Genomic DNA, 278,632 nt, shown 5'->3' with positions numbered 1-278,632 from the left:
TACATTAACTGCTAGAACTAGTATTGGCTCTGTGCTATACCCTATACCGCGTTAGTAGGGAAGTCTGTTCACTTCAAAGACCCAAGGATCTGATCAAAGAAGTGATGGGGAAGAAACTAAGAAGATAAAGACTACCTCAAAGAGGAGAAAAAAGAAAGAAAAGGATAGTCAGAAGAGGTTAAGTGACTTTCAACGCTTGAATACCTACTGGATGCAGGCCCAGGACAAATTTAGAAACCATGGGTCATCCAGACTGGATCCTATTTGAGGAAAAAGGATAGCCAGAAAAAGTCTTCATGGAAGTTACATTGGAAGAAATGGTGACCAACGAAGAAGAAGAAACTCAACCTCTCTCATGGCTATTCCGATCTCAAGAAAAGAGAGATACTTCTGAAACATTGCCATGTATGTCGGTCTATGTTGAGTGTATGTGTTGTTTTTCCTATTAACATCACCCTTCCTGTTTGACCCCATAAATACGTTTGACCCCTTAAAATGTTTTTGACTCTATAAATACGTTTGATCCCATAAACACTTTTGACCTCGTAAACGATTTTTGACCCTATAAACACTTTTGACTCCATAAACACATTCTGACCCTATAAACACTTTTGACATTATAATCATATTCCCACGATAAACCCATGATAAACCTATGGGTCTCTTTAACATAGGATTTCACATATAACCCCCAAGCACCACACCAATGTAAGGTTATTGCTAAAGCTAATTTCCCGTGTAACCCCAATACCCACCACTTTGTTCATAGATGGTGTGTTGAGCCTGACCGTCATTTCCCATATATAACTACTTCGGTAAATGCATTATTGGTCTCGTTTTGAGAGTATCGCATGCGATAGGTGAATAAAGTCAATTGCCACTCACGTGTAAATAAGCGAAAGATTGTACCAATCATGGCTTTGAGAAACCTGGATTTGTTTACTTCTGTTCTTTGGGAATTGTTTACCTGACAAGCATTTGTGTCGCCCATGAGAATTGACTGACACCACGTTGATAGAGTGGCACTGTCAGAAAAACCAGTGAAGTGTAACCTTTCATATTCAGCTGTACTCAGCACAAAGAAAGTGCCTCATTACAAAAATGGTGTCCCAAGCAATATTATTATGCACGATTATTCGTTTAATGGAAAAAAAGTACATGCATAGACGAAATGTGCATTCAGGAAAATTTTCTTTTTTTAACAACAGTTGTACTCGAAAGAAGGGTTGATTTGAATAAGCATTTGCATTCATTTTCATATACAAGTACTTTATATTTTTTTCTTCTCATTTTCATTATTACTAGTGTTTTAATAACTTATGCTATTTTTCTTCTCTGTCCGTCTTACTTTTCTCACAAATTTCGATTTAAGGCAGCAATTGGAAAGTACAGCTACCGGATACATTGTCGATACGTGTATTGAAAGAATATAAAATGTTTCATACTTCTTTTTAAATGTGTTAAAACAAAGACTTGCAAAAGCTAATATTTTATTACCAGATTATATCATGCTGCTGATTTATTAAATGCTAATAGTTTTGTTAATTTCGGGCAATAAAACAGTACAAAAATGGGTGGGAGCTGTTCTTGTCATACTTGGCACATTTTTGTCGAGTCTTTGAATTGGTGGTTCGGTCCAACAAACAAAATCAACGAAAATTAATCCCCCGGGAAATTTTATGATAATACGGTATTAGTTTACCCAGTCCCCTTTCCATACATTTCTACCTGACCTATGTTGCAATCGAATGTTCTAGAACACTAATCATTTACATGGAGAACTCCACCAACCCTTGAACTCAAATTCTGGTAAAGATCTTGTTTACCACTTAAAGCATGACAAAAGTACGGTGTGCAAAAAAGCTCTGTCTACAAGCCCCAATCACGAATATAAGTCATGCACACAACATAAATATACATACCAGGATTATAGACACACATGTGGAAAAGCAGTAAATGTTCTAATCAAACAGCACAGAAATAATGTTGTAGCACTAAGTTAAAGTTGGACTTAACCCGGGGCAGCTTGCGAAAGTAAAAAACGCAATGTGAAACGATTGTGGGGTCACATTGATACTTTTTTTCGGAAGTACTGGTTCCTGTACCAGGGCATGTTCCTAAACCAGTACTTCTTCATCCTTCAAATCTTTTCATTCATCACCTCCTTCGAAACCATTTTATAAACTAAGCAGAGTTGATGTTTTGCCTGTAATGTAACAATGGTTTTAGTGATTACACATTTCTCAACAACGGTTTTGGCATTTCCCAAAAATGAATGTAATTTCTTATAATTTATTTATTTATTATGTTTAATTTGGGAATAGTTTACGAAATTATATATCTTCAATTAGTTTTGACATAAAAACTTTGACATTATTTCATTTTGTAATTTCGTTCTAATTTCGTTCGACTCAGGGTTTTTCTTTATATCTCTATACTTTTTATCTGTTCACCATTTTGCTCTAGATCTGTCTTGTTTTAAAGTTTACATTTTTGAATCCACGACATTAACATTAATATCCTCTCAATAGTTGAAACTGCATCATGTGACGTTGAAGTTATTACTTTATTACACCCGAGAGGACAGTTTGCCTATCGACACTCCTTTATTGCATTATATGACAATATTTGTAAACAATTCTTCCAATTTAGTTCTGTCATTTCTTTCCTGATATTCGATTTTATTTATAATACCTATTTGTAATAATTAGAATTGAATTTCGTACTTCACAGGTACCCTCTTTGCCAAAAAATTAGAACTGAAGGTAAGCAAGTTATTGTTCTTTAATATTGTCTCAGAGCGAAAGGTTTCTTTAACAACCCTATCTCAATAGGATTCGTCAGAAATCTTAAATCACATAAGGATGAAATAAGCAATTATACATATAGTAAAGAATCAGAGATATAAATTTAGATATTAAATTGCAGGCATATGTCTCTATTATTGTCCAGTTAATATTAATTCCTTTCTTTTGCAAGGCAAGATGTCTCAAAACAACGGAAACAATGACGAAACGGAGGTGTATCTTTGTTTTGTGCTCCACGGTCACAATAGTCTTTCTCCTAAAGGTCTTCAAGACTGTCAATAAATGGACATCCAGTGATTACAAAAGTACAGTGCTTCCGAATATTGCAACGACACTTATTAACCAAATCAAGAACAGAATCATTTAAAAAGATTTATTTTCAATCCTGGAATGATGTTCTTACACCTTATTCAATACAAGTTCTGATAGATGGAGGTGATATTTGCAAAGTTTCCCCTCCTCCGTTTCTACTAATCTTCGTACTCTCACTCCCAAAGAATACAGAAGAAAGAGGGGCTACAAGAAAAACCTGAGGTAGTGTTGCGATCCATAGTCATGACAATTTCAACATTTCTGCTAAAATAGTGTTCATGCTGAGTAAAATGGGAAATAGAACCAACCTGAACACAAGTTTGGAGGAGGAGAATACATAGTTTAAAGACATTGTGCAAAATGATTTTATCGAGCCAAGGTACAATCTAACAACAAAAATGATGCATGGTCTGATATGGATTAAAACTTACTGCCGAAGTGTAAAATATATTCTCAAAGCTGATGATGATACGTTTATCAATGTAGCTAGACTTTCCTGGTACATGTGGACGACTTCAAATATCAACCAACGAACACTACATGGTTTTTTAATCAATACGCCACCAGTGTTGAGAAATGGTAAATATGCAATTAAGAAGGAAGAGCTTCCAAGCTCTTATTACCCACCTTATGTCAGCGGAACGGCATACATCTTGCCTTATGACGTAATATCTGACATGATTGACTTGGCACAGAAACTGCCTTATTGTCCAGTAGATGACGCATTTATGACAGGTGTGTTGCGGAGTATTTTAGATATCAAGTTACAGCATTCGTCGTATTTCACACACATGGGAGAAACAAAATTCAGTCCATGTGAATTTCATTTAAAGGTTGCAGTTAAAAATATTGATACCAAATGTATGGACATACTATGGAGTCTGACAAAGCAAACTGGCAGAATCGATTGTAACCAATCCACTTTTATAACAAAAACATTTGCTAAATGTTTTAGAGGATGCAATCTATATTGCTGTAAAAAGTAGTGGCCTGGGTTCACATTCATTATTAATCTCATAAATTTCATTCAATTCTGAACCTGACACACTTCTGATAAAAAAGAAAAATATAGTTCTTAACTTTCTTACTAAATACATGAAAACTGTTTATTTGTTCTCTCGTTGCCTTATGTCAGATTCATTGCATAATATCCTTGAATAAGTCAAATAAATGTGCGTATGTCAGACATCGAACTGTGACGGTTTTATTCGCACAATTTACTAACATTTTTTTGCATATTTGTTTCATGCTATTCTATCAGGAAAATGTTTGGAACAGCTTGTTCATTCATTACTGTTGAAATTATGAAATGGCGAAGAATTATCATGCACAAAGTTGGAGCTGGATCAACCGACCTACTGTAAAAATTCGTTTTATTACGTGAAGTACACGAATGAGGTAACAAGGATAGCTGTGATAATCAAAATATAAGCATTACAGTCATTTGTTCTGATACATCGATGGAAACTCGCAGAAAGGACGCATAAGCATCCCAGGTACAGATTCGCATATGCAGTTATTATGTCCGAAGGCCATTTTGACACAAAGGTAATCACAGTGGAAAAGCAAGCTTTTTCCCAATGTTATGATTTATAAAGCACATTGATGCGATTCAAAATAGATTTCATCAAAGCGTTTTTAAAAGGTTTTACTTCCCTTGAAACCATCGTGTCTACTGTTATCCGTGGCTAGCTTTGCGTACAAACCGACTAGTGGCATTACAGTGTCTACATACTGTGAAGAAAACAATGGGAGGTGTGCATACCTCACATCAGTTTCAAGAACAGCACAAGATTGAAACATCTGATTCACAAATATAATCATAACATTAATTATTAAAAAACAATAGCTAACAAAAAGTCGCTAGATAACCTAAAAAAAAGATATTGTACACGCGCGAATTTACTAAACAACCCCCCCCCCAGTGAGCTTCTGCTACACTAATTCTTGCTGGTGTATATGGTGCGCACAACTACGAAGTAGTCCAAGACATGCCATCTCAAAATACAAAGGTAAAGATGTGTCTACACTATTCGCACATTTCTCTTCACACGAAATGCGTGGAACTTGACATAATAGTTCATTATGTCGAAGATGAAGGTGTGCGTAATAAAAGGGTACGCACGATAGATGAAACTTTACATCATAGTCCACTATGCTGTGGAGTCGGGTGTACGTTATAAAAGGGTCCACCCGATAGAAGAAACTTATTTAATGGAGAACAGGCAATGATATATTTTAAAAAAATGTATACATTCTGGAGCCATCGTTACATATTCCTAGCACTAATGGTTTGCATTTCTTTAGTATCAAGTTCTGATTGACTACAGTAGTGAAGGGGGTAGGATTAGCCTCAATGGGAATTAGCATTAAAAACACCCTTGGGTCAGATTAGCCTCAATGGAAATTTAACATGGAGAAAAATCGTGGGTAGGATTAGCCTCAAGGGAAATTAACATGGAGAAAATTGTGGGTCAGATTGGCCTCAAGGGAAATTTAGCATGAAGAAAAATTGTGGGTCAGATTAGCCTCAAGGGAAATTTAACATGGGAATAAATTGTGGGTTAATATACGTACAAGGGGAATTGAACATGGGATTTTTTTTTTTTAAAAAAGGGGTAGGCAATTGAAAGGCTATCTCTTTTCGAGATATATGGCTGGCCCTGAAAAGGGCCTTTGGGTTTATGTTAATGTATTCATTAACATAAATGGCACCGCATTGGTCTTCTTCTTGTCCTTAGGCTACGTCTCACTGTTGGTCCGTAAATCAGCACTCTTTTCAGGCATCCTTGTCTTTCAACGTAGATCCTACGTATCCACAGGCTGGTGTTTGTTCTGTGGACAACGGTCCACTTGGATCGGACATACATGAGCAAGTCTGTCCGAAACATCATGGAAGACACAAGGGTGGATGACTCAACTGTGGTCCACATCTTGAAGCGACGAGAACAGGTGAATCAATGCAGTGAACGGCGCTTATTTATAGGCAGAGGTAGGATTGAAACGGATTGAGTTCATTCACCAATCCGAACACGCGTTACGAAATTCAGTTAGCCCGCATCCAATCCGAAGAGAGCAGTCTGTGACGTCACGTAGTCAATATAGATTCGCTAGCGCTTGTGTGCAGTCAATCTATGCGACAGTGATTCAACATGACGGAAACTCAGAAAACGGTCCAATGGGGTGCACCAGTAGGGGAGACCGCCCAAGGGAACCCGGACTTACTTTCAGAAGAGGTGAATTGGGATTTTGTGGATTTTCTCTCCTCGCAAGAATTTGTTCCGGAACCTTCGTTACCTTCTTCATTACCGTAAGTGGAGAATTTTAGACAGAGACAGAAAGAAGAATTGGAGAAATTTATACAACGACAAAAGGAAGCGGAACAGGCTTTTCTCCTACAGCAACAGCAAGAAGAAGAGGTAAGAAAAAAACAACAGCAGCAACAGCAAGAAGAAGTAGCAGCAAAGAAAACAAGAGGGTGAAAATCAAACGGTCACGGTACTGTTGGACATTTTAGCGGAGTTAAGAAGTCTGAAACAAATGTATCAGAAGAGAATACGACCTTCCCGAGCTAAACACGTCAACCCTGTGACTAAGCCTACCGTACCACCCTTAGTGATTTCAACCCAATCATTATCATCATCATCAACATTACGCAGTCCAGAAGTAGGCCTTGGCCGTGGCAAAGGCTTAAGGCAGTTAAAGTTGATTGCTTAAACTCACCCCTTCACCATGAAGAAAAAGGCTCTTTTCAGGGCCACCCACATTTCTCGAAAAGAAATACAATTTCAATTTGCCAATAACTCAAAAAAAAACCCCCACCCATTTTACCCTTATATTACGTGTCTGTTTATGAGTGCATGAGTGTACGTTCTTATTTTAAAATCAAAACTCAAAGACACTTACCTTATATCATTAATTTATTCTTTTATCCATTTTTTTTACAATCCAATTCACAATTCACAACACAACACTTTAATAAAAAGTTCATTGACTTCTTCTTCTTTCTCCTTGTTTAGTCTCTCTGTTTTTTGAATTTTTTCACCGTCACACTCTTTTCCTCTTCTTCTTCCTCCTCGCTTACTTCCCTTTTACTTTTTTTCTCCTGTTTCTTTTTCTTCACCTGTCTTCTTTCTTCCTCAGAAGAATCCCTCTCTTCCTCTGAAGAATCCCTCTCTTCTTCTGAAGAATTCCTCTTTTCTTCTGATTCCTCTTGTTTCTTTTTTGGGCAATCTGGAGACCAATGTCCTTTTTCTTTACAATAATAACAGGTATCTTGACTTTTGTCTTTTTTTGTCCCTGTTTTTGTTCTTTTTTGACGGTCTGGACACTCTGAAGACCAATGCCCTTTCTTCTGACAGATATAGCAAGTATCTTGACTTTTATCTCGAAAAGGAGGAGAGTAGTCCGTAGGCTGGTCTGAAGAGAATTTTCTAATGACCCCTCGCAAAGCTCTGACGAAACGTTCGATTTGGTTAGTCTCTTCCATCGTTGTGCTCGGCTTGAGAGTGAAATGAATAGTGAAAGAACAAGACACACACCCTTTTATATACGCTGGTCTGCCATGACTATAAATTAGTCTATGGTGTTTGAACTTGAGTCATTTGACGTTTTTCACTCAAGATGAAACGATCCTATTCATTTGAGAAGAAAGAAGAAGAAAGTAAGAGGCAGAAACGTAATCTATCGCCTCGTACCAGGGCTGAAATCTTGACACAAATTCATGCCAGTGATTTTGAAGAGGACATGAGTGAACCAGAATTTGAAACCTCTCAACCAAGTTCACCACCCTTAGTCAACCCTGATAAGTACTATTCCATTCGAGAGACGGAAAAGCGCTCCTCTAGGAAATTGAGAACCACGGCTTACAAATACACGGTGAAGTTTAAAGATTTCAAGGCTGAAGTGCCGTTAGAGAAAGCAGAAGTGTTTATCACTGGGGTGTGGGATTCTTTGCTCACTGCACTCAAGCTACAATGTCAACCCAAAGAAGACGATCGCTTGAGACTTTCCATACAACACGACGGTTTGAAATCCCCTGTTTGGATCGAGTTTAGCACCCCTGCAGAATTGACCGCTTCCAAAGTCATGGACAAGATTCAACACGTACAACAATCTAATGACCAGTTTGACATCACCGATGGAAAAGCCACACTGGACATGACCCACGTCTCTCCTCCTCAAGGGACCGGACAACGCAATAAGGTGTTATTGGTGAACGAACTTCGCAGTACCAAAAAGAGCCTCGTCCAAATTCACAACCCTCAAGACCAGATGTGTTTAGCCCGTGCCATCGTGGTGGGACGAACCTATGCCAACAAGAACGACACGACAGAATGGAAAAGAGCCTGGAAAACTATTCGACAATCGGACCGAGCCAAGCAACGAAACGAAGCAGAACTCCTGTTGCAACAAGCTGACCTGTCCAAAGACACACCCTGTGGCATTCCTGAGATGCAAAAATTGCAAAATGTCCTAGCTCCATGATACACCTTGAAAGTGCACCCTCAAGAAGTGCGCGGACCTCTGTTGTTTCGAGGGCAAGATTTTAAGGACGGAAAATACATTCACCTTTATCATCACGATGAACATTTCGATACCATTACCAGTATCACTGGATTCCTGGGATATGTTTATTATTGTGAGAAATGTGACCATGGTTATAACAATCGAGAGCAACACAAGCATTGTGGATTGAAATGCTCAGGATGTTTGGCCTCTTCACCCTGTCTGAGCGAAGAACCAGTGCCTTGTTCAACTTGTCTGCGCACGTTTGTCAGCCCTACCTGTTACCAACAACATCTGAAAACGCAAGGTTCACAGAAGAAATGCGCTTGTCAACTGCTGAGATTGTGCCCTACGTGTGAACAAGTCATACGTACCAATAATACCAAGGCACACGTATGTTCAGGAAAGAAAAAATGTCACATTTGTCACCACATCGTGGACTTGGAACACCAATGTTACGTGCAAAAATACCAACCCCCACCGAGAAAGAGGACGGCCACAAGAAGAAAGGCAATTTCATCTTTTTCGATTTCGAATGCATGCAAGAGACTGGCATTCACATTCCTAATTTCTGCGTGGCTCATCGAGCGTGCGAGAAGTGCATTCAAGAACCTATCTTCAGTCATTGTCCTCACTGCAGCAAGATTCCCGGAGGGCGTGAAAAAATCTTTCGAGGACCGAACACGTTAGCCGATTTTGCCCAATGGGTCTTAGACCCCATCGACAAGACGTGGAGTCAAGAGGACATCGAACGTTACGGAGATTGTCATCGTCATGCCACGGTGATGGCTCACAATTTCTCCGGATACGATGGACAGTTTCTTTTGAGGCACTATACGGAACAAGGCACCGAGCGTCCTAAAGTGACTTTGAACGGAGCCAAAATCATTTTCATGCAAGTGGGACAAGTACAGTTTAAAGATTCGATGAGTTACTTGGCCATGCCTTTGAGTCGAATGCCTAAAACGTTTGGAATGACAGAAATGGCTAAAGGGTACTTTCCACACTTTTTCAATACGGAAGCCAATCAACACGCCGTTCTACCCCATTTACCTGAGGCTCACTATTACGACCCCGACAACATGCGTACCGAACAACGAGAAGCTTTCTACGCTTGGTACCAGGCTCATGCTTCGGACCCTTTCGACTTTCATGGAAGAAATGTTAAAGTATTGTCGTTCCGGCGTTGCTGTGGAAAATTTAGAGAACTGTTCATGGAACACGGAGGGGTCGATCCTTTGAAAGAAGCTTGCACCATTGTCAAAGCATGTTCCTTAGTGTATCGACAACGATTCATGCCTGAAAAGACCGTGGCTGTCATCAGTCCTCAAACGACCCACTATGTCAAGCGTCAATACTCGGTCAAAGCCCTACGTTGGTTACATTACTTGTGCGACAAGGAAGACAAGTGGATTCAACATGCCCGCAACGGAGGGGGCGAAAAGACCATCGGAACGTATTCGGTCGATGGCTGGGACTTAGAAAACCCCAAGATCGTGTACGAGTTTAACGGTTGCTTATTTCACGGATGCCCCGTCTGTTACCCTGACCGTGGCACTAAAAATCAGTTTTTGCAACGAACCATGGAAGACTTGTACCAGGACACTTGTCAGCGGCGCCTAAAGTTAGAACAGCAAGGATACCAAGTGGTGGAAATGTGGGAACACGAGTACGATCACCGTATGAAAACCGATCCCGAGTTTAAACGCCTCGTGGAAAGTTACCAGTTCATGGACCCGCTGAACCCGAGGGATAGTTTGTACGGAGGAAGGACCAATGCCACCTGTTTGCTGTACCAAGCCGACGAAGAGAAAGGAGAAGAAATCAAATACTTGGACGTGTGTTCGCTGTATCCCTACGTGTGCAAATATTGTCGCTTTCCTGTAGGGCACCCGCAATTGCTGACGGAACACATCGACCTGGTCAACATTCGACAATACGAAGGCTTGATCAAGTGTGAAGTTTTGCCTCCCACGAACCTATACCATCCCGTCTTACCTCACCATTGTCAAGGCAAACTGATCTTTCCCTTGTGCCGTGCAACCAAGACCAACCTTGTCAGCACAGACGTAAAGAACGGGCCTTGACGGGAACCTGGGTCAGCGTAGAATTGTTCAAAGCTCTGGACATGGGATACCAACTGTTAGAAGTGTACGAAATTTGCCACTTTCCCAAGACACAACAGTACCGCAAGGGTGATCCCAGTCAGAAAGGCATTTTCGCTGACTACGTGGATGCCTTTTTGAAACTGAAGCAAGAAGCCAGCGGCTATCCTTCCTGGTGTCACACTCCCGAAGACCAAATACAATTCAAAGAGAAATACTACGAACAAGAAGGCATCTCTTTAGACCACATCGAGAAAAACGAAGGCAGGCGATCGTTTGCCAAAGTGATGTTAAATTGCTTGTGGGGTAAAATGGCACAACGACCGTGTTTACCCAAGACGGAATATTTGACAGAACCTTCCCGCTACTTCCAGATGATTCACGACAAAACCAAATACATGAAACACGTGGACGTCGTTCGAGAGAATTTGATCTTGGTCAATTACGAAGAAGATCTGGACTTTTTACAAGACGACCCTTTTGGAAATGTCATCATTGCGGCTTACGTAACAGCTCATGCTCGCTTAAAATTGTACGAAGCTTTAGAACTGTTAGAAGAACGCGTCCTGTACTTTGACACGGACAGTTGCATTTACATCCATCACCCGATTCAACATCACCCTAACATCGAAGGAGACCGTTTAGGAGCCTGGACAGACGAGCATCCCAACGACAAGATTCTAAGTTTCGTCAGTGGCGGTCCCAAAAATTACGGCTACGAATACCGGGACAAACAAGGAGAAGTGCACACGACGTGCAAAGTGAAAGGACTGACTCTGAATTATCGTACCAGTCGAGTGGTCAACTTTGGGGTATTGAAAGAAGCCTTGCAATCGGGAGAGGATGGAAACTTTAAAGTGACCACTCACCAACCGAACAAGATTGTACGTTTACCCACTCACCACATCGTCAGTCGGTCCTTGGAAAAAGTCTATCAAATCGTGTACCAGAAGCGAGTTCGACTTCCCAATCATTTCACCTTACCGTATGGACACGTTGGTATAAAACATTGGTTGTAAGAGGATAGTCACCCACCAGAAAGATGACTTCGCCACAGCAAGAATCGAGTGAGAAACCCGATGAGAACTCCAAGTTCAAACCCTACCATTTTCCAGTCTTCTTACCTGACTATTGTGATTGTGCCCGTCGATTGGACACGTTTCAAAAATGGCCTACGGATAGGGAAGGATTACCTTCTTCGCATGTTTTAGCTAGAACAGGATTTGTCTACTTGGGACCTGAGTCAGGATTGGGATACGAGGTACAGTGTTTCGCTTGCGGACTGAAGTTACGAATGGATATATGTATCTATAAAGATTCAGCTATTCTGGAACATACTCGATGGTCTCCGCATTGCCCTTACCTTTCTATGGCCTTTCCACCCATCACAGTACGGTACAATGTTGACGGTACCTTAGAGACGGTACCTTCCAGAACAGGACATAAAAAACGTAAAAAAGGAAAGATGTACAAGCTGGAGACTGCATTGCGACTAGTATAAAAAGGGGCTATGGTCAAGATCGATAGTTCATTGTGACTACCAAGACCGAGCAAACAAGATGAATACTTTCAGAGAAACACAGAACAAGTTGTTTAGAAAGGCACAATTCAAGTGTGAGGCTTCGGAAGTGGAATGCGATTGTGAGCCTTGCGATGGGTACGATGCTGTACGTTGTGACCTGAGCGATGCCGTAAAGCATCATGGGAACTTTAGTGTCCCTACCCCTATCATGGAAAGGGATGCTGTGCGTGTCAAACCTGAGGGATGCGAAAGCGATGCCGCTCGTCCTCTTGGACATTTTACTGGGTTTCGTTTTAAAGGGGAATGTTCACCTTCACGTCTACCCCCCTACGGATGTCATTCAGCCCTGAGCAAACTCCTACCTATGTCACTTAACCCTCATCGAAACGAACCTGTGAAAGACGAATATTCGTTCCCTGTGCGTTTGTCGGAATACTGCGACTTTGAAAATCGTCTTCAATCGTTCAAAGGAAAATGGCCTAAGTATCTGGGAGGACCGACCCCCGAAGAATTAGCCAGAGCCGGATTTTTCTACTTGGGCGAAGGAGATAAAGTCAAGTGCTTCAGTTGCGGTGTGTCACTTCACCACTGGGAACCGCAAGATTCGGCCTACGTAGAACATGCTCGATGGTCACCGAATTGTCATTACTTACCCTTAGTGGGACCGAGACATTGAAGTAACTTACCATGTCGTTGACGAAGAAGAAACCAGATTGGCTAGGAGTCAAATGTTGGACATCACCGAGACCAGTATTTAAACTTCATTTCAAAAACGATATTGAATCATTACCTAAAGAACTGCAAGAGAAGATTTACAAGGAAGTTTGGCAGGGGTTTGCCAGAGTGAAATCTCAATGGGTCACTGTAGAACTTTTGTGTCGAGAAATTCATAAGAGGAAAGTGAAAAAAGTCAACCAGTGTGTTAGATTTCTTTGGGTCAAGGGTGCATTCATCCTATTATATCGCTTTAGACAGTTTACATCAAAAGAGTTCAGTGACATTCTTGGACGTTACCCTGAATGGCAGTGGTCAGAAATTACTCATCATGTGGATTACTTTTGTGAATTGTACAGACTGACCTATTCATGAGTACTTTACAAGAGAACATTCGTGCTTTGCCTGTGGAATTGAGAGAAAGGATTTACCGAGAGCTGGTGAAAATACAAGTGAAACGTAAAGAACAATTGCATCCGTTACGTCACCAGATCTTTAACCACTGGTACCTGAATGGTATAAGAGAACTGATTCGTCAGAAATTGTTTCAATGGTCAGACCTTGTTCAATACTTCCAGGCCCCCGATGATTCACGTGTTGATCATTCTGGTTACTTCGAGATTCACCTAGAGCAACCCCTTGAGGAAGACGAGGTAAAGGATTACCATCATATTTTACGTGGAATCTACTTAGCGGAAGAGGAAACTTCTAATCGAACTCTGACGTTTCGGTTACAGTATGCAAGATTTACATTCCCAACTGGAGAACGAAGATCACTGGCTAGAAAGTACGTGTATTCTTTTCGAAACAAAGAGACTATAAAAACAGGCTGCTATGCCACGACTTATGTCGTATGTAATCCAACAGATTCCGTGGAAGGAACTCAGTGACCATATTCAAACTGTGGATCATTACCATCGATTATTACAAGAACTGTATCCATTCAATTTGGGACGACAAGTGGTGTGTGTCTTAGTGACTTGTTTTCTGGGATTTCGTTTACCAGCCGATTCTTTGTGGATTCTTTACGATCAGTACTTACCACCTCAATGGCCTTAAATGGTCACGAAAAACTCTTTTGCTCAAAGCCTTGCGGTTTCATCTGGATACTTCTCGACCTCAACAGGAAAAAAAGATTCGTCAACTTTTAGCTACCCAAGACGTGTATGACGATGTGTGTGTAGCTTGTGACTTACATTCCCATTGGACAGATGTCCGTGCCTGGAAAGAATGGGGTTTTTAGGCTTGGACCCAAGAAGTGGCCCAGTATGCACGAGAGTTGTTCAAGGAAAAAAGTTACTTTTCAACCTGTGTTAGTGACGGTGCCAGAAGAACCCGTCACCCAGGACAGGACTGTCGTGGACAGGCCTGAAAGACCCTTTCGGGAGGACACTTGTGTGACCTTACCCCCTACTATAGAACTGGTTAGAACATTACCCAAAACATGTTGTACAGACACTTGTGTTTATTCCACGTTCATAGTTATCATGTGCCTTTTATCCTTGTACTTAAGCCTTTGGCTTTTATGTATTTTTGTCTTTCGTATTCATGTTTGAAAAAAACCATTCAATAAACGTGTTCTGAAAAAGTATATAAACTCTTGTCTTGTTTGTTTTTCGTGTCACAAGTGACATTTCTCACACCATGGCTACTTCTGCTGTCTCTGCTCCCTCTTCCTCTACTGTCAAAGTCATCGACGAACACTTAGATCGTGCCAGTTGGGAGGCTTTGTATCTTCGCCATCCCTTTAACATGCTCATTGCTGGACCTAGCGGTTCAGGCAAAACCGAATTCGTCAAACGTTTGATCGAACATAAACATCATTTGATCGATCGGCCCCCTCAACGAATCGTGTGGTGTTACAAAGAGTGGCAATCGGCGTACAGCCTCTTGCGAGAAAGTCAAGGCGATTCCATCGTGTTTGTGGAAGGCATTCCTAAAGAAGACGACGGCATCGTCTCTGACTCCCGTCAAACCCATTTGGTCATTTTCGACGACATGTTAGGAGAAGACGAAGAAGAAATTAAATTGTGGTTCACGCGCAAAGGGCATCACCGTAATGCCAGTGTCATTTACATCACCCAAAATTTGTTTCAACAAAGTAAAGCCCATCGCACCATCAGTCTCAATGCACATTACGTGGTCTTGTTTAAAAGCCCTCGAGATAAATCGCAAGTGCAAGTCTTAGCCAAACAGTTAGGAACGCCTTGGCTGACTCAGGCGTACGACAATGCCACTCAAACGCCACACGCCTATTTACTCATCGATTTGAAACCTACCACTCCCGAGGATTTGCGATTTCGTACCCACTTGTTTCACCACTGGTGCCAAGACGGAGGGCCTGTCCTGTACACGTCTCCGTCCTCGACTTCATTTCACTCTCCATAAAAAAATCTATAAAAACCTCAGACCCTTTTTCGTCTGTCTCACACAGTGTGAACATGACGTCCCTTCAGTCGCATCTTCCCGTCAAATTGATTCGTGCCTTGTATGGCATCAGTCGAGAAAAAGATCCACAAACACGAGCTCGTGTCTTAGAAGCTAGTCTCAAAGAAGTCTTACGATGGTTTACGGTGACGGCATGTCAATTACTCCAAGGAATCATTCAGATTCCTCATCAAACCAAACGCTTTTTCGATCGAAACAAAGTCGCTTTGGTCCAAGTGGCCGATCCTCGCATCGACACTCAAACCAAAAAACAAATCATTTTGAAACCTGGAGGGAGCGGTACTCTAGGAGGGGTCATCATTCGCTCACTCTTAAGATGGGATCCTAATGCCCCCAAAATTATCCCCAAGACAAAAGTTCAACGAAGCCCCAAGAAGAAAAAGACCGGGTCCCCAAGAAGAATAACTTCTCCAGTGGCAGGACCCTCCTCTTACCAGACACCACCCCGGAAAAAGAAAAGAAGCCCCCAGAAAAAGAAACAGAGAAAAAGTCCTCAGAAAAAGAAAAGTCCACAGAAGAAAACTAGTCGCAAGAGAGGCACTTCGGCCAGGACGCAACCTTACACTCGCAAACCACGACCTGCCACAGCGGTGACTGCGTCTCCGGCAGCCTCACGTTTATCCACGTTGATGTCACCAGGAACTGAAGAGTACTTGGAGACGTTGATCACACCAAGAACTTCTCCGTTGATGACCCCCAAAAGAACTTCCCCAGTGGCAGGACCTTCCAATTTAGCGGCAGTGGCTGCTGCTCACAAAGTACCTTCTCCCAAAATCAAAGTCCATGAAAGATCGGGCATGTTACAAAGTTTACTGGATTTGTCCAAGCAAGAATTGGCTCGATTTAGTCCGTTACGTACCCCTGCACGACGTGTCATGCCTATCCTCAAACTGATACGCCGTAAAGACAATCAGTGGCGACGCGTTCCAGTATAAAAAGGCCTGTGACCGAGTAGGGTATCAGTGTTTTTAGGTGCTCCTAAAGACTCAAAGATGTCACCCTCCAAAAAACCCCAAGGAAAGAAAAGGAAAGGACTGCCACCACGTTTAGCCAAACATGGGGACCTGTTATCTGTTCTGTCCAAAGCTTCTCCACCCCTACGAAAAAAACTCATTCAAACGGCCTCCAAAGAGGTCATCGATACCGTGTGCGAATGTTGTTTGAACGTTTTGAAAGGCACGATTCCTTTGTCCAAACACCAGAAACAATGCTTAAGCAAAAATCGTCACGTTCTTCGCCAAATGGTTCAAAAGAAAATTCCCATTCGTCAAAAAAAGAAGATGTTGGTCCAACGTGGAGGCATTTTGCCTCTCTTGTTAGGCCCCATACTGAAAGGAGTCTTGGGAACCAGGACTAGTGGGAGCAAGATAAAAAGGCTTCGAAAGTCCCAAGATCTCAGAATCGACCCCTGACAACCCCATGGAAGGACGAAAACTAGCTTTAGTGCCTTACAAACGATGGATGGAATACCATCGGTGGCAAGAACAACGCACCCCGCATTTACCTCCCAATCCCAATTTGAGCGAGATGTCCCAGTTACAACACGAATTGCAATCCTTGATGGATCGCCAAGATTTGTCCGAAACAGAAAAATCGCAAAAGTACGGTCAACTCTTGCAACGACTGCAACTCTTTCACCAGAAAGCTTTAGACGAAACAGCTTTACCCACTCTGAAAGATTTTAAGACCTTAATGAAAAGTCCAGCTCCATCATCACTACCACCACCACCACCACTACTACCATCCCCAGGGGTCACCAGAGATGCTACCCCACGAAGACCTGAGGAAGAAGAGATGCGAGAAGTGTTTCAAACACCGTCAGCAGCTCCAATTTCTAGTAAGATTGCAGCATCCTTGTTGACCCCGTCCCCCACACCCCAACGAGAAGAAATGAAAGCTTGGGTTAAAAAGATGATGTCCACGCCTCCTTCGACAGAAGTGAAAAAGAAAGAAGGGAAACCAGAAGTGAAAAAAGAAAAGAAGACCAAAGCCATTCCATTGCCACCTCCACCTCCACCACCACTACCTTCGACTTCTACTCCAGTAGCCCATCGGACACGTAAATCCGTTTCCAAACCACCCTTTCGACCCACCCAAAGTAGCATCACCGAAGAGTGGGTGACTTATTAACACACCAAAAAAATGGAAAAAGTCTTAGCCAGCATTTACTACGATCCCTCGCATCCTGCAGGTTACGCAGGATTTCAAAAATTGTATCGTGCTGCCAAAACTCGACTGAAAAGTCTCCGTTTACCTCAAGTGCAACGATGGTTACAAGAACAAGCTACCTACACTTTACACAAACCCATTCGACGCAAGTTTGCCAGAAGTCGCACCCGAGTGGAAGGCATCGATCATTAATGGCAAGCCGATTTAGCCGATGTCTCTCATTTGGCCAGCTACAATCGTGGCTACAAATATTTGTTTTGTGTCATCGACGTCTTTTCCAAATTTGCCTGGGTCGTGCCTTGACTTCCAAATCGAGCAGCGAGTTAGTGCGAGCCCTGCAACGGGTGTTGAAACAAAGCGGTCGTCACCCTCTTCGATGGCAAACGGACAAAGGCACCGAATTTCTAAACCAAGCTTTCCAAAAAGAATTAAAGAAACGTGACATTCATTTTTTTACCACCGAAAATCCCGAAACCAAAGCCAGCATCGTGGAACGTTTTCAACGCACTTTGAAAGAACGCATGTGGAAATATTTTACGCATCACCACACTCTGAAGTACATCGACATCTTACCGCACCTGGTGCAAGCGTACAACCAATCTTACCATCGAAGCATCGGACGTGCCCCGCAAGACGTGACTCCCGACAACGAAGTGCTGGTGTTTGAGCGTCTGTTCGGTACGTCCCCGACGAGGGCTGTCCCCAAGAAAAGTGGAGAGTTGACCGTAGGAGATTGGGTGCGCATTGGCAAAACCAAACGCACTTTCGACAAAGGTTACTTACCTAACTGGACGACCGAATTGTTTCGCGTCACTGGACGAGTGCATGGCCGTCATCCTGCCGTCTATAAATTGGAAGACATGAACGGAGAAGTACTCAAAGGAACGTTTTATTTGCCCGAGTTACAACGTGTCACCAAAAAAGAAGACGACGTGTAAGACATCGAAAGCATTCTCGAACGCAGAACCCGTAAAGTGGGCAAACGACGTGTCAAAGAAGTCAAAGTACGTTGGAAAGGATATCCACCCAGTTTCGATTCTTGGATCGACGCTTCGCAAGTCATCGACTATAAAAAGAAGTGACCATCATGCCCTTTCACACAGCAGACGCAGCTACGTCGACCACTCCTCCTTCCCCTAGTTCTTCTGTGCAAGATTTACAAAAACAACCCTTGTGGGTGTGGTGTGGAGAACGTGTGCCTAAAACGCAAATCGTCTTTTTCTGCCAAATCTTCGTGGTGTATTGTGTCATCGGGGCAGCCATTGCCAATTTGAGTTTGCAACAAGGAGACAAACAATTGTGGACCATTTTATTGAGCAGTTGCATCGGTTACCTGCTTCCCAATCCCTCCCTGAAATTCTCCTCGAACGGGAACCTTGTGTCCAGTGCCAGTGTCAGTCACCACTCCAACAACAACCACAACCAGAACCCCATTTCGGGTGGAGACACGCCTCTGACGTCCAGTAATAACCCCTCGGATAGCCACAGAACTCTGGAATTATGAGTCACCAAAACCAATTTTACTTAACCTTACCCAGTGACAGTTCCATGGAGGTGTTTCCCCACAACACGTTGTGCTGTTACACGGCCAAATTACCTCAGGCCATCCCCTTAGATCACGAAGCCCATTGGGAAGTGGCTTTAGTAGAAATGATTCACCCCACACAAATCAAAAACATCACTGAAACGCAAAACACTTTTGAGGTCGAAATCCTTAACCAACAATTACAAGACACCATGAATGAAATCAGCGGGTTTTCAGGTATCACAAGAACATCCACCAGCAATCCAACCTTCAAAATCTACACCTTGAAAATTCCGGCAGGGTTTTATGTTAGTGGCCAACATTTGGTGGATACCATTGCTTCCAGGTTCGAGTTAGCCTTTGGCAAAGCCCTGAACAAAGTAAATAAACATGTCACCCTGGAGTACCATAAAGTGGTTCGTCGCTTACTGATGAAATTTCCGGATACCCAAACGTTGTCCATCAGTTTCAATCGTGACTTGTTTGATATTTTAGGTGGAGACACAAAAATGGCTCCAAATTTTAATCCGAAGATCAACAGCAATACGGAATTTTACAAGTATTTTCGTTTCCCGGTAGAACTGAACCAAGGACTGAATTTGATGTTTGTGTACTCCGATGTGGTGGAGTACAACGTGGTGGGACACACCTTCGTACCGTTACTGCGTGTCATTCCTTTCAAAGTGGATAGTACCACGACCAGTGACCAAGAAGGTGGAAACACTTATCACGTTCACCGCGAATTTGTCCATCCTCACTATTTGCCTGTCAGCAAGTCGTATTTGGACACGGTCAACATTGCTATAAAAGGAGATTTGGGACAAAATATTCCATTCACCAAAGGAAAAGTCACGGTGAAACTCCATTTTCGAAAACGGTTTTCTCACGACTCGTAAGTAAGTCATGTATCCAGTGTACCGAGGGGTAGCACGACAGCGAGGACACGGTTTAGGAGACATGTTAAAATCGGCCTTTCGTTCGGTGGCCCCAGTGTTGAAACCGATGGTGACACGAGGATTGCACGCCTTGAAAGATGCGGCACTGACGCAAGGCAAAGAATTTCTCCAAAATGTCATCATCGACAAACAAAACCCTAAAGAAGCCTTCATGAGGGCAGGCAAAAATGTCTTGTTGCAAACGGGCAAAGACATTTTGGGCCGACGAGACACACCTATAAATGCCCTGCACGCTACCGAGTCAGGCATTCAGCAAGGACAAGGCAGAAAGAGACGACGAAGAAGAAAACACCCTTTCACCAGACTTCAAGCGAGAAAGGCCAAGAAAAGAAGAACCGTTCGAGACTTAGACGTTTTCGATTATTGAAACACAGAAAAAAAAATGATGCACCGAGAGTCTTGCGCCTGTTCCAAGACGGAACTGGATCTGTTTGCCATGCCCCCTACCATGATGACCATGCAAGAATCCCAATGGGTGGAATTTCATCCCGTTTCCTCATTGACCGATTCCGCTCCCATCGAGTTTGAAATCAAAGGACAGCCCGAAGATTACATCGATCTGAATAGCAGTTACTTGTACCTGAAAGTCCAAGTTGTAGATAAGACTTTAGGTGCTATAGACACTGAGCCGGTAGCTCCGATCAACAATTTCATGCATTCCTTGTTCAGTGGAGTGGACTTGTACTTGAATAACAAACTGGTCAGTAGCAGCATGGATACTTACCCTTATCGAGCGTACCTGGAAAATCTCTTGACATACGGAGTAGACGCCAAGAACACTCATCTCAATGCCTGTGTGGTATGGGAAGCTGACGATGCGAACCAGTTTGAATTATTGGAAATTATTACAAATGACAAAAACAAAGAATACAATGAGGGATTTACAGAACGAAGAAACAGAATCAAAGATGGACAGAGTTTAGAACTGATGGATCGTTTGCATTTGGACATGTGGTTGCAAGAAAAGTATTTGCTGAACGGGGTGGATGTCCGCCTGAGACTGAATCGGAGCAGTACCGCTTTCCATTTGATGGCTGATGCTGACGAGTACAAAACCAAAATCCTAGAAGCCAGACTCTACGTATGCCGTGTGGAAGTGTTACCTAAAGTGGGAAACGACATCAGTCAGACGTTGAGCAGAACAACTGCCAAGTATCCGATCCGACGCGTGGAAGTGAAAACTTTCACCATTCCCAAGGGACAGCGATCCATGATCCAAGATCATCTGTTCCAAGGACAGCTACCCAAACGTTTAATCATTGGTATCGTCGAGAATGAAGCCTTCAACGGAACTATCAATAAAAATCCGTTCAACTTTAAACACTTTGGCGTGTCCAAAATCGAAGTCAGTCGCGATGGCAAGACCTTGTGTACCCGACCTTTTGAACCTGACTTTAAAAACAAGAATTACTTGAGATCGTACTTGTCCCTGTACCAAGCCACGGGACAGTTAGGGACCAACACCAGTCACGGCATTACGTACAACAATTATGCAGGAGGCTACGCTTTGTGGGCTTTCGATTTCACTCCAGACCAAGGCAGCGACGAGGGACATTTCCACCCTATAAAATCAGGCCAGATTCGTGTGGAAATTCAGTTTGCAATCAAAGCCACCGGTGCTGAAGATAATCCAACGTTGAACGTCATCCTGTATGCAGAATTCGATAATACGATAGAAATCAACAGTTTGAGAGAAGTCACTCTAGACTATTAGAAGTCATGGAAGATTGTTATCCCTCTTTACCTAGTGGAGAAACTTTGAACATGGAATGTGAGGAAACCGTGGAAAAAGAAGAAGTGATCATGATGAAGTCGAGATGGCCAGAACAAGAAGCCCATTTAGTCTCCTGTTTTGCCAAACACTTGGTCGACAAAATGACGGAATTGATCAAGAAAAATTGCTACGGATGTCAAAACGATCATCCCAGTCAAATTCAACACGATAAATGCCTAATGTTGAGTCAAGAAGAAAAATTGGACGAGTATCTGGACGAAGCTTGGAGTCTCATCTCGGACAAAGACGTGTTGCACCAGTGGTATAAAGACTTGCGTGAACATTCTTGTCCACCATTAACCACTCAAGAGATCCATCGTATCGAAGCTCTCCTGAATCAGAGTGAGGAAACAGAACGAATAACCGTTTATTCGTCAGACATTTTCAAGCAAAAAGTCAGGATCGAATTGACGACGTATTATTACCTGTGAAGAAGAAAACAACACAAATCAATGGATACCTGGGAACTTTATTACCTTTTGAACCACAGTTCGTATACGTCTTCTTGGAATCCTGTCGTCTGTGCTAAAGATGAACTCCCTCATCGCAAACCTAAAGACCATCAAGCTTACGTAATCAACACGGACGACAGTCATCTCCCAGGAACCCACTGGGTAGCCGTTTACTTTCCTCAAGAAGGCTGTGTGGAATATTTCGATTCGTACGGATTGCCCCCTTTGGAAGACGATATCATCGACTTTATGAGAAGAAATGCTCGAACCACCCAATTCAATAATGTGAAATTACAAGGCACAGATTCCTTGGTGTGTGGACAATACTGTGTGTATTTTCTGCATCATCGCAGCCTGGGCTATTCCTTAGAACATTTAGTGACTCATTTGGATCCTCGTTCTTCTTCTAGAAACGATGCGAAAGTAGATCGATGGTTTTGTGACCATTATGCTTATCTTTTGTCCCAAGCTAGGAAACGTGGTGTCCATCAATGGCCTAATGATTTCCAACAGTGGAAATCATAATTTCATTCACAACGTTGTCAGCCCTGTTTAAAGTAGATTGTCCATTGAGAAAAAAGATGTTTGTGATTTGAAAAGATTGTTTGATGTTATAGTGTTGGATTATTGTTAAAAAATGTTAGAGTTGTTGTTTAGTGTTAAGTGATTTTTGAATAAAATATGTTGTATTTGGAAAAAAATGCCTTTGTCTTTTGTTTAGCTATAAGAATGTTGGATTGATGCTCTTTCATTTCTTACTATCCCTCCCTTAACACTCATTGAACGTTGCGACTCGAAAACCGTGTGGGGGATGTTTTCCTTCACGTCCGCGCTTTTACTATAAGAACCGGGGTTGTTTCCAGTCTAACCATCCATTGTCGACTCATCCTCCTACGAAGATGTGCTCCAAACTAGCTAAGCTCAACGAAGCCTATGTGAATTTGCATAGGGTCAGACACAGTCTGATACCGAAGCCAGAAGAAATAGAGAACGTGAGAATGCTAAAAATCACTGAAGACCTGATAGAAGAGCTCTTCAGAGAAGAAATGAACAGGGAAAAAGAAGAATGGACAGAGAAGTACAGACTTCAGAGACAGCAGCAACAGCAGCAACAACAACAACAACAACAGCAGCAGCAGCAACCTGAAGTTGACAGAGGCTTTGTCGATTGCCGTATCGACACCAAAGAGTTCTTCTTCTCTTTCCGAAGAAGCAGACCTATTGCCAGAAAGTCTATCCTCAGAGGACATCGCATTCTTAGAAACTAAAAAAGAATGCCATAGCGAAAAACAAAAACAGCCCTTTTCAGGGCTACCCAATACTCTAGAAAAGAAATAACTATTAATTTGCCAATGTGTGTAGGTAGAGTAGTGTGAAAATAAACACTAACTCTTTATTGATAGTGAGAGTGTATGTGTTTGTGTGTTAGTGTTAGTAACAGTTCACGTAAGTTTAGGTCAATAGTAGATTAAAATAATGTATTTTTTGGTGTTTGAGGTGTATATTTGGGGGTTAGATTGAATTGATTTGCGTATGTGGATAGTCTATTGAAGTGATTTATAAAAAAAAAATTTAAAATAGTGATGGGTAGCATAAAAAAGTGAGTGAGTGTTTCTTTTAGGTCCGCGCGTTGTTGTTGTTTCTTCGGTTATGATCTAGGTAAGATCAATTTTATGTTTTAAGGGGATGTTTTCCATCACGTCCGCGCTTTCAGTATAAATTGAAACTCGCTCGGCAGTCTAGCTACCCTTGTTGATTGATTAACACAAGAATGAATAGTAGCAGAATAAGCAAACTTCTTGAACTCCAGATACATCTGGAATATGTCAGGCGCCTGGTAAATGAACTGGCTGCGGAGGCTATAATAGAAGAAGAAAGAATCAAGAAGGAAGAGGAGGAGAGAAGACAGAGGGAAGAGGAGGAAAAGAAAAAAGAAGAGATGATGTCGTTCAATATTCCAGAGACAGAGGATTGGGGTGCTGAAGCGAATCATCCTCCCTCTTCGCTCCCCAGAAGAAAGGTGAAAGGAGACTGGGGAAGAAGATGCGTGTGCGGCGCCAGGCCAGGAAGGTGCAATCATTAGATAGTTGCATCTGGAGTTCAAAAAAACAGCCCTTTTAAGGGCTACCCAATACTCTAGAAAAGAAATAACTATTAATTTGCCAATGTGTAGGTAGAGTAGTGTGAATATAAACACTAACTCTTTTATAAGATCGTGTGAGGGTATGTGTTGGTGTGTTTGTGTTTGTAAGAACTCAGGTATGTTTGTGTGAATAGTAGATTATGGGTTTCTTAGCGTATGTGAAGAGTATAGTTAGAGTTGTATTATATGAAATGAGAAAGTAGGGGGATGTTTTCCTTCACGTCCGCGCGTTGTTGTTGTTTCTTCGGTTATGATCTAGGTAAGATCAATTTTATGTTTTAAGGGGATCAGAGGTTTAATTAACCCACCGTATGTCAAAGTGGGTAAGTTAAAAGAAGCGATAGATCATGTGACGAGTGCAAGGTGCTTTCTAGAAAAAATTGTAGAATGGACAGATTGGTGTTTCGCGAAGTGGGGGTGAGAAAAACTTAATAAAGTTGAAGAACTAATGAGGAATGTGCTGACCAAAGAGGTCAAGAAGATCAAAGAAAAGTGGTCCAATGAAAGAAAAGACGAAGAAAATAGAAGAAAAAAGAATGAATTCGAAAAACTGAACACAAACTGGATCAAAATCCAAGAGAAGTTCCGGGCCATGGGCCACCCGGACTGGCTGACGGAAACAGAAAAGAAAAAGAAGAAAGGAATGATGGATAAAATAAGAGGATGGTGGAAAAAGTTAAGAAGTTAAAAGAAGAAGAATAAAAAACCCAAAGGCCCTTTTCAGGGCCAGCCATATATCTCGAAAAGAGATAGCCTTTCAATTGCCTACCCCTTTTTAAAAAAATAAAATAAATCCCATGTTCAATTCCCCTTGTACGTATATTAACCCACAATTTATTCCCATGTTAAATTTCCCTTGAGGCTAATCTGACCCACAATTTTTCTTCATGTTAAATTTCCCTTGAGGCTAATCTGACCCACAATTTTCTCCATGTTAATTTCCCTTGAGGCTAATCCTACCCACGATTTTTCTCCATGTTAAATTTCCATTGAGGCTAATCTGACCCAAGGGTGTTTTTAATGCTAATTCCCATTGAGGCTAATCCTACCCCCTTCACTACTGACTACTTACATGAAAAATATAGTATTTATTCTAAGAAAATAATTTAAATAATTTATTAGATTTAGCTGAAGCTTGGAACAATTCCTCTCGACCAAAACGATTGTTTTGCTAGAACAACTCTCATTTTCGTTACAAGTAGACTTTTTCAGCAAACTATAGTAGTTAAAGAAAATACATTTTTACGTATTCCTATTTTCATGGAAAAGAAAAACACAAAGTGCCGTAGTGCGATAACATAGTTGCTCAAACATCAATTTTGAAGACTGACTTTTTGAAATATGTGGGATTGGAGAGAATGAATATGATCACTCAGTTTAAAGAATTTCAGATTCAGTCCCTGCTGAGAACTCAACCCAGACTGAAGTTTTTAAGGCATTCTTTCGACTTGTCTGCACCCAAAAACTCTCTTGACAAAGGACACAGAGCCTGAAAAGGATGGTAGAGTCGTATGTACAGTATTACGATTCTGTTGTCTTAAAACAAGTAATTGAAAAGGGTGAGACGCAATAGGCTTTGTAAAATTCAACAAATAATTTATTTCCCTAGAATAAAAAGTGAAAATGTAAAAAAGGAAATACGGCATTCTTAATTAAATCCCAAATAATCACAGAATGTTAGACACAAGTGCTAATGATTAAAGATCTGAATAAACTTTAGTGAATAACCAAAATAAATCCAGCGCTGGAAATGTGATGTGTCTGTGTTAGCCCTTATAGTGTTGATGTGCCAACAGTCTTTTGTTGGACTACGATAATGCCATCAAAGACATACTCTTATTTGAAATTTCCCTATAAATTCAAATTTTTATCTTCATGAGTGTTATGTTAGATGATCACTTTGTATTTCCACAATAAATAACATTCTAGTCCAAATGAACTACTGGACACAAAAATAATGCAATTGGATCTGCTCAGATCTTAAAGCACAAATCAATAACTTCTAGAAAAACAAGATTATAACTTTCTATACGTGAACTCAGATGACAGCTAGCAGTTTCTACAAAAATGCAGATGTTGGAAGACTCAATCTGCAACGAGTTACTAGAGGATACTTTATGTTCTTCCTCGTTTGAATCTTGCAAATTGTTACGACTCTATGTTCTTAAACTAAGTAACAGAAAGAGCGAGAAACATTCAACAAATAATTTGTTTCGCTAAAATACATAGTGAAAACTTAAAAAGAACTTGCAGTATTGTCAACTAAATCCCAACGAGTCCTAAACGTTCTATCCCATGTCCAAATGTACCGAATTCCAAATGAACTCCAGTGGTGGTCTGAATGAACTCCAGTTTTGAATATACTGATGTGCCAATAGCCTGAATTGTGGTAATATGTTAACAGTCGTAATGTATCCCAATTATATAATTCAAAATGTCCTTGAACAAATTCACAACAATCCTATTGTAGCTATTTAGTCCAAGAGCACTTTATGATTCCAGTGAATAATTTAATTAAATAAATCCTCACAAATTAGACCACTCCGGTTGCCTGTGCATTAAGAGGTGAATGTTAGGACTGGTCGGCCTGGTGTCAGGATGAGGTGACATGATGATACGTGTCTGCGGCATAATGCCCGAGAGCTAGACATCATTATAAACTGCCACACTGAAGATATCGTAGCATTATGACTAAAAACATTTTAAGGCAACGTTAAAATCCAAATCACACACACACAAACACAGACACACACACACACAAACTCCTCTCAAATTATAACTGAACACAGCAATAAGACCGATTCTACTTCTGATCTTAACGTAGGAATGAGCAAGCAACCTTATACACCCCTCCACTTGACCCAGGTCGCAATAGCCATTTCTGAAAATACTCTGTCATATTAAAGAATTTTTTATTATTTCTGGAACTTTCCAAGGTCCGAATCAAGTCTGTATCTGTATATTAAACTGAAGTAAGCATGTTTGAAATTGATAATATCTTAATACATAACCTACAATGAAAGACAAATATTATCTACGTATGAGATTGTTTACAAAAGAAATGCCACTAGTCAGGTAGGCCATTACAATCTATAATCATGAGCAAAAATTAAACACACAATGCAAATTAAATATACGTTAAAAAATGAAAGCTGAGAAGACGCTGACTGGAAATTGACACAGTTTGGGTATATACATCAAGATACAGAGCTGAAACTTGGAACACAAATTAGGAAACTTAATAGGCCAAAAGAAAGAAGAACAAGAGACGGTGGACGAGACAAATCATCATCATAAAGCTTGACGCAATATACCCGGATATATATATATATATATATATATATATATATATATATATATATATATATATATATATATATATATATATATATATATATATATATATATATATATATATATATATATATATATATATATATATATATATATATATATATATATATATATATATATATATATATATTCGTAATCATTCTCGCACATACATGATTCACGCTTACCTGTATTGCCTGTTTTGGAAAATTACAAAATAAAATCAATTTTGGTACATTTGTCTCTTCACACAAATTCTCACAAACGTATTCACAGATATGGCATTTTTCTGCACATATAGCCTCAGAACGTTTTTCAAAAATATGGCATATGAAGTCTTAAAGACGTATTCATAAAACTTTTTCTTCACATAAAGTCATACGTATTACAAAATGGGCTCTTTTTTCAAATAAAGTTTCAAAAACGTATTTACCAAAATGGCATTTTCTTAACACAAAGTCTCACAAACGCATTCACAAAAATTGCATTTTCAGCACATCAAGTCACTAAAACGTAATCACAAAATAGCATTTTCTTTACATGGGAGTAGTAATAGGGGGCTGTCTAGGGACAATGGGACTTACCATGAAAACAGGGTCCCGGCACTCTCGGGACGATGGGAATTTAATATTGCGGGGCTCAGCTGACCTCAACTGAACAAAAGGCGGGGGAAAAAACATAGAACGCTTGGCGGGAACAGGACCGGCGGGATAGAGACATTGAAAACACATACAACATACAAACACAAATAACTATACAACTAACTAAAAATAATTTAGTCAAAGTACTAAATCTTTTCGAGGCATATGAGTGGCCCTGAAAAGGGTCTTTGGGTTCTTCTATTTTTTCCAGTTTATCCACCATTTCCTCATATTCTCAATCATTCCTTTCTTCTTCTTTTCCATCTCTGGCATCCAGTCAAGATGGCCCATCGGTCTGAATTTCTCCTGCACCTTCATCCAATTTTGATTTAGTCTGTCAAAGTTCTCTCTTTTCTTTCTGTTTTCTTTGTCCTTTCTTTCTTTAGACCACCTGTTTTGTATCTTCTTCACTTTTTCTTCCATCACTTTTTTAATTAGTTCTTCTCCTTTATTTAGTTGATTCCTCCCCCACTTCACAATTGACCACTCTGTCCAATGCAATATGTCTTCTAAAAACACCTTACTGTTATCACATTATCAAGGGCCTCCTTCAGTGTTCCAACTCTCAAGTATGTTGGATTAATGAAGCCTCGTAACTTTTCTACTTCCTCTTCTGTCATGCCTTGTACCAGATCCCTGGCTACTTTCAGGCTGGTCACTTGACTTGTCACAAAGTCTTTGGTAAATGGATACCTCCAATCATGTTGTAGCCTTTCCACCACATAGGCGGCATCCACCATCCAGTACCAACTGTCCTTCAACTTGCTAAACAACTCTATTGTCATCCTCTTTTATTCTGTGTAGAATGGCGCAAACGACACACGTTTTGACTTCATATTTGTCAAGTAAGGATGTGAAGAAAAACATCCCTTACACTCATTTCACTAATTATCTGCTATCCAAACACGAGAAGGAGAAAAAACAAACTCAAATTATACTATCAAAAACCCCAATATCTACTATTCACACAGGTAACGAGAAAAAACAAAACCAAAAGATACTCCACACACGGGAAGTGAAAAAAAACCCCACAAATATACTATCCACACACGGGTAGGAGCAAAAGCAAATCACACATAAACTATCCACACACAGGAAGGAGAAAAAACTAACCACAAATATAGTATCAACACAGAGGTGGGGAGCAAAAACTAGTCAAACATATACTATCCACACAAGGGAAGGAGAAAAAACACTTAATATACTAATCACGCAACCAAAATATATTATCCACACACGGGAAGGAAAAGAAACATACTATACTATCTACACAAACGGTCGCGAGCTCATACGAACACACACACACACACACACACACACACACACACACACACACACACACACAATCACATAAGCAAAGGAGTGAGTGTTTATAATCACACTAATCCTCATTCACACCAATTGGTAACTTGAATAGTCTCTTTTCTAGAGTATTGGGGTATCCCCCTGAAAGAGACTGTTTTCTTAAAACAAATTCAGATGCATATGTGCAACTTCCATGTCGGCCCCCCCCCCCCAAACACACACATCTCCTACTCCAGTCCTGCTGCTAGTTCACGCTGACTCTTGGGAGCGCAGAGGCTGCTTGATTGGCTTCAGCACCCCAATCTTCCGTTTGTGGGATTCTGAAGAGTTCCTCTTGCCTCCTTCTCCTATTCCACACTCGTGGATGATGCGGTCTATTTACGTCTTGCTGAGGCAATTCCTCTTCCTAGTTTTCGGTCTGGGGGATCACAGGTCTCTGTGCTGGTGGTAGTGGTTCTGGATTAGGTACTGGCTGTGTTGGTGGTATTAGTGGTGTTACCAGAGGTTTCACATCACACACAGGCCTGGAAAGTAGGTGAGGTAAGATCCTTTCTTCCTTCTCTATCATCTTTCTCTTCTCTTCCTTAAGTTTGGCTTCCTCCTCTATTGCTTCCATGGCCAGCTCATCCAGGAGCAGCCGAGCATGCTCCAGATGCATCTGAAGTTCTATCAATTTTGTAGTTCTGCTCATGTTAACGAGTGAACGATGGGTAGCCAGACTAACGAGCGTTCCGTTTATATTTATAAAGCACGGACGTGAAGGAAAACATCCACTGTCACCAAAACATACATTGCCCATATCATTACCTCAATAAACATGGACAAGCTACGGAAACGAAGTGCTTATAGACACACTTCAAACAGTCAAACAAACGAAGTGCTTATATACACACTTCTGTTGTTTTTTCTCTACTTACTAACATACTATTGACAATTGAATTAGAATCTCTTTTCTAGGGTATTGGGGTAGAAAATGGCTGTTATTTTGTGGACAGGGAGTTATGGCAATCTTTTATTATCTACGATTGCGTCCCGGTATGGGGTCAGGCTTTCCTACAGGACAGGGTCTGCTTCTTCGGAAAGAGAAGGAGAACTCTTTAGTGTCTACACGGCAGTCGAGAAAACCTCTGTCTGGTTCCTGCTGCTGCTGTCGTTGCTGCTGCTAGCTCTGTTTCTGAAGTCTGTACTTCTCCGACCATTCTTCTTTCACCTTCATGATTTCCTCTCTGAAGATTTCTTCTATCAGGTTTTTGGTCACTTTTAACATTCTGACATTCTCTATCGCGGTAGGCTTCGGTATCAGGCTTTGCCTGACACGATGTAAATTCACGTATGCTTCGTTCAGCTTGGCTAGTCTTGAGCACAGCTTTATATGAGAATGAGTCAACAATGGATGGACAGACTGGAGACTACCCCGCTTTATATGGTTCGAGGACGGACGCGATAGAAAACATCGCTACACTGTTTAGAATCAGAATGCTAGGATAGTTTGATGAGGGTGAAGGAAAGAGAGAAGTCAAAGAACATATGAAAAGATAAACATTTCAAACAAAGGACAGATGCATTTTTTCTAAACACAACATTTTTATTCAAATAATTAACAACCAATAATCAACATTTAACAATAGAAAAAAACTAACAAATATTTTATTCTAATGACAATCTATTTTGGACAAGGTTGGCAACGATGTGAAGTGAAACTAGACTTCCACTGACGAAAGTCATTGGGCCATTGATGTACACTACGTTTCCTAGCTAAAGACAAAAGATAACCATAATTTTCACAAAACCATCGATCCAAATAAGTCACTAAATGTTCTAAAGAATATCCAAGACTGCGTTGATGAAGAAAATACACACAATATTGTCCACACACCATGGAATCTGTGTCTTGTAATTTCACATTATTCAATTGTGTCGTCTGAGCATTTTTTCTCATAAAGTCAATGATATCGTCTTCCAAAGGTGGTAATCCACAAAAATCAAAATAATCCGCACATTCTTCTTTAGGGAAGTAGACGGCTACCCAGTGGGTTCCTGGGAGATGACTGTCGTCCGTGTTGATCACGTAATCTGTATGGTCTTGAGGTTTGCGATTTTGCATTTCATCTTTACCACACACGACAGGATTCCAAGAAGCAGTGTACATACTGTGGATCAAAAGATAATAAAGTTCCCAGGTATCCATTTTTCGTGTTGTTTTGTCTTGTTTTTCTTCACAAGTAATGATAAGTCATCAACTCAATCCGAACCTTTTGTTTGAAAATGTCTGACAAATAACCGTTTCTTCGCTTCGTCTCCACACTCTGAGTCATCAATGGAGGAGAGGAATAATCAAGCAAGTCTTCATACCACTGATGCAACACGGCTTCTTCCGAGATGAGACTCCAAGCTTCGTCCAGATACACGTCCAATTTTTCTTCTTGACTCAGCATTAGACATGTATTGTGTTGAATTTGACAGGGGTGATCGTTTGACATCCATAGCCATCTTTATTGATCAATTCCGTAATTTTTTCTGCCAGGTGTTTGGCAAAACAGGAGACTAAATGTTGTTCTTGTTCTGCCTATCTGGACTTCATGACTATGTCATTTTCGTCTTTGTTTTTGGGTTCTGCATCCATGCTATCCTCCCATTCATAGATTCTCCACTATTCAAAGAGGGATTACAGTCTTCCATAGTTTCTAATAGTCTAGAATGACTTTTTAAAACTGCTGATTTCTATGGTATTATTGAATTCGGCATACAGGATGGTGTTCACTGTCTCAGGTAGAGCTTTAGAAAATTGAAGTTTCACGCGAATCTGTCCTGATTTTATTGGGTGGAAATGTCCATCGTCGCTGCCTTGGTCTGAAGTGAAATCAAAAGCCTACAAAGCGTAGCCACCTGCATAATCCTCGTACGTAATGCCACGACTGATGTTTGTCTCTAACTGTCCGGTGGCTTCGTACAGGAATAAGTACGACCTCAAGAAATTCATTTTCACACTAAAGTTAGGTTCAAAGGGTCTGGTACACAAGGTCTTGCCTTCGCGACTGACTTCTATCTTGGACACTTAGTAGTGCTGAAACTCGAAAGGATTTTGATTGTGGGCTTGGTTGAAGGCTGCGTTGCCCAAAATACCAACAATTAATTGCTTGGGTAACTGTCCTTGGAACAGATGATCTTCGATCTTGGCGGATACTTGGCGGTTGTTCTGCTCAAAGTGTGACTGATGTCGCTTCCCAATTTAGGTAATACTTCCACGCGTAGAACGTAGAGTCTGGCTTCCTCGATGTAGGTTTTGTAATCGGCAGTATCAGTCATCAACTGGAAAGTGGCACTGCTGAGATTCAGTCTCAGGCAAACATCCAAACCGTTCAGCATATACGTCTCTTGTAACCACATGTATATATGCAAGTGGTCCATTAGTTCTAAACTTCGACTTCCAGCAAATATTTTTGACGTGCGTCAAACCCCTTATTGGTGCAATCTTTATCTTCCACCTCATTGAACTTGCCCGCTGTGTTAGGTTTCTATACCACGCAACCATCCAGATGGGTATTTGTGGCTTCTTTTCCATACGTCAAGAAATTATCCAGGTACGTTCTACAAGGCTAAGTATCCAATACTGCTGCTTACCAGTTTGTTATTTAAGTAAAAATCCACTTTGCTGAACAAAGAATGCATGAAATTGTTGACGGGAGCTCCTGCCTATTCGGCATCTAGATCGCTACCATCCGAATCGTTCACTTTGACTTTCAAATACAACTACTGTTCAGATCGATGTAATCTTCGGGCTGTCCTTTCATTTCAATATCGATGGGAGCTGACGCCGTCAAAGAGGAGATCGGATGAAATTCGACCCATTGGGATTCTATCATCGGCATCATAGTGGGTGGCATGGCATACAGATCCAGTTCCGACTTGGAACAGGCGCAAGACTCTCGGTTCATCATTTTTTTAATAATCAAAAACGTCAAAGTTTCGAGCAGTTCTTATTTTCTTAGTCTTTCTAGCTTTATGAGTTTGAAGTCCTCTGAAGGTGTGTTTTCATCGTCTCTTTCTGCATTGTCCTTGCTGTCACGTCAGGGAAGCGGGAATGCCTGACCCATCAGCGTCCATGACCTTTATTGGAGTTTCTCAACGACCCAAAATGTAACTGCCCGGTTGAAGCAAGTAATTTTTGCCTGCTCTCAAGAAAGATTCTTTGGGATTTTGTTGATCGATGATGACAGTTTGGAGAAATTCTTTGCCGTACGACAATGCGGCATCTTTCAAAGCGTGCAATCCTCCTGACACCATCAGTTTAACACGGGAGCCACCGAACGAAAGGCTGATTTCAACATATCTCCTAAACCATGTTCTCGCTGTCGAGCGACTCCTCGGTACACTGGATACATGACTTACAACTCGTTAGAGAATCGTTTTCGAAAGTGGAGTTCCACCGTTACTTTTCTTTGTAGAATGGAATATTTTGTCCCAGGTCTCCTTTTATAGTCATTTTGACAGTGTCGAAATACGACTTACTGACGGGTAAATAGTGAGGATGTACAAATTCGTGGTGAACGTGATAGGTGTTTCCACCTTCCAAGTCTTTGGCAGTGGTAGTATCCACTTTGAAAGGAATGACACGCAGAAATGGTACAGAGGTGTGTCGCACCACGTTGTAATTCACCACATCTAACTACACAAAGATCAAATTGAGTCCTTCGTTCAGTTCTACAGGGAATTCAAAAGCCCTGTAAAATATCATATTACCGTTTATCTTCGGGCTCAGATTATGTGCTACCATCTGTGGATGTCCACCCAAAATTTGAAACAAACTACCATTAAACCTGTTGGACAACTTATCGGTATCCTGAAATTTTATCAGTAGGCGACAAGCCGCTTTGTGGTAACTGCGGCTGTGGGAAAGGGCATGATGGTCACTTCTTTTATAGTCGATGACTTGTTAATCGTCGATCCAAGAATCAAAACTGGGAGGATATCCTTTCCAGCGCACTTTGACTTCTTTCACACGGCGTTTATCCACTTTAAGGGTTCGGATTCTTCGTTCGAGAATGCTTTCGACGTCGTACAGTTCGTCTTCTTTTTTGGTCGCGCGCTGTAACTCGGGCAAATAAAGCGTTCGTTTTAACACTTCCCCGTTCATGTCTTCCAATTTATAAACGTCAGGGTGTCGGCCACGCACTCGTCCAAGGACACGAAACAATTCTGTGGTCCAGTTGGGTAACTAACCTTTGTCTAAAATGCGTTTGGTTTTGCCAATGCGCACCCAATCTCCTGCTGCCAACACTCCACTTTCCTTGGGGACAGTCACCGTCGGGAACGTACCAAACATCCTCTGGAAAACAGTCACTTCGTTGTTGGGAGTCACTTCTCGGGGGGCACGTCCGATGCTTCGAAGTACTTGAGAGTGTGTTGATACGTAAAATATTTCCACATGGGTTCTTTCAAAGTGCGTTGAAAACGTTCCACGATGCTGGCTTTGGTTTCGGGATTCTCGGTGACGGAAAAATGAATGTCATGTTTTTTTAATTCTTTTTGACAAGATTGGTTCAAAAATTAGGTGCATTTGTGTTTGTCATCGAAGACGTTGCCGACCGCTTTGTTTCAAAGCCAGTTGGAGGGCACGTACTAACTCACTGCTCGATTTGGAAGTCAATGGCACGACCCAGGACAATTCAGAAAAGACGTCGAAGACACAAAACACATATTTGTAGCCACGATTGTAGGTGGCCAAATGAGAGATATCGGCTAAATCGATACAGAACGATACAATTTCTGAACTCCTCCGTAAACTGCAGGATAGGCTGGATCGTAGTAAATTCTTGATAACACCTTCTCCATTTTTAATAAGTCACCCACTCTTCACTGATGCTGCTTTGGATGGAGCGAGATGGTGGTTTAGAAACGGTTTTACGTCTCCGATGTGCCACGGGAGTAGAAGTTGAAGGTAGTGGTGGTGGTGGATGTGGCAATGAAATTGCTTTGGTCTTCTTTTCTGTTTTCACTTCTGGTTTCCTTTCTTTCTTTTTCACTTATGTCGAAGGAGGAGTGGACATCATCATTTTAACCCAAGCTTTCAGTTCTTCTCGTTGGAGTGTGGGGGATGGGGTCAAAAATGACGCTGCAATATTACAAGGAATGGGAGCTACTGACGGTGTTTGAAAGACTTCTCGTACCTCTTCTTCCTCAGGCATTTTTGGGGCTAAGTCTGTCTTGACCACTGGGGGGGATGATGGTGATGGACGTTTAATCAAGGTCTTAAAATATTTCAGAGTGGGCAAAGCTGTTTCGTCTAAAGCTTTCTGGTGAAAGAGTTGTATTCGTTGCAAGAGTTGACCGTACTTTTGCGATTTTTCTGTTTCGAACAAATCGTTACGATCTATAAACGACTGTAATTCGTTTTGTGACTGGGACATATCGGTCAAATTCGGATTGGGAGGCAAATGTTGGGTCCGTTTTTCTTGCCAACGATGGTGTATTCCATCCATCGTGTATAAGACACTACAGCCAGTTTTCGCCCTCCCATTCGATTTCAAGGGTCAGGCCTGAGATTTGTGGACTCCATAGGTCTCTTTTATCTTCTTGATCCTTTTTATCTTTCTACCACGAGTCATCCCAGCATTGTTCACAATACACCTTTCAGCAAGGGTCCTAACAACAGAGGCATAATTCCTCCGCGTTGTACCAACATTTTCTTCTTTTGACGAATGGGTATTTTCTTTTAAACCATTTAGCGAAGAACGTGACGATGTTTGGGTAAGCATTGTTTCTAGTGTATAGACAAAGGTATCGTGTCTTTCAAGACGTTCAAACAACATTCGCACACGGTATCCATGACATCTTTGGAGGTTAATTGAATGAGGTTTTCTCGCATGGGTGGAGAAGCTTTGGACAGGACAGACATGTCCCCATGTTTGACTAAACGAGGATGTAGTCCTTCCCTTTTCTTTTCTTTGGATTTAGAAGAGGGATGGCTTCTGGTGGGTGACATCTTTGGGTGTTCAGGAGCACAAAAACACGGATTCCCAATCTTTTTCTCGGGCCTCTTTATACTGGAAAGCGTCACCACTGATTGTTTTTAAGTCGTATCAACTTGATGAGAGGCGTCATGCGTCGTGGAAGGGTTCTCAACGGACTAAATCGGGACAGTTCTTGCTTGGACAAATCCAGTAAGCTCTGTAACATGAGCAATCTCTCTTGGACTTTGATTTTGGGAGCAGGTAACTTGTGATCAGCTGCCACTGTAGCTAAAGAGGAAGAGGCTGACACCGCTGTAGAGGTTTGTGGAGACGCGAGTTTCCATTGTTTCGACAAATGAGGAAGAACAGATGGGTTTGGCTGGCATCACCAGCAACGTAGACGTGTAATAACCTGAGGCTACTAGAGACGCAGTCACCATCGCTGCAGGTTGTGGTTTGCGAAAGTAAGGTTGCGTCATGGCCGAAGTGTCTCTCTTGCGGGTAGAAGCTGTTTTCTGGGGACCTTTTTTATTTCTTTATCTGTGGGATTTTCTTTTTCCGGAATTGTAACTTGGTCATGAAACCATTGCTTTTTTTTTGGGGGGGGGATTGTTTGGCTCTTTTGGGAGTGGCTTTTTTCTTGGGGAAAATTTTGGGGACATTAGGATCCCATTTTAAGAGGGAGCGATTGATGACACCTCCTAGAGAACCGCTACCTCCAGGTTTCAAAATCACTTGCTTTTTGGTTTGATGCGGATATCCGCCAGTTGTGTCAAGATTACTTTGTTTCTCTCAAAAAAGCGTTTGGTTTGATGAGGAATGTGAATGAGGCCTTGCAGTAACTGATGTGCTGTCAGCGTAAACTATAGTAAGAATTCTTTGAGACTGGCTTCTAAGACACGAGCACATATTTGTGGATTTATTCGCAACTGATGCCGCACATGGCACGAATCAATTAGGCGGGAAGATGAGACTGAAGAGACATCATGTTGTCGTTGTGTGAGACAGACCCAATGTGTCTGTGGCTTTTATAGAATTTGCTTGTTAAGTCGACGACGAGGACGTGTACACGACAGGCCCTCCGTATTGACACCAGTGGTGAAACAGATGGGTACGAAATCGCAATTAATCGGGGATGGGGCGGTAAATCCAGGAGTAAATAGGCGTCTGGTGTTTGAATGGCATCATCCTAAGGATGAGTCAGCCAAGGCATTCATCACTGTTTGGCTAAGATTTTCACTTGTGATTTATCTCAAGGGTTTTTAAACCAGACCACGTAATGAGCATTGAGACTGTTGGTGCGATGGGCTTTACTTTGTTGAAAGCAATTTTGAGTGATGTAAATGACACTGGCACTACGACAATGCCAATTGCGCGTAAACCACATTTTAATTGCGCATTCGTCTTCTCCAAACGTCTCATCAAAAATGATCAGATGGGTTTGATTGGTGTCAGGCACAATTCCGTCGTCTTCGCTAGGAATGTCTTCCACAAACACGATGAAAACTTTTTCTCAAGAGGGTACGCCGATTTACCACTCTTTGTAACACCACATGATTCCTTGAGGTAAACAATCGATCGAATGATGTTTATGTTCGATCAAGCGTTTGACAAATTCGGTTTTGGATGAACCGCTAGGTCTAGCAACTAACATGTTAAAGGGATTGCGAAGACACAAGGCCTCCCAACTGGCACGATCCAAGTGATCGTCGATGACTTTGAAAGTGGAGGAAGAAGGTGCAGAGACAACAGAGGTAGCCATAGTGTAACGAATGTCACTTTTGACACGAAGACGGACAAGACAAGAGTTTTTCTAATTTTTCAGGACATCTTTATTGCAAGTTAAAATGGAGCAACACGAAAGACAAAATACATAAAAGCCAAAAGGTTAAGTACAACTAAAACATGCACATCAGAAAGATTAAAGGGGAAAATTAACAAATCTTTGTGCAACATGATTTAGGTAGCCAAGGTGTCCTACGGACAGTGTGTAATGTTCTTACAGTATCTAAATCATTCTGTAATGTCACACAGGTGTCCTCACGAAATGTTTTTTCGAGAATGTCTGTGACAGTCCTGTCCTGACGGAAGTGGTTGTCCTCGGTGACGGGTTCATCTTCTAGCACTGTCACTAACACATGTTTAAAAGTTACTATTTTCCTAGACGTTTGAATTGAGGATCACAACTCTTGAGCATAACTTTTCTTTGGTCCAAGTATCAAACCCCCAATTTGTCCAGTCATGTACATCAGTCCAACGATGGTGTAAATCACAAGCTATACACACATCGTTTGAAAACGACTTTCAAAGTCGAAATATTCAGGCAAACGTCGGCTTGGTGCAAGGAACTTGTGGAATTCGTCCGTCTTCTGTACAAACTGTCTCGCGGATTCAGTGGGTCAATCAACTTGTAACATTCCACTATGCGTTTAAACTCGGAATCGGTTTTCAAACGGTGATCGTACTCGTGTTCACACATTTCCACCACTTGGTATCCTTGCTGTTCTAACTTCAAGAGCCGCAGATGAGTGGCCTTAAACAAGTCTTCCATGGTCCGTTACAAAATCTGATGTTTAGTGTCACGTTCAGGGTAGCAGAGGGGTTATCCGTGAAATAAGCAACCGTTAAACTCGTACACGATCTTGGAGTTTTCTAAGTCCCAACCTTCCACCGAACGGCTTCCGATGCTCTTTTCGCCTTCTACGTTGCGGACGTGCTGGATTCATTTGTCTACCTTGTCGCACAAGTAATGTAGCCAACGTAGGGCTTTGAACGAGTATAGACGTTTGACAAAGTTGGTCGTTTGATTGCTGACGACAGCCAGTGTGTTTTCGGGCATGAATCGTTGGCGGTACACTAATGAACACGCATTAGCAATGGTGCAGGCTTCTATCAAAGGAACGATCTCTCCGTGTTCCATGAACAGTTCTCGAAATGTTCCACAGCAACGCCGTAAAATGTCTACTTCGGAACGACAATACTTAAACATTTCTTCCTGAAAGCCGAAGGGGTCCGAGGCGTAAGCCTGGTACCAAGCGTAGAAAGCTTCTCGTTGTTCGGTACGCATGTTGTCGGAGTCGTAGTCGTGAGCCTCAGGCAAATGGGGTAGAACGGATTGTCGATTGACTTCAATATTGAAAAAGTGCGGTAAATAGCCTTTGGCCATTTCTGTCATTCCAAACGTTTTAGGTATTCGACTCAAGGGCATGGTCAAGTAACTTATTGAATCTTTAAAGTGCATTTGTCCCACTTGCATGTAAATGATTTTGGCTCCGTTCAAAGTGACTTTAGGATGTTCGGTGCCTTGTTCCGTATAGTATCTCAAAAGAAACTGTCCATCGTATCCCAAGAAATTGTGAGCTATCACCGTCGCATGGCGATGACAAACTCCTTAACATTCGATGTCTTCTTGGCTCCAAATATCGTCGATGGGGTCTAAAATCCATTGGGCGAAATCGGCTAGCTTGTTTGGCCCCCGAAAGATTTTTGTCAAGTCCTCGTGGCATCTTTCTGCAGTGAGGGCAATGACTAAAGATAGGCTCTTGGATGCACTTCTCGCACGCTCGATGAGCAACGCAAAAATTAGGAATTTGAATGACAGTCTCTTGCATGCATTCAAAATCGAAAAAGATGAAATGGCCTTTCTTCTGGTCATCTTCCTCCTCTTATATGGAATGGTATGTTTGAATGTAGCATTCGTGTTCCAAGTCCAGGATTTGGCGCCAATAGTGACATCGTTTCTTTCCTCGACAAAACGTGTTACTTGGCACTATTGGTACGTATGCCTTGTCCACAAGTAGGACACACTCTCTGCAGTTGACAAGCACTTTTCTGCAGTGAACCTTGCGTCTTTAGATGTTGTTGGTAACAGGTAGGGCTGACAAAAGTGCGATTGAAAGCTGGGCAATGCACTCGTTCATGTCCTTCCTCCAGACGGGCTTGAGAGGCCAAACATTCTGAGCATTTCGATCCACAATGTTTGTGTTGCTCTCGATTATTATAGCCATAGTCACATTTCCCACAGTAATAATTGTATACCAGGAATGGGGCGATACTAGTAATGGCATCGAAATATTCATCTTGATGATAGACGTTAATGTATTTTCCGTCTTTGAAATATTTGCCTCGAAACAACAAAGTTTCGCGCACTTATTGTTCTTTCAAGGTATAGCGTGGAGCTATGACATCTTGCAATTTTTGTATTTCAGTAATGCCACAGGGTGTGTCTTTGGATAGCCCTGCTTGCTGTAACAGGAGTTCTGCTTCACTTCGTTGTTTGACTCCGTTCGATTTTCGAATGTTCTCCCAGACTCTTTTCCATTCTACCGTGTCGTTCTTGTTGGCATACGTTCGTCCCACCACGATGGCCCTGGCTAAACACATTTTGTCTTGAGGATTGTTAATTTGGACGACACTCGGTTTGGTGCTACGAAGTTTATCGATCAATAACACCTTTTGTGTCAGGTCCCTTGGGAAAGAGACACGTGGGTTATAAACAGTGTCAATGTTCCATCGGTGATGTGACACTTGTCGTTGGATTGTTGCACGTGTCGAATCTTATCGATGACTTTGGAAGGTGTTAATTCTGCTGGGTTGATAAACTCCAATCCAAACGTGGGACTTCAAACTTTCGTGATGAATGGAAAGTCTCATGCGATCGTCTTCTTTGGCTTCAAATTGTCGTTTCAGTGTGGTTAACAAAGAATCCCACACCTTGGTGATGAAGCCCCCTGCTTTCTCCAACGGTACGTCGAACTTGAAATCTTTGAACTTCACCCTGTACGTGTAAGTCGTGGTTCTAAATTTTCCGTCTTTCGAAAGTGGTATTACTTTTCAGGGTTTACTAATGGTGGTGAACTTTGGTTGCGTGTAGACTCTCTGGGTCTGGAGTCTGATTCACTCATGTCATCTTCAAAATCACTGGCATGAATGTGTACCAAGACTACAGTTACTGTACGAGGCGATAAATCACGTTTCTGCCTCTTACTTTCTTCTCCTTTCTACATTTTAAACACCATGGGTCACTTTATATCCATGTCAAACCAGCGTATATATAAAGGGTGTATGTCTTCCCTTCCAATATTCATTTCACTCTCAATCCGAGCAGAACCATGGAAGAGCCAACACAGATTAAACTTCTGATCAGAGCTTTGTGAGGTGTCATAAGAAACTTTTCTTCACACAAACTGACGGATACTCCCCCTCCTTTCGAGAAAAAAGTCAAGATACGTACTATATCTGTAAGAAGAAAGGACATTAGTCTTCAGAGTGTCCAGACCGTCAAAAAAGCAAAACAGGTGTCAGAAGAGACAAAAGTCACGATACCTGTTATCGTTGTCAAGGAAAAGGACATTGATCTTCAGAATACCCTAAGAAACGACAGAAGCAAGAGGAAGATAGGGGTTCAGAACAGGAAGAAGAAGAGGTACCATCCCCAAAGGAAGAACTCAGACACATGCAGAAATAAAAAAGAGAAGTAAAGAACACGAGGAGAAAGTGAGGAAGAAGCGGAGGAAAAAACTGTGAAAGTGAAGAAATTAAAAAAAACCAGAGAGATAGAGTGAACAAAGACACATAAGAAGTCTTTGAACTTTTTAAAGTGTTGTGTTGTGTTATGAATTGGATTGTAAAATTTGTACCAGAATAGACCAGACAGTAATCATCTTTAACTGCCTTAAGTCTTTGCCAAGGCCAAGGCCTACTTCTAGACTCGTTCCTTTCAATGATTTGGTAGAAATCACTAGGGGTGGTATCGCAGGTGTAGAAACAGGGCTGGGTTGTTTGGCTCGGGAAGGTCGTTTTCTCTTAGGTCGTAATAAAGAAGTCTGATATATTTGTTGAAGACTTTTTAACTAAATTGTCTAAGAGTACTGTTACTGTTTGACTTTCAGTATTCTCCTTCCCTCATAGACATTGTCTCTTCTTCTCGATGTTGATCTTGTAGGAGAAAAGCTTGTTCTGCTTCTTTCTGCTGTTGTAAAAATTTCTCCAATTCTTCTTTCTGTCTCTGTTTATAATCCTCGACGTGTGGTAAAGGAGAAGGTGGCGATCGTACTGGTACCGGAACAAATTCTTGCGAAGGAGAAAGAAAATCGACTAAATCCCAATTAAAACTGACCTCTTCTGGAAGTAGGATTGTGTTGACTTTTGTAGCCGCTGATGTTCCATCGCTTCCCGTCTCCTCGGCCGGTGCTTCCCAATCAACGTCTTCTTAGTTTCAGTCATGTTTGAAAACTGTGTCGCACGGATTGACTGCGCACAGACGCTAGCGCATCTATATAGGGAATGTGACGTCAGAGTCTGATCTCTTCGGATTGGAAGACCGACTCCATGTTGTGACTGTATTTTGTAACGCGTGTTTGGATTGGTGAATAAACTCAATCCGTTTCGATTCACACTTCCACTATAAATAACCGCAGTTCACTGCATTGCCTTCACCTGTTCTCGTCACAAGATTTGGAAAAACGTAGAAGCGTCTAATCTCGTATGGTCAATGCTGTTCCGTACTGACTTACCTATGTATGTCAGATCATGGACAATTATCAGGATCACGGATACGAGCGTTTGGAAAAGATTGTATGTGGAGAGACAAGGCTGTTTGAAGAGGATCCTTATCTAAGGAGCAGCAGTCAAAATAAGTTTGAGGAAGAGAAGAAGATCTATGTGATGCCCCCTACGCTAACGAAATGGTGTTAACATAAACCCAAAGGCCCTTTTCAGTGACACTAATATGCCTCGAAAAGATTTGCTTTCTTCCCTAAACATCTGTTTAGTCGATTGTATAGTTGTTTGTATGATTGTCTGTTGTATGTGTTATCTCTCTCTTTCCCGCCCAAACGTTCTAGGTTTTTTCCCGCTGTTTGGTCAGATGAGATCAACTCCTTGCTACATTTTTGCTAATCGTCAGTACCGTGACGTCACCTCCCCTGTTCCATTCCTATTGTCCCTTGACAGTCCCAATACTTTTTGTCCCTCTATAGACCAATCCACGTTAAAATTCCCTATTTTAAATTACCGCTATTCCTAGACAGCCCCACAATGTTAAATTCCCATTGTCCCCAGACTGCGGAGACCCTATTTTTAACGGTAAGTCCCATTGTCTCTAGACAGCCCCTTATTACTACTCATGGGGTCTCGCAAACGTATTTACAAAAATAATGTCATTTTCCCACGTTTGGAATTTACATCACTTATTTCATACAAAGTGCTGTTACACGAATTGGTCACTGGAAAGAGCGGGATTGGAAAAAGAAAAACACCTGCTTTAAAGCCCAGTTTCTCACACCTATATGAACATTACCTGACTGAGGACACTTGTGCTTGAAATCTAAACTTGTGAGGTCTGGGTTGCGTACATAGATCAATCTTAAACTCCACCATTCAAATTTCTAGTAGCTGGTGTTTTTGTTTTTTTTTTATATAGTCTCCTGTGTGCCATTTCCAAATATGCATCATAATTATTACTTAATATATAATACATAACTGCCTGTATCGTAAGTATTTATATTTTTGGATTTTATAATAATCAGATACAATGACTTGATACACATTCAGTATTCTGTGATCCACACTAATTATCAGTGAACTCATACACCTCCAGTATCACCATTTCCATTGCCACATATATAATCAAATGCTATATCTAAGTCCGCTAACAAAGTCAGTAATTCCACCATCCAATTTTAAAGGCTATTTTCGACACGTGAAAGACGTCTTCGTGAATTGAGAAATTAACAGAACAAAGAGCAACTTATGGATGCCGGGTATGAGAGGCATGTAAAATTAATTATATTAACTTACTGCACCGTCTGAGTCACTGCTCAGTGGATTCTGATTTCAAAACCTCTTTGACAGTTTCTAGTTAGCAATTGCTCTATGAGTAGGATACATTTAAACCGAATTCGTCGAACTGATGTCTGGAAATAGAGAAGTGAAAATATAGTAGGTACAGCAGACCCAGTAAGAAGACTGTGTATAGACAATACAGTCGACCTCTACAACAGAGTACCATGGAATATGTGTGTCACCCAAAAGAAGTGTTTAAGAGTTCGTCGAGAGGAATTAGAGAAACAGGACTGTCATCATGGACATCGGCCACAATAATTTCCGTTACGTGTACCTCTCCTGAGAGAATTTTTGTCATCCCTTGTTTCAAAATTGCTACTGAGGTATGTGTTCAATGAGTAAGAAAAGTTTATGGAAGGTTTGTGCGGCCGATCTGGGGAAATAGGGGCGAAATATATGGGCTAAATAAAAAACAAACCGTAAGGGGATAGTAGCAGGGAGGGTAAACAGACCACTTTTTTGAAGGGTAAGATTAAATGGCGTAAATAACGTTAATATCAAATATTCTAACCACCAGTGGAGGCCGCCCTAATTGTGTTAGAAGATTTTATTATTTTGCTTTTTTATATAATAATGCCACCAGCCAAGGAATCTTACTTAGTAAGGTTAGCTCGGGAGAGATTAGAAGCAATAAAGAAATGTATTCCTGTTCGTGATTCTGTCAGGCCAAAATTACAAGAACGTCAAGAATCACAAGTTGAATTTGCAAGGTTCAAAACAATTATTTAAACCTATTACAAAAGTCAATGAAAAGGTTGTAGAAGCCACTGAAGGTCTTCTCCCGACGTTAAAACTAACTGCTGAAAAAACTGAAAAGATAGCGAGATCTAAAGAAACGAAAAAGATTTTACGAGATCTTCCAGCTGAAATAACCGGAGTACAACCTCCTGGTGAAGAAGAAATAGTTTAAGGTATTGTCGAAATTCATACTGATGTAGGTAAAACAAAAGAAGATTCTGAATCAAAACCCCAAACGCTCTTTCTTTTTTACCACCTTCAAGTTCACCAGTTTCATATTTATAGGTTATAGCATTTGTATGGTAAAATATGAACGAGTTTTGGGATGGAATACTGCATGACCTTGAGAGTGCAGTATATCCTTGCGACAAAACGAGTTCATATTTTCCCATACAAATGCAGTAACCTTTAATTACATGCTCATTTTTTAAATTCTACCTAAGGTTTAATTATATAAACACAATACACTACAAGAAACAACGTAAATGAATGTATGCCGCATTCCAAACTAAATACACAAGCGCATATTCATCATTACACAAATCAACATTATTACTACGTACATAACTCCGCCCAGATAAATTTGAACTTAGTCGCGCGCTCGACATAAATTTCGAAATAAAATGGCGTGTCCAGTTAAAATTTAAATTTCGAGTCATATTGTGAATGAATGTACATTGCAACAACTTTTCCATTTGATCTAATGAATAGATTTTGGTATTTTCTCGATTCTAGGAAATTTCGTGATTATTGGCTGGATTCGTATGTGACGATTCCACATGAAATACACGAGATTTAAAATGCTAGGGAGAAGCGTGTTGACATCTGCAAATGTGTTTCTGTTTCTGTCATTGAATGTTGAAATCATAATGTTGGAAAAATATGAAGTCTTTCAATTGCAATTATCAAAAGACGCTATGGAATTTAATGCTTATTTCATTTTTAGTGCAGTAAGGAGGATGCAATTGCACTTATCATCGAATTGCAGCACAATTTCGAAATGTGTAATCCAGATTGAAAACCTATGACATGGCTCATGTAATTCGGATTTGCAGAGTTAAGAAAATAGATTTTGAGGAAACTGTAAGTATATTTTCTTTTGCAATTATTATCACCAGCCAAATAAGAGGGTATATGACTTGTCACTTGTATGTTATTTGTAAGGACCTTATCTTGCGTCTGTTATATAATGTAGCTAGCCTAAATCCGTAGCATTGTATCAACACGGAATGTGCCAAAGTAGCTGGTATGTGGCAGTCCACGAAACATCTGTTTTAGTTCATTCAGAAACAAATTTAAACAACCACAACGTAAAGAGCCTCTTACGCGAGTGTACATGATTTGTGAACAAATCAAAAGTGCTGGCGTCTGCGTGCATTGTTTCTTTACAATAGAAATTAGTTCCTTTATGCACGTGAATGCTATATGTGTATTGCCGCGCTAGTTTAGTATCGGGTAATACTGAACAATTCTGACAACGTAAAGTTAACGGGGGGAAAATGAGCATATAATAAAAATATCTTAGTCTCATTACCTAATACTGGTTTTTTTTAAAATTCATGTCGCTGTATTGGTATGTGTTGTTTTGTAATTGCATTAATAGGTTGCATGGCAGTTGTTGGAGTAATTTCATTATTTGACGCAGCTATCACACTTGGTAATCTTGCAACTCATTCGCGAGATCTTCTATCTTTCTGAATTAGTTCTTTCGCATATTTATATCCAAATAACCGCTCAGCAAGTGTTCGATTAAATCGTTCAACAATTGCCTGATCACGATGAATTGCAGTATGTCCTCGTCTGATTTTGACATTATGTTTTTTCATCAACGACGATACTTCACCAAGAAATTCCTTGCCAGGATCAACCTGTAGAAATTGTGGTCATCCTCAATGACAATTCGTTCAAACGCATCTGCAACTTCAGTTGCTGTTTAATGTGATAGCGGTTCTGCTTCTTTATGCCTACTTGCAACGTCAATGACAGTTAATGCGTATTTGTACGTTGATTGATGTCTACCAATTTTGAGAGTATCGTGTGGTAAAAACAAAATATCTGCTTGATGAACTTCATTTGGGGTGCTGACATCAAAATGTGCGTACTGAATTTGTTTCGGTGGTGGTGGGTAATTTTGCCATATTGCCTGTCGTGGTAACCATGCTGTAACAGAACGTGTAATATTTGTTGCATCAGCGAGTTTACTAATCACTGCTCTATCTTTTCAATATCCTCTTGGGCTATAATGAATCGATTCCATTATAATAATCAGTTGATTAATTACCAGCTCCGAATAATAATTTACCTTTCATCGCAGATTTTTTCAACCAATTAGATAACTATTCTTAAAAGATTTATTTTTTATGGAATTTAATGCATGAATCAACATCACACCTGCAACATGTATTTGCTGTAAATCTATACTTTTATAAGCTACATCATGAATATGACATGCTTTATCAATAGCGTTTATGTGATATTCACCAAGTCTTGGTTGATCTTGTTCATCAAGTCGGATATCAAGTCGGGTACCAGGACCGCAATAATTATATCCAGGAAGGTGTTTTTCTCCAGGGTATTTAGCGAATGGATTTCCTGGTTATTTTCCTAATGAAGCGATATCACCACCACCAGTAAAATTAATTGTAGAAATAAATATATATTTTTTGTACCACTCTTTACACATTTACCTGTAAGTGCAGGCTTTTCTTAATTTTATTTATTATTGTTGCTAGTTCACGCATGGATGTAAATGCTCTACATCGAACACAAGATAGATTCACGTTATTTATTATATTTCTACAACATCGATGTCACTGATTTCTCAGTGACACGAAAGCAAGAGCCAGTCAAACATCATCCAAATTCTATCAGAATGATAATAGGTCCATCGGGAAGTGGTAATACGCAATTATTACTTAATTCGATAATGATTGGGCTCAAATGGGGTAAGTTGTATTTAGTAGCTCCGTCAGTTGATGATCAGTGATAATACGATGTACTTAAAGATTTTAATGAAAGGGCAAAATTGTTGGATGAAGATGGCGATGACATTATTAATTTTATAACTGATATTGATGAAGCCCAATCTGTCAACGACCTTAATGAATTTAATAATAATTTAGTTGTATATGATGATGTGATGCTGGACAAACAATAAAATCCAGCTCGGATATTTTCTCGAGGCAGACATAAAAATACTGATGTGGTTTATGTTACTCAGCGATATACACAAATACCTAAAGTGATCCGAGATAACTGCAATATTTTAGTTATATTTAGCGGAGTTGATACACATACTCTGTGAAATATTCATCAGACTTGGTGCAGCGGAGATATGGACATGATTAGATTTTTTTTATAATTCAAAAACACAAATTACTCCACACGGATTTATAACAATAAATTTACATGATCCTCGATCACGATATCGTATAAGTCTTGATAAAATATTTGGATTAGAGATTGATTTAATTACTCACACATTTACATCAGCAGGGAGGGTGCGACCACCGAGTTAGTCCAATTTTGTGATACATTTGAATATCTGATATTTTCAGTTCGGTAAAAAAAAAGCAAAATAGAGTTGTTAAGGTAGCCGCTCAGGGTTATTTTCTCGGTTCTTGTATATCTTCCATGCAACAATCAACCAGATGACACATTATCATTACACTCTCATGGACCAGTACGGGCAGAAGTTAGACCTGCACTGGTAGACCTTGACAATACATTTATATACTAAAGATCAACCTGATGTTTATTAAAATGAGTTATACGTGGACATGTGATACATGTGTGTGTTGTCAACTCGAGAAAACCCGTTTACGTGACATATTATGGTTATGGCCTCTGTGATGCTGACTGGGGATTGTTTACCAGCTCACCAAAGATGGTCGAGGCCTTATTTTCACGCAAGTTGCAATGGGAGTCATTGATAGCATCAAAATTGTTGCTGCGGATGGGTTGAAAACTCTGTGATTGCGGGCAGTTAAATTGTTTCAAGATCAAATACATCGACAGTGACTTGAGCGTAGTCAAAGGAGATTATGATTCCACAAGAAGTTACACTTCCATCGCCAGCCCAAGTCACTAAAATCATGAATGAGGCTGCTTAACAACATCCAGCTGATTCGATGAGAGCAAATGCAGTAATGGGAAGTGGATTCAGAAACCGGAGTTTTCTAAAAAGGTCTCCGTCTCTGCTGTATAGTATGCTTAGGTATTACCTTCCATGTCTGTTCTGTATGGTATGCTTAGGTATTACCTTCCCTGTGCTGTATGGTGTGCTTGGGGGGTGTGTGTGTGTGTGCAATTTGGATTTTTAACGTAGCTTTAACAATTTTTCAGTCATATCAATACGATGTCTGCAATGTGACAGTTTATAGTGATGTCTAGCACTGGGGCATTTTGCCACAGACATGTAGCATGATGTCCCACCCAGTCACATTATCCCGACACCAGGCCCACCAGTCCTAACACTAACCTCTTAATGCTTAGCGCCAAGCGAGGCAGCTATTAGTACCATTTTTCTAACTCTTTGGTTTGACTCAACCAGGGATCGAACCAACAACCTCCCGCATCCAAGGCAAACACACTAACCACTAGGCCATCAGAGCAGTTGTGTGCTTAGGTATTACTTTCCCTGTCTGTGTAGTATAGTGTGCTTAGGTGTTTGTTCCCCGTCTGTGCTGTATGGTGTGCTTAGGTGTTACCTTCCCTGTCTATGCTGTATGGTGTGCTTAGGCGTTACCTTCCCTGTCTGTGCTGCATGGTGTGCTTAGGTGTTACCTTCCCTGTCTGTGCTGTATGGTGTGCTTAGGTATTACCTTTCCTGTCTGTGCTGTATGGTGTGGATATATTCAGTCAAAGCATATTACTGGAAGCCGCAATTATTTACTATCTTCTTGTTCTCCTTAATAAAAGCAACAGTACCCCTCCCTGTTTCTTTTGCATTTGATGATCTTGTATTCACACATGAAGACCAAGAATTTAGATTCAAGTCTGATATGTTACAAAATAAACATTTCAAACTTTGAAAACAAGAGATTTGCCCTTGAGTGGTCTATCTGGGCCTTGGCCTAACTACTACTGTTCTTCAGCAAAGCACTTTATTCAGTCTTACTCAAGTTTTCTCTTCCACTTGTTACATCTCAGGATTGCATTTTTTCCTTTGTCAATATGCTGATTTCAGTTTGCAGTTCTTTACAAATGCATCATGCTCACACAGGAAAATTCCCAGAAATATTTATTTTTTTCTACCTTTCCTGAAGTATGCATTAGACTTTTCCCACCAACATCCGTGTTTTTTTCTCCATATGATTATTCTGCCTCTAGTCTTTTTTTCTCTCCACGATCTGAAATCCTTTTAAATCATATACTTATCCTTGTAATAATAAAATTTCACAACTGGTTGTGGGCTACTCCTACCAATGATGCACTCAATCAATCAGAATCTTTACCTCATCAAGTTGTAAATTATCAAGCAGGTATATCTGGAATTTATCTTCCATTTCCATCCACAATACTTTTTCAATTTAGTTTAAACCATGAAACCCAAGTCTCTTGAAGTGAATGGCCTTTCTTTCTCTGCATACACAGTTTTAACTAGAGAATCTATCTGACCGATCAACATAGTGTTCTCTTTCAGGACCTTTACAGCCAGTCCAAAATGATAAAATCTGCCATTCGTACATTTAAGTTCAGTTCTTATATCAAACAATATAGAAAGAATTGTAACTTCAGTGACTGTTCTGGTTAGAGTTCACTGGCTTGAGGATTGTGACTGAGCCTGAGATTGCATCTGGCCATGAGGCCAGATTAAATGGTCTAATCTACCACAACTGATGAAAGTGCTTGAGTTCTATATAGATAATAAAATGAGTGGAAGTAAATATTTATCTTTTCATTCAAAGGGACAGCAAATAAACTGACTGAACAGCCACTAAATCCAATAGTTACATGAAAACATTAAGCATTCCTAAAATTCAAGAAATTAAGACAGATCAACAGTTTAACCACAAAGTTTGAGAAACAGATACTAGATAGATGAATACTATAAACAAATTAGTAGCAATTCATCTAGTTGATTATTGCTGAAACAAGTCTACTGGTAGAACAGGACAAAGTAAGAAATAATAAGTTCTAATTTTTCTACCTAAATCATGCTTTAAAAAACTCCATTAGACTGCCTTCATTAGTTGCCTCTAATGACTTGAAGGTGGGAGCACTGAGCCTATTGTATTAGCAATGGTAAAATGTATGAAAAGGCTGAAGGTAAAAAGGTCACCAACAGGATACAGCATATTCTGTCTGTAAACCAATGCTAACTAATGGTGTCATACATTTCATGCTATATCCACACTAAGGTACATAACACAAGTAGCACTGCCTGAGAAACTGACCCTAGATTAAATTTACTGATGCAAGAAATTTAAGTCACAGAGATCAACTTTGATATTATGCAGTACTCAACATAATTGATCCACAGTTAAAACCGTGTGAACGTACAAAGTTCATTGACATACTGATCAAAAACCAAGTCAATATAGCATAAAATTTAGGTCCTATTTACCTACTATCGGTATGACAGTTTAAATGTCCCCAAAGTCCTGCATCATTCTTTTTGTCAAAAAGAAGATATAAAGTCAGTTATTAAATCCAGAAATGATCATTAAATGCTCCATTCTCTTAGGCAAACACAACACCTTACTGATTGTTTCCTGAGAATGCAAAATTCAACAAAAAATGAATTCTAAGTTTTCTTAAATATGCCAAACACAGAAACAGTGTCTTGAAAGTGCCTTGTGCATACTGCCCTACCTTTAAGCATTTCTCGTCTTCAAAGAATATAATTTGACAATAAGAAACAACTACGAAGATTAAAAGTTTATTACAGCCATACCGAAAATGAATCCACAAAATCACCAGGACATGTTGAGCAAACTAGCACCTAAAATGGTTACTAGTGATGTCATTAGATGACTGAACTTGCAAAGGACAATACCTAATAATTTCTAAAAAGTTTACCTAATGAAGACCAAGAACTAATACATTACATTATGTTTATCCAAGCATGAAGATGCCTTCACTTCATTACTTAGCTGTCATAGAATGAAGACATAACTTCATGACCTAATGCAGTATAAAGAGTGTAGTAATTAAGCAAGAAAACCATATTAAAAATGATTGCCTGTTAAATATTGTTTGAAAATTGACATTTTTACATGACTAATAGTCTAAAGTGATATCATTCCATTTAAAAATGTATACATTGGTGTAATTGTTTCTTGTGCTACCTGAATCCCTCTGTAAGGATCATTATAAAGAAAAGAATGAGAAAGTACTGTCAATAAAACAAGAGGCTGAATGATTATTCTCAACTCTGTACAAGTTGAAAATCATAAATTCCTCATATCAAATGCACATACAAACGTGCAAGTTGGTGAGTACATTTTTTCTGTATTATTGAGATCATAACAAACCTATAGTGGGATGTAAACTACTAATAATTTCCCAAGCACTCATACATGTTTTACTTTTTTCCACTAGGCTGTTATAAAAAATTGTAACAAATAACCTGATAACATTGTATAAGCAGTTGGCATCCACATCATAGCCACTCTCTCCCACGGGTCACAGTGGTACAATAGACATAGCTAGGAAGTGATGTCATACCAATAATTCTGATCTGCACTCTAAGCACTGATTTTATGGGAGTGGAAATCTTTAATTTACCGCAATGATATATATATATATATGTCAGAATGAAATGAATTCTCTTTGTTATGATGGTACATTGAAAATAAATGAATACTGATTTCACTCGGAAATAAAGGGCAAGTGTTGCTTTATTTGAAATTTACTATGGCAAAACAAACATCATTCATATCTGTACAATTAAAAATTTCAAAATTGCTCCAGACGAATGTTTTGGTAAAGAAAACTCATGTTATTTTCTTCTGCATCAACGACGAATGATATTAACGCAAAAACAGTTAACACTGAACACTGCTTGCATCTTACAACACAAATAGCTTGTGTCAACATTCATAATGCAGTCTTGTGTTTTGTCTTGGCTTGGCCATATGAATCTCAGTCAAAATACCTGGGTCCAGCATAAAATGGTACCATAAAATCAGCACTAGCACACACAAAAACATATCCACATAAAGGACAATATTTATGAATTTCCTTCACGTCCCTATCATATTAATAATTTATATCAAGGACATCTGTGCATGAAGGATAACATTCAAAAGTCTGAAGAGTGTCCTATACAGACATGTTTATCTCCCTGTATCATTTCAAAGCAGTGGGCGTCCTAATTGATCTTGAAACTGTACTTGTTGGAGAGATCTATTGCATGATCCATGGCATGAATGTTAACCAGCATCTTGCTAATCTGCTTGATTTGGTCCCTGAAAGAAGTATAAGAGGGCAATGTTAGTATATACTGTAAGCTTGATTTGGTACCAGAAAGAAGTATGTCAGGGCAATGTTAGTAAATACTGTAAGCTTGATTTGGTACCAGAAAGAAGTATGTCAGGGCAATGTTAGTATATACTGTAAGCTTGATTTGGTACCAGAAAGAAGTATGTCAGGGCAATGTTAGTAAATACTGTAAGCTTGATTTGGTACCAGAAAGAAGTATGTCAGGGCAATGTTAGTAATACTGTAAGCTTGATTTGGTACCAGAAAGAAGTATGTCAGGGCATTGTTAGTAATACTGTAAGCTTGATTTGGTACCAGAAAGAAGTATGTCAGGGCAATGTTAGTAAATACTGTAAGCTTGATTTGGTACCAGAAAGAAGTATGTCAGGGCAATGTTAGTAATACTGTAAGCTTGATTTGGTACCAGAAAGAAGTATGTCAGGGCAATGTTAGTAAATACTGTAAGCTTGATTTGGTACCAGAAAGAAGTATGTCAGGGCAATGTTAGTAATACTGTAAGCTTGATTTGGTACCAGAAAGAAGTATGTCAGGGCAATGTTAGTAAATACTGTAAGCTTGATTTGGTACCAGAAAGAAGTATGTCAGGGCAATGTTAGTAATACTGTAAGCTTGATTTGGTACCAGAAAGAAGTATGTCAGGGCAATGTTAGTAAATACTGTAAGCTTGATTTGGTACCAGAAAGAAGTATGTCAGGGCAATGTTAGTAATACTGTAAGCTTGATTTGGTACCAGAAAGAAGTATGTCAGGGCAATGTTAGTAAATACTGTAAGCTTGATTTGGTACCAGAAAGAAGTATGTCAGGGCAATGTTAGTAATACTGTAAGCTTGATTTGGTACCAGAAAGAAGTATGTCAGGGCAATGTTAGTAATACTGTAAGCTTGATTTGGTACCAGAAAGAAGTATGTCAGGGCAATGTTAGTAAATACTGTAAGCTTGATTTGGTACCAGAAAGAAGTATGTCAGGGCAATGTTAGTATATACTGTAAGCTTGATTTGGTACCAGAAAGAAGTATGTCAGGGCATTGTTAGTATATACTGTAAGCTTGATTTGGTACCAGAAAGAAGTATGTCAGGGCAATGTTAGTAATACTGTAAGCTTGATTTGGTACCAGAAAGTATGTCAGGGCAATGTTAGTATATATTGTAAGCTTGATTTGGTACCAGAAAGAAGTATGTCAGGGCAATGTTAGTAAATACTGTAAGCTTGATTTGGTACCAGAAAGAAGTATGTCAGGGCAATGTTAGTATATACTGTAAGCTTGATTTGGTACCAGAAAGAAGTATGTCAGGGCAATGTTAGTAAATACTGTAAGCTTGATTTGGTACCAGAAAGAAGTATGAAAGGGCAATGTTAGTATATACTGTAAGCTTGATTTGGTACCATAAAGAAGCATGTCAGGGCAATGTTAGTAAATACTGTAAGCTTGATTTGGTACCAGAATTATGTGGGCAATGTTAGTATAAAGTACATGCTTGCTTTGGTCCCTGAAAAAGTATTTAAGGGCAATGTTAATACATACTGTATGCTTCACAGAGTAATGCAATAGTATTCCATCATTTCAAGTCTCATTATTAGATTGTTATAGGTAAAATCACATTCTCTGGATCTTGTGTAACTTTTTTGTAGAAACTTTACGGATACGTACATGTCTGAAAGATTTAATGGGAAGAAACTGAAGGAATCAGAAGAAATACACTTACAATTTCACAGAATAACATAATAACATGTACACTACTAACATGAACAAGAACATACCCTGAATTAATTTATTTGCAGGAATACCAGTTTTTGTTGCAACTTAATTACAAGTTATGAAGGGCTCATATTGCCTCATCAGCATGATTATTTTTCAATGGGTCTTTGAAGCTACCATAAATTCACAATAATTGGTATCCCATTAATATAAGTGAACTCACATTATTTCTTTGCTAAAGAGAAACGAATGAACAAGAGTACTGTGAATGACACATGATATGTCCATCCCATGTTTCATAGTCTTCAAAGTAGACACTAGTAGGGTATAGTTGACTCTGGAAATTACTAATTTCAAAACAATCAATGACAAGTGACATAAAGAGTTTAATTCAGGCAAGTGACATTGAACTAATGTTACTGTGCTGAAATTAGTTTTCTTCTTTTAGTCAGTGACCTTTATCTCTAACCTTGTGACCCCAAAATCAATATGGTTCTCTCTTATCCAAAGTGGAGCCCCGAGTGGCCGAGTGGTCTAATGCGCTCTCCGTTACGGATCACTGCCATCTCACCTCTGTCTGCGTGGGTTCGAGTCTCGTATTCAGCCAATGTGGGTATGTGAGAAAGTTTGTCAGTAGCTTCTTGTGGGTCAGTGGTTCTTTCTGGGGTTTTCACGGGTTCTTCCTCCACCACTAACACTGGCCGCCATGTATAGCCTATCGTGTGCTGAAAAATGGCGTCAAACCCTACAACAACAACAACCTATCCAAAGTACCAAAGTTTGATCCAGGTTTATGATGTTTAGTTTATGTTTTATGCAGATGCCATTTTTGTTCTTAAGTTGCAGTGACCTTGACTTTGCAACCCAAAATCTACAAAGTTCTTCCTTACCCAGACTGTAAGATATCCACAAAGTTTGGGCCTGTCATACTGACAGTGAATTTGATTCCCTGACCCTAAAATAGATAGGGTTCTTCTTTACCACAAGTGCCGGCCAATCACAAAGTTTGCTAACTGTAGATGGTGGAAAACTTAAGTCACTGTGTGGCCATGACCTCTGGCTTTTTAAGCCAGTTTTTTTTTTCTTTTGTCAAGGATAAATTGCTTGTCAAGTTTTGCAATGGAGGTGCTTTACACATGAAGTTGACCAACAGAAAATGTAAAGTTGACAGATGGTCTATAAAAGACAGGGTCATAGCATAATAAACAGATTAATGAGGTGATTAACATTCCAAAAAATAAATACATCCACCAAATATCATGACTGTATACAACAGTGTCCAAGGAGCTGGATGAAATGCAAAAACACAACTGCTATACCATGAAAAAAGTAAGTCACTCTTTTCATCTTTTGCACATGGCGAGTAGTACATTACAAGATGAATACACCCAATGAATTTAATTACTTACTGTACATATAACAGTGTCAGAAAACTGAGATAAACATATAAATGTAGGTTACAATGGTTAGTATCCTCCAGGATAAATATACACATCACTTTTAACAACAATACATTCAAGGTTGTGACAGCCTCATGCAAAACCCAATACAAATGTGGAAGTATGAAAAGGTCTGTGACCTACTTTTGCAAATGGTGAGTAGAACAATGCAAGATATGTTCACTCATCAAGCTTCATGACAAAATACAATTCTGTCAGACAAACAGAACCAAATGTAAAAATTAAGTGTTAATGCCTAGAACAACAATGCCAATGTAGTTGGAAAGGTGATTCCTGTCTCACCTATGCATTGTAGATGTACAAAATATGTACTGACATTTTCTTACTATGATGAAATGAATTATTCTTGACATTTCAGTCCATGTTCAAAGATACTATAACAATAAGCAGTTGACTGAAAACTAGTCTAGTGTCATATTGGGTTGTAGAGACAATATAGATATGAAAGCATAAACAGTAAGGGTTATAAATATGAATCTTTTGTTGTCTGTCTGGGCTCTGATCTGTATCAGTTCATCAACTAGACCCTACTCATCCATCCACTTTAAAAGATTTACCAAGTTCTGACTGTAACCAGAAATTAGAGAGCTTAAGTGCTACTTACATCTGTATTTGCATTCCACAATTAGAGTCTAACTGACCTGGCAGATCTTTCCAATTATACACTTTTAGCAATAAACTAGAGCAAACTTTAAGACCTGCCCTCACACATATCCATGCCTTTTATTAAATATTACTTCAAATACATTACACAATTTTCACAAATTTCCACTAAACAATTTGGATGTGTTATGGACCAACACACTCATTACAGATGGATGTGTTAGTGTGGGATTTGAAAGAATCTCATTATGTTCTGTCAAATTGTATTGCTCAACAATAGGAACTCTCTACAAAAGATGAAGATACTGTCTAATACAAATCAACACAACATGTAAATTGAAGCAGAAATGCCTAATACTCAGATCTGTAGTAATTATGTAATTAAATCCAACTTCACTACTTGTCATTCCCTCACACACACAGACAAGATTCAATAACTAAAATATATTACCTGTACTCTTTTCTTTCCGAGTCCCGTGGTGTGTTGCTGGCTTTATCAAGAATGGAGGCAGCATACATCAGGAAGCGACACAGATTCTCCAGTTGAGGAAGTGTCTTATCTCCCTCCAGGTCACTAAACCACTGTTTGGGGAACGTGGAAACAATCTGCAGGAAAGACACAAATATGACAATTATTATATTTTTTTTTAAAAGCTGCAAGTGATAAAATGTGACTCATCCTGTACACACAATGAATTTTCCACTCTTCAATGGGTGCTAATTACTGTGGATTTCATGGTTTATTACAAAAGAGAAATTTCAAGACAGTGAACAATGATACTTAGATGGAACAGTATCACTCTTTCTCTTTTTCACCAATTCAAACATTGTAAATAAGGTCATTTGTTTAAAAATCACACCCTTTGAAAAAAACAGTAACTACCTGAAGCAATGAATAACTTTGAGCTAGGAGGAAATTGTTAGTTTGCTTCTGGTGGAAAATATATTGAATTATACAATATGTGCAGATTTCACAGAAATGTGACTTCTTGAGAAACCTCTTCTGTTATTCCAACACTTCATCCTGACAGTAGAAAAACATCAGTGTTGAAACATAATATATGCAATTCCTTTGATATTTAAAGTGTACTACACAGCACAAGATACTATGGCCAACATAAGGAGAAAATGTATGCAGTCATTGTTCAGAAATTAAATGTTAAGGCCAAATCAAATTTTAGCACCTGACCTGATCTTCAAGCTACCCTGAAATCTGCTATATTCAAGTCGTGTTATTCTTTAGAAAGATGAAATCCATCTTTTTGAAACAATGATCCTGTACCTTAGACTACTGACTCCAAAACTGAAAGTCTTAGAACTCTTTCTAAGGTACAATGGTTATCATAAATGTACCAAGTTTCATCAAAATCAAGTATAGAGTACTAAATTTTTAATGAAATTTGTCATCTAGAACTTGTCAAAAGAATGGAAAAATCTGGTTTTATTTGGAGAAACAGTGACCTTGACCATAAAGCAACTACCCCCCTTCAATATATCAACACAACATAGTTTGTATTGGGGCTAATGGGAACAAATGGACTTGAGTTTGCCAAAAAAATTACCTAAAATTTTTTTATTAGGGGCTGATTCAGAATCAGAAGGGTTATTCTAAGGCATAAGGAAACACACAGAGCAAGCTACACTGAAAACTGCTAGAATTTATCATTTGGAACCAAAATGGATGCCAGCTTAGCCACTCAAACAGACTATGGTAAACTTTAAAACCCCACAATTTTCATTGGTAGGGAATAAAAACCTTAATGGGTCACTGTGCTAAAACATTATATCAGACTTAGAATCTTAAATAATGAAATGGAAAAATGTTTCAAGGCACGTCACCACAAATAATGTGGTTTGTTGTTACAACATAATTGACACTAATTTCTTGTTACCTACTAAAATATAAATGACAGTTTGATATGATTTGTTGTTACATACAACAATATAAATTAGTTTGCCAGACACTCACAATTAACACTATTCATTGACAGAAAGTAGTCTCTCACCAGGATAAAAAATGGTCTTATTCACTGAATGAAACCCTGACCATCCAGGTAAAAGTGTCAGTAGTTTTGACATGAAATCAACGTTCTTTGATCACAGAAATACCTCAGGTGTTCTGGATGGACAACCCCTCTCCCCCAATCTAGCATATGAGACTGGTACCATTTTCATCAGATTAGTCATTTTTGACATGATTTATGTACAAATACTTCTACTTAATAGACACTGTTCATGTCTTCCTATCAAAACCTGATCAGCTCTAACCAATTTTACTGACAGATATCTGAATCTGAGGTTCCATAAAGTTGTTGGGCTCAATTTTCATGGTTTTGTAAAAAAAAAAAAAAAAGGGCATTTTTGTGGGTACTTAAATTTGTGGTTTTGCCAGTCAAAGTTTGCAAATTAGTAGGTATTTAATTTCATGGAATAACCTCTACAAATACCAAAAAAAAAGAATACTACAAAATCACACCATGCTGATGCAAACAACGGTCACTTTAATGTTTAAAGCAATACTACCACCTGTATAAGCACAAATTAAAGACCTGGCAAGTTCAATACTTACACCTTGTTTTCACCAAGTGAATAACATCAGTAGAAGCCAACACAGCCAAGAACACTAAAACAATACTTCCATCTCTATGAGCACAAATAAAACACCTATCAAGATTAATCACTTTTGCCATGTTTTCATTTGAGTGTTCAACATCAAATGAAGCCGATGCAGCCAACAATGCTTGGCCAATCGGTTATTAAAGAAGAATTCAAGTCACAATTCCACGAGTGGTATGCTAAACTGGTCATGGACGATATTACGGAAAAAGAGGTTACTGATGATGATCAGTGCACAGTATTTGCAAACCTTGCAACATCATTAATCAGGCCAATTCATGCTGAATCGATAATTGCAGCTCACGTGACAATGAGTGAAAGATCGAACTTAATTATCATTGGTTTTGAGAAAGCTGGACTTGTTTAATTCAGCTACTTTTGGGGATTATTTACCCGAGAAGCATTTGTGAGTACTTTGAGACTTGATTGACACGATATTGATACAGTGGCTTTGTCCACAAAAATCTGTGAAGTGTGAGCTTTAATACTCTGCTGTAATTAGTGTAGATACATAGTGTTTCGTTATTAATAGTGTTTCAAGAAATAGATATAGTATTTTACAGGATTGTTGTTCTTTTCGATTAAAAATGCATGGATCAAATGAAATGTGCTTTCTGAAGGATTTAAATGCTTCAACAACAGTTGTACTTGAACGAAGAATCAATCTGAATAAGTATTAAATTTAATTTTCATATACTGTTATTTTGTATTTTCTTCTTTCATTTTCAGTATTACTATTGTTTGAAAACCTTATGTTTTTTCTCTGTTTTCTCTATCCTTATGTACCTCACATATTGAATTAAGGCACTGAGTGTAAAATTACAGCTATTGGATACCTTATCGAACATGTGCATTGAAACAATATAAAATGATTAATAATTATTTTGGGGTCTAAATATGAAGCAAAATGTTAAACTGAAAAATTTTAAGATATCACTTTCTAATAAAGAATCAACAATATGTACACAACAAAAATCATGTCATCAACTTCTAACATTAAAAATGACTCCTTGGTAAAATTACATGAACAACTCTTTCCATTCGAACAGCCAATACATGATGCCTGGATAGCCAAACAAGCTACTCTGCTTACCTGGCAACTCTGTGGTACTAAGTTCCAACAAATGCAAATATGGATGGCTATTCAATAAAAATGCTAGCTGTTTAAGGTTCTCAGTTTTCCACTATTTTCAAGACAACTCATGTCCACAATTCAACAATCAAAATCATTAGTTAAAATAATGAAATTATCTGATACTCACAGCCTGGCATTTCTGGAGGGTCTCTGTGTTAAATGGTGTGGAGTGTAAACCCAGGATGATGTATCGGTTTAGAATACCATCTAAACCCAGCCCTTGCAGAACTTTGGTGGCCAGAATACCATGCCAGGACAAAATGTTACCAAGCAACTGTGGGAAAAAAAACATAAACATCAAAACTTGGAAATGCTTTGAACTGCCCATCAGAAAATTTCTATGTGGTTTGATTCTTGGAAATGCTTTGAACTGCCCATCAGAAAATTTCTATGTGGTTTATTCTTTTTATTTTCATGACATAATCATAAACTCACAAAATCTGATAAAGTATTACCTATAATTAATAGTCTGAGATACAGTATTGCCTGTAATCAAGGATTTTGAGAAATAAAGTATTACCTGTAATCAACAGTTTGAGGATGGAATTTGTTTGTGAATTATCATTTTTTAGAAAATACTTACCCAGTCACATTAACATTATGAAATTACTATCTGCTACCTATGAATAAAACCCTCTCTGAAAACCAAAAAACATATTTCCTTCTATACATTACAGAACTCAAAGAAAGTTACTCTTACAGTTCAAGCCCCCTAGTTCCTGCAGGTAGCAACCCGTATCCCAGATGTAACCAGCAAAAGATTAAGTGAAACCTATAACCCAATGCTCACATCTTTTGGGAGAGATTGATAGTAATGTACTTCTGTAAGTATTTTCTGAGAAACATAACCTACTAAAAAATATACTTTTTCAAATACTTTACCCCATCTCATGTATGAGCAACTGGCAATTGCCTTACATTCAGAAGTTTCCTGGGCAAATCCAGCTCAAGTTTCTAAGGTCATCCCTGGGGCTGAGGTTGTGCTGTTATAAAAAGGTGTAGTAACTGTCAGGGTAGCTACCAATGGCCTGACAGGATTCATTCTCTGTCCTTGTGAGGCATGTCATGCAAACAGAAGCTGGATAAAGTAGATGGTGCATGACAGTCAAATAACTCCCCCACATCTCAAATTGAGACATTATTTTTGAAGGCCAGACATGCAGAAATCTGTCATATTTTGTAAGATGAATCTTCATGAGTTGTACCTGATCCAGTTAGAGTTCTAGGTATTCAAAAAATCCATTTTCAGCAAAGATGCCACTGCTTTTGGGGTTATGTCTTGCTATCCGGCCATAACAATTAGGAAATACATTTGATGACCAGCACAGATATTCTCCATGTATCTCAAACAGTATATGAGGGTGTGTAATGGGTCCTGTTGCTTTGCCTCTTTTGATGACTTGATCAAGGAGAGTGGATATGCTGCTTGCCTATCAATGGCAGCCAGCTTTTGGAAATGAAACCAGGTTACATCATTAGTTCAAATGACCAATCCAGCTCAAGTTTCTAAGGTCATCCCTGGGGCTGAGGTTGTGATGTTATAAAAAGGTGTAGTAAATGGAAATTGCATGTAGTTTGAATCCATGACAATACATGAAGCTCATTCACCCTGCCTGCTGAAGCAAGGGCTATCAAGACACAAGTCTTGTGTGATAACTGTTTATGTGACATGGAAAGAAGGCTTCAACTTAGACAAGCTGATAGATATTAAGACCCAGGTAAGGTTCCATTTTGGGAACAAGGTGAGCAAGCATTGCCTGGATATGTCAAAACTGGACAAATCAGAAAGGTCCTCATTGCGACCAATCTCATCTCTTCCACAATGTCTACATGTGTCTGAAGTCATGGAATAGTATTCCTTGATTGTGAGAGGGGCTAGTTTCTTTTCTTCAATAGGTATATGAAAATACATGCCAGACAGGTCGCAACCAATCCTGTATTCTTTGCATCACATGCAGATGGATGGACCTTGCCATCTCCATCCTGACCCTGGAGGTCCCTGGGGCCAAGTAGTCTAAGGCACTCGCTTGTCCTGATCACTTTCATCTTCCATCTCACATGTGTGTGTCTTAGGCTTTGCCAATGTGGGTATGTGAGAAAGCTTGCAAGTAGTGAGATCACTTGAGATTGCAATCATAAAGAGGGAATGATGAATGTGGAGACAGCTGGATGAACAAGATCCAGAGACCCTCTAAACTGATTTGAACACCCGAATCATCTGCCTGAAATATACTGATCAAGAGTCTAGCACAGTGCCCTCAGGAGGGTCACCTGTGGGTGGGAGGGAAGCAAAGTCACTAACAGTTGGCAGAAGGCTTGTGGGAGAAGCCTAGTTTTCTTTTATCCATCCCAGCCAGCCTGCAGAAGTTGGATGCATTGCATATGGCTGCCTAAAGGTCATCTATACACTAAACAGCTGCTCTTGCTGAAAATTACCCCAATGAACTTAGGTCACTGATTATATTTGATATAGACATTAGCAAGGACACTGCGAGCATGGGATTTTACATAAAAAATTGCCCCAGTAGTCAGTAGATTTCTAAGGATTCCTGGAATGACTGCTATATTTATTGGGTTCACCTGACAAAGCCCAGACCATTTGTTTTGGAATATACAAATCAAAAGCTCAGTAAATCTTGTTTGCCAGGATCTTTATCTCATTCCATTCAGTTTGGCATTGCTTTAAAGCACACACACATATACACAAACACACACACGCACATACACACACACACACACACACACTGGCTATCTAAAGGTTTCACATAATTATATTCTAGCTTTGTGCTCCAGACCTGTCAACCCTAGCAAGACTGTCTAAGTAAGGCAGTTGACTTTTCTTCCCATACATTTGACCAGTTTTCAGTAAGGTGTAGCAATGCATCATAAAATGATATTGTCAAGCTGGAAAACATATTTACTAAACAAGGTTTTAACCGCAAGAATCTGAATATTCCTTTTTATTCTTCTGTACTGATTATTAAAACTTTTTAAGAGGCTTATTTTCTTTTTCGTCTTCAACATACATCGCTTGCAGGAAGTCATTTAAAAAAAAATTCTACAATCAAGTTTGATCATGGAGATGCATTGCATAAAAAAGTGCAGTTTAAAGCATCAGAGGTATTGCTGTAAAGTTAGCCTGGCTCCCTTACTAACTCCACTAATTCTAACATAACACCTGGATCCAAATCAAGCACAGATAAGCCAATTATAAGGATTTTATGGCAACAATAACTTTTCTGTAGTTTTTGCTTTTATTTTGAAAGTCCGTATTTTAACGGTCATTTTTGTGAGACTTATGGCAGAATCCTAAGGGTTGGCAGGTCTGATGTTCAGCTAGGTCATACAAGGCAATCATAGGACCAAAACATTACTAATAATGTCACCACTGCTGCCTGTACCCGAAAAGTAATACCTATGAAAAGTCATTCAAAGGACTGACAATAATATGTTTGGCTGCAGAAACAGAATCCTTACCTTGATACAAATCCATGATTGCCTATGAAAAAATACACTGGGTCCCGAGTTTCTGTTTTCCAAAACCCTGAAGGTTAAAAAAACATTCTCTTGTCACATGATACTGCATCAATAGGGTGCTATGGAATAAACATCCAGTCAGTGTTTAAACAATATAATCTGGTGGAAAACATCAGCACAAGAGTTTGAAAAAAGATTTTTTTGCCTAGTCTATTTATTACCTTTGACTCCCCAAAAACACTTCTTTTACTTGTAATTGCTCAAACCTAGCAACATAAATTTGTTACAATTCTGAGAGGTTTGCAAGGAACAGCATGAAACACTGTTTGTGTTGTCAGATATTAGTAAGGAAAGTTATACAATAAAATCTCCTTTCTAAATATTTCAGTGCTTATTCATTTATTTATGCATTAACACCTGAATTATTTGACCCACCACCACCACCAATGTGCTGTCATACTTTTCTAACGATTATGAAACTTACAGCATTTATAATGACCTACTTGTACACTGTCAAAGCACTTACAATAAAAGTCAGAAAAAGGATGTTCCCTTTTGCTTACAAAGCAGCTTAAAATGGCATCATCATTACATTAATACATTGTAGATAAGACATCACTTGTAACCTACAAAAATTTAGAGCACTATGAACTCTGGAAGAGATTGCAACTTGAACAACATATCTCTTGTTAAATAGAAAAAAAAAAGATAAAATGAATCAAAATTTTTAAAGCTGTCTTTTGAGTAAAAATGATAAAGTCAACAGTACATGTTAGTGTTATACAACCAGATGACTATCACCTGCATACAACCTTCTGTTGCAGAAACCATCACAATCTCAAAAATTGAGTCACACTGAAAAATTCATTCATCAACACCTTTCTTTCTATGGGCTGTTCCAGTAAAATATACCTGGAACCCAGGGAAAGCACTTTTGATGTGGGATACTCATTCAAAGATGCAATTTACAATTTTCTTATCATCTAAATATTAACTCTTTGAAATTGAAGTACCCTCACAGTTTTTTTTAAACTGCCTTCCCTGGGTAACATGATATTTATATGGAACAGCCCTGTATTTGACAAGGAGTCTATTTTCAATTGGTACAAATCTGATGCTTTATTAACTATTCATTCAGCTATTAGTTTATAGACAATTGGTGACATAGCACTATTACCTATAATTTGGGGACAGATATTCATACGTGAGAAGTACAAGAAAATGCACACCAACCCATACATTTTCAGGTGATAATTAATGGTGATTGCTTAAAAACTTAGCTAAGTTAAAATATAAACATTTTACATGTGATTATCCTTATTGTTCCCATCTATTAGTAAATAAATACAAGCATTACAGACAGATCATTAACGTAAAATGTGTACCTACTCTTTGGGATGCAAAAATATATAAATACAAGCTTTACAGACACATTAATGTAAAATGGGCACTTACTGTTTGGGATACAAGGGCATGAAAATATCATCATCTAGAGTTTTCTTCATTCGAGACACCAGAGTCCTCAGTAAAACCTAATTCAGCAGCAGAATTTGAGAGATATTGGATACATATATTTCCATGCATTGACTCATCTATTACTGTATAATCACTAATGTTCATGAGGTACCAATTTTTCATGGATTTCTGGGTTTAAATAACCAATAAATGTAAAAACCTAACAAAAATTAGTCACATACACTAAAGAAACATATACCTAATGTGTTTCATTCTAGAGATAAACAATGTGTTTCATTCCAGAGATAAACAAAGCTACTGATAAACAAATGTCAAATCTGTAATCTGATGATAAAATGTTAGCTTTTGCAATTGTTTGTTTGATTTTAAACAATTAAAAAAATTATAAAGCAACTGATATTGTTTTTCAATGCATATGTACATATACGGCATCCAGTAACTTAATTATCACTGACTTCCTTAAATCAATGTTCTGGCATAATCAGGGGCAGTGAAAAACAAGAAAAAGTGTTGAGTATTCAAATGATAGCATTAATGAAATGAATGATACTAGTACATGAAAATTAGATTTAATACTAATTCAAATGTTTTTCAATGAGGTGAAACTGATGTCCAAAAATTTAAATTTTCAACAAAGTACATCTCATTTTACCCATGCATGCTAAATCCCAATCAACAACATGATTATAAATTACTAGAATTATTGTTTTAAGCACAATTAGTAATGAAACACAAGGTAAACAAATTACAGCTTATACTTCACTGATTTTAAATACTGTGGTAATCAGCTCTGCTGGTACATATGTGTCAGGTAAAATAAATCCACAAAATTGTTGAAATAAACAAGTCCAACATTCAAAACCATAGATAATATGGTCTAGTCTTTTGCATATTTTGGCAAGAACTCCAATTACTCATTCAACAAGAATCAGTTTGACTGACAAGATGACAAGGTTCACTAACAGAATGCAGCGATCTTCTCCAATTTCATATTCCAGTATAGTCCTTATTTATTGCAATGTCTAGTACTTGAAGTAGGTTCAAACATGAAGAAGGCACAAACAATGGAGTGATTCCATTGTTTTTCAATTAATTAGCACTTTGGTCTTAGATGGGCTCTGAACTTATGAAATATCAACTGCCTGCTAACTGCACCGAGTCATCATATGTGGAATGATGACATTATCCAAACCAACGGGGAACTAAGTTGAACTTTACCACTTTTTAAGCCCCCGTGTTAAGGCCATGGTCATCAGAAAGCAACTGATGGTGCAGCTTATTAAATAGTGTTTTAAAGAAGAGATCATACACGTTCTATTAGCTTAGTGTTATTGGCTGGATCAACTCCCTCCAACACTGGGTATTTATTGACTGGATCAAATCCCCCTGACATTGGGTATGAGTGATTGATCTTGACAGGTGTTTGATTGCAATAATACAGGTAGTATTGGTTAACAATTTAAGTGATCACCATTTATTGTTGACATATTTTTGTTCTTGTGTATTCTTTGTTGGGGGTATTTATAAAGGCTAATCTACAAAATTAAATACCTACAAATATGCAAACTTTGACCGGCAAGACCATGACTTTAAGTACCCGTGAAAATGTATTTATTTTTTATAAAAACCATGAAAAATTGAGATCCATGAACACAAATGATACCATGGTATTGTTCTGTTATGAACTTTATAGAAGCATTCATGAATAAATAATTTAATGCATCATTTTACAGCAATTTACAGCTAACGAATTATGAACTAGATAGAAGCATTCACGAATAAATAATTTAGCGCATCATATAACAGCAATTTAAAGCTAAAGACTGCATTATTCCAACCTTTAACAATCAATCTTATACCATTTAACTCAATGTTGGTCTCATTACTGACAGAACTGATATTAAATATATAATTCAGAAACATTTACCAATTAACAGAACATGGACCTGTTAACTGATTTACTTTTTATTCTTGGCAATCTTGTATTTCCTGATGAAAAGAATTGTTTTTTGTCCTCAATCAGATAAAGCTGATACAATATGGAAAATTTAAACTGGTGAAATTTAAAGGGGCAGTAATATCACTTTTGCATCGCTAAATGAAGACTGCTTTTAAATTAATAATCTGGGAGGTGTGAGGTTGGTAGGAAGATTATATGGCTGTTTCTTTGGAATGGTATACTCATATAATAATCACATAAATATGCCGATAATGGACAAAGAAACAGAAAATAAAGTCATGATGATGATGATGATATCAATGATGATTACAATATCACTGTAAAAAAACTGTTCTATTTTGTTGATATATCAACAGTAAAACTTTATAAATGGATGACATCAATGTTATCATCAACATGGATAAAATTAATGCGCCTTTGAGTAATCTAGATGAAGCCTGACAAACAACCTGTGTATTTTTGCTTTCTTGATTGACAGAGGGACAGTCTCGCTGTAGTTTCTGTACAAAGTTGACAAGTCTGGAAGTCTGTGCTGTAGACAGGGGGTCCCAAACCAGTTCAGCCAATTCTGCAATGATAATTGTAAACACATTAAACATATATTCCAATAATTAGGAAGGTCCAAGAAGAAAGGTCATTTCCAGTTTAATTTTGAAACTGTCCCCTTAAACATAACAAATGATCCATACAAACTGCTGCATACTATATAGAAATGAGTAGGCAATTCCACCATGTTATGTATATTTAATTTATATTATGTACTTGACTTTTGTCCGTGATTGTGGGTAGTTTTGGCTTACATGACTACTGTCATGTTTTGCTTTCCAGATTTTTGTCATGATTAATGATGGTAAACAAAATGTTTATTAAAATGTAAGCTCAAAGACTAAACTTGTGTACCAATTTGATGGAATTTCTCATTTGAAATTACCCACATCCTGGGCTTCCTACTGTGTCTTAGGCCAAATGAAATTGGTATATATACAGTTGGTAAACAAAGTTTTCATTCTTGTTTTAAGTTCAGTCTATGGAATCATTTACTGTTGTGTTCAGATATGATCTGAGAGGAAACATTTATTTAAATTATTCATTGGAATTACAAAGTGATCATCGACTTTTTGGAATAACACCATTCTTTGGGATTTTTGTGAATTCATTCAAAGACATTCTGGATTTTATTATTGTGTTACATCAAGACTGATGGTAGGTACATCACCATATTCAAGACTATTGGTATATCAGCACATTCAAAACTACTGGTACATCACGACATTTAAGACTTAGTACAGCAGGACAGTCAAGATTATAGGAATTCATTCAGAGCATTCTAAACTTTTGGAACTGTGAAAGAACATTTGGGATTATTTTGCATTTTATTCACAATATTGTGTCGTTTGAATTTTTGTTTTGTATTCTAACAAAATAAAATGTTTGCTGAATTTTACTAAACTAGTTGGTTTTGCTTCTTTATATTATTTAGTTTAAGACAACGGTCATAACAACTCAATTGATCAAAAGTTATAACTGTTTAATACTACATCTAAAACATCAATCCTGCAAACATGAGATGACTACCCATGCATACCTGAGAATCAACAAGTGTTTTAAAATTGTTCTCATATGGATAATGACTGGTATGAATCAATACGGAAAAGTATCATTGAGTCAACAAAATACATTTATAACATATACAGACTTAAGTCAATACTTAAAATCTCACAACTTCACACAATTAAAAACAACAAAATGTTAACATACTATGGCATTAAAAACTTTTGATTGTATTTGAAAATCTTAATGGCAAAATGTCTGATTCTTCTCACATTTTGTAAATGTAAAATTACCCAGGACTCAACTCACTTGCAAGTTTTGGAATGAGAATTTTCTCCACTATAGATGGCAGTAATTTGACATCATCATCTTCCTTGTCTATAGGTTCACCCTCTTTGAAGCCATAAAATAGCATGCACTCGAACCATCTTTTTTCTTCAAAGTCTGCACAATTTTCCTGCAGAATGAAATAATATTCTAAATGAGTAAACCTTTTGTCCACTAGCATTCAAAAATCAACAACATCAATATCAATAGTTACAGTATGTTCTGAAAAGGAAAACCAACTAATCCCACATACAAAGATCACAAAACTCTAATGATATAGAAAACTGCTGACATATTTCACGTCATGATCAAATTTTCATATACATGTAATGCAAAAATCAACAACAAAAAAAAGAGCAAAAGAGTGAATATTAAAATTGTGTGTGTGTCTATTACAGCTGGGTATCACAAAAAAATCTGTACCACAGTATTTCTGAATATACTGCACTGCATACCACAATTATATTAGTGACCATCAATTTAATGTTCAGGTTCAGAAAACAACTACTCTCGTAAAAAGTTTAGGATGATTCACAGTCAAAGGATTACTTGTAATGAACATGTTATATTATGCCAGTATAAAACTTTTTAAAACAATTAATTCTTAATTTTTCCAAAAGTTGGATTTGGTCTGAATTTCTTTAACAACATCCCATTTGGCCACGACATTGGCATACATAACACGTCAAACATGATTAATGGATCATAAATATAATTATATTTTTAATATTTAAAATTAACTTGTAACAAATACAACTACTTTGTATATATTTTTTAATTATTTTGTCATGAAAAATGAAAACATTATTTTAATATCATTAAATTCATAACAAGTTTACTCTGGAATTTCCATTTGTTCCTTTCTTTACTTCAGAAACTACCAAAATACTAATATAGTGAAAAAATAGCATGGTACATATCACTGGAAAAGACGTAACAGTAAACTGCTATGCTGTGCATCTCAAATTAATGCCTATACACACACACTCCCCATACCCAGAGATCCTGAAATTTTAGAGGCTCTTACCAGAGATATTTTCATCAAAATTATAAGGCAAGCATATATTTGTGAAATTTAATATTAAAGCACCCAAAGCAGATATAAAGAGTGACGACAAAAGAGAAAAGCATCAACATACCTAATTATTAGAAAGTACTAGAAAATGTGTCATTTTTGGTTCTGGATTTGCTGTTGCTTTTGTGTTAGTATTATTCTTCCATGATTAAATTATCTTCTGCCAAACTAATTATCTATAAAACTAATTTTTTTCTTTGAGAAAACTATACTAATTCACCCAACAACAGTATTTATTTCATTCTAATGTTTTCAAAAATTAATTTATAACTGATGACAAGCTGACTTGCTACCTTGAAAATACACATTACCTAAATAACCTTTATCTGCAGTCGTCGTATGATAAATTTTTTCAAACAGGTCTCCAATTAAGTTTCTGAGGATGGTAATAAAATTTGCTGCAGCAGTTAATTCAGTTCAAGGCATCACATCACCTCTTTGGTCATGTGTTTTGTGGTTATAGAATTTTAAACTGGGAAAAAATACTGACTAAACATACTTTGCTGAAAAGATGAAAAACTGGACAAATAACAGCCTTCAAGGATTTGAAGCATACTTACATGCAGTGAGTGAATGAGCAACCAACAAAATGCACCACCGATGCTATGTTTGATATTGGGGCACAAGATCAGAAAAACAAAGACCATAGCTGCGAAAAATTCACAAAAATACAAACAAATTTTGCAAAATAATGACTGCAAAATGTAGTAAATACATTTACACTCAATACCACAGAGATTTTTTCCATCGAAGGTCAATAATCCCCAACTAAAATTCTATGAAAGATTTGAGATACGATGTATTGGAAAAGGTTTCTTCCCTTTAATTTGAGATGTAGCTGAGCTTCTTTCTTAAAATTATGATAACTGGGAATGTATTTCAACCGGTGTAAGTTGATACACTTGACAAGAATGTCCCACTTTCAATGGAGATTGGTAAGGTATGTACACACAATAGTAGAGGTTCACCCTTCGGTAATTATGTCCTTCATGTGATTGGTACAATATCACCCTGTCACTGCAATTTTATCTACACGAGGGATGACACTTTCCAGTGATAGGTTGGATGTTCATTCCATGTATTTTGCAAGGCTCACAGAACATGCTAATTTATATAATTCAGTATTAGTGTTTTTCCATTTACAATAGGTAAATGTAGGGCAGCTTTGGCTGCTTTATCTGCCCTTCCACTTTTAATACCAACATATTATTCTTGACACCTATGCAATATTCATACTGTTGTGGTGTCTATACACAATTTTTCTTGTAGAAATCTCTACAAATTTGTAGCTTGTGTATCAATTAACATTCGAGATTATCCTTAATCTTTACACATCCTAGCATATCAATCTAATTATCTGTCGGTCTGTCCATCTATATCTACTGACCTCCAGTGGGTTCCAGTCTAGAAGCTGCAGTCTGACAAAAGGGTTGACTATTTTTGGTAGACATAAGCCAATATATGCTTCTTTGTATGATTCTCCATACTCAAATTTCCACTGGCTAAATCTCTCCCTGACAGCATCCAGCTCTTTGAAATCTTCCATCACATCTTCAAACAAATCCTCTTTTACTCGAGAAATGTCATCTGCAGAGAATAAAGATATGATCTAAGATAGACCATTCTAGAAATATATAAACAACCAATTGTCCATGGAATAAAAAAAAACCGAGAATCAAGAAGCACCAAGAATATCCACAAAAGAACTAGAAATTTGTACACTGAACAAGATGCCTGGCTGCAATGCCTGAAATGAACTAAACACGAAATGTAACAAATGTATGATGGATGGACGAATGTACAGACAAGGGAAACACTACATGTCTCTACCAATATCATGATACGATATAAAAAAAAATGAAAGACATCAATTTTGAATACTGATCCCAAAATGGGCAATTTTACAAGTGAAACATAAAGGGGATGCAGAACAAATGAAGACTTTTTGTGGATATAATTTAATGGCACATTAGCACAATCCTAGCTATATTGTGCAGATTAAGCCAAGATATTCCCACAAGAAGTAAACAAAACAAAACATTAAGCCAATAAAAAGGGGTTATATCCCCAAAACAGAAAATCCAATTTTCTAGACAAACAATTATATAAACCACACCCTCATAACAAATTCCAAGACATTCACACCTTGAATGTCATTTTAGAATAAATTCCAGGGCAAACAGGTTACCTCTATTAGTCACCTCTTATGACATGTTGGAGAGCACACTGGACCTATTCTATATCCTCCAGTCCATGGGGTAAATGAAGAATGAATGGAATACTATCTATAATAAAATCTTGTGTCACTTTAGCCCTTTCTATTGTAACATACACTGCAATGGCATAAGCAAAAGCAGACCCCAATTAGTCTCTCTCTCATTCTTTTTTCAGCCCTAATGTTTTAGGTATTTATTGACAGAATTCAGAAACAATTGGGCCATTTTCAAATGGTGGAAAAAGTAGTGCATTAGGTCCGCTGATCTGGGAGTTATGAAAAGGTCATTGCATCACCACCTCTTTCCAGATTGAACTTTGTTATTTCGGATTGATTTTCTTCATCATCTGAGGACAAGCCATCATGATGACCCACAATGTTTTTGTTTTCCCGAGCCCGCCGCCTCCTGGCCCTGAAAAACACATACAAAACCAAAATTATGTATCGATCATATGCATCACTCACTTCCCTGTTCTCAATATGTGTAAAATGAGAATAACACAATAGTTGCAACAGATGACTTTATTTCACTCATCAATGAACATTAATTACATAAAATAATACACCCCAAAGGTTTTGTGTGTGTGTGTTTTGAATTATTAATGTAGCTTTAGCAATTTTTTAATCACATCACTAAGATGTCTGTAGTGTGGCAGTTTATAGTGATGCCTAGCACTGAAGCATCATGTTGCAGACATGTAGCATGATGTGCCACCCAATCAGATTATTCTGACACCAGGCTGACCAGTCCCAACACAAACCTCTTAATGCTGACCACTTAGCGAGGGAACTGTTAGTACCATTTTTATAAGTCTTTGGTATAACTCAAACTGGGTTCAACCTGCAACCTCCAAAAGTTTTGTCTTTTCATGTTTAATAAGCCTGTTTCCGAGGGGCTTTGTCCCCACTGGGGTGTGGATGAACCAGGGCAAGTTGTTTAGAGGCAGACAACCCTGACTGGCCTGGGTATTTATTGAAACTGAACCCCTTAGATTACATGTTAGACACTACCAACTGAGCTACCATGACTCCAATGAAACGAGACCAATAAGTCATACATTTCAGTAATTAATAAAGTGGCTTTCCCTCTCAAGTTGGTAGTTGTCCTTAAACACTCCATTTTCTTTGAATTTATGATTTTTTTTTATATAGATTGATTAGTGTACAACAGTAAAAGTATAGTACAACAAAGAAAATATTTGCAAGTGTGTGTGTGTGACAGTTTATAGTGATGTCTAGCACTGGGGCATCATGCCGCATACATTTAGCATGTTGTCCCACCCAGTCACATTATCCTGACACCAGGCCGACCAGTCTTAAAACTAACCTCTTAATGCTGAACACCAAGCGAGGTATCTGTTAGTAACATTTTTGTAAGTCTTTGGTATGACTCGGCCAGTGTTCAAACCCATGATTTTCCTGCATCTGAGGTGGACGCTCTAACCACTAGGCAAATATTTTTGTTGTAGAAAAACTCAAATGTTAACAGGAGGACCACAAACAGCACATGATACACCCAACTCATAACCTTTTCCCTAATAATGACCTCCATATCTGAATTACAGACTTGGTTGTTGTATGATAATATAATGACCTTTGTAAGATTCATAAAAATGTTAAAAAGTGCTAGCCTGTATAAGAAATCACCACATTGACTAGCATTATCCTTTGCTAAAATCTCAATTTAAGGAAATGATATACGCGTATGAACACACAAAGCACTGTTAAATCAAGATATATAAAATGCCAAAGTTTAATTAAAATATATTCACTGGTGCAAAAGTTATACCTATACTAGGATATAGGTCACGGATGTATATTTTACTTTTTTTGTGGCCCTGATCTTGAGGCAGGGAGAATGGCTATGGCATGTGACACACTTTCCAGTCATATGTAACTGGTAATAGTTCATTTAAATAATTTCAGTGGTTTAAAAACTATACTTTGGATAAGAATACAAGTCAGATTTATATGTTCCCATTCTATAACCATCACATGGATGTTGTTGGTATGCGACACAGTCTATACATATTATATATAATTGGCTATAATTTATTTAAATACTTTCTGTGGTTCAAAGTTATTCTCCAGACAAGTTGCATAATTACATTTTCCTCAAGCAAGACCTTGACCTTTAAGCTACATTGGTACAGTATACAATAAACCATATAGTCATAATATATTCTTGGGCAAAGTTTCATGAAAATCTGTCCAAGCAAAAGTGGAAATGAATGGAAGCTAGGGCAACACCATAACACATTATACCTGACTTAAGACAGGCCTATACAAATTCCGTGTTGATTGGTTGGTCTAGTATGAGCTAGTATGAAGTCAATAAGAAATCAGTTTGTTAATTCACATTTGTTGTTCATAGCACTAGCAGTTGAGAAATGCAAAGAAAGCAAATTTCTAAGTAAAGTATGTTCTCAAAGAATACATACCATATCACTTTAATGATATGGATATAACCTTGCTATTTCAGAAACTAACCCTACTACAGAAAACATGTATTTTCTGTCCACCTTAGATAAAGGGCAATAACTCTTGTCCAATTACCTCCCCATGCCACTACAAGGTGTCACTAGTTTTAAGTTTAGTGAGATATCAACAAGGATGTTTGCAAGGGGGTTGGGTGGTTGGGAGGGTTTTCAAATACTGTTATTGGATAAGTATTCTCAGAAGAATCGTAATTTACATAAAAAATTGCTCTCTCCTTCAAGTAAGTTCCCTGCTCACATTAAAATTAGCAGATAAGTAACAGGAGGAGGGAATGCTGAGTATCTGTTTTATATCTTGGATATTGTTCTTGGGAATAATGACTGGATTCCCTATGTGAAAGATAACCCACTCTCCTAATTTGATAATCAACACAGCCTTGTCACAAGATCTGTGATCCTATATCCAGTAAACATGATGATTAATGAAATCTTCTTAACGACAAGGTTTGACTGGCAAATCCAGAGAAGCTAACAGATTGTGCTGACTTCTAACTGGACCTAGTGTTCATATGGGCCACTGCCACTGAACTCACCCAACTCAAGTTTCTGTGAAGCTAAAGATAAAAACATGAGAAGGTAGACTCAGCATGCCAGTTAACAGTAATTATTATGTCTCGGAGTAAAACACTATTTAAACATGAAGCTCACAGAGATTGATCTAATTTCATAAGCTGAAATCTTTATGAGGAGACTCTCCAGGTTTCCTGCAGACTTAACATAAACAAATTCCAGGACTTTATCACAAAACTCAAGGACCAAGTTTTTTGAATTTGTGCTCTATGCTATGAAATTAACACACATCAATTTTTCAAACTTTTGCAAGATTTTGAGAAATCCCAAGACATTTCAAGGCCTCTGAAATTAATTTTTTTAATTCCAAAATTTGTCCAGGATTACAGGAATTGTGAGAACCCTGCTCTCATCTTTTGACACCTCAGAATGTGCTTAGCAACTTCATCCACAAAGACTGGGCTTAAGGGGCGATATCCTAAATTGTGGATTTCTTGAGGAGAAAGAGTTGGTTGCATGCACCATCTTGCCTCTGTGTGCTTCAAGCAAAGCTTGAGGTTGAGGGTGCAAACAGTCTTGCATAGCTGCTTCCTTCAATGTAGCTATGGAAGAGGGGAAGCAAATGATAACTCTCTGATTGCCAAGTGCTGGTAGCCTATTTTTGGCTACAGAGCCTGGCTGCTTAAAGAAGACCACCAAACCATCCGATCTGAACTGAACATAGTTCAAGTCAATGGAAAGGTCATGTAAGTCACTCACCCTGCATGGTACAACTAAGGCTATCAGGAAACATGCTTTATAAGACAGTAGCTTCAGATAAGTGCATGGTAAAGGTTCAAATTTATCTGAATTGAGCCATGTTAAAAGCCAAAACAGATTCCATTTTGGAAGCAAAGTGAGGGATTCTGGTCAGTTCAGACGAAAACTGTCTATAAGGTCTGTTAGATCTTTATTATGACTGACATTATGTCGGTCATGATGTGTGAACATGTCAGATATCACAGAGCAGTAGGCTTTGATAGTTACTGGGACCAACCATTTCTCCTCATACAGCCAGAGAAAAAAGTCAGCTCAGTGGGATGATGTTTATTGACTCGCACAGTTCCATGAAAACAGGCCACTGCCCAAGCCATGCGAACACTGCCCAAGCTTTGAGTCTGGAACCTGACAGATAAAGTGGGCAACTTGTGATTCCACCTGCTTGCAAAAAAGATCAATCACGGGATGCCCCCCAAAAGTGCACAGATACAATGAAAGAGTGATTGATGAAAGACTATTCTGTGTAAATGATCTGACCCATTCTGGATAGAGTGTTGGCCAAGACAATGAGAATGTGCCTAAATTGTACATTGATATGGAGTTAGTCACATCAGCATAGAAACTGGCAATTCAGAATGCACAGGTCATGTGATTTGGAGGCCCCATTTGACAAGGTAGGTCACCACTAGAGTTATCCAACATAATTAGTACTTTTCTCTGGGAGTATATCCTTCAAGAGTGGAAAGACACTGATGACAGCCTTCAATTCAATAAGGTTGATGTTGAGAGGCCAATCCCTTGGCTTCCACATGTTGATGACAGTGGTGATGTCCGGCAACAAGTGGGCATCTGAACTGAATGTACTGTCATTCCCGCAAGCGGCTTCTCCAGAGGAATCCCTGTTCATAAGCTAACTGGTTTGGGCCACCAATACAGGAGTGATCGTACCTTGTGCATGATGAATTTTTTTTCCTGGAAAGGGCACCACTGTGTAAAACAAAGTCATATGTAAGGGGAACATAAAGGACGGCCGAGTGGGATCAAGTCCACTGCAGCAATGAATAATCAAAGGAGTTGCAAGAATGCTCTCTAGGCAGTCCAAGTCCTGTTGGAAGTTGACTTAACAAGTTTGACAATACAGACCAGAGGAATGTGGAGTAGTACCAGATTGAGATTGGTGATAAACTTGATATCCAGATGGACAAAATGCTACGATGGATGAAGATCAGATTTTTCCCTGTTCACAAGAAAACCTAGATGATCCAAAAGTGATAGAAGATCATTTCTGCCCTTGAGGAGAACAGATCTTACCATATGTTGGCAGTACAAAGTTTAAAAACTAAAAACACCTGGTGGTGGCTAGGGAAGGTAATGTGCAGGAGTTATTGTCTTTCATCTATACTAGAGATAGACAGAAACAAACTAATTTTCATCTTTTTATTGGAGCAGTATTCAGGATGCAGCAGGTTTATAGCTCAAATGTTAATGTGATTGGGGAATGCATCTGATGAAAAAATCTGAACACATCCATTTGACAAGAAAAATATGCCAAGAAATCTTCGTTGCTGAAAAAGGTTTGATATTGTTTAACTGTCCTTCCTCCTACCTTCTGGCTTCTCTTTCGGCTACTCTGCGTTGCCTGGCTTGGTCTTCGTTGCTTTCCATTACAACCTGGGCTTTATCTGTAGAAGAAGAACATATTTACTCTTCATCCACAAATCCGCCTATATTAAATTCAACTATATCATACAACATAGGAGCAATTTACTAAAATGACAACTTTTAAGAATTGTAATCAGTGATGTTATATTATAAAAATGCAATATTGTAAAACTCAAAGTGCCAAAGGATGAATATTTTACTTTTGAGTTGTCAGTAGGTTTTGGGATTATGGTTTTGGGAGTCAATTACAGAATCTAGTGTGAACTAAATGATAAGAAAACACTTTTTGTTAACAATGACTATTTGGGCTGCTAAAAGCTTATCAATGGTGACAGTTTACTATGACAGACTCAGAACTAACCATCCCATCCCACATGAAGCAGATTATTTTTTAGTGAAAATATCAATGAATAGTGAGATTTGGTCTTAAAATTTAAACAAGCAGATGCAAATGTTAAAAGGGTTAATCATCTAATCATGCATATTAGTTCAGATGCACATCAGCCCCCTTATTATTACAATTCTAATATACATTCACCGATGATAAAATCTATCGGAGTTTGCATGCTAACTGAAATTTGGAAAAATTTCAAGAGATTTATGGTTGGGAACTTTCAGTCACAAATCTGGCATGCTAAACGCTAAGCGATTATGGCTCATGCCCTTTAAGATTGTGTTAGATTACACTGAGTACATTTAGATGTATTGGAGTTTCTTAAGGCACAGCTGTATTAAATACTCTTAAGATTGTGTTAAATTACATGGAGTACATTTAGATGAATTGGAGTTTCTTAAGGCAGAGCTGTATTAAATACTCTTAAGATTGTGTTAAATTACATGGAGTACATTTAGATGTATTAGAGTTTCTTAAGGCAGAGCTGTATTAAATACTTCACACAAAGATGCATTATTTCTCAAAGCAGGAAGTTTCTGACTTTCTACCTGGGAAGCCTTTCCTTATGGCAATGTGCTAAAGATGAAGAAAATTCCAAGAGAATATAGAAAGAGGGCTATGAAACTGATATTCATAAAGCTATCTGCCTCATAAAACAGCTACAGCATATGCTTAAAAATTAGATTCACATCTACTTGATTCTTACTCATTTACTGAATCTAACTGTTCTCCTATGAGGGCTATTTTAAAAAATATACCAACACCAACTCTTTAATTTAACTGGTGTGAAAAGCACTCTGTAAAAATGGCTTTTCAAACTTACATCCTACCCTCACCTGAGAATTTTCCCAGGAACAACCCTAATATGAACTTGAAATGCACTGTGCCATTTCTCCCTCCCAAATACCCCCAAGTCAATGAGAAGTGGATATTTATGTATGTATGTATGTGATTAGGATTTTTAACATAGCTTTAACAATTTTTCAGTCATATTGCTACGAGTCTGCAGTGTGGCAGTTTATAGTGATGTCTAGCACTGGGGCATCATGCCACAGACATATAGCATGATGTCCCACCCAGTCACATTATCCTGACACCAGGCCGACCAGTCCTAACACTAACCTCTTAATGCTGAGCGCCAAGCGAGGAAGCTGTTAGTACCATTTTTCTAAGTCTCTGGTATGACTCGGCCGAGGTTCGAACCCACGACCTCCCGCTTCTGAGGGGATATTTATGTGACAAAATCTCATGTTTAGCAACTATTACTGAGGACATCTGAGTAATATTTGAAGAAAGCATGACAGTGTAAACTTCCAAAACTGTTAATACTTTTAATAATAAAAAGGTCATATTAAAAAAATGATGCAATTACTGGAAACTTGGACTGTCTAATTGCTTAGAAATAGTTACAATAACTAGTAAATAATGTCTACATCAAAGATGTACAGGACCTGACTTGAAAAACTAGTTTCTTCACCACAATAATTAATGCTGTTATGATACTGCTCAAACTTGCAATTAGTAATTAAATTAAGAGATGAGCCCAAGTTCTGCTTTCTTCAAATTAAATCAGAAATACACATCTAAAGAAAGTTGATAAGTGACTAATATAGCAAAATATATGCATAAAAGTCAATGACGTTCAGTGCACTAGTTGTACACTTCACAACATGACGATAAATACCGACTTGTCATATAATCCTGACACTGATCTCGGACGTCTTGTTGACGGCGACTTATCAACTTAGTCGCTCTGCCTTGAAGAATATTGTGCATCCTGGTCTCCAGCTGGTTAATGACTGGTACCTTAAAGACAAAGAAGAAGAACTACCTCAGTAAATGCTACTTCAGGTAAAAAGAGTAAAACTTGAATTGCAATCATATGACCATATTTTCTGAATGGTTTCCGACTTTTTGCTCTCTGAAACATTAAAAATTATTTCATTCAGTGTCTGAAAATAAACAGAAGATTTTTTTTAAAAACAACCCACATCAGCACCTACAATAACATGATGCTACCCATAACGTAAAAAAAGAGAGTCCTGTGACTCTCTTCACTGAAAAGAATTTTCAGGAATTCAGAACAAGACAATTCATCCTTTCAACCACTGAAACCATCTGTGGTAAATATACTGGATGCCATATTAGCACCATTCTCATTCTGGACCTGACAGTCATTATTCAAATTCGTTTGTTGTAAACCCCAAGTCAATATGACCATCCATTTTCAGGGAAATAGTAACAAGATTTTCAGAATGGCTATTACAGCCTCCATAGTGAAAGTTGTAAGAATTGGCACCATTTTCATTTAAGACAAAAACACTATCGTGATAAGTCGTTTGGTGAAAACCCCAATTTTAATATGGCCATCCGTTTGGCAGGATGATAAATAACAATATTTTCAGGATGATTGCCATGGTGGCCACACTGAGGGTCAGTCTGTATCATTTCCATTCAGGACCAACTAGATACCTTAAGATTTCTGGTGACAAGATAACAATAACAAGATATTCCAGACAGCTGTGACTGAGGCCATATTGTATACGAGATTGGAACCATTTCCATGGTCGGTTAGTTGTTATGGGTTTAATGCCATTTTTCAGCCTATGATAGGATATACATGGTGCCCAGTATATTTGTTGGAGGAAGAATGATGAAAAAGCTGGGAAGATCCACCAACCCACAGGAAGCTACTGGCAAACTATCTCACAAACCCATGTTAGCTGAGCCTGAGACTTGAAATCACACAGACAAAGGTGAGATGTTAAGTCATCTGTAAAGACAAATGCCTTTGACAACTCAGCTAACCAAGGTCCCTTTCCATTTAAGACCAACTTGTACATCACAATAAGTCTGTAAGTGAGAGCATAATCTTGATATATCCAACCATCTAGAAGTAGCAACAAAAGGAATTTCAAGATGGTCATTGCGTTGGTCCTATTGGGGGTCAGATCCACACCATTTCCATATAGAACCAGCCAGACAGTTTAAGAAGTCTTTCACTGAAAATCCCGTGTTGATATGACAATTCGTTCAGTAGAAGTAGTGATAAGATTTTCAAGATAGCCATTGTTGTGGACACCATTTTCATTTAGAACCAGCTAGTTATCATTAGAAATTTCAGTAAAACCCCATGTTGATACAAACATAATTAGTACAGTAATAACAAGATTTTCTAAATAATCACTGTTGGGGCCATACTGCATGCAAGAGTAGCAGCACCATTTTCATTTAGAACCAAACTGACATTACAAGGTCTACTGGTGAAGACCATGTCAATATGATTTTTTTGTTTACGAGGAGTAGCAAAAATTAGATTTTCCAGATGGCTGCTGTGGTGGCCATAATGGACATCAGATCAGCACCATTTTAATTTACGAGTAATGATAATATGTTCAAAAGAAATCAGATTTGGCACAATTTTCATTTTAGATCAACCAGACATATACATTCTGGACAAAACTCCATGTCAATATGACTTTTTGTTCAAAAGTTGCAATAACATGATTTTAAAAATGGCTGCCATATTGGAAATCAGATCAGTTCATTGTCATGAAATCCCATGTTCATATGACCGTCAATTTAGGGGGTGTAGCAATAACAAGATTTTCAATATGGCCACTGTGGCAGCCATAACGGATGTCCATCAGGCACCATTTTTTCACTTGGGACCAACTAGTCCATGGGATGAATATATATGTAAAGTTTCATTGCAATTTTCCAGGTAGTTTAGGAAGAGTAATGGCATCAAACTTGTGCTAACCAATGGATGGATGACAGACAATAGAACATCTCATAAAGTCTTTGTGTGTGCAATCTTCCACTTCATTTTAAGTCCACTGCTATATTATTAGCAATCATTAAAACATGGAAACATTAAAATATCATACCTGTAAAAGAAATGAAAACAGACTAAATTTACAAGTTTCAGACTGTATTATGATTTTGATGGTATTTAAGGCAGAAAAATGAGTATTTTCAGTACTGAGTACAAATAGCTTGTATGACTGACAGTCAGTCATTTAATGAGTCTCCTTTGAGGTATGTGTTGTATGCAAACATAGGATAGCTAAATACCTCAAGCAAGCGGCAATGTCTGATCAGTATTATGGGCTACTGTGATTAATATGATACAATTAAAAAAAAAATAACCAAATATTTGTCATTCTATTTAGTCATCTTTTTTTGTTTCAGTTTACTTGTTTATAAAATAAAGAACTCGTTAATAAGCAACAGGACATTAACCACCCATAATCCACAATACATAATACTGTCAAGAAGGAAAAAAAATGCTCATTTGTTGCATATTAATTTACTAATCTATGGCATTTCTGATGTATTGTTTAATGGAATCATAGTTGCTATTTACAACACAGATAATACCAAGTTTGTTGTCTTTAATCAAGAAGACATTTGAGATCAAATAATTATGAAGCTAAAGATGGTAACTGCTTTAAAAATTTGAAACATTTGAAAGTTTTCATGCGAGTGAGTCAGTGGAACTATAATTTGTACCTCCTGTGTTTAGAGTAATACAAAGTATCAAGTAAATAATGAGAAGAATTCTTCACTTTTTACTTGAAAAAACATTAGATATTCTAGACCTAAAAGTATTTATTAGATTTGGGGGAAATAATAAACATAATAAAGTCTAGTAAGATCATCTCAAAACCATTATTATATATATTTGATCCCTATGCTGGAAGCCTGCACATATAGCAGTCACAACAAAAATGACAATCGGGTGACACTTTCAAATGAAGGGATAAATAAGGATTTAAAAAATTTTAAGTTCAAGATCGCATCAAATATTTCTTGCTGAACAATTCAAACCAAATTTGGATGTTTATCTTACCAGCAAACAGACTATAACTTCTACTTAAAAATGAGACACCAGTCTTTCTAAAGATTTTATCCAAAAAGATTTAAGTTCAGTGAAGAAATATAATTTAAAGTATTATCTGAATATAGCAATGCATTAAGACAATAATCTGGCAAATAATTTATGGTGTCCAAAAACATGATCCGAAAACACTCAGAAAATATGAAACATACTTCGAAATGCACAAGTCACAAAGCAAACATGACTCTTGAGGAAATTAATAGAATATGAACTATAGTAGTGAAATAAACCCCAATGTACTATGCCATAAAGCAATGAAATGAAATAAAAATTTAAATTTCACAATTTTTTTATCATGTAGCCAATAAAAGACCCTAAAATCTCCTTGTTTTGACGGTATAACTGATTTCATCAGTGATACTTCTCACTCCAAACAGGCATCCAAGGCCATGGTAAATTCCATTCCACTATTATCAGAATACACTCCTTAATTCACTGGCAGCAAGGTTCTGATTATTCATTCCTGCTAGGGCATGCAGTCTGCTGACTTTTTGAGTTGGCCAGATTTATAAAGTTTTCCACTAATTGTACCGAGTTTCTTATTTGCCACAGTTACATCACCCACTGGAGTCTGAGGTTTGCTGTTTTTTTATGTGGGCTGAATTTAACAAGATTCTTGCAAGTAGTGATAGGTTTCTTTTTGTCATTTTGTTAAAATGGCAATTTACATTTTGTGCTTCATTCTAAGTGAATATACTTACACTGATGATGTGGCAGGATAAATAGACCACTATTTGCTACTATGGTAAGAAAACCAAGTTGGGAGATTATGAGTATTCTGAGGAAACAACTTCTTTGAATCACATGGAATGCTGCAAATTAAACTCGAATGAGATCTCATTAACATAAATCTGCTTACCAATTGTGGTTAAAATTGAATAATCCTTGGTAAAGTAATGTTGCAGAAATGTATGTAAGGAGGAAGCTGAGTTTGCAGTGATGAATGACTAATAATGGTGCTGTTATACACTAGAAATTAAAGGCAATGAAGATCTTATTAATATAATTGTTCTTGCTAAATTTAAATCCAAAATAATATTTAAAGTTATGCTGCAAAAACCAAAGGAATGGAAATCAGGGACCATAACTCTGGTAAATGTAACTGGAACACCGTAAATTGAGCTTATTCAAGGTCTTGTCAATGAAAGTTGCATAACAAATTTAGTTGAAATCCAAGTCTTTCAAGGTCCCTTCTATATAAAACTGTATACCAAATATGGTTCAAACTGACTGATTCTATAAAGTTATCTTGCAGAAACTAAAACTGCTGATGGACAGACAGATAAACAAAAATGGAATGTTGGACAGATTATTCATCATCATGACAATAGGGCTCTGCAGATATTGTCAAGAATTGCCCTAACTTTTGATGTTAAAAAATAAATATACGGTAGTTTTGTGAAACCTGTATCAAATATTAAACTACCTTACTGAAGATCACAATATCAGAGCAAGAATGACATGCAAATAATGCATGGCCCCATTATCTTTACAAAAGTATCCTCTACAATCATTTTTGAAACAATTTATGTGGCCCAAATTAATGATTACAACATATTTTCTTGAATCTTTGCTTAATTGGAAGCCTGGACGAAAATATGTTTACACAACATTAATCTATATTTAGTAAATTTTGGTAATGTTGTCATAAGCCTAATTTTGCTTTGCAATACTTGGTCCAAAGCACATGCCTAAAATCCAAACATAGCAAGGTAATGGGGCAGGTGCTAACATTCTCTGTACAACCATTAGTTTGTGATGACAGTTTGTCAGTGTCATAGCAAACACAGCTGATGTACAGAGGAAGAATGCCTAGACGGGCAGTAGCACGTACCTTTTCATTGAGACATTCAACCAAGTCTCTCACATACCCCCTCATTTCTTGGAAGAACCGAAATCGGTCCTCCAAGCTTTTACAGCTGTTGTTGCAGTTATCAATGCTCTTCTCAGTGTCTGCAATATTTGTAACCAGTGACTCTCGTTCTTGCTCATGGCTACGATGAACCTCATCCATACTGGACAATCTGAAATAAATACACACAGTATATGCAAGACAATCACAAATGAATCCTCAGCCCTGGGTGGCAGCTATCAAATAAATATCAACAAAACTTCCAAGGACTACAAACCAATTCAATCATCAGCGAAGTGTGAATCATTAAACAAGAATTCCTGCCTGCTTGACCACTGTACAATCCAAATAATATTTCTGATTCACTACAGCAAGATTAGTAAGTCACTGTGACTACATTTGCATGTGGTGAGTAGTAACCTCCAAGATGAATACACTATTAAGTTTCATGACTACATATATGTAAACAAACTGAGCTAAATGCAAAGGCTTCAAGGTAATCACTGGAGCATGAGAAGTTGGTCACTGTAACCCACTTTTGCAGATGGGGAAGAACTATCCTCAAAGTTGAACACACCCATCATGTTTCATGAATGAAATGCAAGTCAGAGATAAGCAATGCAAAAGCTTAAAGTTGATACCACAAATCAACACCCAACCGAAAAAGTAATCCCTACATCATGCCTATGCTGCAAAAGTTAGAATTAGTGAAAGTCCAAGACAAAATCTCAATTATTTATCAACAAGGAAAATAAGTTTTAATTTGTCAATACAGCAAATATGGAAATCAAAGGATCTGCACAGTTGTCAGAGACTGACATTCACCAATTTTTACACAGTTGTCAGAGACTTATGTTCAGCCAACATTAAACCCAACAATCATGTTTTTTTCTTCACCGAAAGGTAAATGGAAATTGCTTTAAGTAAACTATCATTATGCAGAAGGAATTTATTTAGAAGATGGACTTTTTTCTTTCAAAAGTAGATATGCTCTCATTGCTTCCTAACTGCTCCAAGTTTCTAAAAAAAGATGAAGAAAAAAAACTAAATTCAAAAACTTGTGTCTGATCAACATGTATCCACATGATTCTCAAAAATTCAAAAATTTATAAAAACTTCAACAATTGCTACATCAACATGATGATGAATGCAAGTATGCAAATAAACATAAATTAAATCTGACCACCTCGTGATTTTTGCTTAATCATGCGAACAATGTTTTCTGTCCAGAAAGTCTATTCCTATCAAGTACATATAAATATAATGCCAGCAAAATATTTGTCTAACTGAAGTATTTTTTTCTAAATCAGGCTAACAAGGTCTTTGTCTAAAAAAAGACAGTTACAAAACATGTTAAAAAACTGAAACATTATACAAAGGACTAAATCTAACCAAGGTCATATGAAGTGCATGCAATTTCATTCATTTCAAGTTACTAGTTTTTGTCATTTCATTTTAAAAATCAATTCAGGATGGATGTACAGACAGATAGCTACAAACTAAAATATCCCCTTCTGTCATTTATGTGGGGGAATATTTCAATTCTTCATTACTTTAAAATTTAATTTGCACAAAAGTGGATGATTGATATTGATCTGAAAGAAGACTGCTGCAATTTTTAAGCCTGGCATGACAATTAACTTACAATACATACAATCAAATGACCATTATATTCACATACTGGTTTGATATCTTCCTAAACAAGTCCTTCATTGCACATTATACAGCGATGTTAAGACTCGTAGATAAAAGCCTAGTAGGGTCTAGCACAAAAGTAGCTTCTAAAATTTTAAGAACCACCGACTGGTACAACTGATCTCAATTTTCTAGCATCTAATCTCGCAGAAAAAAAAAGATTTCAGCAATAATTACTTTTATGACACTGACTTCAATCATTATAGGCATCTATTTTACTAACGATACTTGTGCATAACCCAAACCAGAGTTCTAATGACAAATTTAAGTTCTTTACACAAAATACCTAATAAACACAGACTTTTTATTTATTCTATCCCACCATCAGGTTATCCTGGATCAGCTACAATGGTGTCTATGTGCTCAGCACGTGACTTGCCTTGGCATGATATAACAACCATCATATGTTGCAGTGCCTAAAACACAAAACTGAACCAACTTTTTTTTCTTCAAATTTCCTTAATATACCTCAAAGATTACATTTAATTTTCATTACCTCTGTAAGAGAAGATTACATCCTATAGTATTATAGCTACACTGCTGAGCACCATTTTGTTTATTAAATTGCTGCTCATCATGTATTTTTATATAGTTACCAAAAAAAAATTACCATAACTTCTGAGAAAATAAACAAAGTGCAACATCAAACACAAATCATTTGAGTGCAAAATAAGGTCATGGTAACCTAGTTCTTTTTAACATTATGGCACTTCTCAAAATTCATCTTCATATTAATTTACATAAATACTAAACAGTTGTATCTGAGAACTAAGTTTAACACAACCCTTAACTAAACTGGTTATGCAAGCTGGATGGTTGACATAATGTATGCACAAGGCAGTGTTGCTTTGAAATATGCCATAAAAATGCAATTTTAACCAGAGCTACAAATTTTACTTCGGCAATAATCTATGCAAACCTGTTCACAATTATCTCAAGCAGAGCTGAACAACTTTTTAGCAATGTAAAAAAACAAACAGGTTAGCAGTATAATTCAGCATAAATTTATAGCTTTCTTACTTCCTGATCAAGCCCACATGTTAAAAAGGAATTACAATTATGCAAAAGATTCCTTTCTATTGGCACTTACCTATCCTTTAGTCGTTTTATGATAGCCTCCATTGTGATATCCTTTATGTCTGAGTTAGTTGTGTTGAGAGGTATAAATGGTTGAAACTTAGGCTGGCACACAGATCCACTCATCGCTTCTGTATACCCATTACTATACATACCAATCTGTTCTGGTGCTGTCATTCCATATGCAATTCCACCCACATCAGTACTAACTAAACCCTGTGTGAGGAAGGGTTAATTTAAAAAATGTAAATAAAGTAGTGTAATAATTAATCCAATGCAAAACATTATGGACATGTTAAATTCTCCTAATCAAAACCACTGATTCAACTGGGGAAGAGGTCTCTATTGGAAGACGGTCTGATTTTAGAAATTACATTTACTCTGTCTCTTATGCAGAGAAATTGGGAATGACTAAACAAGTTCTTAACTGGGAAGTGATCTTAATCCAAGATTTTATAGTACATGCATGTGTGTGTGCATGCATGCGAGTGCATATGAATGTATATGACTTAACAGCATGCCAGCACAATAGGTTTTATGGTGCCAAATAAAATTCAAGTTTTCAAAATTTACATGTTGATAAAGCAATAATTTGAAACCTGAGTATAGTACAAGCTAAATTTTCTGCTCACTTGTCAAGTTACATAATATAACTAAAACCTGACAAGCTAGGAAAATAAATCTGAGGGTAAATACTGGAGAGAAATAAGTACATCATTTTAAAACGGTGGCATATATCTGTCAAACTGATCCTGGCAACAACTTTGGTATGGTTCATAAATTTCATCTGTAGAATTTTCTATGCACAGAAAGAAAACACAAAATTAAAATTTTCCATCCAATTTAAGTTCTTCATTGTTATACCACTAAATCTACCTAAGAAATAAAATAGGCATGCGTTGCACGTATAAATTTTAAAAAACATTCCACTAAGAATATTTTATTACCAATTTAATTGACTAGCACATCTCAATATCCACAGATAAAACCAAGAACACAAGATTAACTTAACCTGAAAAAGGAATCTTTCTGGAGTTTCAGTGTCTTACTACAAGACACAGCAAGTCATCTAACCATATGCATCAAATTTACTCATAGCTAATTGATAATGATTGATTTTTCATCTATTCTAATGATTAATCCACAATGCATTATACTGCTCATTGCAAAGTTTCATCAGTGTAGGGTCAAACAAAGTGTTATAGGTTTTACATGTAATTGGGTTAAAGATAAAAAGGATGTAACAAACAATGCCTGTAAAAAAGTCACATGGACTAAATTTTGACTTCACCAAGGTACTTTTGTTGAGATTCATAAATAAAATAATTTTTTTGAGTGTATGTCAAAATCAGATCCAAGGTACTGAGGGTGAATTGAAGTGAAAATACATCAATCACTTCTGCATGAAAACCAGTTTTAGAGTAAAATGTGTTTTGTAAAAAATACATATCAAAACACGTTAGGAATACAGCAAATATCTCACAAATCCACCCTCTTCCCTTAAGCTAATCAAATCATCCACTGCATCTTAAGGTTATCTTAGCAAAACAAATGCTTAAAAAGTCATCTTTTTGATGAGATGAATGTAAAACAAGAGAAGACTGGTACCATGTCATTTGTCGACTACTGGAGTCAATGTGCATGCACTTTCAAGGATGTAACGATAAGGAGAGTTTGGGAGGGTGTGCCTGTATTACGATTGGTAAGTATTATATAAAAACATTATTTTATCCCAATAATTGGTTTTGTCTCAAATATGTTACCCAATTATATTATGTTCAGAGAACAGGTAAGAAGAGGAAATTACATTAAAATACCCTAAAGATGGCCCTGTCGCTATTCTCTTAACATATAAGCTGCAGTTTTATGTCATGTATGAGACATGGACATGGGTTAGCACATTGCCAGTACATAGAAAAGGTTTAGAGAAAAACTGCACTCTTGCATATCCAGCAGATGAAGTAACTAATAGCAATCCAAAGCTGCTAAAGACCTGTGAAGGTTATCAGTCGTGATACTAATATACATCATAACAAGTTAGCCAAACTCTTTGGAAATGAATGATCTCTGAAGTATGTTCTGAATGATGTCTCTGATCTCTATACAATGTCTTTACTGATGACATTTCTATGTTTAATCATGGCAGGTTGCCTTGATATAGGAATTCTGACCACTCTTGTACAGAAAAATATTTCTTTCAGAAAGCCTGTTTGATATGGATCAAGTGTACAGGTTAGTGTCTAGGGATCAATTTTTGGGGTATTTTCTGGTTTGAAAAATGGGGTCCATGCCCGACCTCGTGTTATAAGCGGGATCGTGAGTTATCAATGGAGTGGTGTACTTGGATTGCCTTGCTTTCTGCAAGACTCTGGTATTCTGATGGGTAAGAATAAAGACACCTTTAGCGACACCAATCAAATTTGGGGTAAGGGTGCTGACCAATGTTCCCACCATGTGAATGGTAGATTTGCACACTATGCATGCTGCAAGCATTAAGGTGACTTGAGCAAAATCTTGCGATGTGCGGGGATGTCTGAGCAGCTGCGTGCATGCAGCCTATAGGGAACATTGGTGCTGACTGCCCATGCTTTTGGGCTTGTGACTGGCAAAATGAATGTCACATGCTTGGTGTTCTATCTCAGCTCATGTAGGCCAATGAAGCTCAATCCCAGCTGACACAGAGTAGGCTCAAGACCATGGGGTGAAAGGACCATGCAGTATGAAACAGCTGATTCTGTTGGCTGTCCATTAGAAATATGAACCTGTCTGGGGTGTGGTGGTCCTTAATGGGGATTAAAATGTCAAAACACTTGAAAACAATTAAAATCAGGAAAGAAACAAGGTCTAGGCACTTGGTTCTTCCTAGCCAGCTGAGGAAATTTATGACAGTTGAAAAACGGGGAAAAATTATAACTACATTTCCAAATAACATACCCTGCCATGATTGTAAGGTATTTCAATAAGGAATTCATCTCCTACAAGTCAATTTGTGTAGAGCCCTCCTGATGGCGTCAAAGCTTACTCATTTCAAGTGGAAAATAGAAAATTATCTTGAACGCATTTTGCTGATGTAAGAAAACTCCAAACAATCTCATTGTCATCTAAATCACCATCTTGGGAATCAAAAGACTTTTTAGCACTTCTGTTGACAAAATAAGCTGAAAGACATGGTAGCTTTCTTTTTCAGCTTTGGATGGCTGGATATGCAAGGTAGTTTATATACTCCTAAGATTATGATTGGGTAACATTTTTGAAGAAGAAATTAGATCACAGTGATCTAGTTTTAGTATGAATTGGGTACACTTACTAGGATGCATCTATGTACCAATTTCATTTATAGGTGAATAGGGTTCAAGATATTGAAAACATTACAAACTGCTGAAATACAGATCAGACTGACCCAGTTTAGTACAGGTAAATTAATCTTCCGGAGATACATTTACATACCAATTTTCAAGTATAGGTGAAATAGGGTCAAAGATACTGCAAATACATTAAATGAAGTAAAAAATCTACATTTAAACCACCATACATAAAAACATAAACAAAAATTGGAAAAACATATATCCCCTCCCTTTTTCTTGTCATGGGGATACAAATATTGTAGACCCTAACTGATTATTTCATCTGCTGATTGCTGGTATTTACCTGCTGAATACTGACTCCTTTCCTAATCTGCTGTTCTTCCCATTCACGTTCATGTTCACTTCCTTCTTCATCACTCCCTAAGGTAAAAAGTAAATAAATGTTAAAATCAAGTCACCCCAGTGTGAGGTAAGATTCATTTTATATAGTCATAATACGTGCAACTAGCGATTTAAGTTATTTTCACAACTATGTTCACAAACTTTGCATCATTTAATGATGACAACAGTTAAGTATAAAAAAAAGCAAATGCAATTTTTTGTTATTAATTCTGTGAAAGAAACTCAATCCTGAACTCTACAAAAATATAAGTGACTTCAAAACTGATTTCAGAGTTAAAATAGGTTTAGTAAAAAATTGTCTGCATCATTCAGTACAAATCCAGCCAACCAGACTGCTCTTGACTCAGATAATGGGGTCCAGAGTGGCAGAGTGGTCTAAAGCGCTTACCATTACAAATCATTGCCATCTCACCTCTGTCTACGTAGGTTCAACTTTCAGAATCTGCTAATGTGGGTACATGAGAAAGCTTGCCAGTAGCTTCTTGTGGGTCAGTGGTTCTTTCCAGGGTTCTTCCTCCACCATTTATACTGGCTGCCATGTATAGCCTATCTTGTGCTAAAAAATGGCATTAAACCCTACAACAACAGCTCAGACGTATCATAGCTTGAAGAAATAGAACTTTTAACTTGAGATGAAAGTAACACAGTGTTGGCATTCTGTTAAATAGGAATTTAACATTAATAATTTGTCCTTTTTCTTTTACTTTGATGTCTATGAATAATGTTTTTAACAGAATGACCCTTGATAAGCTGTTTAGATCTTATTGTTTACTTGTACTCCAAGGCAATAAAATTATTAAACTGAATTGTACCTTTATTGCAGAATCGATCTGTATGAAACTGATGTATTTTATAAGATTGGGAGGTTTACTTATTTTCTGAAAATTAACTGTGAATGTCACAGAATACAACCCACCAGCAGGTCAAGGACAATATTATTGCTTTGGACAGAACAATTACCCGAACCTACCACAAACTTAATAACTGCATGATTGCCCCCTGCACCAGGTGAAACATCTGTAGCTGTAACAATGGTATAAAAGACCGAGGACAGTAAAACCTTAATGTCCGGCTACTTCAATTCTATGGATGGAATACTGTCATATGGAGTAGTATATGTCAGTTTTAGTGGAGGATAGGTGACTCAAACAATGTCCACCACTAAATTCACAAGTGATTCCATCTTTAGGGTGTAACTCAAAACATCTGACTGCTCTGTGCGAGATTTGCTCCTTTCCTCTGTTCTGCATGCTATTCCACAGAATAGCTGACCAATTAGCCATTGACCATGTTGCATATACACTACAGGTCCCAGATAATGTGCATTTTGTGCAGGTTAGGCATATGTCATGTGTTAAATCTTTTACACTTCAAACATTCTGTCATTGTTAAGAAGAAAAGACTCTAGCAAATTAATAAAATAATAATTCCATGCTAATTATATGCAAAACCAGCACCCATTAATAACTGACTGCGCAACGCAAAGAACAGACTGAGTGCAAAAACAGGAACAAGATGCATCCACAACAATGTTGGAGGATGTGGTCAGCATAAAGTAAGCCCACAAATGTGACAAATTCACATAAAATTGGTCATGTATACCACCTGTAGTAGAATCCTTCATAAACAATACAAATCCAAATTCGAAAATGGTTGGTTGAAATCCATGGAGAAAACAGGTTTATTTTGGGAGGTCAATAGTTCAATGTTGCCTGCACTGTAGCAAAAGCTTAAAACTGTACCACCTGACAGAAGCAAGGGGAGGTAATTGTTATGACTTACTGCCCTGATTGATGTAATATTAACATCAAAGTAGATTTTCATCTTTTTGGGAAGACTGGATTTAGGAGGTAGCAAGGCCAAGAAGGTTCCTATTGATGCTTCAGTGAGCACTCGAGCCAGGGAGAAACCATTGTTTTAGTTAGAAACAACTGGATGCTGACTGCAGAAAGCAGATCACCATTACACCCTTTTTTGGGGAAATTTGCAGGGGATAAATTAGAATGGTCATTGTGAACAAGTGACCATTAGACAGGTTGGACAGTACTTGACAATTATTTAATTCTACAATTGATGAACCAAGGGATTTTAAATTTCAGAACCACAAATGAGTTTTGATAATTGCCCAATGAAGGCAAAAATATAATAAAACTACTACTGAAGCATGTATTAAAATAAGTTCAGAACTGTAACACAAGGAAATACTTACTTTAACACCAGGTAAAGGGGAATAGTAAAGAGCACTACTTCAATTTAACATGGTGCAATGAAGTCCATTAAACTAATAAGAGATCTAAAATCCCAACTGAAATTTACAAGGACTGAGGGTATAATGATAATTACCACGGAAATAATTTACTAAAATAAAAATTGATTTAAACATAAAAAAAGGCAATTTTCACAGAGAAAATTTCACACATCTTAGTGATAAGGCATCCATGGGAAAGAGGAAGTATATCCCATATCAGCATATGATGTAGTCAGACTGGTTCTGTGTTCTCTCTATTCTAGAACTTTAGGTTATTAAAATGAATGGAAGGTTGGAACTATGAATTTCGAAAGGGGAACTCTATTCAAAGATTAAATTTAATATCACGCCAAGGTAAATGGAGCACAGTGTCTTCTCTAGTGACCTGCCATGGTAAATGAACTAACCTGCTCCTAGTAGAATTTGAAACCACACCCTTCTAAAAGTGAGCTTGGCATGCTAACAACTAACCCACCAAAGAGCTTTTAAAGTTGTAAAGTTTTCAAATCACTAGGATTTATAATATGCAGGCATGATTTTGGTCTTCCATAAAAAAAGCTGAATGAATTGTAAGGGGGGGTTTCGGGGTTGTCCCCCAACATGGTCTCATTAGGCGGTGACCCTTATCTGGAGGTCCAGGGCCAAAGGCCCCTGACCAAAAACGCACTTTACATTCACAAAAACCTGCTCCTGATGCAACTTATTATAAAATAAACCAAAATAATCATTTGGAAAACTAATAAACTTACCAAACCAAAAATGTTCAACTTGAGTTCAATAATTTCACAATATTTATAGTCACATGAATTTGTTCTCCAATCATATTGATATTGAAGTTATTTCATGTGCATGTCAGTGTTCACATCATAATTAAGTCTTAATAATTTCTTAATTTTTGCAGCAAATATAGTAAACTTCTCTCTTTTCATAACAAATCTGTAAAATAAACACCCAAGTACATCAACTATGTACAAATAATCCCAGACATTCACTTGTCTTTTTCTCCAATACACACACACTGTTGATATGCCAGTCAAGCTCTTGTTGCGGATTTGGCAAAGATTTCTTTAGCCGTCCTTTTTGTCACCACTGACTTTTTTTGCTCAATGTGCAATCGTTTCTTTTCCTTCTCAATGACAGCCTTTTTTCTTTCAAGCTGATGCCTTGCAACATGCATTGTGCATATTCAGACAGAGTGCTACATCTGTTCTCTCATGCAAGAAATCTTTCTTCTTATAGTAATTAACTGCACTTTTTCCAGATGCCTTTGGAGCTTTCCATATGCAGCTTCTTTTGTATGTGCTGTTCCAAACTTTTCCAACCTCGATTACTGTAATTCAGATTTTAATTGCAGAGGTCACAAAATGCCAGTCCTTTTCTTATAAACTGACCAACTAAATTTTTGTCAACTTTTCACTCCAGCCATTCCTATATCCATACATTTTTAAAACCTTTATCTGAACTTCATGTGTCATGGTCTCTCTCAACAACTCGGGATGCCATGTTTTTCAAGCATGCTTCTTCATTCCATCGCCATCATTTTCCATTACACAAACATTCAATGGATGAATTCAAACCTTTGACCAATCAGAATACTCTTTACAAAAGTCGTGTGCTAACTAATATATGGAATGAATAATTTTCAGGGATTGTTGTGGAATGGGAGTGGACAGACGGTTTTTAAAAAACCAGATCAGAGATAATATAAAAAAACTATATCAAGAAAAATCAGATTCAAGTCAGTAGAAAAGCGGAATGCCACTTTAAAATGGAGAAAAATCAAGTCTGAATATGAGGGAACATTTTTTACCATGCTCTGCTGCCAGAAAATCATCCTTCATCTTCTGTCTCTCTATTGCATGAATGTTGATAGTAAAATCTATCCTCCCTTCTTCATCATCACTTTTATCATTATCATCATCTCTGTTGAAAACAATAAAGAAAAATGTCATTTTCAAAATTGGAAAATCCTAAGATTGGCTAATAAAGAAAGGTTTTCATGAATTGCTTTAAGAACAATAATGCACGTTCTTCTGTCATCTTCTGTGCTCAATAAAAATTTGGAGAAATGACAAATTTCTTCAGTAACTGAAGAAGTAGCACTCATCAAAAGTACAAAATAATATGCAAACACAATTTTCTTCTCGAAGTTCAATGAACAAAAATATTTGCAAACAAACTGTAGCATGAATGAAAATAGCTGGGGTTTTTAAAAATCTTTTCAAGAGTCTTTTCCAGCAAATACAAAGATAATTACTACAGATGTCCCTCACTCTCACTAGCTTATCTTACAAGAACCCCATAAAAAGTCTGAAATGTGTGAAAATCAAGTGCTACAGCTCCCCTAAATGATGCAGAACACTAACAACTGACTTCATCCAAGGCCTTATTAGATTCAAATTACAATAACAAATGAAAGTTCAACAATGGTCAAGTAGATGGATCCGACAATCATGAAGAAAGCTAACAATCAAACTCTCATACTTATCAAACTGCATAGCGAATCTGATTGAAATACAATTACAAAAGAATGACGTTACTTTGTAGAAACAAAACAGTGGGTGGCCCTGACAATCAAGGATTTTAATTCCAATAACAATAGTGAAAAATGTCAACAACCAAGTTCTGAAATCCAGTAATAATTAAGGGAGTTGTGAACAAAGTAACTGTGTGGAAACAAAAGTGGGTGGGTCAGAAATCAAGAGCAATAACTGCTAAATGACGACCAGTTTAATATCTAGGTTCACAATGAATCTTTTAATAACCAAGGGAGTCATTAAGTGGAACAAATATAAGTGGGTCAAAGAATGAGGGGATGTAACTGTACCAAAATGATTACACAGAAAGCAGAATATCAAAATCAGCCATCAATGTCCAGCTGCATACCAAAATCTGGCTAAAACTCAACAATAATTAAGGGAATTACTGTGTGAAATCAAGTTTGTGATGCATGAACAGGCCAAATTTTATTCCCCTAAATTATATTTTATTTCTCAACTCAAAATATCCTTGATGGACTACTGACCCACAGATTAAAAATTAAAATATGCTGACCAGAGCATAATAGACAAAGAATACTAAATCTCTGTCTTTCTTACCTTACAAGACGTGAAGCACTCTTCTCAAATTTGACTGTATCATCAATAGGAATATAATCCCCCAGTTCTCTGGCCATCTGACGTTGCTTCCTAATTGCATGAATCATGTTGGCATCTGGGATCTCTCCTCCTATAAGATAAAATATAAAATTACTGATCTACCATGGGTTAAATATATATGTGCTTCAGTCTTCCCAAAAACAAATTATTGGTTGGGGGTGAAAAATTAGCAATAATTAAATAATACTTAGCTGCTACCATTGCACTGCTATACTCTTCCAAGACTCTAATCCCCAGTCCAAGCTAATAATTCCTAATTAGTATTGGAGGGCCAGAATTGAAAAGAACGTTATCCTGATTTAACTCCTTAGTCACAACCAAAATACAGAATGCCATCCATTTTTTACTTGGACAGAGACTACAGGACATCAGAGTGGGGTCAACCCAATCCATGTTCGCATACATATTATCAAAAGGTGACTGGAGTTAAGTCCATTTGGCAATGATGATCTGAAAAATGAGCCCTCCTAGATTTATTCAACCAAGAAAGTTGAGGAGAATGAGGGATTCATCTTCTTCCCCTTGTAGTAACTTTTTGTGAAGTCCTATACCTGACCAGACAAAAAAAACAAAAAACAACTGCCCATGTGTGCACACTAAGTAGGTGAAGCGAGTGTTTCATGGGGCCCTCCCATACCCAATCCTTGCAACATTAGAAGCTCTGAAAGATAAAAATTGATACAACACAAAAAATCTAGAAAAAACCCCAAAAGAAAACTTAAACTCGCAGCAGAACAATGAAGGGGAATACAATTTAAAAAGCAGCACTTGTTGAAAAAGGTCCAACAAAAATAACCCCATCAATTTATAAAAACATTCAACTAAAGCAAGGACCGAGATGAGCACTGAAGTAATACAAAAAAGGTGTGTGAAATGCCAAAAGAATGTTAAAAGTAAAAAATAAAGGTAAAGTTTGATGTTGGTTATCCATGGGAAAAAAAAGAATATTATGTAAGCTGGATGTGACGACGGAGTCAGACTGGGCTCATCTTTTTGATTATGGCCCTCCATTACTAACTAGCAGAGGGAATAGTATCAACAATTGTATTACTCCTATTCAAACAAACATAATTCTGCACATTTCCAAATTAGCTCTCATATTTGGCAAAAAAAAAGAACTCCAGACCAAAATAAATTGTTCTTTTTGGTCATCAGAAATGGAATGCTATGAAAACTACAGCTTTTAGCAAAGGCTGCATCAAAAAGGGTCCAGCCTTTACAATTTGCTTCACAGTGCCTAAAAAAACTTGTGTTGGGAGAGGATATGTAGGAGAATATAGGTGTTCAGGGGCCACAACTCATTTAATGATGAGATAGAATGTGTAAAACCCAACTCTTAAGGTTTCATCAATTGGTACAAGACATGTAAAGGTCAAAATATGAATCATATTGACAAGGGCCACAACTCTGTAAAACAAGTGGAGTAAAAACACAGTTTTCAAAATACACTCACATCAGATTGCATTTGGATATGCTGAATGGTTCTTAATTATCTGATTACATGCAACATCCCCTGTAAAGATATGAAGTTGATTAACAAGGGCCATAACTCCATCCACAGTGGTGTAGAGGAGACAAAACCCATAAAATGCACATCCAGGTCTAATGTATTTACCAAATTTGACCAGAATATCTCGAATGCTACTTGGGCTATGAAAAATGCAAGCATCACTCCAAATTACCAAGTCAAGACAAGAAAATACTCAACAACCATAACTCTATCCAAAATGGAGTAGGTACGACTAAATCCATAAAAGGCACATGTAATTGCATTAGATATATTCGTATCAATTGCATCAGATTACGCTGAATGCTTATTGAGCTGTGCCAGCTACAAGTAAATTCCTATGTAAAGAGATGTCCTATGTAAAGAGATGAAGTTAACTATAAAGATACAAACAAGATGTCCAAGTGGGTATACTAATACTCCCAACTTACATAACCTGACAGCTTACCATTTCACTAAAAATGATCACATAATAAAATAAAAGCACATCCTACATTAGATGTTTCCCAAATTTTATATCACACTGATTTAACCTATATCCAGACAAAAATACTTTGTGAAGACATAATCTGAAGTTCTGTAGTCTACTGGACATACTTTGGTAAAAGCTTCCTCAGCTATGCTGGTTACAAGGACATGCTGTTGAAGAATTGCAAAACTGACTGAAAAAGGAACACAACTCAAAACTAGACAGAAGCTGTGGTGGCTGAGTGGTTAGCATGCCGGACTCATGACTGAAAGTATGCAGGTCTGCATTCAGTCTGGATCAGCTACTATAGTGTGTCCTTGGGCAAGACACTCTATTCAAATTGCCCTGGCACTAAAATAACCTACACATGTTGCTGTGTCTTAGGTCACCAAACCATACGAAAATGGAAACTAAAAAGAAAAAACCTTTAAAAGCACATACATGTCTTAGGCAAGTCACCTACCAAATGGCAGAGAGTTATGTGTAAGGGTTGCAGAGGTTTGGTGGTTACAAAGTGTCAAATTGATAGCCAGGTGGATGGAATGATGGACATGGAAAAGATGATTATACAGGTCTCACCTAGTTCAATTTGGGGCTCTAATTAATGTCCCACTCTTGAAAGAAGATGGTAATGAATAGAATGTTACAAATTTCACAATGAATATTACTCCTAATATAGGGATCATACGTGATTTGCTCCTCTAAACCTTTGCCAAATACTCTGGAAAGACTATAAATCCTTGGGTATTGCTAAAACATTAAGACCAAATAAAAAAAACATGTTTCCAGTCTAAACTGACCACCCTGTTTTGTATTACTAACACATGCACCTTTTTCTCTATGGTAAAAATAATAATAATAAAAAATTCCCACAAACCAACATTAAAACACATAATTAAATAAGGACCTGTCCAAGCTAATTTAAAGTCAGTGCAATAGGAAACAATGTTTTTTCAATGGCCTAAGCAGAGTTTGTGGGCATTGCTAAATCATCAAGGATGTGAGAATTGCTAAAGCATTAAGGAAAACTGGAAACCCAGGCTATAAAGTCTTTACTAAAAGCACAACTCAGAAAACTAAATATGATAATTAATTCTAAATGTCTCTCAAAGTGAATGATTTATTTACAAATTAGATCTACAATGATAGTTTCAATGAAACAAAAGTACAGTAATTTGTACAACTTACTCTGCAAAAACGTTCATTTTTAGTTTAGTTTTGTTGAAGTTTTACCAACTAATCCAAAACAAATAGATGTTATCTTGTCTCAAATGCAACCGATTCAAAATGTTTGGTTCAATGCATAAGGCTAGAGTTATTCAGCGCTAACTGTTGTTCTTCTTGGATTCCTCTGACCCTGATGTGACCTTTTCACCCTAAAATTATTTACTATCTTAATTGTCTCAAATGCAAACCATCCACAAAATTTTGTCCATGTATGTGGTGCATCGCTTAATCAGTTTTGATGGTACTGCATTTCCTTCTTTCAAAGCTGTGATCTTGACCTATGACAGAACTTACCCGTCTAATAATATTTTATCATTTATATTTTACTAAATAGCAACAATTTAATTAATGTGTGATATCACAATTCTAAAAGCACGTAAAATGGCCATTACAAATATGCTACTAACATTATTTCATTATACCCTACTACAATGGTAACTACTTGTACTTGCTGTGTTTAAGTGGTGCAGTTAGACTACTTTTCATAACTTTTACTGGCTGAATTTGACTATGACCTTGAAATACCCACTGATGGAAAAATCAGGAATGATTGTGAAGAAGTCCCATCTCTAAAAAAACTAAAGAGAGTATAAATGTAAAATTAACGGCAGAACATTCACAGACTAGAGATCACTGACAACCAACACCATTTCTGACAAAAAATCTCAAATGTAAATAAATTTTATTTTGTTCCTGGCAATTTTTGTCAACTTTGTTTAGGGATATTTCTTTTCTTTAGGAAATCAGATTCAGTTTCATAGAATTATATATTAAGTATTGAATTATTGATAACATGAGAACCAAAATTTGAAAGTAAACCTCTTTTTTCACTAATTTGCTTTACTTCAGAATGTTGTATGAAATTTACAGCATTTTCTTCATTAAGAACTCTGCCAAATTGCAGCTTAACTGAAGGAATACAAAGAAAAAAAAAATCTTTAAAGTAACCATCTCTAAATATAATTCACTCAGATATTTTCAGCAATGATAAAATGCACTTAGAAGGCTACCACTGCTCTAGGTGTTCCACCTACCTGTGCTGTAAGGGAACTACCTAGTTTCTTGGCGTGGAATAACGACTTAAATAAGCATATATACAGCAACTGACATGATGGATTCATGACAATAACCATCACCTGATACAATTAAAATAAAACTAATTCCATGATTTCAGATGGGAAATCCACATACTTATTATAAATCAGGGGATAGGGTTGTGGACAGATAGATGGTTGGATCTATGTATTTTGTACTATTTTATGGCATCTCAGTATAATGGTGACTATATGATGCAAACTAAAGGTAAAGAACAAAATGTGTACCAATGAACTGCACACAGACTTATGAAGATAAATCATTCCAAATAAATGTGAACATAAAGAACAATTAGATAAAATATAAAACATGAATATGTTAAAGTTCTACAAAATGTATTTAAAAGAAAAGAAAATGGTAATACCTGTAAAATCATTAAAACATATGGTCAATATTTTTTTATGGCAACTGTATTCCTGCAAAAAGTTTAAGATTTTCTTGGGTGTTACGTCATCATTCCCTATCTTTGTGCAGTTCATGTCAAAATACTTTTGCCTCTCAGGATGGAAAATGACATACTTAAGAAGAATAGTTACCAGTCAGTGGACGCTGACATGGTATGCATTATGATTTAGATTCACTCTTCTTGAGGTATGCATGAGTCAGGTATGTGTGTTCAATATGTGATCACCACAATACCACCTCATCTTTGTGCTTTGTTCTATACTAGGGTTGCCACTCTCCAACAGTGGATTCAATGTTCTGAAGATTGTTGATTTAAGTCCGCAGCTAAATGACACAATATTTGAAGTCAGTATATGGTCTTTTCTATTTGAAAATGAGTGAAAGCAGGACAGCTTTTTCTACTTTATCTACCCTTTTATTACCCTTTATATCAGGGGTCTCAAACACGAAGCCCACAGGCTGCATGTGGCCCACACAATGCTTGGCATCACAAGGTGTCATGAGAGATAACAAAAGTGGTGTGGCCCTTGGCCGATCAAGAATGCCATCATGCAGCCCTCAGGGTGGTTTGAATTTGAGCCCCTGGTTTATACCACTGTAACTAGGCAGCCAACGGTACAGAATACTTTTACAGATTGTTTAAAAAAACATCAAATTTAAGACTTTAATTATATGCATAGATGGACAGGCATCCAATATCTCCATGTTTAACATCAACCTGACATGAGAAAAATTAGCATTTAATACAAACTTTTCATCATCTTCTTCAAGATGTCATCTTCATCACTTTCTTCATCCAAAGCTGCAGCTTCATCTCCATTCAGTGTTCGGAACTCCTCACGCAATTGCTATGAAAAAGGTGACCGAAGCGTAAGGACTAGATTTGCAGAATAAATCTTTGAAACTGCCATGTTCAGAGAATATAAATACCCTTCCTGACTTTTGTAAAACTTAGCAAAATTACTGCAATTTGAAATAAAAGTCATACTGACATACCTTTTTTGCAGGAGTATCTTACTGTATGACAGATTTCATACTGTATAACTGTGCAGGCAAAAACGGCATGAGAAACTGACAATTGCAAAACAATACCACAGTTTGATGTGTTAGATGGGCAAACTGAAAGAAGGCCACAGGTAACACAAGACTGTGCATTTTACTTCACAACAGCTCTGCAATGGAACAACAACAAAAAAACATTACTGCAAGGCTTGAAGTTACAGCTCTGTAGTGTCAGGAAAACATACAAATAATAATATGTAATAGAATTAAAATGATAGGTTTATAAATTGCTGACAGAAGTTCTATAAATATGGAGGTGTGTTAGGGTTTAATAGTTATATAATTGGGGCAACTGTTGTAGAAACATAATTTACTAAATAAAATATACTTTCTCTTTCGAATGTATTTCCTGATCACACTGGATAGTAGAATAGGTAACAGGAGAAACTGCAAGAGCACCCAACCTCAACTAATAGTACCTTTTGAGGGGAAAAAATAGCTGAAGTCAATACATGAAGAATAAACCACCACCCCAACTTGATGGCAGCAAAACTGAGTGCTTAATCCATGCGCATGGGGCTGTTTGGGCTAACTTAAACTGGTCTGGTTGGCAATCTGGGATGCAATCTTGCCACACACCATATATAATTCTCATCTTTGTGACATTAGACATTGGAAATAAAAACTCAGGAATTTTAACTGTACATGCCAGCCAATGGCTTCTATAATATTTTGAATCAAAACACATCAAACATACCAATTCCAGAAATTGTTTGTATTTCTTGAGATGAAATTTTCATAAGGCATATCTGTTTGTGTGTATGATATATAATCCATATCAGCCATGATGTTAGACTTGAGAAGTTAGATCCTCTTTTTCCAGCATTCACAGGAAGAAGATGTCGTGCTACACAAGTCTCCTCTATGCATTTCAATGAAAGTGAGGGAGTGGATGACCACTTTTTGGCTGCCCACCGAAAGGTTTGGTTTGGTATGCTTCATGGCACAGCAACGCAAGTAGATTATTTAGTTTCAAGGCAGTCAGAGTAAAGTGCCTTTCCCAAGGACAAACCATAGTAGCTGACCCTGGCTGGTACAATGTTAGGATTCAAACCTCCATCCTTTTGGTTTTGATTCCAGCAGGCTAACAACTGAGCCACTGTGATTCCCACCCCCTAAGCCACTGTGATTCCCACCCAATGAAGGCAACCAATGCTTTGATAAGAAGCCACACTGCATCAATAAGACCAATGAACCATCTAATCTGAACTGAAGATAGTATTGGTCCAACAAAATGGCATGCAAACTGTTCACTACGCATGCCAAAGGTACAGCTATCAAATGTTTTTTTATTATTTAGGATTGAAATTCCAATGGGTTTTGGCTAAAGGCTTGAATTTATCCGAGTTAAGCCTAGTTAAAATCCACAAATGATTCCACTAAGGGAACAAGAATAAACATTATTTAATGGCATCTCATCAGTGGAATGTTTTGGGACAAGTTTATTGTTATAACATCTGAACTTTTGGGCAAGGTAAAAAAAACTGTTGTTTTTACATATCCCAAGATATGCAGTAATTATGATTCTATTACACCTCGCTCAATCATGTAGAAATACTACAAGCTATATGTTCTAGCAGTGGAAACAGGTGGCAAGAGGTAAGAGTTTCTTCCCTTTGTCAACATAGAGTACATCTGTTTGTGTATATATAATAATAATAATAATAATGAGGACTTTGTATAGCGCCTAATCTTTAGAAGCTCTAAGTGCTTTATAACATTAGACAACACCTATAAGATAAAAAACATACATAATGATTAAAAACACAAACACCATGAAATTAGAAAACACTGAAAAAACATGCTGCGAATATTTAAGGTAGGAAACATTAGGTCTTAAAAGTTTGTTCTTGCAGTCGAAATAAGTGAGTTTTGAGAGCACTCTTGAATGTGATCACTGTGTCTTTGTGTCAAAGTTCAGTGGGCAATTCATTCCATGTTGCTGGGCCCTAGTAGGCCAAAGAACGCTGTCCATATGACGTTGTTTTCATAGTGGGAATAATGAGCATACGATTGTCAGAAGAGGAGCCTAAGAATCTTGCTGGTGTGTACACATGGGTGAGGTCGGATAGGTATGTTGGACTAGAGTCAATCAATGAAATGTAGCACACAGAGAACAAATTTTGTGTTTGATTCTGGATCAAATGGATAGCCAGTGTAGGATACAGAGCAGCGGGGAAGTGTGCTCTGATCGTGGTACTCTAAGTATGATCCGAGCAGCTGTGTCTTGAACTTTTTGAAGATTTTGGAGTAGATATTGAGATGAACCAGACAGAATTGAGTTACAATAGTCCAGTCCTGAAAGTACTAATGAACACACAAGTGTTTTAGTGGCATCAACTGAAAGATATTTGTGAATGGAGCTGATGCGTCTCAACTCGAGATATGCATCCTTGCGTATGTTCATGACATGTTGGTGCAATGTGAGTGTACTGTCCAGATTAACACCTAGGTTTCATAATGATTGTGTGAATTTAATGTTGGTGTTGCTGATATTTACTGTTTGAGGTTGTTGTTGTTGTTGTTGGGTTTAACGCCATTTTTCAGCACACGATAGGCTATACATGGTGGCCAGTATTAATGATGGAGGAAGAACCCGGGAAAACCCCGGAAAGAACCACCGACCCTCGAGAAGCTACTGGCAAGCTTTCCCACATATCCAAATTGGCCGAATCCAAGACTCGAACCTACGCAGACAGAGGTGAGATGGCAGTGATCCCTAACAGAGTGTGCATTAGACCACTCGGGGCCCCTATTGTTTGAGGTAAAGGATGTGAATGAGAAAGTCTTTGTGTTGTAATCACAATGGCCTCAGTTTTATCATCATTCATCTGTAGCTTGTTACATGTCATCCATGATTTCACATCAGAAATGCCCCTCTCGACACCTTGGATAGTTGCATCAACTTCAGCTGGGTGGCTAGATTTCTATATTTGGGTGTCATCAGCGTACAATTGGTGAGACACTGGATGATGATCTATGACACTTGAGAGCGAATGAGTGTACAGAATGAAGAGAATAGGTCCAAGATCAGACCACTGTGGAACACCACAACATAGATCAACTGGGCTGGAGTGTATTCCATTTGCAGACACAATTTGTGTCCTGTTGACCAAGTACCAAGTAGGACTTGAACCACACTAAGGCTGTATCATGAATGCCAAATACATGCTGGAGGCAGTGAAGTAATATATCATGGTCTATTGTGTCAAATGCTGCAGACAAATCAAGGAGGGTGAGGACCATAATCTTTCCACTATCCAAAGCAGAGAGAATGTCATTAACTACTTTTAGAAGAGTAGTTTCAGTACTGTGGCAAGGGCGATATGCAGATTGTACATTGCTAAAAAGACTGTTTGAATTCAGATGAGATACAAGCTGGAATAGAACAACCTTTTCTAAGATTTTTGATATAAATAGGAGAATAGAAACTCGGCAGTAGTTCCTTAAATCGTTATGGTCTAGTGCTGGTTTCTTCAGCAGAGGCTTTACAATGGCAGTTTTGAAAAATGATGGGAATTCCCCTGATGAGAGAGAGGTATTAATAACATCAGTTAGTGAAGGCAATACTGGATCTAAGCACTCAGGCAGCAGTGATGCTGGAATTGGATCAAGTTCACATGACTTTGGCGCACTCTTCATCAGGACTGTACATACGAAATCCATAGAGACAGTTCAAATGCTGCTAATGGATGCCGCTCAAATTCTGTATCCCAACTTTATGGTGACGAGTCAAATGAAATTATGGTGTCAAGCTTTTCTCTAATTGTTTGTACTTTGTCACGGAAAAAATCTGCAAACATGTCCAGAAAGTCGACTGGAGAGAAGGTAGTTGGAAGTGGTGTAGATTTGTTCCTTGACATTAGCTTGTTATTAATCTCGAACAGCTCTTTGCAGCTGGAACTTTCCATGATCTTAGTAGTGTAGTGGGCTGATTTCGCTGCATGGACTATATTTGTGACATTCTTCTTAGCGGCTTCATAGATTTACTTATGAATAGTGATTCTGGTGGAAAGCCAAAGCCTTTCAGCTTTACGGCGGTCTTTTTTAGCAATGCTAAGCTGGTGCCTAACACTGCTATACCATGGAGAACACTTTTGAATTGATACTCTGCACTTGGTAGCTGGGGCATGTTTGTCAAGCAATGAATGCAGGCAGTTTTCAAGTTGTTCTGCTGTAGGAGGTAAGCAAGTTGTTAGGTTTTCTTGGATGTCATGCATTAGTTTGGTTCTAATGATCATACAGAGGTTTCTCTTAGTAGCAGATAAAGGTGGAGGGTTAGGGATTGATACGTCAAGATGGCATATAATGCAGAGGTGATCTGATGCAAGTTCATGGGATACCAGGGAGGACCGTAGAATGTTATCATCAGGTCTATGAAGAATCCAGTCTAAAATGTGACCATGTTTATGGGTGTGTTGGTTAACTGACTGAGGTTGAAAACATTAATGGAATCTAGGAGTTTTGATGTGCTTGGGTTTCTGGGACAGTCAAAGTGAAAGTTGAAATCTCCAAGAATAATCAGGTTGCACCTATCGAATTTCCATACTCCAGGAGATTCGGAAACTGCTCTAAAAAGAGAGATTGAGTCAGCTTTTTTTTTCTACTATGAGGATGGCGGTATAGGCAGAAAAAATGGACTGACCTTTGCTCCAGTGTGAGTGTGGTTTGGACTGGTTCAAATGATGTGTGGTCGAAACTGAATGCTGTGGTGTGTTTAAGACGTTTGATCATGGAGTTCTTTGTGATAACAGCAATTTCACCTCCGCAAGAGTTACAGGGGAATGGCTTGATGGAGTAACCAGTGGGTGTTAGATTCGCACACTTGGGGTTATCGCCTGATGTTTTTAGCCATGTTTCTGTCAGGAAAAAGACGTCAATATTCTGGTCGTTCATAAAATTAACTATTTCTGTGCGCTTTTCCGGTGGTCCTATTGATCAGGCATTGAATAATGCAATACGCAGAGGTATCTCTTGGATAGTTGACACAAAGCTTGACGAATTAATAGGGATTTGAATTAGGTTATCTAAATTAACAGTCGAATTTTTAAATTGTCGAGTTGGAAAGGGCATAAGGAATATAACTGTAATTCTTCTTCCTGTTCTACGCTGGCCAGCTTTGAAACAATGTTTCTTTTTTCGCTTCTGTTTACATTTAGGTAATGATGAATATAGTCCCAGTTCATTTAGTCTAGAGCACAATGTAGTGTGGAGCAATTAATGAGTGTCCATCATAGCATAAACAGCTTGACTGGCGAGTATCACATGATGGCGGTTTGTTCAAATGAAGTTGTAGCAGTGGAGCAAGACAGCTGAGAAAAAGTCTAAGTGTTCTCATTTCCAAAGCAAGGAGATGAAGAAACACATACAAACTGAACAGCCGATACATAATGAACACAATAACGTAGACGAAGACAGGCAACAAGCACAAATATCATGAAAACGGCTATAAAAAAAACGGAACAGCTGCATCAAGCTGGTTAAGCGATAGCGGCCATCTTGAATATTCTATATATATCTGTCTGTCTGTATATATGAAAAGCAGCAGAGCTTATTTTCCAACCGCTCCGGTAGCCTAGTGGTTAGAGTGTCCGCCTCGGATGTGGGAGGTCGTGGGTTCGATCCCTGGCCAAGTCATACCAAAGACTTACAAAAATGGTATTAACAGCTGCCTCGCTAGGCGCTCAGCATTAAGAGGTTAGTGTTAGAACTGATCGGCCTGGTGTCAGGATAATGTGACTGGGTGGGACATCATGCTACATGTCTGCGGCATGATGCCCAAGTGCTAGACACACTATAAACTGCCACACTGCATATACTCTAATCACTAGGCCACCGGAGTGGTTCAATACTTTAATGAAGTGGTTATGTAATTCTTTAACATGATTGTATTCTTTTCTGTTATGCATTGTTCATTAAAGAAAATCTTGAATACCTTTTAATTCATCAACATTCTTTCAGCATATTTTTTACATACTTGATTAAAATAATTATTAATTTCAGTGTACACAAAATTAGACATAAAATAAATAATTATCATTTCGTGGTACTGACCATGTATAAAAAATAATGGGATCATACTTGAACAAGTGCTAGGGAACACATGCTATTTGAAAATCTAACGGTAAAACCATACATAGTAAATGTATATTTTCTGTCTCATTTTGCTCTCAATACAAAAAACAAAAAAAGTACTCAAAGATTTTTGTTGTTTTAGTGAATAAGAGCAAGAGAGGATTATGTATCTGTGCAAGCTCATCTGCATTTAGAGCATATGTAGCTGTTATGTTTTGTGATGCTGGCAAAATGATAAAGATGGTTTGAACATGTATTAGTTATAGGTATAATTTATTGGTAAATTGTATGCAACAATATGAGACCCAACTGTCAAGAAATTAAGTGCAACTTGTATTTTTACAGCAACAACAATCTCATTATCAAATTGTAATAAAAAATAAAGAACTTGAAATCACGTTTTAGTTAATACATGAGCGCACGCGCATATGTGTGTGAGAGAGAGATTAAACAAAATTTTGTCAGTGTACAAGACCATATTTATTCAGGGTAGTTTTTATTTGTAGCTTTTGCAAAGAGAAAACAAGACTGTTAACTGACGATTGTGATAATCCTCATGTATTACAACCCTACTACATTCCATTATCAATAAACACCACTTATCAACAATTCATTCTTGTTCTGATTATGATGTACATTGTCACAACAACCACATGCTTAGCGCTTTGGTTATTCCAGTTGAAACCAGACTGAGTGCAAGAATCGATAGAAGAGGTTATATCAGCAAGGCCTCCAGTAGGGAAATGAGGTTCTCTTCAGAAAAATGAAAATCTGTTAATGTGCTATTGTAGCCGTTGCCCATACAGCAGATGTTATAAGGACAAGCGATCATATGCATTACTTGTTATTCGAACTCGCCAATAAATATAATAGTGGGGTACATTGTAGAGTAGATTTGCAACAAAATGTTAATTATATCCAAGTCAAAACAGAACAAGCACTTATACGATAGTATATGTATATATACGAATAGATGTAACAGAGTCCGTGACTTTCATATTTACGATAGAAAATGACGTTTTATTTTATTTTATGTTTGTATGACTATAATGAATCAATAAGACTAGCTGACCAATGGTCTTCAATTTAGCATGTACTGAGATGTAATTTTTGTTGGATAACAGAATATCAAAGGTCTTCCAAACTCATTTTAAAATGCATGTGGTGTTTTGTTACAATGACGGACTTAACAAGAACTAATTAATGATAATATTTAAAGGTCTGGTCTGTGAAGTCCTTTGTTCATTTGTGAATAAACACCAGTAGATATTGTAACGACAATAAGAGAGCTTATGCACATGGGCGAATGCAGGATTATTTGCAGGGAGGATCAGTCAGTCACAGCCAAGAGAGTTAGTATAGTAAGCAGTCTGAAACTAAAGCTAATATTTACTAAGCATTTTGAACAGAATCTTGTCACATATTTTGAGCTTCATTTGCATGATTAATCTTGTCAGAATTTATATATATATATATATATATATATATATATATATATATATATATATATATATATATATATATGTGCAGTATGATTGGGGGGGGGGGAAACCACGTTACCCCCTTGACCTATGCTGCAGGTGCCCATGCTTATGCATCAATCATTGTATTTTCTCACCAACAATTAATTTATTAATTTTTGTAAAAACAAAATGGCAATACACTATTTTCGATCTATTTTGCAAATGTAAATCTTGTTAGTAGAAAGTTTGTCAGATAATGTAAAGGATTTTTTTTTTAAAAAATACAAAGTGATTTGTATGAAAAATTATGATACATTTAAATAGTTATTATTTTGATAACTGGATTGTGTACAAAAAATACACGAAATACAGTATATTTGGTGCATTATTACCCTAATTTTCCTTTCTGCCTCTTCATCGGAGTCTTCTTTCTTTACAGGTGGAGTGACAGATTTCTTCAGGCCATCGGTAGCATCAGAGGAATCCTTTACCTTGTGTGTCTCCTCTACCTGCTTTTCCTTCTTCAACTGCTTGGCTATCTTCTTACTGTAGCTGGATTTCTTGATTTTAAAAATCTCCACATCTGAAATTTAAACAGCAAGTTAAAGTAATGAACAATGAGGCCACTCAAAGAAAATTGTTACATAAATTCTTCAAAATTAAAACTGAACTCTAGAAACTACCAATCAGTTTTGAAAACAATGAAGAAATTGTTCAGAGTGTTATTATCATTTTCTCTTCAAATGTTACCTAATCATAAGGCATTTAAAGAATACATCAGCAGTGAAGGGCCCATTATCTGATTCTCTAAAGTAAGTGAAGCAATTACGAAATATATTTTTTTTTAGCAACATCTGCTCTTGCAAATTCAGTGAAAGTTGAGTAGATGATTTATTGTGAAGCCTGTTACATTGCTTCGATAGGTCCCACCAAATCAAACTATACTCTTTGGGAAGAGAGTCATATTTGATTCCCATGTCAAAGACTGGTTATCATTAGTTCTGGAACAGTTAAGTTTGAATGTAACACTTGTAATGTTGTCCTAACCTCATGAACCAATGTGCACATGACACTCATTGGTCTTGGGTTGGTTTTCTTTATATGCAGACTGAGTAATTCAACAAGATAAATAAAACTAATTACTTCAGATGCCAACAACCTATATGACTGGGTGATGATGCAACTGATGCCAATGGACAATCAATGCATAAATACGTGAGAGTAACAGCAACCTTGTGTACTTCTTAAGGTTGACATGGACTACCTGGATGAACTTACCCAAGCACACACTGATGACTCATTGGCCCCTAAGTACTGTTGATATCCCATGAGTGGTTGTCATTGTACTAGTGTTAACTCATGGATGAACCATAGAGAGGGATACAAGGACAAGTTTGCTGGAAGCACCAAACTGGTACCAAACCTGTGCCAGAAACTCAACTATGTTGTCCAGATATGGCCCCTAACAGAAGATGCTAACAAGAAAAGTTACTAATGGGATTGTTTCTACAACAATGAAGTGGAATTCACTGACGCATCCAAAGCAATAAAATTCTCTATCAACAACAGTGAGGGGATTTGATCAAGAAGAGAAAACGCTAATGTTCATCAAAGATGCACCTGTGTAACAATTCTTGGGCAAAACTTATCACTAACTGTACCAATCACCTGCATAATCAATGTTGTCATAGGTTAACATAGTGATAAACTCCTAGATCATAAGATCACTTCAAAAATAAATATTACTATTGAAAATATTTTGCAGTGATGGTATGGCATTTATATCAATGAAGATCCTTGGTTAGATGTATATGTTGCACCCAGACAGCAATGTGTCTGGACAAGGTCTGCCTGTTCAGCAATTTATCTCTGGTCACATTATTGATAGAAAGACCATGTCTCTCAATATTACAAATAAAATAAAAAAATAACTGAAACAGAACAACAGCTGTAATATGAAATCACCCATGGGAACTGCCATACTAATAAAAGACAATAGTGTGTGTTGTCAAAGATCAATTTGTGGACTCCTGGCTGTGATGGGAATCATGATCGCAGTAACTACCATAAGCACTCCAACTTGATTTGCAATCAGAGCCATATTAATAACAGTCAGTATTGTGGGCAGTGCTGGCTAAATAATTTCATTGCTGCTATACAAACAGCTGCCCAAAGCTGTCTCAATACAATTACTAAACTGTATTTGGTAGCTAACAATACTAAACCATTACCACAACTGACTTTAGCGATGGTGCTGGCTTAAAATGAAAACTTCTGAGCATACAAACACGAAACATGGGCAATAACATAGAAGCAAGACTAAAACAGACAAATGATTTGCATCGAGTAAAAACTGAGTAAGCAGCAGGGCAACATTGGGACTGTCCAGCAAACTCACATGCACATTAGTGTTCATATGTGTATGCACATTTTTGCTGTGGGGGTAAAGTGATGGGAGGGTCTTTAACTCGTATCAATAACTGATGTCTCATACTCCTACTGTATAACTACTAGTGCAGTTGGTGACCGTTATGGTGAAAATATATGTTAATTCGCCGGATCAGATTCATACGATGGTCGTCCGAGAGTTATGCGTTGGTATGTTACTGTATTTTGAAAGAATATGTGTAGCTTTGCAGTCTTTTTGGCGTTCAAAAGCGATAAAAGATGCGTGACAAAAGTCGGATCGAGCGGAGGCTGGGGTTACGCTTGCACTCCTTGTGTTACTTTCAAGTTCCGATTTCGTGTTGTGAGAACTAAGAAATACCGGGTGCGAAACGTCTAGGTTACGAAACGACCTGCAACCTTTCATCATCAAATTCGTGCCTAACTCTTGGTCAGAAGATTAACATGCAAATGCGTAAGTCTGTAAAACTACGTTATTTAAGGTCATGAAATGATATCATTTCGAAGTAGCACACTAATAGTCTTCTGCGCACCCTCATCATGATCCTCTTCGAAACTCAAGACACTGCTTTTGTGTTTCTTCGTTTTCTTTCTCTCTAAGTTTTTCTTGGTACTGTCAAGAATGTCACAAGAATCTCTGCTATCTCCAGTGTCCACATCTTCCATTTGTGCCTCATCTTTTTCCTCTTCAGAGTCATTATCAATGATCTTTTTTTTCCGAAAATTTCGCACAGGCTTTCTGAACAAGGACATGTTTGCTTGACTTGATTGGTTATCAAATTTATATCATTGTTGAAGTATCAGCCCGAAATAATGTAACACCAGACAAATATGTAAATTAGAAAATCTAGAATGTTATATTTTTTCTGTTTTCCTATTTTTTTGCAATAATAAGCTCAGTAATTGTTACTTGGTGCTAAAGAAAGTTAATAATTTATTTATATTTTCTGATCAAACTATCGAATTTGCGAGATTTTAGGCGAGACCACAACAAAGCTTCCTTGCAGACGAGAATTAAAACCAAAATATTAATGAATATTGTCTCAAGAGAAGCCTGACAAGAACAAACATGGACATTTAGCTCCGTAACAGGTTTCATTGAAGTCTGAAATGCCAGAAGTTTCGATGGATTCTCCACAGGGATTTGTGGAGGAAATTGATTTCAACGAACTGATGTTCCAGGAGGTGGTTATGGGCTAAGGAATCTTGCACACGTTGATTCTGAAATATATCGTAATGCACAACAAAACGTATTGTCCATGGTGAAAATCGATTCATATGGTAGTTGAGTGAAGTTTAAAGCATGGGGTCCATTATATTCGTGCAGTCGTTTATTTTATTCTAGAGTAATCCACCATCTAATTCCTCGGGGCGGGGGTGGGGGTGGATTCCAACTGAATTATGGAGAACTCACCCTGGGAGAACTCGCCCCTTGAAGAACTCATCCCAAGTGTCAGGAGAAGTCGACCCATGGTGGTTGGAGTAGTCGCCCCACTTTGCCTGGAGAAGTCACCCCGAGGATAATGTATACTAATTCAGAGATGTCACCACATGGTTCTTAAGGCTTTATTTTTTGTTGTTTTTCTTCAGCTTAATAACTTATTAAATCTATAAAATTTGCAACTTTTCAGCTTTTTCATTTGATCAGCTCCGCTTCTGTACTTAACGAAAAAGAAGTGTTATCTGTCCCATTTGCTCTGCTCTTCAAATAATTAGATGCATTTTGTTTGGAAAAATAGAGCGGGTGTAAGCATGATGTGATGTCTGCAATTTTATATATGAAAGGGTTCCAACCTAATAACCAAAGTCATCCTGAGATGACTTTATGACATGGACCTCTATAACCTGAAATCGACTGAATTGGTGCTGACCATCAGTAAACCAAAGGATTATAGTATCACCTCTCAAACTGAACAATTTACTCTGATTTTTCATTGAAATTTGCTAACCACTGATGAATAATACTTGAACTCGATAAAAAACATCATTGACACCTACTCAGGAAATGTAGTAGTTACCAAGTTCATCATCATGGCTAATGCGCAGAATTCGGACAGTTTCTGAAAGATCAGTTGTACTACACCCATCATTTAGTTTATTTCTTCTTTTTTGTCAGTGTTCGTAATTTTATTATTTCTCAATAAAACAAACTATTTGAAGTTGAATGAGAAGTTTTAAAAATATTTCACAACCAAATTACCAGTGCAAAATAAACAAGATTACGTTATTTTATTATATATAAAAACACAATGATCATGTGTGCTTGTGGGATTTTTTTACCTTAAATGCATATTTGAACTGCTCGACATACTTGGGACATAATGAGAAGATCATCTTTAAAAACAAATTTAAATGTCACATTTATATCCAGAACTAGACTGAATAATAGTTCACATGGTCTGAATCAGCTAATGGAAGTTTGGAGACTCAGCCAGGTTGGGTTTATTATACAACAAATGGAAAACAGTCTTGTACGTAAGTATGGAAGAAAAATGCATATTCATCCGATTCAGTTACATACAAAATCAAAGGTGCATAATAAATTGATGTTGGAAACATTGAATGAAAAAGCGTAAACCTGTCTTTAAAGTTATTTCATTTGTAGTTAATTTCTTATATTTCAAAGATGGAGATACAAAAAAGTACCCAAAAATTGAAAATTGATCCAGTACGCATGTTAATATAATTTTACAATATAAATATATAATTCAGCAAAGAAATAAAGTAAGTTTTTCAAAACAGATACTTTTTGCTACCAGTATTGAAACAGTTTTGCCATATAACTCAGAGATGAATACTGATGGAAAAGAACAGCAATATTTCCCATATTCAGTACCAAGCATAGGATCATCTAAGAGAATGAAAAAAGTATTCGGATGCACAATCAACATATTTAATCAAGGAAAATGTATTCAATGATCAGTTTGACAATCTAAACCATCTGCTTGCTCAAAAATGACTGACTACTTAATATTCTGTTTTATAAAATTAATTACATTTATTTGAACATTGATGAACCACTGATACCAATAATATTCATTTTAATACAAGTATTCTTTTTGGTGGTTTTAGATGTCTGATGAAAAGTAGGATCTCAGCACTGTTTCTTTACCCCTCTTAATTTGTTATCTTCACTTTATTTCTTTTTTTTCCATTACATCTTTGAATTATACTGCAAATGTAAACAGGATGAAATATATTCTCAACTAAGTAATTGAACAATTCAAATTGTGATCAATAACTTATTTATTTCAAAGAAAAATATTAAAAAGGTTATCTGGCTGACAAGTTCTGGGGTGACTTCTCCAACCACTCTGGGGTGACTTCTGCAGATACATTTTGTACCAAGTTCTCCCAGGGTGAGTTTTCCACATACCATCTCAACTTGGGCATTATTTTCTTCATTGAATTTTGATTATTCACCTACGCTATTTCAGATCGTAAAGAATGCATTTGGAGATGTATGCATTTGACATGTGCATTTTAATTTTAAGTCGTGCGGGTGGTGCACACATGTGGTATGTAATATTTCGGGTCATTTATGATAAATTGATTGCACACACCTTAGATGGAAGTTAATCAGTTTATTTCACTGCTCATCCATGAGTATTTCTTATATTATGCTGCCCCAGGAAATACATCCAATTAAAGCTCGTTAATGCAGCTTGATTGTTTTAGATAAGGCTGACCAAAAGGTGTGATCCATTGTAAACTAGATTGAATGTTGTACAGTAAGACTTAACAGTTGAACTGCTTTGTATTAAAAAAATGTGAGTACTACCCTGCACTGGTAATGATCAGACCTTACATCCAATTTTCTTGACCTGGTTTAGTGCCTAGTCACCATTGCAGAAGTCACTAGCAATTGATAATTTTTTTGTCGGGATGTTTTGTGATAATCAGGAATTAAAAGACATTGATAGTGTTTTTTTATAAAATTTGTAGAAGAATAGTTAATATTTTCTTTCAGATCATTAAAATTCATCCATTTGACCTTCTGAGGTACTCATTAAATTTAATGGTTTACAAAAGTCTTGTCACTGTTGCAGTGTTGCACACAGGATCCTATGGACAGTGGACACTGTGTCCCTCTCCCCTCATATTTAGGGGTCAAGCAGCATTTTAGAGGGACAATTTAAAACATAGTGGTACAGCTAGCATTCTATGTGCAAAGGACAATGTGCCCCTCAGACTCCCAATAAAGGGGATACAGCAAGTTTTAAAGGAACAAGAAACTATTGTGTTCTTGAATTTTGTAATTAAAAGCTCAGTATACCAATGTACTTTTTGTTGCATATAGATCTTAAGTTTACTTGTAGAATTATCATCATATCTATTCAGTTATGGAAACAATCTTCAGCTGTCTCTGTTCTCCAATGCCAAAGATAAGGTAAAAAGTCATAATCCTCAACTCTAATTTTCATGTTGCATTTTAAAACAGATGTTTGTCAAACACTTCAGTCTGTCTTATCATAATCTATTTAATTTCGTGGTCTTTGTGCCATTTATCATTTTGCCAGTCACAGATATATCTGTGGTTTCATCACATGACACAAACAAGAAATTGCTTAAAATTTTTTGGTCAATTTCATTATCAACAGCTTGGCTTAGAACAGTCAAAAACTCCACATCTGTCTTATGTGATCTGTATTGAGCCTGTGATGATACATACAAAGCTTGCAAACCATAACCATTCAGTCCAATCTGACTGATAATTGACTTATATATCCTTATAGGTGTTTCCTCCTTTGCCATATAATATGCAATTGTCATGGCCTTGGTCCCAGCTTCCTCTTTATTGTTAAGCTTTGATGTGAATCGGTCAGGGCTTCATAATCGATAATCAGTTCCACTTAACCAACTGATAATCAATTATATTTGGTTACTAAGAGCATATTTTAATTTTTGTTTGTTATACAGTTATATCTTTGATAAAGAGTTCAAAATGTTAAAAAATGTACAGGAGTAATCTCTTTTAACCCTTTACCTCATAGAGCATTGTGACAAAGTGCAGCATGCTATAAATAGAACACCTGTTACCTAGCTGACCGCATTCGCATAGCCATGCCTGTGAATTGTTAAGCAATGTAGTAGTGTCACGTTTAACAGCAGTTTTAACCATTTTACGTTTTAGGTAGACATCTATTATATGTGGAAAAATTTAAGAGTAAAGTCCGATTGTTATAGCTGTGTAATTATTTTTCACAGAAGAATATTTTATGTGCTTTAAAATCGAGAGAGAACTCGTTCACCGTCATGTCAGTGAGGCCGCATGACCGACTGTAGCTGCTATTTCCCATACTCGAAATTTACACGTTTTTCGTCTGCATCTACATCACTAAGTCATCTGAATTTGATAATCAATAAAAACTAATTGCTGCTTACATAAATATCAGAGCCTTTACCAAAGTTATTGAATCTTTCGTGGTTGTGATTCTAATCGTAAAAACTTCGTAAGTACTGAATGAAATCCTGCCTGTGAATTGTTAAGCAATGTAGTGGTGTTACGTTTAACATCAATTTTAACCATTTTACATTTTTGGTACACATATATTATATGTGGACAAATTTAAGAGTAAAGTCCGATTGTTATAGCTGTGTAATTATTTTTCACAGAAGAATATTTTATGTGCTTTAAAATCGAGAGAGAACTAGTTCACAGTCATGTCAGTGAGGCTGCGTAACCAACCGTAGCTGCCATTTCCGATATTCGAAATTTACACGTTTTTCGTGTGCGTCTATATCACTAAGTCATCTGAATTTGATAATTTATAAAAACTAATTGCTGCTTACATCAATATCAGAGACTTTCCCTAATTTATTGAATCTTTCATGGTTGTTATTCTAAGTGTGAAAACTTCATACGTACTGAATGAAATCCACGGCTGCCATTTTGGAGACTGGAGATTAGGACCCAGTTACTTTAAATAGCAGATATCGACCAGTGCATGAATAGTGACCACGTGATCTGACATAATTGTCATTCACAGAAATGAATGTAGTATCTACGGGGGGGGGTGGGGTTTCCCCAAAGGTGGCACTAAGAAAACTAGCTCAAAATGGCCAACATTTACAGCAGGCGTCAAAAGGTGCTTCCATGCAAATCTTGTAGAGGCGTCAAAAGGCGCTTCCATGCGAACGGAGTAGAGGTGTCAAAAGACGTTTGTATGAGGTAAAGGGTTAATGACATGTATTCAACCTGATAATATTACATTTTTTCTATTGTGTTGTGTGTTATTTTTGTTCTACAACTTTGTTAAATGAAAGCAACTTTTTATGGCTGATCAATCATATGTAACTGAAATACTGTTGTAATCATCCAAAATCCTTTCATTCATATGTGATGTGTCTTTAAATTATAGAAGGACATGGTTTTCTTGTTCTTCATTGTTTACAAATACTACAAAGGATTTTACATTTAAACTGAAAGAAATCATCTAAATGTATTTAAATTTATTAACTCAAAAATGTAACAGTTTGATCATGTAATCTTGACTATATTCTCCTAATTATGAAATTTTGCACCTATGGAACATACTATGGTTTTCTATTTGTAGTTGTGAAAGGAATTAATACTTTAGATCAACTTCAATGGCTGGGAGTTTTACTAACCTTCGTGCTCTGCATACAACTAAATAGAAGTAGTCTTCCTTTACAGACAATCGATTATGGAGCTTCACAATCAATTATCTTATTGATTTGCTCAACCAACTGATGATCAATTATAATCAATAATCGGAACAACTCTATCGTTAAGTACACAATTGATAACAAAACTGCATATCTGACTGCATTTTCAGAGTACTTAAGTGCACCTGTGCTTTGTGACCAGTAAGATTTGAGGTTCTCCGTTTCTGCATCCCTGCTCTTTCAGGTTGTTACTTGATGTATTATGAGTACATGATGAATGGACACATTCTACATACATCTTAACCAAATAGATGCTGATGCTAAGTTGCTTTTATTCCTTATGTCATTGTAATAGATTTTTATTTGTTATTATCCAGATAATAAAAGAAATCATCAGTTAAATATCTAATTTGTCCATCCTGTTATGAGTTACAAGAGATATTTTGAAAGAAAATCTGACATTTATTCTCCAACTGTTATTTTTATTGAAGATAAGATGCTGGATCACTGATCCATAACTAATTTGATGTGAAAATTAAACATTTCAAACTTGGTATATTTGTCTGATATGATTGGCTGAAGAACACATTTTGTGATAGAATAACATTTTTGTTTGTTTGACTTCATCATTAAGCATACTCTCCACTTAGGTTTGCTACAGTTCATAGCTCACCATCAGGTAACTAGTTTTAGCAGTATACAATGCTAATCATATTTTGTAACTTCCACACTCATTCAGTTGTGCTGTATTCATTATACTTGTTTTTTTTTAATCCCCATGCTTTTATAATGGTGCATCAATGGTTTCTATACAGACTTAAACATTTTCTACTTACTGTAAGTTATGCATATTTAATTTATATTGTATGATTGACCTTTGGCCATGATTGAAGGTAGAGTTTTGACCTTCATGCCTTTTGTAACTTTTTAAAAGATGCTTACTTCAATTTGAGTTCACAGCCTAATCTTCTTTTCAAACTTAGAATGTTCTGGAAGTGAACTTATTTACAATTTGATGGGTGTGTGTGCGTGATTAGGATTTTTAACGTAACTTTTACAATATTTCAGTCATATCACTATGATATCTACAGTGTAGCAGTTTATAGTGATACTGCATACATGCCAACCATTATGCTTTTGGCGTAATCATTATGCTTTTTTTCACTAAATTACGCCTTATGTGTAAACGTATATGGATTATGCTTTTTCGGTATATCCACCTTCCCAAAAAATCAATTGTTTGTTTTCTCATTTTTATTAACATCCCATTAATCCCACAGACCGTATTTTAGAAAAGACGGCTTCTACGTAACTACAGTATAAGAGTACGCTTGTCCGTGCACTTTCCTAATGGCATTATGTTCTATTTATAGCAACTATCCTATTACCCAGAAACATGCTGGTTCTACTTTCAAACTTTTGACCTCGAATTCTATTTATAGCAGCTGTATGGCTTAGTGAAGAGAGAACAGACTGGTTTTCTAATTTTTAATCTTTACTCACAGATTCTTTTTCCTAATATATATTTAGTACAGAACCAGTCTATAGGTATTTGGTGCTAAAAAGTATGATTTATGTAAGTCGATGCGTTTATGAGAGCAAAAATATCTCCTTTCAAATAATTTCACAGATGGATTAGTAAAAGGCCAAAAATAAACGAAACAGAAAATAACAGAATCCTCCAAAGATGAGGACATGAGGGCAGCATAACGTCACGTCTATTACACGCCGTGTGGAAATAATTTTACTATTTGGCGCTAAAAGTCTTCAGATGTATTCTAGTCGATGTTTGTGTTAGAGCACATGTATTTTTTCAAAGAATTTCACAGGTGGATCAGAAAAAGACACAAAAAAACCCTGAATCCTTCAAAGATGAATACATGAATAGCATAATACAGTGTTCCATTCTCGGGCACAGAGGCTCGTATCGTTGCTTAAAATTGACCTGTCATACATGTACTATATAATACATGTATGACAGGTGACGTCAGTTTTAAGCAACGATACGAGTCCCTGTATTCTAGGGCAGCATCATGCTCATTGCGGTCTGTGCGGAAACAATTTTAATATTGGGCATGGTGGTAATTTTATGTGGAGAAAAACTTGAAAACAAAGAAACACATCAAATTAGCTCGTCTTACGAACTCCAGCACTAAGGTAACTTCATATCTACAGCAGAACTAAAGTGCGGACATGAATGTTATAAATGCAGAGGTGTTATTTACCGAGTTTTTAATAGAAAGATAATGAAGATCTTGCTATTGGTGCAGAAGCAAGAGAATTCACAGAACACAATTCTACTCTAGCTGTGAGGGTGTTTTATGATAATGTTAGAGATTATTATGCTACAGCCTGTGATTACGTGCTCCAGAAATTCCCCAATGGAGATGGTGTGCAAAACATTCATGGTCTCGGCTGGTACAATTTGTTTTAAAATGCAACATGAAAATCTGTTGCTTTCGAAAGCTAAAAGTGCTACATATGAAAACTTTATGCAGTAAAGGATGTTAAAAGACGAGAGGGGCAAATAAATCATTGTTTATTGAATTTTTAGCATGTTATATGTGGATTCCTCTTTTTCTGCTTGGATTCCTCTTTTTGTCCACTTGGATTTCACTTTTTCCTCGTCAGGGGTTGGCATGTATGGCACTGGGGCATTATGCAGCAGACATTTAGCATGATGTCCCACCCTGTCACATTATCCTGACACCAGGCTGACCAGTCCTATCACTAACCTCTAATTGCTTAGCGCCAAGTGAGGCAGCTATTAGTACTATTTTTGTAAGTCTTTGGTATAATTCAACTGGGGATCGAACCCATGACCTCCCGCTTCCAATTTGGATGCTATAACCACTAGGCCACCAGAAGGGTGAACAATTTGATGGAATTATCCATTTAAAATGACCCAGATCATGTGCATTTTATTGTGTCTTAGGTCAAAAGAATTTAGAGTTTATGGTACGAGGCAAACAATTATTCATTCCTGGGTTGTTTGTTTTTTTTAAAGTTTAGACTGTGGAATAATTTAGTGCTGTATTCAGGTATAATTTGAGAAGAATCATTTGTTTAAATTATTCATTAAAATTGCAAAGTGCTTAGTGACCTTTTGGACTTAAACACTACTTTGGGATTGTTGTGAATTCATTCAGAGACATTCTGGATTATGTTACAACTTGATGTTCATAAACTAAGTAACAGGAAATAGTGAGATTAAGAAGTTTTGTAAAATTCAACAAATAATTGATTTCCCAAGCATACAAAGTGAAAATTTAAGAAGTTACAGTATTGTGAATTAAATTCCAAGTAGTCCTGAAAGTTCTATCACAAGTCCGAAAGTATAGAGTATTCTAAATGAATTCCAGTGGTGTTTCAAATGAATTTCAGTTTTGAATGTTCTGGTGTACCAATAGCCTTGAATAGTGTTGATGTGCTAATAGTTTTGATGTATAACAATGAGATGAATTCATAATAATCTCAAAATAATGATTTAGTCCAAAAGTCAAAGAGCACTTTGAAATTCCAGTGAATAATTTAAATAAATCCTATGTAACAAAAACTAAACACAACTAAAAGACTTGTTTCATTGGGATGTTTAAGATAAGGAGTAATTCTGATATGAATAAACTTAATTAAAAAAACTTAAGTCACAATAAGAGTACCAGGATGAGGGTCATCTTAATGAAAATTTCATTAGTGTAGTGATGTAGTCACTGGCTAATCAACCTTATGGTATAGGACCAGTTATGCAATATGGATGAACATATTTATTTTTAGCCAGCCATTGCATCAGACATCTTGTGTATCACTGAATGAGGCTTCAAGAAGATGACTTTTGAAATTGTCTCTTTCCATATAATAAGGTGAAGCCACTTCGAATGAAATTAGATGTAAAGTAAGCATCTGACTATCATGTACACACCAAGTGTTACAAGGCTTTGAGTAACATTGCTTATACTTAATTTTGCATGTATAGTTATTGACACTTTGCAGTTTAAGAAACAGTTCTTAGACTGCAGATGAATACTTATAATTTCCATTTCTTGGAAAAGTAGGAGGTCCTCTGGACTAACAAGTGTATCTCAAGGGTATGACTGGGCAAACTGCAGATCCCAGACCTCGGACCACCGCTATTTTCAGGCCCTGCATATCCATGGTGGTTTAACTTGGAAGAATGGGGATTTGCATTGGCATATCATTGACCTAATTTTGTGGTGTTTTTTAATGGTAGGTTGTGTTTTTTGCAGGTTGTTGGGAAAGGTGCCTTTGGAGTTGTAAGCCGTGCAAGATGGCGTGACAAAGATGTAGCTGTGAAACTGATTGAGACTGAGTCAGAGAGGAAAGCTTTCATGACGGAACTGAAACAGTTGTCCCGAGTCAGTCATCCAAACATTGTCAAGCTGTATGGAGCATGCACCAGGCCTCCAACAGTACAGTGCTATGATCTCGTTATTTTGTACTCAGTGTATAACGTGAGCTTTAAGGACCTGTGTATAGAAGAAGAAAAGAAAACTGTAACTGTAGCTTACACCTTTGCAAACTCCAATTTAGTTCATTATAGTCTTAAATGTTGCACCATTACAGATTCTAAATAGGGTTAAAAATATCTTTAACATACTTATGTGTATCTTTGATATCTCAGTCATAATTACAGGGCTCATTGTACACTAAACATTTACAAATTAACAGTAAGGCATATATAACCATTTCCCTTAAATTCATTAAAATATTTAATGTTGAATCCATAATTTATGCAGTTCTTTTTATCTGATGGGTATGTATCAGTGTTGTATTTGGAAGGAACCATCATGCCTTGATCATTATACAGGAACAGAGTTAAATAAAAGCATCATGTTAACAGCTTGACCATGATGGAACACTGTATCCTTCATTTCCCTCAAAACAAATTCTTCCAGAAAGAATAGTTATAAATACTAGAGATGGGTACCCCAAAAAATTTGTACCGCAGTATACCGTGGTATTTTGAAACGTACTGCAATATATACCACAGTATTTAAGGTACAAGAATTTAATGTACTGGGGCAGGGGCCTATCACTTTTTTGTTTAATTTCTGTATGTCAGTTGCTGGAGAAATATCTTCCTCTGATTTATACCAACATAACACCTTATTATATCAATGATACTATTTGGAAAACAAAAAACGAAATATCTTGAGATAAAAGAAAAGAAAATATTTCAGCTCGAAGGCCATCACAGTCCCCCCGCCATGAAAATTATATGACCATAACCTTATAGTAGCTGAATTAGCTATGTGTATGTTACTTGCTGTATAAGTTGTAATGTAAGAACTAAAGTGGAATTGATTAAGCTTACACTATAGCAGAAACTGTGAAAGACATTATGCTGACATTAGGGAGCCTATTGAAAAAAAGAAGTGTTGATACTGAGGCCTACAATTTTCTTGCTACACTATTGATATAATAGGTAAGGAGATTTTGAGTGGCACGCCAATGCCTAGGCAAGATAATTATCAGAGATGGCCAGTAAGTAAACCTCAAACCCTCTTACTTACCAAACGAGATCATTTTTAGCGAACTTGAGAAATTACATAAAGTTTCATACATAAAATAATAGCAGTCATTACAGTAATAGGAGATTCGTATTCTTACAAAGGAATACATATACTTAATACATTAATAATCGCTGGTAAGTAGCTAAGACATGAAATGTGGATTTATTTTAATCCAAAAGTTGAATTGGGACCAAATGTTTCACAATATTCCATACATTACACATTTCCAGCATGTAATTGAAGGATCATAAATATAAGTATATAATATTCACCATTAATTTGTGATAGATAAAACATTTTTATGAGAGAAAAGAATGGATTTTTTAATATTATTTTGTCAAGAGTAACACTGTTAGTGTCACTAAACTCATGGCAAGATTCCTCTGGAATTTCCTTATATTCCTTACTGACAGAAACTACCTTTGTACTGGTTCAATGAAAAGTACCATTGGAAAGAAATACTTTTATAAACTGGTACACAGGTAATATCACTCAGTTATAATAAATACACACATACCCAGAAATAGACATGATTCCAAGGGGGTGATAGATTTTAAGAAAAAAGGAGTATTATTTATATTGTTTTTATTGCAATTTAGTTTAATAACACGATGGAAATAGAATTTGTAATGAAACTCTTTGTGATGCGCCCATATTTTTCCTCATTTTAGGTCTGTCTCGTTATGGAGTATGCTGAAGGAGGTTCACTTTATAATGGTATGTTTAAAGTGTTCAGTTGATAAGCTTTGGTGTTTCGTTTTTATCTCTACATTATACAATGCGGGGCATATAGCTGTTACAATTTCTGTCAGTTTGTCAATAATCTCTGTCCGTCCTTGAACATTTTTGTTTCCACTATTCAGGGTACTTAAATCCTACATGATACATATGTCAAGCATGTAACACAGAAGTGCCTTTTCATACTTAAAATTTCCACATTCAGTATATTTATGTTATCCAGGTTCCTTGATGGACTCATGTTAGGTCATATGACTTCACTTGTGGCAGAGTAGTGTAAAGTTGGAAATTATAGGGATCGGAAATGAATGTAAAGTATTCAGAATTTATAATCTTGAAAATAGTAGCTTTAAGCCTTTTTTTGCATATTTTCATGTCACATACTTCACATACTTGAAAATGGGTTACAGTCGAAATTTGGAAACTGTTTTAATAGTAGACTTTCAGTTTTCATGTTTATAAGATGAAATACTGGATAAGTTGATTTATTTTATTAGTAGTGCACCTGGATATATCCAATGTGCCATGATTTGCTTTCTGTTTAGACTGCAGACAGTCATTTCTTGCCTTGTTTTTTTTCTAATATTCCTTAGATAGCATTGTAATTGCTGGCATTCATGATAATCAGTTTCAGTTAGTCACATAAGTGGCTACAATAGCATAAAACATATTTTAAAAGAGCCCACTTTAGTGGGAAGCAAGACCTAGCCACCAATTGGGATGAATCATTATGAAGCTTAGTCGAAAGACAAATCATCTAGTCATATGTATGCTTTTACCTTGGATCAGAGGTCAGTATCCCATTTTGCAGTAGTGTTTTTGATCATCGGTTCAATGTGCAGGCTCAGGTCTTCTTGTTCTAACTTCCACTTTAATGTTAGAAGGGAAAATTGATGCAAAAGACAATGTCTACTTTGATTATTGTCTTGAAACACCTAAGGGTGGAGAGGAGATAGAAACTTGTCCAAATACATGAGGAAACAAAATTAGGTATGATCACTTCTGCCTATAAGCAGAACAACTTGTGTCAGAGATTTTTAATTTCCCTGAACTTGAATATTTAACAAACTGTTTGCACATGAGTAGAATTCAGGCTCATGACTTGACACACATTTTCTTTTTCTTAGTTTGTTGCACAGATTTGAATGATACATGTCTACAAAGACATAACTAATCTCGTGCATTGGATTACTGTTTTCCACAGATTTATCCTGGTACTGTACTAGAGCTCCATGTATTGTAGTCTGAGTATCATCTCCAGTAGTAATACTCAGGATTAGGGTATAATGCTATCTGCATGTTATGTAAGATGTACATTATCTTTACTAGTGGATACAGGTCAGTGAGCTGACCATGTGCTTTGATATATAGTAAGTGTTATTGTGTATGTTTGGTGGTTTCTTCCTTTCATCCAATAACAGATTAATTTACTGTTACTGATGATAACTGGCAGTTGTTTCAGTACTCTGATTTGTGACAAAAATGGTCCTATTTATGTTTAAAAATTCAGATTGCAAGGGAATAATTCTAACTGATTCCACTTGGCAACCTTTATAATAAGGTAGCTGGAAAATAAAAGCATTCTAATTACAAGCATATAATGCTCTGCATGCAAAATGCATTTAATATCAGGCAATATTCCTGTTTTGTTTCTGAGGGTAACATATTTTATACAGTCTAAGAGGCAATATTTGGCAGTTTTTGATGCATAAACATTTATTGCTACATGATAAATGGTTTATGAAAACATTGTCATTTAATAAACTACAACCAAGTTAAGTTTTGTATACGTAATTTATACTATTTTTCTTGATATCAGTAGATTGGGACATTTCCTAGATTCATATTAAGGTGTGATTTAAAAGAGTATGGAAAAGGGTTGTTTCAAATTTCCACAGAGAAAAGATTCCATTATGCAACAGACATAGGAAATGATGAACTTTTTTAATAGATTTTTTATTAAATAGCATATTCTGAACTCTCACAGGATTAGGTACAACAAGTGCAAATTTAAGCTCACAAAATATGAGAGATTTCTTTCAGATTTGATCTTTTTACATACTGTCTCAATTCAAGACATAGTGGAGTCATTTGGCCAGCATGTCCAGTCTACTTTCCTTAGCTGACATGGTCTCAGGGCTGTTCCAGTAAAACATATATTCCCCCCTGCGGATGGCACTTCAAAAAACTTCTGTAGGAGGTTGTGTTTCGAACTATTTTGATTCTGACAGTGGAAGGTTGGTTAGGAAAATCACTTCTGTTGTGGGTTGTGCTAACAAAATGAGAAATCGCTGGTGGGATTGTCAGAAAGAAGAAAAAAAAAACAAATATATATTTAAAATCGCATCTACCCACCTCCTAGCGGTCTAACGTGAAAAAAGCATTGGGTCAGAAAATGATGCCAGTACACACGAGTGCACGTAATTTGTACAAATTCGCGTACGTTTAAAGCAGTGATACGCGTTTGGCAAATTACGTCAACACCGCGGATATAAAAAATGTGCTCTGTGCAGTATGCAATTTTTATTAAACTTTTAACTTTAACTTTAAAAGTACATTTCGTGATGTAATTCGTGCTGCTGCAGCTGTCTCACAGCACTTATGCGACATCCAGATATCTGGATACTTCGGTTCGACATGGATGGCTTTTAAACTAAATTTGATTCATTCATTGGCCCTGGAACAGGCATTTTGTGGAGTTTTAGCCTTCCTTTCATCATGGAAGTTTTACAAATGCGTGTTTCCAATAAGGGCCACACAGGAAACCAAAATGGTTGAATCACAACACGGTTTGTCTTTAGACGACGTTTTCAGTCGGCAAATACTGGCTGGTGATAGCTATGATGACAATGAATTTCATGTATATCGGTCTATTGGACATTGGAAAAATGTCACTGGAAATACCAGTGTGCGATTTTGAGCCCAAAATTGATGTTGAGTTCGAGTCCGATGTACGTGTTGGATGGAAAATATGCCGGTTATATTTATTAAATATACCCATGTGTAAACAAGCAGACTATGGAAATGTTTGACTTTAAACCCTAATACAGCATTATGGAAGAGAAAAATATGGCATAAGAGGCAGCAAAACACTGATTCAAGGAAGTGAATCTTTGGCAGGGTTCGTGTTAGTGAAAACTGACAGAGGTCTCGGAAACGCTTATAATCACGCGTATTTGGATGCCAATTTTTTTATTTAGGTGGGCGGTAAAATTCAAAGACTTGCCAGTCCTGCTTCAGTCACCTGCATAGTGGGAAAATGTGTTGATCAGTTAGCTGTGATGATATTTACAATGACAGAATTTAGTGGTTGAAAGCCCCTACCCGTCGTCACCATTAAAAGAGTCCATCAAAAGAACACGCTGCAGTAGTTAAGCGGCGAGATCAAAGGCTTTAACTGGCAGCTGGGTGGGAAAATCTACTGATATTTACAGTGCTTAAATACAGAGGCAGAAAGACCCAGAGATGTTCATGTGGTCAATTATAACAGTGCATCAAATAAACAACTTTAGCTTTCATTCTTGTGTTCATTTCCGAGTGTAACTGAATAAGCAGTGCACGTGACCTCGGAATCATGACATGTTGAGACATAGACTTGAATGAGTATTTTGGGGTTCAACGGCAAACTGGCGAAGATTGTAATGAGATTCAGGAGAGGGCTAAAGTTGCTAGAACTGATAGTTTGAAAGGGACATTAGCCAAGTGTAAGAAAGTGTGCGATGCCTAGCTTAGTGCTTTGAATAAGACCTTCCTTGGATCGAAAAAATTCAGACTCACTCTGATGGACAAGCAAGAGCTATGTCAGTGTTATAAAGAATGTAGAAATTAAACTCTATGGCAACCAATAGTTGTTATAAGTGGCATAGTTTTCTGAGAGGGGACTGCAACTTTTCCTGATGGGACTCATATTTTTACCAAAATGGGAGCCATGGACTCTTAGTTTTAAAATCCTAACGAGACCTCTGGTTCAAAACTTTTCTTTTTGGGACAGAGATATCCAAGAGAGAATACCCATGGGGCCATACATGTGAGATGTTGAAAATTGCACAGCCATAAAGAACAGTAACTTGTTCCAGCTAGTTATGCATATGGGTTTCAGACAGCAGGCAATGAAAGGAGTTCACAGCACAGAATAATATTTGTACACCGAGGAGGAGGATCATATTAAATTCAGAAACAATTAACAGATTAATGCTCATAGGGAACATCAGAGAATCCCCATACAACATAATTAAGTGTGTATAGATCTCAAGTTGGCAGAAGCACTGAGCAACAAAAGAATAAAAAGACAAACTTTTGTATCATGCAGATGTATGACCAAATGATGTACATGCTCTCTATGTGCAAAAATTAAATGACATTAAACATAAGAGACTGACTGATCGGTGTAAACTCAAAGCAAGATGGATAAAATTTGTCCTGTTTGTGTTCGGTTCTTCCTGTGTATATTTTGATCATGGTGGTATTTTCTGCAGACCTTTTGGCACTTAGTTCCAAGCCATCATTTGGTATTTGTATTGTAAAATGGATAACTAAAAAAGTCTATTATCTAGTACAATACATTTTTAAGCAGTATCATTAACTGATGATGAAATTGATGAAAAAATACTTTATGTCATTCTGATATATGGATTCTTTACTACACTACTAATCTGTTCATCCTGATTCTTTTTTTTTTTTGCCATCTCCTTTAGTCTTACTGGTACCAGTGCTTTTAATAAAATTGTAACTTCTATTTTCTTGCAATCTAAATATTTGTAATGATGTGTTACTGTCAAAAGGTTTGATGTGCTTAGTGTTGTAAAATCTAAAACTATTAATTAGCAAGGGACTAAAGTAAAAAGTGGACAGAAATTATTGCCATATTACAATGCTGTTAGAAACAATAGAATAGTTGTACAAGATGTATTTTGCACAAAGTTGTGGAACTAGCGCTCGTATTGTCACCATATATTCTACTTAAATAATTATATCATTATTTCTGTATATTCCTATCAGTATTTTCCCAGTGGTAGTAATTTTCTGATCTGATGTACATTTCTTGTGCAATTTTTACACATCAATAATTCTCACTGTATCATTAAAAAACAATGTAATCTGCACCAAATTGAGTCGTTTGAGAAGAAATTAATTTCTTAAACCCAAAAATCACTGAAACTACGAGTTATTGCATTAAAGTCTCACATTAAATAACATTTGAAGTAGCCACGATAGTAGTTTAGGATGCAACTGTACCAATTTCACCTTTGATATATCCAAATCTTGAATGTGATGGAGGAACAAAGCTCCAAAATAAACACATCAATTTTAGAACCTTTTCATTGACTATGAATCAAGTATCCGAGTCCAACTGAATTGCTAGAAATTTTTGAATTCTTTTGACAACATCATAATTAGCTGCCAAATATGGAGTAAGCCTATAGTCTTTATGCCATCCCAACCAAGACCCCACCACAACCAGGTGACCATGCCCAATGACATCACAGTAATAATCGCTATACAACTAGAGATGATGTATGTTCGAGTCCAAGGCTCGGCTAGCGTGGGTACGTGGGAAAGCCTGCCAGTAGCTTCTCGTGGGTCGGTGGTTCTTTCCTGGGTTTTCCAGGGTTCTTCCTCCACCAGTCATACTGGCCGCCATATATGGCCTATCTTGTGCTGAAAAATGGTGTTAAACCCTACAACAACAACAACAACAACTAGAGATGACATCTCTTTGAGAATTTGATTTCAGTAGAGCTGTAACAGAGTGGAACAGTAAGAAAGAGTGACAGATATTTAAGTGTTAGGGAGATATTTAACAATGGCTATTCCCACCACCACCACTTCCTCATTGGAGATCACACACACACAGAACTTAGAGTACATCCTGAAATCCTGGCAGCATCCCTGCAGAGGAGATAACTTGACTATTCAATTTTATTAGTCTCTGGTTATCCCATGGTATTTCTGTTACTTGAACATTATCTTACAGTGTGTCTATTCAGCATGGTCGAAAAAGGCTTACAACCATTGAGAGTTGTTCAAGGACTCATATTACTACAGATGTGAAAGAACAAGAGCCATACTATAAATCAGTGAAGATAAAATAGAGTATATATGTGTTTGACTGTCCCTGATTGGTTGATAATGAAAGTAAGATTTTAGTAAAAACAATCTTTTGAGAGCTTGTCCTACTTGTAACTGAAAAAAGTGAGGGACATTGTTTTATTAACATAATTACCATCCCTTTACAGACCCGAGTTTGGACGACTCATTACTGAAACCAGCAGCTGACTCTTTGGTGCAGTATTGAAAGCACACATTTCAAATTTGTATAGATCCAGAAAATGGTGCGGCTGTTATGTTTTTCTTTTCTTCACAAAAGCTGTCATCATAGATGTGTCTATACTGATATAAATTTGATCATGAGCACTCAAAATTTTAAGTTACTGAATTTTAATATCGTGGTGTTTGCACAAATTTACAGTAGGAACTGAATTAGTGCAGAGTCCTGAACTCTTGGGTTTTGTGCAGAAATATGGAATCCAAGCAGAATACATCCAGAAATGTAGAGGTTTTCAATCTTGGATTTAGTCTCCCCATTGTGTTTCACACTGATATGCATATTCACAGAACATTTGACAGTAGTAGGAAAAGTAAGTGAGAAATTTAGATACATATCATAAACAAGACAAACAGTATGTGGGGGAGAAGATCATAAGAACAAGCTGGAATGGAGAAGAATAATAAAACAATAATGAGTAGAAGTGTGCCTCTTTTTTTATGTGTGCAACATTATTTTCTTAGCTTCAGTAAGAAATTTCATCAAAAGGAAGACAATAATGGGTGTACAGTCAACTAAACCAATATGAATTTAGCAACTTAAAAGCTGTATCAAATTGATTTTAACCTTCTGGTCTGTTTCTGTCCATTCTGGTGATATGTCCACTGAATCAGTATGGTTGGAAAAAATATTTGGCAAATTTAAAAAATTAAAAATCTTTTGGCAGATTATGATTATACCCTACTTCTGCCTGAGAGATGTGAATAATTTTATTTCTTGGTTTGTTGATTGTGGTTGTTGCTCAGTTCAAATGCATCATTGAAAAACATTGATGCATTCTCATACTTTGTTACAAATATTTATTACAGATGCATATCATGAGATATTGGTGAATATAGCTTGAATAAGTTATAACAGTTCTAGTTGGAACAATGAACATTGTTAAGAGAAAATTTAAGTAAGCTAAAATGTAAACTTTTCGGCAGTGTGTGATGCAGGATTGCTCAAGACTTTTCCATCTCATATGCTCACCATGAAATGTCCATTTGAACCAACTGATGATGACTTTTAGGTAACTGTCAGAAAGGCATAATTGACGATATTCTAAAGTCTACAAAAATTAATTGAGTCAAAAGTTACAAACTCGTACAGCTGTGGCAAAAATGATTGACTAGTACCTTTGCTACTGTTGCCACAGTTGATTAGTTGGTTGATTCAGTGTGGTTTGATTTTGGGTTTTTTGGTGATTTTTTTTACAATATATTAGGTGGAGAAAGAACCCCGAAAGACTACCAACCTAAATTGGTTGATCTGTGACAGAAACTTACTCTGTGAGATGTTTAAGTCATGTAAAAGCAAGCACCTTAGTACACTTGGGCACATGGAGCCTCTGTTGATTTGACGTTTATCTCCAACAGCTGAAGTAATTTACACATGAGATCTCGGGGTTTCGGTAGATCATTATGGCTTTTACGCCATTTTCAGATGAAGAGAATCTGTATATGGCAGCCAGTTTTACTGCTGAAGAAAATCCAAATCCTTTTGAGACGCCAAACACCACTTATGTAGAACCACTGACCTTCCACAAGTAACAGGCAACATTCTCATTAGCACATTGGAGGCAAGTAATCACATGAGAAGCATCTTATACCACTCTGCCATGAAAGCCCCTCAGGCTGTAGGTATAAGTCTCATATGAAAGACTAGAAGTGGGAGATAGAACCTGTGACAACTGGATTGAAAGTGCAGAATGTTACTGCTAGGCCATCAGTGATGATTAAGATGCTGTTGACAATACAGTTAACTGCAATGACATTGATTTTATGTATGCTCTGGGGAAAATGATTTCTTGACTTTCATCCATTTTTTTAAATCTATGATACAAAAATGTTTGACTTGCTATATTTTTTTTATAACTTTATATTAGTCTTGCAACAAGGCGTAAAAATAAGACATCGGTAACTGAAAAAGATGTTCTTACAAGAAATGATATAGTGTAAAAGTAGACAAATGATGCAACATCACTTCCACAGGCATCATTGGGTTTTTTTCTGACAAATCCTATAAGTTTACCAAAACATTTATTGGAAAAAATAATAACAATGAATCATAGAATCTGACCACACATTTAAAGCAATGCAAGATCTATTATTCTAATCAAAAGCAGCATGCCTGAGAACAAAGAAAAATAGCAAGACATATTGATCACTTTAGGAAACACAGAGTTTAGTAAGGATACAAATTCGTGATTTCTGTATTAGAATAGAAATATCTATTATAAAATCTGTATTCATGGATGTTAAATTAGTAGGTATTAAGGGACTGATCAATGACATCTACAGATAATAAGCCACCATGAAAATCTGATTTCACAGTATCAGAGACATACTTGGCTGACAGACAAACAAACAAAAGGACAAAAGACTGATTATAATGAATGAATACTGATAAAAATATGCAGTAGATTATATGATGTATATGAATTCAGTAGATTACTTCCAGCCAGCTGTCATTTAAATCGCTTCTGTCCCCAACCCAATATTAAAATCGCTTCTACCACCTACTAACCCATAGCCAGAAATTATGTTTAAAAAATATACTTCTGTAGAGGGCAGTGTTTCTCGATTAAAAAACATCTGCCGGTGGATCATAATTTTTTTAAATTGCTTCTGTTGTGGGTTAGTTGAATTTGAAAGTGCCTTCCCCCCCGGGGGGTATATGTTTTACTGGAACAGCCCTCACAATGAAAAAAGCTGAAAAAGCTGAATCTTGCCAGGTCACAGGTAGCTGGACAGACATTTAACACAATCTATTCATGAAAGCACATCCTCAAGATCCAGGCATGGTCTTGCCACTTTCACTGTGAATCGATATTTGGCATTACCTCCTCTTATTTTGCCTTGCCACTTACACTGGGTTTGCCAGAAAACCTTTGAATTAATAATCAGGTGCAGAAACCCACAGGTTTGTATCTCACTTGTTTAAATATATTGTCTTTGGTTGTGCTGAACTAAGGTTGAGGGAATTTCATCCTTTCAATAGGTCAGACCTGTTCCTACAGGGTGACACATGTAGATGATGGATGTTCGTCTTAACTATTGTCCTGATGTTAATGTGATTGGATCATGTATTTCATGGAGAGAGCAACTTCTTAGTAGATTATGTTACACAAAAGAAAATTATCTGATCACATTACTAAAGTTACCTGACACCCTTCCCATCAATATGAGCATCATGTTAAAGGTTTCACTCAAGTTAACATCTAAGGTACCTCTAGTCACCTAGCAGGAATAAAAGGAAATTAACCTCATTATGTTATGTAGATGGAAAGACGTTTTGTTGTCCTTCATGGATGGCTGGATTTGGAGGTAGCAGAGAATAATCCTAATTTTAATTTGATCAGGTAAGTATCATCCGAGAAACATATGTTACAAAAAATGTTTACTTTTTGACAGAAATGTCAGAAAACTATCAGTTTTAATTTAGATTTGTGTTAAATACATTTGCAATAAATACAAAACATATATTCAAATATATTTTATTGACTGAAATTTTTGTTTTAAAATGGAATGTGACTCCTCTTTTTCCCTATGCATAGGCCATTATGACTTCATGAAATTAAGATTCTGTACTGAACGCTGTAGATAACTACAAGATTTCCCACTCATGCCAAGCATGTGAAACGTGCATAATGTCTCATTTACAGAAATAATTTATTCACATTTTATTTATTCCAGTGTTGCATGGTACAGGTCCACAGCCCAACTACACTGCTGCTCATGCCATGAGCTGGGCACTTCAGTGTGCCAAAGGTGTGGAATATCTGCATGGAATGAAGCCAAAAGCTCTCATCCACAGAGATCTGAAACCACCAAAGTAGGTTGTCAAATCAGTCTTGTGAATTGGTCTTATTTCTTGGATAAGTTTGCAGTTTTACAGACTGTTCTTGTTTCCTTAAAGACATTCTAATTGTAAAGGAACTGTTTGCATTTTACTTGAAACTTGATAATTTGCGTCTTCTTACTGCTTGTAAAGTATGGTAAGAAGAATTTAGTTAGAAGATTTTGGTGAATTACACCTGAAATTCCAAAAATTTGATTGAGAGTGACATAGATTGAAGATGTTTATTACAGGTAATCATCTGTGTGTGTGTGTGTGTGTGGAGGTTAACGAGGAGGCAGAGAGTGGGATATAAAGTGGATTACATAATTTATCTAGTCGCATTTCTAGAGAGATGTTACACAATTTGTATTTAGCTAAAACACTGCAGCAATAGCTTTAAATTTGAAATTATATCCAATCTTTTTTTATTGGGTATCCAATCAGTACACTTCAGAAATATTTCAGAATCTCTTTGCCCTGAGTATATCTGTGCATTCCTAATTCCAATTTTGGCTTGCTCTTGTTTCAATACACCTTAAGGTCAAACTTTTAATTGGAACATCCTATGGGGAAATCATGCTCAGACTGAAAGTTGGTCACTATGACCTATTAAACAGGGTTTATCTAATCTTTCTTCAAAATCATGTCCAGGCTCAATTCCAATTCTTATATGTGAAAATTGATGCCCTTAGAAATAAATGAATTCACAAAGGATGGAAGTTTGCATAAATCACTTGAATTTGTTTAATCATTTAAGCCTAACCATCATGATTTGATTACAGTTTACTACTCATCATGGGTGGCACCGTGCTTAAAATCTGTGACTTTGGTACAGCATGTGACATTCAGACTCACATGACAAACAACAAGGGTAGTGCGGCTTGGATGGCTCCAGAAGTTTTTGAAGGTAAGAAACAGTAACTCTTGCAATTGACTGTCAACAGATTCTGCATTGAAGAAGGAGCTGAAGACATGTTCATTTTTTTAGCTTCCTTAGACAGGCAGTTATTTTTGTGATTGAATCATAAGCTGGTGGATTGAAAAAGCTTTTTGTGCAAACAGATCATCTTACTGCAGAGTTGGATACAATAGGTTATTAGACAGAAGATTGGCGAGTCAAGATTAGAGTCATAATTGTATCTGCTTTATATATTCTAATTTTTAACAGTTTCTCAGTCATAGGAATGTGAAATTATTCTTCCATTGCCATGACCCATGTTATTTATCATTGGTTAAAATTCATGCCCCAGCTTTTAATTGCAACCATTTTTCACCAGTAATCAACAAAGTTGAAATGTGGTTACATTATGGGCAATTTATACATTGGAAATTCTTGTATACCATGAGTACTAAATGTACCACCTATACCTGTTTATATTGTTTGTTCTACTGATAACTCATAGCAAACTGCATAGATCCAGATCTGCTGGCACATTATGCAATAGCAGATGTGGCTCTGCAGTTGAATCTGACTTCTGCACATATATATGGTAATAAATATTTTTCTAACTGAACATAACCTAAATACATGTTTTATTGCTGACACTATTTCCTTTATTGATTTTTTGTTTGTTTTTGGCCAGCCTTTGACGAATCTGTAAAACTCTAGTCACAGTGGTCCAAACATTGTCCATAATCTGTTTATCATAAGCATGTTGTCAGCAAGGAAAATATATTTGTTATTTTAGTTTGTATCTGTAAGATCCCAAACAACACATGTCAAAATATTAATGTTCAGTCATGTGGAGACTACATTTGTCAAATACTAAGCTTTAATTAATCTCTCAATATTATTTAAACTGGTTATTTTCATGAAGTATATCAGGTTGTGGTTACATGGTGATCTGTTAGTAGCTATGAAAAATTATCATCCTTTGCGTTTCTGTCAATTGAAACACAGCCTCCATTTTTGTGCTTATTTATTGTAATGGTCATTTTACAAGAATAAAATTGTAGAAACAAGAAACATTAATGTCCTTTGCTTATAATTCAAGGGTTTTTAAATTCCATATTGATAAAAATTTGTTGACGATGCAACCAACCTTATGGTTTCCACATAAGACTTACCTTTTGTTTGCACAAAAGTCATTATGAGATGTAAGTTGTTGTTGTTGTTGTTGTTGTTGTAGGGTTTAACGCCATTTTTCAGCACGGTATAGGCTATACATGGTGGCCAGTGTTAATTGTGGAGGAAGAACCTGGGAAAACCCCGGAAAGAACCACCGACCCACGAGAAGCTACTGGCAAGCTTTCTCACGTACCCACATTGGCCAAACCCAAGACACGAACCCACACAGGCAGAGGTGAGATGGCAGTGAGCGCTTTAGACCACTCGGCCACTCGGGGCCCCTGAGATGTAAGTAGTATTAGCTCATTATAAATATTCCAAATCAGATTATTTCCATTTGATTTCAAATCTGTGTTTACATTCTGTTGCTTTTTCTCATTTTATCAGGCAGTAATTACAGTGAGAAGTGTGATGTGTTCAGTTGGGGGATCATCTTGTGGGAAGTATTCACAAGGAGAAAACCATTTGATGAAATAGGGGGGCCAGCCTTTAGGATCATGTGGGCAGTGCACAATGGTAAAGCATATAATACAAGATGGTAACATACAATAAACAATAGTTAATGTTATATTGAACATTTGAATTTTTTAGGATCCAGCTAGTACCTCTGTCATTATATCACTAATCTGTCCAATGACACCTATTATATTTGCTCTGAAATTTTTTGTAAGATACATATCAGTCAAAAGCTTAATGAATCTTATATGCATTCTTGCTGTTACGTTCTTTATCAGTATCAAATGAATTTGTTATTTGAAGTGTTCAGCAAGGGCTATTTCAGTATCAGATTTGGGGAGGAGGGGGCTCTAATTTTTCAAAGACCCAACCACTTTTAAAAAATTTAATATTTGAAACTATAACCAGTACCTCCTTAACATCCTGTCATTTCACACTTGTTTAATTCTGAAATAGCCCTCACTGCCACAACATAGATTTTGTTTAACTTGAGACTTTGTTTGAACTTTATTAATTATTGTTAATATTATTTCATCGAGATAAATGTCGTACAGTACAAATTGTTGTGAAAATAGGTACATCTGTCAGCAGACTCTAGAGATCATATGTCAAATAATTCAAATAGATTCATTCATTTTTATGGGATCAACTTTTTTAATGGTATTGCTTAAATTTTTGAACTTGTAAGGGGTTGTATTTTTTCCAAAGAATTATTACAGTCAATTGGGTCTTGACTTTATGGTTTGTTGGAACCAGGAAAAATATATATAAAAATTGGTATCCCACTAAATATTTTGAATTAACAGTAGATACATATTGTCTTATTCATTAATATTTTTTTCAGGTACTCGACCACCATTGATCAGAAATCTGCCTAAACCATTAGATATCTTAATGACGAGGTAATACCTATGTAAAATGCTCACTGGATCAAGATTTGCCTTTGCAGAATGCAACAGCAAAGCAGGGTTAATGCTGTATGCTTGTAATTATGAGAAAAATGAACAATATAGGTCCTGATATGCTTTTTCATAATGCAATGGCAGACCTAGTTCATTAGTTTTCAGTCGACCATGCATTATATACAAGTAAATATGGTAGATATTTGAAGCCTCTTTTAGGGGCAAATTTATTGCAAGAAACAGCTCTAATTTTCATCATAGTTTCAGCCCAAATAAGAATTCTGGGGTTCTTGAATATTGTATCACTTACCATATCGAGAGGGGGGAGGTAGGGGGAGAGAGTGTTTGTGTGTGTGTGCAGTGAGGGTAGACATTAAAGAAATGAAGATTGGGGAAAAAAGGAATAACTAAGAAAACATTAGAAAAATATACTTTGCAAGGGATTGAAACAGATTAATAGTTTGCATTTCAAATTGTGGCTTTTAATTTGTTGATCTTTTATCAAAGATGGTATTTGTCTTTATGAAAAAAATCTGTGTGCTCATTTATTGTGAATACTGGCAATACTCACCAGGGAAAGAATGCACAGATTTAATATTATGTTCCTTTAATAACAGGTCATTTCTGTCAGATACTTTACCATATCACATTACCTTGGGATGATTTTCTGTTGCCTCCGAATCCAGCCCTCACAGAAAAACGTCTTTCTGTCTCATACCAAAAAACACATGTAATGTGTGTGCCAGTGAACATTTGTATGCAACCTTAATCATTTAAGTTATAAATTTTATAGAATTTAACACGGCTGTCTGGAGGACATCTTAGGACATAGTAGCAAAACTAAAATCTGGCACATTTGGTATAAAGGTGGCCATCTAGCGGGTAGAAACATAATTTGCTAAAAACATTTGCTTTCTCAAAGAATATTGTTCAGTGTATCTTCTGTTCAGTCTAAGTATGTATATAAAAAAGTTAAGTTGAAGTATTTTTCAGTATCATATGGATAGGGCTGAGCGAATATGTTTGTCTACTTTTTTCTGAACAATGACATTGGAAAAATCACTTGTCCTGCAGAATTTATAACTTATTTGTAGGTTTGATATTTACCTTTTTAGAACAAAAGTTCTAAATTTAATGAAATTGTAAAGGTAAATCAATGGATTAGATCACTTAGGTATTTACAATCGGATAAAATATTTGATTGTATAGCATGTACATGTATATACCTAATCCATTTTTAAGCAGTATATAAACTGAACACCTATTAGGATTACTTGCATCAGAGACATTGTTCTTTTAATTGCAGTTCACTTTAAATCAAGCTTCACAGTTAATGCATCTGTTCACTGATATGCATAGTGTACACCTTTGTACTGTTAAGCTAGTTTCAGATCTACCAGAGTGTGCTTGATCTGCTGATTTGGAGTTTGATCTGCACATTTGGTATCATCATCAATGTATATAGCTGTTAATGTTTCTGTGTACTATCAAGTAAAGAAATATTATCACAGTCATGAGTTGGAGGTCTTCCGCTTCTCAGTGTGAAACCTTCAGACATAAAGCCATTGTCTATGCAGAGCAAAGTGAATGCTTTGATCGCCATTGCCAAGTAACCTGGAGTTAAACATGCTAGAAAGTTAGCACTTCATGTTTGAGACTGTAGCTAAATGCTCTTGACTCCTGTGCACATGTTGGCTTTTGTGCCTTTGAGTGATGGTGCCATTAGATCAGCCTGCTAGTAGCTTTTCTTGAAAGTACTCGCATTTGTATAGTAATTTAGGTGTAAAAACATTTTTTTTTCTCTGAGAGAGACAGATTATTTTGCAAAGCTGGCTGTGAATCAGTGAGAAATTTGCAGTTTTCAAGCTTTTTCATTTTGACAAAAACTTGCCTTGGATAAAGCCCTTATAAAATTTCACTAACCCATCCAAAACCTTTACTTGGCACATATGTCAGGCTATTGGATTTGCTTAACCCTGATAGAGTCTATGTACTGTATATACTCACTTAGAAGTCAACATATTTTACTGAAAATTTGATCCATGCAATGTCGAGGATGCATTATAAGAGTGACAAGAACAAAACAATGTATAAATAATGGGGTGTTTGCAGTACAGGCAAAATCATATTAATTCAAATACTTTTGTGTTTTCTTGCCACTATTCCCATCCATCAATGCATATATGGTATGCACTGTGTTTTTCTGTTCCATTGTGGTATTCATTACTTGCATAAACATTTATTTGGATTTTAATAATTTGAAAATATTGACTATAACTTGCTGCAGAGTGAAGTATTGTTTTCCAAGGTTTACTGGTAAGCATATTACTTCCATTTTCATGCAAGACTGTACCACCCATATTGTATTATATTTAGTGTTTATAAACACCGTAATTGATGCAGAAATTGCTTTGATCTGATTTATATTTGTCTTTGTATAAGCCAGATTTAATTCGAAGGTGGTATTCACAAAGTGTATGCCAGTGCACAAAGGCTGATAAGCCCTTAGCTTGTAAAGGCAGCACTTACTTTATTTTCCCTGTTGACATTCCTTTTAATCAAGTGTTGAAATTGATACTTGTTCATTGCCAGGTACAGTTGTCCTAACACCAAGTGTGCATCTGACGATAAGCCCTTAGCTTGTAAAGGCAGTGCCCATGTTGTTTTCCCAGTTAACAACCCTTTGTTTGAGCTGTGAATTTGCTACTTGTTCAGTCCCAAGTAGAGTCCTATACTGAGTTAAAAGTGGCTGCTTATTTAAACTCCCAGTAAATATACCACACAGTAGACATAAGTCCAGTTGCAGCATATATTTTAATAGATTTTACAGACTGTGGTCAAAGTATCACTTATAGATCCGAAACTCAAACCTCACATAAATAAGCTCCAGCAGATGACAGTAAAGGGAAGGAATCTGAGCTGTGGGCTTCACACACACCAGGGACATTAGACTGTGACATTTATAGAATACAGTGAAACACAAATGTATGGTCTTTCACTGTTTATTAGAAAGGTGTATGGTATTTTGACCTTTAGTAGAATTCATGGATTTATCATATAAATGGACTTAATATGTTCAGCATTATGAATTTTAGGTACGGGGATTTTAAGCCAAAGCAGGTGAATTTTGTTTTAACCACTTAAACCATGCCCTTGTCTCAAGCAAATTTCTTTGAGTTCTGGAACAACTGAACAATGGTTGACATCAGGACCTGGAGGAAATATTGCTTTATTTGAAATAAATTGAGAGGTGAATAAACACAAGTCAATTAAATATAATTTTGTTTACTTTTTTCATATTTGAATTAAGCAATTTCAAGATTGCATAAAAAAAAATAGTAAAAAATAGGGCCATTTCAGGCACATGGAATTGGAGCTGGGGCTAGTGGAATTTGAGTCACGGTTAGCGATTTGTTTGAAGTGACTTGTTCTTGGCTTGTCTCTGGAAAAAATCTTTGAGCACTGTTTAATATTGAAAAGAATACGAGCCTTTGGGCATATGGACTTGTAGTCTGGGCTTGTGAAATTTGAGTTGGGGTTTGTGAGTTGTTTAAAGTCTTCAGCCATAGGCCCGTGTCTAAATAGCTCTTTTCTTTGAACACTGTCTGTACTGTTATGCATTTATTCTTTCATTCTATTTTTGAATTTATAAACTAACAGAATAACATTACCTGTTTTTATTTACTAATTCCTGAATTTACACACACACAGTAATGTTCAAGTTACTTTACATGAATCTTTGACATTAATTATTCTGCCAAATAATTTATCTATAATTTCCCTTTGTGCATGTTGCCAGATCTGTACAGTCAGCTGAAGTTGATTGAATGGATTATGTGACATAACATAGCAGACTCAAAATATAAAAAGGATTATGCTATGAAATAAAAAGCATGTTCTAGCTGTTTCTAGCATGAAACATGGTATGTGCTTGTAATTATGAAGTGGTTGTTTGCTAGTTGCCTCAATTTAATCCTTAAGATCACCATAGAGCACCTATATGACAATTTTCACTTGCCGGTGCCAACTTTTACTTGCCAATGCAGCAATTTTCTTATAACTTGGAGCAGTGAATCCAGTTGCTTATTTGCAGATGTTGGGCAGGAAAACCAGCTGAGAGGCCTTCTATGGCAGAGGTGGTGAGGATCATGTCCTATCTATTTCAGGTAATTTACACAGATTTATAACATCCTTAAATTGGCGCTTTTTACTCCCTTGTTTAAATCTTGTACTTAAATACAGTTCAGTCATGCTTCCTTTTATCTCACAACCATGTTAATAGGGTGCTGTAATTTAATATATTGAAAGTCATAAACAGCCTATGTTTTATACAATATTTGGTTTGATCAGAATACTTAAATGGAAACTATAATTGCATCAGTGAGTATATTCTATTAGCTTCATGTCAATAAGTACTAAGAAATCACCATACATACTTAAAAATTACAATATGTCAAATGGAATTAAAAACTTTTCATTAGTATTCATCACAGCATTTTAAGCAGATCACACTGAATTACATTTGTTTATTCATTAATTCATTTGTGTTCATTGGCAATCAGCACATAAACTACTATTTAGACCATTGGAGTAATGAGGAATGCTCAGAGATACAATCATGGTAGTTGATCGCTTGCTGGTTTGTGCAGTATGTGATTATGAGCCTAATGTACTAATTATTGCCACCAAGGCTCCCTCACTTACCATTAAACAAACAATGAAGATGAGAAAATAGTTATTTAAAATCATTTTCATGCGCTCATCCTGATGTGATTCATTTTCAGTTTTTTTCTGGTGCTGATGAACCTCTTGTTTACCCATCTTTCTATGAAGACGAGTCCCCTGATTATAGTAAGTATGTACAAAGTGATCAGGCATATTCATATAAATTACAGGATACTGCCAATTTCTATACATAATGTTCTTGTGTACAAGCAGCGGAGTGGGGATATCTTGATCCTTTATTTGGTCTTTACCCACCGGCCATCTTACAGAGTAAACAGTTATGGGTTTGCTGACAATATTTTTATCGTTTACATAAACCCTTTGATATATTCTCATCATTCATTTATCGTCATAAAGCTTAGTACATGGTTCATTTATCAACAAGCTTACCTGCCCTGTTACCTTAGGATCAAGGCCATTGTCCAAGAAAATTTGTGTTCCTGTTGTGGTTAAAGTTTTTGCTTTTCTTAAATTTCATAATTATTGATGAATTTTTTATAATATACTTGTAATGAATCATTATGAATCTTAGACAATTCATTCTGTGATGTGCTAAGTTGCCTCTTTGATCTTAGGAATAAGGTCATATTCATAGAAACATTGTTTTTTTCTCATTTGTTAAAGTATTTTAATTTGCTTGGGGTTCCTAAATGTCTTAATGAATTTTCTTCATACTTAAGATGAATCATTATGTAGCTAAGACAGTTCATTCTTTGACATGTTTTCTCAATCTTTGACCATAGGGTCAAGTTGGCATGTTTTGCTGCAACAATCTCATCACAGGATTAATATGCAGGCTCTGATCTTAAGATATTTCAGAAATTTTCATAGACTTTTTTAAAATGTACACTTTGTTAGCAGGATTAAAACCACTTGCCATAGACAAATACAATTTGGTATGTATATTAGTTCAGACCCTGAAACTGGTAATTTTACCACTGAAATAAGAATGGAATGCACAATAAACACAGATTGCAGAGAATGCAAACAAAATGAATTGGAAACAATATGCCAAATGAATAATGACAAATCTACTTTAAAAAAGTGATATCCAAATCTGCCAACCATTAAGCTTTTGGCATAACCATTAGGCATTTTTTTCCCCACCTAAGTACATTAAATGTTTGTCTGTATATGGATTACACATTTTTTGAATGTTAAAAGATACTAGAAATATAGCAATAAAAAGTTTTTTATTATCTTCTCTTTAATCCCACACTACTAACAAATTTGAGACTATACTAAAAGATGTCTGCTGCTTAAGAATAGCGTTACAGTAGATTCATCATAGATCTACTTTCCTTATTTTGTGTTGATAGCAGCTATACTTGGCACAGTTCCAAGAAAACAGACGGTTTCCTTCAATTTAAAACCTTATCTCACAGATTTGTTTTAGTAATGAAGAGAATTATATAGTGGACCATTCTACACTTTGAAAAAATTGGCACCAGTTATTAAGCGAAGCAGACTTTATCAGTGTGACTTTGGAATGTTATGTGATTTCAAAATTTATTGAAGTAGAGGGATCATTTTAAACCTTTAAGCATGTTGGATGAGGAAAATCAAAAATACATTACAGATTTAAAAAGAATGAGAGATGAACCTCAGCACTCGGGTTGAGGACATGCATGTTGCAGAATTTATGAAGTTGACTTTTCAATTACTCAGCGAAAATTAAAAACATAGATAACTTAAGGTGAGTGTTGTGTGCATATAATATATGTTGTATGTTTGTATTCTGTTACTCATTCATATGGTTTTTGCACATTTGTTACAAGGTTATTAGCAAGGTTAAACGTACATTATTCATAGTTTTTTAAATTGTGGCATGTAATACATAGCCGACACATTTTATGCTTAGATCACACTTTTTTGCCATGTAGGTTATGCATAAACCTCTCTTGAGGTTGGCAGGTGTGGATATCACAAATATAGAACAAACAGAAAGAAACTTGAAGGTATTTTATAATTGTATTTGAAACTATTATTTTTAAGCTACTGCTAAATTCCCATGGTCAAAACTTTTTACATGATAATCCATGATAGATTCTTTAAAATGACGAAAGGTTTCTCACCCTTTTAAGCCTTGGCATTGTTCTTGTTGTGGTGGGCATACAAAAATGACTGTAGTTGTTGTGAAGACATCATCACTGGTGTTTGTATCTGTATGTTTATATTGAGCAAACAAATTTCCTGACAAATATTTTACAATGGTATCTTATGCTTACAATTATGGCAGTTGGGGTTATATTTTAATTTATTGACAATTCAATTCAGTCATTTGCATTATTTGCATTTGCACTTTTATTAAAGCTTATTTTTAATAAGACAAGATATGGAAGCAGTAGTTCTTTCCCTTTATTACTTGTAAATGGAAAACCCAGCTTCAGATGCCTTTCCAAGCAAACATTTGTTGTTGTAGGGTTTAACGCCATTTTTCAGCACACGATAGGCTATACGTGGCTTCCAGTATTAATGGTGGAGGAAGAACCTGGGAGAACCCTGGAAAGAACGACCGACCCACAAGAAGCTACTGGCAAGCTTTCTCACATACCCACATTGGTTGAATCCGAGACTTGAACCCATGCAGACAGAGATGAGATGGCAGTGATCCATAACGATCCAAACAAAAATGAAAAGAATGGATTAAAGTAATGCATTTAATAGGCTATGAACAAATCCAAGATGATAGATAAAATTCAGATGTGCATTAAATGCAAATGGAACTCAAATGAAATGCAAGCAGAATACAGATAAAATAGAAATGAAATGCAGATTTGGTTAAATTACCTGTTTCAGTGTCTGTGTACGATGTAAATGACCTGATTAAATCTTCATGCCTTTATTGCAAATTTTCAAACTTTCTCAAGTTTTTAACTTTTAGGACTTGCATCATTTTGGGATGAAGCATGGGCATGTCTATTTTGAAGATACTTATCTCAAGTTAAACCTGTCAATAGGTGCCACCCATGGGATAAGGCAAAACTGGCTGCTTTGTACACAAATGCCTTGCACTGAATATCATTATCTTTCTTCTTCTTCTTCTTCTTCTTATTATTATTATTATTATTTTATCAGTATTGTTTTGTGTGCTGTCTTCTGCAAAGTCATAAAATACACGTTCTCTCCCAAATTTTTGTTCCACTCAGAATTACTGTATTCAGCTCACTATAATTCATCCTATAAAGAAATGATCACTGACTTTAAATAATCACTGGTGTTTGTTTTGTGCATCACTACTGACTTAAAAACAGAGGACTGACTCCTTCATCTGTTAACTGGTTGTAAATTCTTGTTGGAAACAGCTGTTCATGCTTTAAAACTAATATCTGTATAAGCCACATGCTCATCTTACCAAGATCCAAAGACAGTCAGCTTATGTGAGAAGCATATGATGAATAGGAAATCCAACAGAGCCATACTTGAACCAAAACTTCACCAGACTTTACAGAAAAGTTTTAAATTTTGAATGACACCTGACTCTACTGACAATGGGTAGAGCTTGTATCTCTTCTCAGTGATGAACTTTTTCTTCAGAGATAGCTTTAATTGATAGGCAGATAGATGAAGATATCAAATTATATCGATCATATATGCACATTTCTGCTGTGATATCAAGACTACTTTTCCCAGCAAATGAATAGCTTCAGCCCTCTACTCTAATGATATAAACTGTCTCGCTTTCAAATATGATATATTGACACCTTTGAGTTACACTGTCAACTTCACTGGAGTTACAAGTACAAGAGCAATAAGAAATGTGTTTGCACATCGATTCACATGATTTTCCTTTAAATAATGCCTTTCTGATGAAACAAAAATTCAGTTTGCACAGAATGGATAGTCACTGTAGATACAATGACCGCTTAAAGCAAGGAGAACCCACTGTTTGGTTAGGAATTACCTGGCAGCTGACAGTGCAAGGCAAGTAGCCATTACATATAGGACATTTATAGAAGAATTTTGCTGAGGGTGGGGGTGGAAATAAGAATGGCTGTTGTGAACAGGTGCCTGCTGAGTAAGGTGGCTGTTATGACAGGTTTGACTGTACTTACAAGTGGATTTGTCACCATGAAATGAACTCCAATTTAGGTCATTGGGTATCTGGAACTCCATTCATTGAATTTAATTTGCGTAATCTTAGAAAGGACATAAGCTTTCTGAACAACAGAGACAATGTGGCTCAATTACATTAAGTCCATATGTGATTTACAACTAGTAATGTATATTTAATCTATTTCCTCACTGAATTTCAATCTGTTATCAGTTTAGGCAAATATTTTGCATCTCAATTTTGTGTTTAGTTTCAAAATAAGTAATTGGCTCTATATTAATCCTCTGTCTTATTGGTCGATAATATTTACAGCACATATTATTAAATCAACCTAGTTGCATTTTATCGTAGATAAATAATAATTTGTTCCCAGTAATTATCTTTATCTGTAATTTTTATACCCTGTCACGACTTATCACAGATTTCTTTTCTGCCTAGTAGTTTTAAAAGGCTTTATTGATTTAAATAAATTGGGTATAAGGCTCTACGCTAGGAAGACTTAATTCATTTTCTGACAAATTTTAATGAAATCATTGCCCTTGTTGGACTTCCAACTTTACTTTTCGCTTTTGTTTCAAATTAAAAAATTTTGATAGATTTCATGGATTTAAATGAAATTTGATTTGATGGCTTATATTAAGAAAACCAGGATCATGTGTCACTTTTACTACTTTCCTCCAAACTTGTACAGTATGGCCCCTGTTTGACTGAAAACTTTGGCCTTCCTTTGTTTCCTTTTAATTATTTTTAAAGGACTTAATGAATTGAACTCAGATTTGGTATGAGGCTAACATTTAGAAGGCCTAGTTCTATCTGATTCTCACCAATTTCCTGTTACCTATTTCCTCTTTATGGCATTTTGGCTGCTGTTTCCCTTAGAACTCATTCAGTTTCATTTCCGACAAATAACATTTGAAGAACTTCATGGATTTAAAACAGATGTGGTATAATCCTTTATGCTAAAAGGTCTTCAGTTGAGTTCAGTTTTTGCAATGTTCTTTAAGATGTTTTGGAATTTATGGACCCTGTTTGTCTTAGAACTTTGCCATTCAATTTTCAGTCACTAATTTTTGTAGAACTTGATGGATTTAAATACAGTTATGGCATGAGGCATTTATATTAAGAATACCTAGTCAGGTTTGAATTTTGTCCATTTTGAGGCAAAACTATTTAATGCCGGTCTTTGTTTGACATGTAACTTTGTGTTTCATTGCTCTGTATTAAAAGAGGCATCAGTTTCATATAGATATGCTTAATATCTTTGGCATTTAATTCATTTCTTAGTATCTGCTTCACTCTAAGTTGAGTGCAACACTTGACAGAATTCCTTATATACTATTGGTTTGTTCTCTTTGATTACATGTAACATTATTAATTGTGGGGACTGCTTCGGTGGTCTAGTGGTTAGAGCGTCCGCCTTGGATGTGGGAGGTCATGGGTTCGATCCCCGGTCGAGACTTACAAAAATGATACTAACAGCTGCCTCACTTGGCACTCGGCATTAAGAGGTTAGTGTTAGGACTGGTTGGCCTGGTGTCAGGATAATGTGACAGGGTGGGACATCATGCTACATGTCTACAACATGATACTTAAGTGCTAGGCATCAGTATAAACTGCCACACCGCAGACATCGTAGCGATATGACTGATTTTTTTAAAAAGCTACATTAAAAATCCAAATCACACACACACATTAATTGTGGGGATGTATCAAAGCTTAAGCATCTCAAGATAATCACCATTATGACCAATGTGGAGTGTGAGTTGTACTATATGTGTTAAATTTGTTCAGGTAGAGATAGGTGATGGTTCCTGCCAAATAGCTCTCTCGGGCAGGCAAGAGACCTTGCATCAGGTCATCAGATGATGCTGGTGCAGGCAGTCAGTCTCGCCACTGATGCTATTTTCGTATATGTTCTAAATGATGCCATTGTTTGTAGCTAAGAAGTTGCCTATTAAAGAACAAAACCTAGCATTATTTGCCGCCATGATTTCCCTGCATGATGTTGCCTGATTTTTCACCACCCTCTTTGGTCATCCCAACACTAGACAGATTTCAAGGCCACATGAACCAGTCCTGTACAGCCTTTGAAAGCATGTAATCACCAGTGCTGCCTGTTGGGATTAGTCCCTCAGTAGCAAGTTCCAGACAAAAGGATTAGACGTAATCGGGCCTCATACTCATCTGCTCCAGTTCTGGATATAGCAATCTGACTTCAGTCATAACTAGTTACTGGACCTGAGGTGCAGGCAATGTCCTACACCTGGTCATGAAAGCAAAAAGTATGGAAACATAGTTTTGCAGTACAATCTGGACACTGGCTTGTCTGAGTTTGAGTCTGATCAAGGTTTCATGTTACATTTGGTGAAGATAGTCATGGCACCAAACTAACTTTACAGGAGTACCTCAGAAGTGATAAACTCCATATATATTATCATGCAAAATATCTGCATGATCCAGCTGGCGTGTATAGATTTTCAAAAAATGTCATCCAGCAAGTGATACATGTTCAAGCCAAAAGGGAAATTAACATCTTAAAAAGTGTAAACAGTCCTTATAGAACAATAAAAAGAAATATTCAGATTCTTGGGAGGATAAAACTCGGAAAGGCAACAATTACATTTATTAGACATCATGTGTGATAGTGGGAGAGATGATTGCTGTTGCCACATGAAATTTTAACAGGAACTGTAGTGTGTGAAACTCTGCTGGTTGTAAGGTCTAAGTGTACCTCAGATTATTTTTAGTTGAACATTATGTGTATCATTGCTGCATTTGTTTTGAATCACATGTCTGAACATTTTAAATGCATGTTTTCCACCTTGACAATAGCAGTACATGATACTTTGTTACACATTGCTGATAACTGGTCTAACTTATGAGGAAAAAAATTGACTGCGTTACTAAGAAAGTTTTGTTAGGGTTTGCAGATCTGTTGTGAAGATAATATAAATGATGTCAGTTTATTATATTACCTGTCCTGGCTCAGTTGCAACTCAATAATTTCATAATGATTTCTTTTCACTGATACTCATTACCCATCTCAGATTTTTGAAAATGCTTAAAGCCAGTGTCAGGGAATTGCCATTTCCAAACATAGATGGGCTTCTAGCCTCATTTGTCATTCCTCTATTCCTGCTTTTCCCATTCAGTCATTGCTACCACCACATGAGGCTTCTTTGTCGCCCTACACATCTGACTTTAAAGACCTATTAAATAGCTTTCAAAATAAATCTGAATCATCATATCTGCTTATATATTAGAAGACTGGAGCCACCACAAAGGCTAAAGGGACGTAACTCCATCCACAGCTTGATTATTCTCTTAACATATCATGATCAGGTAACATTTTGAAATAAGAAACCACATTTACCTGATCATAATATGAGAAATCCCTCCCAAGCCAACTCTGCAGTTGCATGCCTATGAAAACATGTGCTTAAGTTCAACTGACTGATGACTGATGGGATTTGACATCAGTCCCTCGATCCAAAGGTCGACAAATCTCACCGACTTGTGTTTCAGGAGCAGACAATTTTTTAATACTTTTATTGCTAAACAAGACAAGGTTCATGTCTTTTTCTCTTATGAGGGCTCGATTTGCAAGGTAGTTATGTTCTTTTAGCATATTATGATCAGTTTGGTATTGTCAAAGAAGCATATTTTACTCCAAACATTGGTTTCTGCTCTCTGTTTATTTAGCTGTTTGAGATAATTCAGCAAATCTATGTACACTCAATGTTGTCACTAGGTGTTTTGTTTACCACATTAGTGGTCCAATCTTCGATACTGATGTCATTGGTTAAGATTTTAAGTTGCCGTTACACTTTCATCTTTGCTCAGTAACTTTAAAGTCACATTCAAATGCAAAGATGAATCTTTTTGTATCCTTATTTAATACCAAATGAGGGGCGCCAAGTGGCTGAGTGGTCTAAAGTGCTCACCTTTACAGGTCATTGCCATCTCACTTTTGCGTGGGTTTGAGTCTCGTGTTTAGTCAGTATGAGTATGTGAAAAGCTTGCCAGTAGCTTCTCGTGGGTCGATGGTTATTTCCAGGGTTTTCCCAGGTTCATCCTCCTCCATTTATACTGGCCGCCAATTATAGCCTATCTTGTGCTGAAAAATGGCATTAAACCCTACAACAACAACTACCACCAAATGAAAGTGTCAAGCACCATCAGATCAGGGGTGCTCTCTTCAAGGCCAGCATCACATGAAAACATTGCAAAAGTGTTTAGTCCTTAAAGTTAATTAAATACATTCCATTCTCTTCAGTAACTTTAGAGCTGCTTGAGATAAATCAATGATGAATTTGGTATACTTATATATTATCACAAAAAAGTGTGTAATGTATCATATTTGGGGGCCTGTCAAAGTGACTGGTCAAGATTTTAAGTTTTCTAAAACATATTCCTTTCTGTTCTTTAATTTTAGAGCATGTGAGACAATTGGATGATGATGTGTCATTTTGGGATCGTATCTTTCATATCTTTAATGTCAGGGTCACAATTCAGTAATATATGTTTTGTTTTGCTTTCTGCTTGATAATCCAAAAATTGTTGGAGATACAGGGATGAACCTTGTTTCTCAATTTAACTATTACATTTATTCTAATGCCCATTGAGAAAGAGCCATTTGTTACTTTTAATGTGACAGTCAAGAGTTGTTATTGTAAGTTTTGGTGATCTCACTAGAGTAGACATGAGACCAAACTTTACTTTTGCTTGTTTTATATAGTTACATGTTGTTGAAATATGGGATAGTTTTTATTCTGTAAGGTGGAGTAAACATTTGCCAGCATTAAATAGGTAACATTTACTTGCATATTAATCAGTATTATGAAGCTTCACTACTGATGAAATGTGCATTTTTGTGTTTATGTTTATGGTAATAGACATCTGTAAAATATAAAAGGCACTTTTATTTTTTATTAGGTACATATCCTCAGAACAAAAGAATGCATTGTGAGTGTACATTTTTTCTACATTACTTAACAAACATTGCTTCTCCATCTATCACTTTTCAGGTCAGATGGATGAATTCATTTTTGAGAAACAAAAAGTCATATTTTTCAATACAAATTTGCCTTGATCTATTTCATAAAATTTTCCGCAGCATATTAGTGGGATTTTTTTTTTTTTTACAGCATTCAGCTCTCCACAGATGCTAACAAATTATACTAACTATACAAATTCCTTGAACCCAGTAGGGATAACAGCTCATTCTATAGTAACAGGCACCAACAGTGAGACAGTACGGCAGCTTTCATTTCTACCTACCCATAGGGCCTCACAACCAATTGCTGTTGAGGTACGTTTTTCAGATGATTGATATCACAATATCTTTATTTCTTTCAAACCAGGATTAATACATTCCTTTGCATAATTGCAGGATTAACTCTTGCAATGTTTTATTTGATAAATTTCTGTCAGCTTTGGGGATTTGGGACTAGCAAATATTAAAGTGGCCTTTTCGTGCATAAACATTGTATCAGACTTAGGAGATATCAAACCATATGATAATGTATGTCGTGAAGTCATCATTTATTTCTAAATAAATGCTTTTGACAACTCATTAGTAATGAAAACAAAGAATGAATTGAGAGAAAAAAATGTCTTTAAAAATCTCAGAGCAAATATTTAGTAAGCTACCATATAATAGTTAAAAGTTATATATTTTCATCAATATATATATTTATCATTAATGATAACTATGCTTGGAATGGTTTAATCAATGTTTGTCTTTAACTGTATATACTTGCAATTATTATTTAGTTCTTAAATCGCTGACACATCACTTTGATATCAAATTGTAAACATCTTAAAATATGAATCTGTTAGGTTGATTGACAATGATATCATAATCACATGCCTAAAACAAATCAGATGCTGACGTCAATTCAGACACCATCTTGGTAAGTATCACTTGAACGTGTATACTATCAGAATTCAATGGCTTTAAATTGTCGTAGTATCCTATCAATTAGTAAGCTATAAACTTGACTACAGCTTGATTGAGTATGGATCAGCTCACAGTTCTTTCCTTTAGATTCTTCACTTTATATATGAACAAACTTTGTATATGAGCACTTCCCCCATTAGAAGGCATCCTTGATGAAGGAAATGAACAAATTACTTTGCCAGAGATGATCCATCAAATCCTTCATTTGATGTTGTTTTTAAGCCAGATACCAAAAAAGAAATCATAATTTCATTCCACCTAAATGATGCTGCCAAATAATGATACCTTTGTTTCCTATAATTTGTTTTCAAAATAAGCAGAAATTAATATTGTCTAAATGCTTGCATTTTTAACTTGGATATCTGCTGCATCTTGATATTACTTTTTATTGCTAATTATTTTAAGGAGGATAATAGAGATAGAGGCTTGCAGAAGAGTGCTCCCCCATCTTTGGCAGCAAGTAGGGAGAGTTTAATAGAGGGTCATCTTCGCAGTCCACGTTCAGGAACTCCAGTTGATCACTTTCCAAAACGCTATTCTGCAGACCTAACCAAACTGGAGGAATATGACTTCCAGTCAGGGGCAAGCTCACAGTTGCCACAAAAAGGCAAGTTATACTGTAACATTATACAACAACTCTTTCTTAAGCATCTATTAGTTGATGTTATGTTCTTTTGTAACTTGAGACTTTTCCTGAATAAAGCTTTAAAGAATTTGTAAGAATATAATAGAAAGTTGCAATTGAAAATGGTAACATAAAGAGCTTATTTACAAATATTAATCAAATTTATGAAATTGATTTAATGTTGGCTATGGTCTGTAATCATCTGTTTCAATACTATTATCCACCTTACTTACCAAGAATACAGCTACCAGCTTAACTGTTGTATTTTAATTCATAATGCATTCTACTATTTTTCTCTGAACTAATTTCTCCCTTTAAAAAATGTGTAAACAGTGTCTCACTTTATCATCTATCTAGCATGTAGTCAGTGTTTGTAAATGTTGTTTGACAGCTGCACCATACTAACCCTGTACTACTCCTGATGGTTGTGTTTGTTTGTTTGTAATGTCCAGTCTTAGGTCACCGTAGGTCAGGATCACATGGTACCCCCATAATAGTCTCATCCATGGGGACCCCTACACATCCCCATCTAGCCACTGGACCCACTGGGAGACCACTTGCAGGTGAGATTTTGTTTGTTTGGGTTTTTTATGTTGTTGGTGACAGTGTTTGTTCCTCTAGAAGTCACCTCATTCATTCTTTCCATGAGACACCTTTCCTGTTCTTACCACCATGTATTAGTCCTCCACCATCACTTCTCCACAGCATTCAGTTTACTCATTAGACCATTAAGTTAGCATATCAGCAATCACTTTGCTAGTCACGGTCTTTTTCACTCTCATCATTATATTCACAGACAAAGTAAACTTGATGGACTTAACCACATAGACTGTTCCAACCACAGTCATCTTTTCAGTTATGCAGCTACTGTTCATATCAATTTTTATTTTTTCCCCGCATACATATAATTTTACTGTATAACACTGCAGTGACAAGAATTTATCTACCATGCAAACCATGCCACCACCGCAAGAAACCTTACAACTTATTTTTCCATTATCTTAACCATCATTGCCATCATCAAAACTTTGTGTTTGCTTGCAGGTACAAGTACCTGTAGATATGCATTTGTTATAAGTATGCAATACAAAAGGAGTAATAGTGGCATTCACAGCTACTGATGTTATATCTTGCTGCATTGACAGTTAAAATAGATTGCTTAGGGTCTAGAGAAACTGGCCATGATTACAGTATTATCATTGCCAATAACATCCAGTATCAGTTTCCTTGTATTGACCATAATTCAAGCATCTTCATGTTTATGTTTCATTGCTTACAGTGGTCCATGTGGAAACCTCTTACATGATTTATGCTATTGGCAGACATTTTCTGTAATCTTAAATTGTTGGCTTCATAAATAAATAATTACCCTGCAGACTTTACAACAGACCATTGCTTCAGTTTACCTGAAGTTAAAATATTGAAATAATATGAAAAAAGAAACTGAAATAATCAAATTTCACTACATTCTCTCTCTTTAGTGGCTACAAGACTAAGGAATCAATCTGAACAGAAGGTGTAATTTAACCATGTATTGTCATAACAACCAGTTCACTGCATCACTGTTAACATGACTATGTACCTATTCCATTGCCAAAACTTTATGCACTTGACCCTAAAGATGAGATCTCTTACTTTCCATATACGTAAACCTATTTAATTTTAACACACAAGATATGTATTGTACAAATTCAGTTACGACACATATTTGTTTTGCCCTCACCACAACTTGTGGCATCACAACCACTGCTGAAATGTTTGCAATATTGCTGTGTTCTGTTACATGTTTAGGTTCTCATAAACAGTAACAAGAAAACTGTGAAGGCAACGAACTTTAATAAATTTAACAACTAATTTATTTCTCTAGAAAACAAGGTAAAAATGAGGAAAAGAAGTTACGGTTTTAAGAATCAAATCCAAAAATAATCCAAGAATAATCCAAGAATTAAAAATTAGAAGTCCTAGTAATAGAATGTTCTAATGAATTTGAGTTCAGGTCCCGATGAAAATCCAAAATGGAAGGCGATGACGTATACTGTAGCCAGTATAGTATTGATGTGTCTACAGTGCTTTGTTGAACAACAGAAAATAATATTCCAGTCTTGAATTCTGAATAAAATTTCAATAAATGTCTTTGTCCAAGAATTCTGTATGAGCACTTGAATATTCCCAGGGAAAAGAATTAATCTCTTTAAATCCAAATAATTTGAAGAACAATTAAAATTTAACTCCAACTGGTCACAACAAAATGAACACCTTCACATCAAAGTGGTTAAAAGCCTGAATGAGATTATTTCTCAGAACATCACTATTAAATCTGACTACTGCATAATTCCCGTACAACCAAAATTTTGAAATAGAGGCTATTTACATGTCTAAAGTCATGTACACCCAGCACATCCTCGATTTCACTCTAAATGTCACACTAAGATTGAATAAAGAAAAGAAAAAGTTGTTTACTGATTCTGAATCAAGGTCAGGAACTAGGTCAGCATTAAGGTACAAAGTTCTAATATTAGGTGTTTAGGAAAAAAACAGGTCAAACTAATTTCTGGAAAATGTAAAATTCCAGTAAATAAAATTACAATAGCATGTAGTGGAATTAAAAAAAAAAAAAGAAACAAATAATTAAATTAAATCAAATATGCATAACAGTTCTTATCATAACTCTAACCATTTTCGCCGCAACTACCTTATCAACATAATTACTACTGTTACCACCATCCCCATATCTCACAACCACTGTTACCACTGCCATCATTATTATAAGAAGTAGTTAAGAGCAAATTGTTCTGCCAACAAAATTTATTTCATTGTCCAGAATATATTTTATGTTTAGTATTAAATTGACTTGGAGTATGCTTTTCTTTAACTGTAGCTTTCAGAAAAACCATCAGTGCCATTTGTTTTCTATCAGCATCTACTGCAGTCAGTGTTTTGTTGGTATTTTTTTGAAAAATAATGTTTGTGATTTGTTTTTGTTTGTGAATGTCATTTGTTGCATATAGCTTGCTATGCCTGGGACAAGCTTTGCGCTAACTCTACCATCATTATCAAACTTTGTTATTTTTGAGAGAGGATTATCATTAAATGCAAGAAAGGAGAGGGGATATCTGAGATAGATAGAGCAGTTGCATAGACTAAATGCAGGAGTATATTTCAACCCAATCATTTTAATTTTTGCATTAAATTTAAAGAATAAATGTGTTGAACATGACTTGAAATTTGAATAAAAACTAGCTAGATACACATAGAAATGAAAATACAAACAATGCGGTCTATTTGAAAAACACAAGTATTGACATGAATCAACTAAAACCAAAGACTTTACCTTGACATATTTTTGTCTTACTGGTTTTGTGTACTTTGTGAGTTGCTTTCACAGATATTAATAATCTCTGCATCATACATTTAAGAGCTGGAGATGGCAAAAATGCTGGAAATTATTTCTTAAAAACAAGAAGTCACTGTCGGTCATCTCCTGCATATGCTGCTGATGTCAAGAGTTTTACTATTATACCTCTTTGGATTCAGCAAAAAGGAAATTTTTACCTTGAACCTATGATAGTGTGTTTCTGGTAGTAGATTCATTCATTTTTCATTCCAAAAGTTAACAAAATGTGATAAAGCATATGAAATCTTTTATATTTTAACATTTGCTACAATCTCTCCCCAGTACAAGAGTGCTAGATTATGCCAGCAGATAGGAACAATGCAAGAGATGCAACATGCATACATGCAAGTTACTGGCATAAATCTTACCTAAGAGTGGAAGCCATCAGCTTGTACCAATAAAACATTCATTGAAAAATCTGGTTGTGGTAAAACATTTCATATCAAACAAAGTCCTGTTGAATGTACATGGCATTTTTGAATATCTGGTTGCAATATCTCAAGTGGGTAATGTTTTAATACTGAATTTATGAAATGAGTTGAAAAATTTCATCTTTTGTGAGCCTTGGTGAGCAAAAGCAAAACATTTTCATAAATTTAATATTAAATCATTACCCATTTGAGATTCTGTTTATCACATAGTTTGCATTTGAATGGAAATAGTTTAGAGAGAAAGAAGAAATAATTTCATTCGTTCTTACTTGTATGCTGCATCTTTAACTTGTTGTGCATAAAAAAATAGTCCCAGATGCTAGTTGCATTAATATTGCACAGTTCTAGAACAAGTAACATTTAAAGAGATTTTTTTTCCTTCTCCAAATTATAATTGAAAGAGCAACTGTCCATCCAAATCAGTAGAACATTGGACACAGGCAACATCATTTTTCAACACTGGATCTCCATATGAAATTCATGTGTGATATCACAATCTTAGACGAACCATAAATTAGACATTGATTTCGATGAAAATATTTACCATGTTTCCACTGAAAGTATATCAGTTCCTGTACTAAGCATTCCAAATATGCGACATTCATGTGATGGGATGATTACTGGATGCCGAAAATCCAGATGTAATGTATTTGTGACCAGATATTTGCATTATTTGATTTGGAACAGCACTGTAGACATAGACATAGACATAGATTTTATTTTTAGTTAAAATTGCATCATGTAACAAGAAACATTAGCTTGGTGGAGCTATTTAACTCTGTAAAAAATGCATTGGTCATATAACTTTCTGTCATTTGTAAGACCAGCATTTGTCACATTCTTCTGTAAACAGGTGAGTTTATTTACTCCTATAAGTTAACATTTAAACCTCTCTTGTCATAATGTGGGATCCATTACTGGTTTGGATTGGATTAATGGTTTGGATTGGATTTGGATTAATTTTATTTGTTGTGAACCTGTAATCAGCCATATTCTGACAGTCAAAACCTTTTTCCCCAATCCCTGCTGAGCAAGTAAATGAAAAGAAAATGTTGATAAAACTTGTAAAAAATAAAAGTTCCACAAGATAGGATAAGTACAGTTGCATCCAGTAAAGAGAATACTGTGCAAGAATTTAAAGAACTTGTTTGGGACCAATCACATTGTCATAAAGTGATATGTTAACATGCTGACATATGAAAAATAGTACACTGCACATACTGTATGTAAAGTGTACCAACTATGTGATGAGTATAAAATGTATAACGGCAGGTATTTAATACAGTATAGTTGACAGTGTCTGTTGTAATCTTATAAGGATTTAAGGTCTCCTTTTGTGCCAAAAATTTGAGGAGTTTATTGTTTTTATTACTCTTGCATGTGTTTTTATTGCATGCATACTTTTATCATGTATTAATAAAAGGAGCATCAATAGCTTTCATTGAATTTTTAGCTTTTGATTGCATGTACTTATTAATATTTCAGCTTCATTGACATATCATACTTGAACTTAACAACTCACTGTAGCAATTAGTATTTGGTGAAAGAATGTGTACTCTGCTCTAAGTATGGTTCCATCTACTTTTAGGTACATGTTCAATAAAATTATAAATGAAAAAGATGGTAATTTGACCAGCTACTCATTGATGTTTAGTTGTTCATGGCCATAAGACACAAGTGTGCTTATGGTATGTCCTTTTTTTCCATCATGTGTCATTCAGCATTTGTCCAACATCCATCATGAGTCATCCAGAATCCATCATCAGCGATTGCTATTTTCAGCTTTTTCTTAACAAAAAGATGCCAGACCAGTTTAATTCACTTAGCATCCTGGCATAAAGGCCTTTTGAGCCTGTACAGATGATGATGATGATCCACTAGGAAAAATAACTTATTACTAAAACAGGGTTTGTGAAGTCTTGAAAAGTGTGTGAAATTTGGTGGTTGTATTGAAAAGTGCTTGAATTTTAGGGTGGCTCGAAAAAGTACTGGAAAAGTGCTTGAAAAAAATCAATAGTCCTTAAAATATGCTTGAATGTTGAATAAATTCATTCCATTGAAAAACAATTTTCAGAGTCGTACTTAAATATTAAGGAAGGTAATGAAAAGTAAGTTAAAATGTTAAAAATCCAATTATGCTAGGTCACATATGTATTCAGTAAAACTTCAGGTTGGTTCACTCATATTGTACTTGGTCTCATTTGTGATTGTAACCACCAGATGATGTAAATGAATTTTGCTGTCTTAACTGCTCCATTACAGCAAGTATTAAACAAAAGTCCATCAGGTTCTCTGTTGAGAAGTTTATTTTGAGGCAGGGTTGTCCAAAGTGATGTACACATTGTATATATGGGGAAGGCTAAGTGATAAAGAAAATGGTATGTGTTGTATCTGTTGAAAGATATTAGATCAGTGATAGCAGTGGTCACTCCAAGTTCAATTCACTGTTGGTGAGAACATTACCATCTACTTTTTACCAATCATAGTAATACAAAATACAGGACTCAGTGGTATGTTTGATGCATTGCTGCATCTAAAACAACATTTATTCTTTGGAGGAAAATTGAAGTAGTTCGGAGGTGGGATTATCAAACTCATAGAGTCCATTTTCAACAGGATATGCTTTTCAGTGAGAGTTCTTGCAACTCTGGGGATTATTCAGTGCAGAAATGGACTTGATCCTGTTCAGCCTTCTTTTTGTGCCCCTTTATGAATGATGTTACTGGCACAAGGGTGCCCATTTTCAAGTCCCTTGATCATAGTTATGATCATGCCTGAGATACAGTCATTCCTATGTCACTGATGCAGATAAGATTGGCTTACCATGTGTGAGCTAATCAATAAGAGAACACAACCTGGTTGAACCATGTGGCAGTCCAATTTAACAATGAGTATTGTTACATTGAGGGTTTTAAACTCGAGTAACAAGATTATCTTAAACTCAAGCATTTGAGTTTTCCAAAATATAAGTTTTTAAAAATGAAATATAAAATCAAACGAAGTGAAAGAACTAAATATAAATATCATTCTAATAATCCTAATTGTACTGTCAATTTCTCATTAATATGGAACTGTTCCAAGGTGTTCCGAACGAGGATTCCAAAGTGCTTATTTGTTACTGTGCTAATACCACTGAATTTAACATCATTATTAATCCAAATGTTTTTACTTCACTGTAATCTCGTGAACTAAGAATATCACTAAAGTCCTTGTAGGTTTCACATAATCTGATGTAATTAGTTAAATATTCAAGTCCTTCAGTATAATCACATAATCACAAAGTAGTGACTGTGTAAATCAGTGTTTACTCACTCAGGTGTATCTAATGAATATGTAATTATAAATCACCATTTTCTTCGCAATGACTCTGATGAATACTAGCCTAATTATACAAGAATAAAATAAAAGGTGCATATGGTCATTATATAGCATCCATTTACTTTCAAAAAAACAATTTCTGATTTATAATAATTTCTAGAACAAAATTTAATCATATTATTCCCTTTCACAATAACTTGGTTGTCAGCATACAAAGACAGGCCTATTCTGACAATCAAATCACATTGAACCAATCAAATGCTAGAATTCATGTTAACTCTCTGTAGGGCGATTGCTCTATAAATTACATGCTTTGTTTACGTGACCCCCATTCATACACAAGTAATTCTTGACCTACTTTGTTGTTGACTTCACCTTAGTGATTGTCCTTCTCATAATTGAAACTCTTACAACAAAGTATACATGTACTTTTACTATAGTACGAACCATTGAATTAAAGGATTTAAAATATAACTTCACAGACTCAAATAAATGAAATAAAAATTTTATTATAAATTCAAAGTATGCAATTTCAGTGGCAAAGTAGCCATCTGTCATATAAGCCTACTCCACACTAATTGTACTCGAGGGCAAGGTAAGGAATTCTACTGGCTCCTCCCTATTTTCCCAGTTAGGGGTAGGCATTCCTATGGTCACCTCACCTCTCCTGCAGTACAGTGCATCTCACTTCCTTTAATACAAGCAGGTGCTCAGTTAGCCCACTTTTCAAAGGCCTGGTCAGACAATATGGAAAATTGGCAGGTCCTTTCCATTATGAGGGAGGTTTTACAACTGTGATTTGCAGAACTCCCTGTCAGTGAAATGTAATCAAATTAAGGGAAGAGTAGAAGCAGTAGAGAGGGTTCAAAACATCCAGTGACCTGCATTTATAATCCTGGATATTTATGGTACCTAAAAGTGCATGAAACACAGATTAACCATAAATAACAAAACAAAAAAAACAACAAATTTCTGTGAGAGGAAACTTTCAAGATGGAAACAGCAGCAACAATTTAGAAAGCTATCAGACCTGGAGACAGGGCAGTTTCCAGTAATCTCAGAATGTTTATTTCCACATACCAACCTTTCCCCCCACATGAAGTAATTAAATTCTGAGCCATGCCATTTGGTCTAACCTCCACATACAGGCTCTCCATGACAGTGATTTGAGCAGTGGCTGCACATGTGAGGTATCTGGTGATTCCTCTATCCAGTAATTCATTCACTGGCTGCTGCACATTAGCAACAAACAGTCCCTATTATGTCATATGACCAACTTTAAGGCTATTATAACTCAGCTAAGACTTGTTCCCAACCTAGAGAAATCAGATCTCATTACTTCTCGAATGAATTTCCATACCTTTCTGGGTCAGATTTGTGCTCCCAAAGAAAGGATAGACAAAACCCTGGATTTGTTCAGGGCTTACAGGCCAAGACTTTGTTGGCAACTAGACTTTATCTCTTTTCTGGAAACTTTGAACTTCATGGTATATCTGGTACCCCAGGGGGAGAATCCATTTACATCTTTAGTTCCTCCTCTTGGCAGTCTAGAAACCACATAAGGATTCACTGTAGATCTAATTTCTCTAGGGTTGACCTTTAAGTAACTCTAAAGGTAATGTACAGATAAAGAAAACTGCTGATAGTAGCTGCTCTGCAGGTCCCAAACCACAGTTCTATTTGTACACTAGCACATCAGATTTGGCAAGGGGTGGGATTAAGAGTGGAGCTCACTTAAAACCAAAAGGAATCCTTCTTCAGGGCCATTGGTCCCAGTAAGAGTCCCTCTTCTAAACAAACTATTTGGAAATTGTAACTCCTTTTTCTGCATGGAAGTCGGAAACCTTCTTTTGTCATGGAAGCCTGGAACCTTCTATGCTGGGCAGAGTTAAAAGGGACTACACTTCAAATTTATCACATTCTAGGAAAGAAAAATATTCATGTGAACAGTTTCTTCAGATCAGTGAAGGTAGTCCTAACAGAACTCCACTGACAACACCTCTCCATCAAGCAGCAGCAGACTTTCTGTTCATTATGTGGGAGAAACCTGTAATGGACTTGTTTGCAACAAACCTCAACAGGATGCTTCTCCTTTATGTTTCCATGTTCCCAGACCAAAGAGCTTGGGCAGTGGATGCCTTGAACCTGAGGTGTGGTTGACTGATGGCTTATGCATTCCTACCCTTCAGGTTGATTCCGTGTGTACTTCACAAAGTCAGGACATCTACCGCTCAGATTATGCTGATAGTACCTCTATGGCATGAAAGGTTTTGGTTCATCAATCTCCTTAACCTTTGATCACTCAACCAGTGGTGTTACTGGTACCTCACTGTAAGAATTTGATTCGGTAACATAAAGATACTCTGCTCCACATCAGTACTCAGATTCTCTACCTTCATATTTGGCTTCTCTCAAGTGAACTACCTCCTAGGCAAAGTTTATAAGCAAGATTGCTGACTACATTGTCCAGGTCCAGAAATGTTCAGTGTCAGAGGTTTAACATGCAAAGTGGATGACTTCTTTCTACTATTCCTTTTGAAAGAGAGATCTTGCCTGGTCTCAATAAATCAAAGGTTTTAAGGTTTCCCACTCAGACTTAAATTATTCAGAGGTCAGTCACTGGCTCAGATCTTCATTGGCATATCTTAAGTGCTTTGAGCTGCAAAGACCAATGTCTTGCTTATTGGTGGCAAGATGGACTCTTTCATGTGTTTTATAGGCTTTGACTTAAACCTGATATGAACCATTTAGCATGGCTTCATGTGAAATATTACACTTACAACTATCTGAAGTAAATAGAAGTGATTTGTGAATAGAGGAGGAATGTTTATTGTTTAGTGGGAATTACAGTTCTGTTTTCTTGCTGTGTCAGCAAGATTTTCGTACCAGAAGAGAGCTTTCCTCAATGGAGATCTCCAGTCTAAGTTGCATCTGTGTTGGGAATGATCACGACAGACTTCTTTGCCCAGTTAGAATATTTAGGTTCTGCTTAGCAGTTATAAAGGAAGAAGAAAGGGTAAGGGTATTTCAGCATACACCATCTCCAGATGGATTTCACTCACCATCAATAGATTTTATTGTTCTCTTACTGAGAGAGCCCTCTCATTAATGAGGATAAATGCTCAAGAAGCAAGGGCTATTGCTACTTCCTTAGTATATTTCACTGAATCGTCTTTGGGGGATATTATAAGTGCTGCTTCTGGTGATCTCATATGAACACCTGTTTTACCTTCAGTCATTAGCAAATCAGAGTCAAGGTATATATTTCTGGGTCAAATAGTCACTGCATGAACAGTGACCCAGACAGCTGCTGTTTAGCACCAGTTGAGTGGTTGTGTACATGGTGAATAATCATTATTTTTGTTGCTCATTTTCAGTCCATCAGCCTTCCTTCTTGTTTGCAAATTCAAGTACACAATAGTGACTGGTAAACATATTAAAATCTACTTTTTGAAGGGGGGTTAAGCTATTTTAATTATTTAACACTTACCTGTTACTTTTGCCATAGGCATTCCTCCTATGTGGATGTCTTTCATTATTTGAGGTTCTGGAAGAGAATATTGCACTTGGGCTAAGGATGAAGGTTGACTTGGTCAATTTGCATATTTTATAATTTCATAGAATTGAAAGATGGTACATCTGGTATGGACAAGTTTTTTTGTGCATTTGCAGACAGGATAAGATACACAATTTTGACATTCAAGTATTACATAATTAAAATTACTTTTATCCCCCATCAACACACAAAACAATACATTGATTCTAATTGTTCCTTGTCCTTTGTTTTCAGACCCTTGTACCAATGATAGATGTTCTAACCCAGTCAAGACCTAGTTGGGTTAGATCCATGTTCCCTTCCAAGAGAGGATTAATAAGCCATGAGAGAGGAGTAGCATCTTCTCACAGCCTGCTGCCTAGTTATAATAACAGGCAGATTAAACCACCCTGGAAGGGGAAAGCTATGTTCTAGCTCCATAAGATTTGAGGAGGGGTCCTCCTTCAGATCAGAGTTGCCTGAATAGCCATTAGTCAGTGATGGGTGATTGTTCAACAAGCAGCAATTTGCAATTATTTATCAATAAACCTCGGTGGTATGGAGACAGATTGAGTTGAGACCGCCTCTCACCAAACTACTGATTTTTGGAGACTGAGAGTTGGCATCAGTGCACCAATCTTGACAAGGGAATTGGATCGGCATCCCCTTCTTCCCTCTAATCCCACATAACTTTACAGGATGTGAAAGCATCTCTTTCAGGGAAGTAAATTCCTATCCAATTATGTTGCCATGGATATCAGACCAGGGCTGATCTTGCAGGTTGTGGCCTGACATCATCTACTTATAAAGTTGGAACAAAAAAGATGGGGACCCTGTGTGGCCAAGTGGTCTGAAGTGCTCACCATTATGGATCACTGCCATCTCACCTCTGTCTGTGTGGGTTTGAGTCTCGGGCTCGCCCAATGTGGGTACATGAGAAAGCTTGCAAGTAGCTTCTCATGGGTCGGTGTTTCTTTCTGGGTTTTCCCGGTTCTTCCTCCACTATTCATACTGGCCGCCATGTATAGCCTATCTTGTGCTGAAAAATGGTGTTAAACTTTTTAACAACAACAACAAAAAGGATTTAAGAATCTGGTCTTTTTCCCCAAAATGCTTAAGGAAGGTCAAGAAACATTCATGTCCTTTTGCGACATCTGCTAATTAGAACATTTCCCTCACTCCACATGAGGAGTTTTGGGATGAGGTTTTCCTTATCCCTAAATCCTGCATATCAGAGAGAAATGGGGTAGCAAGGTCCTGCCTCCCAGGAGTGAGAGCGGGACAAAGATGTACTGTCAGTCTTAGTGAACTCTAGTTGGTTTGATTCAGAAGAGACTGAGATGGCACATCCTCCTCCCTTCAGGTTCCTTGCCTCATCACACCTGTTTGCTCAAGTGACAGGAAGAGGAGATCTAGTATTTGAATAAGGCAGCAAATGAAGTTTACCATTTTCTACCATAGGATTTTTATGCCAAGCCCTTAAGCTCAGATGACAAATTCATTCCAACTTTGAGAGACTCTTTTGGACTACCTCATGCCCAGGTATCCTTTTGCTCCCCTATTCAGCTATGGTCATGGAGCATTTGTAAAGGTTTTGTATGGGCCAAAGGTTTGCTAGGCAGCACAAGGCGTGGCCACTCCCCAGTTCTCTAAGTTGAGACCTCTGGTCTATGCATCTAGCTACAGGGTACACTCTGCTGTCTGGCCCCTTAAATCTCTCCTCTTGGATGATGAGGGTGTCAAACGTGCATTTCCATGGGCAACTGGGTCTGACTTCCAGGTATGATGGAGGCATTTAAACTTTAGGCTAGGTTGCTTGTATCCATAACCTCACATATTGATTTTTTTTCAGCAGCCTCCAGCCTTCCAAAGGAGGAATCCCTGTCTCTAGTATGCATAAGTGCTTGCTGGAGGTGGTTGCCTGGGCATGTTTTACCCATACCCAAGGTGTTGTCAGTGGAGTTGCTCCATCTCTGCAGGGATGTTGCTGTAAACACATCTAAAGTCACACTAGAGCACAGTAAGAACCTTCTTCAGGTTGCTTCTCTGGAGGCAGTGACCTTATTAAGAGGGCTCATCTCAATGGCATCTAAATATATGATGGATTCACAATACTGGTCACCCACAATGGCTTGTGGCCCATCAAATCCAGCCAGGATGCATGTTCATATCCCTGGGACCATGAGCATTTTTTTTTTTTAAAGATGCAAACCTAATCAAGGAATCAAAGCAAGTTTAATCCTCTACCTCACCTGTCATTTGCTAGACAGGATTGCTGGAAAGGCACATGGAGGAAGTTTGTGAACCCTTTTCCCTTTCCTAAGGAAGGGCATGTTACAACCTCCGGGTCGCCCTCTCTCCTGTGATTCCTTTTCCAATAATTACCATAGGTAGATCTGTTTTCAGATGTCTGGTTGAACATAACAGACAATGGGTAGGTACTCTATAACTGGAGGATACCAGCTTCAGTTCCAGGATTATATCCTGACAAGGACCCCCATGCTATTCCAACTGTCAAATCTGGCGTTGTTAAAGGAAGAGGTGCACTCTCTTCTACTGAAGTGCACAGCAAAGAAGGTGTTAATTGATCAATATCCAGCCTCTTACTCCTTGATTATCTAAAGGCAACAGTTGGAAGATGTGTAATATCTTCTACAGAAGAGCACGTTAAAGAGGTTGTCAAATGACATGTCTCCAGCTTTCTGTTCCTGGACTTCCAAGAAAGATCGCAGTTTTGGCTTATTATTGACCTTTTTGGCTTAACAAGTTTCTCCAGAAGGAGCATTTCAAGATGTTGACCACAACTACAGTCAGAAATACCATAAGGTCTGACAGTTGGGAAATTTTCATCAACCTCCAGCATTGAGTTCCTTTACATCTCTCCTCATCACAGGAATTGCCTCCAGTTTTGTCTGAACCAGGTTTTCCAATTTATCACTGCCATTCAGCCAAGCATCCACACTGATAGCCTTTGTCAGAGTAATGGGACTAGTTGCTGCTCACCCATGGTCACTGGGGACTCCTGTCCTCCAGTATTTTGATGTCTGGTTGATCCATAATGTCTTCTTAGAATCCCTCTGACAAGTCTTACGACTCTATGGTCTTAATCTAGGTAACAGAAAAGAGTGAAAATCAACAAGTTTTGTAAAATTCAGCAAAGAATGTTTTTTCATGAATACAAAGTAAAACCTTAAAAAAGAACTTATATTATTGTGAATTAAATCCCAAATAGTCCAAAAAGTTCTTTTGCTTGTCCAAATGTATGAAGTTCTAATTGAATTTCAGTGGTATTCAAAACAAATTCCAATATTGAATATGCTGATGTGCCTGTAGTCTTGAATATGCTAATGTGTCAGTGGCCTGGAATAGGGTGATGTGTTAAAAGTCTTTGATGTATCACTATTATAATCCAAAATGCCTCTGACGAAATTCACTATAATTCCAAATTAATACTCTAATCCAAGTAGTCTTATTAAGCACTTTCGTAATCCTAGTGAATAATAACTTGAATAAATAAATCCACCCAAATTAAAAACTGAACACAACAATAAGACTGATTCCACTTTGTATGTTAATGCACGAATGAGTAATCCTAATGTAAACTACTTTATGTACCCCTCCACTTGACATAGGTTGCAATTACCATTTTCTGGAAATATTCTGTCATTTTAATGTAAAATTTCGGAACCTTCGTCTGTCAGAATCAAGACTGTATCTATGACTCAAACTGAAGTAAACATGTTTACAATTAATAATCTGAATATTTAACTGTGTATTATGTTGTTTTCAAAATAACTGTCACTAGTCAGGTAGACCATTAATTTGATTTTGGACTAAGTACAGTTACAAAATATGGATATACATTTTAAAATCATTGAGAAAAGTCAACAAGCAATGCAGATTAAATATACAAAAGACAAAGCCTGTCTCACAATAGATCTTTGGTGAGCCAACTAGGCCAAATACCAAACCTAGACAAATACAGACCTTGCTCCATCTCATTTTCAAGCGAAATGGACTTGTACTGAGATGCAGAACTACATTACCACAAAAACTACCTTGAGACATAGACAAAAAAAATAGACTTCTTTACCAGATATATAAGAAGGCTGTGGGAGGAGGAGGAATTAGATGAACATTTAATTGGAAATATGGATGAAATGTCAGTGTATTTCAACTTGATTCCAGGAAAGATAATTGATAAAGTCCGGACAAGAGAGGTGCATATCAGAGGTACCAGCAGTGATAAGCGCCATTTAGCTTGTGTAGTGACATGCCTGGCATCTGGTGACTTGTTGCCACCCATGATAATCTTTCAGGGAAAAGGAAACTTAAAAATTGTAAAAATCCCAAAGGGAGTTGTAGTGAATGTTCAACAAAAAGCATGGATGGATGACCACCTAATTTTGGATTATATTGGTGAAGTTTGGAAAGCGCACACAAAGCATGCACATTCTCTCCTAGTGTTGGATTCATTCAGTGGCCGTTTGACTGATGGAGTTAAAAACTCCATGAAAAAATTCCAGAACAACAATGGCTCCCTGGTTGATGCACAAGTAAACTGCAGCCTGTGGATGTATATCTAAATAAACTTTCAAGGGACTGCTGCGGAAAAAATGGTCAACGTACATGAAGGACCTGGCTTCCAAAAATATTACAGCCAAGGATACTGGTGAGAAGGCAACAAAAAAATTCCAGCCCCATTAGAGCAGCAGATGATTGACTAGATTTTTGAGGCCAGTGAAGTGATAAATAAGTAAAAGGACATGATACTCATTAGTTTCAAAGTTACTGGCATTTCAAATGCAATAAATGGTCAAGAGGACCACTGCATAAGGAGTGACGATGAAGCTCCATTGGAAAGTCTTTCTAGTGATGAAGGATGTGAAAGGTTTGAGGGTTTTGAGCTGGAAAACTTGTAAAACTCTTGAAAATTATGAATTTTTCAGTACATAATGTTTTTGCTTTGTTTTGTGCATTCGTCAAACATTGGCTCACAAATTATATCCTGGAAAATAACATGTTGTGTTTATAATATTTGCTTTGTTGTTCTCTCTCTCTCTGTCTTTCTTTCTATCTCACTCTCTATTAAATACATTTGCTTATTTTTTTTCAACTGGCTTCATCACAGGTATCAGAAAATTAATATTGTTCTTGGGCTAATGGGCTTGTCGTACACATTTTCAACACCCCATAGGGAGCCTCATTTCCCTACGTAGAGCCTCCTTAATTTATCTGTTGAGATGCATCTGGTCTTCAATCCAGTATTTACTGGAAAAGACCAAGCTAAAGGTCAAGCGTATTTAATTAGCTTCTATATTACATCTGCATAGCCATGTGGCACAGTGACAATGGATCTCATAATTACAACCAAAATGATTTATTTATTCAGGTTTTAATTGCCAATGGAATATAATAGTGCCCTTGTAGTGTTTACCATAAGGAATAACAACTGACAGGTAACTGAGCAATAAAGATTATTCTCTCTCTCTCTCTCTCTCTCTCTCTCTCTCTCTCTCTCTCTCTCTCTCTCCCTCCCTCCCTCCCTCCCTCTCTCTCTCTCTCAACAACAATCAGATTCTTGATCTGAGAGCAGAATGAGACTGGATTTGTACATTAGGTTGTCGTATGTTCAATAGACCTTGTCCAGGTATCATCCCTTTATTTTTCATACATGGTCATACCACAAAATGATAATTATTTATTTTACATATAATTTTACATGAAATATGGTATCACAGCACAGGGGTTTTCTTCTGCACAATTGACCAAATATTCTCCATGTTCACCCTGGTGGGCAAGATTTTTGAGCAAAGTTAAGTGCATCATTCAGACCAGGTGATGCTCTGCATCCAAAGTTCAGGATGTCAAGTGTAGAATATTTTGCAGTTGGTGCAGTAGTAATCTTAGCAATCTCTCTATGAGCACAATTGCTGATTTTCTTCTATTCCTTTCAAAGAGAGGAACTGTTTGGTTTCTACTATTAAAGGCTATAGGGCAGTCCTATCCAAGATACTATAATTTTGAAAACGGCTGGCCATTGGTTCAGATTTACATATTTCTGACCATATTAAGTATTTTGAGCAGCAGAGCCTGATGTTTCTCTCACTAATGCCCAGATGGGATCCCTCATGTGTTTTATGGTCTTTAACTTAACACATGTTTGAACCTTTGGGTGACACTTTCTTTGAGGATCTTAACGTTAATTTTTGCAGTCTTTATTGTCCTCAAAAAAAGAAACAAGCTTCATACCCTTCTATTGAAGAAGATTGTTTACAGTTCAGAGAAACTTATGAATCATTTTCTTGCATTTACCAACCAGGTCCATTTAGCAAGAACACAAACAACAGCCTTCCTTTAGTAAATCCACTCCATATTGGGGTACTGTTTCAGTCATATCCGTGCTGGGGATGATAAATATCAACTCTAATATCCAGTTAGGGTTTTACAGTTCTATTTGGCTGCCTCTAGAAGGAAAAGAAGAGGTAGGAAATGGAAGATTAAAGCCCATGTGGTTCAGGTCTTGCTACCTCATAGGCCTGTCTAACTGCTTTTGTCATTGGAGAATGTTATGAAAGTCACATACTGACTGTCACACACACCTTCTTTCTTCTTCCTTCATTCTTTGGTGCACCTGAGTGATGGAAGTTTTTCCTTCGGGCCAATAGTCATAGCACAAGAAGTGGCACAAGCAGATATCAACTTAGGCTACTGGACATTTCTACTGTAAGTGTGATTATATCCTTGTTTGTACCAGTGCTTGAGGCCACCTGCCTCCCTCCACTCTGGCAAACTCATCTTCATATTGTAAGAGGGAATATATTACTGATATTAAAATGTAGTTTGTCGGTGGGTAGTAAAACTAATTTTTATGATATAATACCAGTCTGTCACTGCTCTCAGATTACCTCCTTCCCACCCCATTGTGATGTCCAAAAGTATGCATACATAAAGGGATGATGGTTGCACATGGGTCTATAATGTAGGGAACAGTCTGGGCCTGTGTTCTTCTAGTTCTGTAATTTCAAAACTTACCATCTAATGCGAGAATAGAGTTTGTATTGTATGGATGAGGACAATTTCTCTTAGCAACAGGTGTTACATCATTAAAATTAGTTTTACCCCACCCCATCTACATTTAAATTTGAAATCAGGTCAGATTTAAAACTATTGTGTGAACATTACCCTATTTGTTTTGTAGCAACAGCACTAACTAGGTAACCTTCCGCATATCAATAAATGTGCAAGCTTCTTTTACTGGTCAAAGCAACAGTTGCCTTTCCATTCAGTATTAATAATTACTGATATCTACCTACTTTGCAGGTCGTGGTCACAGGAGGATTGGATCAGATGAATATACAAGAGTTGGCAGTGATTACAGTGGTTTAACTCCACCCCTACTCCCCACTGGCTCTCCACAGATGCCGCAGTCACCAGTGCATCATGTTAGCACATATCCTGGGACACTTAACCACATGGGTACTTCCTCAAAGGAAAATACTCCACAGAGAACTATATCGTACCAACCAGTAGGAGTGAAAGACCCTTCACTTGTCTCAGCATCAATACGACCTGCATCCTGGACATCCGAAGTGCCCATTGTTCCAGTTTCTCCCCAGCCTTCAGGTCAGTATTGAGGGAAGGAAATATTATGTGTCTAAGTAAAATGTTACTCTTGCCTAAAATTAGTGATGCATAACTCTAGATAGTGTATTTGCATATTGTATGCATATAAATTGACTAAAAATGTATACAAGCATTCCGTATACACAAAACTGTTTAATTTTAAGGATCTGGGACAAGGATATTGGACTGTTTGAGCAGCCATAAGCACTATCAGTGTTTTTTTATGACACATTTTTTACAAGCTATGTGGTTTGGACAGTTTTTGTATGTTCAGTGTATGTCTGTATTCATTATACTGAATATTGGTGAGAGCCATAATTGACATTGAGTGTGTGCTGAGTAAATATCTGGAAGATTAATAATGTCTATATCATAAGTTTGATGTTGACAAATTACCCTGGCAAAAGTTTAAGAAAAAACATTGTTAGTTCCAAACCAGGCAGTAAAATACCCACTTTATTAAAATCTGTTTGAGCTTGGGTTGATTGAATAGATTTTTTAGGTATGTAACACCTGTGGAAATGTGTTTTAATTTTCAGACAGGTGGCATTTGGGATTGACTTCATGATCTAACAGCTATCAGCCAGACTTTCTTCCAACTTGAGCTAACTCGTTCCCAAGGTTCTGATTGTGATCCTTTTTTAGCACATGTGAACATCAACTTCACAAGTTTTAAAAGGATCAGGAAAAGAACTGAAAGATATAATTTCTTTTCAGGACCTGGTTCCCTCAACCTCTCCAACTCTCTCTCTGACTCCAGCAATTTTGCCATGCATCTTGTATATCAGGCTCTGGACCACCAATACCAGGTAAAATCTTATTGATTCATGTGCATGTATGCATTTGTTTTTGTCTGTTGTATCTATTCAACATTTTTTTATTCAGCTGGCTCTGATTTAGTCTTCATCTTTTGATATTTCTCAAAAGACATCAGACATTAACAGTGTTGTACCTATCTCCTTTTCTGTTTCTCAATCAATGGAACTTCCTTGTTTATGCTACCTCCACTATGCTATGAGAAGGGATGGCAGTTTTGCTACTGTCAATCCTTACATCAGCCCTGAATCCATTATGATGTGATAGCATAAAGTTATTAAACTTACAGCCACAAAGTGCTACACACTTTAACAGGCTCACAAGTAGATGACCTGTTCAAATTTTATTATAAATGAAGCTTTATTTAATGAAGTTATGGCCCTTTATGATTTGGAGTTTAACAAGTCAGTCCAGAATTCATTTATCATGACTGCACAAAGAATATTCAAGGTATTGCTGAACATTTAAAGGCAGTAATACATTACCTACCATGGTCCCCCAAGTGGCCTAGTGAACTAAAGCGCTCATCGTTGTGGATCACTGCCATCTCACCTCTGTCTGCATGTTTTTGAGTCTCGGGTTTGGCCAATGTGGGTATATGAGAAAGCATGCTTAGTAGCTTCTCACTGGGTGGTGGTTCTTTCCATGGTTTTCTTAAGTTCTTCCTCCACCATTTATGCTGGCCGACATGTATAGCCTATATTGTGCTGAAAATGGACTTAAATCCAACAACAACAACAACAACAACAACAACAATGGACTTAAACCCAACAACAACAACAACAACATTACCTACTAATATTGCATTTCATGCCATCTTTGTTACTAAGTCACACATCCAAGGTACACATTATATATGATTATGCATGATCCCTTCCTCCTATTAGAGTGGAAGGTTCTGGAACTGAGAAAAGAACCTGGTCCCAATATGATGCATTAGTTCATTTGAGTGTTTGTCGCACACAGTTCTTGCTGCATTTCAGTGTATTTTTTTACATTTGTTTTTATTTTGTTGTTTTTAAAAAAATAATTTAGCACCCTCATCAGTAAATGGTGGTGTTATATTTACCAAATGCCCTTTTATAGTTATTGTTGTTGTTGGTGTAGGGTTTAACACCATTTTTCAGCGCACGATAGGCTATACATGGCAGTCAGTATTAATGGTGGAGGAAGAAGCCGGGAAAACCCCGGAAAGAACCACTGACCCACAAGAAGCTACTGGCAAGCTTTCTCACATACCCACATTAGACGACAGACGTGAGATGGCAGTGATCCGTAATGGAGAGCGCTTTGACCACTTGGGCCCCCCCCCCCTTTTATAGTTCCAGCGTGGGTATGTAATTCCAACCCATTTTCAGTTCCAGAATTTTTTTCCTTGTATAATTCTTTATTTTCTTTGCACAGTTCACAAGAAAGGATATGCAGATAGCCCCATTGGATCACTCAGATCTCTTGCTTAGCTTGCACAGGTTACACACATTTATGTTTTCTTGTTTGTGGACTTGAGATTTGTGGGACTAGGTGATAAATTGCCACACATAAATTGAAGAGGATAGGCCCCCCCTTTCCCCTAATTTAATATCCATTACCCCCATATTTGAGGTATTGGTAATCATATGTTACTCGTTATTTAGTCGAGGGATTTTATTTCTTTTGTTTTTTTTACAATTGTTACCTTGCTTTGACAGTACATATAATAAATTGTTTCAACCCATTAGTAAGCAAGAGTTTTATTTCTTTTTTTCATCCATTAGAACATTGTTCAAGTACTTGGTTCAGCAATACCTGTAGTAATTGTTGCATTGGATAAGCATTGCTACCCTTTTGTAGTTCTGGAACTTAATTTTTTCTTTCTTCATTTGATTGGGAAGAAGGCGACTTTAAAATATTTGCAAAAGTACTTGCTTTGGCAGTTACTTGTAATAAAGTCTGGTTCAGGGTAAGTATTGCTATCTCTTTGTATTTCCAAAACATTACTTTTAAAAAAATGATATTGCAATATTTGTATGATATACTTGCTTTGGCAGTGCAGTTAATATTGTCAAATTAGAATATTTTTATAATATTTTCATTTCAGAAGACTTGCTTTAGCAGTACCATATATACTTTACTATAAGTCAACCTCCCCTCTCTTTTTTTTAAGGCTACACAAAATCAGTTTCTTTTTTACCCTCCTATTATTCTGAGTGTAGTTTTTTAGTCAGGTTCATCTTAAGGGGTGACTTGTCTTATAAGGTATAAAAATAGTTCAGAATGATCTGATTCACAAAATCCCATATGTTCATTCTATATGTCTTACAAATAAATGGGGAAAGTTAAGTCCACGTTTTTTTCATTCACAGTATTCTATAAATGTCAGTATAAAATGTCGTCTGGTACAGAGTCCAAGATTTCATCTTCATTTTCTGATAAAGTTCTGAAAACCTCCGTCATAGTCTAGTCTTTGTAAATCATCATCTAGTCATTGTAAATATTGTCCAATTCTTTTTCCCCAGTTTCACTAACATATGCAGGTGCTTATGTATGGACTTCATCACAGTCTGTAGAGTCTCAAAAAAGCTGCAACAGAGCATGTGTCTGTTGTGTGGAAAGGTAACAAAGTTCAAAAATAGACATACCCTGTTACTTGGCACTGAGCAAGTATCAAGCTGTTACTCGGTCAAAGGGTTGTCACATGGGAGGACTCAGAATAGACTGTTTAGTCCTGGGAGAGTATGGAATATTTTGCTCCTCAGTCGCTGGAAGGTATGGGATTTTTCTCTTCCTAAAGAATAGTACTGCCATAATGGGAAAATTTGATTATGGAGTTTTGCAGGAGCATAACTTATTGGTCCCAGGAGAGTATGAGATACTCTGTGATTCCAGGAGAATATTGGACACTCCTCAATTCAAGGAGCACAATGGATCAGTCTCTTGTAAAGCCAAGAGACAGAATGCTCCTAAAGAAATGAATGTCTATCAGGATCGGAAGTCCTCAATCCCAGGAGGGTAAGGGATCCTTCTCTGAGTCATTAGGGACTCAGAAGAATACTCCTTGAGCTTAGGAGTATGGGATCTTTCCCGTCATAAGAGAAGTGGTCTTCTCAATCCCAGGAGAAAATGATATCCTTCTTTGAGATCTGCAGGACTCAGAGTAAGACTCCTCAATCCCTGGAATCTCTCACATTGTAAAAACTTAAAATACTAACAATAAGGCCCAAGGATCCCTGGTGGTAATACAGACATAAGGTTCAATCCAGGGTCCCTTCCAAGGAAGGAAAAAGACAAACTTGGGTTGAGAGTGAGTCACATGCCCCCAGACAGGGCCCCTCCAGATAGGGAGGATCAGCATTCGCTCAAGACCTTACCCTGGGGAAGGCAATGAGCAAATTATGCCTCCCAGAAAAGCCAGACCTGCCAACCCTTACAATTTGACCTTAAGTATTATGAAAATGACCCATAAAATATGGACTTAAGGAATGAAAGCAAAATTTACGGAAATATGACTATTACGGTCAAATCTGGATACTGGCTTGTCCATGTTTGATTTGGATCTGGATTTCATATTAAATTTAGTGGAGTTGGTCAGAGAACCAGACTAACTTTACAGGAATATCTAAGAGGCCCTAAACTGTACATATTTTTTCATGCAGAATTTCTGCATGATCAGGCTGTTGCATACAGAATTTTAAACAATTGCATCCATACATGTTCAAAATGAATTGGAAAATAAGTCTTCAAAAGTGTTAATAGTGCAGAAGTATAAAAAGAAATATTCAGATTCTTGGGAGGGGTGGAAAAGCAGGAAGGCTAAGAATTATGTTTATTGGATATGGGTTGACTTGAGTATGCCTTATAGCAGGAGATATGATTGCTGTTGCCATGTGAAATAAAACAAACTCCAAGGATTACATGAAGTTGAGAGATAGCAAGAAGTCATTGAGCTCCACATGGTTTGGAACTGTAGTCAGTAAATCTATACTGAAATTAAATATGGTCTAAATGAACTTTGCAATAATTTTAGTTGAACATAATTTTTGTACTGTTCAGTCTTGAATATAACTCATGAACTTTTTAAATACTTGTTTTCCAACTTTATATTAATAGCAGATGATATTTTGCTACACCTTACTAAAAATTTCTCTAACTTATGGAGAAAAAAAACCAGCTGTCTGGTCTCTACAAGTATTGTGAGCTTCAGAGACTAAATTCTCTTTCATTAATATCTTGAGAAGAGTCTGTTATTTGTTCTTTGAGCCTTAAAAAATAAGCCTCATAGGAACTGTTGACTTAGGCTTCCTTGAAATCCACCTTTGAGTTAGTTCTCTTGCTTGCTTTAACCTCAGTGAAGAGCAGTGAGCATCTAACATTTTCAAAGGTAGATTTACAGCTCAGTGGTGATTATAACTCTGTTTCATTTCCATGTCATGCTACCTTTTTGGCCATTAATCACTTCCCTTCAGTATCTCAACTTTTTCTCAAGATAAACAGTCTCATTCAGGTTGTTGCAGGGGATGATTAAGATAGACTCCATGACCAGATAGAATTTCCTCACTCAAGGGACTTTCTATCGAGAATTGTGCCAATGAAGTTAGAGCTGCTTCTTGGGCTTACCTGAATCCTTATCATGAGATGATGAGATGAAAACTGCCATCGGAAGGACTCGTACTACATTCTTCTAATTTACCTTCAATATTTGATGCACCAGAACAAAGGCAGATTTTTTTAGTTGGACTCAATTGTAGTGGCACAACTCATATCCCAGTATCCTACCAACTAATGGTGTTGAACACTCATACCATAAGGATTATGCATAATTATAATACCAGTTCAGCAATATATTATTGGTAGGTAATGTATTACTGCAATTAAAATGTAGTGTGCGTGTGGGTAATACTTACCTTCTGATATTGCAAAAATGGCTTTTCGTTTGAAATTACATGCTCATGCAAAATCTTTTAACAAAGCAAACCATTGGTTTATTGTTAAAGAGATATACTACTGGCAGTACCCTATCTACATTACAGCAGCGTTGGGTATAGGTTGTTTTACAAACACAATTTCTAGTTTCCTTTGCATCAGTTAATACCAGTTTTCACCATACAGCATACAAAATTTATTTACAGGAAATAAAAATGTAACTGTGACATTTGTACATAGCAGACATTAATGTTTAGCATGCCCAAAATATGGTACTTTCTTGACTCCTCACTAAAAAGAGGGTTTTTTTTAGGTCATTAATAATGTATAAAACACAATTTGGTTTTGGTGAATAATACCTGTCAAAACACATTTTTAGCTTAGCATTCCTGTACCCTTTACATAATATTGACAGAAGCATGGAACTAACATGTTACAGAATTAAGGTTATAGTAGCATTTTCCATGCCTGTAACTGCATTACTTTTTTTTAATCATTTTAGCCTATTGCCCCTTGTCCCTCGAGCAAAGAATCCATGGAGATATTTGAACAGCATTGCAAGGTATTTTGAGAGAGGCACTTTTATAACAATTTTCATACAGGGATTTAAATAAACCATCCATATATATATATATATATATATATATATATATATATATATATATATATATATATATACATACATACATACATACATACATACATACATACACACATATATATATATATATATATATATAGATGGCTTATTTAAATACCTGTATTTTCTGGACATGTGTGACAGTTTAGAGGTTTTTACCAACAAAAAAAGCTCACGGCAACTGGACATTGGTCATAGAATATTTTAAAATGTAATTGTATTGTATTAGATTGTCTTTGATTATTCATGCTTGAAACTGTCAAATAAACATTTGAACAAAGTAAAGTTCAAATGTAATGTCTTGTTTAAGCTAGTTTTTTGTGTGCTGGAAAATTAATAAATAAACAAAATGGTGTCACTGACTTAACTAAGCTACCTGAAATCTATGCTGCTCAGCACATAGCTGGTTCAAGAAGGACAGCTTAATCCTTCAGTGAACAGTAGTATGGAAAAATTTCTAAGATCACCTTTTCAGTAAAAATGTTTGTTTCTTATTCTAAAGGTTTTTTCTTTAAGTTAAACAGTTTATATATGCCTAGGTAAGACAATAATAAGTATCAGCCATAGGTTTACTGCTTACTGTTGACATATCCAAAATAATGATGAAAGTTGTAACCTTTCGCCAGTGTTTGAAGTCAAGATTTTGCTGTGCATTACCATGGTGCAGCATGTTGATGGATTTTGAGATCGCTGGAAGCTAAATACCTCACAGATTGACTCTATTTTGGACCTCTCTGCAATGATTTGCTCTACAGCCAAGTGTAACAGGTGTAGAACTGAAGTGTTTGTCACGTGCCATTGACTTGCCAGCCAAAGCAGTACAGTTTGTATGGAATATTCATGCAGATATATGTGATTGATTCATGGACCGTGAGGTTGCTGTGTTTGAGCCTCATTTCGTCAAAAATATTAGTGACATGCCACAATTTGATAATGATCACATGGAAACTTTGATCGCTCATTGCAGTGAACCAGGAGGGAACAGTGATAATCATTGCCAATGACTGGGGATTCTTGGGTGTAATTGTGTACAACAATTACAGATGACTGTCAGCAGATGAATTAGTGACACAACAAGTTTCAATGAAAGGACAATACCAGAATGTGATTTGTTTGATAGAAATATCAAGTGATGAGTGTGAGCATGGATTTTCTTACCAGAATTTTACCAGTGCAAAGCTGTAGTAAATGTTAAGTATTGACACTCTTGATGAACTTAAGTGCATTAATCTTTGTTTGTTGAAATAAAAAGCAGGAAATGAAAGGGAAAAGCTTTTGCCAAACTAATGAACTTTAAGTGGATTTACTATTATAGTGCAGATGTGGCAGTATTATGTGATTAGTGATAGGAATAATTTGTAAAGATGTTTTGTTTAAAAAAGAATAAACAACAATATAAAAAAGAGCAGAAAGCTTTTGGGAAAATTTGTCATAAATCATAGGAATAAACTTATGGTTTGCTGCTACTACCTGATGATACATATTTAGTATTCCAAAGAAGTTTTTGTTAATGAAAATAAAATGCAAAAAGCAGATGCCTGTGTGTGTATGAAGTCTGTCAAAATGTCCAGTTGACACTTGGCAAAAAGTAAGAAATGGATACATTGATTGCTCATAAGATGAAATATCAATGAAAAAATTGTACATTTAAGTAATTGCCAAACTTTCCTTAATTTTATTAATCTTATTTGTTTTAGCAGCTTGATTGCATATATCTTGACCTCAATCTTGCCCAGGTTTAAACCATATTGAGATATTTGAACCATAATTGAGAGGCTACATGTATTATGTTTGCAGTGTTGTTGTTCTAGAACATGAGCCTTATGCTTAATATTGATTTTAGTGCCAGTGTTTTAACTTACCAAAAGTATTCATTACATTTATAATGTATACTAATTGAACAAAGTACCTTTTCCTTTGCCACAAATTGAATGTCCTTTCATCTTGCCCTTATCATGACAGTTCCCTCATACCAGTATTACCTTTTTCTTGGTAGTAATTATATATATATATATATATATATATATATATATATATATATATATATATATATATATATATATATAAATAAAGGAATATTAGCATATACTAGGTGCCTCTATTGTTTTCGAGTAACTTGGCAATGATGTAAAATTGTAACAGACATGTTAGACATTTTCAAAATGATATTAAAATAAAAATGCTTTTATAGAATAAGAATGAATGTTGTATAGTTTGCAGATTGCCCATTAATAACTTTAGAAGAAACAAAGTGTTGTTTCAGTGTTGTCATTTAACTTTCATTTGATCTGGTGCATTTTATTTATGCTTTTATTTTGATTTTGTCTTTCAGCTAGCCCATGATTATCTTAGAATTCAGACAGAAATTGCTCTACTAGAACAAAGAAGGTAATCTCTAAAAAAAAAACTTAACATGACAGTATATGAAATTTCTACTTCCAAAGATTCCTGACCTTTTAGTAGGTGTTAGACTGTATAATACATGCCATTTAAATCAAGCATGGTTTTATTTTATCATCTTGTTTCTGTTTATTTAGAAGGATTTATCTTCCTAAACTTTTTGCAATTTTTTTTGTTTATTCTTGTAAATCAGTACTGTATAGCCAATATTGTGCTGATGGGTTAAGATCTACACATACACATGCATACATACATATACAGATACATATATACATACATGCATGCATACATACATACATACATACATACATACAGCTCCCAAGTCATACCAAAGATGTATAAAAATGGTACTAACAGCTGCCTCACTTGGCACTCAGCATTAAGAGGTTAGTGTTAGGACTGGTCGACCTGGTGTCAGGATAATGTGACTGGGTGGGACATCATGCTACATGTCTGTGGCATGATGCCCCAGTGCTAGACATCACTATAAACTGCCACACTGCAGACATTGTAGCGATATGACTGAATTTGTTTTAAAGCTACGTTAAAAATCCAAATCACACACACACACACTGTTGAACGTAGGCAAAGTCATATTAAGGAACGTCTTGCTATGCATCACTATAGTAACAGTAATGTTTTATTGAAACCAACATTACATGTTAAGTCTTGTTTTGATTAAGTTTTTCTCACACCACCTGAAACATGAGGACATGGAAATAGTGCCTGTCCATCCCTTTGTCAGTCTGTATTTAATTCATCCCTCAGTCCATTTATAAATTTTACTATGGAGCTTCATATATGGTATTAGTATGATCTTTGATGAAATCTTTTGTAAGGAAGATTTTACTGCATTTCATAGCCATTACCTTTGATTGACATTTCACACTTATCTCAAGCACTTCACACTCTGGCCATTTTTGTGGCATTGGACAATGACCATATCTGTACAGTACTATGGCTTCACTTTAGTTTCTATGAAATATTTAAAACAATTAAAAGTTTGGAATATGAATTTTATTATCATTAATCACTGACTGCTACTGTTTATGTATATCTGTATTGTGTGCCTAACTTTTATCCATGATTGTAGGTTGTAGTTTAAGCTAATGGTCATTTGTAACCAAATGTTTAGATAACTAAATTTTGTCCATGGTTGAAGGTTGTACGACAAGATAATACTTGTAAAAATTTTGACATAGCTTTTTGACCTTAGAAAGGCCTGGAAGCCAACATATAACGTACATTCTGGTCAACTCATTGTGTCTTAGGTTTTTTTTATAAGGTACTGATAAACAAATTATTCATTCCGTCTTTAAGTTCAGCCCCTAGAATCCTTGTTAGTTGTGTTCAGATATAATTTGAGAAGAATCATTTAAATTATTAATTGAAATTAAAAAGTGCTGGTTGACTTTAACTTATCTTTATTTTGGGATTTGAACGCTCTGGTTAGAGTATCTGCCTCAGATGCAGGAGGTTGCATGTTCGAACCCCAGCCAAGTCATACCGAAACATTACAAAAATGGTACTAACAGCTGCCTTGCTAGATGCTGAGCATTAAGAGGTTAGTGTAAGGACTGGTTGGCCTGGTGTCAGGATAATGTGACTGGGTTGGACATCATGCTATGTGTCTGCAACATGATGTTTCAGTGCTAGGCATCACTATAAACTGCCACACTGCAGACATCTTAGTGATGTGACTGAAAAATTGTTAAAGCTACATTAAAAATCACACACACACACACACACTATTTTGGGATTATTCAGAATTCATTCAAATACTTTTAAGGGCTATGTACAAATAATGCCATTCTGCCATAAAATAGGGTATCTATTACTATTATTAAATTTTAAATAGTAACTTTTTAAAAACTGCTTAACAGAATTTAACGAAGTTTGACTGTCTTAACTTCATTACCTTTCTGATTTATGAAAATGGTAACATTCTACAGTCAAATGTGACTGCCATTACTAAAAGTGAAGTTGATCAACAATCATCATGACATAGGGGTTTTCAGTATTGGACAAATGATGCCAATATGCAATCTAAAAGTATGGATGAAGATAGAAAAGCTATAGAAACTTTGAAACAGTTATTTTTTTTTAACAATATGAAATAAACAGCATTAAGACATTTAGACAGCATCAAACTGATTTCTTATCCCACTGCTCTTGCATATGGCTATTAGGCAGATATTGGCCAGGTATGCAACCTCAGGCCTGTTGGCAAGAATTTTGGCCAATAGTTGTGGGATAATCCGAAAAATTTAGAGATACTAGGAATTTATTATTTTGCACAGGGGTACCATTTTTCATAGATTTTATGGTTTCTATTAACCACAAATTAAAAAATCCAACAAACAATGATCTTTCTGTGGAAATAATAGGATGTCATCCATATGCAGCCAGTGTCAGTACCAACAAAAATATCGTTTTTAACCAAACCAGTTGATGCCTGTGAAAATCACTGACTTTTCTGTTGAATGTGGTCCATTTATTCCAGACACGAGTTGATGAGGGAACTTGAGGAGGATGTGAAAGACCAGCAGAGCAGCACGCAGCTTGCAGAGGAATTCACTCAGCTGTCACAGGAAAATGTATGTCATTCCATCACATGATACTTTCCATACGCTTTATGAAATAGATATTTGTTTGAACTATCAAATATTTCATATGTATGCATTTATGTAAAATTCAAAACTGGTCTAAGGAAACTCATTTACACACAATAATCTTAGAATGGGTCTTCGTGTCCCCTGCCTTTTATGAGTAATACATTCAGAATAAGAGAACCAGTCTGGAAAATAACATTACATATGCACCATCAAACAACTAAGAAGGGTGATAGTTTTGGTTTTATCAAACAGTTAAAAGTACCTTAATTTGTTGTCTTGACTCAAGATTGACTTTCATAGGTGATTTAATTCAGGTGTGTCAAGTTAAATGTATTATAGTTTAGTCTCATTAATCAGTTTAAGCAAATAGTTTTTTTTTTTTTTTTTTACAGACCTTAGCTCTTCAACTGTTCAAGGTATTCCAGTCAGCTTGGTTCATACATCAAGCAGGTTGTGTTGTAGTGCCTTTTGTTACTTAGAATTTTCAGTATTTTTGTTTAGCCCATGTTGGGTGGAAGCAAATAATAGCAGAGTCACTTTTCTTGCAGCATTGTCATCAGCAGTTTGTTGTGTTTTTTAAAGTTTTTTGTTTGCATATTTTCCCATGATAGATACTTTTCACATTCGACATTACTCACTATGAAGCAAAGACAATTAATTTATATGATGTACTCACTCCTTTGAACTTGGGATCAAGATCACTGGGTTTAAATACAATACTTAAGTATGTGCTCACCAAGCAAGTGCAGGCCTTGTTTATGGTTCTGTGGGAACATATTGTAGCATAATTAGTGTATAAATGGGGAGTTCTGTACCATAGGGTACTGGCATCAACAGGGTACCAGATGTATCATCTCAAGATGACTTTTCTTTTGTATCTTTGTAGGAGAGTCTGAAAAGTTTTCACAAGAATCTATCTATGCAGCTGGAACAGATTCGAAAAAACCAGAACAAGAGACAAGGCATCAGCTGATAAGCATAAAGAATCCAAGATGGAATATTCATGAAGAAATGAACCAGTACTCTGTAAATTGGATTTTGCAGTTATGTATGCAGAGTTCTTGTATGTTTGCCTATGGAAAAGACATCAGTTGCAAACAACATAGACCCAGCTCTGGTATTTGAAATGGTTGCCATGTCTAAATACACCTGTAAAACTGGCATGAGGTTGCTATGCACAGATTTTGCAAACAAAACTTGGAAAGTCAGAGTTGTATTGAGCTAGACAAGACAGGTTGCTGTTAGAAACAGTTTTACTTAAATTATAAATGATTGCATGTGGTGATTCACTTAAATTCTAAGCAGGTTTCAAAGACTGAATATGCTTGATTTGTAGTACAAGTGAGTGACCACTTAAGATGGCTTCTATGGCAGGCTTGACCATGAATTAGAGTATGATCCACTGTAACTTTAGAGGCCAATAGATGACAGCAGTGTTTACATTTGTTATTTCATGGTGCAATCATTTTTTAATGAACAGTTTGTCTTCCAGTAGATACTGCTGTGCTAGTCATCTTTAACATATCAGAGCATTTGATTGCTGTATCTGACTGAGAACTTTTAATTAAGTTTTATTTGTAACATCTTAATTATTGTAATGAGTGAAACTCCACTATTGCGTAATGACCAGGGTCCACGTAATGCCATCTTGCTATGTACCATATTGTACTAAAGCCAGACAAGTCAGTTAACTAAAGAAATATTGCATTTTATCTTCCTCACTGTATGGGGGAAGGGGTTGTGGTTTGGTTTGGTTTTGTTTTGTAGTTTTAATGCCATTTTTCAGCACATGATAGACAGTATATGGCAACCAGTATAGTTTTGGTAGAGGAAGAAGCCAGGATAAACTACCAACCCACAGGAAACAACTGGCAACCTTTCTCACATTCCCATATTAGATGAGCCAAGACTTACATTGACAGAGGTGAGTTGGAAGTGATCTGTGATTGTGTGTGCTTTAGACTACTTGGCCACCCAGGGCCCCAGGAAAGAGGAGAGCAAAACTATGGACTCCACTGACACAGTGATCAGCTTGTTCCATATTAAACAAGAAATATTTACAACAGATTTTACACATTTAAAATTATTATTGTGGATGAAAATCTGCAACTTAAGAAGCATAAATAAGGTAGAATATGTCTACTCATCAGTCACCAGCCTCTCTGATTGTATATGAAATCATAATTCCATCAGAAGTGATCACAGAGAAGCATAATTTCTAGATCCAGTCAAATCCAGATAGTTAATAATTTGCTCATACTCTTACATTAACTTACAAAACACTGTATTTTCTGCAACATTCATATTTGCTAGACATGTCCAAATGTTCTGATTTTTGAGAGAAAATAAAATGCATAAATTAGATATTGAATATCTAAAAAGAATCCTGTAATTAGACTTGAAAAGTATTTGAACTGAAAATTGATAAAGGAAGTCAATGGTGTTAACCTCATAGTCAACTTGAGATTAGAAATCTTCAGGTGTGTATATACATTTAACCGCCTGGACCCAGTTTGGGAATAAACCATTCTATTGTGTGGGTACAGAATGAGTTCTATACAATCATTCGAGTCATTCTCAAAATGACAGAGAAAAAATTAATTAAATAAACCCAATGTACTTTAAAACATTTGTATATAACTGTGACTTTGATATATTGCAGAGTAAAATCAAGGAGTAGAATGGTTATTATATTTAGCCAATCCTTCCACTTCTGCAGCTTAAACACAACAGCATGACTAAGCAAACATATTTTGGCTAATGTTTACCCAGCATTGAGTGACTATACACAGGATGCACTGAAGACAAACGCAAAGTAAAGTTAATGACTTTATTGTTACTGGTTCAGTTATAATTAGATTAACAATTATCAGCTTTTTAAGAAACTAACAGCTTCCAAAAATAAACAAGGAGTGTTTGGTTTTTTTTCTTGAGAATATAACACATCTTGTCAAATTCGCTTGTTTATTTTGACACTAAAGAAAGTTCTGCAGTGCTTCAAGCAGTTTGTGAAATTTATGTAAACGTTCAGGAGACATGCCACAACCATGCTATATCCAAATTCATGTTCTAATGAAGTGTGCTATAGTGGGGTGTCACTGTATAGGTCATATGTTCATGTTACATGCATGTTTCATGTTTGAGACAAGACTGAGGTTACAAGTATCATAATGCATTCTGTTGAAGGTCTTAATATACTAATTCATAATTATGGCAGTATTTATGCATATTAGACATGCTGTTTTCTCTGCTGTTGAAAAGATTGCTGTATTTTTCATGTATAAAGGGAAACTGATTATCCTTAAAAGAATTGAAGTTTATGCTAATGGAATGTTTTGTGGTCTATGTCTTTTGAAGGCATTTTTATGCATTTGGGTGCTATTGAAATGAAGCCTCTTTTCTAAAATAAAATGTGCTAATGTTCTGATAATGAAAGATGAGACCATGAAAGCTTTTCTCAGATTCGTATCAGAAAATGTGATTTGTGATTAATGAGCATTATCTCAAGTGCCACTAATACTTGTATATGCTTAGTCCTCTTTTAAGTCATGTATTAAATGACTTTACTTTTTAACTGTTCGCGAGATGTGCCATGAAGCTGTTTAGAGATTACAATTATTTACTTTGTAATCTTTTATGAATGATCAGGCAGTATTTCTGTCACAGTATTGTACTTTACAGGCTGTTTCTGAAATGTACCTGGAAATTCGTAATTGCTGGATTTATGTCAGACTCGTACTCCAAGGGTTACAGGCTTTATACCCACCCAGATCAGCCTGGGTCAACGGCCATGGTGTGTTCTTGGAAAAGACTAGCCTCTATTTCCTTGGCAAGATATAGCCAATAATTTGTTAAAAATGCTGTTAAATTCAACAAAAGAAAACTTGCAAGAATTGTTAAATAGAAGCACTATAGTTCATTCAACAGCAGTTAGTACATCTAGACTAATAATAAACTATGTCATATATAGAATTTAATAGCATTGAATTTTTACTATTTGCAAAAATGTGTACATTATCACTTGTGTGTATACAGGAGATAATTTGATGGATATTTTACTCATCATAAACAATTTTCGTATATTTTATCTTAGTGGAGTTTTAGTGTTGGTAGTTTTTCTGTATTTTTAATATAGCATTTTGGAGGGAGTGTATTTAACTGATAGAGAAAATGTTTATTTTATAATTCAGCTAAATACTGAGTAACTTCATGCTTTGCTAATAGCAAAGATAGCTTAAGTAGTAAACTTTGTAGTCATGATGATACTTAATTTAGTCTGTATGAATCTTTTTATGAACAGTATGATGTTTGAAATTTTTGTATATTAATTGACATTGTTAATGGTTGACAATTTTTTAAAAAATGGCTATGAAGATTGTTTAAAAAAATTAAATGATAACAATAAGGTGTAGTGTTTATAACTTAATTTCAAACTATAAAGGAGTTTAGAGACAGTATTTTAAGTAATGCTAGAAAGCTGGACAATACTTTAATAGAGCAGAATTTAAATTGTTTTTTAATTACTGTGTCTTGATTCTTGGTTGAACTTACAAAAGAAGAGTGAAAACAAAACAGAAATTTTCTATGGCAAATATGTATATTTTGTTTAAGGTAGATAATTATTTTAAGAAAATACTGGAAAGTTTGAATCTTGGTGAAAAGATCAGTACTTTAGAATGATTTATTGTAATTGATTTTCTGCTAAATAAATAAAGAAAGCTCTTATATAGAATATCTGCAACAAGAAAGATACTAGCTGTATCATTTTATCTCGCCCATGGTAGCAGATGGCAAGAAACACGTCACTTTTCTGGCAGCAACATCTTCTGATCAGCATTTTTTAAACCTATTTTTGAAAGTCACATATAGTGAGGATACATGATTAGTTGGCAAGAATTGTATGGAAAGCCAGAAATATTGAGGATTAATTTGTTGGTTAAATTGTATAGGAAAGTCACAAACAATGCTTATACATGATTTGATGGCGAGAATGGTTTTAGAAAGTCACAGACATGATTTGTTGGCAGGAATTGTATTTGAAGTAGTAATAAAGACAGTATATATATTGATACAGCTTGAACTTATCATAAGCCAAGAACCTTGCTCAACATCCTCTCGACAGCTGTTATCTGAAATCCACTTTTGGTTGCTGGAAAAAATGATATAGATAAATAAGTTTTATTTGAAGCTTATATTTAACTTGGCATGAATTTCTATAATCCTAAGCACCACTGAATTTTTTTGGCACACCATTGAATGTTAAACCAAGATGTATGTGTGTGTGTGTGTGTGTGTGTGTATATATATATATATATATATATATATATATATATATATATATATATATATATATAAAATATTTTTTTGTCAGTTTTCTAAATATATGTCTCATGGACACAGGTAGGATACAGGTTTATCACTTGTGATCGGTTGATTCAGTATGAATTTTGAAAGCTTTTAAATTTTAAATAATAAAATTTCATTTAATAAAATAACATAGCTGCTTCAAGATGAACTGCATAAATCATTTTCTAAAATGAATTTGCTATGTGTAGCTAGGTTATATTTTTATGGAGACCTTCTTTTTAAACTTTAGACTTTTATCCGTAAAAATGCACAAACTGTATCAAATATCTTTAACCAAAGTTAGCAATTAATATAGCTTTTAGTAACTGGAATATATTTAAGTAGATACCTTTGTTTGCAAAACTGAATATGTATGTATGTATGTACAATGATAGAAAATATGTGTATACTGTTAAGCGATATTTTGACAACAGATGTATAAACATTTCAGTATAAGGAAAACAAGGGTTGTTGAGTTTCCTTGTAATGAAAAATACATAATCTATTGGTATATCAAAGATACAGTACATATACAATGTATATATTTTATTTTATTTATGCTATATACAAGTGTGCATACACAGATTTTAGTGGAGTTAAGATTGACTACAAGAAGCTGCATACTGACAAAAGGTGACAACTCTTCACATCCCTCACAAGTGTTTATGCTTTAAAATGTTCTTCTGTTATTCCAAATCTTTTTTAATATTTGCTTCATTTCTGTGAGTTTCTGTTTCATTTGTGTTCATAAAATAAAGTAAAACTCCTGTTAAAATTAAAACGTTTAGGTTGGTTTAAATAAACAAAGTACACAATTTCATGGCCTGAGTCCAGAACATTGACAGTATGGCATGGCCATTTTATGTCAATCAGCCTCCAGGTAGTGCATGTACTTTGAACTGAAAGGAAAAGACCAGCAACATGACAAACAAGCAGGGGGTAATTTAAACATTCAGTGTTATTTACAGTTCAGTGATGTCATTTTACTGCCTGAGTAGGTTTATTATTACCATGCATGCTGACATTGAAATTTGCCTTTTTATTTTATCGTACTGGCAGGTTGGTCTATTACTTTTTGCTCTCATTCATCCAGAGACTGACCTGCTTAGAGAGAGAAATCTGTGTCAATATAATAAGCGTAATGGTCTGCTTACCAAAGAGTACACCAGTGTAACCCCACCAATCCCAGCATCCCTGTGGGTTGGTTAATGACTTGATAACTTGTGGATATAGTATGATGATATTATTCAGCTCCCCAACTTCATTATATCCAGCATGACTCACATAGTTCTCTCCAATGTATCGTCTGTAGGACAAAAGTAAGAGCTGTATAAAAGAAGGTCTTTGACGAAGTGATTTTTGATTAAATAGTTGTGTTCCAGATGGTCAGAGTAATAAAGAACAATGCCAAACATAACGAGTATTCATTCCCAAGAGGCAAATTTTTAACAGAAATTTCATTTAGAGAAGATAAATTCTTTATAAATATTTTGTAAAAGTTGTTTCATAATTTCAAAATATGCCAAGAAAAGTGAGACTGAACTTTTAAATTAACCTAAATGCATAAAATACATCATTTTATTCCATTTTCGTTTTTATAAGGGTTTTTTCTTTGATTTTAAAATATTTTACCTTGGAGCATAAACAAGTATCCTTTTTTGTTCTGAAGACGCATGTGATGAAACATTTTTAATTATACAGATAATTAAATAGGTACTCAGCTGTGCTCTACAAGTAAAGTTACTTTCTAATCATGTTAAAAAAAAGTGATCTGAAACTTGTATAGCTTTTATGATAATCAGCAAATTGGATTAATTTCTTTACTCCAGTTCTACAATGTATGTTATGCTTGGATTATGAAAAGACTATATGTCAGAAATATTGACTTCGAATCCCATCACAGTTGAAGGTTTTATTATTTTTTTATCTCAATAAACCTTTTTTTTTAGGAAATAGGTTATAACTAATATTTTGGTATCTTGATTTTGTTATCTGGGAAAAACAATACAGATAATAATGCAATTATTACCATGGCCATTTTGTTGTATTTTCTCAAAAATGCTATATATGTGCATCCTTATCACATTTATCACATACTGGTACATGCAGGTGATTCCTAACTTGTGTAAGCCAAACTGTAAATATATGATTCACATTATGTATTGTATAGGCTTATAAAACGCTGCAATCATGTGAAGATCTTTATTGGGAATGAATCTTTAAATATGTTGACTTGTCAGTGTATGTGGTTTGTTTAAAGCTGGAAAAGTCTAATTAAGATTAACTTGTAATGCATTTTTTATGTACATATTGTGGAGTCACATTTGCTCAGTTTTAGAGCATAGGACCCTTAATCAAAGGGTCACAGGTTTGGTATCTGTCGGCAACAGTATTGTGTTCTGGAAAATACAACTATTCATTAGCATGATTTAGTCCATGGTGTGTTCTGGAAAATACAACTATTCCATTGGCATGATTTAGTCCATAGTGTGTTCTCGGAAATACAACTATTCCATTAGCATGATTTGGTCATTTGCAAAACAGTTCACATGAACCTTTGATTAATGCTAGGGAGAGTTCACTGAATATGTCACTTCCACCACAACATTCTGGTGGGATACTAAACAAAATAATTATCAAAAGAATTCAAAGCCAGTTCTGAACAGTGGACTATGTCACTCCCACCTGAACATTCTGGTGTAATACTGAAAAAAAGATGCTTATACGAGGAATTTAAAGCCCATACTAAACAGTTAAAATCACTTATGTTTATTTTTCTCTTGCCTAGTGTTATATATATATATATATATCTTTATTTTGTGCTTAATTATTATCCATTCTTGAGAGTTGTAGCTATCTGACCTTTGTCATGCTTAGTAGTGTGAACAACGCTGCAATCATGTGAAGATCTTTATTGGGATCTTCTTTAAATATGTTGCCTTGTTAGTATATGTGACAACACACTATGATAAACAAGAGGCTTATTTGAATTTAAGTTCAAAACCTGACCCTGTTTACGAGTTAGTGGGTTTTTTTCCTTAGCAAATCTATTATATCTCAGGTCAAGTGAAATTTGTTTATAAAGAATTTGGTCAACAATTATTCATTCCTGTTTTACACTCAGTCTGTGTAATCACTAATAGTTGTGTTCAGATACAATTTGAGGGGAATTAATATTTCATTTATTCAGTTACAAAGTGCTTATTGACTTTTTGGACCAAAACACTACTTAGTTGTCCTACTCCAAGAAACATGCTGGTTTCTACTTTCAACTTTTGACCTCAGTCGATTTAGTATTGCAACAGACAGGAGTAGTGATGGTGACAAAAAGTTGTACCCAGTCTGTGTAAGAGACTTTGACAATGAAAAGGGCAAAGTCAGAGTGCTCTTCTTTCATTACCAGATTTAACAGTAGATTCCACTGGAGAAAACATTTTATTTATTTGCTTGATAATACTTTGAATAAACTTACGTTGGCATAATTGTATGAGGTTTTAAGCTGATACTGCATCAGTGATGACTGGAATTCATAAAGGAGTTGTATTCTATATTTTGAAAAATGACACCATCATTGTACAAATCAGGTTGTCTCTGTCATATGATGCACCATGTTGCAGGAAAAGCTGCTGATAAATTAGAAAAACTCCTAAGTATGAAGTTGGCACTCCATTCTACCTGACAATGTACTTCATATGGATAGAGTTGATTTTTTCATCTTATTTCCCAGCTAAAAGACCCATTAACTGTAAGATATACATTTCCTCTTCTTTGTTAGGTTATGAAAGGAATATTCTTTACCATTCTAATGCTGACTGTGAGAGATTGTTCAGTATTGTTCACAAATATAATATTTAATTCAGATCCAGGCTCTCTAACCCAGCACTTAGTGCTTTACTGGTGTGCAAAACATTCATGATCTCAGCTGGTACAAAGTGTTTTGAAATGTAATATGAGAGTCGGTTGCCTTTTAAAACTCATAGTGTTAAGTACAAAAACTTGAAACAGTAATTGATGTTAAAATTCCAGAGGGATAAATAAATCATTTTGTACATATGCTCATTGAATTTTTATCGTGTTATATGTGGATTACTCTTTTTCTGCTTGGATTACTCTTTTTATCCAAGTGGATTACACTTTTTTCCTCGCCACTGGTTGGCATGTATGCATCTATTGTAATTCACTGTTGCATATCCATATCATCAGCCAGCATCTATAACCACAGAGCTATGCTAGGCAAAATAAATAAAGCATCTTGCTCTAGTTGGTTAACATAAGCGTGAATTTTCTTGAATGTCACATACAAATAATTAAAATATTGCTCTCTCTCTCTCTCTCTCTCTCTCTCTCTCTCTCAACATATCTGATTATTATGCAGTTTTACAAAAATAAAATGTACAAATTTACTTAAAATCAGTTTCAGTGATTTACTATTTTTAAATTCAGTGAGAAGAAAAAACTTCATGTACTTAAAATATATTGAGTTCCACTGTATTTTGAAATGGGTTTAACACCAAATACTTTCCTGACCCCTCCATTTATCAGTCCATGCATAGTTAAAATGACTGAACTGTATTTGTGGAAAAAAGCTTTTGTACTTACTGCCCCATAAGACATCCATGAAAGGCGATATGCAACTTGCAAGCTGAAATTAACACAAGAAGTCATATGAACATGAAGAAATTCTGTATTTCATTGGAATATATAAATTTATTTTATACTGACCTATATAACAGTATATTATGATTATTAAGTTTTGCTAATCAGGAAACTGCTCTTCTCTAAAGATGTTAAAATATATTATTCATATTTCAGTATAAATAGGCTGCTGAAACCTGCATTAATTGAATGTACCAGTATACAAATTCAAAATAAATACCATGAATCGAAGACCCTTAAGTATTAACTCCCTTTATTCTCTGTTGAAAAATCTCTTGTTCGCATAAAATTTATGCTCAGATATAACTAGTCATGAAAATATTTTAGTTTTACATTACTTTGTAGAACTATTTTGCATTAATTAATGCAAAGTTTTATCAATTGAATAGCCATTCGTAAAACTTTAGTTGTAACATCTCCATGCACTAGAGCAGACAGGTCCAACTACAGACCTGCAGTCCATATGAGTCACCATGAGTCATTTTTTTGTGGCCTGCACTAATAGAAATTGTCAGTAATATAATTATTGTATAATTACTGTAATACATATATATATGATCCACAAACTTTACATATTTGGTCCATGTTGCCCACATTGTTGAAGATGTCGAATGACCCTGCACTAGAGCATACAATGAAGCAAATTAATATCTGCACTCTGTGTAAGTTCCATCTGCAGCAGGGTTCAATAAACCTGATGTTTGACTGCAATGCCTTTACCATTGGCAATGACCGAACCAGGCAGCACAATTTAGCTGCAGTCATCATTATCAGCCATAAATGCTCCATGATCCTGTCCATACCACAAGGCAAAGACATGCTGGCCATAAACACAGTGGCATTCGTGACTTTCACATCCATTTATCACAGGTAAGATGGCCACCAAAATGACAATTGATTGCTAGCTTTAACACTTTAGGACCATCCATGTTAATTCTGCAAGGCAAAGATATTAAAGCCAGCTACCCAGAGGTTACGAGCTGCAACATCCCAGAACCAGTTGTGCCTTGCTTGTCTGCACAGTTTTGTTGACCAGCAACCCCATGTCACCCAACCCCAGTATTTTAGGACCTTGCAAAATTGTAACCTGCCTTGCAAAAACGTCCCTCGTCTAATGAAATGGTAGATAATCATACGCCTGATGAATCGTGCTAGCAGGCCAACTTGAACACAATTTTAATGGCAAAAGTCTGAGCACCAGTGTTGCGGGGGTTATGTTACTTGGGAGACTTGGACCTGATTCTCAATAGTTTGGTCTCAACTTTTGACGGGAAGAACAATGTTAGGGCTACCTTGGTATATATTGTGAAGGTTCCAGCAACTATGCACTTTAAACAACACTGCTATCAAACAATTTACCACATTTAGTCTGCACAAAAACATCCACCACCACTAGATTTAAAATCAGGACAAAAGCTTCAAGTGGCTTCTGATTCATTTTTATATGGCAACCAGTCTTTGTATAGAATACATTCATTGCAAATTAGTGTCAATTTTGGACACGCTTTCTACCAAGAACGGAACCTACAGATTCACATCCATTCCTCTAAATTATGTCGTTACATTCTTTATTAAATAGTATAAATTCCCATAGAATATTTTCTTAATGTTGTTAAATATATTTGTTGGCTTTTACCATGATTATATGTATTTAAAATATTTATACACTAGAATGAAAAATTTCTCAATATTCTTGGACTAAAACATTACCTTGAAATTATAGTGATTTCAGATAAGGACATTCTGGATTATGTTATTGTGATACATCAAAAGAGTTAACACATTGCCACTTTCCATGCCGCTGACATATTAGCACAATCAAGACCACAGGCACATCAACAAATTGAATATTAGAATTGATTTGGAACACCACAGAAACTCAGAACTCCATACATTTGGACTTGTGATAAAACATAGAGGACTATTTGGGATTTAATTCATAATACTGCCAGTTTTGTTGTTTTGTTTTGGGGTTTTTAAAAAAAAAAATACATGATATTCCTGGTAAATAAATTATTTGCTGAATTTATAAAACTTGCTGGTTTTCGCTCATTTCGGTTGCTTAGTTTAAGACCATAGAGCCGTAACAATGAAGTGAAGGCAAAACCTCCACTTCGTAAAGGGCAATACATTATATAAACCTCGTAGCTTAAAAAGCATCATGAATCCCTTCTCCACCTTCTACCTTCTACACTGAATTCAAAATTGCCCGCAAAGAGAAAATAGAACAGCTAGGATATCAAACGGCAGAATAAATTCTTTTGCATGTGTCCTAGAGCTTATCAACGTGTGCCTCGCTCCTTCCCTAGTGCATTTGGCTATAAAACTAGGTCTGGCCCTGGGAAGAGCAAATAGTCTAACGGGCTTAGTCAGCACAAGAAAAACAAAACAGAATTATACATTCCGCTTCAGTTTCATTATCCAAAAATGCATTGTTGACAGCTTGTACAATTAAGACGCATTAAATACCCGCGTCAACTTTAGAGATTTTGCTTTCTCTTTGACGCCCCAAAAACGTAACAGTGTAAATTGTTTGATCCAAATTTCCAACAAGATCAGACAATTTTTAACAGAAGGATCAAAATTACTTTTGAGTTCCGTGGAAACAATTATGCCAATATTTTGATGACAGACAACATCATGTTTGCTATGTCTCATTTTTCTCCAAAAAGGTGACAAATAGACTCCTAGATATCTTCGATATGTATTATTTATAAACATTTAAGGACTATACTCGGTTTGGGAAGTTGAGTGAACATTTCAGTTGCTGTCATGCTTTCAATTAATTTCAAAGAAAGAAACGGGGAATATTTATTAAGAAATAACAGCAAACAAACAAACAACCTTGTAACCTACGATGTTAGGGGATGTATTCTTTTTTACAGAATAATTTTTATTGTATATACTCGTTTATAAGCCCAACTGCAAACATTATAGACTCTGATTTGCCGTCTCAGATATGGGTCTGTAAAGTCTGCAGTTAGACTAAACTTATTAGTGAGTACATACGTTACGATGTACAATTTGAGATGATACATATTAATGAATCCCATAATTATAAGTCTAAGAGGAGACAGATTACCGATTTATAATTTGAGAAAGTATATTTTTGATATAATCTCACATCTTGATTTGTCCAGGCAGTGGGAGGGTACGTAGATATATCCTATGTCATCCATGCTGTACATCGAGGGGGTTGACACGTAGAAAAAGTCTTCCTGGTTGAACTTCAGCAGCTTTATTATATATAAATGAAATAAGAGATACTATTATGAATGGACCATGCTTCTGAATAGGTAATAGCATGTATTTATGAGCGTCAAAACCGACGACTTCACGATACTCTTTGAAAAAGTGTTTTCAGATGAAATGTGCATATATGAACAGTAAATATTATTTAATTAAAATTGTAGATTTGAAGAACAAGAGGCAACGAAGTTAGGTTAATTTTGCTAAGAAAAGATGGCGTCGTAGCTGATCTTAAGTAAACATTGTTTACCTTTCCGGCAGCAGATGTATGAGCATTGGGACGCTGAAAATGTAAGGGAAAATAACAGTTTACATAATCAGTGATTATGTTAGTACCATAATCTCTCTCTCTCTCTCTCTCTCTCTCTCTCTCTCTCTCTCTCTCATGAAAGAGAAATACAAAATTAGAAATTAATCAGTGACGGTGGTCGCCTAGACTTATGAATCGTCTTTAAGTGATTATTAAAAAAATAATTACTTTTGTATTAAAAAATTACAGGCAGTGATATCTATGTCTGAAAGAACTTCAGTGGAATGTATAGTAAGTGCTAGGCACGAGAAGACGGTTGCAAGTCTCATAACGAAACGCGGCGAATACGTATTTGTCGAGAATCATAACTTGATCCCAGCTTATTGATATGTAAATTACCGGACAAGGCCGTCCGTCCATCTTTTTCCATACCAGTATGATTACCTAATGTATGTAATGTGAGGGGTGGTGGTTGGATGTAAAACATATTTATAAACACTCACTCTAAGGTGTCCTCCATAAATAAAATTAAGTAGGTCAAAGGCTGCAGAATAATTGCAGTTCAGCATGAAGTCTGTGTGAGACAGTTTGTTGCACGGGCCACCAAAGTTGTCCGTTGGCTAAAAAAATGCACAAAAGGTCAGATTTAATTTGCATTCAGTTTTTGTTAAAAGGTCTTAACGATCTTAAGAACTTCTAATGTAACAGAAAGAAAGAAAACATCTTCTCAAAGATAATTTCAGGGAATATTTGAGCACGATGTGCGTCGAGAGATTCGTTGTCTTCGAGTGACAGTAAGTGATTATAAATTGCATCGATGTAATACCCTCACAACAGTCTCCTTCACCAAAAACAAATTGTATACCTTTCTTATTGAAATGCAACAAAATTAACCATACGACTATATTAGTCTTTTGAAAGCATCTCTGATACAATTTCACTAGCTTTAGAATGGATCGAAGTTATTTATTCTCTGAGGCTGCATTACTCATATATTTGGTAATAACCTACATACATTTGGTGATTCTATGGTCACAAACTAAATAAAAGAGAGAGAGAGGAACATACAGTATTATAGTATGAATCTAAAATAATCCTGATAAAGTTCTATGAAAGTCCATAAAGTTCTATGAAAATCCTAAATGAGTTAAACATTCTGTATAAATTTCGAAACCGGAAATGTACTGGTACGCCAAGAATCGCGACGTTGCCAAGATGGCGTTATCCAGAACTCCTTCGAATAATTCACAACAGTTTGATAACAATACTATACTCAAAACAATGAGCATTTTTTATTTACTGAACAGTCCAAGCAAAGGTATTTCCTCTCGAAAAGACCGCAACGGTGGCCTGGGTGGTTAGAGCGTTCACCTAGGATGTGAGAGGTCGCGGTTTCGAACCCATGCCGACAAAGGCGGCGTTAGGAGTACGCGGGGCCTAGGGCCGACCATGACCGCGCGGGGCCAGAGTGAAAAACTGAGATCCAAGTTATCGGACAGCCGTTGCCCGCTAGTGGCGTTGAGAAAATGGTTGCATCTGTCTGCACCTGTGCTGCCACCTGTTAATTGCGTTACGAAGTTGACTAAGTTGACTTCGCAACTTTGCGTACATTATGTGCGGCCTGTTTCAGCGTTTCCAATTTACCGGAGAATATAGCTTCACAAACTCATAGGGACAACCTTAGACCTGAAGCGCGGGGCCCCCCTCAAGGGCGGGGACTGGGGCGGACGCCCCACTTGCCACCCCCAAACGCCGTTCATGCTGGCCGAGTCATTACAAAAATGGTACAAACAGGTGCCTCGCTTGGTGCTCAGCGTTAAAAGGTTAGTGTTTAGACTGGTCGGCCTGGTGTCAGGATAATGTGACTGGGTGGGACATAATGTTACATGTCTGCGGCATGATGCTCCACTGCTAAGACATCACTATAAACTGCCACGCTGCAGACATAGTTGAAATATGACTGCAAAACTATTAAATCTACGTTAAAAATCCAAATCTCTCTCTCTCTCTCACACACACACACACACACACAAGCACACCCCCACGTGACGAACAACTAATAAGTTTGCGTCGATTTGGCCCTATTCATGTGACCAAGTTTAACGATGGGAAGTTACAATAATATTCTAGAAACGTCGCAACCTCATCAACCGCTGAGAAATCAAGCCATAGGTGCCATTTAGTCTTATCATTAAGATCATTAATGGGCAAACTACTACAGTCTTAAGATACACAGGTCGCGTATGCAAAAATGTCACTAAAGATAAACTGTACGATTTACAGCCATGAGTACAAATTATAAAAATTAGATAAAATCATGTACCAAGAGTTACAACAAATATATATATATATATATATATATATATATATATATATATATATATATATATATATATATATATATATATATATATATATGAGATAGATAATTGTTGTTTTATTGATACTTCTCTTCTCGTTATCTCGCATATTTGCCCATTGCCTTCGCATTTTTTATTTTCGGCATTTGAACAATAATTGTCATTCCTTAATGGAGGGTCTATATTTTTAGTTTCTCAATACGTTATATATATATATATATATATATATATATATATCAATAATGAAATAATTGTGTAAAGCAAATGCTAATTTCCTATAATATTTATATTCCAGCCTTTTAAAGTATTACCAAAATACCCCCACAAACAATTAACAAAAAAACAACCTGCCCGTGCTCCGCCTGTACGTCAAACACGGTTTTAATGTGTCCAGCATCACTGATGAAATGGCCATAAAACTGCTGTATTTTAGGACCAACTCCTGGAAAAGAAACCTCAAGAGATAACTATTATGAACATATTTTCTTATGCAGCAGTTTGCACATATTTTCCGATACCGAAACTATGTATATATACTCAAACCTGAAAGCACAATTTCATCGATTATGTGTGTTCCACAAAGTAGTGGGAGTGGCATGCAACATTACCTTGTCCGTCTGTGCGTAACACTCTGGTCTGTTTTATATTTAGGTCAGTTTTCAGGTGCTGCAGAGGGCAATTTATGCTTCATGAGCACATATCTAGTTAAAAACGAATACAATAAATAGACAAATTCAAATATCGCTGAAGAGAGATTTTACATTTTATCGCCAATTTAAAGATAGTATTAAATGCAGAGATAATTGAAATTATTAAATACTTTCAACTAAAAGCAAAACCCAGCCCCAGGAAAACTTTACCCGTGTGTGTGTGTGTGTGTGTGTGTACACTCATATCTGCAACTGAAACATTATCGCCTCAGATTGTCACGAAAACTTAGAATAATTTAATGACATGTACAACTCTCATTGCCCATATTCAACCCTGTAATTTAGAGACTCCGTATTTTGTATGACAAATAGCTTTCTCCTAATAAGTTGTTGCAAGAAATCGTTAAAGGCGGCTGCATTAATTCTGAATTATTCACTTCCTGTGTTTACCGGAATCCTTAATATTAAAGAACGCACTATTGCTTTCCGCTATCGCCTCCTAGAAAAAGATTGAGATTTTCATAATTCGTTTACATCTGGATCTTTTCTATGGGTACAAAAATGTCGATCATGTTACAGTAGACGTTATGACTGACCGTGTGTCATTCATGGTGTGTAAATGCAAATATGCTGAGTAAGTCTTTCTAATGAGACTGAAGTGTACCCATACAATTAATGCAAATAGTTGAAAAGTATAGTTTCATAAAAAAAAGAACAAAATTGCAGATGGGACTCAAATGAGTCAGTTAGTTTAAGGAAAATCATGTGAACGCAAGCTATAGTTGAGCTGGAATTTAGACGAACCTTCAAAGGACAAGTATGAAAAGAAAAGAAGCATAACACATATTACACCAAGAATGATAGGTAATAAGAATGTGTAGAAGGCTGCAAGTTGATCTGTGAGATTCAATGTTCGTCTGGGTTAACGTTTATGAAATAAAAATTTTAATGAATAACTGAGTAATTTTTGATCCTTAACAGAAGACAACAGGCCACCAGCTCAGACTAAACTGAGAGCGAAAGTACAATTTTCTTAAAACAGAATCCTTGCTAATCATCAATAGAAATGACAAGCTAAATAATTAAAAAAAAATTCAATATATTTGTTCAACTAATAAAATCCTCCTGATAAAAGGAGGAAAGTCCAACCATATGCAGGTCAGGAAAGTCCAAGCATATGCAGGCCAGGAAAGTCCAACCATATGCAGGTCAGGAAAGTCCAACCATATGTAGGTCAGGAAAGTCCAACCATATGCAGGTCAGGAAAGTCCAACCATATGTAGGTCAGTGTTGTCTCATTTGCTTTATAGTATAAACCTATACTTTAATGTACGCCCTAAAGAAGTAAATTTTCATTTTGGAATGAAATTATTCATTTTTCAGATCATTGTTCAGAATTTGTGAATTTGATTTCTCCTGGAAAGACAGGTGTTTGTATAGACTGGTACTGTTTCTATCGTTTGTGGTAACATTTTAGACATTTAGGTGACAACGTGTCTAAGTATAGTAGAATGGATACCAAACTTAAAGAGACGAAAGTTAAACTTGTCGATACGTTATTCAATTTTAATATACTTGTGCTAGAGAGAGGCCACCGATTTTGCGCCTAGCATATCAAAGGTATGCAAGCTTACATTGATGTAAAAAATAATTTTCTTTGAGCAACTTTGCATGCTGCCTGAAGTTTTTTTTTTGCGCAAAATAATTATTTTTACTCCGTCAGTTTGGCTATCAGAATCCAAAATTGCAAGTTAAACAAACTGGCTTTATTCCAGATATGGGTAAACTGCTGGATACAGTTAATCTAAAAGACTTCACAGAGTTATACATGTTTCAAGGCCGATTCCCGGTTAATAAATTTGAATAGTTAAATTCCAAGTCCATATCTTAAATTAAAATGCTTTGAAAGTTAGACTTTACGAAAACATTTCTTTTAGCCTATTTCAGAAGTTATTGCTTAATGGCAGTTTCATTCCTTCGGGTAAATATGGGAAGTAGAAAAACATTTCCGGCGTCTCTTAAGTCATGTCGGCTTGTTGTCAATATTGTGACAAAACGTTTGTCATTTCTAGAGGAACCTGTATGTACTCGTCAAGTGGTATGCACCTCAGTGCTTGATCATTTTCTATCCGTATGTTGTTTTGTTACAAAAGACCGTGAACAGTTTTGGTGTGATATTATTGATATATTTGGAATGCATGTGTACAGTCACTTAGATTCAATATCGAAAACTGATTTAGTGAATACTCTCTTAGGAATGATTCCCGTAATTTGTAAATCTTTTAGGTGGCGCTCACCAGTTATTATGTACTTTTGAGAGAGTGACGCATGTAAGGTGAAATTGTTTGCATTTAAAACATGCACAATGGAGAGAATGTTGGCATACTTCAATGCTACATTAATGTAATGTGGCTGATATTTCTTTGGATATTGTACTTTTGGAAATTGTACATGATCTAAGCACACTGCTATCTACAATGACAGCTCCCTTGTGCTAAAAATTCAGCCTGAATTAGTCTAAAGTACACTATCCATAGCAGCTATTAAAATAGGGAAAATGAATTTTGCCAGACTAGACAATACCAGCTTCTGAACGTGCAATGAATGAATTGCCAAAAAAAAAAAAAAAAAATTTTAAAAAAGTTATCGGCTCATATTTAAACAATTTACCTCTGAAGTTCAGGAAGTGAAAATGACCAAGTGGACCTAGCACTTTTTTTGAAAGGTGCACATCTGGAGTAAGGCCAAGCTGTATACTCTATAACCCATATTATACCCATCAATCATACACCAAAATAAAGGGAATTAAAGGTTCTTTCAATTATACCTAAGATATACAAGGTTATTTTTAAATAGCCAGTATAACCAGTGAGGAGAGCCGGGGAAATTCTTTCTCTTTAAAATTCTAACCCTATGCAAAATACGAAACTGTAGAGCGCCACCTTAAGCAATGAACATCTAATGTATTTCCAGCCTCACATACATACATACATACATACATATATATATATATATATATATATATATATATATATATATATATATATATATATATATATATATATAAACTGTGGAGAAAATATTCAGCAAACGTTTGATTGTATTGATACTGATACCGACCGTATTCCTTGTTAAACCTTTATCAATAATCCTGTAAATTAGTTTATTAACACAATATTTTCTGCTTGGTTCATCATTGGTATTATTTTTATCATCGCACTGGATAACCATTCCGATACTTTTAAATGAAGAAAGCAATAACTGCATTTGATAATGAATTTTGTGATAATGAATTTTGTAAAAGATATAGTTTGCCTTTAAATCTACCATACAAACGTTACAGTTGTGTTCACCACTGCTATAATATGTAGGGGAAAGAAATGATGAAAACGATCTATGACCTGTAGATAAACCCAGTTAATGTCCCTTGGTTCTCCTTGTGAATGTTCACCGTATGTGCATTTATTTATGTACGATCATTGATAAATGTATGTTATTTCTCACCTTTAGTTACTGTACTATTACAAGCCAGTGGTATTTGGTTGACCTAGCTGTGTCAAACTCTGGCGCGATTCCACCAGAAGTCATAAGTTTACCACAAATTTCCAAAGACTTCCATACAACTTCAGTTGTAAATTAGAAAGCCCGACGTGTTCATTCTATACATAAGTTCTTACTCTAATCAGTTCAAGACCACAAATCTCATAACATTCCAAATATATATCAACCGCACATCTGCCTGGTCTCTCTTCATCAGGTTTCCGTTCCGTCAGCAGTTCACGCCGTAGAAACTATACAACTATCCCCTAATACAAGGAATTATTTTAACTATACCACCTTAGGCCATTCAATTCATGGTTTCAAGGCACACTTCGCCAGTAAAACTGCATCACATGTGCCACCATCGCGACATAAACGGTATCTGCCAAGTCCCTACTTTTTGATTCCATTGTGTAATTTACCGGTTTCCTAACGTAAATAATGCCACTGCAGTCACACAACCAATGTAGGCAACTCGATTTTGATAGGGACTAAGATACGACAAGGACACTCTCATGCGGTTTTGACCTGAATTCACTAAAAGTGAACCATGGCATCATGAAAACTCACTAACACTTCACTCCGTGACGTTTGCTGCTAGTAACTGGCTAATTATTTCGGGCTAAGGAATATTTCTATTGCACCGAGTTCCAATAATCAAACAAGTAATCACACAAATCTACGAATTCCTTAAAACGGGACGCTATAACGAAATGCGCATACTCCAAATTTATTACAATACTTTCTATTTGTGCTGTATTATCTGTACAATTGATTATACTCTTCGTAATATACAGAGGAAATCAATCAATCACAAACTACGTAACGATATTCCACTTAAGAATTTGATTTTTTATCTAGTCAAGTACTAGGATTATGTTCGTGCAATTTAAACCTTTTTACAAGTACCAGGGTATTGTAGGTACAGTTTTAAATCCTGTTACAAGTTCCAGGGTTTTGTAGGTACAGCTGTAAACCTTGTTACAAGTACCAGGGCATTGTAGATACAGATTTAAACCTTGTTAAAAGTGCCACGGTATTGTGGGTACAGTTTTAAACCTTGTTACAAGTACCAGGGTATTATAGGTACAGTTTTAAATCTTGTTACAAGTACCAGGGTTTTGTAGGTACAGCTGTAAACCTTGTTACAAGTATCAGGGTATTGTGGGTACAGTTTTAAACCTTGTTATATTTGCCAGGCTTATGTAGATACAGTATTAAATCGAGTTCTAAGTGCCAGTATTATGTAGATACAGTATTAAATCGAGTTCTAAGTGCCAGTGTTATGTAGATAAAGTGTTAAATCGAGTTCTAAGTGCCAGTGTTATGTAGATACAGTATTAAATCGAGTTCTAAGTGCCAGTGTTATGTAGATACAGTATTAAATCGAGTTCTAAGTGCCAGTGTTATGTAGATACAGTATTAAATCGAGTTCTAAGTGCCAGTGTTATGTAGATATAGTGTTAAACCTAGCTATAACTGCCAGGTTTATATAAATAAAGCTTTAAACCTAGTTATAAGTACTAAACTTATGTAGATATTGTTTTAAACCTAGTTATGTATGCCAGAGTTATATAGATACAGTTTTATTCCTAGTTATTAGTCCCAGGATTATGTCGATAAGTTTAGTAACTAACCTGTGTTGATGCAATTTCCTGTAATAGATGGATTGAGATAAATATATAATTTTTTGTTAGTTTTGTTCCTTTTTTCTGATCTTGAAACCATCATATATAAATGTGTTGAACTTTTAAGTATGACTAAGAGAAAAGCTATTTGTCATTTGTGTAAATGATTCTTTGCATTATGAAAAGCAGAAAACATGATATCCATCCTCTTATATATCTAATACTAATTTCTCATGTATTTTATATATTAACAGATGATTGTTACTTTGTATTTATTATATTTTTATTTTATCTTCATTGTTATTTTTTTCTACATACGTTCACATATCCATCATTATAGTAACATACATTTTTCGTAATCACCCTGTATATTTGATCCTGTTTATTCTCTACGTGAAATAGAAGGTGATTTGGGATCAGGCACAAGTTATTATAACTCACTGATGTCAGTGGGAAAACAAAATATTCATGAAGGACAAATGAACAATTAACCAATAATAACAGTAGTATTATAACTCGTGAAGAATAACTGAAATGATTAGAACAAAATAGAGAATAAATTAAGAAGACTGAAAGTTTCACAGAGATTTTAAATTCAGTTAGTGCAAATGAAGGATAACTATAAGTTACAAATAAATATGTCACTTTGATGAAAGTATATTGTTTTTAGTTATTCTTGCTATTATTATTATTAGTAGTAGTAGTATTGTTTTATATTGTTTTTGTTGCTGCTGAATTTTTGTATAAAAAGGTGTATATTCTATAGCAACAGCTGTAGCTAATTCAATACAATTAGGATATTCATAATATTGATATCGGGAACACGTGTGCTGCATACCTTTTTTCCTTTTTGGCAATTAAAAGACAGCATATATAAGACATTATTATGACAGAACGAGACCAACGCATACAACACAGACATCAATCAACCTGGATTAACAATTGAGTCAAGCTGTCCGTCGAAGATGTACACCTTGTCATGAAGGAGGTTTGACGTTGCGTCTGCGTTACCCACAGCAGCCCCAGCTGTTACGATTGCCTCAAGTGCCGTCGGGGATATGAGGGACGGCGTCTGCATACATACGAGAGCTGTCGCCACGTTACCGCCCGTACAAGCAAATGGCGCTGAAAGTGGAAAAATGAGAAGGCTACAGTGGTTACCCATTAGTATTTTAAAATTACGTTACGTTTACACATGACAGATCTTTCTGTCCGTATAGCTAAGGACAGACCAATGGAATTTTCCCTAGGGGTTGAGGGGACTATGAATTTTTCTGGAGGTAATTTCCGGTCCTCAGATAGCTGAAACAAAGTTTCTTGGTCAGATTTAAAGGAAGAGAGAGAGAGAGAGAGAGAGAGAGAGAGAGAGAGAGAGAGAGAGAGAGAGAGAGATTAAAGGAAGAGAGAGAGAGAGAGAGAGAGAGAGAGAGAGGTCCTTTATATCCATTATGTCAGTTGGAAAAAAAACATCCTTACGTAAAAGGAAACAAAAATGACCCTGTCGAAAAAAAATTATAGTCCACAGCCCCCTTTCCGAAACTGTATTTGTTAAATGGATGGTCCGTAACGACTGCCATTAGTGCTATTTTACGGTGAGCCTGACAAATGAATGGTACATTGTTCGCTTATTTCTGTCACGTCAGAGAAATAACATAGGAAATTTCTGCATGAATGAACATCAGTTTGATGGATTTGGTTATCCGCCCCCGTGGCCTTGAACCCTTGGATTTTCTTGCTGTTCACCTTCAGTCCAATCTTTATAGCTGTCTCACTGAGTTTATTTCACGTTTATATGCCGACTTGAAAACAATTCAGTGTCGTAGGCGTAGTAGAGGTCTTCCAGGGATTAATTGAGGGTCCACCTAATCCCTCTTTTCGTCCACATTTGTATGTTTCCTCAGCCAGTCGACGGCAAGGGTGAAGAGAAAAGGTGCAAGGATACAGCCTTGTTTCGCGCCTGTGTTGGTCCTAAAGCAGTAAGATGGTTGTCTTGGTGCTGACTTGTTTTTATTATAATATTCGGCTGGATGGCATAGAACTGGAGTATTTTCCAGAGGGATCAAGATGAAGCTGTCGAAATCCTTTTCAAAGTTTAAAAGCTTATATAGACGCTACTGTTCCATTCAGTTGTCTGCTCTAGTATATGTCTGACTGTGATAATCCTTTCCTTTCCATAAGCCACTTGTTCCTATCTGATGAGGTCATTAGCTTTGATGGTGATACTCTTGAGAATTATTTTGTTGAAGAATTTACTGAGAGGGATAGCAGGGTGATACCTATCCAGTTCATACACTCCCCAATGTCACGCTATCTTGGGAACTTGACGATGATTCCAGTTTTCCACTCGGCGGGGAAATATTTCGCTCTATCATATCTTTGTAACATTTCTTTGAGAATCTTTCAGTTTTCTGCATCTTACGACTTTAGCATTTCTGAGCAGATGCTATCCTCACCAGGAGCTTTCCCAATTTTGAGGGATTTGGTGGTTTGTTTGACTTTGGTCTAAGTGATGTCATCTAGACTGATGCCAATGTCCTATTCGGCTTTTGGGATCAACATTGTAAACGGTGGGTCTGGTCTGTTCAGTGCTTTTTGAAAGTGTTTCGTCCATCTTGCCATTTTCTCCCTCTGTATCGGAAAGGATTTCCCGAACTGCACTCTTCAAACAATGTTTATCTGAGTTATATTTTGCAATATATGCGTATATTATTTATAATGTTTTGTATGATACCTAAGTGTCGCACATGCAAAATTATCCATCTGATTAATGTAATTTGATATTGATAACCTTGAACTAGAATGTGATATACAATACTCCTTTTGTAGGAATGATCCATGGATAGCGATCCGCTTTTTTTGTACATTTATTTTGCAGTAGTTCCATAAAGAAAAGCTAGATATATTAGCAACAAGCAATATCCAAGCCAGTGAACTCATCCTTAACCACTAATTGGGCGTCTTTGAAAATTCGCAGAGCGGCATTCGTAGTATTGTTGTATACCCTTTCATTATCATACTTTAACTAGTAGTTCTAATCGGTCATAAACACTCCTAAGATTTCTGCATATTTCACCAGTTGTACATTTCAGGTTATAAGAAACAAAAGGGTAAAACCTGATTACTTCTTTAAAAGTTGTACCTTAAGTCTGCGTATGCTGAGTTCCTTCAGTTGATACATTTATGTTGTAACTTATTTGGTAGCAGTTTATAAATTTGCACTACGATAAGCATACATTCACTCATGTATCAGAAAGTTGTAACTGTATTGGCGCGTTGTGTAAGTTGCTGGTCTGTCTGCAACACAAGATGTTCTCCGTTTACAAAATTGCATAAAACATGATCAAACAATATCAATCCTGAAGTCAAAATATCATCAATGCCTGACTAAATTTAAAAGGAAAACATTATTCAGCCAAATGATGAGTTATGCTTAAAAAAGTTTCTTAAGTTTGTCAGTGTTTTTACAGCGACCAGGTAAACCTAGCTTTTGCATTGCAGCAGAGCACGTTTTTCATGCTAACATTGTTCAGTTAGTTGCTGCACGAATCTAATAAATTCTGTGTCAAATATGAATCAGTGATTTAAGATGTAGATCTATTCTCTGAGAATGTGTTTCATGTAGTACTAATATTAATAATTAACCTATCCAGATTTCCAGTCGTGGTTATCACATTGTAACTAGCAAACTATTTAGTTTTTCAAAGGAAGATAGAAATGGCAGAACTGTAAAGCTCCAAAATCCGTATTGCATCAATAGGTATCAACTGCATTACCAGCTTAATCACACCCACCCCGACCCAGGAGAATAGTGCTGTGAGAACGCTTGGGAGTTCCCTTACTTTTCTTTTGCTCTCGCCATTGCCCCACCAACCCCACCCCCGCATCTGAGTAACATTCGTTCCCTCGCTTCTTTATTGCGTTTTCTCCCTTCTTTTATTAGCACTATACCACTTCCCCATCCCCATTATCTATTCCATAAATGCATTTTAAAATTCAAATATGCTGCATACAAGTTGGTATACACAAACCATCAAACTTTCTTTCAAATAAACTATCTCTCTCTGGATAGTGACACTTTAAACATCACTCAGTATTTCATTCATTGACATAGTTATGACTGATACAAAGAAAATGTCAGTGGCGACAGTGCTGTAGGTAACTGATTTAACACTATTTCTTTATTTCCAGAGCAATTTCGTTCATTAATTCTGCCATTTTGGCTTAATGTGCGGAGCATCATGGGGTGGGGGTGGGGGTGGGGGCAAGGGTACTGGACTATCCGCCTATGCACTACATATTTGATCACAGAAAATGCAAGTAACGTTACGACTGTGGCTCCGTTTCCTTCCACCACTACATGGTGCCATGTGAACAAAAGTAGTTCCGAGTATAGTTCTCAATGGCGGTGAATTACATTCGAGATTTATTTCTGGACTTGACGGGAAAGGCCGAGCACGTTTCAGCTGTGTACCTACCTCCAGCAATCATCCCAACACCCATGATTTGCGCAGAATGGATGACGTGAAACTGGGTAGCAAAGCAGGCTCCAGACGAAATTCCAGATACCGACACCTGGGACTTATCAACATTGTAGGACTCTGAAATAATAAGCAACCCAGTCACTGTTTGTTTCAATACAAACGACAACAAATATGCATAAACTCTTACGCATGTTTTCGCGATGGCGTACTATAAATAAACACAAGTACCTAAATTGAAACTTTTAATTGCACCATGATCTTGAGAAAGTGCTAAATATATCAAAACAGAGAGATTACGTTTCAATAGTATTTCTGTCTTTAAACACAGCACTCCTTGTTGGGGGCAAACTGGTAAGTTTTACATCTTGGTTAAGTCAGCATTACTTCAAAAGAAGCAATGAAATTTAATAAGATATTACATATTTGACGTGCTTAGATACATGTACTGCGCTAGCGTTTATATACATAAAGGCGTGTGTGAATCGCGATTTACTTTCAAAACAACTGATTACACCAGACACGAGCCAAAGGAAAACCCAAGTATTCCTACCTAAAGCTGGGGCTGCAGAAGATAGGAAGAAGCGAGGCTCCTTTGATGATGTACAGTAACCACAAAACCCCAATAATACAAACATGCAGAGGACCATCTTCATTTCCATCCACTTTTATTGGCTAACCACAGCAAAACCAAACTTATCTTGTGACAGATCTTGGACGAAATTGTTATCAGTGACATCACATCATGTAAATGAGAAATCCTGACCCAAAACAGCCATCATACACCAAGGAATGACCAACCCACACATCAATCACACGTTGTGATGTTGTGATAAGAAGAAAACAAATCAACGGCCCTCTTTCGTCTTATTTACTCTCTCTCTCTCTCTCTCTCTCTCTCTCTCTCTCTCTCTCTCTCTCTAGATTATGAGGAGGTTGAGTATGGAAGATAGTTTTCAACTCGAGTAATTAGCCAATTTTTAGGAGCAGACATCATAGTGTACAGTATTCACGAGACTTTACAACAGCATGGATTTGTTTCCTAAATGAGCTTTCCCATATTTCTTAACTAAGGGAACTCTTTGGATACTTTTAAGTATACTGTTTATAATTTGAGATAGAAATAATTATTAGTATTGGGTGTTTGTGTCGTGTTATGTATTGTATGGCGTGAAGCAATAATATTCGGCTCGGAAGAATCATATAAATGTGAAACAAAAAAAACCCCAAGCAAATGTAAAAAGAAATTGAGTTTCGTGATGTGTGGTCATTGGGTGCTTAGATTAAAAAAAAAAAAAAAAACAATATTCTGGTATTTGTGCGATTAATACTTTCAGTCGACCATGCCTGTTGACTTGAGATTTTTGGAAACTGGGGAAACGATGTACTTCGAAGCCAGACTCTCCTGGTGTGTGATTCACTCGTTATGAGGCCCCTTTCGTGTAACAAGATAAATTTATATATATATATATATATATATATATATATATATATATATATATATATATATATATATATATATATATATATATACACACACATAACTGTCATCTTAAAGGTTTTTGAAGGTTTGGACCGGCACATATTCGGAGCAACCAGATATTGATCATAGGATATCAGTAGTGAAGGGGGCTGTTTAGAGTCAATGGGACTTACCATTAACAACACCCCTGGGGCTGTTTGGCGTCAAGGGGAATTTAACATGGGAAATTGAACATGGGAAATACAGGACCGGCACTTTAGTGTCAATGGGAAAAAACATTACAAAACACCCTGGGCTGTTTGGCGTCAAGGTTTTAAAAATCATTCTGGGGCTGTTTGGAGTCAAGGGGAATTGAACATGGGGAATATTGGGTTTGTTTACGGACAAGGGAAAGTGGAGTTTGTATAGCGTCTGACTTCACGGTATGGGAGATTGGTAACAATGTTGCAACTATGTGAGGTGACGTCACAGTACTGAGCAAAGTAGTGGGACTTACATTTGTATAACACAGACAACATACAACATACAATTGACAAAAAAAAAATTTGAGGCAAGAAAGCAATTCTTTTCGAGGCATACGAGTGGCCCTGAAAAGGGCCTTTGGGTTTATGTTAACATTATTCCGTTAACATAGAGGACATCGCATATGTCTTCTTTTTTTCCTCAAACTTTGTCTGACTTCTGGTCCGTAAATCAGAACCCTCTTCAAACAGCCTTGTTTCTCCACATAAATTCTTCTTTTCCAAACGCTTGTATTTGTGATCCTGATAATTGTCCATGATGATTTCACATACATGGGTAAGTCCGTACGGAACAGCATTGACGATACGAGAGTAGATGATTCTACGTTGGTCCACATCTTGTGACGAGAACAGGTGAAGGGAATGAACTGAACGGGTTATTTATAGGGGAAGGGAGGATCGAAACGGATTGAGTTTATTCACCAATCCAAACACGCGTTATAAAATTCAGTCACTACACAGAGCCAGTCTTCCAATCCGAAGAGAGCAGTCTGTAACGTCACATTCCCTATATAGATACGCTAGCGCCTGTGTGCAGTCAATCCATGCGACACAGTTTTCAAACATGACGGAAACTAAGAAGACGATGAATTGGGGTGCACCGGCTGTGGAGACGAAAAGCGATGGAATAGCAGCGACTACCCAATTCAACACAAGCCTTCTTTCAGAAAAGGTTGATTTTAATTGGGATTTAGTCGATTTTCTTTCTTCTTCGCAAGAAAATGTTCCGGTACCAGGACCTTTGGCACTTTCTCCTTCTTTACCACACGTGAAGGATTTTAAACAGAGACAGAAAGAAGAATTGGAGAAATTTTTACAGCAGCAAAAGGAAGCAGAACAAGCTTTTTTTCTTCAACAACAGCGAGAAGAAGAAGAGGCAAGAAGAAAACGACAGGAAGAAGAAGCAGAAAAGAAACAAGGTCTAAGAGAGAAGGAGAATAATGAAAGACAAATGGTCACGGTACTCTTAGACCTTTTAGCAGAGTTAAGGAGTCTGAAACAAATGTATCAGACTTCTTTATTACGACCGAAGAGAAAAAGACCTTCCCGAGCTAAACAATCCAACCCTGTTACTACACCTGAGATACCACCCCTAGTGATTTCTACCAAATCATCATCGAAGGAAGCAGTCCAGACGTAGGCTTTGGCCGTGGCAAAGGCTTAAGGCAGTTAAAGCTTATTGCTTCCCGTTCCTGAGTTTGCTTTTTAGACTAAAAAATACCCAAAGGTCCTTTTCAGGGCCACCCACTTCTCTCGAAAAGTGAAAATTTTCAATTGCCAAAATCAATTAAAACTCAAAAAGCCCTTTTTTACCCATCATGTACGTGTGTGAGTGCGTCAGTGTATGTTCGTATTCTAAAAATCAAAACCAAGAGACACTTACGTTTTATGCCTGGTCCATTCTTGTACAAATTTTACAATCCAATTCGAAACGCTTTAAAAAGTTCATGGGCTTCTTCTGTCTCTATCTTCACTCTTTCTGTTTTTTTAAAAATTTCTTCACTTTCACAATTTTTTCCTCCTCTTTATCCGCACTTTCTCCTCTTCTTCTTTTCTTCTCATGGGGAGGGTACCTCTTTTTCTTCCTGTGCGCAACCCCTCTCTTCTTCTTGCTCCTGTTGTTTCGTAGGGGAATCTGAAGACCAATGTCCTTTTTCTTGACAGTGATAACAAGTATCTTGAGTTTTGTCTCTTCTAGCACCTGTTTTGATTTTTGACGGTCTGGACACTCTGAAAACCAATGCCCTTTCTTCTTACAGCTAAAGCAAGTATCTTGAATTTCATCTCAAAAGGAGGGTGAGTAATCCGTCGGCTTGTCTGAAAAAAATATTCTTATGACACCTCGCAAAGCTCTGATCAAAAGTTCTATCTGTGTGGGCTCTTAAATCGTTCTGCTCAGGTTGAGAGTGAAATGAATTTTCGAAGGGAAGTCACACACCCTTTATATATACGCTGGTCTGCAATGGATATAAAGTGACCCATGGTGTTTAAAATGTAGTCATTTGACATTTTGTAGTCAAGATGAAACCATCGCATAAATTAGTGAAGAAAGGAGAAGAAAGTAAGATGCAGAAACGTGATTTATCGCCTTGCACAGTAACTGAAGTCTTGGCGCAAATTCATGCCAGTGATTTTGAAGATGACATGAATGAACTAGAATCCAGACACAGCGATTCTACACCCAGTCAAAGTTCACCACAATTAGTAAACCCTGAAAAGTACTATCACATTCGAGAGACGGAAAAGCGCTCCTCTAGAAAATTTAGAACTACGGCTTACACCTACACGGTGAAGTTTAAAGATTTCAAGTCCAACTTACCACTGGAGAAAGCAGAGGGCTTCATCACCGAGGTATGGAATTCTTTGTTAACCACACTGAAACACCAATGTCAAACCAAAGAAGACGATCGCTTGAGACTTTCCTTTTATCACAACAGTCTTAAGTCCCCCGTTTGGATCGAGTTTAGCAGCTCAGCAGAATTGACACCTTCCAAAGTCATGGACAAGATTCAACACGGGCAACAATCCAACGACAAATTTCACATCACCGATGGAAAAGCGACACTATTCATGACCCACGTGTCTCTTCCCCAAGGGACAGGACGCAAAACGGTCTTATTGGTGGACGAACTTTGCAGCACCAAAAAGTGCCTATTTCAAATTAACAACCCTCAAGACCAGATGTGTTTAGCCCGTGCCATCGTGGTGGGACTAACGTATACCGACAAGAACGACACAGCAGAATGGAAAAGAGCCTGGAAAACTATTCAACATTCGGACCGAGCCAAACAACGAAGTGAAGCAGAACTCCTGTTACAGAAAGCAGGGCTATCCAAAGACACACCCTGTGGCATTACTGAAATGCGAAAATTGCAAGACGTTTTGGCTCCACGCTACACATTGAAAGTTCACCCTCAAGAACTTTGTTGTTTCGAGGCAAAGATTTCAAAGACGGAAAATACATTCACGTCTATTATCACGATGAACATTTCTATGCCATTACCAGTATCGCCCCATTCCAGGGATACAGGTATTACTGTGAGAAATGTGACCATGGCTATAACAATCGAGAGCAACACAAACATTGTGGATCAACATGCTCAGGATGCTTGGCCTCTCAACCCTGTTTGGACGAAGCACAAGAACGAGTGCACTGCGCTGCTTGTCAGCGCACTTTTGTCAGTCCATCTTGTTAACAACAACATCTAAAGACACAAGGTTCACAGCAGAAAAGTGCTTGTCAACTGCTGCGATTGTATCCTACTTGTGGACAAGGCATACGTACCAATAATGCGAAGGCACACGTATGTTCAGGAAAGAAACTATGTCACATTTGTAACCACATTGTGGACTTGGAACACGAATGCTACATTCAAAAATACCAACTCCAACAGGAAGATGATGACCACAAGAAGAAAGGCAATTCTGGTACACGATTTGATACAGTTTTTCCAAAGGCCGACTGACGATTTGGTGAGTGGGTAAACGTACAGTCATATGCGGTTCGTAGGTGGTCACTCTAAAATTTCCATCCTGTCCAGACTGCAAGGCTTCTTTCGATACACCAAAGTTCACCACTCGACTGTTGCGATAATTGAGAATCAATTCTTTCACTTTTCATTCCGTGTGCACTTCTGCTTGTTTGTCCCGGTATTCGTAGCCGATTTTTTAGGACCACCACTAGCAAAACATAGAATCTTCTTGTCCGGGTGTTCGTCTGTCCAGACTCCTAAACGGTGTCCTTCGATGTGAGGGTGACGTTGACCCGGGCGATCGATGTAGATGCTAATGTCTGTGTCAAAGTACAGGACGCCATCATCTAACAGTTCTAAAGCTTCGTACAATTTTAAGCTAGCGTAGGCTGTCACGTAAGCCGATATGATGACATTTCCAAATTCGTCAGCTTGGACAAAGTCCAGTTCTTCTTCGCAATTGACTATGATCAAGTCCTCACGAACGACGTCCACGTGTGTCGTGTATTTGGTTTTGTCCTGAATCATCTGGAAGTAGCGGAAAGGTTCTGTCAAATACTCTGTCTTGGGAAAACCCGGTCGTTGTGCCATTTTGCCTCACAAGTAATTTAACATCACTTTGGCAAACGATCGCCTGCCTTCGTTTTCCTCGATGTGGACTAAAGTGATGCTTTCCTACTCCCAGTTTTTATCTTGGAATTTCGTTTGGTCTTCGGGAGTGTGCAACCAGGAAGGATAGCCTCTGGCTTCTTGTTTCAGTTTCAAACTTGCATCCACGTATTCTGCGAAAATGCCTATCTAAGTCTCGTCACCCTTATGGCACTGTTCTGTCTTGGTAAAGTGGTACATTTCGTACACTTCTAACAGTTGGTATCCCAGGTCCAGAGCTTTAAACTATTCCACGCTGACCCACGTTCCCGCCAAGGCGCATTCTTCCTGGGTGTGCTGACAAGGCTGATCGTGATTGCACGTTTCGGATCAAGTACGGCACAAGGGAAACATCAGTTTTCCTTGGCAATGGTGAGGTAAAACGGCGTGGTACAAGTTCATGGGAGGCAAGACTTTGCTTTTGATCAATCCCTCGTATTGTCGAATGTTGTCCAGGTCAATGTGTCCCGTCAGCAATTGCGGGTGCCCTGCAGAAGAGCGACAATATTTGCACACGTAAGGATACAGCGAACACACGTCCATGTATTTGATTTCTTCTCCTTTCTCCTCGTTGGCTTGGTACAACAAACAGGTGGCATTCGTCTGTCCTCCGTACAAACTGTCCCTCGGGTTCAGTTGGTCCACCAACTTGTAACTTTCCACGATGTTTTTAGACTCGGGATCGGTTTTCAAACGGTTATCGTATTCGTGTTCCCACATTTCCGTCACTTGGTGTCCTTGTTGTTCTAACTTGAAGCGCCGATGACAAGTGGCCTGGTACAAGTCTTCCATGGTTTGTTGCAAAAACTGATTTTTAGTGTCACGTTGAGGGTAACAGAGGGGACATCCGTGAAATAAACAACCGTTAAACTCGTACACAATCTTGGGGTTTTCTAAGTCCCAGCCATCCGCTGGATACTTTCCAATGGTCATTTCGCGTCCTCTTTTGCGGGCGTGCTGGGTCAATTTGTCTTCCTTGTTGCACAAGTAATGTAGGCAACGTAGGGCTTTGAACGAGTACTGATGTTTGACAAAGTTGCTTGTTTGAGGAGTTGATGAGAGCCAGGATGTTTTCGGGCATGAATTGTTGGCGGTACACTAAGGAGCACGCTTTGATAATGGTGCAGGCTTCTTTCAAAGGATCGATCCCTCCGTGTTCCATGAACAGTTCTCGAAATTTTCCACAGCAACGGCGTAAAATGTCCACGTCGGAACGACAATAATTTAACATTTCTTCCTGAAAGTCGAAGGGGTCTGAGGCGTGAGCCTGGTACCAAGCGTAGAAAGCTTCTCGTTGTTCGGTACGCATGTTGTCGGGGTCATATTCGTGAGCCTTAGGCAAATGGGGTAGAACGGCGTGTTGATTGGCTTAGGTATTGAAAAAGTGCGGAAAATAACCTTTGGCCATTTCTGTCATTCGAAAGGTTTTAGGCATTCGACTCAAAGGCATGACCAAGTAACTCATCGAATCCTTAAAATGTACTTGTTCCACTTGCAAGGAAATGATTTTGGCTTCGTTCAAAGTCACTTTAGGACGTTTATTGCTTTTTTCCTTATATTATCTCAAAAGAAACTGTCGATCGTATCCTGAGAAATTGTGAGCCATCACCGTGGCATAGCGATGACAATCTCAGTAACGTTCGATGTCCTCTTGGCTCCACGTCTCGTCGATGGGGTCTACGATACATTGGGCGAAATCTGCTAGCGTGTTCGATCCCCGAAAGATTTGTTCACGTCCTCCAAGAATCTTGCTGAAGTGAGGGCAATGACTAAAGATAGGCTCTTTGATGTTCTTCTCACATGCTAGATGAGTCAAACAGAAATTAGGAATGTGAATGCCGGTCTCTTGCATGCATTCGAAATCGAAAAAGATGAAATTTCCTTTTTTCTGGTCATCTTCCGTCTCTTATTTGGAATGGTATTTATGAATGTAGCATTCGTGTTCAAAGTCCTCGATTTGGCGACAAATGTGACATCGTTTCTTGCCTCGAAAAACGTGTGACTTGGCATTATTGGTACGTATGCCTTGTCCACAAGTAGGACACAATCTCAGCAGTTGACATGCACTTTTCTGCTGTGAACCTTGCGTCTTTAGATGTTGTTGGTAATAGGTATTGCTGACAAAAGTGCGCTGGCAAGCTTGGCAATGCACTCGTTCATGTGCTTCGTCCAGACAGGCTTGAGAGGCCAAATATCCTGAGCATTGCGATCCACAATGTTTGTGTTGCTCTCGATTGTTGTAGCTATAGTCACATTTCTCATAGTAATAGCTGTATCCCAGGAATAGAGCGATACTGGAAATGGCATCGAAATGTTCATCATTATGATAGACGTGAACGTATTTTCCGTCTTTGAAATCTTTGCCTCGAAACAATAGAGGTACGCGCACTTCTTGAGGGTGCACTTTTAAGGTATAGCGTGGAGCTAGGACATCTTGCATTGTCTGTATTTCAGGAATGCCACAGGGTGTGTCGTTTGACAGCCGTGCTTGCTGTAACAGGAGTTCTGCTTCACTTCGTTGTTTGGCTCTGTTCGAATTTCGAATGTTCACCCAGGCACTTTTCTATTCTACCGTGTCGTTCTTCTTGGCATACGTTCGTCCCACCATGATAGCCCTGGCTATACACATTTTCTCTTGAGGGTTCTTAATTCGGACGAGACTCGTTTTGGTGCTACGAAGGTCGTCGATCAATAACACCTTTTTGCGTCCTGTCCCTTGGGGAAGAAACTCGTGGGTCATAAACAGTGTCTCTGTTCCATCGGTAACTTGTCGTTGGATTGTTGCCCGTGTAGAATCTTGTCCATGACTTTAGAAGTTGTTAATTCTGCTGGGCTGCTAAATACGATCCAAACGGGGAACTTTAAATTGTCGCGACGAGTGGAAAGTCTCAAGTGTTCTTATTCTTTGACTTGACATTCTCGTTTCAGTGTGGTTAACAAAGAATCCCACACCTCGGTGATGAAGTCCTCTGTTTTCTCCAACGGTACGTAGGACTTGAAATCTTTAAACTTCACTTTGTACGTGTAAGCCGTCGTTCTAAATTTTCTAGAGGAGCGCTTTTCCGTCTCTCGAATGCGGTAGTACTTTTCAGGGTTTGCTAATGTTGGTGAACTTTGGTTGCTTATAGACTCTATGGGTCTGGATTCTGGCTCACTCATGTCATCTTCAAAATCACTGGCATGAATTTGTGCATGACTTCAGCTACTGTACGAGGCGATAAATCATGTTTCTGAATCTTACTTTCTTCTCCTTCCTCCGCAAAACGATTGCGATGGTTTCATCTTGACTGCAAAAGTCAAATGACTACATTTTAAAGGCCATAAGTCACATTATATCCATGTCAGACCAGTATATATATTCCTTTCACTCTCAAGTCAACTAGAACGATGGAAGTACCAACACAGATTGAACTTCTGATCAGAGAAAGTTTTCTTCAGACAAGCAGACGGACTACTCCCCCTCCTTTCAAGATAAAAGTCAAGATACTTGTTATACCTGTAAGAAGAAAGGACATTGGTCTACAGAGTGTCCAGACCGTCAAAAAAAGCAAAACAGGTGTCAGAAGAGATAAACGTCAAGATACCTGTTATCATTGTCAAGAAAAATGACATTGGGTTTTAGAATGCCCTAAGAAACAACAGGAGCAAGAGGAAGAAAGTGGTTCAGAACAGGAAGAAGAAGAGGTACCCTCCTCAAAGAAAGAACCCAGACACGTGCAGAAAGAGAAAAAAAAGAGAAGAAAAAAGACGAGGAGAAAGTGAGGACGAAAAGGAGAAAAAACCTGTGAAAGTGAAGAAATTAAAAAAACAGAGAGTGAACAGAGACAAAGAAAAAGTCTATGAACTTTTTAAAGTGTTGTGTTGTGAATTGGATTGTAAAATTTGTACAAGAGTAGACCAGACAGAAAACGTTAGTGTCTCTTGGTTTTAGAATATGGATCTACACTCACTCACTCACACGAACATCATGGGTAAAAAAGGGCTTTTTAGTTTTAATTGATTTTGGCAATTGAAATAATATCTCTTTTCGAGAGAAGTGGATGGCCCTGAAAAGGACCGTTGGGTATTTGTTTGTTGAAAAAACAAAGTCAGGAACGGGACGTAATCAGATTTAACTGTCTTAAGCCTTTGCCACGGCCAAGGCCTACTTCTGGACTGGCTCCTGTTGATGATCTGGTATAAATCACTAGAGGTGATATCGCAAGCGTAGTAACAGGGTTTGGTTGTTTGGCTCGGGAAGGTCGTTTTCTGTTCGGTCGTAATAAAGAAATCTGATACATTTATTTCAGACTCCTTAACTCTGCTACAATTTCTAAGAGTACCGTTAACGTTTGAATTTCACTATTTTCCTTCTCTCCTAGACGTTGTTTTTTCTCTGCTGCTTCTTCCTGTCGTTTCCTTCTTAACTATTCTTCTCGCTGTTGCTGTTGAAGGAGAAGAGCTTGTATTGCTTCTTTCTGCTGCTGTAAAAATGTCTCCAATTCTTCTTTCTGTTTCTGTTTAAAATCCTCGACGTGTGGTACAGAAGGAGAAGGTGCCAAAGGTCCTGGTACCGGAACATTTTCTTGCGAAGAAGAAAGAAAATCGACTAAATCCCAAATAAAATCGAACTCTTCTGGAAGTAAAACTGTGTTGACTTTGGTAGCCGCCGCTATTTCTCGTCTCCACGGCCGGTGCACCCCAATTCAGCGTCTTCTTAGGTTCCGTCATGTTTCAAAACTGTGTCGCATGGATTGACTGCGCACAGGTGCTAGCTCACCTATAGCGAATGTAACGTCACGGACAGCTTTCTTCGGATTGGAAGACAGGCTCCGCCCTGTGACTGAATTTTGTAACGCGTGTTTGGATTCGTGAAAAAACTCAATCCGTTTCGGGAATGAAATGGGGGGGGGGGTATTTATAATGAAAGAGCGTTTCACTATAAATAACCCCGTTCATTTCATTCCCTTGACCTGTTCTCGTCACAAAATGTGGACTAATGTTGAATCGTCTACTCTCGTATCGTCGATGCTGTTCTGTACGAACTTACCCATCATCATGGACAATTATCCGGATCACGGAGTGTTTGGAAAAGATGAATTTATGTGAAGAGACCAGGCTGTTTGAAAAGAGTCCTTATCTACGGACCATAAGTCAGAAGAAGTTTGAGGAAGAGAAGAAGACCTATGCGTTGCCCTCTATGTTAACGTTATGATGTTACAAAAAAAACCAAAGACCCTTTTCAGGGCCACTCATATGCCTCGAAAAGAAATGCTTTTTGGCCTAAAAAGTTTTTAAGTCTGTTGTATAGTTATGTTTGTCTGATGTATGTGTTATCTCTGTCTCTATCCCGCCCAAACGTTCCAGTGTTGTTTTTTTTCCCGCTCTTTGGTCCCGATTGATTTCAGCTCCTTGGTACATTGTTACCCATCTTCAGTCCTGTGACGTCACCTTCCCTGTAATGTATTTTCCCGCTGTCCATAGACAGCCGCAATACTTTTTGTCTCTCTAGAGACCCCTCCATGTTAAAATTCCGATGTTAATTTCCCATTGTCCCTAGACAGCCCTACAATGTTAAATTCCCATTGTCCCCAGAGTGCCGGGACCCTGTTTTTATGGTAAGTCCCATTATCCCTAGACAGCCGCTATTATTACTGTCATCGTCTTCCATCTTGGATTCTTCGCCGGGATTCGAACTTAAAACATTTTGTTATTAGGGCTTCTAAAACATTATTCGTGGATTATCCTTGGATTATCCTTGGATTATTTTTGGATTTGATTCTTAAAACCTTAAGTTCATTTTTTTTTCTTCATTTTTACGGAGTTTTTCCAGGGAAATAAATTATTATATTTTTTTAAAGCTTGTTGTTTTCACTCTTTCTTGTGTTACTGCTTATTCGAGCCTAAACACGTGAGACTTTATTGTTTAAAATTTCTTAGTATAATAAGGTAAGGTTTGGGTACACATTTCTTAGGTGTATTTGTTAAATACAAAGCAAGGAATGTTCAAATAAGGAGCCGAAATATTAATCATTAGATAAATTTAGTCGGCACTTTAAAGGAAAACAAAAAAAAAAACATTTTGAGTTGAAATTTAGTTTTTTGAACTATAATTGGTAATGTAAAATGAACGATAATCACATAATAAACAAACCTGTTTACACCTTTAATTTTATTTTATATTATATTTTTATCTGTTGGTATGGAATTTTGGCTTGTTAATTCCAAAATATTTACTGACTTAGAAGACAATCTTTAGTAAAATAAATAAATAAATAAATAAATAAATAAATAAGCAAGTGTCGTGCAAGTGTTTTCGGTATGAAATTAAAGACATTTTTAATTTGTTTACTTTCATTCAGGTATAAGAAAACGATGATGGGTAACTATGACAACATAGTCGCGAGTATCCCCATTTTATAATGGTCATGTGATCGAAATTTCAATAGGTCAGCGTTTGTGTCGCAAGAATCCTGAGTGATTGTAGACTTGATGAGAATTGACGATTGAGTGGATATGCGGGTGTCTTCTACGCAATGAATGCCGGTACCAGCGTATTTAAACATTAATGTTAATGCTATTGATTATTCTCCTGTAGGATACAGGGATAGCACTTTCCGTTATTGTGTGCGTGTGCGTGTGCATCCGTGTAACCATCCCGTGGTTGAAAAAATATCCTTGTTCGAAAGAAAATTTCAGGCCCTCTCCCAGAGAGTTTTAATGGCCGGTCCCTGAGATGACTCGTGACAAGGGCAATCTTTACACTGCCTTATAACAGGTACATACAGTGGCGTCGCTGGGGTGGGGGTGTGCGGGGGGTGCGCACCGCACCGGGTGACACCATCTTAGAGGGGTGACACCAAAATGAAAAATTGCAAACTTTACAGAGCACACACTGCTCGTTCTAGTCGGATTTCATAAGCGGATAACCGATCATAGATAAATACATGACTAGCAGGCACAGCAGTGGCGTCGCTAGGGGGATGCGGTGGGTGCGGACTGTACCGGGTGACACCATCAGAGGGGGTGACACCAAAATGACATTACTAAGGATTCTGTATGGTCTATTACGGAAGGAGGACCATGGGGGTGACACCATGAGCTACCGCACTGGGTGACACCAACCCGAGTGACGCCACTGGGTACATCATTAGCAAAAACATGTTTGGGAAAGTTCAGCTAGTAAAAAAAAGTATGAAAAAATATTTTATTAATTACACTGCTGCAAGGGCGACAAGAAAACATAGCTGCATCGTCGCTAGCTTAGGATCGTCGATCTCCTTTGTTGTACATCAGGATCGAACTCCAAGAGAAGGCTAATATGGTTTAAATGACCTTTATTATCTTATTGGTAAGAAAAGAAGTTTCAACAAATGAGATGATTAAACGCGTTTGAATATACGGAACAACGCATTTTTATTTGTATTGCTTGTGTTTAAAACTCGTCTCCATCTTTCTCCCTTATAACTTTTCATTATTTCTCTCTCTCTCTCTCTCTCTCTCTCTCTCTCTCTCACACACACACACACACACACACACACACACATTTTCCCTTTTTTTATTTTCTAACTTTACCTCTCTGTCTCTCGATGTTGTAATTTTTATTTTATTTTTATATTATAATTTTTAACGTTACTAAGCAGTCCAACCTAGACACATATTGCAGTGCTGAAAAAAAGGTCTCCTTCACTGAGCCCCATTAAACTAGATTATAGTTACCGATTATGGACCTTGACTGAGTGCTCGTTTTATCCGGCATATGCTGCACACGGGATTAAACAGTATCAGAATGTGTCTGTTCATTATCATATTTAGTCATGGACAATTCCCTGTGCTTAATTATCTTGCAGAATTGACACCGATAATAAACTGTTCAATAACTTAATTGTAACATTGTGTGCTGTTTCTTTTGTAATTTGTAATAAAAAACATGTAAACTGAAGAATGTACTAACCCTCCGTGAGCCTCACTTAATAAAAGGTATTAGCGTTGTACTGTAGTATTGGCTTTATACCACGCTTACAAACCACATGTACATCGCGAATCGCTTATTGATGACTGGTCTTTGACTCCACATTTGTAACTCGTATGGGTTTAAGGGAAATATATTTTGCTTGGGTGCATCTTAAGTGAAGAAACTTACAAGATAACATGGCCATGGAGAGCATAATAGCGGATAAAAGGAAACCAAACTGGTCTGAGACCGAGCAGTTGTTTTTAATTCAGCAGTATGAACATTTCAAGGACGTCCTCCGTATGCGCTCAGCCGATGGTAATACCAACAGGTAGGCCAAATAGGGGAGAGTTCAGTGAATTTTGTGAGGATAATCAGATTAAGATTACAAGGCAAAGTGAGGACACAAATCGTATACAAAATGTATTTGATCTTTATTTTTATTTTGAGTATTAGCATCAGCAAACGTATGCCAAATTTTAAACGATTCAAGTGGGTACCATAATCTTTCCATGAATGTATAAAACATTTACTAAAAAGTACTGTCTTGACCAGCCGTAGCAAAATGCCACGTAAAATGACAATCATATATTGTTGTAATTTCACGCTAGAACTGCCTCACTTGCTGGTAATGTATTCATCATTCCTTGTCTCATTATTGAGATTGTACTTTTTCCTTCCCTCCTTCCTTGTCTTCTCCGGATTGTTATTCCATTTGTAGTATTTAGCATAGATTCAAGAAGGAGAACGATTAATATTTTGACGCATACATGTCAAGTTTTGATTTTGTTTGATATTATTATTTTTAATTCCATGGTGATTCGAATACACTGGGTTATGTATTTTTTTTTTTTATAAATATGTGTTAGCTATTACTTCTTATTAATTAAAGGCCAGTACGTTAATATGTTTCCTCATTTAAGTTTTTATATCTTACATAATTTAATTGTGGCAGTTTTATTCACACACACACACACACACACACACACACACACACACACACACACACGTAACGCACACATTCGAAAAAGACACCCAGTGTTATCAGTTGTTGTTGTTGTTGGGTTTAACGCCATTTTTCAGCACACGATAGGCTATACATGGCGGCTAGTATTAACGGTGGAGGAAGAACGCGAGAAAACCCCGGAAAGAACCACCGACCCACGAGAAGCTACTGGCAAGCTTTCTCACATACCCATATTGGCTGAATCAGAGACTCGAACCCACGCAGACAGTGATCCGTAACAGAGAGCGCTTTAGACCACTCGGCCACTGCCCCCCCCTCCCCCCACAGTGTCATCAATATAATTAGTATTGAACCCACCTACTTACCTACCTATCTGCCTACCTACCTACCAACATCATAGATGCATATATACATTTTACATACATACATACATACATACATACATGCATACATACATACATACATACATACATATTGTGGTTTAGTACGGCTCCGTATCTTTAGAAGCTCTAAACGCTTTACAGTATTAAACATAAGAAAGAAAAGATTACAAAAGCAAACACCATGAAATTAAAAAACAAAAACAGGCTGACAATGATTAAGGAAGTAAACATTATTAAGTCTGTTCTTTTTGTCGAAACATCATCCATTCGTCCATCTTTTAGTAGCAGCATTCATAATATTGCTGTGCCAAGCTTCTATAAATTCCAGACTTTGACAGATTTTGTGGAAGGTAATAATTGAGTACATTTGAATCATTCGCAGATCGTTCCAAATATAAGATTTTATGTTCTTTTATTAGCGGCAAATAACATCGACACTCATTCACATACTTATTTTCTGACACACCGTACTAAATACAGATTCTTTAATCTAGTGGGATAGACAGCGGTGTCTTCCCTCTTTTGTTTCAATACGTAAAATATGCAGGGCTGCATCAGGTAAAGTGGTGGGGGTGGGGTTTCCAAAATTTCAAAGGGGCCATGCCTCGAAAGGGCACTACAGCAGAAGTCTATGTGTCTATTTACTCAAAGTGTGCATAATATCCCAAAAACGTGCGCAAGAATAAAACATGGTCAAATTTCAAGTGACAAGTGACTGTATGTTTGTGTGTGTGTACTTATTGTTTTAGTCTGGAGGTCTTTCCGGAAACTCTTTCCCCCATCAGGCCCTTAGTATGGGCACGCAGCATTAATTTTTACCAGAGCCTATCTAGATGTTCTCAGTCCAAATACGCCTTATACACAACATTAGGCAACACGTTTTTATTTTATTCTTTCATTTTTAATTGCCAATTTGGAATAAACTGGCCAGATATACGTTTGACCAAAGATAATAATGCTATCTGATTTATCCACTCTTCCATCAAAACAAGACTATTTAATTAAACAGGCAGTGCTCCGTTATTCTTGCAGTATGTCTATGTCAATAAGCGTTATATTATATGCCCATTATGGCTATGTCAGTGAGCACTAGGTTATATGGGTCAGTATGTCTGTGTCAATAAGCGTTAGATTATATGTCCAGTATGTCTATGTCAGTAAACATTAAGTTATATGTGCCAGTATGTCTATGCCAATAAGCGTTAGATTATATGTCCAGTATGTCTATGTCAGTAAACATTAAGTTGTATGTGCCAGTATGTCTATGTCAATAAGCGTTAGATTATATGCCCATTATGGCTATGTCAGTAAGCATTAGGTTATATGTGTCAGTATGGCTATGTATTAAGTATTAGGATATATGTGAGAGTATGTTTGTCAGTAAGCATTAGATTATGTGTCAGAGATCAGCTTTCTTTTGTCAGAAAAGATAAACTTAGAACTATCTTCAAAATTATTCAGAGTAAAAATTTTAAGCCCAGAAGACTTTTCTAAAACTTTAAGTGCAACCTTTCAACAACATTTGCGGCGAAAAATCCACTGAATTTACGGACCGCTCCGGTGGCCTAGTGGTTAGAGCGTCCGCCTCGGATGCGGGAGATCGTGTGTTCGATCTCCGGCCGAGTCATACCAAAGACTTTCAAAAATGTTACTAACAGCTGCCTCGCTTGGCACTCAGCATTAAGAGGTTAGTAGCAAAACCACTAGTTAAAATATATAGCTTTTGGTACCACAGGATGAAATATATCGGGTATTAACATAGAAAAAGATTTTAAAAAATTTATTATATACCAAACGTGCTCCGAAATCGAAGTATCGATTAAACTCGTGACTTAAGAAAGCGATAGGATTGGGTAGAATTATACTGTAGAAATAAAGTATATTTTTGTCATTTTGTATATTATTTGACGATATCAGAAACAATACAAGTCCGGTTCAGTAATGCATCAGTGGGTTTTACCGTTTGTTGTCATGGAAATAAGGGAAAATAACTTCAGAGATACGCGAAGTGCGTCCGGTCAAATTAATTCATCAAAGATTATTGTCCATGTCTGAATTGCAGGGCAGTTTCTATTTATTTGTTCTAGCTCAAAGTAGTCGTTTTCGTTGTTGCATGTACAATTTATGCAAGCACACATAATTAAGCGTTGCATGGCATGCTAGAAAATCTTCTATTTTCACCAGTGCCGGATTACCTATTAAGCACACTAAGCACGTGCTTAGTGCACCAGCCTAACAGGGGCACCAGAAAAAAAATCAGATTAATTGTTGATTATAAAATAGAATGAATTATAGATGACCATTTCGATCTGTTGTTGTTGTTATTGTAGGGTTTAACGCCATTTTTCGCCAGTTCGAGTCCAAGGCTCGGCTAGCGTTGGTACGTGGGAAAGCCTGCCAGTAGCTTCTCGTGGGTAGGTGGTTCTTCCATGGGTTTTCCAGGGTTCTTCCTCCACCAGTTATACTGGCCGCCATGTATAGCCTATCTTGTGCTGAAAAATGGCGTTAAACCCTAGAACAACAACAACATAACGCCATTTTTCAGCACAGGATAGGCTATACATGGCGGCCAGTATTAATGGTGGAGGAAGAACCCAGGAAAACCCCAAAAGAACCACCAACCCACGAGAAGCTACTGGCAAGCTTTCTCACATACCCACATTGGCTGAATCCGAGACTCGAACCCACGCAGACAGAGGTGAGATGGCAGTGATCCGTAACGGAGAGTGCTTTAGACCACCCGCCCCTCCCCCATTTCGATCTGCATGTACGATTAGTTTGATTTGGAATGATGGCAACACTGATTTTGTTCCACATTTTAAGCTTTTAATATTGTTTTTCGTTTTTTTTAAAAATTATTTTATATTTTAGTTACACATATTGTACATGTGTGTGTGTGTGTGTGTGTGACCCCACTATTTTCAGTGCTTAGAGCCCTGGAAGGCCTTAATCCGGCACTGATTTTCACATGTGAAAATACAGAAGTGAAAAGTGATTTTTTTTTTGCCAATAAGTCTCTATAATTCCCTCTCAAGTATATAATAAAATCGTTTATTCAGAATTATCCCACGTGTGTTTTTGTCAAGGAATTCGCATCCATAGCCGGGGCCCCGAGTGGCCGAGTGGTCTAAAACGCTCTCCGTTACGGATCACTGCCATCTCACCTCTGTCTGCGTCGGTTCGAGTCTCGGATTCAGCCAGTGTGGATATGTGAGAAAGCTTGCCAGTAGCTTCTCGTGGGTCGGTGGTTCTTTCCAGGGTTTACCCGGGTTCTTCCTCCACCGTTAATTCTGGCCGCCATGTATAGCCTATCGTGTGCTAAAAAATGGCGTTAAACCCAGCAACAACAGCATCCATAGCCTACTGCTAGGATAATAAATTGGTGATAAATCATTTTATGACAATGTCAGTATTTTATTGCTGGAGATCGAATTCGGTAACCTCCTTTTTTCCTTAAACCTCCATCTTGTCAAGTACCCAGTTCATTAAAGTTTGATGTCAGAAAAAGTATGTACTGTTTCTTAGTGCTCACGCTAGAAATTAAATGTGTTTCTGCTCGAATATTCATACAGACTTATGAGTAGTGATGGAGGGGGGGGGGGCACTATACGTACAATGGGAATTACCTCTACAAGACCCATTGCGCACGTATACGGACAAGATTTTCACGGACCCCCTGGGCACGTATACGGTCAATGGGAATTTAACATAGGAAATATTGGGCCTGTATACGGACAAGGAAAGATGGGTTTAAATGTAATGGAACGGGTGAGGTGACGTCACGGTACTGGACATTGGTAACAGTGTTGCAAGGGTCTGACCTGGATACGTGTTACTCTAGGTAGAGACAAATACAGTAGAGATATAGACATATATAACACATACATAGATTCATGAACATCTTTCTACCACACCTGAAATATAAAATCTATTAAACAAATTTTAGGCAAGAGAGTAAATGTTTTCGAGACAAACATAACATATAAAATCGACTAAAACGTTTTTTAGGCAGGAAGGCGAATCTTTTCGAGACAGTGGATTGGCCCTGAAAAGGGCCGTTGTTTTTTTCGTTAACACTATTCGTTAACATAGAGGGCATCGCATAGTTCTTCTTCTCTTCCTCAAACCTCTTCTGACTTCTTGCCGGTAGATGAGGACTCGCTTCAGACAGCCTTGTCTCATCAAATAGATCTTTCTTGTCCAAACGCTCGTATCGGTGATCCGGATGTTTTTCCATGATGATTTGACATACGTGGATAAGTCCGTACGGAACAGCATCGACGACATAAGAGTAGATGATTCAACGTTAGTCCACATCTTGTGACGAGAACAGGTGAAGGAAATGAAGCGAACCGCTGTTATTTATAGTGGAAGAGAGGATCGAAACGGATTGACTTTTTTCACCAATCCCAGTATGCGTTAAAACATTCAGTCACAGTACGGAGTCTTCCAATCCGAAGAGTTTCCTGTGACGTCACATTCTCTATATAGATGCTCTAGCGTCTGTGCGCAGTGCGAGAGAGTTTTCAAAAATGAAAGAAACTAAGAAGACGATGAAATGGGGTGCACCGGCCGTGGAGACTAGAATCGATGTCATAGCAGCGGATTCCACAGTCAACACAGTCCTACTAACAGAAAAGACCGATTTTAATTGGGATTTAGTGGGTTTTCTTTCTTTTTCGCAAGAATTCGTTCCGGTACCAGCACCTTTGCCACCATCGCATTCCTTACCACACGTCGAGGATTTTAAACTGAGACAGAAAGAAGAATTGGAGAAATTTTACAGAAGCACAAAGAAGTAGAACAATCTTTCCTCCTTCATCAGCAAGAAGAAGAAGAAGAGGAGGAGGCAAGAAGAAGGAAAAGACAGGGAGAACAAGCAGCAGCATAGAAGAAACAAGGTCTAGGAGAGAAAGAGGGCAGTGAAAGTCAAACTGTGACGGTACTCTTAGACATTTTGGCAGAGTTAAGGAGAATTAAATAAATGTATCAGACTTCTTTAAATACGACCAAAGAGAAAAAGACCTACTCGAACCAAACACTCCAACCCTGTTACTACACCTGAGATACCAGCCCTAGTGATTTCTACCAAATCATTGACAGGTGCAAGTCCAGAAGTAGGCCTTTACCGTGGCAAAGGCTTAAGGCAGTTAAAGCTGATTGCTTCCCGTTCCTTATTTTTTTGAATATTGTTTTTTAAAAAGAAAAACGAAAACAAATACCCAACGGCAAAAATCAATTAAAACTTGAAATCTTCTTTTTTTGCCCCATGATGAACGTGTGTATGAATGTGTGATTGTAGTTCCTTATTCTAAAAATTGAAAAACCAAGAGACACTTACGTTTTCAGTCTGGGTTATTCTGGTACAAATTGTATAGTCGAATTTCATAACACATCACTTTAAAAAGTTCATAGACTTCTTCTGTGTCTTTGTTTACTCTATATGTTTTAAATTTCTTCACTTTCACAGGGTTGTCCTCTTCTTCCTCACTTCCTCCTCGTCTTCTTTTCTTTTTTGTTCTCTTTCTGGACGTGTCGGAGGTTTTCTTTTTTGGAAGGGTACCTTTTCTTCTTCCTGTTCTGAACCTCTCTCTTCCTCTTGCTCCTGTTGTTTTTAGAGCATCCTGAAGACCAGTGTCCTTTCTCATGACAGTGATAACAGGTATCTTGACTTTTGTCTCTTCTGACACCTGTCATGCTGGAGCCCCGAGTGGCCGAGTGGTATAAAGCGCTCTCCGTTACGTATCACTGCCATCTCACCTCTGTCTGCGTGGGTTCGAGTCTCGTATTCGGCTAATGTGGGTATGTGAGAAAGCTTGCTAGTAGTTTCTCGTGGGTCGGTGGTTCTTTCCATGGTTTTCCCGGGTTCTTCCTCCACCATGAATACTGGCCGCCATGTATAGCCTATCGTGTGCTGAAAAATGGCATTAAGCCCTACAACAACAACAACCTGTCATGCTTTTTTGACGGTCGGGACATTCTGTAGGCCAATGCCCTTTCTTCTGACAGATATTGCAAATATCTAGACTTTTATCTCGAAAGGAGGGTGAGTAGTCCGTTGGCTTGTCTGAAGAAAATTTTCGTATGACATCTCGCAAAGCTCGGATCAGAAGTTCGACCTGTGGTTGTGCTTTCATCGTTCTGGTAGGTTTGAGAGTGAAATGAATACTGGAAGGGAAGACACTTGCCTGATATTGATATAGGCACTCATAGTGTTTCAAATGTAGTCATTCAAGTTTTTGCAGTCAAGATGAAATGATCGCATCATTTTGTGGAGGAAGGTGAAGAAAGTAAGAGGCAGAAATGTGACCTATCGCCTGGCACAGTAGGTGAAGTCTTGGCTCAGATTCATGCCAGCAATTTTGAAGATGACATGAGTGAGCCAGAATCCAGACCCAGGGAGTCTACACCAAACCATTGTCCACCACCACCACTAGTAAACCCTGAAAAGTACTACCACATTCGAGAAAGGGAAAGCGTTCTAGAAAATTTAGAACCACGGCCTACACGTACACGGTAAATTTTAAGGATTCCAAGTTCGACGTACTGTTGAAGAATGCAGAAGAGTTCTTCACCGAGGTATGGGATTCTTTGTTAACCACACTAAAACGCAATGTTAACCAAAGAAGATGATCGCTAGAGACTTTTCATTCATTACGACAGTTTGAATTCCCCGTTTGGATCGAGTTTAGCAGCCCAGCAGAACTGACGCCTGCCAAAGTCATCGACAAGATTCAACACGTGCAACAATCCAACGACAAGTTTCACGTCACCAAAGGTAAAGCGACACTGTCCATGACTCACGTGTATCTTCCCCAAGGGACTGGGCACAAAACAAATATGTTATTGGTAGACGACCTTCGCCGCATCAAGCGCAGCCGGTCCAAATTATCAACTCTCAAGACCAGATGTGTTCAGCTCGTGCCATCGTGGTGGGACGAACGTATGCCGACAAGAACTACAAGTCAGAATAGAAAAGAGCCTGGCAAACTATTCAAAAAGCGAACCGATCCAAACAACGAAGAGAAGCAGAACTCCTGTTACAGCAAGCTGGGAAATCCAAAGAGACATACTGTGTCATTCCTGATATGCGAAAATTGCAAGACATCTTGGCTCCACGCTACACCTTGAAAGTACACCCTCAAGAAGTGCGCGTACCTGTGTTATTTATAGGCACCTGTGTTATTTATAGGCTAAAATTTCAAAGACGAAAAATACATTTACGTCTATTATCACGATGAACATTTAGATGCTATTACCAGTATCTCTGGATTCCTGGGTTACGATTATTACTGTGAAAATGTGACTATGACTATAACAATTGAGAGCAACACAAGAATTGTGGATCGAAATGCTCAGGATGTTTGGCCTCTAAACCCTGTCTGGACGAAGGACAATAATGAGTGCATTGCCTTGCTTGTCAGCACACTTTTGTCAGCCCTACCTGTTATCAACAACATTTTAAGACGCAAGGTTCACAGCGGAAAAGTGCTTGTCAGCTGCTAAGATTGTGCCCTACTTGTGGACTAATGATACGTAGCAATAATGCCAAGGTTCACGTATTTTCAGGAAAATAAAACGATGTCCCATTTGTCACCAAAATGTAGACTTGGGGTAGTATGATTGCTACATTCAAAAATACCGTTCTAAACATCAATAGGAAGACGATGACCAGAAGCAAGGCAATTTCATCTTTTTCGATTTCGAATGATGCAAGAAACCGGCATTCACATTCCTTATTTCTGCGTTTCTCATTGAGTATGCAAGAAGTGCATCCAAGAGACTATCTTTAGTCACTGTCCTCACTGCAGCAATATTACTGGAGAACGTGAAAAATCTTTCAGAGACCTAACACACTGGCCTATTTCGCCGAATGGATCTTAGACCCCATCGACGAGAATTGGATCATAGAGGACATTGAACATTACGGAGATCGTCATCGCCATGCCACCGTTATGGCTCACAATTTCTTGGGATACGATGGGCTATTTCTTCTTAGATACTATACGGATCAAAGTATCGAACGTCCGAAAGTGACTTTGAACGGAGCCAAAATCATTTCCATACAAGTGGGACAAGTACAGTTTAAAGATTCGATGAGTTACTTGGCGAAACAAATCTACACGCCGTTCTACCCCATTAGCCTGATTCTTACTGCTACGACCCCAAAAACATGCACACCGAACAACGAGAAGCTTTCTACGCTAGGTACCACACTCACGCATCGACCCCCTTCGACTTTCAGGAAGAAATGTTAAAGTTTTGTCGTTCCGACGAGGACATTGTACGGCGTTGCTGTGGAAAATTTTGAGAATTATTAAAGGAGCACCGAGGGATCGATCCTTTGAAAGAAACCCGCACCATTACCAAGGCGTATTCTTTAGTGTACCACCAAAGATTCGTTCCCGAAAACACACTGGCTGTCTTAAACCTTCAAACGACCCTTTTCGTCAAACGTCACTACTCGGTCAGAGCCCTACGATGGTTACATTACTTATGTGACAAAGAAGACAAATGGATGCAGCACGCCCGAAATGGAGGAGGCGAAAAGACTATCGGAACGTCTTCGGTGGATGGTTGGGACGTAGAAATCTTCAAGATAATGTCGAGTTTAACGGTTGCTTATTTCACGGATGTCTTATATGTTACCCTCAACTTACCACTAAAAATCAGTTTTGTACGATGCACCATGGAAGACTTGTACCAGGCCACTTGTCATCGGCGCTTCAAGTTGGAACAGCAAGGATATCAAGTGGTGGAAATGTGGGAACACGAGTACCATAACCGTTTGAAAACCGATCCCAAGTTTAAACGTATCGTGGAAAGTTACGAGTTGGTGGACCCACTGAACCCTAGGGACAGTTTGTGCGGAGGACGAACGAATGCCACGTATTTGCTGTATCATGCCGACGAGGAGAACGTAGGAGAAGTCAAATACGTGAACGTTTGTTCGTTGTATCATTCCGTGTGCAAATATGTCAGTTCTCCGCAGGGCGCCCGCAATTGCTGACGGAACACATCGACGTGGACAACATTCGACAATACGAAGGATTGATTAATTGCAAAGTCTTTCCTCCCACGGACTTGTACCATCCCGTTTTACCTCACGGATGTTTCCCTTGTGCCGTACTTGTACAAGACCAACCTTGTCAGCACACCCAGGGAGAACGTACCTTGACAGGAACGTGGGTCAGCGTAGAATTTTTAAAGCTCTGAATCTGGGATACCAACTGTTAGAAGTGTACGAAATTTACCACTTTCCTAAGACAGAAAAATACATCAAGGGTGAGGAGACTAAGAAATGCATTTTCGCAGACTAATTATTTTTAATTGTTGGTTGTTAGTTATTTAAATAAAAATTGTGTTTTGAAAAAATGATCTGTTGTCTGTTTTCAAATTGTTTGTGACTACACGTGCTCTTTGGCTTCTCTTTATCCCTCACCCAGAAGATCAGCTACTAAAGCGTTCCTACCCGACAAAAACTTAGGATGTTTTTTTATCGCGTCCGCGCTTGAGCCGTATAAATGAGACAGTCTTTAGTCTGAGCATCCATTGTTGACTCGTCAACCTATGAAGATTCCTTCTAATTTAGCTAAACTAAATGAAGCCTACGTGCATTCGCATCGTGTCATGCAAAGCCTAATACCCAAGCATCATGAATGTCACGATGCTGAAAGTGGTCTTGGACCTGATAGAAGAGTTCTTCAGAGAGGAAATAAAGAAGGGACAGAAAGAATGGACGGAGACGTACAGGTTTCAACAGCAGCAGAGAGAGAGAGAGAGAGAGAGAGAGAGAGAGAGAGAGCAGCAGCAGCAGCAGCAACAACAACAACAACAGCATGAACCAGACAGAGAATTTGTATACTTTCGTGTGGACACGAAAGAGGTCCTCTTTTCTTCCCGAAGAAGCAGACCCTATCCTGTTTGAAAGCCTGCCACCAGACGGCGACGCAATCTTAAGCGATAAAAGAGTGCCATAAATAACAAAAACAGTCCTTTCCAGGGCTACCCAAAACTCTAGAAAAGATATACTAGTCCAATTGCCGAAATTTGTGTATTTGTATTTGTACGTTAAAAAATAGAAATGTGTCTATAAACACTTCATTTCTTTGTTTTCATGTAAAAATAACTAGAAGTGTGCCCATCAACACTTCGTTTTCATGTCTTGTCAGATAGTGTGTATGCGTTTGTAAGTAAAAAGTCAACTTCAATGTTTCTTTTAGGTACGCGCGTTCCATGTGTTTTGGTGATTGATTGATTGATTGATTATTTAGATTGTAGAGGCGTTCGCACGTAGTGCATGTGCCTCTGGTTTATTCCCGCTTAGCAGGATGCTAATTGTTCCTGGGGAAAGGAATTGGAGCCACATCCCCCAGGCGTTTATGCACTGAAGGAGTGCTATTATTTTAAGCCGTTAGTTAGCGAGACATATTGGCCCACGCTATCGCCATGTTGGGCTGTCATGGTTTGGAATGGACCCAACACGCACTCATGTTTAAGTAAGCTAGTACCAATTGTGTGGATGAGTGGGTATTAAACCGACATTCACTCATGATTTTTATCGGTAAAAATTAATGCGTACATTGCGCGCTGTTAGTTGATGTCCGGCCTTGGTATGAGAGGAGGTGGGCGGGGGGTAGGCGCCGATCCACAGGAACGTGTCCGTTGATGAGTCCAGGGTGTTGATTTAAAATTGTCGTCTTGCACAAATTTGGAATTTAGAATGAGTGAACTTAATTCCGAAAGGTTTTGAATACTTGCGGAATTGAGAGAGGCTTTGTGCTGTTTAATGCTTTTAGTATTGAGAGAGGGAACATGGTTGGTGTGTGTGGCAGTGTGGCAGTTTAAAGTGGTGTCTAGTACATGGGGCATCATTCCGCAGACATGTAGCATGATGTCCCACCCAGTCATATTGTCCTGACACCAGGCTTACCAATCCTAACACTAACCTCTTAATGCTGAGCGCCAAGCGAGGCAGCTGTTAGTACCATTTTTGTAAGTCTTTGGTATGACTCGGTCAGGGATCGAACCCACGACCTAATGCATCCGAGGCGGACGCTCTAACCACTAGGCCACGGAGCGGTCGGAAACATGGTAGGTTTGAGAGTGTTAGTAATAGGTAGATGAGAGTGTCCCCACCCACCCCTTTATGTTCCTAGTTGCCTTATTAATAGGGTGTTTTTTATTTGTTCTTATGTCCAGGCTAAATCTATTTTATTAAGACAGATATCCCTGCTAATTACTCGGGTCGCTAAGACATGTCAAGGACATCAGATCTTATATGTTACCTAATTTTGATTTTTTTTGTTATCCTGCCTCGTACTTAATTTGGTTATTTTCCTATCTTGTGGTTAAAGTTATTAATGTAGGGTTATTTTATTTTCAGGCTAAATCTATTAAGATAGAACAAATATCCCTGCCGAATACTCGGGTCGCTAAGACTTGTCAAGGACATTTGATCTTATTTATTAGCCTGCCTCCTACTTTATTTTGATTATTTTCTTATCTTGTGGTTAAAGTTATTAATGTATGGTTATTTAATTTTCAGGCTAGATCTACTTAGTTAAGACATATATCCCTGCTGAATACTCACGCTGCTAAGACTTGTCAAGGACATCTGATCTTGTTTTTTTTTTCTAATTTTAATTGTTTTTGTTAGCCAGCTGTATGATGTTTTGATTACAGAGGGGATGGTATTTTAATGATTGTTTGAGAAGATAAAACCTAGTTTAATGGGGGTGTGTGTGTTAAGTTTGGTAATTTGATATGATATGTTTTAAGATGCTAGATGCCTGAGAGGGAGTGATGGGGATTTATATTTTATTTTTAGTCCTGTTGCTTCTAGGTAACTTAGGATGTTACAAAATGTTAAATTTAAATTGGGATTGCTATTGTCTAGTATGTCTGGGTGGGTATAAGGGGTTCCTATTGCTTTTAGAGCTTTTATGAATTTTGCTATTGCCAATTGATATTTAGCGCAATTATTTAATACGTGTTGTAGGTCCTCAATTGCATGACAATGATAACAGTTGATATTATCTGGTTGGGGTCCTAAGAGTTTACCAAAACCGGTAGCTAATTTTGTTTTTCCTGTCATTAGACGATTGATTAATTTCTGGTCCACACTTTTAACGTTGGGTGGTTTAATGGACCTGTTGACTGTTTTTAGAATGGAGTAAAGTTTTCTGCCTTTTGGGGGTTGAATACCAATGATCCTACCATTTGTTTTCAATATTGGTTTTTGTGAAGCTTTGTGCTTCTGTAATGCTATATTTAAGTGGGAAAGGATTTGGGTCTCCTAATTTGCTTTTGGCGACTTGGTCAGCTTGTTCATTGCCAGGAATTCCTATATGCGAAGGAATCCACATGAATTCGACTTCTTGATCTTTTGTGAATAGTTCTCTAAGAAGATGGTAGGTCCTGGCAATGAACAGTTCTCTTGATATTATTATTATGAGATTTGATTGAGTTTTATTACACTAGGGGAGTCTCAGATAATTAAGACTTTTTGGATATTGTTTTCTTTAATCCACTGTAAGGATTCAATAATTGCCCAGGACTCGGTAGTGGATATAGAGCAATGATCTGGTAGTCTTGTTCCCATTTGGATACCGTATTCCGGGATAACTAATGCAGCTGATGTTCTGGGAGGTTCAGCTGTTTTTGAGCCGTCTGTGAATATTTTTACGAACCCAGTGTACGTGTCCTAAATATACTTTGCAATGATGGATGTTAGCTTATTTTCTTGTTCCAATACATCCAAAATCAAATCATCAAATATGTTAAAGTGGTACGGTTCCTATGTATGTATTTTGATAACCACTTGTCCTGGAAACACCATATCGATATCTTAATACAAAGCTATAACAAAAACATCAACCTCTTAAGAAACCTCAAAGGGACCACATGGGTATCCAATCAAGAAACTATGCTCACAATCTATAAAGCACTCATCAGATCGAAGCTTGATTATGGTTGCCAGGTATATAACTCGGTAAATCAAACACTCCTGAACAAGCTTGATGCTATTCAAAGAAAAGCCCTAATCGTATGCACTCCCCTCAACCTCATTGGACGAACTCCAAATACTCACTGGAGAACTTTCACTAAAACTGAGGAGACAGTAAATACTACTCAGATATGCAATATGTTTGGCCAAACATCCCAATACGCATCCCACCAAATTACAGTGTTTTGGTGATATGTGTATTTTGAGTTTTAGTGTAAAGTGGATGTTTTCAATCACGTCCGTGCTTCCGGGATATAAAGCAGAGCGTTCTTCAGGAATTTAGACTATTTGTCAACTTATGATGATTTCCATCATTAACAACAGAATGGCTTTCAATCATAACGTACGTGCAAAGTTACGTCTCGAATGTGCGTGGAGTATTGGTATACAGCAAATGTTGATACAAATCAACCAATCGGTCAATTTTAAAATTGATATTCCCCCAAAGCGGATATACTTACTGTGGCACCCCAGACAACCGCCTTGTTCACATACATGTTAGGGCCGGCCCGGTGCCCAGGTGGTTATTCTGGATCAAGACACTCATCATTTCAGCGTCTTTCGTTTGAGGAATGATCAGGAACTTTGGACGGGATCAGTCGAAACGTCACTTGTACCGATGCCCAGGAATGATTTTCTTACACAGTATGATTCTTAGGATGTATTCCATACAAAGAGCACACAATGTTTCAAAAATTGTGTCACGAAATTTGTCTATTTTATTCATTCTTAGATTTTTCAATTATTTATTTGTGCATTGCAGGAGAAAGCGCGTTATTTGGCAGAGTATAGCAAATGGACTGAATGAAAGGAATCCGTACCTTGTTCGCTCAGCAAATGAAGTTAGAAGGAAATGGAAAAACTTGGTGACTATATCTCGCCGGGAATTACACGAAACTGAGTTAGCTTCCAGGAATGGAGTCGAGCGTCCGTTGCCTACCGTTGCTAAGCGAGTGCTACATATCTATGGGGAATATCAAGATTGGGAGCCATCACTTGCGACAGGAGGAAATGAGGAGAGTGACTTCTATCGTGTTGTACGGAAGTTCCATGAGCCAGCACTGGAAATAAAAATGGAAGCGATCAGTGATGAAGACTCGGCGTTGCAGGTTTTGGAGGTGCAGGAATCCTCAATACTATCAGTAAATATTTTCCTTTCTTAAATCTAACCAAATGAAAATGTGAAGTAGAAACAAAATTATTATGACTGAAACTGTCATAAATGGCCATTCAGTCAATGAAATCACAATTCATTTAGTTTGTGGTTTAATTAGTGACTTAACAAGTTTAAAGATTTCATATTTTACATTTGTTTCTTAAATGAATTTACCATTTTGGTTTGCGTGTTGGTCAGACTATTGATTTCAGTAAAGCATATGCAGCGTAATGATAATTTTACTATATGAACCTGATCGTGTACACGTAATGAACATTATGCTATACAAACCTGAGCATGTACACATAATGAACAGTATGCAATACAAACCTGATCGTGTACACGTAATGAACATTATGCTATACAAACCTGATCATGTACACGTAATGAACATTTTACTATACGAACCTGATCGTGTACACGTAATGAACATTATGCTATACAATCCTGATCGTGTACACGTAATGAACATTATGCAGTACAAACATGATCGTGTACACGTAATGAACATTATGCAGTACGAACCTGATCATCTACAAGTAATGAGCAGTGTGCAATACAATCCTGATCGTGTACACGTAATGAACATTATGCTATACAAACCTGATCGTGTACACGTAATGAACATTATGCAGTACATACCTGATCGTGTACACGTAATGAACATTATGCAGTACGAACCTGATCATCTACACGTAACGAACAGTATGCAATACAAACCTGATGATGTACACGTAATGAACAGTATGCAATACAATCCTGATCGTGTGCACGTAATGAACAGTATGCAATACAATCCTGATCATGTACACGTAATGAACATTATGCTATACAAACCTGATCGTGTACACGTAATGAACATTATGCAGTACAAACCTGATCGTGTACACGTAATGAACTGTATACTATACAAACCTGATCATCTACACGTAATGAACAGTATGCAATACAAACCTGATGATGTACACGTAATGAACATTATGCAATACAAAACTGATCATGTATATGTAATGAATATTATTCAGTAAAAACCTGATAGTGTACACATAATGAACATTATGCAGTACAAGCCTCATATTGTACACGTAATTAACATTATGCAGTACAAACATGATAGTGTACACTTAATGAACATTATGCAGTTTTATATGCTCATTTTTGTCTCCGTTGAGTTTACATTGTCAGCATTGTGCAGTATTTAACGATATTGGCCTCACGATCACGGCATATTGCAATCACGTGCACGATACGTGTGCCCAGTAGTGTATTAAGAACTACTTTGTGAACAAATCATGTATAGACGATTTACGTTTTGGTTGGTTAAATTTGTTTCTGAATGAACTAAAACAGATATTTCATGGACTGCTACATACCAGCTGCTTTGCCACATTCCGCGTTAACTTTTTGATACACTGTTTCGGATTTAGGCTAGCGATAGACGCCAGATAGATTAAAAAATTGCCGGGGCCCTACAAATAACTTGCAAGTGACAAGGGATAAACTGTCTTATTTAGGTGTTAATAAGAATGGCAAAAAATATACATACAGTTTTACATCCTGAATTTCCTCAAAATGTACTTCCTTAGTTCTGCAAATCCGAATTACATGAGCCATATCATGGGTAGTAAAGCTTGATTGCACATTTCAAAATTATTGTAATTTCGAACAGTATATTCCATAGTGTCTTTTTGATAATTACAATTGAAAGTATTCATATTTTTCGCACATATGATTTCAAACATTCAATGACAGAACAGAAACACACATGCATATGTCAACACGCTGCTCCGCTGCTGAAATCAGATGTATCTCATGTAGAATTGGCACAGATAAATCCAGTTCATAATCACGAAATTTCGTAGAATCGACAAAAATACCAAAATCTATTCATTCCAGACCAAAATGAATAGTTGTTGCAATGCGCATTCATTGACAATATGGCTCTTAATTTCAATTTTAAGTAGACCAAAAACGCCATATTCATTCGAAAGTGCTGTCTAGCGCGCGATTAAGTTCAAGTATTTCTGCGCGGAGTTATATGCGCATTAATATGAACTCGTTTTGTCGGATGAATATACTGCACTCCGAAGGTCGTGCAGTAAGTATGTCTATCCGAAAAACTCGTTCATATTTTCCCATACAAATGCTGTAACCTATAAATGCAAACCTGATCCTGTGCACGTAATGAATATTATGCGATGTGAACCTGATCATGTACACTTACTGAATATTATGCAATGTGAACCTGGTCATGTACACGTAATGACCATTTGGCAATAAAAACCTGGTCATGTACACGTAATGACCATTTGGCAATAGAAACCTGATCATGCACACACAATGAATAGTATGCAATGTGAACCTGATCATGTACACGTAATGAACAGTATGCAGTGTGAACCTGATCATGTACACGTAATGAACAGTATGCATGTAAACCTGATCATGTACACGTAATGAACAGTATGCAATGTGAACCTGATCATGTACACGTAATGAACAGTATGCAATGTGAACCTGATCATGTACACGTAATGAACAGTATGCAATTTGAACCTAATCATGTACACATAATGAACATTATGCAATACAAACCTGATCATGTACATACAATGAACATTACGCAATACAAACCTGTACACGCATCTTAATTTGATTAGGCGTAAAATCATCTGCAATTGTAGTATCAGAATTTGTGTGAAACCTTAACCACTGCTTTAAAATTCGAAAGTAGTTTTCTTGTCTCAGAGATTGTGATGGTGAGATGACATATGATTTTACGACGCCGAATTACCATCAACTTACATAATGGTCATACGCATGTGATATGATTCTATGCTTTTTACTACATTTACCGAATGAAGAGTCAAAACTTCAGCTATGATGGATATGTCATAAACTTTGACAAGCAAACGTAAGATGTGAAATTTTAAATAGTGTGCAGTGATATCATTTCTTTTTCATTGAGTATATATTGGATATGGTGCCACCTTACATAAATGAAGTCTTGAAAGGGAAATTTATAATCATTTGCGAGACATTATTACTCTTGAGTGATCGAGTAATGGCACCATCTTAATGGCACCAAACCATCCGCAGACAATGCAGACACATGAACATGGCTCCTGGTAGCCTTACCAGTCTGATAATTTGAAAATAAGTCATGAATTGATATACCTTAAAACGCTGTTAGTACGGCTGCAACGATATGCCTTCAGCCTTTCAATTTACTTCGCGATAATGGTGTGATATTTTAAAAACATTTGTATAAAATAATAACACAAGTACAAAATTTAATTATAGTAAAATGAAGTCATATTTATACAGCTTGCACACGGCAACGTTACTAATAATTTCATAAGTTCCATTTATTTTTCTTTCAGTCCAAAATAATGCTAAGCATGACGTTTGCTTATTTTTCTGGGAATATTTTGTGTTACGACCGTCCGCTTGAACTTAATGGCATAAAATGAACTCAGTTTTTATTATGTTTCTATAGATTTGTTATGAATCTTTGATCTTGCCGAATGACTTTAATAAAGAATTGCTGTCAGTGAAACCGACGTCTTTACATTTAATCAAAGAACCTAATATTCTATTTCACTAATTTGATTCGTTTTGTCAACAGATTGAAAATAGGGTTCATAGAAACTCAAGTTGACTTGTACTTAGTTATTCGACATTAAACTGAATTTCATAGTTTAAATTTTCTATAACGGTCGCATTTGTTTTCATTTTAAACCTTTTTTTTTAAAGTTTAGATATTCTGTTTCCTAGAGCATAAGTATGAGAAAAAATATCGGATTACGCTAAAATTGTATCGCGATAATACCGCGGCAGAGGTATATCGCAAAATATCGATATATTGTTGCAGGCTTAGCAGTTGGTGTCCAAGACTTTTTTCTTGTCGTTTGTAATCTGTTGTGTTATATAAACGTTGTTGTTTATTGCTTGATCTTCTCGATATACACACAGTATATTTATAAATGTATATTTATAAATGTACTTTGTGTTAGTTAATACACAACTTCGTCTTCTTATGCTCAATAATTATTCTGGGTAGTAGAGCACGGATGTTTTGTAAAATTGTGTCACTAGACATTGATTCTTGTTGAAATTCATTGATAGGATATATGGAGGATGGCAGGAATACCAAGAGTAAGTTTAATAAGTTAAATGACGTAAAATTATTGTTAATATGTATATCGAAAGCATCATTGTCACGTATATCCAATATAAACTGTCTGAACACTCGAAACGTTATGCCATTAAACCAGTGTCGGATTAAGGCCTTCCAAGGCTCAAAGCACTGAAAATATTATAGTACCCCCCCCCCCCGCTTCAAAATGTGAAACTAATATATATAAAAAAAAATTATTAAAAGCTAACACGGTGCAAAAATACCAGTGTTGCATTTGTTCTACATAACAAAAAATAGTACAAACACATCGAAATGGCCTTATATAATTTATTCACTTTTATTAACAATTAATTTGAATTTTTTCTGGTGTCCCTGTTGGGTTGCTGCCCTAAGCACGTTTTTAGTGTGCTTAATGGGTAATCCGGCACTGCATTAAACTTAATTCCAGGCACCATGGCGTTAGGGGATCAATCAGCTAACTTTGAACATATTTTGTTAGCATTATCACTATAAATAAGCTTATATATTTATTATTTCTAAATTCTACTATAATACAGTTTGCAAAGACAAGACTGGAGATTGCAAGAGATGACATGACTTTGAACTCTAATTACAGGGAAGCATATTGTGTTTTATAAACTTTGTCTGCATGTATACTTGTCTTTGTTCTAGAGTTCAGTTACACACGAAGACGCATCTACATCAGGCGCAACACCAAGTCCCCAATCTCCACTTCAGACCGCAATAGCAAGTTCCATGTCACATCTCTCACAAAATAATAACAAGAAAAAATGCAATACTGATGTGGTGGTACCATTGATTCTAAACCAGAGTCAAGACTTTCAAAGTCACGCGTTCCCTATGCAAACATTTCCTGCTATGAACATGAATGTGCGGAATGTCCAGCCCACTCCAATTCGGGCTGTCTCTACAGTTTCCATTCAAACCAGCCCACAGCCGAGAGATGCGTTCACACTGAATAAGGACGAAGGTAGCGAGCGGGAGAGGGATTTCCCACTGTTGCTCAACTCCGAGTCGGACAACCTTAATTACCTACAGGAGGATATTCTCTTTCTCAAGAAACGGAAGTTATTTCTTGAAACTGAAATTCTGGAAATGCAGAAAAGAAAGCTTTCTCTCGAGATCCAGTCCCTTGAAATGGATATCAGGAAGAAGTCAACGAACAAGACGAGTTAGAATCAGAGGAGAATATTGTACACAAAATGGTCATCACGCAAACTGAAACCAACCCCCAAACAAACAAAAAATCCTCCCTCTATTCATTGACGGATACTCTTAATTTTCCTGACGTCTGACAGTGTGATTGACGTTGATGTGACAATGCCAGTACAGGAATATAACTTAATATCTATTTGAAACAAGTCTTGGGTTGATATACTTTGAAATACAGATAGAGTAACAGGTTTCATTGTCATTTATAATCCATGCCTTCAGGTAAATGTTTTTGTTTCTGCTTATTGCTCTGCCCGTCTGTCTGTCTGTCTGTCTGTCTGTCTCTCTCTCTCTCTCTCTCTCTCTCTCTCTCTCTCTATATATATATATATATATATATATATATATATATATATATATATATATATATACAAAATGGAGTAATCAAATACATTACCGAGTTTAAAAAATAGTAGCCGTGAATTAATCAGTGTACTGAGAGTAATCACTGTTATGTTTCTTTAATTTGTGTTGTATGTTAGTTTTTTTTTTTCTCTATCATTGTGCATTATGTTTAATTGTATTTTTACTTGACCTTGACCAAAATCAAGTTCACTGTGCTCCTGACTTGAGACACTAATGGTGTCTTTATTTTGTGAACAAATAATACATAGTTAATATTTCCGTAGGGGTGTTGGTTAAATATTAGGATCATTATCAACACACGTAAACAGATTTATTAGGGTCTGGGTCATGGTTATTGGAATTTCCTCATAAAAGTACCTGGCCTACATAATGTTGACCACTTTATATAATGTAATTAGAGTAACATTTTATCTTGTTTAAAACCCAGAATGTTTTAGAATGGAGACTCTCATTAAGTCATAGTATTTCCAGAAACTGCTAATTGTGGGCTAGGTCAAGTAGATGGCTTTATAATCGTTCAGCAGCAGAGAGAGTGAACAGACCAGAATTTCAGATCGAATAAAGCTTCATACGTAAACAAATACAAGCGTCAATAACGCTAAAGCAGGGAGGATAAATAGACCGAATTTATTTGCGCGATATAGTCTTCCTACGATGGGTGAAAAAATACACCGAGACCTCTAACCGAGTTATTTTTTTTTTTTGTGTCAAATATATTTACCGGGGTCGTTACGGTGTGTGTGACCTCACGGGTCAAGTGGGTAAAAAAGGTGGCGTAATTAAATCATTAATAATATCAAATAATAACGCTAAACATGGAATCTCGCACAACTAAACTAGCTCGACAGCGACTAGAGGCGATCGAAAAATATCTTCCAGTCCTTGATTCTGTCAAACAAAAATCACAGGAGCGTCAGGAGACTCGGATGGAATTTGCAGAAGGTGCAGAACAATTATTTAAGCCGGTTACGAGAGCTACCGTGGGTCCTCTTCCCACATTGGAGCAAACCGCTAAAGCAAATGAACAAACTGCTAAAGCTACTGGAAAAATAGCAGAAAGAACTTTAAAAAGACTTTACGAGAACTTCCATGTAAAATAGCTAGTGCTACTTATCAACCAAAAACACAAGAAATACTTGAGGGTATAGACCAGCCTCGTTCTGAAGTTGCCGATATAAAGGATCTTATACCAGAACCAGAACAAGCAAGAGCCAAAATGACAAATTTACTGAAGAGATTATTAAACACATCAACAACAAAAACTTGACAGCATGAAAGAATTACCTTTGTTTGGCTCGGCAAATTTCAGTTTTAAAAAAGATTATTTGAAATCCGAGTACGTTGATGATGCTTCAAGTCGTGATAACTGTATAAATGGACATTTCGCATACACTATGGAGTTGATCAGGCCCGAAATAATGATAACAAATATATTGCTTTTATCAATGGAATAGATAACTATTTTTCGTGGTTACAACAACGACAATTACAATAACCACAAAACAACAATAATTACGACAACCACAGCCAGTATTACAACAACCACGGGAAGTATAACAACAACAAAAACAACAATCAGAACATAAACAACAATCACACCAACCAGTCATAAAAGCAGGTAAAACAACAAGTAAGGAAGAAAAAGAATGGTATGATGCAAATCCTACACACACACACCCGGGGGCCACTAGAAGTGGGAGGTCTAGCGGTGGCCTAGATAAACTTTGCCCCAATAACGTCCTTGCTGACGTGGACAGATTATAAATTCTGATTGATGGAAGAGGAGCTGGCAATAATTCCCCAGAAATCATTAATGAAGCAGATAAGATTATTCACAGGCGGTATCATGGACATTAATGTTTATCGGTCACTCATCGATGAAATCGTTGATTACCACAGTGATTGATGCAGTTAGATCAGTGACAAGAAAATAAGATGACCATACATAATTCTCAACGTGGATCTGTAATGGTCATGGTGATAAATTCGCGATTACCAACATATAAAGTGATCTACGGAGATGGACTCGGTGATGTTCATGGTCTATTTAGAAGGATAGCCCCAAAAAGCAATACCGATTGCAAAGCAACTGGGAATGAAGGATATCGATGTTGTTCGTGATAAAGGTATTGGTGCTCTTGGTGATGTATCTGGTAAACCATTCTCAACAATCAAAGATAGACTAGCACGATTAATGCGCAGACCACCACCAGTAAAACCGCAGCCACTAAAATTACACAGCACTGAAATTATGCCTGTAAATATTAGTAAAATAATAAATCAAGCTGAAGAAAGAAAATTTTTTAAAAAAATGCAGAGTTGGCTGGTGTACTCATGTCAGAAAAATAAAATAAAATATAACTGCTAGTCTGATAGTAGGAAGTGATATTCGCGTTAGACGATACCGAATATAAATAATGTTTAAACGTGTATCTGATCCCGCATTCGACAGGGATGCGCCAGTCCTAAAAGATGAATCTGTGCAGGAATATCACTATTATTCGTATGATACACGAGAGCCAAATCAGCGTGGGAGAACTGAGCTGCAAGTTCAGGATACAAGCAGATATTTCTTACGCGCTGAAGCATTTATTGAAGTAGAAGGTAAAATTCTAAACACAGACTGTACTGAATATCGAGTTGATGTTAGGGTTGGTTTTGTTAATAATGGCATAATGGAGTTGTTCAACAGTGCTACGTATATCATCCACGGAAGAAACATTGCGTCGTATCTGGAAAACATCGACGTTGCCACGACGATACTTGTCCTTACAAGATACAGCGAAGAATACTCGAAATCGGTTGGTCCGTCAATGATGTTTGTGAATGATACTTCTGACTACCATGACAATAGACTGTATAATATAAGACGACCTAGAAACAATGCCTACGACGCTGACACTGATGTGTGACTGGTGGTTCATGGTGTTAATTCAGAATTCAACCTAGTTTTCAAACACGTTGATCAATGCTGAAAGGTGGAAGTAGAAGTTTTTCATGTGCATTTCCTCTGTCACATATCTTTGGATTTCCCCAAAAAAGTCAGAAAGGTTATTTTCGGAACCAAGCATACAGTTGTACTTGTAAGAAAGGCTACCGACGATGATGCGATCTGGCGCCCTATCGGTAATGCCGGTAAAGTAATACTGACAAAACTCTCGTTGTGGATGCCTACAATGATACAATCACTCACTGAAGAACAACGGTTGCTCTTTTTTATGGACTCTTGTGGTAAATCAATATTATCATGGTTAATGATGACCACGGATAGTATTCAAAGTACAATTAATGGTTTATTCACATGGCATATAACATCACAGCAAGGTGAACTGCGCCGCGACATATTTGTTGCTTTTCTAAATACTGAACGAGTAAACTTACACACAGTATAAAGATATTTGACAAACTTGATATTACTGAAGTTTCACTGAGAATAAATGGACATCAAGAACCATCCGAAGATATATTATTGAATTTTGATAACAATCATGTAGCACATGCATATGATCGTTTGATGACATTCATTGGACGTGATCAAACTATTGATTCTGGTCTACAAATATCACAACTAGATTTTATAACGCTGTATCTGATTTATTCCTTTTCGCTGGATTTACCTGGATTTATTTAGACAATATGGCGTTTATGTATAATTTCGAGCTCGTGTGACAAGAGGAGCAGGTATTGATAATTACAGAGCAGTCGCTTTTATACTCTCAGACAAAACAATGCTACTTGATGGCTTTGGTGGACGAATGAGAGTTATTGATGACCCAGTGGAAAACATGTAACTAAATCACTCATGTTAGTATAATGTCATATCATCACGTTAGTGTTACTCTGACTCCCGGTCAGATTAAAAAGCTACAATCAGTATCGAAAAAGTAATTGTGGAATGAAAAGTATTGCTGCAATCAGAACAGATCACAGGTGGTCCAAATAAACTATCACTAACAGAACGTCAACTCAGGCACTTCAATGACTCGAAACGATCAAAGACCATCGTTAGACTTAATCTTTCTGCGGAATCTATTAAAGACGAGGTCAAGACGGGTGGTATAGTTCCACTTCTTGCAGCTATACCAGCGTTGATAGCCGATGCAGTCCCATCCGTTACAAAAGCAGCTGCACTTGGTGCTGTTGGAACTGCCGCTGAGATATATTAATGAAAGCAACAGACCACGGACTAAAGACTTCCAAAAAGGTCGGGGTCTAAGATTGCCATGATCATGGCACGGTCAAGTAGCGAGCGGCTCAGGTCTAAGACTGCGGGGGACACATCGTTGATCGTTCCCGTGTCCAGTTTTGATTTACTTGATGCTGCTAAGAAATTGAACATTAAAAACTTCAGATTTGTTTTATGCGTGATCAATTGCCAAAACAACCAAACCATGTTGAAACCGGTATCATTAATCTCGGTGCAAGTTCTGGTCCAGGCACTCACTGGGTTTCATACACGTGGATTGCTTATTTTAATTCGTATGTGTTGACGCCACCAACATAATTTTTACGATATAGTGGCTTATCCGGTGACATGCCAATATGGTATTCAACATTATCAACACAGACAATAACTGATCCGCCAATATGTGGTCGTGAAGTAATTGCTGTACTCGACGCCGTGTCAAGGTATCTAACACTAACTAATGAAGTTGTGCACGAATGTACAAGTGGTCGTTTTAAACAGGTCTTAGTGTATTATACAATGGTATATATTTACGGAAGATCTGCTCGGGGCAAGCCCCAAGGTGACTTATCCAAATATTCACCCCTTGACGAGGTCAAGGATGAGCTCAGTAATCTTTTGAGTCTTGCAAATGTGGACCAAAATGAAGCCGTTGTTTTTCAGTATCAGCAAGGACGGTTAAAGATGAGCATTATCCCGTTAACAGATATTATTCTGCGGGTTTCAGGTGCGATCGAAGATAAATTAGTAGTGTTTGCTAAAAATGGTCAGATTAAAAACTAGGAGGAATCAATGTTAACACTCATAGGAGAGATTATTGGACGTATCAGAACAATTGGAGATATTATGTATGGCGATCTCAACATGAGCAAACATACAATTACCAATGTGAAAGAAACAAAATCAGATGATAATGTGGCAACAAAAAATACATAGACAGCAATAACACTACGACCAGAACTGAGATCAATGATCGTTTACTATATAGCGGTGATACAATGACTGGATTTCTCAAAATGTCTAATAATAAAATTACTGGTCTTGGAGAACCAGAATCAATCGATGACTCTGAATCGAAAGAAATACGTCGACAATAGCAGTATAACGATGATGAACTCATTAATTGCAATTAATGATGGACTGATATTGTTCAGATCTTAATATCCTAGTTATGTAACCACATTAAATTTTTTTTCGTAAAAACACAAATAGATCCATTAATGATTTTTTTGGAAGTTCAGCAGTCATCGACATTATGCTCTCTGACATTAAACATATTACCGATGGTGTAACATACACATTAGCGTCTGGATGTAGTATATACAGTAGCGTCTGGATCAGCATTATGGACACCACTCAATAAATCCATCAAAAATCGCGCTAAGGGTACCGTGATCAACAGGTTCTCAGTATTCGGAGTTACAACATTAACAATATCTACAGCAATTTCACGGCGTTATCCAGTCCTGACTCGGTCAGGCGGATCTTCTGGATCTATCTTAGTAGTACTGGACCAAAACAACGAGGAAACATTTGCGGTGGAACCCGAAGAAAAGGGCACCCCCGTGTTATACTATTGGTGTCTTGAATTCGTCGCTAAACTACCACCTACTTAAAACTTAGCAATATACATAATGATTTCTCCAATTGATGTTCAATACGATGTTGCAGCGCAACATTGCAGATAAGATCAAGTATGTTCGTGGCATACCCAACTGAAAAATATCATTGCGAGCATACAGTAATACAAAAACAAAAATTACCGCAGACGTTGTCATTTGTATAATTGTGTGCTCTGCATCCGCGGTCATCGGCTCATTATCAGCCACATACGTGATAGAACCAGAAATAGGAATTGGTGTTTGAGTTGTAACCGGTGTTGCTAATATTTTTAATATCATCGCAAAAAAAAAAAATACACGTGCGCAGTTGATAAGTTACACGAATAAATAACAAAGTTTCACACGGCAGCACACACATACGCCAAATTATCTTCGTTGATATCATTAAGTCTCAACGATGGAATAATATCAGATCAGGAAGTCACAGAAATGATTAGGATTTACCAGGAGGCAATGATGCAATTATGGACTACGAAAAAGGATATTAGACCTCAGATTTAAAAAATAATGTCGCAACAATTACTATAACGGATCGTCGCTAATACAACTGCTCCAAAAGTCACGATGATGTCAGCAAGCTCAACCAATCCTGAGTTCAATGTTAGCTTTCCAGCTGCGATTCCAGCAAATGAAATAGCACTAACGCAATTACGAGTGTATCATCGCTGGCCAAATATTAGATCAAAGCAATTCGGTGGGTTGCAAGCAACTAATTCACTGGTATTTGCGTATGAAATTAAGCCCCGATGGAACTCCCATTGGTAAGCTGTGTGAATACCTACAGGCAGTTATCAAATCGAACAGATCGATGAATTTCAGCACAGGAACAAATCTCTGACAGAAAAAGAATCAAGGATCGTTATTACGGTTCACGAACCAACGTTGTCGGCGGTGATAGAAATATCAACACACGCTTACATGTACATACATGTATATTTAGTTCGTCGATCAGAACTGTACAACCTCGTGCACCAGCAGCGCCAACCGCAACCTGAACGCGGAGTTTATACTTCAGACAACGTTACAAGACGGGAATAGATTATAGATTATTATTAATGAGTCTTGATATATTTGAAAAAATTTATAGTTAACCCCGGCGTTGGTAGATTTAATTATATTCAAGTTAGAAATATTCTGGACGGCAGTACCCAGAATTAAATGACATGGTGATTTGACCCCGATCAGTAAAATTATCATTACGAAGATGATTTCAAAAAATCATTTTATAAGATTTATCACGAGCACAAAAGATATCTCGACAAACTAAGCCATTTATTCGCCCATCGCATAAACGAGTACCTACATGCTGATTATCTGAAGGAAGTAATCGTCAAATAGAACACCTGAACTACATTGTAAATATCCTCGATATTATTCATCCAAGTCTTATTCGGATGGTGATTGAATCCAGCGGTAATTGGTATGTACTGATAATTTATCGAATAAACAACATTTCTTCAACAAATATATAATTACCGGGGCAGAATCGCCAACATTTAAGCTACCAGGATTTAAAACCGACAGCTGGAGAAAAACATCAACGATATAATCGATGAGTATTTTCCACTTATCGCCGGAGAATATTCTAACATAATAATAATTCATACGATGTTGGTAGTCATATTCAGCAGGTGTTGTTAATATTACATCAACGATCGCGGTAAATCTTGTAGGTGATGCAGTTGATGGCAGCTGTGTAGCAGATATAGAAAATTCCAGTCAGGCCTAGCAGGGATGTATTTTATACACATTCACCCCTCAAGATTCATCCGAATTTGTTATTGTGCTAGAACCCATTAATCCAGTTTACCTACGATGTCATAATCCACTGTTGTCGTGGATACATTTCAAACTTACTGACCAGTGCGGATGCTTGCTTGAATCTCTTACAATAAATTTATACGTACGCTCATGAGTTTGCAGATCTTCGCGTTTGTAAAACGCCAAGAGCGTCATCTTGACAAATTCAGGAGTCTGCCCTGACAGAGTCGAAGTTCTACGAACTCACGAATAATTATTTGTGTGGTATTATATAATGTACCAACACACGAGAGTTTTTGTATACAACAAAGAGGCACTCGAAGGTGTCGTCAGAACAATCTTGACACAGAAAACGGTAGTGTTAATATACTTATTAATGAATACGGCGATGAAGAAGTTTTGTTAACGCGGGAACAGTTAAATGAACTGCAGCGAGAAGTTAGTATTACGGCTGTATGTGATAGAGATCAAAGTCTGAATTATGCAGTCTTGACTTAAACCGTCCAAATTACATGGGTTGTAGCTGGACAAAAAAAATTATAATCATACTAAAAATAAAACTATTTATTATAATCATAATAAATGTAAATATTAAATTTAATAATCAGAATAAAAATAAATATTTCATCAGAATAATGTTTTTCTTTTAATACACTTTACTTAGATACGTCTGATTTGTTTTTTAACACACACACACACACACACACATACACCCTTTATTAAAGTTTTTGGAAAACTAACCACGTAACAAAGTCACCCTTTAAAAAAATAAGATTGTCATAATTTTAAAACTGAACAAGAATATTTCATTATGATCAATAAAAAAAACTTTCACTTTCACTATTCCTTAGAACTTTCACCCATGACTTCGTCAAGGACTTTGTCACCGTGTTTGCAGTCACTTTCACTTTCACACATCTTTTTTCAACTGTCTTACCTGCGTATTCACAATCGTTTTTGTTTTATATTCGCGAAACAACTCTGATCTAATTTTCTAAATCGCGTGTGCGAGTGAAACAAATTGTTCGACCTGTGTGTCATCGACACAAGCTAGCGATAGTATCATTGCCTGTTCGATTAATTTAATAAACATGTATTCGTCTAGTAATGTATATCTATCATCGGATCTTTGTTATTGCATTGCTTCAAAACCACTTGCGATTTTTTTCAAGATCAAGTTGATCAGAAAATCGTATACCCATACCAACCAATTTTTCAATCGTAGAAATAGTGACATGAATATTTTCAACATTCATTGTATATTAAATATATATTAAAATAAAAAATGAGTGTGCATATTTACATATGTATACACATTTGCAGTATATATAATCTTAAATCTAAGTACGGTACAAACATTATTTACTGCATTATATACATACTTAACTATTTACAGTATATATAATCTTAACTCTATGGACGGAACATACACATAAGTTTACCATACCTAATTGCGGGAATGCAATCTCGGGTGTTTTACAACTCCACCTTGACTCACTTAAAGGTCTCGTTGGCCAGTCATTGTCAAAACAATGCCGCTGATTCATGAGATGTATTTTCTTTCATCGTCTGAGATTCCCACTTCATTGCCAAAGTTATCTATGTATTTACATATTTACAATAAATATATACATATTTGCAATAAATATTTACATGTACACATGCACACACCACCAGGGACCTTCTCTGTGTTCGCCATATATTTGCGCACCCTCCATAATCAACCCTGAGGAGTGCAAAATAGCACCCGCCACGTGGTGACATGTTAGGAAGGTGTACATTTATCTGTTGAATTTTGAGGAGTTAGGGTAAACCACCAATGGTAATATGGGTCAGAAACTATATAAGGTGTTTGATACACAAAAATCCAGAAATAGCTTACCAGGGGGCGTGGATTATTTTTTGTCTCTTTTCTCTCTTGTCTTAACTATTATCCCTGACAAAGTCGATGAAAGTTAAGAAACATGGCAAAGAAAAAAAAAACGATAATGGTTTTTGAAAAACAACAAAAACCAACAAAAAGATCATTTCATTTATAAGTGAAAACTGTTGTAAACACAAGCTTTTTAATCTATCTACCTTTACCTGAGGAAATTAGTTCCCCTGATTATATCAGGGACTTTGTAAAGGACGTTGAATTTTTCTGTCTTACAATGTAGTTATGCTTCAGAAGTGGGATACCCAAATTTTTGTATTTCTTTGAAAATGCTTTTCTGCATATATTATCTGCGACATGTTGTACCAAAGATGGGGTATAAACCAACCAACCAAAAAAAATAATTTATAAGCGAATACTGTTGTAAAATAAAAGCGATTTACTCTTTAATCTATATACCTTTACCTGACGAAATTATTTCCACTGATTATGTCAAGGACTTTCTCTTATAATGTTATACTTCAGAAATGAGATACCTGAATATTAATTAATTTTTTTGGTATTTCTTTTAAAAATGCTGATCTGTATATCTGCGACATGTTGTACCAAAGATGAAAAAATGTCAAAATGTTTAGAAGCTTCATATAACGATGAAAATTTATTTCTTCCCATGTCTCTACATTCGTAGATTTAACTGATCTTGCACGTTTACTATATCTTCCAGTACCCCTTAGTGCAGAATTCTGACTCCGTGTCATAGCCTGCTAATTGCTCAAACAATTATTTTTCGGGTCACAATCAATATGTTCAGTCACAAGACCTTTTTCGACCAGTCCGCGAAAATATTCATAGATACATTTATGACAGATATATCTTTCTTTCCCAACAGTAAAACTAAGATTACCCGCATTATCAACTGAACCGTTCGGTTCTGTAGTCTACAGTTTATGATGACACCATCATGTGATGCCTCATAATTTTTTATGATAGGATGTGTTACAAATTGTTTTTGCTCCATTTATATAGTAAATATTATTTGTCTAAAGTATTATTTTATCACTAGAAAAAATATGTGGGTTGCTAGCATGAAAATTTAGCGAGATAGTCTTCGGTTAGTTGGTGTTGATGGCGTTATCATTTTTATCATAATACAATTTCAAAGCTCTGTGTTTTCTGCCTCCACAGTCTACACACAGTTGCGATTTTCTCGGACTCCTTTGTTACAATTCAAACATGCTTTTGGTCCTCGACTCACTCGTCACACGCTTTGCAGGCGATATCCACAAAATTAGTTTACCCAGACCCCATTACAAGATGTAGAACCAATCGTCAACTACGTGCAGCTATTCTTTGCTCGAATCATTATATATTATATATTGAAAGTTTAATTTAAGCATATATATGCCTTAATTATAACATGAAAGAATTTACAAGATTATCTGAGATCGAACCTTCTCAAGGGAGGGAGATTCGATTTTGACAGAATGCACCGTCAAATTGATGATTCGTCGCGTTAACGTCAAGAAGCATGATATCGCTTATGTGGAGGCAATCTCTGGCTGATTAGACGAATAAGACTGTAATCAATCATATCGTGAAAACAAGAAAGTGTTTTGCAACGATGGTGTAGCTCATGTATAGTCAATATTCAGAATCATACGTGACGTTGATGCTACGATGAATGACCAGCGATCAGTGATGATCATTATTTATAAAGATAAACAAATATACTTTTTTAGAATAAAATTTATTGGTGGAGCTAGACGACATCTGGATTATCCATGATAAATGTGACCCCGTACGAGAATCACATCACGCTGGAGATATTGTAAAGTAAAAATTCCAAACCAGGAATGTTGACAGGTATTGACAAAACCATATTATGTACGAGCGTATCATGTGACGGCAGTTGATTATGCAATATATCTTTGAACAATAAACTTAGCATTAATGACCTTCTGCCGATGAAAATTCTGAAGCTGAAATGTGTAGTTGAGCGAGTTACAGAACATTTCACAAACGCTACACGTGAAAATGGTCTAACAGATCTTGGACGTGAGAAAATAAATGAGTGGGATGAGCGTGTCAAGGAACATAGCTCCACTACAATTTTTTTCGATAAGGATGAAGACAATAACCTGCGAGATTTTGTACAAATCAAAATATAAATCAAAGGGAGCTTCAATAAAGATCGTTGATCATAATGTGCCCGCGTGTACGTTGAATTGAACAAAATTTCCACGAGATAGAACTGTTACATTTTATGACGGTGATATATTTGATTTTATAAATAAAATTAGTAAGAGCGATCCTGTATACTTTTGGTTGTTTTAATGTTCCGAATGTGAAACTCATGATCAATTTATATGACTTAATGTACATATTTATCGATACGAGTCCCTCCATTCGGAAATGAAAAATCTTGCGTTGAAATATACCGATGTTGAACCGAAATAATGTTTACTTGCCGGACGGAACGAAATTAGGTACAGTCGTGAGCTACATTGATGGTGACTCGCCTAGTTTACTCATTGAAGATCATCGACGTTAGCGTATGTCTCTATAAATTTATTATCGATGATAAACAGATTTCCTGATACCGTGGTTAGAGTTGCCACAGATTCATTTTATATAAATATGAAATATGCGGATTTCTTAAAGACTGGTACCAATGCATCATGGGTGGAATGGAGAATAAAGCGAGAAAAGATACTTACTTATTCTGAATCTGCTGGCATTGAATCTAATAATATATATCACAAGAATAGGTGTATGATCCTGTAGCTAGACAAATCTGTTTATCGTAACGGGTTTGATGGTTCTGGTAAAACAACGCGTGCGATTGAATTATTCCTGAACTGTTGTTCAGTGACTTTTATATGGTTGTGTAAACTCCAACTCATCGGCTTGCCAGAGAAATGAGCAAATGTGGAGTGAAATTTCAAATTTATCAGTTTCTTTAGATGGAAAGGAGATGCATGGATTCCTGAACGAATGGGCAAAAAATACATCCCCAAGATCATTGTTTTGGATGATTAGATTACCTTCCTCATGAGGGTACTTTCAACCAACTGCCTCAGCATGATATATCCTCTAAATTACCTTCCTCATGGTGACCACTCTGATGGCCTAGTGGTTACACTGTCCACCTTGGATGCAGGTTCAAACCTCGGACATGGCATACCAAAGCCTTAGAAAAATGGCACTGACAGCTGCCTCACTAGGTGCTCAGCATTAAGAGGTTAGAGTTAGGACTGGTTGGCCTGGTGTCAGGATCATGTGACTGGGTGGAATATCTTGCCTAATGCTTGTGGCATATTGCCACGGTGCTTGACCTAAACTGCCTAGCTGCTGACATCGTAGCAATATGACTGAAAAATTGTTTAACTACATTAAAAATCCAAAACACACACACCTTCCTCAAGAGCTGAGATGGCCTGGTCTAGGCAGGATTATAACATATGACACACTATTTTATGGTCTCAGGTCTAGTATGCTAACAAGTAAGCCAAAACGGTTCACATTTCATAACAATAAACAGCGGCTATTACATTTGGCATGTTCTGCCATTTTTGTGTTTCTCTACTTCACTGCAAGTTTTCAACCATGTAACAACACCGACAAACCATTTTCTTCATTGTAGAGCACCCATAACCAGAAGAAAAATGTTCTGTTGTAGTTTTCATGTCAAGAACTGGCTTGCCCTAACACTCCTTCAGTAAATAAATTTGGATAGATGCAACATATTAATGAACTGACTAGTATCCTACTTCCACATTTAATAACTAAATAATTCATGGGCAAGAGACAAATTCTTTACTCTTGCTCTATACAATCCCTACTGGTGGGTGGAAACATTGCTATGGTTGATTATTGGAAGAAGCAAAGACGAAATACTTATTTACAGTTGATTTTATTGATTATGTACAACATATATAAAGTGCAATATGTATGCCGAGACCTACATGTAAGTCTTTTCAATGATGGCAATACATTACAATCTCAAGAATGTTTGCATTTTCTTTTTGCTCCTTCACACATCTGTAGTTTCAATTTTAACCAACTGAACTGACAAACCTATGAAAATAAATTCTAAAAGACGTTACAGGCTTTCTCAATGTTTTGGAAATAAATTTAAACTTTCATCTTGTAAGATTTTAAATATCATATTTCTAAAATAAATAAAAAAAACCAATTTCATTGATTTGTTCAATGGCCATTAAAACTAGCAGCACACAAGTCTAACAGAAAATTCTTTACAAGGGTTGTATTTTATATACTTTTAATTCCACAACAGACCCAATATATTTCTTAAAAAAGTATCTTTATTAGCTTGTTTTATGTGCACCCAACTGGAAGCAGTATGGACTTGGACTTGCAATTACACAATAAGCCATGCCTGGAGATCATAAAACTTGGAGGTTGAGTTTTTAACTTTGACCAATCAAAATCAACTATTCAAAATGTAGTTTTTTTGTGATGGGTCAGAACAAAATCTCAAGCTCAAACGTTGCATAATTTCCAATTCAGGAAATCAGGGTGTATGCTGTAGGATCAACTTGTGATTTCAAGTGAATAGCACATATCAAAACCTGCTGGAGATTGATGTAATGGCAAATCCAGGCCTGTATTGTTTACACTAATACTTGGCACATATTATATTCATATATTTCTAAACCTCTTTTCAGTCTCTCTTCTTTTCTGCATCAACTGCAAAAAGCAAATATGTCAAAACAAAACAATTCCAGATAAATGATTTCTATGTGCATAAAACAAATACTTGAGTACAACAGATTTTTAAGTCAGAGTTCCTGCCAAAAATAAATAAAAAAATGATTCCTGACCTTTTTGAAGACTAAAATATAAAAACTTTGTGACCTACCAAAGAACTTAGAATCCGAATAATAAAACTTCTCCCAAATGCAAAAAAAGCATTCACATTTTCAGTTTCTGGCAAAGATGGTTGTAAAAACACAAGTTTAAACTTTTTCAAGACTTTTTAGTCATTTTTTCAAATTTTCCAGACCTGGAAAAAGAATTTTCAAATTATAGACCTTTCTAGAATTCCAATCCTGTGCAGGAACCTTGTGAGAGGAAAACAAACATGTATCAGTGTCAAATCAGTGAAAATATACAGAGTTTTATTTGTACATATACCAAAAGACATGCCAAAGTGCTGCAGCTAAAATAGAACAAAACAACTTATTCTTTCTATGGTATGTACACATGGTTTAAAAATAAAGGTACTTAACCAAAAACATCATCTATAAGGATTTAAGGTCAATATATGCAGAAGTTTGTATACACATATTGGGCACAACGGAACATCACAAAAGACCATGTATTCAAATTTTTAACTTAGAGTATATATTTTCACATGATAACAAGTAAAATACTGGAAATGAAGATATTATAAGCACACTTTTGATAGAAAACTTCACACTATCTCTTGTTGATAAAGCTATTAAGTTTTGAAGTATATCTCAATCAACATGCTCTGGCAGTTTGGTCTTCTGTTTGAATAGTTACCAATGCCAAACTATCAAAGAAAATAGGTATAAATTAATAGTGTGCATGCATTTTGTGAACTAGTTAAATTTTCCACACCAGACACACAAGATGTGATAACTGGACTTCTTGTTTTCCAACTGTATTAGTCCCGTGTGAATACTTTACTTGAAAGTTCAAATGTCAGGACATTTTGGTCAACAAATACAATGATCTGTTCGCACATTTACTGATAATGATCACATCTAACTTCTTGACTGTTTTTTGAACTACTTTGTGAAAAAAGACTCTGCTTCAATATGAAAAATAAATTCTTATGGCATACATTCTCCTCAAATTACTTAAGTTGATAGCAACAGTGAAAAAATGTCACAGAATATGACTAGCAGGATGGTTAGTGTTTGATAGCATTATTAACAGATTATTGGACATATCATGCCAAGGAAATTGAAGCCAATTACTTTTCTCAAGGACACACAAAGGCAGCAAACCCTGGCAGGTCTGGGCTAGTATCAAACTCATAACTCTTGGATTATGAGTCAAATGCTCAACCAACATGGCTCTAACATGACACCCCAAAATATGACTTTAAACTAATCTAATTATATCATAGCAGTTATGCAAACGTGGATGCAGCTTGGACTGAGCAAGTTTTGGACATGATTTTGTACTTTAATTTTAGTCAAAGACAATGTAAAACATTATCTGTATTGATTTAGTGTGAAAAAACGTGTCCAAAGATATTTATATTGTGCCAGAAAAATCTGTTAGCTGCACATTTACAGAATATTGGTCTTTCACTTTGTGCATCTAATTGCCATGACAATTAAAAATCGACTAATATGTTCCAAGTGTTAACTTACACAACTGTTAGAAAATCCAGTGGTCTTTTGTTCAGTTAATTTTCTCATTACTTGCATTTTCCTACTTTTCAAATTTAAGAATTTACATAAAAACTCGAAACAGCTGAATGCTGACTGAAAAAATATGAATTCTTCTAACATGAATCTTCGATTCTATGTTTCTTTATATAAGAATAACAACATATTTAGAATAAATATATATTTTACTTATTTCATCAAGTTTTATTTATGATAATGAGAAACAGTTGACATGGCATATTTTTAAAATAAAACTAAATGAATCTAGTGCAAGTCAGGGTATCACTTTGGCTGATCCTGACAAAGGGACACAATAACCACAAATTTTTTTTTCTTCTGGTAAGAGTGTGTAGACCTTGGTAACGGAAGTTACAGGCTTCACAGTAATAGATCATATTCTGACTCTTCACATGTAAATTATTTTTGAAAAGTTATGTATTTGGGGAAATATGCACACCTCCATTCCTTGCTTTTATCGTACAGGCATCATGTTGTCATTACTTTAAGCCACTGTAGCACAAATAATACACAAGAACAAATATGAAACAATTCTAATAATGAAATATATCAGTTCATGTTAAATACCGTGATCTTACTTGATGAAACAAATCTTGAATATTCAGAGAACTGGCAGATACAACACTGAGAATCGAAATGCTTTATAATAATAAAAAAAAACTAATACAATACAGGCATGACATTTGTAAAATTGATTTTACAGCTTTGATGCATTATTTCTTTTATATTTTGATAGTTTGTATCATCATGTGTGCAGGCTGCTGTTATGTGTGGGTAGGTATTCGTCTATGGGATGTTTCAGGATGATCATGTGGTGCGGATTTTCCCAGGAACATAGTTCTTGTCTATCACTGGTTCCTGCAGAAACATGTGCAAGCATTTCTCATTCTGTGCCAGTGGATGACCAGCAACTCTGTAATGAGAATAGGACTATGAATAAATATAAACTATTACATTCATGAATGTTTAATGCAGTGTCATTCAATGAACATTGGGCCAGTCACATTACACATCTTTTCTATGCCTCTGTAACTGTATATACTCCTAAATCACTGCATGGAATTTTACTTGTCCTTTATTTGCTCTGGCAGCCTAGTGGTTAGTGTCCATCTCATATGCCGGAGGTCATGGCTTCGAACCCTCGCAAAGTAATTCCAAAGGCTTAAGAAACAGTACTAACAGCTGCCTCGCTAGGCATTCAGTAGTATCACTATAAACTGCCAAACTGCAGACTTCATAGCAATATGACTGAAAAACTCGTAAAGCTACATTAAAAATCCAAATTACACACACACACACTTGCTCCTATGGTAAACATGTGCAGGATATATACAGCTGTTGGCTCTCTATAGTGATATTTCTGGTGTTAGTCCAAAGGTAAAAATATACCAGAATTAAAACTTGCTTTAATTCTGTAATACTTTCCTGCTATTATGCACTGTATGGCTAGATCTTTACCTTAATCTAATCCCCAGTGCAAGATGACTATTCCCTCCTCCAATCTGGAGATTTACAACACCAAAAAATCAACATGATTCCAGTTTGAATGCTTAGTTAATTCCATCATTTGGAACATCATCCTTCATTCACTATGACAAAGACTGAATGGGAGGGTCAGGGAAATAGGCAATAACAGCAAGTAATCATCATATAATTCAAATTAGTTTTCCAAACAAAAAATACTTTTTAGTAGCAGTAATATATAACCTATAATTACATTGCTGAATTTATCATGTTGGAGGTTCAGTGTTTAAAGATATGCTGTCCAAATGTGCTTCTCATTTGCTGTAGCTGGGTACTATACTGCCAACTGGAGGATCTTTGAAGGCTGTAATGCAGATACATTTAGATCCAATGTAGGCAGATACATTTAGATCCAATGTGTAAATGTTTTCACCCTTGCATGACATTGAATATGAGGGCCTAATGAACTTGTTTGACAGGGCAAGCAAGTTTTGGGTGTTACTAATGAAAATAATAGGACAATATTGGTACAGTAGTCCCCCTCTTGAACGGCCCCCCTGACCAGCAGCCACCTGCTCCTTACGGCCAGAATCCGTTGGCACCGACAAGTTTGTGTTCAAAAGTACCCCTCACAAAAGGCCACCGGGCTAACGTGACCAGTATATTAATGCACTAATATAAAATTTACCCCTCACAAGCGGCCACATTTTATTTTGATATGTATCCAGAACCAGTATTTTATTCATAACGTGTGTTAAGTAATCCGATTTCTGTTTCCCAATGTCAGGTTTTCATTACTGAAAGAAGTGTTGACTAAAGTACATGTACCACTAAGGTTAATATTATACCATTTACGCCTCACGAGAAGCCACATTTATTCCATAAAGCCGAGAAAGACTCAAATTTTAATCCATACAAAAGGGTAAGTACATGTAATCCAAGTAGCCTTACTGCTGTGTTATCATAAGATGTCCAGTTTAGTCACTTCGATTATTGTTAAGATTACAATTATTGAACAGTAGTAACAGCTGAGAAGTGGCAGCATCGATGTACAATACACAAGTCAGCAGGAAAATGGTTTGATAGTCTTTATGGCTTCCCTTAGTAAGATGTTCGCTTTGATAATTAGTGGCTAATACTACTGACAATAATTGTCAAAATTACAAATCCTAACTGCCACGAGGTCAAATCTGCGTGATGTTAAATGGTACATATCGAAGCCATTTTGGCTTCACTCGCTTAGTGTAAAGAAAAATATAAAAACAATAGGGTACCAGACTGTGACTAATGAATCATGTGACAAGATCACTTCCTTTAAAAACACAGCAATTTGTTTAGATGCATAAAAAATTGTTTTATCAGTATTGTAGTTGGCAACATGAAAAACTTACTGCAAAAAGATCAACATGTCATCAAGGAAAAGAAAAATTATCAGTTTAGAAGAGAAAGTGAAAGCAATTCAATTGACCGAGAGGTTTGGGGGTGGGTGGGGTGTCGAGGATCCTTGCAGAAAACTAATGTCAGAAAGACTTAGATAAACAATATCGTGAAAGATAAGGAAACAATTCTGCAGAAGTGGGAAGGTGAAATGGACGGAGAAAGGAAGATTGTTTGAGCCAGGAGATGTTTGTATCCTGATTTGAATGACAAGAAAAAGCAACAATTTTGTCAGTTGAATTGGAATATGACGACTTTACCGCAAATAACGGATGGTTGCACAGATTTCAAGTGTGACACAATATTAAGTGTTCTGTCCTTAGTGGAGAATCAGCTGATGTTAATAATGAAGTTGTTGAAGATTGGAACAAAAGACGAAACGATATATACAGGGGATATGACAGCAAGGATATTTTTAATTGTGACGAGACTGGTTTGTTTTCAAGACTGTTACCAACAGAGTGACAGATGATGTGATCTGTAACATAATTATAAGGACAGTTTTAAAACTATATCAATGGTTATTCATAACCTTCTTTTGAAAATGATGAAACAGTTTGTTTTTCATTTATTTCATAACATGCATGTGATATTTCAATGAAAATATTAAATGTTTTAAATTAAATATACTTGTGACTTTCTTCATATGTATTTACTATTCACATTTGTCATCCCCCTCTAGAAAGGCCACCCTCATTATAAAGCCACTTCCCTGCTGCAGTAGAGGACTACTGTAGAAACTATTACCTCAAATGATGCAATCAATAAGTATTTTTTATTTTCTTCTATAGCATTTTGTCCTTGTATAATAAGTAATAATTGTTGTTTTTCAATTAACTTCAAAATTTCACCCTAACATTAGCAATCTGAAATGTAAAAGTGGAAATGCTGACAAAATAATAAATGGAAGTGAATCAATATCTGACAACAGCTGAGTTGTCTGGGCACCTTTGAGTTAACCAATGGAAATGCAGCTTTCAGAAATTTTGAAGTGAATCAAATCCATAGGCACACACTGATGCTCAGTCTCCTGAAGGCAAAAGTGTAAGACTTCATCTGATTGGCTGATAAAATTAGCAATTATGGTAAAAACATAGGTCATCAGAACATGACCCCTAATTGGTCACTGTCAGATCTTCACAAAGAACAGTGGAGATCTGATTTTAATCAGATTGGAGAAAATGAGAGGGAAACTTGAAAACAAATTTTGTCCTTTATTACCTCTTACTGTATTCCAGTTTGTTGGTTTTCTAGCACCATGTGTTTGTTACTGTCAATGTTTTTTTACTTTAAAAATTTAAATCTAATGGAAGGCCCTGGTATGACTTTTGCTATACCTAAAGCCTATACCCATTTACCTTAAGTCTATACCAGTCTCCATCCACCTGAAGTCTATACCCATTTACCCAAAATCTGTATCCATGTATCAAAAGTTATTTTCTTGTATGTGCATTTTGGAAACAAAAACTTTTTGTGTCCCCATAACACTGAACTTTGCTACCAGACGATAAATTACGCTATTTTAACATTTTTATATTTATTTCTTGCATGTGCTCACAAGACAGATTTACTCACTCAGGAGACTAATGACTTCACGTCTGTTCATACATACTATGAGACAAAAAGTACAATGTAAAGCTTGCAGGCTGAGACCTGCTTTTATCTGAATTCATTTGTATAAAACAGGTACATTTAAAATCTGCTATCTGGCCTGCACCCTGGAAGGTGCACATGCCACTGCTGTAAGAGGCCTATTAAAAGACACTGTTCTCATATAAAAACAGCCACTTGCCCCCCACCCACCCATTACAAAGTGACCCCCCCCACCACAATGAAATGCCTGAGGGTGAATTCTGTTAATCCTGATAGATTCTACAAGACAGGTGACAATCATGAAGTTAAGATGCACAAGAGTTATTAATCCTAAGTTGCACCAATAATGAAATGTTGGTGACAACATATCACTAGTAAAAGGTATTTAAATTACAGCCCAGAAATGAACTTGAATCAATGACACACAAAAAAGCTTTGATGTGCAATTCAAATACTAAAATGTGCCCAAACCTTGAGTCTGGTTTTCAATAAGGTCAAAGGTATTGCAATTCCAGAACAGATCTGATTTTTAAGCAATGCTGAATAAGCATTGGTATGAAGATCACAGAAATGAAGTTTTCATGTGCACATATTTTCATCCCAAGGTACAACTATACTGCAAGTCTTGTCTTGATATGTAAATAGGTACAGGAATAAAAATCCCAAACAATTATCTGTTAGCAATCTTGAATAAATTCTAGAAAGTAGATTAGAGGGATCCACTTTTAATATAAAACATGTCTTCATCAAGATAAACTTTTACTCACAGTTTGTTTTCAATGGTGATATTAAGGAAGGAGAGACAGATTAATATATTGCCAACATCATGAAACAAAGGTAAAAAAATGTTAGATTTGACTAAATTTATATCACACCCAATATCCACCCTTGGGTTTAAAGTCTTAGGTTGAGGTTTCTACTGAAAACTGTCTTACTTTTAATTATAAATACAGCTAGTTCTGGACACAATCAACAAAGGCACAAACTAACCGGTAATAATATGGTCATTTTCATCTGATTAATAATCTCTTAGAGGTTATATCGAACAAGTTGGTGAAAACAAAGACACTTATTACTCACTTGTTTATAAACTGTTCCAGTCCCTTTCTCCTGTCCTCAATAAATTCATCTTCAAATATTCCATCATCTCCTCGGAAGGGTAGCTGTCTTTTCCAGGCTTTTCCAGGAAGTGGTGGCACTACAATCTGATTAAAAAAAATATGTCATGTGATTGATGCTGACTGATCATGACTTTAAAAAATTATATATTATCACAGAACTGTCTTCATGATTACAGTGCTTGACAGTACTGACCTACATACATGAAAAGTTTGCATGCTTGATGAAAGGGCTGTCTAAAAAAATTGACATGATAATCAAATCAATCAAACTATAACCATTTTACACAAAGAAAATGAAGTGTTCTTTATGCTATGCTTGGTTAACTATTGGTTTTAGTAACAAAACAGATGCTGCCAGTATTTTATCTAATGGGAGGAACTCTCCTCTTATCAACAAAACAAGGGGGGAGTAGGAAAAAAATGGGTGGGGAGAAGAACCATAGTTCCATATTTATCTAATACTTGAATTTCCATCTTTTTCTTCCTGTGCCAGTCTGTTAATGCTATATTGAAATCAAAAGCCTCAAAAGATATGTCCTCTATAAGCATTAATGTGTTGACTGTTTCTATGCTTAATCTGATCCTTATATGTGTATGAATATTGTTCTGTGCTGAGAATCCCCTTTCACAGCCTGCTGTCTTTAGAGGTATACATATGGCTAGTAGTGATGGGAATTGGTCACAATTTCACAATTGATAATTGGTTCCACTTAACCAACTGATAACTGATTATAATTGGTTACTAAGAGCACATTTTAATTTTTGTTTGTTATACATTTATATCTTTGTTCAAGAATTAAAAATGTTAATAAATGTACAGGAGTAATCTCTTTTAATGACACGTATACTTTAATCTGATTAAAACATGACATTTTCCTATTTTGTTGTGTTATATTTGTTTTTTGTTTTTATGGCTGATCAGTCTTATGTAACTGAATACTGTTGCAATCCCCCATAATCCTTTGATTTATGTGAGTTTGTCTGTGATTTGGATTTTTAAAGTAGCTTTAACAATTTTTCAGTCATATCACTATGATGACTGCAGTGCGTCAGTTTATAGTGATGTCTAGCACTGGGGCATCGTGCTGAAGACTTGTAGCATGATGTCCGACCCAGTCACATTATCCTGACACCAGGTTGACCAGTCCTAACACTAACTTCTTAATGCTCAGCGCCAAGTGAGGCAGCTGTTAGTACCATTTTTATAAACCTTTGGTAGGACTTGGCTGGGGATAGAACCCTTGATCTCCTGCATCCGAGGCAGACACTAATCACTAGGCCACCAGAGCGGTCTGATTTATGTGATGTGTCTATAATCGAAAGTATAGCTGGACATCATTTTCTTGTTTTTTTTTTTATACAAATACTGCAAAGGATTTTACATTTATTAAAACTGAAAGAAATCTTCAAAATGTGTTCAAATTTATCAAATCAACAATTTAACAGCTTAGTAATTTAATCATGACTATATATTCCTGATTATGAAAGTTTGCACCTAAGGAATATGGTATGGCTTTAAGTTTGTAAGTTGTCATGGGAATAAATAATTTAAATCAACTTTATTGGACAGGAAGCCCTATTTAGCTTATCATGTACACAGAGTTTTACTAACCTTTGTGTTTTGCATGAAAACAAAAAAGAACTAGTCCAATTTTACACACAATCGATTATGGAGTTAGTTCCACAATCGACTATCTTACTGCTTTGCTTAACCAACTGACGATCGATTTATAATGGAAAATCTGAACAATACTAATGGCTAGCTTAGTCAGACTGAACAAGTTGTGAGACTGTTGTTGATGATTCTTGTGTACAAGTCTAAACAGCTCATAAGTATTGTCTTTTGGATATCTCTGTTCCAAAATATTTTTCACTAATAGGAGATCTGCCAAAGATCATTCTCTTGAATCAGTGCTTTGCTTATTTGGGTTCATTAATGTCACAGTCTGCTTGTTCAGACAGATGTGTTTTGACCACATAAATATCCTTAAGTTTTAATTTCTTTTTAGATTCTTTTTTATTCAATTGATATTAACCTTTAGAGTGCTATACAGTTTTGTAACACAAGATCCCTCAGGGCTACACTGTTTGAGAAATCAAAATTGCACTAAGGTTTAAATTGCCTGTATTTTAATTAAGCTTGGTATTCTGCCTTTTCTACATTTAATTTCAAAATATCGCTGAAGATTGGTTGACAGTCATGCCATCTCTTTTCATCTAGCATGTACATCATGCTCTCAATGAATCATCATTTTTGAGCCCAAAATCACTAGGTAGCATTTCCAGTAACACTTTCCCATCTCCAATAATCTGATATACTTCAAGACTTTAAAAATCATTGTCATCATTGCTATCATCAGCCAGTATTTGCAGAATGAAATTGTCATCTGAAGATAACCCAGGCTGAGAGTCTGCCATTTTGGGTTTTCTAGATTGCATGTATTTGACACAATCATTTGTAAAATTTCCTTGAGATGCAAACTATGACAGAGATCCCATTCCAGGGCCAACAAGCCAATCAAATTTAGTTTAACAACCATTCTTGTTAAGATGAAGTACTCAGATGTGTAAATAGTTGCCTACCTGGAAAAAAAATACAGAGATAGAAAGTCTATACCGATGGTGCAACTTATGCCACAGCATACACTTTAAGGGTCAGCAATTCAATAAAAATTGTATGCTGTGTTGAGCATATTTTTATATGCACAACTTCAAACTAATTTGAGAAAGTTCTTGCACATCACTACTCTGCAAGGGAATGAATTCATAGAAAATTTGCATGATTTGCACACTCTGTTGCTTAAGCAGCATCTCTATTACAATGATTTATATGCAAAAAATTTTTAACTTATACATAAATTTGAGTAAATAATGTTGCTATGTACTCAACAACTGGCATAATATATTAAAGATGCATTGCATTTTAAATACAAATTTACCAACTGTGATCAAGAAAAAAAAAGCATAAAAGCATAAAAGTTTAAGAAAAGCAAGAGCTTCTAAAGCACAAAGTATCACACCTTCAAGCTTTCTAATGTATACCCAACAATGTGATTTGGAGAAATATTAACATGTGTGCATCTAACTTAAATACATACATGTAATCTAACTTGAACACAGAATCTCAGCTTTCATGACACAAAAATATTGACCTTGCTTCTGGAAAATCACAGAATTTTTATAAGTACATTTGAACTGTGTAAAACTCACAGCCCTGTGTTTCCTATTTTTACCTCCACCCCCAAATTTGAGCCTCTTCACCAAGTCTATGAAGGTAAGGCAGAAAGCAGCTGCATCTATGTATTTATTGCTTAATGTCAAGTAAGTGTGAAAATGGTTAATAAATGGGGTTGCCAATAATTTCCAAGGAGTAACCCAGATGCCATCTTTAAATTTATGTTTTCATTCCAATTAAGAGCCAATTAAAAAATGGGGATCTCATGTTTTCCAATTATGACTCAGGATGCCACACCTGTATACCCAATGAGACATGACCCAAGTGTTGCCTTCAAAACTGTAAACAATACAAATAAATATTTTAATCAATTATCATACTTGCCAATTCTGTGACATGCGAAACTAAAACCCAAGGCATTCTTACATTTTATGTAAAAGTACCCTATTCACATACACAAAATGAATCAAAATAATACAAACCGATTGTGCACAACTACAGACCAACCCTGGTCCAGGTCTGTGACACTGATGTTATTGAGTGGTAACCATTTTTCTTTCTTTAGGCACAGCTATGTTGACCTTTTGACTCCAAAATCAACAGGTTTCTTCCTTATTTCAAGCCAAATCATTCCAAAACTTAGGTCCTGATGTGCTATATAGAACTTAAGTTATTTTGTGAAAACCGTTTTTCCTTTCAGCAACTGTAACCTTGACCTTTGACCCCAAAAGTGACTGGCTTATTCTTAACTAAATTTAAGAGAAAGTCATGTTCAAAGTTTGGAGCAGGTTATGTGATGCTGAACTTATATTGCATGGAAGCCAATTTGTTTTGTCTTTCAGCAACAGTAAACCTCTCTCTCTGTCATCCCCCAAACTGACATGCTTCTTCTTTATTCAAGTATTCTCAAAGTTTCATAACTACAGTTTGTGGAGAAATTAAGTTATTGTACAGAATCAAAATTGTTGATGTATGGTTGAACAGATATCATAATACAATCAGCCAACGTTGGTATGTGAAAAAGCTTGCCAGTAGCTTCTCGTGGGTCGGTGGTTCTTTCCAGGGGTTTCCTGGGTTCTTCCTCCACCATTAATACTGGCCGCCATGTATAGCCTATTGTGTGCTGAAAAATGGTGTTAAACCTTACAACAACAACAACAATCATAATACAATAGTCTGCCTTACAGCTCGTATACAGGATTAAAAATGTAAGGCAATGCAGATCACCAGAGACACTGACCATCCCATAAAACCAGCACAGGACACAGTCAAATCTAGTCAATTTCAAATCCTTCTTGCTTATTAAGAAGCTTCATACATGCTCCTCAATGAAATGATGTGATTTGATACGAATACTTTCCTAAAACATTTACCATATGAATGTGCAGCTTACTTTCTCTAGATTAGGTATTCTAAATAGATTAACTTTTATTATATTAGGGATGAATTGTGATGAATTGTATGCTTGCAACAGGAATTTAAAGACATATAATTTACATATGAAAAAAATTAAGACCTTTGCCCCAAATGAAGTATATACGTGACATTAGCATAAAAAGAAAAATGTTTTTTTTTAGGTAAAAATAATACCCATTAAATAAATAAATCCAAAACTCCTCATATAAATGTGAATGGAAAAACACATAAAACCAGCACTGCTCTCTTTTCCCAGCTTACCTTACTGTCTCTTTCAAGTTCACTCCGTAACCATTCAAAATCACTGTATCTTCGCCGCACACTTGATTCTTTCAATTTAAATACAGGCAAGTTTGTCTGTAATGAAACATAAACGAACGGGGTGAACAATTCTGAAGTTCTGCATTCAAATGAACTAAAATGAGTGATGTCTGTAATGCATAAAATTAAAAGTTTTCATCCCTTCAAATCTGAGATTTTCTAGCTGTAATCAGGGAAGAAAATGTGCTGTACATTACATGCAACATCGACTCTAATAAACTGTAACTGATTCTGTGATAAGTACAACAGCAATTTGCTGCTTCTAGATTAAGAGATGAGCAATACTGGAGACTGTTTATGACACAAGTCAATCTAATGTTTGGCGCAGCTCTATGTTGTTGCAATTTGAATACAGACCTTGTATTAGATTGAAATAGGGTTGCAAATTAATAAAATATACATTTATTTATGATCAAAACATCAGTGCCACATGAAAAGTCATTTGACTGAACTGTAACAATGCAAAAATAAGTTTTCTAATCCATATAGGCTTATTTATTGTTGTTTAACACCTGTTTTTATAATTATGTACTATAATTTTCTTTCATTTTTTTCTCTATCTGAAACATTTGATCACCAGCAGCAAGTTTAGGCTGAACAGGTCCTGATAAACTAAGATAAAGTCTTCAATTTACAACTTCTATGCACAGAAAATATAGAAATAGATCAAGGTCTCAATTTTCAATGATATTGATTTGTAGTTGGGGACATAAACAAATCACTAGCCCTAAAATGGATGTGTTTTAAATACCAAGCCAGAAGAATGCCCAGGGTTTCAACAAAACTGCTGTGAAAGTATGTGTCAGGTATCATAGTATTTAACATAGTTGTGTACAGGAGCATTATGCAATATCTACCTCTACATGGACTCTCAAGGACTAAGCTCCTACATAAGCATGCAATTTTCAGAGAATGTGCCTAATAGCCAACATTTATTAAGATATCTGGGTAAGAAAGATGCGTTCTGCTTAAATTTCTTTCAATATTGTTGATTGCATATATTATGGCAACAATTGTTTCAAGGTTTCTCAAGTAATGTTACCATTTGCTTTAACTGATGGTACACCAGCGACACTTGTACAATACTGAAAGACATCTCTATCTAGATGCATTGTCTCAAAGTTGCTCAAATTTTGTTCAGCAGTTTATTTTATTTTAAAGTTGTGTAACTATTTTAGTTTAACTGGTTGTTTTTGCAACATTTATACAAATCTGAAAGCCTTACGATAGACTGCTTTCTGTAACATTTTGTCAAGTTCTGTCCTGTATTTTTCATGTCTTTTAAAGTGTTTATATATTTAGCAACAGTGTCCATATCTGATAGTGGATTGGCATCATTTATATAAATTCCAACCTCTCTATGCTAGGATGCTGTTTAATAGATTTTGTAAAATTCTGGTCAGATGGTTTTGTGAAAAAATTACTATCCTTTTTTTTGAAGCAGTGGTCGTATTTGCAAAAGTTACATAAAAAGTGAAAAATAATGAATCCTTACATTGGCCATCAAAGACCATGGACCACAATAATTCTAAGAACATAAGGCAAACAATTCAATCCAAGATCATTTGTAATTTCCCATACTCAAAGCACAAGTATCTATAAAGAATTTGAAATTTCTGCAATATCACACTGCCTTCAACAGTAACTGAAGTTGATCGTGTGACTTATGACTGTCATGTGATAGGAGGAGACTGGTGTAGATGATTAGTCAAACCCTTGTCCCTGTTTAGTGTTGCTTTCCGCTTTTGCATTTTGACCCCCTCCTTCACCTTTCTTTTCCATAGGTTGTCTTCTGATGTGATGACCTTGGTCTGATTGGGAATCATGGATGTTCCATGCTGCAAGAATGTGTATGCATGACCGATGACTCGCTACCAACATGTTCCTCTATCCTTGTTTCTAATACTACCCGTTACTCCAATGTAGTCATAGGAAATTACTAATGATCATGAATTATCCTGTGCAAGGAAGCAACTGTTTCACTTGAATTCAATTAGGAAGCAACCTTTTCACTTGAATTCAAGTTTTAAAAAAAAGACTATGAAATCCAATCTAGCAATGATCTCATTCATGTTGTTTTAACATTTGGAACTCTCTTAATCAATCTTAACCAGAGGACTATGTGACTATACTTAAGCAATTACATGCTATGATAACAGAAAAGAGATCAGCTATTAGATGAAGTAATATTTTCATATTTTGGCCAGATTTTAAAAACAGTCATGACATTAGTCTACCTCCAATGACATCATTGTAAGTAGCAATAACAATGTAACTAGAGGGCGCTTCAGTCGGGCTTAGTGCCACCATCTTACTATTTTTGTACAGAGAGGGTACCCCATTTTAATGGGGCTCCCATTCTTTTAACTTTGATTGGATAATTTCTTCAATAGCGGAAACATTTTACGTGATAACCTGTGCAAAGAAAACCATTTGGCTTTTCTTTTAAACTATACGTTATTCTAAGAATTTGATACAGCTCAGAGAATATTTTCATAAGAAATCCACAAAATGTGTGGATCATGAAGGGTTTCACGCGAGAGAGGTTTTATTTATGTATCTAAATACAGAATGTGTCAAAAACATTGTGCTACTTATCTTCGTTTCATGGGAATAGGGTTGTATTATAACATACCCTTTGTCTCATCTTTAACAGGAAATATGTCAGTTCTCTCCCTTGAGCACCTGGTAGAGGTAGCAACCAGTCTGATGTTTTATCAATAAAGTACACAAAATCTGTGACAACACGAAATCACCTTATCAGTATAATAAATATACATATATTTATAGTACATTAAGGTCATTTATTGTGAGGTACTTTACTGACAAAATGTCAGACTCCTTCAGTAGCAAAGTTCTATATACTCCAGGAATATAAATATTGTTGCTACCGCTACCTTTAACCAGTAGTTTGTTTTTATTATTATTGCTACAAAATAGAATAAAACCTGCCTGATACCTCTGGACATGAAATTAATGTAGTAGTAAAAAAGATTAAAACAAATTTATACTTGTATCTTCACAGATGAGATGTGATTGTTTTCTGTTTGAAAAATAAGCCGCCCCCCACCCACCCACCCACCCCCGTAATAATTTAAAAGAAACTTTGGAAGTTTTTAAGGTTACTCACAGGTCAGGCTGTTGTAGCATCCATACCCCCTACAAAAACATCTTCATTAGTGTGTGATTTTATTGTCATTTTACACTGTTTAAAAAATAAGTTAATACTGTTATGACCAAAAATGTCATCACAATCCAATAATGCAATAAAGCAAATGCAAAATAAATAAATATAAAAAGTATATACATTACTGTATTTAACTTTTCACAGGAAATATTAGATAGTAATAAATATTTTATGTAAACTTTAAGTCATAAAAACAATATTTTTAGAAACAAATTCTAATACAGTTAGGCATTTAAAAGTTATAAATACCTGGATTGTCTTGTTACATTGTCCTTATATATTTATGAAAAGTAAGAAGGCAGATGTTACCAATCCCTTTTGGATTTCATTTTCACATGAATAAAAACAAGCTTTATACATAATATGGCTTTTGGATTGGACAAACACTCAAAATTGTAAATTCTGAGTAATTAAAGCTGCAGAATTCTGGATTGGCCGAAGCATATTTCCCCAAAATTTCCTTTTATATACCACATACATTTGTAAATTATGCCTCAAGAACAGTCTGGTTATATTCTCTAGTGACTGCTTCATTATTTAACCCATAAAAACTTTCCATTACTGGATTTGTTTTCAATATATACACTGTACAAAAAATGCTTACTTTTTGGGGAATTCTTTTTTTGCAGACAATAAAATAAACTGTCTGCACTTGCTATGAGCAAAAACCATGAAGAGGAGTATACTTTATTTGTTAATTTGTTATTTCTGATGCTCTGACCTTCGCAAAAATACCATATTTATTAACCTGAGATGAAAATTAAAAAATTGGCCTGTTCTCCCTATCATAACTTGCTATTCACTTCTGAACCTGCACTCTATGTCAATGTGCAGATTTCTCATAGTGTAAGCTTTGACAAATATTCATTAACCAGAATGTCTTTTTAATTTATTTGTTTAAACCATCAACAAAAAAGTCCTAAAATACACTCCTGAAGAGATCGCTTAGAGATGTAGTTATAATCATCCACCTTGAGCAAGCCTGGAGGACATTATCCCACCTCAATTGTTAGTTTCTCCACAAATTTAAGGAAACTCCATATCTCAATTGGCATAGAGAAACAACAGGACAGTACATAAAAGGTCCCCTTACTGTACAATCATAGTGCAATAATGCAGTTGTAAATTCGAGGTTGGTTACATAATATCAGTGGTCATCATTGTCTCAATATATGACCACTATGATCTTAAGACATTTGTGCATGTGTTTCCCTTAACATTTATAGGGGTGGTTTCAAAACAACTTTCTAATGTTGTGTCAATATTTGGTGGTTTTATAAACAAAGATCGATTCTTGTTCAAACGGCAGTTTATCGGATAGTTTTGCCAATTTTCAATTACAATAATTAATGTAATGTAGGTATTATTAGCAGTTAGAATTCACTTAAATGTATAGATTTTACTATACCCGTCTGAAGTGAGATGGTCAAAATACATGGTGTAATGAACAATGTTATGCTAAGCTACAAAATGTCACGACACGAAACAATCTGTGTTTAATGGTCTACATCAATAACTGACAATAAAAATTACTAAAGAAATTATTTCATTTAACTTTGCATGGTTTAAAATTAAAACTAAATAGATTTGTTTTCAGACAAAACACGACCATCACTGAATCATACGAATAGGATTGACTCAAAAAGGAAGTTCCGTTGTCACCTTCATCCGAAGTTCATAGTCCGTGTATCGCTTTTTAGCCACTCCATGTGTTTGAGGATCTGATATATCTATCTCAAGAAAATTAGCTGGCGGTGAGTAGGCATCTTCTAATGTTTGTTTCTTTGGTTGAAGCCTGGATGTCGCAGCTAAATTATTTGCGCTGGACATTTTTGCTACTCCTACAACACCAAAACTGATGACATCACCAAACATTGTGTACAAGGGACGCAACCGTTAATTATCGAAAATTACAAGATCCCGGTACCCCTTCCAGGCGGAACATTGTCACCCGTTTCAATTGATAATAATAATAATAATAATAATAATAATAATAATGATAATAGTAATTTCCACCCTGACAAATTCGATAAAGCCAGTTTACATAATGGCCCTGCAATTAAAGTAAATATACATATACTTTGTAAACATTTACATGATATTATCTATTTCATACAAAAATTCATACATAACAAATGTTAATACAAATTATACAAGGTTAACACATTGTCATCAACAATATATATATATATATATATATATATATATATATATATATATATATATATATATATATATATATATATATATATAATCAGCTGGGCGGTTGAGACGGGAAGGTTTAAAAGTATGGATTTCTAGGTGACTTTTGTGCCGTCAACATTGTATACAATCTTAGAAGCTGCAGAGCTCAGATGGGATCAGAAGCTCTCTCACGGAAATTTGACATGGTGGGTCTCACTGGCATGTAACGGGAAATATAATGTTTAAACTGCATATACTATATAACACTTAGTGATATACTTACTATTCGATACCCTACATTTACTAGGCATATACTATATAACACCTAGTGATAAACTTACTATCCAATACCCACATTTACTAGGCATATGCTATATAACACTTAGTGATAAACTTACTATCCAATACCCACATTTACTAGGCATATGCTATATAGCACCT

The 278,632-nt window shown here is 36.8% G+C and overlaps 5 protein-coding genes across 7 annotated transcripts; 2 read left to right on the top strand and 3 right to left on the bottom strand.

Moving 5' to 3' along the window:
* Positions 1–53,073: 53,073 nt before the first annotated feature.
* Positions 53,074–114,236, bottom strand: LOC149786289 (PAX3- and PAX7-binding protein 1-like). Its single transcript, XM_089976677.1, has 19 exons — positions 113,993–114,236; positions 111,446–111,636; positions 103,205–103,301; positions 97,691–97,820; positions 96,403–96,515; positions 92,286–92,362; positions 88,651–88,853; positions 85,848–86,037; positions 80,799–80,916; positions 78,661–78,736; positions 73,587–73,699; positions 72,460–72,659; positions 69,980–70,127; positions 68,569–68,687; positions 66,139–66,215; positions 64,684–64,750; positions 61,334–61,480; positions 57,907–58,061; positions 53,074–53,661 (listed from the first exon to the last, which is right to left on the bottom strand). The coding sequence occupies exons 1-19, from the start codon at positions 114,210–114,212 to the stop codon at positions 53,565–53,567; spliced, it is 2,538 nt and encodes an 845-aa protein (XP_089832803.1). The 5' UTR covers positions 114,213–114,236; the 3' UTR covers positions 53,074–53,564.
* A 214-nt stretch (positions 114,237–114,450) lies between these two features.
* LOC149786288 (mitogen-activated protein kinase kinase kinase 7-like) lies at positions 114,451–194,376 on the top strand. Of its 3 annotated transcripts, XM_089976673.1 has the most exons (19): positions 114,451–114,644; positions 124,334–124,516; positions 126,292–126,337; positions 136,361–136,499; positions 137,288–137,412; positions 138,961–139,089; positions 139,874–139,931; positions 144,025–144,097; positions 144,716–144,782; positions 153,646–153,675; positions 153,858–154,021; positions 155,078–155,279; positions 155,750–155,860; positions 173,299–173,601; positions 174,319–174,410; positions 179,819–179,878; positions 182,289–182,344; positions 184,860–184,953; positions 185,858–194,376. In XM_089976673.1, exons 1-19 carry the CDS (start codon positions 114,570–114,572, stop codon positions 185,942–185,944), a joined length of 2,094 nt encoding a protein of 697 aa, XP_089832799.1. In that variant the 5' UTR covers positions 114,451–114,569; the 3' UTR covers positions 185,945–194,376. The 3 variants fall into 3 exon arrangements, with proteins under 3 accessions (XP_089832799.1, XP_089832800.1, XP_089832801.1); XM_089976674.1 differs by lacking the exon at positions 153,646–153,675; XM_089976675.1 differs by lacking the exon at positions 155,750–155,860.
* Positions 189,988–211,846, bottom strand: LOC149786287 (uncharacterized). The gene is made up of 10 exons (XM_089976676.1): positions 211,682–211,846; positions 211,126–211,248; positions 207,581–207,775; positions 201,180–201,274; positions 198,976–199,092; positions 198,473–198,505; positions 198,098–198,209; positions 194,917–194,959; positions 191,472–191,623; positions 189,988–190,120 (listed from the first exon to the last, which is right to left on the bottom strand). Exons 1-10 carry the CDS (start codon positions 211,788–211,790, stop codon positions 190,056–190,058), a joined length of 1,044 nt encoding a protein of 347 aa, XP_089832802.1. The 5' UTR covers positions 211,791–211,846; the 3' UTR covers positions 189,988–190,055.
* A 13,406-nt stretch (positions 211,847–225,252) lies between these two features.
* LOC149786286 (uncharacterized) lies at positions 225,253–246,267 on the top strand. Its single transcript, XM_089978168.1, has 3 exons — positions 225,253–225,517; positions 240,309–240,687; positions 245,515–246,267. Exons 1-3 carry the CDS (start codon positions 225,384–225,386, stop codon positions 246,037–246,039), a joined length of 1,038 nt encoding a protein of 345 aa, XP_089834294.1. The 5' UTR covers positions 225,253–225,383; the 3' UTR covers positions 246,040–246,267.
* Positions 246,268–259,780: 13,513 nt separating this feature from the next.
* Positions 259,781–277,878, bottom strand: LOC149786285 (sorting nexin-12-like). The gene is made up of 4 exons (XM_089976672.1): positions 277,670–277,878; positions 272,761–272,856; positions 267,868–267,992; positions 259,781–263,206 (listed from the first exon to the last, which is right to left on the bottom strand). The coding sequence occupies exons 1-4, from the start codon at positions 277,835–277,837 to the stop codon at positions 263,101–263,103; spliced, it is 495 nt and encodes a 164-aa protein (XP_089832798.1). The 5' UTR covers positions 277,838–277,878; the 3' UTR covers positions 259,781–263,100.
* Between the last annotated feature and the right edge of the window lie 754 nt (positions 277,879–278,632).

Source organism: Sinohyriopsis cumingii, chromosome 12, assembly GCF_028554795.1.
Source record: "Sinohyriopsis cumingii isolate HCF-2022 chromosome 12, ASM2855479v2, whole genome shotgun sequence".
Classification (NCBI taxonomy): domain Eukaryota; kingdom Metazoa; phylum Mollusca; class Bivalvia; order Unionida; family Unionidae; genus Sinohyriopsis; species Sinohyriopsis cumingii.
The sequence above is the reverse complement of the archived record's forward strand: the minus strand, read 5'-3'. Positions and strand labels throughout refer to the sequence as shown.

What these genes read in the sequence shown, in the direction of transcription:
- LOC149786289 (XM_089976677.1), bottom strand. Translation starts at nt 114,212, where the DNA reads ATGTCCTTGTTCAGAAAGCCTGTGCGAAATTTTCGGAAAAAAAAGATC. An exon ending in AGTGCTTCACGTCTTGTAAG is followed by an intron (nt 96,516 to 97,690) that starts GTAAGAAAGACA and finishes TGTTTTCAACAG; the next exon opens with AGATGATGATAATGATAAAA. An exon ending in AAGAAAGCAAAAATACACAG is followed by an intron (nt 66,216 to 68,568) that starts GTTGTTTGTCAG and finishes CTGCTGAATTAG; the next exon opens with GTTTTACTGAGGACTCTGGT.
- LOC149786288 (XM_089976673.1), top strand. Translation starts at nt 114,570, where the DNA reads ATGCCAGAAGTTTCGATGGATTCTCCACAGGGATTTGTGGAGGAAATT. An exon ending in AGACGAGTCCCCTGATTATA is followed by an intron (nt 144,783 to 153,645) that starts GTAAGTATGTAC and finishes ATTTTTTATTAG; the next exon opens with GTACATATCCTCAGAACAAA. An exon ending in TATTTGAACAGCATTGCAAG is followed by an intron (nt 179,879 to 182,288) that starts GTATTTTGAGAG and finishes TTTGTCTTTCAG; the next exon opens with CTAGCCCATGATTATCTTAG.
- LOC149786287 (XM_089976676.1), bottom strand. Translation starts at nt 211,790, where the DNA reads ATGGAAATGAAGATGGTCCTCTGCATGTTTGTATTATTGGGGTTTTGT. An exon ending in TGACTCAATTGTTAATCCAG is followed by an intron (nt 201,275 to 207,580) that starts GTTGATTGATGT and finishes TTTCTTTTCCAG; the next exon opens with GAGTTGGTCCTAAAATACAG. An exon ending in CATGGATGTCTTATGGGGCA is followed by an intron (nt 191,624 to 194,916) that starts GTAAGTACAAAA and finishes TTTGTCCTACAG; the next exon opens with ACGATACATTGGAGAGAACT.
- LOC149786286 (XM_089978168.1), top strand. Translation starts at nt 225,384, where the DNA reads ATGGCCATGGAGAGCATAATAGCGGATAAAAGGAAACCAAACTGGTCT. An exon ending in GCCGATGGTAATACCAACAG is followed by an intron (nt 225,518 to 240,308) that starts GTAGGCCAAATA and finishes TGTGCATTGCAG; the next exon opens with GAGAAAGCGCGTTATTTGGC. An exon ending in AGGAATCCTCAATACTATCA is followed by an intron (nt 240,688 to 245,514) that starts GTAAATATTTTC and finishes TCTTTGTTCTAG; the next exon opens with AGTTCAGTTACACACGAAGA.
- LOC149786285 (XM_089976672.1), bottom strand. Translation starts at nt 277,837, where the DNA reads ATGTCCAGCGCAAATAATTTAGCTGCGACATCCAGGCTTCAACCAAAG. An exon ending in ACTATGAACTTCGGATGAAG is followed by an intron (nt 272,857 to 277,669) that starts GTGACAACGGAA and finishes GTTTCATTACAG; the next exon opens with ACAAACTTGCCTGTATTTAA. An exon ending in AACTTGAAAGAGACAGTAAG is followed by an intron (nt 267,993 to 272,760) that starts GTAAGCTGGGAA and finishes TTTTTTAATCAG; the next exon opens with ATTGTAGTGCCACCACTTCC.